The sequence below is a fragment of the Talpa europaea genome (genome assembly GCF_964194135.1).
Source record: "Talpa europaea genome assembly, chromosome: 6".
Lineage (NCBI taxonomy): Eukaryota > Metazoa > Chordata > Mammalia > Eulipotyphla > Talpidae > Talpa > Talpa europaea.
Window position 1 is genome coordinate 117,493,660 of NC_140072.1, and position 288,358 is coordinate 117,782,017.

Consider the following 288,358-nt stretch of genomic DNA (forward strand, 5'->3'; position numbering starts at 1 on the left):
ATGCCTGCCATGGTACGTGAACAATATTATGGTTTCTGTTTCTCTCCCAAAGAGAGAGAGGGAGCTTTCAAAGCTCATGTGAGTATCTTACAGGCAGGAAATAATGTAAAACCCTGCTGGCAGGGATTCTTAGTAAAGTAGTTGCCAGTCATTTAGCCCCTGTGAATCAGATAGAGATCTTGGAAGGTGATTAATGTTGGATTATTCATGAATAATCTGCACAACACAAACTTACAAAAATAGTATTCTGTATGGTCATATGTGCTCAAAATATTTCAATGTTTTAATGCTGGCAGAAATACACAGGCAATTTATTTTGGATATTCTCTAGTGCTTAGCAACCCTAGGGAGTCTCTCATTCCCTTATCCCCCAATTACTGTCTCCCTAATTCACAACCCTTCTCCCTGCCATCATGGTTTTTGATTAAATAATTTCTTACCATCATTAGACTTTATGGGCACATCAATTTCCTTTTCATGTATCTTATGCAGGTCCTGGGTTATGTAGTTAATCTTTGTGTGAGTACTTTTATTTTGAAAATTGATGTGGGAAATAGAGAAAAGAGAGGGTATAGTAGGGCAGGCAATGTTCAAATGATCTAACATGGCACAGTAGTGGGAAAGGCTATACACCAGTGTTCATTAAATAATTTTGACTCAAACACACTCAGTCTAGCTTTCTATCCCTGAGGTGACTCTAACCTGGTCCCAAAGGTTTAATAATACCCCACCAACATTTTGTATGACTTCTTTCTTCCAGCGTCCTTCTTGTTTTTCAATTTGACTTTCTGGCCTCCAGGAACTGGCCCATTATTTCATCTATTCCAACCCATAGACAAGTCAGTCTTCCTTATTAAAAAACAACAACAGAAAACCCTTCAGTGTTCCACCCACTGGATTTTGGCTTCCAGGCGGGTCATGCCTCGTTCACAAATGATTCACAGGGCCATGAAAATGGACTACCCTGGAGAATCAAGTGACTCAGTTGTTAGCTCAGGGTGACAGCTCAGCGTCTCACTTGGCACAAGACTCCTCCTCTCCATAGAGAAATAGTTTTATCCATTTGCAGGAGAACAGACTAAAACAGCATCTAATATCTTATTTTGTCCAAAAAAAGCAGAGCCACATATCAAAAATAGAGAGATAGTGACCTCAGGTTGGTTCTAGTACTAGGAATCCTTGAGATATACCAGTGGGGAATGGAACCAAATTTCTCTCAAGCTGTTGACATTTTCTACGACTGGAAAGAAAACAAGATTTTAGTTTAAAAACATTAGTATTTCGGCATGTACAGTGCCCTTTATGATGGAAAAAGGACCCTGTGTGGATTTGTTCTGGGTCTGGATCCTATCAATCCCCCGGGATATGAGGTACTAAAGTCATCCTTAACTGGGTTTCCAGAGTGCATGGTCAATACCAGGAGCTAGTGTGTGTGCGTGTGTGTCCCATGAAGGGAGGGAAGGGGGAATAAATGGTGTAGAATAATATATATGATCCTATATTACTTCCCATCCTTTACTTGGTTCTGTACAAGTAACATTTGCTATGTAATTGAGTATATAATTCTGTATATCAGTAGCAGTTGAAGACTTTTTAAAAATTTTTAAATTTTTAAAAAATTTTTACATCATTGTTCATTTTTAAACAATATTTGCTCCCCCCACCCCCTCAGGTGTAGTCCCCATAGAGTTTCCTTCCCCAATGCACCCCATACACCATCACCTCAGTCCCCTGTGCTCCCTCCCTCCCTCCCTCTGATCCCTCTCCCACCTCCTTCCCTGCAGGATGTCTCTGCTTTATAATTCTCTATTTTTGCTTTGTTGTGTTTTGTACTGTTATTTTTTTTACACTGATATCTTATTTGGTTCCCCTATATTCCTGCTCTAAGTGAAACCATCCGATATTTTTCTTTTTCCTTCAGGCTTATTTCACTGAACATAATTCCAGTTGAAGGCTTTTTAATGTAAATGTGCACTTCTGGATAAAGAATTTAGTGGTGATTTCTTCTGGAGAAGCTGGAGGATAAACTTCTCCCTCTGGCTGAGGAACTTGTTCTCTAAGCCACACCTCACTAGGAAGACACAGCTGCCAAATTCCTCTGCACAATCCCTAAAGAATGTCTTTGCCTTTGAGAGTGTTATTTGCTCAGATCTTGTCAGATTGGGCTGGAAAAGGGTGGGTCAGTGCTCTGGGCGGACTGCATACCTTCCCTGGGTACCCAGGACACTGCTCAGCCACTCAAAAGGCTGTGGGAACTTTAGGTACAACTTTACAATCTGTTTTTTGGTTAGGAATTTGCCCCAAGGTATCTGAAGCACTTCAATGAGATCAGATGCTCACATGGTAATTTTTTTGTAGTTATTTTTAAGTAAGTTTGTTTACCCCCAGTAAAAGACATTAGTGACATAATTTTTAACATTCTTTTTATTTGCCCCTGCTAGCTTGGCAAATCCACTTATGTGAAATATGTAGACTTTCTGTCCTAATCTTTGCAGAAAACTCAGGAACTCTCTGCCCCAACCTAACCCACTGCCCCCAACCAACACACCTTTCTAACTGCCTTTGATTCTGCTGAGTGAGCCGAAGGGAAAGGAAGGTGTTTGATAACATAACCCACTGCATCACTATCCCAGTCTTACTTTACTGGAGCCTACCATGGGCTACCTCACCCAATTTGAATCCATATTTTTTTTCTTACTAGTTGAGAAATAAATAAATGAAAGAGTAAAGGACAACAGACTTTACCAAGTAGCTTCGTTAGAAGCCCACTGGGAATTACTCTGGCTGCAAGACAGAAGTTTGTCCGCATTTATTTTGTTCATTTGAACTTATCTATTTTAACAGAGCCTAATAGAGCTTAGGTGAATAGGAAAGGCAGGGAGGTGATATACACATAGTTTTCAGTAATCTGATGAAAATGTCCTTTTCTAGAATCTGAGATGAAAATAAATGTTCACAGACCACATACTTTCTCCTTAAGTAAATGGACCAGTAACAGTGGGTTACGTTAACATTTAGGATAAATGAAGACTAATGTTTGATTTCTGTAACATGAATACATCAATTTAAAGAACATTTTCTTCCCCCCAGCTCATAGTTTTGTCATTTTGCCTGTGATGGCTTTTTCTTTTAATGATGGGTGATTTATAGGTTATATTGGACAAACCCAAAATGTATATTTTCATTCTGAAAGTGTACAGTGAATGGCTCTTTATTTCTTCCTACATTTTCTACACCTACTTTTTTGACAGGCTTATAGAAAAACAAAGTAGATAAAGAGGGTGGATGCTTATATAGCAAAATCTGACTAGCTTTTAAAATTTTATTTTTTATTCTCTTTTAAAATCAGATAAAATGGACATATAACATTGTATTCATTTCAGGTATACAAAAGAGTGATTTGATTTTGTGTATATTGCAAAATGATCACCACAATAAATCCAATTAACATATCTGTCAATGGCTTTCTAAAAGAATCAAACATGTTATTTGAAGGAGTTACAGTCCAGTCTTCCTGGGAACTTTCCTTGGATTTCTAGTGGCTAGGGACAATGGAATGAGCCTGAGAGCTGCTTCAGGCACCTAACAGAGTAGGAGGGAGCATGAAATAAATGGACTTCCCTTATGTGGGTTTTCTTGGGTTGGTGTTGTGTAAGCAAAGATCAAACACATTTCTCAGCCTTTCTACCTGGGGTTGGCCCTGGGTGTGTAAATTCAAGGTCCACTCCCTGTTTCTGTATTGCAGAATTATAGTTGGACTGGATAGACTAGTCAGGCTATATGAGTCCTTCTAAGGGGAAAGAATCCTAGCCATGACAGCTTAGGTCAGATGCGATGGGAGGACAGCTAGCATTGACTTCCAAGCACACACAAAAGAAAATACACACACTAAAGTGAAAAGGCTTCTACTCACGGGGATCATGGAATAATTTGCCATGAGAAGTGGAATGGTGTGTGTGATAATAGTAGGAGCTGCAGAATAGCAGCAGCACGCTGCAAGGGTTTAAAAGCCTTGGTTTTCCTTGTGTCATTTACCTGCAATGAAATCATAGTCCTGTTGCTTAACCTCCTGAATCTCAATTTCTTCATCTGGAAATGAAGGTGATAACAATACTTTAAAGAATTGTAGTCAGGATGAAATCAAATTAGGTGTAAGTACTTCAAAGTTTACCTAACACAGTAAATGGTCAAGAATGTTCTATAATTTTGAATATGCTTGGTCTCACTTCTATTCAAATGAAGTTGTTGGATCTTTGGCAAGTCAATTGATGATGAAAAACCTCAGTACTCTTGACTAGACAATGAAGCATTCATGATCTTTTTGTCATTTAGCATCCCCCCTCTATAGGTGGAGAGGAAAAGGAAGAGGCATATTTTTTCAATAGGGTTGGTTAACATGCTTGGAGATTGGCCCAATTGCCAGTTGCAGGCACTGTAGACTATTCTGTCCACACCCATTCTTTACAAATTGTCTATGATTGCCTTCTGCTACAGCCACACAATTGGGTTTTTGGACATGGCCCACAAAGCCTAAAGTAAAATATTTACTAGCTGATTCTTTAAGAAAAAGATTATTGACCGTTTGCTATACAAAAAGACCAAAAATTTAGGTTGATTTTGAGTTTCATCAGTTATGTTAATAGTGAAAGTTGTCACAACTTTTTTTTCTGTTCGATGCATTCACGTCAAACTTTATTGCTATCCGTGCTCAGAGCCAAGGCGTGTCATATTTTATTTGTAAATGTAGGATTTGTGAACAAGGATCTTGATGGTTTCTTGGAAGTCACCACTGATTATAAATCTATTAAGATGCACTATTTTGGTAACTGTCATATTTTAAAGAGATAATGGCTTTGGAATTATAGGTCAGTATTGTGTCCTTAAAGTATAAAATAATTTTGCTGCCCCCTCCCCCCCTCCTCCCACCAGACTCATCAATTTAATGAAGTTTTTAGATTATTCTTTAACCTGCTTTGGTAATTTCAATGGTTTGTTAGTTTAAAATTTCCTTACTTTCTTCCTTTTTCTTTAGATATTTGTGTTAGAATTGGTAAAAGATAAGATTTGTTTTTATGGAGGATATCTAAATATATAAGTATATGTAATTTTTTCTTGCTGAGAGAACTTAATGTTTAAAGATAATGGAAATAAAAAGCAAAATAACAGCAGAAAAAAATTAAAAATATATCAGAATTTGTAGAGTCTCAAGTGCTTGAAATAAAAATGTAAAATACCTATAGAATTCTCAATTATCTCTAGGTTTCTTGGGAAGTCAAGGTGGTTTGAGAGATTCTGTCAATTGGAATGTATAAGAAGTAAAGGAAAATAATAACAGATACATAAAAATCATTGAGGAGCACTGTTTTAACCACATTTCTCTAGTCTAGTCTTTCAAAGACTGTTATACTAAGAAGACCAAAAAGGAGAAATGTGTCTGGTGGTTTCATTTTTTTGTCAGTGGATTCTATTTCATTTCCCATGTGTCATGTGATAATGCAAGTGTGTTCAATTAAGAAATAATCACTGGCAACTGGCTAGGTCAGGCCCAGTGTAGAAGCTAAGGATTCAAGTGTAGATAAACTTGGATTCCTGCCCTCAAGATGTTTACATTCTGATAGGGAAGAAAAAAACAGGGAGTGCTATTGATGTGTGGTGTGTGTGTGTGTAAATGTATAAATCTAATATATATGAGAAATAATTGTATAAATATATATGATATATAAATATAGTGTATGTATTACACATGTGTAGGTATGAATATATGGAGTTATATACGTGTGTGTTATGTATATGGAATTATGTATATGTGTTTGCATGGTAATATATACAGCTTAGGTATATTTCCCCAAGATTCACCTGGCAACACAGAATCAACCCTGCTTTTTGTTCTTTTTCCATGGACAGAAGTCAATAATCAGTTTTCATGTGAACATTGTAACCAATACTCAAGCATCGAGTGATCATTTGAAATAAATGACTGTTAATATTGTTTATATCACACGTGAATGAAACATCAGGAATAACTGTCTATAAAACTTGTGTTCTAGCATTTGTTTGTAAGATTTCTAAATGTGAAATTTTACATGCAATCCTAAAGATGTTCAGTTTTTAAGAGTATATGTTCTTTTCTATTTATTTAGTAAATCAAATAATTACATGTATTTTGAACTTTCATTTATTAATGAAATGTTTAGTTTTTTAAATTGTAAAAATAAATGAAGTTATCAGAACATTGAGAAATTGTAAGCATATGTAGGTGTGGTAGACTGAGTGATCTTCTAAAATGTCCACATCCTGGTCCCTGGAACCTGTGACTATATTACCATGCTTGGCAAAAGGAATTTTGTAGATGTGATTAAGTTAAAGATCTTGAGATGGAGATATTATCCTGGATTATCTGGGTGGGCCCAATATAATCACAGTTTTCCTAAGAGAGGGAGACAGGAGTATCAGAGCCAGAAGTAGGACACGTGATAGAGTAAGAGGCTGGAATGATGCAATGAAGGAGTCATGAACCATAGGATGCAAGAGGCCTAGGGAATCTGAAAAAGAAACAAGTGGATTCTTCTCTCTGAATTTCCAAAAGAAACCAACCCAGCCAACACATTGACTTTGGCTCAATAGACTGACTTGGATTTCTGAACTCCAGAACCACAAAACAGTAAATTGTGTAGTCCTACAAAGGACATATATAGCAATCAATGCCTATGTAATGAACAAAGCTAGAGGTTTGTCTACTTTTTTTCAAAGAATCAACCTTTTATATACTGTCTTTTTGATTTCTATATTTTGTCTATTTCCGCTCTGATTTTTTTTTTCACTCTGATTTTTATTATTTCTTTCCTTCCTAATGTTGGCTTTTGATTTCGTTTGTTCTTCATTTCCTCATTCTTTAAAGTGTATGGTTAGATTATTTATTTGAGATCTTTCTTGTTTCTTGATGTATTACTATATATTTCCACCTTAGTACTACTTTTTCTGTGTCCCACTGGTTCTGATAGCTTGTGTCTTCATTTTCATTTGAGACAAATATTAAAGACCTAACTTGTACCACTATGGAAAGCTGTCTGGAGGTTCCTCAGACGACTTAAAAAAAGAGCTACCATATGACCCAGCAATTCCACTACTAGGAATCAACCTAAAGGACACAAAAGCATTGATTCAAAAGAACACCTCTACACCTATGTTTATTGCAGCACTATTTACAATAGGTAAAACCTGGAAACAACCCAAATGGCCAAAAATAGATGACTGGATTAAGAAAATGAGGTATACATACACAATGGAATACTATTCAGCAGTCAAAAAGATAAACTCATGCCATTTGCAGCAATGTGGATGGAGCTAGAAGGCAGTATGCTCAGTGAAATAAACCAGAAGGAAAAAGAAAAATATCAGATGGTTTCACTTATAAAAGAAATATAGGGGAACCAAATTAGACATCAGTGTAAAAAAAATAATAACAGTACAAAACACAACAAAGCAAAAACAGACAATTATAAATCAGAGACATACTGCAGGGGAGGAGGCAGGAGAGGGATCAGAGGGAGGGAGGGAGGAGCACAGGGGATTGTGGTGATGGTGCGTGGGTGCCATGGGGAAGGAAATTATATGGGAACTCAATCTGAGGGGGTGGAGGGAAGCAAATATTGTTTAAAAATAATAAAATACATAAGTGAAAAAATGTAATTAGAAAAACTTAATTTGTACAGTGTATTTATGCAACAATGAGTATTTTGTTGTAGTTATAGTTTAGGATGCTTAGGGGAAGTGGTTGGAGATGAGCCTGGAATAGTTGGAAGTACCTTAAAATAAACATCTAGACCAGCTTTCTTCATGTTACAGCTGCCCAATCCAATATTTCAGATATGCATCTGAGGTAACTTAAGAACTGACATTTAAAATACATTTGATTTTAATTTATTTAAATTTAAATAGCCACCCATGACTCCTGGCTGCTATATTGGACAACACAGTCCTATATAGAGATAAGGTGTTTGTATTTTATGGGACATGAGAGGATTATGATGGATTTGAAGTTACATATATTTTTGAAAAGTCACGTTAAGGGATGATGTGTCTTTAGTGAAGAGAAAGTTGTAGCTTGATGTGTGCTATGCCTGTAGCCCACTTCCAAGCAAGGCTAGAGGAATTATGCTTTGGACCATGCAGTGCCATTGTCTTCACAGGAGGTGGACTGTGAAGAACTCTATCCACAAGTCTAGCCACAGGTGACTTCCCAGTACAAGTAGATCTCTCTAAAGGGGTTTAAACTGAGAAATGCAGACTATGATAAAGTAGTAACATGATGGAAAGAAGCAACAAAAAGAGAATCAGATATTGGGGGAGTGATAGGGAGATTCTGAGTAGCTGGGCGCCTAGAGTTGCACTGGACAACTAGTGTTGCTTTTGCAAAGTAACCGTCAGGAAATATTTGTCAAATTTCTAAAAAAAAGTTACCGATACCATATTCCGTTTTCCTTATCGTCTCATGAATCTTTACACTAAACCAACTGTGAGATGTGGGTTAATTCTCACAGGTTGTGATTAGCCTGAGATGGTCTACAAAAATAAGAATGAATATGCACAGCACTGACCTGAAACATTAGCGTTACCTTATAACCATTTGACCTAAGAGTTTCAGGATGGTTTTGTTCAGAGTCTGATATCTTGTACCTGCCGAGACCTCAGACATCCTGGTCACATTACAGGAATACAACTAGGTCACCAGCAGGACATAAGATAGTCTAGCAGAGACTTCATTTGGGTGTTTCATTCACAAGTTAGTGATTATCAAAGTGGATCCTACACAGGTCCTTCTAGAGGGAGGATTAATGGAGCTTGCAGGTAGCTTCCCTGACCCTTTATTGTGAGATGGCACTTAGCTGTGATGTTTGTCTTTACTGTGGTTGCTATATTTAGTTTTTTATTTATAATAAACTATAGATTTCTTAGTATCATTTTGGGTACTCTCTTCATGTTCACTGCCACTTTAGTGCACTTCCATTGACTTAGATTTCCAGAGCTCGTCTCTGATCTTTATACCTGAAAGAGCCAGAGTGGCTCAGCTGGGGATACATTTGAACAGGAAAGAGGCCAGTTGGTAAGTGATTGAAGTAAAGGTGGTCCCCAACTTAAGATGAGTGAACTTAGCTATTCTCTGATTTTTTTATGGCACAAAGTGATATGCATTCAGTAAAAACTGTACTTGGTATTTTGAGTTTTTATCTTTTTTGGAGATAGTCATGCAATATGATCCTCTCTGGTGATGTCTACAGAGACAGAAAGACATAAAGAGACATATGAGATACTCAATACTTTATTATTCAATAAACTTTCAAGCTATTGATTTTGCCAAACTCTAGGCTAAAATGTTTGGAGCACATTTAAAGTAGGCTAGGCTAAGCGATGGTTTTTGGTATATTAGCTTTCTTAAACTCATTTTTGACTTAAGATAAATCAATTTATGATGGGTTTAATGAGGTACAGCCTTCTTATAAGTTGAGAAATATGTGTTGATTTTCTTCCAGATGATGATCTTTCAGATCAAAACCTGGACAGTGGGAGTCAAGGAGGGAGGGAATGTTAGACTGAGTTAGGAGGTAACTAATTTCATCTGGGTTCTTCCAGAGACATTTATACATATATAGACACATGCTAGCTATGGATATTTCTTCCATTTATAATGCAAATGTTTGTATATTACACTCTTCTGATTCATTGTGTTCATATTACACTTGCTTTTTTCCTTTAACATTATGTCCTAAAGATCTTTCTACGCTGTGTTTTTAATAGTTACTTGGTATTCCTTCATATGGATTTTCCATAGTCAATGCATTTCATTAATCCACTATTCATGGACATGTCCATCCTTTTTAACCTTGAAATATTTTTCAGCACTAAAACGAGATAAACTATCAAGATAGAAGAATCTTAAATTCATATTAAGTCAATATGAAAAGCTATATATGATATGACTCAAACTGTATACATGTTGAAAAGGCAAAACTAAGGAGACAATAAAAAGGTCAGTGGTTGTTAGGAGTTAGCAGAGACAGGAGGATGGCTAGGTGAGCACAGAGGATTTATAAGGTAGGAATATAATTCTGTATGATACTATAATAGCAGATATATGTCATTATACATTTGTCAAAATCCATAGACTATACAACATCAGAAGTGATGTCCTAATGTAAATTATGGCTTTGAGTGATAATATGTCAATGTAGTTTTATCAGTGTAACAAATTACCATTCTGGTGGGGGATGTTCATAATGGGGGAATCTATGCTTACATAGAAATCTCTGTATCTTATTCTCAAACTAGCTGTGCCCCTAAAATGCTCTAAAATCAGTTTATTTAAAAGGAAAAAAGAGAAGAAATTGGTGAGCTAGATCTGCTCTTTCATTAAAGGATTCTATAATATTAATCACCACCTGGCTATTTTCTGGTCTGGCATTGTGATTTAATATATGTGGCCTGTGGCACATTTTTTTTTTTTTATGGTCTAAGTGATACAGTACAAACGATATAGTACAAACATCCATGCATATATCATACATTTTCTGCTTAAAAGCCTTTGCACTTTTCTATCAACTACTAGTCAGGACTTGGGCCTATTACAGATTTAGTTCACTCTGTAGTCCAATCACAGCCTCTTAAAGTGACCATGCTCCTTTCTGGCATTTTGGAGAAATAGTGGGATTTCATACCCAATAAGATGGGCTCCGATTCCACATTGGAATTCTGGACACATCTAATTCCTAGCTCTGTGATCTTAGGCTTTTGCTTCCTCATCTCTATTACAGATAGGACAACTGTTCCCACATGTAGGGTCTTTTGGGTATCAGGTGAAATAATACACTTAAAACAATCAGCACGTGATGAGACTCAACAACAACAAAGAAAAGAATCCAGTCAAAAAATGGGCAGAAGAGCTAAAAAGAAACTTCTCTGAAGAGGAAATGCAAATGGCCAACAGGCATATGAAAAAATGTTCAACATCACTTGCCATCAGGGAAATGCAAATCAAAACTACCATGAGATACCATCTTACACCAGTGAGAATGGCACATATTAAAAAAACTAGCAACAACAAATGCTGGCGAGGGTGTGGAGAAAAAGGAACTCTTCTGCACTGTTGGTGGGAGTGCAAACTGGTCCAACCACTGTGGAAAGCTGTGTGGAGATTTCTGGACCTACTAAACATAGAGCTTCCATATGATCCAGCAATTCCACTCCTAGGTATTTACCCAAAGGACACAGAAACATCAATTCCAAAGAACACCTGCACCCCTATGTTTATAGCAGCACTGTTTACAATAGCTAAGCTTTGGAAACAGCCCAAATGCCCAAAAATAGATGACTGGATCAAGAAGATGTGGTACATATACACCATGGAATATTACTCAGCATTCAAAAAAGATAAACACATGCAATTTGCAGCAACATGGATGGCGCTGGAAGGAATCATGCTCAGCGAAATAAGCCAAAAAGAAAAAGAAAAATACCGGATGGTCTCACTCATAGCAGGAATCTAGAAAACTTAAATAAGGGACCAGGAAAATGAATAACTATAAGAAAGTGAAAATCAAAATCAACAAAAAACTATGAACCAGAGACACTTTTTGGGGGGCGGGGGCGGGAGGGGAGGGATTGGGGTCAGAATGGGGGGGCTGCAATTGTATGGGGAATATAACAATAAAATTTATTATAAAAAAAAAAATCAGCACAGCATGATTGTCACCCACTTAAAGTATTCTTTTGTTGTTGTTTTTGTTATTTTTATCACCATCATTGTAATCATCATTAACCACGCCTAATCTCAGTTTGTTTGGGTCGTTACCAGCTGGAAGTTTAAAGAGTCAGAAAACCTCAGGGACTCAGGGCTGAATCCTCTTGGTTTCTCCTAATGTTGTTTATTTAGTGCGCAATCGTTTAGAGTTCTGGGGGGGTGGGGGTGGTGGAAACAACCTCCTGGCCGTGTTGTGATCTGTCCTTCTGTTAGACATTGATCCTATCAGTCTCATTGCACCAAGAAAGACATGGGCACAAGGGTTAAGCAGTTGACCTGTATCACGATGGGTGGACCTATCCAGAGAGGGGCCCCAAGTTCTTGTGGGTGCTGTGCTATGCTCTCCAATGGTCTGCACTTCGGTCCTTCTGCCTGCTCTGCTCCCTGCTCTGGCTCTGGTGAATTCTCTCACCCTCCAGCGCTTCTGACTGTGCCCAGTGCATGTATAAACAAACAAACAAATAAATAAAACATGCCTCTATTAAAAAAGAAAAAAGAAAAAAAATTAAAAAAAAAAAGTGTATTAGGCAACGGATCAGCTCTTACAGCACTGGAGGCAATTCATTAATTGTCACCTGTCTACTCCCAGTAAAAGAGAAATTGGCTCTGTAATTATCATTCTAATGACATTTCTTTTGTTTCAACATGCACACAACATTTATTTTCTTCACCTAGAAGGACAATGGGGAGCCCTCTATTTTTCAAATTCCTAAAATCCTCAAGTAATGGAGTGCTTTGAGATGCTCATTTATCCCCTTTACATTTTTTTTTTTTGCATTTTTACCATCAGTTTTTTAATTTCTCTAGAGTGAGAAGGTATTCTAGTTCTTTTAGGCAGCTTTAATAAATTACACAAATTGAACAGCTTATAAACTACAACAATTGATTCTCTTGTTGCAGAGGTTAGAAGTCTGAGCTCAGGTGCCAGCATGATGGGGTAAAGCTCTTATTCTGGTTCATAGTCACACCTTCTCACTGTGTGGAGGGGCTAGCAGCCCATCCCATTCGTATGGTTCCACCTTCATGATAAAAGCATCTCCCACTGGCCCCGCCTCTTGATACTAACATCTGTGGAGGTTAGGATTTCAACATATGAATTTTGGGGGATGCAAACATTCTGGCCATAGCAGGAGGTGATAATCATTTAATAACAATTACTATATTTGTATGTGAAAAGTGCTTAGAGTAATACCTAATGCATTGAAAGGGCTATATTAGAATTTGCTAGTTTTATTTATTTCTTGTAGTAATAAGTGTTCATTTTGTCTGATTATTTCATTGGGTATAACACATAGAAAAAGGACTGTTTTATTTGAAGAGATTGGGTCAGCATGCTCCCCTAGGCAAGGCCTATGACAGACACTGCTGATCAGCCCTGGTGCTATCCCATTTAAGTGCAAAGTTACATGTTCCTCCAGGCAGCCAACATCAAGCAACTGACATTGGCATCTGAGATAAATCATTTGACACCCCAGCGTAGGAGCTTACTTTCTAATGAGACTTAGGAACTCCAAACTCACAGTGAAATAGGTGTGGTGAAGTCAAGTTATTCTAAGCATGCTCAAGGTTTCCCAGTTAAGGCCTGAGTGAAACTAATGCCAAACGTACTTGGCCACCTCCACACCCGTGCACATTCTTGAGCTGACCTCTTTAAACTTTGAGCCTTAATTTTTGAGTCTTTTTGTCCAATGTTTGTAAAACAGTGAGGAGGCCTAAATTTTGCCCGTGTTTAGAATTAGCCCTTTTTTTGAATTATAGATTTGATTCTGAATGAAAAGACATTGGTGTGCCTTAGTGTTTTGGGTTCTTGGTGTCAAATAGGAGAAACTGTCAATTACATGCAGGAATAATTGCTTGGAAGCTCAAAAGCATTGACTGTACTTTGGGTACATTCAAGGGAAAACCTTATTTTTATTACAAGGGAAAACCTTATTTTTCTGGTTCTAGATTTTGTAAAGGACAAAAACACATTTAAATATCTTGTAATTTAGTTACCATTTGTCTCTACAAGCTGATTCTTAAACTGTATTAGCCCTTTTTGACTAATGTAACTTTTAATTTTCCTACTGAATAGAATTTCTTTATGATGGTGAATACTATTTCTAATTTATTTTTTTAGTTAAGTCCAGTCATATCTTGGTTTTCCAACTTTCTCAATTATAGTATTAATACCTACCTTCAGTTCAATCAACATTTACTGTCATCCAGAAACTTAAAACATTTATAAAATATTTTGCATTTATAAACTTCCATAAAGGGGCCAAACAAATTTATATGTTATGTTTAAAGGACATTTTCCATTTTCAAATTCCATAGCTCAGAATTAGGGCACATTAAGGAATTGGAGTCCAGTTCATAGTGACTACATATTGTAGTTGTCTGTGCCTTCTAAATTTAAGCATTTCTACTTCTTCTAGTCACTTCTGTGGGCCTTACTCAGCTGGTCTGTAGTTCTCAGCATCTTCTTGAAACTGGGACAGTTAATTGTTGATGTGACAGATGAATAAAGATGACCAGGAAATTCTAATGACCCAGTGTTCCACATTTGCTAAGCATCCCTGACTAGGGCAGAAGGTGCATTCCAGAACCTGTGTAGGGCCTCCACATTTAGCATGGCTCTCATGCATTGCTTATTCTCACCAGAAGTGTCACTGAAGCTGACATCTACTGCTACCCTCAGAGATGAAAGAAGTTTCAATTATCAAGTTTCACCATTTCCACATTTTTATATATGGTGATATAATAGAAGGATCAGAATTCTTGTATTTCAGAGTGAAGTTTTTCCTTTTTTTTATTTCTTTTTTTATTAAATAATAAATTTTATTTTTATATTTCCCCATACAACTGCACATGCCCCATTCTGACCCCAATCCCTCCCCTCCCGGCCCCCACCCCCCAAAAAGTGTCTCTGGTTCATAGTTTTTTGTTGATTTTGATTTTCACTTTCTTATAGTTATTCTTTTTCCTGATCCCTTATTTAAGTTTTCTAGATTCCTGCTATGAGTGAGACCATCCGGTATTTTTCTTTTTCTTTTTGGCTTATTTCGCTGAGCATGATCCCTTCCAGCGCCATCCATGTTGCTGCAAATTGCATGTGTTTATCTTTTTTGAATGCTGAGTAATATTCCATGGTATATATGTACCACATCTTCTTGATCCAATCATCTATTTTTGGGCATTTGGGTTGTTTCCAAAGCTTAGCTATTGTAAACAGTGCTGCTATAAACATAGGGGTGCAGGTGTTCTTTGGAATTGATGTTTCTGTGTCCTTTGGGTAAATACCTAGGAGTGGAATTGCTGGATCATATGGAAGCTCTATGTTTAGTAGGTCCAGAAATCTCCACATAGCTCTCCATAGTGGTTGGACCAGTTTGCATTCCCACCAACAGTGCAGGAGAGTTCCTTTTTCTCCACAACCTCGCCAACATTTGTTGCTGCTAGTTTTTTTAATATGTGCCATTCTCACTGGTGTAAGATGGTATCTCATGGTAGTTTTGATTTGCATTTCCCTGATTACAAGTGATGTTGAACATTTTTTCATATGCCTGTTGGCCATTTGCATTTCCTCTTCAGAGAAGTTTCTTTTTAGCTCTTCTGCCCATTTTTTGACTGGGTTATTTTCTTTGTTGTTGTTGAGTCTCATCAGCTCTTTGCAGATTTTTGTGATCAGTCCTTTATCATCAGAGTGAAGTTTTTCAATGATAGTTTTACAAAATACTTCATGTGTCTCAGATTCCTTTCATATTTCCTGATCTCAGGGTTTTAAAGGACTATTCTCTCCTGGAGGATCTTGATTCCTTTGAATAAGTACTTTCGTATGTGTGTGCATGTGTGCGTGTGTGTGTGTTTCTCCGCCAGCCCTCTACATGACTATGGACAGATAGAGATTCCTCCTACCTTGGGTTTTTTTATTCTGTTGTTGTGTGTGTTTTTTTTTTTTTTTTAAGAGACTCCAAATTAGTTTGGTACTAAGCTAACTTGTCAATGATATAGCTGTCTGTGTTGTTGATTGCAATTAAAAAGGTGATAACAAGAACACATTTTACTTGGCATAACACAGCCATAAATTATGTGAAGAATCACCAAACAAAGACAGTAGGCCCATGAGTGAGCCTACTTTAATTGAATTGGTATTTATACAAGGTGACACCCTCTTTCACACCACCTACCTCCTCCCTGCGTGACTCAGCCACTGAGGAAGAAATCTCTGAACTGTTCATTATCAGTCAGGTAGGGTGGAAACTCCACTCAGTATACTCCAGCTACACATTAGTTTCAGTCAGATCTACCTGAGGAATCACTGTAGACTGGACAAAAAGTCCTGGTTTTCTGCTCAAGAGAGGTAAGTCAAGATATTTGCAATCATAAATACATCTGCTTTTCTGGCATTACATTCCCTGCTTTCTTTGCAAATGATTAAAATTAGAACTTCCTGTCTTAACTTTGTCTTTATTTCCATTTAAGTCTGGACAGCTTCCAACAGGCTGGTCTGCTTGCTAGTCAACAGCTCTCCTATTCCTTGTTGTGACTTTAGATTGTTTTGCTTCTTACTTCTGGGCAATTTTTACACATTTGTAGCAGCACAGAGATGCAAGCCTATTTGAGTTTCTGTGTGGCAGCTGTCAGCTGGTGAATCTTGTCACACAGAAGGATAATAAATCCCTTAAGTCAAGGGACCAGCACCCGCTGGACTCTTTTCTCAAGTGACTATAAAAACATTTTTTAAAAGAACCTCCCTGTTTTCTCAGATGATGCTTTCAGTGAAATGGTGAACAGCTATTGTTTTACAGATAATAAGTCTTATATGTTTATTCCTGACTGCCAAAACATTGTAAGTCACTGAGGTATGAGAGATTCCAAGCCTGTACCCTCTTTAGTCTATCTTCCCCTAATAGGAAAATTACAGGTCCTGCAAGAATGTACTAAGAAATAGAACAGAGTGGGGTTAAACAGCAGGTAGAGGAAGTGGTTTCCCACAAAGATTCTTCTCCATTTGGCTAACTTTATGTTTTTTCCTACTTTCTAACCTAAGAATTGATTAATATATGTGAGGGTACTTTTCAACCTTTATTCATATCCTGGTCCTGAAAAACCAGTTTTGGAGGCACTTTGATAAGGACAGAAAGGTTATTTTAACCAGATTTTCCTTTAAAATTACTACAGTCAGCTGATTTGTCTGATTACGGGTTTTCTCCTATCTTTTCCATTTATGATACAGAGTCGTGGAAATCAGTCGCAGGGATAGCAGTTTGCAGCTAGCGGCCCTTTCAGAGAGGCACTCACCACAGCAAACCAGGCTCTGCCTTAAGTTTCAGAGTTTTCATTGCTTCCATTGCCAATGATTTCAGGGGCTTAGAGCCCAATTCTGAAAGGTTTAGTGAAGAATTTTATGACTTGGCTTTCCAACATTCATAGGAACCAGAAAGCTAAAGTTTAGCATTTGTAAAATATAATTTTACTTTTCATGAAAAGTAATAAAGTTTGAAACTGGCTTTCACTTCCAGAGTTAATAATGTAAATTTAGTCATTCTAATTGAGGAATGATTAATTAAATGAGGAAACTGAGATATGGCATTGGTAAAAATTGTAGTTAAACATCTGGTTGATTCTAAATATCAGGATAGACAGAGAATGCAGATAAACTGGCCAGCATTTTTATTAAAATCTTAGCTTCATATAAATTTTAGATCCAATTGATGTAAATTTTAAATTTTCAAATGAGTATAAGCTCATCCAGTTTAACTCATGAATTTTTTAGTTGAGGACAACAGAGCATGTAAATTTTAAGCATCTCTCCAGGATTAAAGTAACAGCCAGAAGGAGAAGCCAGATTGCATGGCTTTTGTCTTATTCAACTTTCTCAATGACTTTTCAAATCTCTTTCATATAAAATATACATTAGCAATAAATGAGCTTCCCTCTGGCTTCATAAGGGAACACAAATGATATGGAAATGGGATTATAGTACATATGGATATGACTATGACATAATGGGATACTTTTTTAATTATGGTTTCTGGAAACACAATTTTGATATTCATCATATTCCTCAAGTTTTAATCTTAGAAGCAGTCGGCACCTTTCTAGGAAGGGGATGTATGGTGTGTGTGTGTATGTTGTGGTATACACAAGCAAGGACAGCCCTCACCTCAGTTACCACTTTGTAGGTGCTGCTTATCTGCCTGTAACCACTGGAGTTTTGACTAGATACATTTTTCTGGTGATGTTGTAGACAAAATAAAGAGGATATGTTTGGAATGACTGAACTCATACTGTGAAATGAACTGTATATAATTTACCAAGCAAAGGTGATTTAACTGATAGTATCCTTTATGATTCAAGCAGTAACTTGAAGCATTGTTTATGATGAAAGTGATAAAATCCTTAGCCAGTAGTCCAAGGGAAATCAATGTTGGTCTTACACAGCTTGTCTGCTGATATTACCCTGCTTCTAAGGCATTTATTGAGCTCTTTTCTCTTGCTGAGAATGTTGAAGTAAGGATTTTACGTATTATTGTTGTGTACCTCTCTGTAGTTGCTAAAGTTCACTTGAAAGTCAAATCTTTATAATACTTAAGTATAGCAAGTATACCATTGTGAAAATCCATGTAGTTTTATAATTTGGAAAAAGCCCTTTTTCAAATGGATGCCTTGTCAACTGACAGCTAACTTTATTAGATTTGAACTTTATGTTATTTGCTAAACTTTTAAGGCTATGAATCACCCTTTTATTGTGATCATTCATTGGAATAGTGCATTGAATGGATGAACCCATTAAATGACAACTGACTTACTTTAGACATAGAAACAATAGTCCTATATTCTCATTGTAATTGTATACTTGAGAACTCTAAGTAACTAAATAATTTATTCTGTGTTTCTAGACCCATGTTTCCCTGACCTAAAAATGGTGATTAAAAATGTCTCTTTCCTATGGAAACTCCTGGAGAAATTAGTGAATTGTAGACCATACTTTTCAAACTGTGATAAACACATTTCAGCAGAGTGTGGCACAATCCCAGAAAATGTGAAGAAACCATAGATAAGCATTGTACAGCTACATGGAGAGCTAATTTCAGTTAAAGAATTTGGAGAAAGCTTCCCCCCCACCCCACAGCCCTGCCCTCTCCCCACTACTTCCCAGCATTTTTTTCTTTTGTCATTAGATGAAAGTTTGAAAGATATTTCTATAGAAAAAGTACAGAAGGTTGGAATCCAGCTACCCTTGGACTTCATGATCCTACTTTGACCCAGAGTAACATATTTGATTGTATTTAACTCACAGTAACAGCATATAAGATGAAAATGTAGGTTTCTTGCTGAATAATACATACATATATTATAAATATGCATGTAATATATGCATGTCAGAAGACATATCTATATCTCTTTCTTTCACAATAGTACAAAAACATGTGAAACATCAAGAAAAATATCCACAAGAAAAACATGGGACTCAGATAAAGAAAATCACAAAGTTTACTGTAGGACACAAGATTTTCTTGAGTAAAAGTTTATTTGAATACTATTCCTTGGTGGACAGTTTGAATATCATAGATTTCAGCTCTTCTTAAACCATTATATAAAGTCATATAATTCCATTTCTAAATTCCAATAGAATATTTATTTTGAAAGCTGAGAAAAGAATTTAAAGTTTATCTTAAAGAAATGAATGAGGCTAGCTCAAAGAATTATTAAAAAAGAAATCAATGAGAGATGCTTGCGCTATTTACTAAAATGTGTTAAAAATAAAGTTGCAAGAAGCTGAAAACAGATTTCTGAAAAAGAATAAGACATCCATGAAACATCTAGAATACTTAAGAATGTAATATGTGACAAAGGAGGAATCATATATAATGGGAAAAAATATTCCACCATTTCCAAAGTAAATCCATATGGATTAGAGTTTACATGTGACAATATAACATTTTTTTTTTTAATTTGGAGAAAACATATGTAAATAATTAATCTCATTTGTTCAACAAATATTCCTGTATTCCTTAGATCTGATTATATATTCCCAATGCTGTAATAAGTTTTAGAAATACAACTGAGGTATTTTAAAATAATGTTATATATTATATTAATATTATATGGTGACTATTGTCCTTGAAATTTGCAATGTGAGTGTGTGTATGTATATGTGTATACATAAGTTGGTGGTAGAAAAAGACTATTAAACTACATAAACATGTAGTCGATGGGACTGCGTTTTATAAAGAAGTACTCTGATATTTGAACAATTAGTAGATGCTTAGCTCATCCTGGGGAGGTAAGAATGAGGACAGGTTGTGAATGCCTCTGGGTTGACATATAACATGTCTCAGGTAGAATGAATAGAAATCGTTCCTGAAAGCAAAAGTAAGAGATGCGAGAAACTCAAAAGAAGAATGTTTTAGACATAAAGAATGCAGTGAGCAATAAAGTATGAATGATTGAAAGGAGGGCGCACTTAAGAAACTAAAAGGACTCGTCTCAGCTGATGCTTGAGTTTGAGTGAAGAATGCTGCATAGGGAGAAATGAGCTGGTGGTTATGGACTTGTAAAATTTTTAACAATCTGGATTTTATCCTGACAAAAGTAGAACACCACTGAAAAGTTTGAAGCAAAGTTGTGATTACTTCACGCCAGTGAGGATGGGTTTAAAGCATAATTTGGGAATATAGCTAGGAAACTGGTTAAAAAGTTAGATTATGATCATTTGAACTGGTAGCTTACAAATAAAAATAAATCTGTCAAGAGATATGTATGAGTAGAATTGTAGGACTTGATAATTGCTTGGATTTCAAGGCCACAAAGATGTTACATGAATGTCTACAAAAAATTTTTAAAGAGTAGAAGAATTCCTAAGGGAAAAGACAGTTAATGAAAAATTGAAAGTTGCTGAATACCATGCCTGCCCCTCCCCCCAAAAAAAATCAGATGTGAAATGAAAAACTGGGAAAGTAACTATCAATGTTTCTGATGTATGAAGAAATAAAGAAGAAAAAAGAAATTCATACTAATAATCAATGGATATTTCACAAATCAGAAATAAAGTAACAAATAAAATTATAATAATATGCAATTGAAGCAAAATTCTTCCACTTTCATATATTTAATTGTTAGAGAGATTAATACAAGATCATTCTAAATAGTAGCAAATGTATGGTTACTCATATGCTAATGGTAGATTATATATTGGTATAAGGTTTATAGGAAAAAAATTGACAGTAAGGATTAAGAACATTTTAGAAGGTTTACCTCTTGGTAGGTAATTTCACTTCTAGGATTCATCTAAAGAAAATAATCAGAGATGTGATTGGAAATAACAGAGGTATCACATTATACTGATAGACCCAGAAGATGAAATTTATTTTTTTTTTTATTGTGGTGACATTGGTTTACAACACTGTGCATTATTTAGGGGAGTAGGCTCACACCTCCTCAGATGTATGTCACCAGACCAGACCCACCACCAAAGTATCCCCAGTCCTTTACCATAGGCCACTGACCTCTTGTCTCACTTTGTCCCCACCTCTACTTCCCCCACCAATAACCTCAATTCTGCACTCATATATCTAGGGTTTGTTTTTGTTTAGTATGTAAAATACTTTTTAATCACAGAATAATTAATTTTTCCCTTGTGCAATTTTTTCCCCTAGTAATTTTACTAGATATTCTACCTTCCAATCAAACCATTGAACAAATATACAGTATTCAGCATAGAAAAGATAGATTAAAACTGGCTTACCTTGCTTTATCATGCTTTGTGTTGTTAAATTTTAAGATTAATTATTTATTTTAAAATGGTTTTGCAAAATATAGAATAGTAAGACCAAATACGAAAGGAAAAGCCCTGGAAGGAAATAATAATGACTGATAAAAGGTACCTACTTTTTTTCTTCTTCGTGCTTTCTTGTATTTCCACACTTTCTATAAAGCACATACATTATAATATAATGAAAAAAACTATATTCTGCAAAATTGAGATAAAGAATATCCACATCCAGGGCCTCCCCTGGTGGCGCAGCAGTTGAGTGCTGGGCTGCAAAGCTGCCCACAGACTCTGCAGCACCAGTTCCATCCCCAGCTGCCGGCGAGGGTCCCACATGGCACGAAGAGCCCTCCTGCCGCGCCCGCTGCTCCCCTCTGCAGTGTATTTCCTCACTCTGTCTGTTCTGCTCCCCACTCTGACTCTGGCTCTGGTGAATTCTGTCACCCTCTCGTGCTTCTGACTGTACCCAGTGCTTGTATAAATAAATAAATAAATAAATCTTTAAAAAAAAAAAAAGAATATCCACATCACAAAGCTGCTGGGACTATGAAATACTATGATAAAATATTTAAGGTTAACTATCAGGGTTTAGAATCATAATTTATGGTTAAAATTTATTAGTTTTCATTCATTTAGCAAATATTTTAACTAGAACTGGAAATAGCCTATGAGGACTCAGGTGATAAAAACTTTTTATTAGATAGCATTTTTGATAATGAATGTTAGATCATCCATTGGTTGTCTTCTATAAATAGATAATCCTTCCAGAGAATAGACTTTTAAAGCTAAAGCTTGATATCATCATTCTATAGAAATGATAGGTAGTATTAATGAGGGCAGGTAAGGCTCTAATAATTAAAGAAGAATCAATAATAAGAAAATTTCATAGTTCTTATTGTACTGAAAATATTGGTACATGTAGACATGTGGCTACCACAGAGATTTCATTTGTATGACTCTGAATTGTGTCACCGTCGGTACACAAGTTTCCCAATGCTGAACTCAGGCTGTGACACTGCATGACTAAAGAAATAGCCAATTTATAACCATAGCAGCAGGCTAAATGAGTCTTTACCAGCCTGATAATTATTGAATTTCCTTCTATACCACACATTCAGGCTAAACACAGTCCATTAATTTAAATTAGACTTGTTAACATTTACACTTCCTGAAGCCCTGTTTATTTTCTCCTTAAACAATATTTCATGTTCTTTTAGGTGATAATTAGTTGTTTGATGGTTTGTTTTGTTTTCTCTTCTGAAAAATAATGCTTCTGTTTATTGAATTGTAATTATCAGGCCCCTCTTATTCTTCTATTGACAATGGTTTAATAGAATTTGTCCTTTTCCAGTTCCTAAGGGGTTTTCCCTGCTACCACTGGTTTCTGGAAAACAAATACCCTAGAGGGAACATGAAACTCTCGAGATTTTTCTCATTCACAGATGAATTCCACCAGGGTGCATACATATGCCATTTTCTAGATGTCTTTTGTGCTGTACTTCTTTTTAAATCAGCTTTAGCTTTTTAATTCTATCACTATGGAGATTTCCTCTATGTGCTTATTGATATTTGGTCTTTTCCATAAAGGTGGCAGTTTACATAAGTATATTTTAGAAGTTTTACAAAGCAATTGGAAGATTTTGGAGCAGTAAAATACTCATCATTCTATGCTGATCTCTTATTTTGTCAAAACTATCAAAGAAAGTCTGTTACAAATTTCACACTTAGATCCATCAGGGATGTCTACCATGAAAGGAATTCATTTCACCTTTTCTTTTATTTCAGTAACTTTCTATCTATTCACTTTTTTGTTCCCTGGGCTTCTGGGAATGGGAATTTTTTAAGATTTATTTTTATTTATTTATGCACACAAGCACTGGGGTCTAGGCCAGAGGTGCTTGGGGTGAGAGGATTCACCAGAGACAGAGTGGGGAACAGAACAGGTGGATTTACTGAAATAGACTTCTGAGGGAACAACGGGAGAGACAGGAGATGTCTGCTGTGCCATGTAGTTAGCTCCCTGACTGGGGGATCAAACTCATAGTACAGTAGCTGGTGAGAGCTTGACAGAGCTGAGACTTTAACCCCTGTGCCACCAGGGAGACCCATGGGGATTTCTGGAAACACCTGGAAATGGGTCAAGGGGATTGCATGACGGACGGACCTCAGTGCTCTCAGGGAAATGCTATCATTAAAAATAGAAAATACGGAAGGGAACTGAAAAAGCCTACAGGAAGCTGAAGTGAAGCTGAAAGGAAGACAAATTTTAGAAATAAGGGATGCTTGATAGTTTCAAACACATTCTAAGAGATCTAAAACTGTTGATTGATTTTGTGATTCAGAAATTCCAAAAGAGTGCTTTCATCTAAAACCTAAAGACACATGCTTTTGGGTGAAAGCTGTTTAAGTAGTGGGTGAAAACTAGACCTTTCCGGTGTTCAGCCATAAAGAGGAAATAAAAGATTAGTCAGTAGTAGAAAATGATTTTTCCCTCTATCTTTATGTCATGATTTCACAACAAAGTTTTGCACTGCATTCAGGGTTTTATTTATTTTTTTTTTAATTTTTTTATAGAGGCATGTTTATTTATTTATTTTCTTTATACAAGCACTGGGTACACTCAGAAGTGCGGGAGGGTGAGAGAATTCACCAGAGCAGGGAGCAGAACAGGCAGAAGGACCGAAGCACACTGCTGAGGGGAGCAGCGGGCGGCAGGAGAGGTCTGCGCGCCATGTGGGACCCTCCTCTGGTGGCCGGGGAGCAGCCAGGGATCGAACCTGCGCCGCAGAGGCTGCGGGCAGGTTCGCAACCCAGCGCTCAACCGCTGCGCCACCGGGGAGGCCCCATTCAGGGTTTTAAAGGGAAAGGGTTTTGTATCTTCTAGCATAATAGAGACAGACAGTTTTCACACATCTTTTCCCATAATAGTACGCATTTAAATATAGTTGCTGGTGTCTGCCATTGTTCGGCATATGTACTGGTAACATCTTTTGAGGAGCTAAAATTAGAGTTTTATTCTTCTCATGAGAAGTTAAAAATTTAATTGAAATGAAACTGAAGAACAGCATTTAGAAATAAGTACAGTTAGCTGAACTGCTTATTGGGTGTTGAGTAGCTTTAAAATTCAGCATAACCGTAGTCCTTGAAATAATTAGTCTTTAAAAAAAAGACATAAAAATAAGATTTTTACTGCATGTATTCTTTTTTTTTTTTTAGATAATAAATTTTATTGTTATATTCCCCATACAATTGCAGCGCCCCCATTCTGACCCCAATCCCTCCCCTCCCACCCCTGCCCCCCTAAAAGTGTCTCTGGTTCATAGTTTTTTGTTGATTTTGATTTTCACTTTCTTATAGTTATTCATTTTCCTGGTCCCTTATTTAAGTTTTCTAGATTCCTGCTATGAGTGAGACCATCCGGTATTTTTCTTTTTCTTTTTGGCTTATTTCGCTGAGCATGATCCCTTCCAGCGCCATCCATGTTGCTGCAAATTGCATGTGTTTATCTTTTTTGAAACTGCATGTATTCTTGACCCTACCAGTTTGAGAGGTTTATAATCTCTAATCCATACTACAAAATATGTTTTTAACAAGGGCGTTTCACAGAGGTGTATCTTGTAGATCTACTTTATTATAGTACAAGAAAAATCCATATATAAAAGGATTGCTTTGTATTCTGAGCAAGATGGAAAGAATTCCATCGTAGTAAAATTTCTGTGAAAGTGGGGGTTGATAAGATAAGGGCTTGCAACTTAGGGGGTTTAGATAGGAGTTTCTAGAACTGGGACCACCAATGGCACTGACATATGGTAATGGTTAAAGTGATATGCCCAGTGGTTACTAAAAGTAAAAAATTGAGCAGGAGGCACTGAGGTACATGGTAGATGAGATATAGGAGAAGCATCAAGAGAAGAGAAACAGCCTTTAGAGCAAACCTGATCCACCTGGGGCCCTCTGACTGGTGCTACCACTGCCTTAACTTGTAAATTAGACAGGAAAAATTTTATTTTCCCACAACATTAGTTATTTTCATAAAACTCCAACATTATTATTAAACTATTATCACATGAAAGTAGAATATATTTTCCTTTCTCATTTAGCTCATGTCAGTGAGAAAGCATGGGGCCAGGTAAGAGTGTAATACTGTCAAGGAACCAGGCTCCTTCTAACTTCCTGCTCTGCCATAATTAGTGGGCCCTTGACCCTGGTGGTTGGTTCATGATTCCAAGATGGCTACTCCTACATTCTGCAATGAATCTTGATTTTTGAGAAGGGAAGGGTGAATTGCAAAAGGCCTGGTTCTTCTCAGGGACTTTCATGGAAGAGGCAACAAGATAAAATTGCGGTGTTACAGAAAAAGCAAGTAGGTCATTGGAAACTATTCTTGGAAAGTATCCTGGAGAGTTTGGGGTTCCCAGTGAGGTGTTTATAGGATATCCAAGGCTAGTTATCAGCAGGGAGAAAGAAGTTTGGGGTCATGAGATAATTTGGATGTCTTATCTCACTTGACTCCATTTAACTAGACTTCTGGAAAATGCCTACCTACCAAAGGCATAAAAATATCAGACTCCTTAGCAGGATATTGGATCTGATTAGAACCATGTTAAACATAAGGTAAAGAGGAGATACCTTTTTTTTCTTATATGACTCTATATTGGAAGAGTTGATGATCTAGGGATTCCCCATTGTTAAAAAATTTGATGAGCTTCAAACTAGAAAACCTCAGGTTGAATTCCAGGTTTGCCGTTCATTAGCTACTTGATGCTAGTTGCAGCTAGTCCATGCAAAGCAGGAATTATATTTCTCTTTAAACATTGTAGTGGAGGGTATCACTAGTGGTGCAGGCAGTTGAGCGCAATGCTGGGAAGCTGTCCACAGCCTCTGCAGTGTGGGTTTGATCCCAACTGGCCAGGGAGACACCCACATGGCACAGCAGACCTCTTCTGTCTCGCCTGCTGCTCCCCTCAGCAGTGTATTTCAGTCAGTCTGCCTGTTCTGTTCCCTGCTCTGTTTCTGGTGAATCCTCTCACCCTTCTGCACAGCTGGCCTGTACCCCAGTTCTTGTATAAATAAATAAATCTTTTAAAAAAAAACATTGTAGTGGAAACCAAATGGGATAAATAAGTTACTGGTAAATCGTCTAAAGTATTGTTATCTGAATTTTCCTCTTAATACAGCAGGGCATAAAGGGGTAGCAGAAGCCTGGCTTGAGAGGAGGGTTATAATGGGATATGGTAGGATACTAAGGAAAATCTAAAAACCAGCATCCACATGAAGTCAGACATGCATTGTCTTTTATGTTTGGCTTCCTTCATTTAGCATGTTTCACGCTTCATCTATGTTGTAGCATCTATCTGTACTTCATTCTTTTTTTTTTTGGGGGGGGACCCTTGCTGGCGGCCGGGGAATGAACTGGCGCTGCAGAGACTGTGGGCAGCCTCGCAGCCCTGCGCTCAACTGCTGCGCCACCAGGGGAGGCCCTCATTCTTCCTTTTTTACTGCTGAGTAATATTCCATTGTATGGCTAGAGCACATATCATGTCTCTGTTCTTTTGTTAATGGACACTTGAGTTGTTTCCACTTACTGGCTATCAAGAATAATGCTGCTGTAGCTATTTATGTAAACTTTTTTGTGTGGCTATATGTTTATAACCAAAGGGATATCAGACTAAATAGGGAAGGCTGCTCTGCCAGTGTTTGTCTGCTAAGAAGCTCCCCTAGCTCCTATGCCTTGCACTGGAGACAGAGCTCATGGGACTTTCAGTGAGTTGTTAAGAGTCAAGTGGACCCCTGCTGTCTACCTGCCCTCTCTCATTCTAAAGCAAGGGCACTAGTCTTGTAATGACTCTTGATGAGCTTCATTAATGGTTGCTGAAGAAATCTGGCTTGGTTTAGAAGCCAGATTCTGCCTCCTAGAACCTTGGGCATATTCCATACTCTGTCTATGCTCTAGTTGTCTTAGCTGAGAGATGGAAGTAAACATAGTTACCTTGTTCAGTTTATTTTTTAATTTTTTAAGATTTATTTATTATACAAGCACTGAGTACAGTCAGAAGCACGGGAGGGTGAGAGAATTCTCCAGAGTCAGAGCAGAGAGCAGAGCAGGCAGACTGATGAAGTACACTGTCGAGGGGAGCAGCAGGCGGCAGGAGAGGTCTGCGCGCCATGTGGGACCCTCGCCTGGCAGCCAGGGATCAAACCAGTGCTGCGGAGGCTGCGGGCAGCTTCGCAACCCAGCACTCAACCGCTGCGCCGCCGGGGAGGCCCACCTTCTTCAGTTTATTCAAGGACAAGACACAATGCCTATGACGTATTCAGAGCAGGTACTGAACTAATATTTTCCTACAAAACTCAGTATTGGAAGTGATTTTAGCAATTGCCTTCTTGAGTAGAGCAGTAGAACAATTACAGACATGGCACAGGGCAGAGATGGCGTGGCACACAGCTCTTTGAAAAACCATTTTCATTAGTCTGGTAACAGTTTGCTAGAGCTGCCATAACACATTGCCACAGGCTGGTTAACTTAAACTACATTAATGTGTTGTCTCACAGTTCCTGAGGCTAAAAGTCCAAGACCAAGGTGTCATCAGATTTGATATCTCCTGAGGCCCCTCTCCTTGACTCACAGGTGACCTCTCTGTGAACTCACATGACCATTTCACTAGGCAAGCACACCCTGATGTCTCTGTGTGTCCAATTTCCTCCTCCTCCATGGTCACTAGTCAGATTGGACCCACTCCAACAGCCTCACTGTAGCTTAATCACTTTAAACGTCCAGTCTCCAAGTACAGTCAAATTCTGCAGTAACGGAGATTAGGATCTCACCATATGAATTTTGTTTTGAACTGGGGAAGACACAAGTCAATTAATCACAGGCACCTAGGCAACACCTACTGTATCTCAGAACTGGGACCCCAGAAGGAGATTTGGGCCTCACCCACAGGACATACCTTGCCTTTTGGGTGACACAGACAAAAAAGCAGATAATTGTCCATGAAACATGCCCCTTTGCTCATGATTAAATATGTAAATTCTAGAAATGCACCATCAGACACACATTCAACATTTTGACCACCTCAGAATCTCAATTCAGTGAGATGGGAATTCTTTAGGTCACAGGCTCAGAGAAGAATTTACCAGAGCTGGGAAATAGATTAACCAAGAATTCAGAGAAGCAGGGCCAGGTTGAGGCAAAATCAATAGTAGCTGAGAAATGATATTTCTTTGCCTCCCCTTTTTTTAATGTGTTAGCAAGCTCCAAAAACAACTACCCAGGCCCAATACCACACTCCCTGAGTGCACAGGAGTGCAAACTCAAGGCTGCTTGTTTCCTCCCCACATGCAACACCTCTCCTACCTCTGCTTTCTGCTTTCAAAGGCCAAAGAGGCATAGAATTATCACATCTAGAATTATCACATCTACTGCATGTAGGGTGATAATTAGCTACTTTGCATATGTCATCTAATCTGACTAAAAGTCCACTTCTATCCTTTGCCATGCAATTGACCCCTTTTACCTGATTTACTCTCCCATCTTCTCCTTTCCCAGTTGGTAACCAATTATTTGGCCTTACTGTTTAAATGTTTATTTTTGTTTTATTGAGTTTATTTACTTGCTTTTTCTATGTACCATGTATGAATGAAATACACAGTGTTTGTTTTTCTCCATCTAAGTTTTTTCACTAAGCTTAATAACCTCTACATCATCCATATTGTTGCAAATAGCAGGATTTTTTTATATATATATAATATATTGTATGCATCTAATCTATGCAGCTGAGTAGTATTCCATTGTGTATATACCACTTCCTTATCCAATCATCTCTCAATGTGCACGTAAGTTGTTTCTAGCGCTTGGCTATTATAAATAAAGTTGCTGTGAACATGTGTGGGCATATTTCTCTTTGAATTAGAGTTTTTGTATTTGTGAGGTAAATATCCAGAAGTGAGAGAACTGGATTGTATAGACTTTCTACTTTTAACTCCTTGAGGACTCTCCATGCAATGCAGATCCTTCTAAACTTCACTAAAACCTTCAGGCTCTCAGCTGTATTGGAATGAACAGCTGCTGGTCACTGTGACTATAATAATTGATTACCATGGTTGGTTTCACTGGTTGGTTGCCAGTCTTAGCCTGGCTTCCCTAGAAGAGGTGGGTGCTTATGACTTATGCAGGGTGTGCTTTGTGGAGAAGGGAAATAGAAAAGGGAGCAGGGAAAGTTACTGAGAAAGGATGTGTTCTCTTCTGGCCTACCTTTGATTTCATACTCCTATGAGCTGTGAGGCATAACTTACTTAGAATTGACTCTTCCTTGAGGCAAGGGACTCAGCTTTTTTATCCCAGATCTGTCTGTCTCTGGTGTTAAGTTGTAGATGGGGATGTGCAATCAGGCAGTCCCACCAGCTAAGGGCAATGCCTGGAGCAGGCATAAGCCTGAGCCCATAGTGCCAAGCACCAAGCTGGTAAAGGGGACCTTGTCTGGGTGTCAAGACTACTTTTTGCCTACTTCGGAAATGTTGTGTAATGGCAGGAATGGGTACAGTGCAGGTTTTCCATGATCTGAGCAGACAGGTGAAGGAGGAGTCCTGGAGCCCTCAGGGGCTTTTCAGGCTTTTATTGGGGTTTTACTGGGTACACAGCAGGCAGGGGTGCCTGTCAGCCTCCAGCCCTCAGCAAGTCTTCACTCTTTCTGGGCTCTCTGGCGTTCTCTGGCAGTCTCTGCTTCTCTTTCCCTCTCATTCTCTCTGCTTCTCTGCTCTCCTGGTATCCCCACGATGCCATTCTTATAAGCCCAGTCTTAGCCCAGGTGTACCCACTTACACATGCCCACACCCTACTCCAGGTGTCCACCATCAGGCATGCATGCAGGACCACAAGTATCCATCATCAATCCTAATGGTGGGAGGGCAGAAAAACCTGAAAATCACTTACTTTACAGCTGACATTCTAAAAGAAGACTCTGGAAAAACAATACCTTGATCCAAAGGAATGTTTCTTTAGCACTTAAGATCTTATGGCAAGTAATTAGGAGATTCCTTTGTATCAGAGAGCTGGAGATAGGGACTTTTAGATGGGGCCTCAAATTATACCTGTCATACCTATACCTATAAACAACTCTCAGATAATACTGCTTTAAGTGTGAACCACACTTGTAGTTTAACAAAGTGATTTATATATATATTATTCAGTTGATAATCACAACCTTATGAAGTACAGCGCAGGTTTTATTAGCCCTATTTTACAGGGAGGTTAAATGGTTCCATTAAAGAACTTGGATGTGAGAAACCTGGCCTGGAACTTGCTTCTGACTTGAGACCTAAGCCCCTGCAGCACTCCGTACACTGGTTGGATGAACTCTGCAAAAACAGGGTGACCTACCACTTCTGTTTGCCTGAACTTTTCCATTTTAAAGCTGAAAGTCCCACATTCAAGGAGACCCAAGTCTGATTTATCCTTTAAGCAGAAAAGTCAGCATTTATAGTGCAAGATACCGTTAGTGGCCCACAAATGCTCCGATTTCAATTCCTTTAGATATCAAAAGAAAAGGACGAATATAATAATAATAGTAATAATAATAATAAGTGAAGAGTATATAATAAAGGAACCAGCTATATTATATTCATCTATACTGAAGTAGTCATAAAATATAATTTTCAGTACATGTATTCATGAAGGAAGAGGTTCTTGAAAGCAAAAGTACTCAGGACTGATGTAGGGTAAGTGAAAATTATCAGGATTTTCTGCCCTCCCGCTATTAGCATTAATGATCGATCCCGTGGTCCTACATGCATGCCTGATGGCAGGCACCTGAGCAGGGTGTGGGCATGCATAGGTGGGCACACCTGGGCTGAGACAAATCTTATAAGGGTGGCGTCACGGGAACACCAGCAGAACAAGTAGCAGAAACAGAAGAACAAGCAGCAGCAGAAAAGTGTCGTGGAGTGGCGTGGTGTGGAGTGGTGTGAAGTATGGCGAAGTATGGCGAAGTACAGTGGGGAACGTCATGAGAACAGCTAAGACAACAAAGATGCTGCTTGAACCGATGATGAACCTGCCTGGTCTGGGATGATTGCATTACAACTGGCAAAGTCCTTATGCAGTTCTGGAAAACTAATCAGTTCCAGCCAAACTAGAAATACACATTGTCTTAACTCCCTAACTAGGTAACTGTGGTAATTGATCAAGGCTAGGAAACTTGGGGCTTTCCCATGCAGTAGTTGCCTAAAATCACCAGTATTTCCCCAGGCTTGTGATTTCCATGCCTCTGACTGCTTCTTTTCTAATCCCGCATAAGATGCCTGGGCTCACTTTGGCTTCTCCAGAGGAGGGACTGCTGAGCCGTTCTTAGGGGAGTTTTGTGAATATATCCTGTGGACTGTACTATATCTCTGTCTCCCTGTGGCTCTGACCAAATTGACAAAATTTGTCATCCTCAAGTTTTTATTATCAGCTCTGGCTCAGCATCAGATATGCCATAGGTACTCAGTGATTATTTATCGATTGAATAAATGAATAAATTGATGGCCTGGTTCAGCCAGTTGCTTGTTATGTAACACTGGGGACACCCACTGCTGTGGGCGTTTCTTCTGTAAAATAAATAGAGTGGAATGATGTCGTATATTCTTTGTACCATATCATGTGACTTGGTCAAAGTATTTTAAAATATGTCTCATTAGCCACAAAAGTCACCTATAGATTCTCAGAGTCAATGGTCTGTTCTCTCCACCACATTTTTCTTTTAGATCCTCACGGGAGGCAGCATGTCCAGTTTCACTTTGAGGAAAACACCTCCCACAGCTAATGGTAACGTTGATGATGTTTCCCTTTCTCCAAAAAAGTTAAAGATGTGGTAAAACAACTCACACTTCCTAGTTTTATAATTTAGATATGCTTAGAGGTCACAGTCTGATTTAATTAGCATTGCTTAACTCAGGCTTAAGAAAAAAGTGTTTCAGTTTTTACGCATGAAGATTTTTTTAAAAATTGATCAAAATGTCCTTTCTTTGTGTGAACTTCTGTTTCTGGCTCCCATGCAATCAAATAATTGAGTGTTTCATAATCAAAAGCACCAGGGCTTGTGGCTATTGTTTACCAGGCCCTTTGAAAACATTTCTGTGTGTATTTCTGAGCCATAATTCTCTGAGTGAAATGGCAACCCACAAAACCCTGGCTTGGTTTATCCTAGACCCGTGGAGCCAGACAGGGCCTCATGAGCTGCATTGGCAGTTTCAGTTGGCACCTGTGCAGTTTTATATGTTATCTTTGATGATGGGGTGTGGGATTTGTTCTTTCTTGCCGGGACATCCTACTTTAAAACAGTACTCACTTGCCAGTCTTGAAGATTGATGCTGGCCAATCAAATGTACCTCTCAAGAGTTCCAAGTCAACAAACACACACTCAAGTCTAGGTAATTACTTCTCCTGATTTTTCACTTTCCTGTGGATAGATATGAAGAGTACCACTCGGGGGACCACACTGAGGCAGCAGGGTTTTTACGAGTTGAACAAAAGAAGAGCTTTTTTACAGGATAACAGCTGGATAAAGAAGCTTCCTGAAGAAGAACGGTAAGTGGGTGTGGAGAGATTGAGTGGGTGGATGAGTAGAGAGAGTCATTCTCTATTTGGGAAACTAACAACCAAGTGGAAAGTGAATATTTTCTTTCCAAAACGCTTTGTTGCATGGTTTAATTTTTGGTAAGTTTTAGTAAGCATAAATTGGCTACATCTGATTTTTAAGAATATCGCTACTGTTTTTAATATTCACTTACTAAAGAAAATGTGAGTCATTAGAGAAAGTGGGTTTAATTCTTACGAGTAGAATAGACATTGGTGCTTACTTGATAAACTGACAACAAAGATAACTTTCCAGTTTCCAAAAAGTCATATTTACTCCTTGGTAGGGACTTTCCTAATGATACTGATCATCTCTGTTGAAACAAACACGTAACTTACAAATTTAATAGTAAGTTATCTAAACTTTCCACATGCACAAGTGAAATGGATAAATTCCCAACTCACTTGAACACCATTGGCCATATACCTTGAGCAATTACAAAGGTGGTAAATGTGGTGTTAGTTTGTAAGGGAAAAGATTTACTACCAAGAAACTGTTTTCTGCTTTGAGACTTGCTTCTGCCAGCAATATATTTAAAAAGGTGAAAATGACAAACATAGGCATGTAACCCCATTGATAATAGATATTTGTAACAGACATTAGTCCAGTCCAGATATATATTTATATACATATGGATAAATATTTAAAATTTCCTTTTATGAAAAGATAAACTCATGCAATTTGCAGCAACATGGATGGAGCTGGAAGGGATCATGCTCAGCGACATAAGCCAGAAAGAAAAAGAAAAATACCGGATGGTCTCACTCATAGCAGGAATTTTGAAAACCTAAATAAGGGAGCAGGAAAAAGACTAATAATAATAAAGTAAAAAATCAAAATCAACAAGCAGCTATAAACCAGAGACACACTACGGGGGGTGGGGGAGGGTAGGAGGGATTAGGGTCAAAATAAGGGGGGTGGGAATTGTATGGGGACTATAACCAAGATGAAAATGCAAGCATTGTGCAAAAATGAAAAATGATGTAAAAAATATATAAAAGAAAAGAAAAGAAAAAAGAAAAAAAATTCCTTTTGTGTATTAGGATTGATATTAGGCACTTTACATTTAAACATTACTAAATCCAAAAACCACACAAGGTTCGGGTTATATCTTTATTTCACAGATGAGGAATCAGAGGCTCAGAGAAGTTAAGTACCTTGTCCAGTTGCACTCAGTTATTAGTTGATGGAGATTTTAACATGTCTAATTGTCTTTTCCATTAACCAGTGGTTCTTAATCAGTGGTTCTTAATCTTGCTCTCAGGGGGCATTTGGCAATGTTGGGAGACATTTTCAGTTGTCAAAACTGAGGAATACTCCTGACATCTGGAAGGTAGAGAATAGGGATATTGCAGAACATACTACAATGCGGAGAACACTCTCCATAACAAAAAAAGCCTTTCAAATCTATAAAGTCAATAAGGCTGAAGCAGAGAAATCCTACATTACAAGTTTCTCCACTATGTCCATTCATGATTATTTAAGGAACATACTTGTACCTGTTAAATAAAAATTTCACTTAATTTCTGCACTAAATCTTCTTGTTTTAAGAGATTAAAGTGATATTTAAAGATTCACACTAACTTTACAAGTCAATATTCTTGGACAACAATCATTTCCTGCACTGAAGCTACATTTACCACTTCCCTCAGAGCCTAATATACCATTTCTGTATTTCCATTGTGATAAAATGAGGTCAAATGTAGATCATAAGGTATGGGTTACAAATATTTGCACAGATGGGTAAATATATAGATGTCTGAAACAAATTACCATTGATAAGACTGATGGTTTGATGCCAGGCATGCCTCTTTAAAATGATCCAGGAAAGCCAGTCTAGATGACATGGCAGCTGCTGAATGGAGGGAAAACTGACTCTGGAGTTTCCCCCAACCCTACTGATCCAGTTCTGTGCTATGTGTTATGATTCTTCTTCAAGTAAGACTGTGTCTTTTGTCCAATATTCTCCTACAAGTTTAGGGAAGGGATTCCAAGAGAGAAGGAAATTTCTCTTGGGATCCTTGAGGGTGTCTATTTGTTATAAGTATTGCTGTTTCACAGTTCATCTTTATTTTTAATTGTCTACTATAATTCTTTTACAGCTTTATTATAAATGGTTCCAGAGTGTTGGGTAATGTTTTGGAGCAGAACCCAGATAAATGTGGTATTTCAGGTTTGGTTGGGTTGACTTAAAAAAAAAAAAAATTCAGGCAATTACTGTCTGCCTTGACTCAAGGCCAAAGGCTCTACTACATGTTTTGACATTTCCCAAAGCTGCCTGTACTTTCAGATCCACAGTATAAAGTAAGAACAACATGACTTTGAGGTTTTCTGTATGAAGGTCTATTGCAGGGATGACCAATATGAAATGTGAACATCTGGAATAAAAAGATCTGGACCCTAGACCCTCTTCATCATTTTTTAAATCTTTGGTTTTTAGACAACCACAAAATTCATCATTAATTCCCTGATCTGTGAATTTAATATTATAGTTTCTTCCCTGTGTAATTCACAGAATTATTTTAAGGACCAAACAGAGTCAACTATGTGTTCATTGGGTCAAAAATCAGCTAAATCTCTTGTGAATAATCAGCCTCCTTAACTACAAATATTGGTGCTGATTTTCCTACATTTTTTTCAAGAAAAACTATCAAGTCCATGAAATGAAAGTGTCCAGACATTTTAAAACATTTTGGGGAAGCTTTTGATTTCCTGAAGAAAAAACTCTTCTAGTATATACAAGGTAAATGGACAATTGTTTCCATACTTTGATGAGAAAACAAAACAACAAACACTCATCCCATTGTTAAATAACATGGAAATCTCTTGGAATAAATTAGAATATTGATAATTTGTTCTGACAAACCTGTTTCTTTTCACCATGCTTTTTCAGGTGGTGACTGGTTAAAATAAATACATGGTTGTTTTTCTATGCCTGAAGAGCAATGAATTAATCTTATCAAAAATTAAGGGCTCTTTCCCTTATTTCCCTTAGTTAGTGCTTACTAATTACTTTAGTAACTCTTCATGTGATTTAATTTTGTTCTTTTTCTGCAGCGATGAAAATTATGGTAGGGTGGTGCTCAACCGACATAATTCCCATGATGCTTTGGACAGGTGGGTGTTTCAGACAAATTACATCATTAGCAGAAACACAAAGACAGTAGTTTTGAGAGAAGACTTGTTCAAGACAGGCTGAATATTTGTGGCTAGCCTCAGGCATTCCCTGATGTTCTGGGCACATGAAGGAAAATCTGTGATAACATCATGAATTTCCACAGGACAAAATTTGTGGTTCTCTAGATACATTGTTTCCAGAGCTACACAATAACCTATCCTCTGCTTTCCCACTGAGGTGTCCCTCCTGATGGGAAATGTGACCAGATAATATATCTCTGAACCTTGAAGAAAGGAACCCTACAATACAGAAATAACAGCTCCAGTAATACTTGCTTTATGGTGCATTTAAAAGCTCCTAAGCTTGTGGAAAACTACTAAATTATACTCAACAGCAAATAGAACGACAAAGGCCAATTAGTGTTAGTAGAAAATATAGACAAAACTGGTAATCACAATGATGTAAATAATCTGAGTAATCAAATAAATAGATAATATTCTCATTAGAATACATTTACACTCATACACATACAAACAACCACACCCATCAGAAGAACCTAATTATTTATTAGACCCAAGTTTTTATCTGGCCCTCTATCCTGTGTCTATTATAAGAGGTACTTAGTACAGAAGTGTGATAGCCTTTCATTGTGTGTTCTTTAAAGCAGACTTGTTGAGTCTGTCTGTTTTAGAAACCTTAATCTAGGGTATCCCTGGTGGTGCAAAGGGTTAAGTCTCAGCACTATGAAGCTATCAACAGCCACTGCAGCACAAGTTAGATCACGGTGCAGCAGACCTCTCCTGTCTAACCCGCTGCCCCCTTCAGCAGTATATTTCAGTCAATTTGCCTGTTCTGCTCCCCACTCTCTCTTTGGTGAATCCTCTCACCCCCCTGCACCTCTGGCCTACACCCCAGTTCTTATATGCATAAATACATAAATCTTTTTAAAAAATAAAAAAGAAACCTTAATCTATGAATTTGTCTAAATCCTTTTCAACTTGATGATTACTTTGATCTGTTCTATAAGTGTTAGAGCCCTCTGCATAAAGTATCCAATTGACTTTGCAATTTTCAGCCTGGCTGTGACTCTGCAGACTACCTGTGGCTTTTCCTTGGTTTTCACAATGGTCCGCTTGCATTCACACAGTAACCATGATGGATCAACCTGATTTCTCTGTTTTCTTAAGTTGGTGAATTACATTAGACATTTTTCTTCACATTTTCCTTGCTTTAACTGGCATTATTCCCTCTACCTCTGTTTGAAAATATTAACATTTACTTCTCTGCCAAATCCCAGCACAAACTTCATTCATAAAGTCTCTGATTCTGATCCAAAAATAAGCCTTCTCAACTTAGAAGTTGCACTTTACTTGAACTTCTTTCATACTAAGAACCACTTTATATGGTAGGATGTATGTGTGTAATTTGTCTCTCTAGCTCTGGGTGAAAAGTGTCCATATTTATTTCATTCACAATTTCCTCATAGTCACTAGCATAGTACTTTGCATGTGGTTTACCTCCCAAATATTTGCTTAATAAAAATATACTACATCAAGTTGAAATTAAATATTAAACATTCTGGTTTAGTATATTCTCTAGTTCAATATCTTTGATCTGTCAACTTTAAAACTGCTTTGAAATGCAATCACAGTAAATCATCATGTAATTCCCCAAAGGGATTGCTGTCCCTTTATCACTGAGTACATAGGCATTATGTGGACTTTTTGATCAGGATTGATCAGGATAGTTCCACCGCTTCTGTGATCATGATTTCTGTTCTTTCTAGTCTCTTACTGTCTTGTCCTCTTTTTCTGTTTATCTGTCTTCCACAACTCTTTGCTTTATGCCTCACCTCTCCCTATTTTATCAGCCTTCTCATTTTCTCCTCCCAGTAGCTAACCTCTTTCTTTGCTCCCACCTTCTTTTCATCTTTTCTTGTTTCCCTCTCTTTTTTTCCCTCCCCCCCTCCCTTCTGCTTCAAGTTCTTTTCTTTCAACCCTGTCCACGGTGCTGAACTTCAAATAAAGCAATTTGTAGTTAGCCAGTTATATTGCCTTATGGCCCTACTAAAACTGCCAATAACATAGCTGATTGTGAGTTCCTACTATGTAAAAATCAGCAACATTGACAAAAGTATACATTAGTTATTAGCCACTTTGCATGTTGTGTTATTTCTTAAATGTATTTATCCCCAATTTAATATGTTTCATTGTAGTTAGAAAGAATTGTAGCCAGAGAAGAAATTGCTTTATGAACATGGGGAATTAGGTGTGCCATAATTTATTCTATCCAAGTCAAAACTTTGAAAGATTTGGATATCCAAATCCATTTTTTCTTCACAACATGTGCATCTCCTACCTAAGGCCAGAAGTTTGCCAGATTCATTCATTATAGGTTTTATAAACTATTTTTTGTTTGATCTTCCTGTAATTGTTATTATTATTTTTGCTATAGGAAAACAAATGGGCTAGATGAGCCAAAAGCCACACTTAGTCGGTACAGATCTGATGACACTTTGGACAGGTAAGGTACATTTGAACCATGTAATCAGAATGGACAACATGTATTAAATTTTACTTATAAAACTGGAAATATTTAAGTGTTTACCAAACTTTGCCATGAACCATGACTTTATTACCAGGCACAGACGGGCTATAAGGATTGAAGCATCTTTTTTTCCAAACTTATAAAATTTTGATTTAATACACTATTTCCCTAAAATTCTGCTACAAATAGATTGATATGAAAAATTCTAAAGAAACAGGTTTGAGTATAGATAAGGTGGACATTGCATAGAACTTGTGCAATTTAAGTGGAGGATGTAGTTATTTTTGTCAAAGTGAGTAGTAAGTCTTTGTTCTATTCTATCTTTTCACTCTTCTGTTGCAAGTGTGGAGAAACAACAATTTCTGCACAACTACTTTATGAAGACACTGTATATTTTAATAACATAGTATTTTTGATCCATCCTAAGATAAAGACATTAGCTCTTTGCTTTAGAAAGTAAAACCTTTTGGGCCTCCTCGGTGGCGCAGCAGTTGAGCTGGGTTGCAAAGCTGCCCGCAGCCTTTGCAGTGCCGGTTCAATCCCCAGCCCCGGGGTGAGGGTCCCACATGGTGCGCAGACCTCTCCTGCCACCCGCTGCTCCCCTCAGCAGTGTACTTCATCAGTCTGCCTGCTCTGCTCTCCCCTCTGGCTCTGGTGAATTCTCTCACCCTCCCGCGCTTCTGACTGTACCCAGTGCTTGTATAAATAAATAAATAATTAAAAAAAAAAAGAAAGTAAAACCTTTTTGGCATTAGAGTAATTAATAGCCTTAACAAAAATGAGTTTGTTCAAGTGTCTGTACAAGCTCTCATCTCCATGGAAATGTGTGTAAAGTGGTGTGAAAATAACTTCTGTCCTTTTGCCTTTGCTTTGTGAGTTGTCATATTGCACCATTAACAGAAGAACGAAACTCTATATTTATAGGAATGAATTTAAAAGTGAAACAATTAAGCCTCAAGGAAGTTAGATATGTGGGAAACCTAGGCTTTGTGTGCAGTTTGTCTGGAAGTTTATAACAAGTAAATCAAGGTAGGGCTGGACCAACCTCACAGGCAAACTACTTGAGTCATTTGCAACCTTGAATGCAAATCATAATAACCACACAAGCTTTTAAAATTTACTGATGCCTTGGTTCCCACCACCTTTCACCTCCCAAATTATGATTTAATTAGTCTGAGGTGGGGCTCAGGCATTTTTTAAAGGTTATGGAATGATTCTAATCTTCAAAAATATTCAAAACCACCAAATCTAGCCCAAACCTGTCTTTTATACCGTCGATAATAAGGTCATGGAGCATGTCCTTCATTTACACGGGGGTTTATAGACGTGTTTGGAAGAAATATCCTGGACAGCTAATGCCCAAGGCTGTCCTGCCTCCTAACAGTAGCCTACAATTCTCTGTGTGGAAATAAAAGTGAGGAAAAGGACACAGGGGTCAGTAAGGAAAGGAAAGTCCTGTTAGCAGCGTCGGACTCTCTCATGCAGGCCACTCCAATGCCAGATGTGAAATAATTTTAGGAGGAAAATGATTAAATATACCAGTGTTCGTGCATGTGTGCTTTATGTGTTTTTCAATAATGCATTTACTTGAAATGAATATGAGACAAGAACTGAATTTACATTTGAAGAGTTCACTTTAAAAATATACATATGTCTATAAAAATATGAGACATTCAAAAGAAACATAATAATAGTGGACATAGCTTGCAGAGATGGCCCAAATCCTGTGATATATATAGACTAAATTGGAAAACCTAGGTTAGGAAGACCTCTAGTGTTCTGTTGTGGAAGTGTAATTTTTCCTTTGTGTGTGTTTTTAAAAATCATATTGCTTATTATATTGTTTATGTATTTCCTGTTTCCAAGACTCCTTTTAAAACAACCTATTTCATATTATAAGTTGACACAAGTTGACAGAATCTTCATTTTCAGGGGACATACAAAGTCCATCTTCCTAAGAAATGAGAAATTAATGTTTGTATTGAATGCTCGTTTAGAGCTCTCTTCATTACTATTCATAAACTTATCCCCTGTTGGCACAGAGGAGATAATGGAAGTTAAGAGTAATAGCTGAAGGAAGGCGTGTTGACCTATTATATGAGTGTTGGGTACAGTCAGACTACATGATCAGCTGTATGACATTGGACCCTGCTAGAATGACCTTGGTGACAGATTGCTTCCTAGTTGTATGGCAGAAAGTCACCCACATTTTCCAAGACTCCATTTCTTCATCATTACGTTTTCATCATCAAAACATAAACAATTGTGCCTACCTTGAAGGGAAATGTTCTGAAGGGTAAAGGAAATTGTATAAAATGACCCACATAAAGTAAGTAGCTGCTTTTATTATTACATGCAGTATTGTCCACATAGATTTACAATCTAGTATTTTTATTAACCTCATTTAATTTTAGCAGAACTCATATTTAACCCTTGAGAATATTTGATATTAAGGTTCTGTTTGCTTAACATGGGTTGTTGTTTTCAGTATACCAAAGTTGCAGTATCCCAAGATTAACTTTATCATATAGAAGGATCTCAGAGACAGCTGTAAAGTCTGAGCAGAGTTTCCAAGGAACATTTAAGCTTTAAGATTTAGGATTACCTGACATCTTACTTATAGTAATCACAGTGGTTTACTGTAGAGCCTTAAGATATAAACATTTTAGAAGCTAAGCAGTACATTCAGGGTATATATTCATTGTCTTTAGCCTGATTATCACTCTAGATATGAGTTTTTTATACATGGATTCTCAGATTTGGTACAAGTAACTGCCTGTACTATGAAACATCTGTGGAGAATATGAAGATTTGGAGGATTACAGTCTTCCTTTTTGCATTCTAGGGTTATTAGTTTGTGGCATTATGTTGCATAAACAGAAACTCTGTGAATTGACTCATAGACATTTCATGTATTAGAGCTATTTATTCAATAGTTTAGTTACCTGTCAAAATGACATCTAGAATTGAAATTATTTTTAACCTGTGCCAACTAAGTCATATCTTTTCCCACATGATTTTTTTTTTTTTTTTAGTGTGAGGTAAAATCAGTGCCCATCTTCACAGGAATGGTTTACATAAAGCACTGTGCTAACGTTGATGGTATGAGCAGAAGTTTATTGTTTTAGTAGATACATAGTGTGGGATGGATCAAGAGAAGAGGTTTGTTGAACTTTTGTTTTCCTGAGCCCAACTCAGGAAAACATCCTAGTTTTGTGCAAGATGGCAGAGTACTCCAGAAGACTGCATCATATCTCAGGAACATTCCCGTCCCATGTGAAGGAGAAAAGGGAAGGAACAGGGACTACACTCATGAGACCCCACTACTGGCATGGAGGCTACAGGATTCTTAATTTGTATTGTCTCACCCAAGGGACAAATACACCTTCCCCACACCTACTCTCCAAGAAGAGAACTGAAATTAGAGGGATTAAAACCTCTGATGGCCAATAGAGTCTACTAACTCAGGGTGATAGTCAAAAGTAAATTATCACACTTTTTATCAGGGTGGAATGACTTTGTTGATGAGTTACCATCTTACCCCCAAATCTCGGTGGCTTAGTGCAATAGATTACTGCTTGCTTTCATCAGAGTCCTTTGTGATTAACGGAAAGAGTGGGGACAACTCTGCTCCAGGAAGTGACTCAGTGACCTAAGTTCTTTCCATGTTTTAATGCTGCTGTCTTCAATGCATGGATAGCGAAACCCCAGTTGCAGGGGAAGAAAGAGCATGGAGAATCATGCAAGAGAATTTATAATGGGTCTGGACGTGGCAAACAACATTTATGCCCACATTTTTTAGTCTAGAACTCAATCAACTTATAATGAAGATTGGGAAATATGGCCTCTGTGTGCTCAGAAAGAAAACAAGTCTGGCAAATATAAAACATTGTCCGTGCTATAAATCATCACTGAAGTCTTCTACTGGATGCCTTTTAGTAACATAGGAAGTACTGTCATTGCTAAGCTATATTATTAAACAATAGCAAACACAAAATAGTCAACAGATTAACTGCTTGATGAGTTGTCAGGGATAGTAGAAAAGCATAATTATTGTATTCATAAATTCCACATGTTAACTAGGCTTATTTTGGCTATTATTTGCAGTGTATAAAATGTTGAATCATTACGTTCTACAACTGAAACTAATATAATGTTATATATCAATTGTGCCTCTATAAGAAATTATCAGAAAAAGAGAAAGCAAAATAAAAATTGCAAACTGTATTGAAATAGCCTCATAGACTGTGTCACAAGTAGCTTTTATTAATGCAATATTTTCTGAAATATAAAACCTGAAACAGTTCTCTGTATTAGAGAAATAGTCTGTTGTGAGGTTATTATATCACAAATGGGTCTGAAAGGAGTTTAATAATTTTAATGTTCATCTAGACTTTTGTCTTGTTTCTTCACAAAGGATCTCAGACAGAAATGATGCTGTTAAAACATATAAGGCCAATACCTTGGATAACCGACTAACTAATAGGTACCAGTATCTACTAACTTTGGGAAGGTCTCAAGTATGACATTTTTATGATCGTTACTTATTTACTTACAATTCTTAATCTTACTTAACACTGTTCTACAACTTCTTGTTCTCTATTTTTTAACTAAAAACTTCAGGGTGAAAACTTTTAGTCTTGCTCTTGATTAGAGAGAAATAAAATTTTGTTGTCTGGTTTAAAAATACTGCTCATCATTAAAGAAAAATAAAATCTTATTGCCTAGCTTAAAAATCAAGAAATCTCATTACTTCCAGTCTTCATTCTTGCCATATTCATATATCTGTTTAAGTTATCCTGGTGGTAAGATTATGAAATACACATAAATGCTAATTTTCTATTTTTTTTGCTAAAGAAAATTACCAAACCCCAAAAATAAAAGCATTGAGTTTAAGGTACTGGATTTTCTGAAGGAAAAAATTTCCCTAGGAATTTAGAGTGAGATATAAAAAGATCATAAATCACCTTATGAAATTTATCCAAATACTAATACTTTATCTCAAATAATGTCTAACTTCTAATATAATAATAATAAAGCATTATTATTTTAAATTCACGGGCAATTGCAAATAGATGTAAGCATTTATTCTTTTGTGCTGCTCAAACTTTTTTTTTTTTTTCTTACCAGAAGCTTGTCCACGTTCAAATCACCAGAAACAACAAAAAAGTATGTACTTTTCTAACTGGGGTTGTATGTCAAGAACCAAGTGTATTTCTTTGTATGTGTTCAAGAAAAACCTGGGTTTATTACTCTGAGGCCAAATTTTTATTGTAATACAGCTACGTCCCCATTAGTTAGACAGAATTAAGTTGTAGAAATATTGACATAATCCATAATGTTTCAATATTTAATATCTAGATTTCAGGGTTTGTTGAGCTCCACTCTAGCCAAATGCCAAAATATAAATGATTCTTTTTCTTCTTATAATCTAGACTATTTAATTTTTTCCCCCACAGATTTTTTTCTCCCTATTCCTATGGCGACTAATTCTTGTTCTACATTTCACTTACTACACAAAACACCCATCATATCTAAAACTCAGTTGAGTTGTAAAATCATGGATTTGCTAACAATCTACATAGATGAAATATATTTTTCTGGAATATACTGCTGCTACTGCTGCTATTTATAAGCTTTTTAAGCAAGGTAGATTTTTGAAAATTCAGTTTTTAAGTTTGTATTTACAAATAAGGTCATTTCCATAGAGGATCACCGTTTTCAGTACTTGAAACAGACATGGATCACTTCTTTTTTTTTTTTTTTTTTTTTTGAGGTCTGTGTATTAACAAATGCAAAAGACAAATTAAAAATGGTGTGATTTTTCAATGTTTTCTTAAATAAGCTAGTACTTTTTAACGCAACAAAACTGCAATATCATTCTGTTCGTCACAATGTTTAGGATTACACACACTCTATAGCCCATCAGAATTGGTCTGGATTACAAGCATACGTCCTTTTTTTTTTTTTTTAAGATTTATTTATTTATGTGTGCAAGAACTGGGGTACAGGCCAGATGCGTGGGAGTATGAAAGGATTCACCAGAGACAGAGCAGGGAACAGAACAGGCAGACTGACTGAAATACACTGCTGAGGGGAGCAGCGGGAGAGACAGGAGAGGTCTGCGGCGCTATGTGGGATTCTCCCTGGCCAGCTGGAGTTGAACCCGTGCTGCAGAGGCTGCGGACAGCCTCACAGCTCTGTGCTCAACCGCCTGCGCCACCCCAGGGAGGCCCAATTACAAGCATACTTCATCATTCATTTCCTTCAGTTTTAGAAAAGATGAGAATCTGATAGTTTATAAAATAAATAAACTAAGGAAGAACTATTTTGTTCTCCAAATGAAACATTTTGTGGTAGAGAGCAGGTAGGAATATGAATAGGCTATAAGACATTTCAAAGGTGGGCTAAAATAAAAAAAAGTTTCCGGAATGTGAACATTTGTTGTTTTTGTGATTCAATAGGCAACCCGGAGGTTTGCTCAGTACAAACACCACCAACACTTCTACCTCTGGTACAACTCCGGTAAAGAAAAAGAGGTATGATGGGTTTATTGGGTGGATGATATTCCTTTTGATGATATTCCATTAAGCAAGAATTATTGTATTCATTTCTTTTTTATTTTATTAATCTATATATATTAATTTTGAGCCAAATTATCCACCAACACCCCCAAAAGTGTTAAGAAGTAGCTGTAGGCAGAACTCCCTTCTGCCCACCTGTGACTTTGCAGGTGCTTCTTTCACCAGCTCTGTCCCTCTGCAGGGCAGCAGCTTCCTGCCTGCCCGTGACCTGCACCATGCGGGACTTCTCTTCACTGACCTCCCTCAGCAGAGGCAGCTCTCCTCAAGGCTGCTTGCCTGCCACCATGCAGGCCTCTCTCTCAGCAAAACTGTCCCTTTTGGGGCAGCTCTTCCTGCCTGCTTTTGTCTATGCAAGTATAATTTACTTTTCTGTCCCTCTCTTAATAAACCTGTTCTTTAAGTTAAAAAAAAAAAAAAGTAGCTGTGACTTTCCTCCATGTTCTATCCTTCCCTTCCCAAGGAAGGGATTCTGATCCTCACACTTAAGTCCTTTCCCCCAATCCTTTCCAAAAAAGCAGTCTTTGCTCTGATTCTCTTAGGGCTTGCATATCTAGCAATGTTTTTGATGACACCATAGTGAGTTGGGGTTTTGAGGAGCAGGCCAGGAGCCTGAGGACCCCAGATGGGCTCTTTGTCAGTTCTTGTCTTAGGAAAGAATTCAACATCGAGACCAAAGTTACAGAAAATCAAGAGACTTATTGGTGAATAGGAAGAACAGGAAAGCTCTCCAAACAGAAAGGGGTCGATGGCCACTGAGGTGGCGAGAAGGAGGTGCTTATATGGGTGGAGTGGCAAGGAGTGGGGGTTTGGTTGTTAGATGACCCTGCATCGTGTCTCTTGTTGATTGGCTGGGCCCATGGGGGTCTCCTAGGATACCCAGGCCCTTTGAGTTCGCCTATGTTCCCTAGCCTACCTTCCCACAACTAGCCTTGGCTCATTGCTTTAGTGTTGTGTTATTGTGTTGGTGTTCTGAACTTTCCAGACTGATAAATGGGCCCAGGGCTTTGGGGGATGGGGAAGGGGAGGCATGTTGCCCTCCTGGTTTCAACACAGTGTTTCTCAATCAGGTTGATGAGTGGACTTAAGGGCTTGGGGTACCCTGTTCCTAATTGACTTCCTATACCCATTTCCTAGCTTCCTCCTTCAGTAGCATCCTGATACCAAAGGGCAATTTACTTCAGGTAGCACCTTTTAATCAACTTCTACAGCAGGGAATGCTCTCACCTGAAATGATGACTGTGATGTGGTCTTATGTCACCTGCCATGCTCCTGAACACAGCCTGTATTGTGGCGGTCTCCTGTGTCTGTAGATCGGGTGGGCCCTATTTTCAAGTGGGTAGAGATATTGCAAGGCATGGATCCATGCACGTGTGAGATTACTGGCCCCTCCTCCTTCTTCCCCTGCATGTCTCCCCTCTTCTGCCTGTGCTGAGATCCATTTATCTGCCAGGCAGATTAGAGGAGCTAAGCCTGTGATAGAATATCCTTGAGGCAGAATGTGATAGGGAAGTGATGTTTGCATGCCCGAGAGAACACAGTGCTAGAGAATCATTATGCAAATGAAACAAAATATACATTTTAAACTTTAGAGCTTTTTAAATGCTCTTATTTCTTTACCATCACCTCAGACCATGTCTAGTACAGAGAAGTTACTCAATATTTGTTGCTGGACCAGTTGATGGTGATAATGTTGCTGTGATTCTCCTGGAGAGAAATAGCTGATTCTAATTTTCCTGTAGTCAGAATTATGGTTGTATCAGCAGAAAATGTGATCATCTTTCTCTTGGACCCAAATTCCATATCCCCCTGATCCTTTGTCTGTTTGAAGTAGTCATAAGTTTGGGAGAGAAATTTAAGGTCAGTTTGATCAGTCTCCTACCCAGTGCAAGATTGTGCCCTCTGACAGGTCAGGAATGAGGACTCCCCCGAAGCAGCAATAAGGCTCACATTTGTGATACACTTTAGACTAGTTCTCATGGTTGGCATCCACTGCTTACATTAAATTGAAATCTTCTTTGATTTACTCTCACTGCATCTTAATGCAGTCCTGTTGTGCCTCAAAGAATAGACCAGCTTCAGGAATTTAAAGCCAACTCCTAATCTCAGTGTTTCCTTCTCTGAGCTACATCTCTCTCCTTGGAGCAGCCTCGCTTTGGTCTCTATCTTAGTCTTTTTGACAGAGGCTTTAGTTATGTTTGTCAGTTAAAAGTATGTCTTGTAATGTGAAGACATATTTCTAATTGTGTGTATAAATATAATTGAGTTTCTCATTGCTGTGATTTTCATTTTCTTACTGTCATAGTTTGATCACAGTTTTTTCAAACCATATTTTGACAGTTTGTTGTTAGACTAGAGCACAGAGTTTGTTATTTTTATTATGAAATACTTCAGATATGCAGAAAAATGGAAAGAAAAAGAGAGATATTGAATAGAGTGTAAGGTTTGTTTTTATTATGAAATATTTCAGATATGCAAAAAGGTGTGTTGATGATAAGCATGGATGAACTTACTACCTCAATTTAGCAAGTGTTATTTTTCAGTTTTCCTTTTAAAGAAATGTCTATGTTTTTCAGACATGGTTACATTATTAAAGAAAATGGGAAAAGGGAACAGATAGCCGAAAATATGACAGTTATCTCCTATTGCATTTATGAAATGGTGAAGTCAGCTAATTGCATTTTTAACTGCGAAATTACTTTCAGCTTTTCCTGGTAGGCATGTAGGTGGGATCAGGCCTTTCAAGCACCATGTTTGTAACTGATGTCATTTTTTAACAGACAGTCCTGGTTTCCTCCACCCCCTCCAGGCTACAATGCCACCCCAAGCACAGGAGCAATCAGAAGGTAAGGGAAAGTGTCAGATCTAATTGCTATGTAACTTGATGGAAGATTGTGTTAGATATTGACAGCATATAATTGCAAATCATTAGAATAAATTGGAGGCAATTTTGTGAACTCTGAGTGCTGAACAAGACAGTGTCCAGCGGGAGTGAGGTCAAGGTACGTGTCCCTGGTAGGAAACATGAAAAGCTGTGAGGATAAGTATGTAGCTCTCTAGGTTTGCTATAGACTGCCATAATGAAGTACCACAACCTGCGTGCTTATCAGAAATTTATTGTTTTCAGAAGCTAAAAGTCCAAGACCAACATGTCCAAAGGGTTGGTTCCTTTAGGAGGCTATAGAGAATCTGCTCCACACTCTCTCCTAGCTGCTGGTGGTTTCCAGGAAGTTTTTGACATTCCTTAGTTTGTGTAAGTTTGTGTTCCCAATCTGTGCCTTCTTTATATGGCATTCTCCCCACTGGTGTGTCTGTGTCCAAATTTTCCCTTCTTCTGAAGACATCAGTCAGTCTTATGGTGGGCACGTACTGTGATCTCATCCTAATCTATTTAATTATATCTGCAATGACCCTTTTCAAATAAGGTCACAATCGTCACTGTGGGTTAAGACTTCAATGTATGAATTTCGGGGAACAAAATTCAGTCCATAAAGGAACAGAGTTGCCAAGAGCCAGTGAGGTTCCAATGTGGGTTCCCAGTGCACACTCCTTCAAGGCCATGATTGACCCAGATGACCAGATACGTGTGGATATGTTTAGCCATATCCTTGCAAACTTTACAGATAGATGGGTATCTTCTATTTCTATTTTTTGCTGAAAGCAATAATATTAACAAAATTATAGACTCTGTGGAGGACACCATGTTGGGAAGGTCAGCAACAATTTAATAAATATTTAATAAGTGATTATTGTGTGTCAGATATTGTTCTAGGATCTTGGGATGGATGGATGAAGGAACAAAACATGTATTCTACCCTCTAATCTTCAAAGAAGCAGATACAGTGTAGAAATTCTATAACCTCTGTCATCTCTAACACAGGAGGAAAAATAGGTCTTCCATTTGTTTTAGCTTTAGGGTATCCAAAATTATTTTCATGTAATCAGCCCCTAGAATATTTTCACCTATATTTCCATGTTTCAATGACACCAATTTTTCCAAGTCAACGATTGGAAAAGAGAGCCATTATTAAATGGCATGCTTGTTATTAGAGTGTTATACTTCCTAAAATTTTCATCTGCTATGTAGGCTTTAATATCTCCTTTTTTATTTCCAAATAATATTTGGAAATAAATGGCCTTTATTATAATTTAGGTTTTATCTATAGGGACATAAATGAATTTTGGTTAAGTAATAGACATAATTTACTTGATTGCTTTTTTTCACCATTAGTATTGCAGCTGTATATTCATATATACAGATATATACTATTATATATATAATTATTGAACATTGAACAATCACAACTTGGAATTATATCCACCTTCTGATAAAATGTTTTCTTTTTAAATCTACTCATCTACAGATGAGTAGTCTTCCAATCATATGAACTGCCAAGACTGGATTATACTTCTAGTTTAAAACCTTATTTCCCTTCAATCTGTTATCAGATATTCTCATGGGTGTTATCTTTCACGGAAATACCTAAGTGGGGAAAATAATAAATAGGAGTTTTTCTAGTTACTATTGTTTCCAGGGATTATAAGACTCATTCAATTTTATTTTGCAAGATAATACCTGATATACTTGGAAATATTTATTATTTATTTCAAAATAAATTCTTATTTTTATTCTCTCCTAATTATTCTAATATTAATGTAAAGTAACACTATAATAGGTGGTTATATATGTGTAAAAATATGGAAGGGTTATTCATGAGTTAACATCCCATGCTTTCAGCTTGTGAATCTCTGCTTGCACAGAACTGACAGTCCTTGGCTAAATGCCCTTAGAATTTATGCATTGCTGGATGTGATTTACATGGAAGATAAAATGAGTCACAATACTCCTATTTCTGATTCCTGGCTCATATCCATAGCACCAGAACTAGGGAAAAAAAGATGATTGGACTTGGTTGATCAAATTAGTTATCCATTCCTTTTTTTAGAGTCACAGATTATTAATATAATGGCTAAACTGGGAGACATCTCTTTGAGGATCAAAGCTAATGTCATGCCAAGTTTTCAGAGGAAGAGAATAATAACAAAATAGCAATGGCTTTGATTTATTAAGTGCTTTTCTTTGGAAGAGCTCAAAGTGTACCTTCTGTTTCTCACCTTTAATGCCAATGCATTCCAAGAGCTGAGAAATAGCCTTTTTAGTAAAAGCTGAAAAATAGAAGCAATTATTAAATGACAAAAGGAAACAAAGTCTTCCAAATGAAATCTTTGTCCCCTTAGGAGACCAAAAGAAAGTGAAGAGAGGTCAAAAACAGATAAAATGGGAACAATGATGTTTAACGCTAGCTAATACAATACTCACCTTATTTTCCTTCATCTTTCACATGTACTCTTTGTCTTCTCCATTTTCTCTCCCTTCCTATCTTTTACAAACATTTTTTTCCTTTAATGCTGATATCTCTGTTTTCTTTTCTGCTCTTCATTTTATGCCTCTTCATTTTTCTATCACCTAATCTTTCCCAGAGACTTCATTTTCTCCCCATATTCCTGTCTGTGCCACACTCTTGAAAAGGCCGCCACGTTCCAAATCATGACAGGAGAGAGTCCTTTTCCTGTTCTCCCATCCACCCCTTTGATTTTATTGTAGCTTTTGATACCAAGGATCACCCAATTCCTCAGTTGTTCCTATCTTGACTTATGTAGTGTGGAGGAAATCAAACTTAGCTGTGTTTGGATTGAACACTTGTGTTGGTATGTTTGTATTAAAATTGATTACAGGCACTAAATAAGCTGTACACCAAAAGGTCTCAGCTTTTTTTTATCAACAGAAGAACCCATGGTAACATACCTTTAGGTATATATATGTGTCTGTCTACACCAATGACTATGTAAATCTGTGTTTAAATTTATTTCTACATCTATAATTACATCTAATGTAATCTATCTATAGTTAATATAATTTTCTAAAATACCATAGTTTATAGTTAAAGGCAAAATATCAGCTTCCTAAGAGAAGTGTTTTATTTATGATATACATGAATCTTAAAATGAAAGACTTAAGACCTGGATGATCAGATAAAATTTTGGAGTTTAAAGCTGAATATCTTTGAAAGCTCTTGTCCCCTTTTTTGATAAATAGGAGATAAACTGTAACTCATGATAGTGAGGTGTAAAAGGTAAAGTTTGCACTTACATAATCCCTTTTCTAGATGATTTTAAGGTAGCCCTTCATCATCAGTATGCAAGAGTTCTCTGATCTCTTCCTTCCCTTGCTGCCTTGCTGGGAAGGGAAACAATCAGCCAGTGTTTTGAATGACCTATGTCAATGAGATGATTTCCTCTGAAATCTTCCAACCAAATACCACCAGAATCTATAGTTTCTTTTCATTTTAACCAACCTAAATCAAACTTTTAGCTTTCTAGTAGCTGTTCCTCAGTACATTCATCTGTCTTTTCTAATGCCTTTCTGATCAAACCCTTCTTCACTGGTTTGCCTCCTTTCTATATCCAGATCTTTGCATCTTAAAAAATAGCCTCCAAAAACTTAATAGCCTCATCTTACAGATCTGTCCCATTGGCACCCCATCTTTCCGCATACCCAAAGTTCTTGGAAGAACTTGATACTTTCCAACTCCATTTTCTGCTCCCACCACCATTCATTCACAGAAACCACTCTTCCCAGCTCACTAAGGACCTTGCTGGTAAATCTCTGTTGACACATCAGCCCCTGTGGCTACTTGAACTTTTATCATGTAGTTGTTTAATAGACAACATGAATATTTGTGGTGTCACTCACTAATTCAGGGTCAGCCAATGAAGCCACTGTGGACAACAAAAAAAAAAATGTGTTTTTTTGTGCGTGTGGTTTCATTTTCCAAGATAGAGAAGAAAATATGCGACTGATAAAAGTGAAAACACACCTAGGAAAATTACCATGTAATTAAATGCTTGCTCAGGATTTCATGATTTCTCACCTATATTCGTTTCAACCTCTTCTCCTTCAGTGGTTTCCACTGCCGGTTAGCTGATTGGTAGAGTTGAAGGCAGAAAAAATATCCTGATTGAGAAGTGCATTGCCATGGCAACCATGCACTACAGTTCTGTTTTTCTGTCTGTAACTATAAATGGGAAAATGTAACCTTTCTCACCATGCTGAAACATTTTTAACTCTACAGATACCAAACCATGTAGAAATTTTGCTGTCAAATGGAATTAAAACAACATATTTCATTTTATCTCAACAAATATCTTCTTTACATTAATTAGAATCTGCTTTGTAAAAAAGAAAGATTCAAAGACTCAGTAAACTATCAAAGTAAGTGACTTTAAAATCCTATCTAAATTCCTAGAATACCCATTCCAAAATTTAACATTGTAAAAACATTAATCTGAGTTAGAGTTGATTAATTTTAGAAAAGTGTTGTTCGAATACAACAAGGAGAAGGAAAAGCTGAGGATATGGAAATGAAAGTCTTAATCATTAGCAGTGAGTTATTTTTCCCTCAATCCCATGGGGTGAACAGACAGTCCCTGACCTTCTAACTAACACATTTTCAAACAACAAATCAGAAACACCCCCACTGCCCCCCTCCCCATTCAGATTCTCTTTGAGACCCTGTACCCAGACAGCCACTTAAAATATGATGAAGCAGGGAAACTTCAGGTTCAAAAGTGGGATGAGGAAGAAGCTATGAGGATCAGGATACTTAGGGGCAAGCACTCAGTCAAAGTCATCACTCTCGCAGCTGCAACTCCTGCTGTCCAATCATAAAAAACAAACTGTTTGACCTTTTAAAACTTTTATTTCACTGTTTTGTAGTTTTGCCCGAAGGTCTATCAACTAGAGATTATAAGTCTCAGCTCATTTAAAAACTAGAAAAGTCTAATAGGTTAAACAGGCTATCTCTGATCATTCCAGTCTTATGGTCCATTACAATAGCCAACATATGGAAACAATGCAAATGTCCCAAAATAGACAAATGGATCAAAAAGTTGTGATATATTTACACAATGGAGTATTACTCATTGATCAAAAATGACAAACTTATGCTATTTGCAGCAATGTGGATGGAGCTGATAGGGATTATGCTAGCTGAAATTAGTCAGAAGGAGAAAGATAAATACCAGATGGTCTCACTTGTGGAATATAGAGTGGTCTCACTTGTGGAATATATCTATGTGGAATATAGAGAAGCCAAACAAAAGATCAAGAAAATGTCAAAACTAGCAAGCTGACCATAAAACTGAGGCATACAACAAAGAAGGGGGTAGAAGGGGGGCAAAACAAGGGAGGGATGAACACAAAGGAATATGGTGATGATTCATCACCATGATAAGGTGGTGGAATTACTATGGGGACTACAGTGATGTAAGGAGAAAATTTAATTAATTAATAAAAAATATTAGGCAAAATGCACAAAAAAATTCCTACTAAAACTGGGCAGACTTATTGCACATTGAGACAATGATGGTTTGGATTTTGTGGAGAGGAGATGACTTTGGGGCAGGAAAACTCTGGGAGGCAGGGAAACCTCAGTGTGGTACAGAGTAGGCACTGGAGCATGCTGTGCCTTTGAGAGCCTGGGGGAAGGCGATGGTAATAATGGGGTGCAAGGACCAACATTTTGCTTAACTGTTTTCATACTCAGGAAACTGTGGGGACACTTCTTTATCCTCTCATGTCTTCTTCTTCCCGGGTATATGCAAAATGTAGCATAAGTGGAATCACACAGTGTCAATAGCCTTTTGAACCTGACTTCTTTCAATTAGCATAATGTGTATGAGATTCATCCCTGGGATTGTATGTCTCTGTAGTACATTCCTTTTCATTGTTGAGCAGACACTGCATGGAGGTACACAGTTCATTTATCTATTCATCAGTTCAAGGGCATTTGTGTTGTTTCCAAAGATGCTTTAATGTTCACATAAATGTTTTTCATGAAGGTAAGTGTTCATTTCTCTTGAATAAATGCCTGTCGGTAGGATTGCTAGGTCTTATGTAAATATGTTTAACTTTATAAGAAACTGCCAGTTTTTAAAGTGGCTATACCATTTTATTTCCCACCAGCAGTGTAAGGGAGTATACGTTGCTTTCGTTCTTAACATCATTTAGTATTGTCATTAAAATTTTTTTTCAATCATTCTAAGTGTGTAATGTATCTCATCATGGTTTCAATTTGCATTTCCTAATAGACTAATGATGTTGAAATCATTTGCTTATTTTTTCATTTCTTGGTTTGTGTATATATATATATATACACACAATATATATACATATATATAATATATATATACAATATATATGTATACTATATATATACACATATGTGTGTGTGTATATATATATATATATAATGATTTGGAAAAACTTCTTCCCAGTATGTGGCTTATATTTTCATCTTCTTAAGGCACTTTATAGGACAAACACCTTTTAATATAATGAAGTCCAATTTATCAAGTTTTTAAAATTTATTTATTTATATATATTTTACATCATTGTTCTTTTTTTTTTAAGATTTATTTATTTATTTATACAAGCACTGGGTACAGTCAGAAGCATGGGAGGGTGAGAGAATTCACCAGACTCAGAGCGGGGAACAGAACAGGCAGACTGACGAAATACACTGCTAAGGGGAGCAGTGGGCACGGCAGGAGAGGTCTGCATGCCATTTGGACCCTCGCCGGTGGCCAGGGATTGAACCGGTGCTGCAGAGGCTGCGGGCAGCTTCGCAGCCCAGTGCTCAACCGCTGCGCCACCAGAGGAGGCCCTCAAATTTTTTTTTTTATGATTTGTGTTGTTGGCAATATATTTAAGAACCCTTTGCCTAACCCAAAGTCACTGTTTTTCAAAATGTTTTATAGTTTTATGCTTTACATATAGGTCTATGATCCGTTTTGAGAAGACTCGTTCTTTTTTTTTTTTAAAGACTTTATTCATTTATGCATATAAGAACTGGGGTATAGGCCAGAGGTGCAAAGGCATTCACCAGAAACTAAGTGGGGAGCAGAACAGGTAGATCTCCTGAAATACACTGCCAAGGGGATCAATGGGCGAGAAAAGAAAGGACTGCTGTGCCATGAGGGTCAGCTCCCTGGCCAGCCGGGGATTGAACTCATGCCTCAGTGGCTGGTGATAGCTTGATAGCTCTGAGGTTTAACCCCTGCACCACCAGGGAGGCCCTGAGTAGACTCATTGTTAATGCTGAAAGCGTTTATGATTTTTCATCTGATAATAGTTCTACTATTTTTATGTCTACAAGAAAACATCATGAGACCAAAAGTTGCTATGAATTCAGCAGAACTGAAAAATTTATCTTTATATATTGACCAGTTAAAATTTATCTGTTCTTATAAATTATGCCATTTAAATTTTATTAACCATGACAGCATCTGGATATATACGGAAAATGCAGTACATGTGTATACAAGACGCTTAGTCTATATCAAATGCTCATTAATCTGTGAAATTGAGAATTCCTTGCAGGAATTCTGCCAACTCATAATCACATTGTGGTTTTATTGAAATGGCCACTGACTGCTAGTAAGTGAGACATTATCTCAGTAATAATTGTTTTGAACAAGTGTTTACATTATAGAAGTTCTTGGGGTGCAGGCACATTTTGAATGCCTAAATTTGTCCCAAGCACTATGATGTGTCCTGACATTATAAATGGGGTAGTTGTGGAATAAATGCTCAGCCAAGAACTCTTTCATTGGGTAAAGAAGTAATGCCAGGCAATGTATTGTGATTAGCTATTCATTGGCAATATCTGCAAGAGTATTGGTTTGATACAGTATGAAATAGGAAAAAAGGGCATAAAATTTGATGTCAGAAAGATTGCAGCAAATCCCAGACTAAGCCATTAGCAGCCTGACCTAGGGCAAATTACCTTTTTGTTTATAAACTAGGGAAAATTACCTTTTTGTTTATACTCAGTGAAAATAATAATAATCATATGCACTCCACAGGACAGATGTATGATTTGAATAAAATAATGTATGTGAGAGTCTGACAAAATTGGCATATTACTGAAACTCAGAGAATATAGTTTCCATTTCCTTTGTCATTGTTGGAATAAAAGTTTCATTTGTGGGATAGAGAAGCTAAGCACAGTGGAAAGTGAAAATGAAACTAACAATTAACTATCAGAGTCCATTGTTTTTGTTTCTGCTAGACCTGTGCTACAATAGTAGAAATGTTCTTCACAAAGTCATTCTAGAAATGACAGTCACAGGGCCAAGCATGTCTTCCTCAAAAGCCACAATGAAAAGAAGTGATCTTTTAGCAACAAATGAAATGGAAATAGCATAAATAGTTTTGCAGTGTTATTTCCATGAGCTTTGACATTTGGGCTAGTATCTACAAGTTTTCATGTGTTTCTTGTGAAAGTTGCCTTTTTATTCCTGAAAGTTATTCTTTATAATTATAATCACTAAAGAGATGGCATTGATCCTGCAAAGATCTTGAGGGGTTGAGGGAAGGCCAGAGGTAAGATCCAGGGTCAACTTCTCCAAGCTGAAGCATGGCATCTCAGGGTGATATTCAAACAGGATCATTCTACATGAATGTCTCTTGTTTCCTTCTCTAAAACACCCTGGGCTACAGCTTCCTGCCTCATTCTTGCATTTTAATCCCCCTGCTTGGCATCACATCGAGCTCCTGGCACAGTATGAATGACTTCCCTCATTGCCCCAGGGCTTGGATTCTGTCATCTGTGGCTGTCATTGCAGAGATGCAAATGAAGACTCCTTTGAGGTGAATTGAAGCCAATGTGGCATTGCCTGGCCCTCGCCCAGCAGGGGTGTAAATGCATCACCCTTGGAAATGAATGTGCCCCTCTGCTTTTCTTGGCCTTCACAACTGCACACCCTCGTTGTGTGAATTGTAATTCCCTCTTGCACACCTGGGTGCTCCACAAACCGTCTCTGCTTTGTGTAGCCAGATTCACTTCTTTTTGCCTCTGAGACACACCTAAACAGTATTTACCTGCCTGTTTGAGCGCTTAGCCGTCCCATCACTCCTAAAGCACGTGTCTAGCAATTTTCTATTCTCTCCTTGCACTATCACATTTGGTCTCTTACCTGTAACTTTCCCATCATCATATGCACATGTAGTAGTAAAACTCCCGACCCACCAACCTTCACCTAACTACCCATTTCTCTCTTTCCTCTTCACTGCAAAATATCTCTAAAGAGAATCTCCATCAGGGCCTCCCCGGTGGCACAGTGGGTTGAGTGCTGTGCTGTGAAGCTGTCCACAGCCTCTGCAGCACAGGTTTGATTCCCGGCCGACCCGGGAGATACCCATATGGCTCAGCAGACCTCTCCTGTTGTGCCTGCTGCTCCCCTCAGCAGTATATTTCTTCAGTCTGCCTGTTCTGCTCCCTGCTCTGTCTCTGGTGAATCCTCTCACCCTCCCACACCTCTGACTGTGCCCCAGTTCTTGTATAAATAAAAAATATAAAGAAGAGTATCTCCATAATGCCTCTACTTCCTGGCTTCCTACCATGTGGAAGTGACTTCCTCCATTCCTATCATGTTTTTTCCACCACTGTTTCCTCAAAACTGCTCTTATCGGGGTGACCCATGATCACTATATTGCCAAAACCATGGTAACTTTCCTATCCTTGTTCTATTTCATCTATCAGTAGCATCTGGAAAGTTAACATTCTCTAACTCTGTTTTATTTTTCTTTATAATATTTTTCTTTATCTGTCATTTATTCCTTGTGTATTAAAAGCCTTTTGAGAAAGAGAAACAGTCCATTTGCAGAATGTCTGGTGTGTAGAAAGCTACCATTAAATGCTTGTTAAATAAAAAGCATGATCTCATTCAGTTCTGGCAACACCCCACCATCCTATCAGAAGGGTTTTTTCAGATAAAGAAATGAAATCAGGTAACCCCTGTCACACAGCTGGCAATTCAGGCAACCTGATTCCAGAGCTCCTGTGCTTATCTGCCATGCTGCAGAAGGCAGGGGTGGGGATCTGTGGGGTGCAGATCACAAGGGCTCTTTTAGTAGCTATGGGGCTTATCTCGAGGATAAGAGGGAATAACTAGGGTGGGAGTGGTGATGAGGGGAAGGATGTCGTGGGTAAGGTGTTGCCGCTACCCAAAATGTGTGCATAATTGCTCATCTCCAGTTGCCAGGTCATTAAACTGTGCCAGCTCAGAGCCTGGCATTGGAGTTTCATTGGAAAATTCAGGCTGACAGCATGTGTATGCTTTGCTAGTATCAAACTAGCCAGTGCTGACAGTAGTTAAATCAGATTAAGTTAAGAGTTTTAAATCAACTTCACCTTGAGGCCTGTGGGATTCAAAGTCTTTTTTGCTATTTGTGTAGTAGTCTGATATTTGACATAATTCCTAAAGAAGCTTATATATTAATTTCCAAGAACCATTTCCTATGCTCATATGCTGCTGCTGACACAAAATACAACATTTTGAGCTAGATATTCTAGTAAAATATTAAACTGTTTTAAAAATATGTATTTTTAGCTTTGCTTTAGTTAAAAGATGAGGTTTCCAAAAATATGATTAAATGAAGTTTAAAATATCTGTAATTTAAATATTTGACATCTTTGATGTTTACTGCTCCACAGGCTCTGACTTTTCAGGGACCTCATGCAAGGAAGTTGTAATATATATGAGATATTTCCATACAAGCAATAAATGCATTTGGTTAAATGAAATGCTGCTTTCTGTTTTCAAGGGAGCCAACTGTTCACCCTCCAATACCTCCAAAGCCCAATTCTCCTGTTACATCTCCTCACCTGCTGAGGCAGGATAATAGGTAAGAACTAGTATTACAGAAATTCTTGAGAATTTCAGGAGAAATAAAAAGCAAATAAATCATGACCTCTTTTATGCAAAGCACGAGTATGAGTTTCATGCTCATTGGCTGAAAACCTTGTAAAACTGTTCTAATTTTATTTGCCAATACAAGTGTGTATCTGTGTACCTTAGAATATTTATGATCATTACTTGTCTTATGGAAATGCATCTTCAAGATAGAAACTGAAAAATTTTCATGACTAAGAGGTATTTGTGCTCAGGCTTCTTGTAGTTTATATATTAAGAAACAACATATATGGAACTTTCTTTCTGAATATAAATAAATATATACATATATAAGATACATGTATATGTATTTAACACATATGATTTAAATATATAGCCACAAAATGCATACATATATATATATCTTAGTAAAGTTTCCCATTAAGAGCTATATTTTCTGATAAAAGACATTATTGAAACTTTGTGTTAGTTTTAGACCCCCACTTGTCTTAGGAATAGCTCTAGTTCTTAAGTCTTGTTTTAGCGCTGGCATTTGTAATTAATTTCAAAACTATCACAAATTTTGAAAAATGTTCTCATTAACTTGTCTCCAAATCAAGGGAAAAAAAAGACAAACTTTCTTTCTGCTTTGAATCTTTGTCATTCGATAATTAATACTTAGAAATAAAGTTAGAGAACTGAAAATCTTCCCATATGTTCCTATCAAACTGTTTTATAATCTCAAACCATTTTTCAAACTTTACATTGCACATTTTCATTATTATTGTGAGATTTAAAAAATGGTATATCAATGAAGACTGAATACATTACATCGGCTTGATTGCTTTTCTTTGATTCTTTTGTATTTTTTGCATTTTGGTGGTGATTTTTGACAGCATGTAAGATAATTCTGGAACTAGTCTTAAAATAAGAGGGCAACTTCAACTAGAAAGTGCTAACTGAATACAGAACTATATAGCAATAGGGGTTCAGCCTCTTGAGTTACAAACCAAGTTCTGAATTTCCACTCAAAGAGACTTCACAGGGCTTTTGAAATTTTGCTCTTAGGATGAGAAGGTAAATTTTTTTAATGAGATAAGGGAATACTTCATTGAATTAGTTAAAAATATAGACCGGATTTATAGCTTTTTATTGCACAAGGTTATAATTGTACTCTTAAAAATAACTCCTCAAGCTTTTTTTAATCTTGTGTCATTTTCCTCTTTACTCTTATACTATTGAGCAATTGAATACTAATTTGAATAGGAGGTATTTTTAGGGGGCCAAAATAAATTTGCTTTAATACCACCTAAATTCTAATTTAAAATCAGTGACTCTAAAGCAGTGAACTTGTGCAGATTTAAAAGAAGCTGAATTTCATGGGAATTAGTCTAATCCATTTTTACTACTCAATTTCTTTCACCAATGATCTTAAAAATAAAATTAGGACAACTTGCGTCCTTTAAATCCTGATTAGTTTAATCACAGCAAGATGATTTTTAATGAAAGAATATGAAAGGACACTGTTTCCTTATGTAATTAACACTTGTCCTCAGGAGGACAGAAAAATAGTTGAATAGTGCTTCTCGGAACAAGCATGAATTTCTAAGTAGGTCAATAAAATACATAGAAAAAGAGCAAAGAGAAACCCTACATCATAAATTGTGACAGTCCCTAACAATGAAAAATTTAATCTGTCAACTCAATTTTGTCATTTTTAATGTGGTAGGGGTAATGGACCTATAATATTTCCATAATATCTGAACAAATACATTTCTTGATACTATGTTACTGTGTAAATAAGTCTTTATGAAAAACATCTTCCCTTCAATGGCTAATAACAAAGAAGATCCTTCATATTTTAAAATATTATATTATTATGTATAAAATGATAAATATAGATATGCTTTATTGATTACAGAAGATTCAAAAATAAGCATGAATATATTCAGAACAGTTATTTCTAGTTATACACAGTGGTTAAAGGCTAACCTGCGAAATTAGTACATTGGACTCTAGAATTTTATTTTTTTTTATAAAGATTTGTTTAATTTATATATACAAGCACTGGGTACAGTCAGAAGTGCGGGAGGGTGAGAGAATTCTCCAGAGCCAGAGTGGGGAGCAGAGCAGGCAGAAGGGCCGAAGTACACTGCTGAGGGGAGCAGCGGGCATGGCAGGAGAGGTCTGCGCGCCATGTGGGACCCTCACCCGGCGGCCGGGGATCGAACCAGCTCTGCAGAGGCTGCGGGCAGCTTCGAAGCCCAGCACTTAACCGCTGCACCACAGGGGAGGCCCCTGGACTCTAGAATTTTAAATAGAAGATGATTAAGTTCAAATCTACCAAAAGAAGAGAAACCAAATGAAAGTTCAAGAAAAAGTCAAAATTAGCAGCTGCCCATAGAACTGAGGCCTACAGCAAAGGAAAGGGTGGGAAGGGGGACAAAACAGGAGAAGGAAGAAGACAAGGGAAAATGGTGACGGTTTGAGGGTGATACTGTGGCAGGAGAACTATGGTGACTACAATGATGTAAGGGAAAAAATTAATTAAAAAAAAAAACCCAAAAAATCCTACCTAAAGAGTTAAAGTAAAGCTTTGTTCTTTCAAGTAGTGTTATGGCTCCAACAACTTTGATCTCTGAATATAAATGTTTTCCTATAAATTTAGATTTAACAGAAAAGTGTTTTCTGACCTAACACCTATTCTCTTTAAATTTAAAAATATATAGGCAGATATGTCCACCTAAACCAGGTGCTTATATAGAAACCAACAGATCTGCTGAAAGAAATCTAAGGTACGATGACCTATATCTCTGTAATTATAGAAACGATTAAACATGCTTTATAAGAACACTTAAAAATACAAAACAAGTAATAATGAAATAGATAAAATCAGTTCTCTGCTGACTTCCGTATAGTGGCTTCTTATATGTTCCTACAAAATTTTATTTCTTTTATGTCTATCTCACCTTTATATTAAGAAAAGAACTAAAATTCCATGAACATGATGCCAGAATAGGATCAAACCCCTTAAGAGAGGAGAATACCTCTTTATTCCCAGCACTCATACCAAAGTCTACAATATAGTTGAGCCTTACGTATAAAAAATTAACTGAAGAGATAGCCGTTTGCTTGAACTTGTCCTACAAAAGCTTTGTCAGAGTGGACTGTATAAAATCACATCCAGCACCACCTGCACTATCAGGAAGAGCTCACAGATAGTGTTGAAGCCTTTGGGTATTGTTTCCCCAGAAGCATCCTTATGCCTGTTGTCTTGTACTTCCCATCTAGTTGAGTACTTCATATACATATGTTTTTCTTTTTTAGAAATGACACTACTTTTGAAATTAGTTTTTGAGCAATGCTGTTTTTTAGGTCTACTAATTTGATGAACCATCTTTCATGATGGTAAAACACATATAACATTAAATTATCATTTTAACCATTATGATAAACCAATTTTTCTGTCAAAAATTTTATGATCTCGGGTCTCCCTGGTGGCGCAAGGGGTAAAGCACAGTACTGTAAAGCTATCCGCAGCCACTGCAGCACGAGTTCGATCCCCAGCCAGCCAGGGAGCAACCCACATGGCGAGGCAGACCTCTCCTGTCCCACCCACTGCTCCCCTCAGCAGTGTATTTCAGTCAGTCTGCGTGTTCTGTTCCCCACTGTGTCTCTGGTGAATCCTCTCACCCCCCGCACCTCTGGCCTGTACCCCAGTTCTTGTATGCATAAATAAATAAATCTTTAAAAAAAATTTGTGATCTCCTTTGGGATCAAATTGGGACTCGGAGGAGTCCCAGTGTGATACATCACATGGATATCTGACCTTTGGGGAGACACATGTTTGCCTTGTGCCTAGTAAACTTATAGTGCAACTTTACCATAGCAATGTCCAAACTGTGTCCCATGTGCCCCAAGATGTTCATGCATGTTCCATGAAAGAAAGGATTAATAGTCCAACACATTGAGAAAACACAAAATGGAGTTTTTTGCCACAGGAATTCTTAGGACCTTCAGTGTGCTCATATATTTCCTGAATCTCCAGAGTTGGGCACACTTCCCACATTTGCTTAACTACAGAATTTTTTCTTTGTGGAGCCCCATTCGTGCTCAATGAGACATTGCTTGTGAAGCAACTCCATTTAGAATGTCTTAGACCAGAGTCAACTTCATTTCCAAACACTCTATTTCCTGATACATCCTCCAGGTCTGTGGAAACCTAAGGACCTTTCCAGTGATCGTTTTTCATGATCTAGGGAGACCGCGTGGCTCAAGTGCTTCCAACTGTCCTACAGTTTAAAATGTACTTTATTTCACTTTGGAAACCTAGCGAGACAAATACATTCACCTTATGTGAGGGGCTACTCATCATTTGGATATGTGGCTAATGCTCCTTGGTTCTGACAGAAAAACTTTTGAAAGCATTTCTGTTTCTATGTGTACAATTAACTGTATTCATTTCCATATGCATTAAAAATTTCATTGCAGTAATATTGCACTGTAACATTATATAGGTTGCAAGTGTACATCTTTGTAAAATAACCTATATATATTATGTTCACTACCGAAAGTGCAATTCCATCTACAGATGAGCCTTTTCTTACCTGATTTACCTACTCCACCCTGCTTCCCTTCTAATAACCATTAATTTGGTTTTATTGTTTAAAGGCTTGTTTTTGTTTTGCTTATTTACATATCCTTTTTTATTAATTATTTCTAAAATTTTTTACATCATTGTTCATTTTTAAACAATATTTGCTTCCCCCCACCCCCTCAGGTGTAGTCCCCATAGAGTTTCCTTCCCCAAGGCACCTGTGCACCATAACCCCAGTCCACTGTGATCCTCCCTCCCTCCCTCTGATCCCTCCCCAGCCTCCTCCCCTGCAGGATGTCTCTAATTTATAATTGTCCATTTTTGCTTTGTTGTGTTTTGTACTGTTATTTTTTTACACTGATATCTTATTGGGTTCCCCTATATTCCTGCTATAAGTGAAACCATCCAACATTTTTCTTTTTCCTTCTGGCTTATTTCACTGAGCATAATTCCTTCTAGCTCCATCCACGTTGCTGCCAATGGCATGAGTTTCCATATCCTTTTTTAAATGCAGGACCTGGGAACAGACAATACACCTTTAGGAGAAACTAGTTAATTTACTGACCACTAGGTGGCAGAGCCAACACCCAGGTGGAATGATGGAGTGCATGGGTGTGTGTATACCAGGACAGAGATGTGCTAGAATTATTTTGCTATTCAGTTAAGCTCAATAATAATTTCAGAACAATATTTGAACTATTTTTTCATTGAAAACAGATAAGAAAATTTTAGCTATTTCAAGGATTACTGTCTTTAACTCTTATTTTTCACTGTTTGAAGGAGTCAGGATCTTGAGAACATTGTAAAAGTAGCCTCTTCACTTCAGAAGACTGACAAGGGGTGAGTTTTTAGAACTTTTGAGTTTACTTTTTTTTCTTTTTATGTTTCAAAAATATTTAAGTGGTATACCTTTAAGAGTCCCAAATATGAACAAAATTCCAATGCTGTTTATTATATAAACTTAAAAGAAGGAAAGAATCAGTGTCACTAGACAAATGTTCCAAGATTAGGTGGTACTGACATTTATGGACGCTCCGCTTACTCTTCTGGTGACCGCACACATTGTGCAGTGACCTCACTTTCCATAGGTTTGGCCTCACTCCAAGTGTCCAGTGGTGTATTGATGTTGTTTGTCTAGATCTCTACTTTTCTGTCTCCTCAGCAACCCGATTTAGAATGTCTTAGACCAGAGTCAACTTCCTTCCCAAATCCACTGTTTCCTGACATGTCCTCTGTTCTTTCATTCAGGCAGGCTCAGTATTCTGTGGTCATTCTTGATTTCCTCCATGTCATTCCCCTTCTATCTCATCTCAGTCATGTATGGATTAAAAGTCGAAAGAACCCTCATACTGACATGACCTTGTCCCAAGTTCAAACACTCATCGACTCCAGCCTAGGTTGTGAGAGCAGCTTTCCAGGTTTGCTTACCTGCTTCCAGGCTCTATCCCCATTAACCCGTTACTACCCATTATTGTCAGTTTTCCCCCTAAGATTCTGTTTGAACAATTACCCACTCACTCTTCGGTACCCATTCAATTACATATAACCTCATTTAAGGTCCTTGCTAGCCTGGCTCCAACCTAATGCTCCAGAGTTATTTCTCACTTCACCATTATTCTACTCCATTCAATGCCAAATTAAATCACTTCTTTTCTATAATTTTCAGATACTTTCTTTGTTCATGTCATTCTCCCCACTGACTGTCTGTTCCAGCCTCAAGGCAACCATATCATCCTTCCAAGTCCTAACCTTTTAGGAAGATACAGATCAAGTATCACCTACTTTGTGGGATTCCCTGAGTGATCTATTGAAATGTGACTTCTGCCTCTCTAAGCTATTAGAGTCCTCACTATTCATGTTTTATAATCACTAATCATATTTGTTATTGCTTCCTACTATTGATGCAATTATTTCATCCTCTCTATAATCTCTTTAATCTCTCAGAGCAGATTTTTTTCCTTATTTACAATATGCCATTTGCAGAATTTGACATGATGCTTTGTGCAAAATAGATGTTTATGCAATAGATTATGTTAAATAAGCAGTGAGAAAAACTTGAGTAAAAATATTCCATAATTTAAATCTCAAACCCACAAAAATTTTCCTTGCTTACGGAATTAAGCAGCGCTAAGAGTGATACTAGGGATCACAATCACAATCAAAAGAACTGAAGAGAAAAACCAGAAGTAACAGCTATTCTATGCAGACTCATAAACACAGTAGGAGCTCTGAATCCAGACAGGGGCTGGAGAAAGTATCTTGAATGTTTCATTTCTTTTCTCATCTTAAGTGCTTGGGTGTCTAATTTTATTTATGCATTTTTGTTTAAGGTAATATTTCATTATTTATTTATACTTGCATTTTTAAAAAAAGATTTATTTATTTATACAAGAACTGGGATACAGGCCAAATGTACAGAAGGGTGAGAGGATTCACCAGAGACAGAATGGGGAACAGAACAGGCAGACTGATGAAATACACTGCTGAGGGAAGCAGCGGGTGAGACAAGAGAGGTCTGCCATGCCATGTGGGTATCTCCCTGGCCAGCTCAGCTTGAACACGCCTGCAGAGCCTGCGGACAGCTTCACAGTGCTGCGCTCAACTACCTGCCCCACCAGGGAGGCCCTGTATACTTGCGTTATTTTTTAACAACATTACAGTTTACCAAACTGTACATGTTTTAGGGGTGTAGGCTCACATCTCTTCAGATGTCTGTCACCAGGTCACACCCCTCACCAAGGCACCTGTAGTCATCCACCACAGTCCATTTCATTCTTTTAGGGACTGGACAGTTTTGGTGGGTGATCAGGATGTTTGTGGGAGAGATAGGTGAGTGATGTTGAAGGGAAATTATGGTTTGAGATGAGTCAAGGAAAAATAATGAAAATTTGAGTTAAATTTTCCTGTCCCTTCTCTCTCACCACAACAGACAAGTTCCAGTGCCAAAGATATTCTTCACAGAGAGAAGCTACTACTTTTTTTTTTAAAGATTTATTTATTTATTTATTTGTTTGTTTGTTTGTTTATTTGTTTATTTATACAAGAACCAGGGTACAGGCCAGATACGCGGGAGGGTGAGAGGATTCACCAGAGACAGAGCGGAGAACAGAACAGGCAGACTGACAAAGTACGCTGCTGAGGGGAGCAGTGGGCGAGACAGGAGAGGTCTGCCGCACCATGTGGGACCCTCGCCGGCTGGCTGGGATCGAACCGGCGCTGTAGAGGCTGTGGACTGCTTCACAGCACTGCGCTCAACCGCCTGTGCCACCAGGGGAGGCCCGAGAAGCTACTACTTTGACAGGGATCAGGGGAAATGTCTGTTACATTGACATAGCTGAGTATCATTACTGTGGGCCATCCAATGAGACTAGAATTAGCTTGATTTATCCCAGCTTCTCTTTGTAATACTCCTTTGGGAAAGGGACCCTCATTCCTATCTGACTAAGAGCATTTAGTTTATCACAAATGCAATGGTGACATTTAATATCCAAAGCTTTCAGCAATTTAAAGTCATTTTAAAAGCTCACTCCTTTATTCAGAATACAATCTCCATTTTATTTTATTTCCCACAGAGTGTCTTCTCCTGATTTATGCTAATTTTCTTGTGATAAACAGCAGCAAACCCAAATCCGTAATCTCCTCACTGTGACTCACACCAGTCACAAAGGTCTGGGCTGCAATTTACAGGATTCTTAGGTTTGCTTTTTCCCTTGAGGATACTCAGCCTCAGAGTCAGAAGGTAGAATTTCAAGCAAGAGACAACAATGGAGCATTGTGTCTGAAGACCAGATAGTGGCCATCCCACACAAGGATAGAAAATTAATTTTTGTCAGGGTCAGCAGCTTTTGTACGTCAATTTTTTTTTTTTTTATAGAGGCATGCTTTATTTATTTGTTTGCTGGTTTGTTTGTTTGTTTTGTTTATACATGCACTGGGTACAGTCAGAAGCGCGGGAGGGTGAGAGAATTCACCAGAGCCAGAGCGGGGAGCAGAGCAGGCAGAAGGACCGAAGTACACTGCTGAGGGGAGCAGCGGGCGGCAGGAGAGGTCTGCGCGCCATGTGGGACCCTCCTCTGGTGGCCGGGGAGCAGCCGGGGATCGAACCGGCGCCGCAGAGGCCGCGCGCAGTTTCGCAACCCAGCGCTCAACCGCTGCGCCACCGGGGAGGCCCTTTTGTACGTCAATTTTTGTGTTTTGTATTTGCTATTATCTTTCAATCCTCCCCGTGCAATGTAAGATTACTCCAAAGGATTCATTTATATGATGACTGCTAATGTTTGCAGAGTCTCTGAGAGGAGACTGTCAGAGTCCCAGCAGCAATTCTGGTGCTACTTTATGCCAGATTGTCTTCAAAGCACACAGTGACTCAGGGACTACACCTCTTTAAGGCTGAGCCAAAATCTTGCTCTATCCAAATGCAATTTCATATGTTAACTATAGTAAGTGTTGATTAAATGAAAAAAATTAATACTGATGGAAAACTGTTTATTACAATGACTAAATTTAATTGAGAGTTTATGGCTTGCTAGATATTAGGATGAACACTTCATATTTATTAGCTTATTCTTTTCTGAGGTAGGTATAATTAGTATTCTTATTTTACAGATGGAAGAATTGAGGCAGCAAAGGTTAGGTAAACTCACCGAGGATCTTCCACCATAAGTGGTATATCCAGGATTGGTATCCAATTATCCCTGACTTGGGAACCTGAATGTGTAACTGCTGAGTTTCTGGGCCTCATAGTGCCCCGGTCAATTCCAGTCATGACTCAAGAAGAAGGAGGAACATTGAGAAAGTGTGGGTTGTGTGTGATTCTAGAGCAGGAAGAAAGGAGGAATAAAATTTGTAAACTAAAGAACAGGATGAAGAAGGTAAGAGAAATGAAGACAAAGGAGGAGGACAGAAAAGTTGAAGAAAAAACATGCTGTGAGGAGCAAACAGAAACAAGAACCATGTGGGAGCCTGCCTTCTTGGGGGAGAGAGCCGAGCTCATGTGGTTCTAAGGAATATTTTAGAAGTTTAGCTTTAGCTTCAACAGGTCATTCCTGAGGAAATAGTCAGAAAGTTACAGTCCTCAAATATGGAAACAAGATAACAAATTCAGCTGAACTGGAATGAGGTAGGCCTGGAACTCAAGAAAAAAATCAGATATTCTGATGAACAAATGTTCCCAAAACTACCTTGTGCAAATACATTATGCAAAGATAGCGATCCAGTTAAAAACCTGTATTAATCATTGACTGGATGAAACACACTAAATTAAAGACTAAGGAGGATTCAGTACAAAATAAAGTTCTAGATTGTGAGTACTTTTGGGAGAGAGGGGCATTAACATGAGACATGTGGTAATGCCTCAGAGGAGAGGAAAAAAAAAATGCTGCAAGGGTTCCAAAAATTCAGGGGACCCTACTCAGCTCAAGGATTGGAAAAGATTTCTTAGGGAACAAGGTGCGTGAGGAGAGTCTTGAAGTGTAAACGGGATTTTAAGATGACGATGATAAAGGTGGAGTATCTATTTCAGAGAATTGGGAAATAATATCTGTCTGACTCTGGCTAAAGTTTTACTGATGTGAGATTTTTTTTTTTTCCTTCCAAAAGTGAAGAATTGGATAATATCATAATGATGAATAAAAGCTTGAGTAGGTAAGATTTTTTTAATGTCTATTTGTTTGTTACTGAATTTTGTATTGTGATTTCTAAGTTTTATCAGTCCGTGAAGATGAGGACCCACATAGTGGTGAAGTCAAAAGTTTCCTCCAAATCTTGAGTTAAAAGCTTACAGAAATCATCATCATTTCATCATTATTATCAATGATTGTTAAGGTCTAAATATGCTAATATTAAAGTGTCTTTGATTTTCATTCTCCACTTATTTATTCAGGCAGTAACATAAGTGACCACATTTCTTTTGCTGAAATACTAGGGCACTAGTATATAAACTGAGTTTGATTTGGTCACTGAATACTTTTAGTTTAATTAATACAAAACCCACTTTTGTCTTAGTTAACATTATGACTTTATTTTGAATCACTCATAATTACATAATTTAAAAATTGTATTACCTGAAGTTTGTGTTGGAGGCGTGTGCCATTTTAGCTGCCTCCCGGCTTCTTTGCATGCTGAGATACTCAATGGACAAGCACCAAAGCGGAGGAGAATCAAGGAAATGGCAAATGAGTTAATTGATCTGAGGATCATGATATATGGTTTTCATGCCCTTTCCTATCAATAATGATCTGTTGATATATGATTGACTATCAACAACTCACTGATATTTCCTGTTCTTCAGTTTCCTCACTTATTAAGAGAGGAGGTATTAGATCCAGAGTCACAGACAACATGGCCTGCTGAGGCCAGCCAGATGTAATAAATGGAAGGGCTGACTGTATGAAACATAGCAGGGAGAATGCCCTTTCTAAAGTGACCAGCTGTTTCTCAAATCCAGCTGAATATTGCCACGTGAGAATCTGAGCTCCGTGTTTCAGGATATTTTGGGCAGAAATCCAGGTTTCTCAGTGTCATGGCAATCTTTGCAAACATTGGCCCACACGAAAAAAAAACCAAACACTCCTTGAATCTAAAACACCTCATTTGTGGACCCATATGGCTTGTGGATCCCAGTTTGTATGATTCACTAAGGTATTGCTATTTATTTGGTTTTATTGAGGTATAATTGACATATAACATTATATTAGCTGTACAACATAATGATTTGATATTTATATTATATGTGAAATGTTCAACACCAGGACATCCATTGCCATATGGAGTTACCAATTTTTTTCTTGTAATAAGAACATTTAAGATCTATTATCTTTGTAGCTATACATGCAATATGGTAAGTTCCACCACAATTTAAATTTTGAGTCTATGAAAATACTTGTTTGGAATAAATTCTATTTCCTGTTTTAGATGTCAAGTAGCCTATGTTTCCATAGAGTTAACTATCTGTTAACTGATGATATTTTCTATCAATGTAATGTATTTCAAGAAATCAAGGTCTTGATGGTCTCTTCAGAGCAAATCCTAAGACAGAGCAAACAGAGAAAAGGTAAGTGCATCTGTCTCTAACTTGAAAATATGATTTCCCAGATTGCTGGTTTTATTCTTTCAGACAGTAGCTGGAAGGAAGTTGTATCCTCTGGCATAAAAATATACTAGCAGATGGGGTAGCTCTCTCACTATTATCCATTTAATTCAGACATAATTGCCCAGAAGGATTTCTGCTCTTCCATTCAATATGAATAAATGAGCAATTCATGAAGAATGTTTATTGTATCTGACCTTTCAAGATACCATATAATTTTATTTCAATATGTAGTCTTCTACTTGAATTTCTTTGTGTTTTACAGAGCCAAAAGCCTTGAGAATCTCATCTTGTTGAATTATCGGATGGACAAAGATGGAAAAGGGTAAGATTTGGTTAAGACTCCCACAGGCCTCTTTGATCATATCCTAGACTATTTCTGTAATGTGTTCCATCCCATTTCCTGTGGGAGACCTCCTGCTCAGCACAAAGGTCAGGCATGCTGGGGGTTCAGGTCCCCAGTCAGGGTCAGGAGATGGGTAGATGTTTTAGTGCTGGCTGTTCCCATTGTATCATCTTGGTGACCCTGGGCAAGTCACCTGACCGCTGAAGACCTGTTTCTAGATCTCATAAAATGAAGGGCATGACCTAGATAATCTCCAAGGTTACTTTTTTTAATCTAAAAGTGAAAGAAATATGACTTTTCACTTTTATCTAAAAGTGAAAGAAATATAATATTACAAGTAATGGATGTAGGCTGGTTTAGGAATCAGTTGTGTCTATTATAAGACATTTGGTGCTGGGAACATAACTCTTCACCACCAAAATCTTTACAGTATACTCAGGCAGTTTTCAGTTGGACTCTTGGTGAAGTTGCTTTATAAGTATATATCAAATATATTTGTAAATATCTCAGACCTAGAGCCATGCTTTTATTTATTTTGGAAAGGATTAATGAATGATCAGTACCTGAACTGATAGAATTTAAGAGGTCAATTCATAGTGCTAGACTGACACTGATGTACTATAAAATTCACTTACATTACTGATATTATTTTTCATGTGGAAAGAAATCAAACTCTCAGCAGTTTCATTAGAGAAAATCCCAGAACAATCAAGAATGACAAAGGGTAAGCAATTATAAGGCCTGTAGTACTTTTTCTGCAAATTGACTCTTTAACTTGTCTTTGGTTAATCATTAAATTTGCCTTTGTGACATGAGAATTATTCTATTGTCTTGGTTATCTTTATAATCCATTTATTGGTGCCAATCTGTGCATAGAGTGATATTCTAGCCTTTTCAAAGTCAGCTTCAGCAGGTGCATCTTCATCCCTCTCTGCTGTAGAACACTTAACCATCTCTATGTAATGAAAAGTGTTGGCAGTAATGGTCCCACAGATACTGCATACTTGCTAAAAATATATATTGCTTGATGTAATGTAAATGTGCAAGTATTTTTGCAGGTGAATTTTTTTTTCAAATGAGGTACAGTTGAAGTGGAAAAGTGCTGTCAATACTCTGGTTTTATGAGTTCTAAAGAATTCAAATATTTCAATAATGAGATTCCAAATATTTAAGAAATGAAGTTTGGATGATTCTCAAAATATGATAGAAAATAGGAGAAGTAGGATGAATATCACAACCAAATCATTTTGTAGGCTAGAAAAGAGGAGAAAAGCAAAATGATTTGGAATCTGGACTGTAGAGGCATTGGTTTGCATATGTTTAAATTTATTGACATGTGAAAAACTTATTGGTTGCCATCAATTTATGTTATATACTAGAGTCCTCAGTGTAATTTCTCCTTTTCCAAGGTATCTTCATAACCTTGAGCTTTTTATTAAAAATGGCTTCTCTAAATCTTTGAAGTGTTTAGATTTAAAATGTTGATCATCTGATTTCCATCTCTGACTTGAAAGATTTTGTGCTTAAAGTAGATAATATCTCAACAAATGTGTTAAACTCATCTTTCTATCAATCCATCCTCAAAAGACAATGAAAGCAAAAACTTAAATCTAGAGAGAACTTTTACTTTTAAATTGATTCAGTAACAAGTGTGTGATGATTAGTACCTTACTCTTAGGCTGTATCACTAGCATATCTCTTCAGCATTTTTGCAATAGCATGAGTTGAATTAAATATTTCTAAGGAATTCTAATACTCTAGGTACTGCTTAACATCTAATTCCGATTGGAGGAATTTGCTATTGTCATAAAAAATATTGAATTATTTTCTCTCTCTCTCTCTCTCTCTCTCTTTCTCTCTCTCTCTCTCTTTCTCTGTCTCTCTGCCCCTCCCTATACCCCAATGTTACAAAGAAACCAAGACCTTGGAAATCTTATTAAAGTTAACCAAAGGACTGACAAGGATGAGAAAGGGTAAGGAAAGCATTTACAATAATAGGCATTTTTCAGGTTAGCTCTTTAAACCCCTTAGAAATTGGAATGGTATGCCTTTCTTTATCACAGATTAACTGTTGCAATTATAAATTTATCAGAGATCACAACAAAGGAATATAATAGACGTTGTTCCCAAGTTTAACTCGCCTTAAAGTGAACGTAGGAAAACCTGTTACATAATATCTTACGCTACAATTTTCTAATCATTTTTAAAGAATTCTAATTTATATTTATTTCAGAAATATAAAGGAAATGTCACAAAGTGAGAAGCAGCTTTTCCATACTGATTTTAACTAGTTTATTACTGTGGAAATGAATAGATAAGCTTAGGATAATGACATCAAAAGCTTTTATGTTCATTGGGCCCTGGAAATATCTGACACCCATTCAGGAACATTCTAGTATTGTTGGGTTTTATTTTGGGGGGGGAGTGGGTGGGCATTCTTGTTTATACACATTTGACAGACTATTGTATGTAACCTAATTTAAACAAGGTTTTGATGTTTTTTCCAATGAAGTCAAGATTTGAGGAAATGGTTATCAAAACTAACACCAGGACAGATAAAAATAGAAGAGGGTGAGAAATGTTTTGAAGTTTCTGAATCTTGGTTGTTTGCTCCCAGATTAATTGTGTGATCTTCTCAGTGACATTGATGGGTCATAGCTTTGTCTTTTCTTTTCTGTGTCTAAACCTTACTCCTCTGATCTTCATTTTGAATACTACAATGTAGTCTCTCTAAATTTACATTTGCATAAAGGTCAGTGAAATTGTGGAGATTAATTTAACTATATTATTATAGGCAATTTTTATAATAAAAATAAATCTAACACCAATATATTAATTTTCTTCAAAAACTTGAATTAATAAAATTAAAATTATAATTATATATTATATATAATAATATGGTATTACTTTGAAACTGATCAAAGTTTCTTTTAAAAGAGATGAAGACCTTAATAATGTTATCTAGTGAACCACAAAAGATGTGACAATACCACGGAGTAATACTCATTAGTGTCTTTATGTCTTTAAATCTGACTTCTGTGACAATCAATATAATAAATCATTTGGCATTTTAATTTCATAACCGTCTTTTATTAGCATGGCATTAGACTATGATGGTGGGCCACACAATCTTCCTTCCTTGTTCCAATAAAATCACTTTTTTGGGAAAAATTTTTCTAGTAGTTAACAATAAGCTGCCTCTTCTAGATTTCTGCCTTTATTTTTAGGGATGAGTGCTTAAACTGAATTTGTGTCTAAAGAAAACACACTCATACCAACCTTTTCAAAATGAATCTTCAAAATGAGAAAGAGAACCAAATGAGGCTTGACCAAAACTCTTGTAAATCAAGTTCTGAAAGGACAGTCATTTTAGAGGTCAGCCCAGGGGAGGTACAGGTACACATGTTGTGAGTTAGGACACCTCCAGTATTTCTTCTTATCAGCGCTGTGTTAACATGGCAGCAGCACCTAATCACAACGCTTCTGCCATTCTCGACTTCCCCCTTCGGGTTCTGGTTATGCTCCCTTTGGTATTGCTCAATGCATTTCAGTGGGTGGAGTATGTAGCCCTCTGAGAAGTAAATTATTAACGTTCTTGCCATGCAAGTTATTTTTTCTTAATGTTTATAATTCATAATAATCTAATATTTTAAAAGGCTTGAGTTGTGGAAATAATTAATACAGGGGTATATATTCTACTTATTATTTATAATATCTTTTAAGTTGTTATTATTAATACCACTATTGTTTAAAAACAGAGTAGGTAGTTATATCTGACTTGTTGAGCAAAAATTTGTATTTTGTGTAGATTCACATAGAACTTTATTACTTCTATGCCATCCATTTGGAATATTCTAACAAGATTCTAACACTATCAGAGGGCAAAACTGATTTTGTTAAATAACAAGTTTTATATAATCTCCTGCATTTTGAGAATAAAACAATAGATTGTGTTTCTTTTTAACAAACAAGGACACCATTTAAATGGTCTTTGAATCACGATGTAAGAGAATATATATTGCATGTAAAGCTTTAAAAGTTATGTTGATAGAGACCTTGTGTATTTACTGCTTCTTAACTTTTCCAATAATATTTTATTTTAACAATATTCATTAAAATGCATTTCCTTATTCAAAGAAAACAAGACCTCAATGGACATATTAAAGTGAATCCTGAAATAAACAAAAATATCAAGAGGTAAGACATTTAATGTTTGTTTTTTCCTTTGATATTTATAAGTTCATTGAAATTCTAAGTGCTTTTATTCAGGAGAGTAAATTAAAATTCAAACCAAAACTGAGTGCTCTTTTCCCTAAACACATTGTTTTAAGTAATTCCATACAAAAAAATATACAGAAGTGATCGTTTGCATTTTACTGTGGGTGAAGTTTAGTACCAGGCAGATTTTGAGAAATTAAATGAGAATTGGCTTATCTCTATTGAGCTTAATGATTTATTTCTTTGTATGTGTGTACGTACATATGTGTGGTGTAAATTAAAGTGCAAGTGATTGATGTTTCAGGTCAAGCTGTCAAGTGGTAAAATCCCCTCTTAATTCAACCTTTTTGTTCTGTTCAGGCCTTCTTCTGATTGGATGGGCCCACCCATGTTAGGGAGGACAATGTTTGATAAAATATCTGGGCACCTCATGCCCCAGACAAGTGACACACAAGGCTAACCATCACAATGCGTGTATGTGTGTTATGTTTCAGTAGGGTAAAAGTGGATGTGTAAATAGTACATGTAGGTATTATTAAGTGTGTGTGGCCATGTGTAGTGTATTTGTATTGCATGTATATGATATATATTGAATGGAGTGCTCAGCAAAGTATACTTTGTTGAAAGAGTAGTCCTACCCATGAACTGTCAATTAAATCTGGAGAGCTTATGTCTTCTTGCTTTTTATTTTTTAAAATGCAGATGGAATATATTTGAAACTGAGCTTGTTGGCATGTTGCTGAAGAGAGTGTACCAAATAATTCCATGTGGTTTTCTTTGAACTCCTTTCGATTCGGTTAACTTGGTACATGATATTATTAGCTGATTCTAAATATGTCACTGATGCCTGCGGGCCCAGTCAGCAGAGCAAGGGCTAGACTAGCTGAAAGCTGTGCTTACTGTCAGACTGTCCTGTTTTTAACTCCAAGTCATGGTCAGAGGTGCAGCGATCCATTGAATTACAGACTCAATTTTGCAACCAACAGACTGAGAAGGAAGGATTGATTTCCTTGGGTTGGGTGTGTCAGGGAGTAACCTGAAATAGTGAACGTGAGCAGGGAATCTGAAAGACCTTACTTCAAATTCTGACTCTGTCACTGGCTAGCTGTGTCCCTGTAAGAGAGGGGTCATAATATTATCTTGACTGGCCCATAGTAGATACAGTAATTATTAGTAATAATACTCAGCTAAATTATGTTTTCTTAATGATTTAGATACTGTTCAAATATTTAATTTATATTGACTTTTGGGGGGGAAATCAAGATTTTCTTTCTAATTTTTATTGAAGCTATTATTTCAAATCATCACCTATTATTTTTCATAGATTGGTATATGTGTGTACATATTACAAGCCAGGAAAAGCAATATTTACTTTTGTGTTAATTTTTGAGTCCTCAAATCTGGAAATATTATAGAAATCTAGGATTATTTTCCCCTCAGTCATGGGCATTCACATCTCAAATACTTGACTACTTTGTTTAGACAACAATCAACAAGGGATTACAAAAATCAGTGAGAAATATTCTGGGGTAGAATAGCTGTTTCTAATTGTTTCATTATTTTCATGAAAAAAGTTCCAAATTTTTGTTGTTGATTTTAGCTTGGATGTATATATACTCAGACATTTAAATATAAGTAAAAACTTGAGTCAACATCTGATTGCATCTAAAAATCTGTATCTTAGATGTGTGTAGACACAACTTCATAGACTTCATGATACTGTCTTAGTAGAGCCACAGTGCTGGGAGAAATGGAGTATAGTACCTCCTTCCTAGTATATTCTTTACCCATCTGGCATCCTCTGTAGATCAGAGAAGCACTGACTGGTGCTGTGTATGCAAAAATCACGTATAGATGCATAAGAAAAGCAAAATACCATTCAAATCATAAGAAGAATATGCTGAAGGGCAACAAAAAAAAAATCTGGCAGGTTTTCAGACTATGAAGAGTTTAGTATTACAGTAAGTGTATCTTATATTTCTGTACTCTGTAGATTTTAATCTATTTACTCTTTGCTGCTAACACAACTAGTTAAAATTTGTAGTTTTAATATACAGTTATAAATAGCAGAGGCAGATACCAGGTTGTAAATTAGGGACTTTTAAAAATTGGTCTATTTATCTTAATCCTGTGTTGTGAATAGAAAGCCTGCTAACAGTGCTCATTTGACAAAAGGGGAATTCTCCAAAGTTGATTTTAGGTCCCACAGAAGGTTAGAGTTTGATATGAAAAGGATGTGCCTTCTGGAATGTTCCATGAGAAGTGTATATAGACTTACAAAATATTTAGTGCATTGGCAAAGGCTAAGAGCACAGCATTAAATGAGTTGAAACAGCCATGGAGTCCTTGTGTAGTATTAACTGGTGGCCAACTGCTCCAAGATTGTTGTCTTTGAGTCTCAATAAATTTTAGAGATGTATAAATCACTACAAGCGTCTGCATAGTGACCTTTAACAATCCTCACTTCTTTGCATAATCTTGGTAATGTTTATACTGTTTTTGAGACTTAATGAATAGTTTTATCCACTTGGTGCTAATCTGTCATGAATCTCATCCTTTCTTCTATGTTTTAAAGGGGTAAGAGCCTTGAAAATCTCATCAAAGTGACTCCTGAAGTAAGCAGAAATAACTCAGGGTGAGGATTATGTCTTATCTGTCTTCCTTCCCCATTTGCATCATTTTGTATCTTTCATCTGAGAAACTGCATTGAAAAAGCCTTGGGACTGAAACCAGAAAATCTGTACTCACAACTTTCCATTCGGGTGCATTTGAACAAGTCCCTTCAACCCTGAGCTGAATGTTTTTTTAGTTATAAGGATCCAGTGTCTGGTATACCTTACCTTTGTCACTTGATTTTTAAAACCTTAATCTTGCCCTAATTTTATGGTTTTATTTTGAGGGTATGTGGAAAATTGAGTCAATTAATGATTTTTATGGAGGTAAAAAGTTTTACTGTCTTAAATTAAGGGCATGGGCTGGAATGCTTTCTCTCAAAAAAAAAATCATCTTGCTCACATATATCTTTTCACTTAAATAATTTGTTGATTTAGTTCCATATATTACTTATATGTTTTTATTGCTCTATTGTTTAAAGTTCCAAAGACCTTGATAACCTCATCAAAATGAATCCAAGACCAGGAAAGAGTATGCAAGGGTAAGATTAATACACTCTTCTTTGTTTCACACTAACCAATGTGCCAAAACCTAATTAAATCACTATTTGTGCAGACTGACAGTAACTCAATGATAATTTAAGAAAAGTCATACAACCGCCACTACTCAAATCTAAATGTTAAAGATTTTGGTCCACTGACTTCTAATGCAATGGAGGTGGCTTTGACTAGTTAGGGCCACAGTTGTGTTCCCAGGATGGACAGAAGACTTTTATTTCTTGACTGGAGTATTTTTCTTGAGCAGAGGGATGGTTCAGGGTGGGGGTATGAGAACAAGATGAGAGCAAAGAGATATGACTCTAGGACTGACTGTGACTTCACTAACTCCAGAATGGACTGGTCACTTCCCCTGTTTGGGCTTGGGTTTTTGCATGCTCAAAGCAAGGAGACTGAACCAGATACTCCTAGTCACTTCCATTAATTCAATTACAAAGTGCCAATAAGATAGTCAGTGTCATGGAAAGTACATACATTCTTGAGAGTTAGATTTTTAGCTTTAAATTCTAGTTCTACTGACTAGCTATGTGAGAAATTACTTATTCTTCCTCAGTTTAAACTTTTGTCTCTGTGGAAATGGGGTGAAAATACTTCCTGTATCAAAAGATTGATGTGAGAATTAAATCATATAAGTCACTGAGAAATGTGTCTGGCACATAATGAATTTTCTGAAATCATCAGTTATTATTTGTACACAGTTATAATGAGGTTCATATATGTGTATTTATAGTCAACACAGAGACATGCCAACCCTTTGAGGTTATCTCTGTTTTAACAAATATGATCCTTTCTTCCATGTTTTAAAGTGACCGAAGTCTTGACAACCTCATGAAAGTGGCTCCCAGAATTAACCACGGGTGAAGTTTATGGAGCTCTTCTATCTCTCCTCTTTCTTTCTTTTTCAACTTAGAAAATGCAATAAAATGTGCTGTCCCACTATACAGAAGGCCAGTAGTGGGATCCCAAATCAGCTGTGTTGGAACCTGCTTTTCAGGGCCTGGCTAGGGATCCCTAGCCATGTGCCTTAGTGGAGAGAGAGAATTCCTTAATATACAGGAATGACTCTTAATATCTTATCAGTATGGTACTTGTGTTGCATGTTTAGAATTTTCCTAAAATGAACCAGGTCTCCTATGAGATAAAGCATTACCCCAAAACAGTTTTCTAGAATTTAGCAGTCTAAAGAAAGTTTTTATATGAAGAAATGTTTCCCTTCCTTTTTCCCCCATCTTTTATTCCTTCTCTTGCTGTCTACCACCAAATCAGTTCCTAAAATTGGAAGGTAATTTTAAAGAAATTATACTCATTTCATTGAAATAATAAAGAATACAAAGAATAATATTGGTCTCTTATAGAGATAGAATTTTCTTATAGGCATATCATGTTAATTTACCAAAAAGACATTAGCCAAAGAACCATTAACACAACATTTAGTGTTGTGCTAGTTTTTTTTTTTTTTTTTATAGAGGCATGTTTTTATTTATTTATTTGTTTGTTTTGTTTACACATGCACTGGGTACAGTCAGAAGCGCGGGAGGGTGAGAGAATTCACCAGAGCTAGAGCGGGGAGCAGAGCAGGCAGAAGGACAGAAGGACACTGCTGAGGGGAGCAGCGGGCTACAGGAGAGGTCTGCGCGCCATGTGGGACCCTCCTCCTGTGGCTGGGGAGCAGCCGGGGATCAAACCGGCCCTGCAGAGGCCGCGGGCAGCTTCGCAACCCAGCGCTCAACCGCTGCGCCACCGGGGAGGCCCTAGTGTTGTGCTAGTTTGAACATCAGTTTGCTATAAAAGATAGCAAAATTTTTATCTTTTTTTTTTTTTAGATTTATTTATTTATTTATATAAGCACGGGTACAATCAGAAGTGCGGGAGGGTGAGAGAATTCACCAGAGCCAGAGCAGGGAGCAGGACAGGCAGACTGACGAAATACACTGCTGAGGGGAGCAGCGGGCGGCAGTAGAGGTCTGCTCACCATGTGGGACCCTGGCGGGTGGCCAGGGATGGAACTGGTGCTGCAGAGGCTGCGGGCAGCTTCGCAGCCCAGCACTCAACCACTGCGCCACCAGGGGAGGCCCCTTTATCTTCTTTTTAACAATTTTGCAACCATACTTTGCATTTAGAAATGCTGTCAATTTTTGTAGTACTTAGCCATTAAACAAAGTTTGTTAGACTAGATCAGTGACTTCAATTTTTTTCTAAAGGGTTAGTTAGGTAGCAAATATTTCAGCTTTTGGGGGCCAAAACAGTCTCTTTTGAGATATGCTTGCTTATGCGAATGTTTAGAATAAAATCATAGGTTTTATAATCTGAAGTCTTGCATGTTCTGATTTAGCATTGCATGACATGTGATTCTGAAGTGATTTGATAACTGTATTGGAGGGGTTTCAATATCACATATTTGTATTATGTATATACCTTAAAATAAGGAAATAACTTTTTTTTTAAAGTCCCAGAGTTTGTGTTTGTTTGTTTGGAAGCTTTGTTGTTTGTTTGTCTGTTTTGTAGGGGAGAGAAGAAAGAGGAGGGAAGCAAGGAACAGATGTAAAAATTATGAATAATTTAATATTTTTCTTTTGCACGTTTCAAAAGATTTTGAATGCTAATTCTATTACAAAAATATAATATGCAAAATAAAGAGATTAAGAAAAATTTAAATTTGAAATTGTCACAAAAGAAATAAGAGCAAAACTAAGTTCTCACATATACAGAGATAATTATGCAAAAAATGAACTGATAGTAGCAACTTACTTAGGCTTACAAATAGAATGGATTTAATAATGAAGTTTTACATTAAAAACACTTATTTGATTCAATATTAAAATTGAGAAAATGCACTCATTATTTTTTATTTTAGTTGATTATACTAGCTATTAAAATTTATAATATTTTTTAGGAAACAAGACCTGGAAAATCTCATCAAAGTAGTCCCCTCAGCCAAAAAACGGTGAGTTTATTGGGATTATAGAAGACTCTTGAGCTACTTTTTACTCAGGATTAACTATTTGGCTAAGAGTATTTTGAAAGGGGACATAAGAAAATGAGAACAAATTGATTTTTGATGTGTAACAATTCTGGATAGATTGACTGCTTCAATTTATTCATTATAATAGTTTAGAATTATAGTATTGAAGTTAATTTGGTAGAAGTACAACTTAAGAAATTCATTATGACATATACCATAACTAGATTATTACTGTAAATTTATAGTTAGTTAAATATACATTTATAAACTTTAATAAACCAAGAACTATTGGCTTTCTACTCTTTCACAAATCTAAGGATTATTTTTTTTATTTTTTAAAGATTTATTTCTTTATTTATACAAGCACTTGGTACAGTCAGAAGTGCGGGAGGGTGAGACAATTCACCAGAGCCAGAGTGGGAAGCAGAACAGGCAGACCAACAAAATACACTGCTGAGGGGAGCAGCGGGCAGGGCAGGAGAGGTCTGCGTGCCATGTGGGACCCTCCCTGGCAGCTGGGGATGGAAATGGCACTGCAGGGGCTGCAGGCAGCTTCGCAGTCCAGCGTTCAACCACTGTGTCACCACGGAGGCCCTCTAAGGATTAATTTTTATATCCTGAGAAAATTGGTAACATACTATCCTTATACTTGATTAGAATATTTTCAGATGAGGCCTCCCTGGTAGCGCAGGGCTTAAGCATGTCAATATGAAGGAATCTGCAGCCTCTGCAGCACAAGTTCCATCCCTGGCCAGCCAGGGAGAAACCACATGGCGAGGCAGACCTCTCCTGTCTCACCCACTGCTCCCCTCAGCAGTGTATTTCAGTCACTCTGCCTGTTCTGTTCCCTGCTCTGTCTGTGGTGAATCCTCTCACCTCCCCCCCACCCACATCTCTGGCCTGTACACCAGCTCTTGTATGCATAAATAAATAACTTTAAAAAATATATTTTCACATGACATTGAATTTCTGTCTTATTTTAGACCCAATACACACTAGAACAGAAGTTAAGAAAAACATTCGGAGTAACCCCAAGCTGCATCTCAGAATTATTAGGAAGAGAATGTTGGCAAAACAGATGTGCACAGGGCCTCCCATGGTGGCGCAGCAGCGGTTGAGGGCTGGGCTGAGAAGCTGCCCGCAGCCTCTGCAGTGCTGGTTGGATGATCCCCGGCCGCGGGGTGTGGGTCCCACATGGCTCGCAGACTCTCCTGCCACGCCCACTGCTACCCTCAGCAGTGTATTTTGTCGGTCTACCTGTTCTGTTCCCCAATCCGGCTCTGGTGAATTCTCTCACCCTCCCACGCTTCTGACTGTACCCAGTACTTGTATAAATAAATAAATGAATCTTTAAAAAATAAAAATTAAGAATGAAAAAAACAACAAACAGATGTGAACATAAACAGATGAAGGGGATTAGCAAGAAGCAGTACTGAGTTTAGGGTCCCATTGCAGACGCGCCAGTCCTGGTTCACCTTGAGTCATAATCTAGGTAACTGACTCCAAGGAGAATCTTAACTGTTTTGAAGCTCAATTTCTTTCTGTATATAAAGGCTAAGATGGTTTTATCTACCTCATTAGATTGTTTTGGGGATTTAAAAAACATTACTAATGTATATGAAGTAGATTGTGGGTAAATTTATCATTTTTTTTGTTTAAGGGGTTCATTGAATGATTCACAAATGTAAAAAGAAAAGATTTTAATCAAAATTTGCTGATTTCCAATAATATCTGACCTTTTATTTCATTTTGTTTTAGCAGCGAACAAGGTCTCAATGAACTTATCAGTGTAAGCCCCAAAGCTGTCAAAAAGATGACTGGGTAAGAGAAGGATGTTTTTGTTTTGTTTTGTTTTGTTTCTCCTTAACTAAGCACAATGTGAATATAAATGACTTACAATCACTTAGTGCAAGTTGAATGTTTTGAAAAATCATTACAATTTTTATATGTGTTCAAACAAATCTATTTGTTAATAGCAAGAAAGAGAAAACTGAAAAAAATAAATGGTAGTGGCTTCACTTGTTTCAACCTCGAGCAAAGCAGCTGAAAGGAGGCATAAGAAAATGAGAACAAATTGATTTTCTGATGTGTAAACAGGAAGGAGCACAGCTAGTCTGTATGCTGTTAATACTTCGCTTGATTTTTGTAGTACTGATCTTTCTACCTTTATGCTGGAATTGATTAATGATAGTTAGAAAACAAACGCCTAAAACTTCACTATCCTTGTCACCAATATATCATTGACCTTGTTTTTGGAAGTGTTTTTTGAAAGTTAGTGTGATTTTATGAAGTTCATAGTTTCTTAGATTGTTTGTTGCTCCCAACAAAGTTATGGACCTAAAATTTTGTAACTATTTAAGTAGCATCTGTGAGATGATGTCTTTCACTTCTTGTCTTGGCTTACATGAAGATTTTTATACCATTACAGACTGCTATTTTCTATATAATATATAGTATATATATAATTATATGTATATATATGATTGTTTTTTATATATACATATAAATGCTTAAGATAAATAGCTATCTTAAGTATATGTTCATGATTTTCCTTTATGGATTTATTTGTTACATACCAAATTGCAAAAATTTTGAGATGGAAAGAATCTAAATAACTCATTTGGAAAACCACTGTTTGAGTTGAATCTATTCAATTTACAAAAGATGAAATTGAGACTCAGAAAGATTAAAAAATTTGACCAGGGTCATAGGGAAAACTAGTGGAAGGCTGATAGTAGTTCTGTGATCTATTAGGCAGTGAATAATTACTGAGCACCTACTGGGTTGGAAACTTACAACTAGGTATCATTAGTTGCACATTAGATATAATTACAGGCTGTGGACGCCAAAAAGAGAATTCAGTAGACATACTCAATCTTATTAACAGCAGGCAATTATCATAGATTAAAGCTAATTATGTACTGGGGGCATACTCCAAGACAATAATAGGTTGTCAATTTTATATATTACATTTTGAACACTTGTGCTGCTTGCTGAATATAGAATGTATTTTCAGTGAGTTGAATTTAAAAAGAAAAAGAGACATTGAATAGCTAATTTAATAAGCATGACAGGCTGTAAAATTCATATTCATAGTTTCCTAAGAGTAGAGGATGTTAAAGCTGGGTAGAGTCTTAGAGAGAATCCAATCTAATCTCCTCATTTTACAGATGGGAATACTGAGGCAAGGGTCTTCTATGAGTTGTTCTAACTCCTAGCCTAACTCCTGGTCTTTAAACCACAGCAGGCAGATTTTGGTATTATAATAAATAAAAGTTAATTGAGCACTTCAGGAAATACCAGAGGTTATAAAGCTAAGTGATGCCCAGGAGCTGAACTTCACTGCTCTCAAAGGGTCACTTGACAGATTACTTCAGAGATGACAATAGCATAAGTGAACAAATTATGTTAAAGGATGCTAGAGCTTTTAAACCACATGGAAGTAATAATGTCTATATAGTCTACTGTATTACATCCATAAAGCAATATAAATGAAATCAGTAACTTGAGTGGGAAAAATGTTGCCTTTTTTTCGGGGTCAAGTTTATGTATGAGATCCTTGTGTTTGTTGGGAACCAGGGCCTAAAAAAAAAGTATATAATTAGTAGTTTTTAATTCATTAGGATAAATTGCATGATGATGTCAAGGCAATTCAGGGCTATTCCTGACATCCTTGTTGTATTAGCACACAGTATTGTCTTTTTTAGGAGTAGAATATAACATACATTTATGTTTTCTAAGCTAGTTCTTTTCAAACATGGGCCAAAACCCAGTAAAGTGTTGTATAAATAATTTAGTGAGTGCTGATCAGCATTTTCCCCAATTAAATAGAATGAATTAAGTAGAGTAAAAAACTATGAGCATTCTTATGCAGTAAAGGTATTATCTTATGAAATTTCTGTGTTTTATTGTGTGTGTCTTTCTGTCTGTCTGAAAAGAGTGAGAATTGGAATGTAATGTAAAATGTATTTCTTTTTTTTTTTAATAATAAATTTTATTTTTATATTCCCCATACAATTGCAACCCCCCCTTTCTGATCCCAATCCCTCCCCTCCCGCCGCCCACCCCCCAAAAGTGTCTCTGTTTCATAGTTTTTGGTTGATTCTGATTTTCACTTTCTTATAGTTATTCATTTTCCTGGTCCCTTATTTAAGTTTTCTAGATTCCTGCCATGAGTGAGACCATCCGGTATTTTTCTTTTTCTTTTTGGCTTATTTCGCTGAGCATGATCCCTTCCAGCGCCATCCATGTTGCTGCAAATTACATATGCTTATCTTTTTTGAATGCTGAGTAATATTCCATGGTGTATATGTACCACATTTTCTTGATCCAGTCATCTATTTTTGGGCATTTGGGCTGTTTCCAAAGCTTAGCTATTGTAAACAGTGCTGCTATAAATATAGGGGTGCAGGTGTTCTTTGGAATTGATGTTTCTGTGTCCTTTGGGTAAATACCTAGGAGTGGAATTGCTGGATCATATGGAAGCTCTATGTTTAGTAGGTCCAGAAATCTCCACACAGCTCTCCACAGTGGTTGGACCAGTTTGCACTCCCACCAACAGTGCAGAAGAGTTCCATTTTCTCCACAACCTCGCCAACATTTGTTGTTGCTAGTTTTTTTAATATGTGCCATTCTCACTGGTGTAAGATGATATCTCATGGTAGTTTTGATTTGCATTTCCCTGATGACAAGTGATGTTGAACATTTTTTCATATGCCTGTTGGCCATTTGCATTTCCTCTTCAGAGAAGTTTCTTTTTAGCTCTTCTGACCATTTTTTGACTGGATTATTTTCTTTGTTGTTGTTGAGTCTCATCAGCTCTTTGCAGATTTTTGTGATCAGTCCTTTATCATTAGTGTTGGGTGCAAAAATGTTCTCCCAGTTCGTGGGGTTTCTCTTTATTTTTGTTATTGTCTCTTTTGCTGTGCAGAAGCTCTTTAATTTGATGTAGTCCCAGCTGTTTATCTTTGCCTTCACTATCACTGCTTTGGGTGATGTGTCTGTAAAGATGTCTTTGATGTGCAAATCACGTAGTGTTTCGCCTATATTTCCTTCTATATATTTTATGGTTTCAGGTCTTATGTCTAGTTCTTTAATCCATTTTGAGTTGATTTTTGTGTATGGTGTGAGGTAGTGGTCAAGCTTCATTCTTTTGCATGTAGCGACCCAGTTTTCCCAGCACCATTTATTGAACAAACTTTCTTTGCTCCAACGCATAGTCTTTGCTCCTTTGTCAAAGATTAGTTGACCATAAATCTGTGGGTTTATTTCTGGATTTTCTATTCGATTCCATTGGTCTGTATGTCTGTTCTTGTTCCAATACCATGCAGTTTTGATGATTATGGCTTTGTAGTATAGTTTGAAGTCTGGGAGTGTGATGCCTCCATTCCCTTCTTTTTTTTTCAGGAGAGCTTTGGCTATTCGGGGTTTTTTGTGATTCCATATGAATTTCATCAATAATTGTTCTATTTCTTTGAAGAATGACATTGAAATTTTGATTGGAATAGCATTGAATCTGTATAGGATGGCCATTTTAATAATGTTTATTCTTCCAATCCATGAGCAGGGGATGTCTTTCCATTTCTTTGTGTCTTCTTCTATTTCTTTTAACAGTGTTTTATAGTTTTCTTTGTATAGGTCCTTTACCTCTTTTGTTAGATTTATTCCCAAATATTTGATTTTTTTTGTTTCAATAATAAAAGGGATGGTTTTTTTGATTTCTTCTTCTTCAGATTTATTGTTTGTGTATAGGAAGGCTACTGACTTTTGCATGTTGATTTTGTATCCTGCCACTTTACTGAACTGATTGATTAGTTGAATTAGTTTTTCTGTGGAGTTTTTGGGGTTCTCTATGTATATTATCATATCATCTGCAAATAGTGATAGTTTGACTTCTTCTTTTCCTATTTGGATTCCTTGGATGTCTTTCTCTTGTCTTATTGCTCTGGCTAGGACTTCCAGTATTATATTGAAAAGCAGTGGTGAGAGTGGACATCCTTGTCTTGTTCCAGATCTTAATGGAATTGCTTTCAGCTTTTCACCATTGAGAATGATACTGGCTGTTGGCTTCTCATAGATGGCCTTTATGATGTTGAGGTATGTTCCTTGTATCCCAAGAATTTCAAGGGCTTTTATCATGAATGGGTGTTGCACTTTGTCGAAAGCTTTCAGCATCTATTGATATTATCATATGCTTTTTATATTTCTTTTTGTTGATGTGTTGGATAACGTTGATTGATTTTCGGATGTTAAACCATCCTTGTGTCCCTGGAATGAATCCTACTTGGTCGTGGTGAATTATCTTATGGATACATTGTTGGATTCTGAGAGCTAAAATTTTATTGAGGATTTTTGCATCAGTGTTCATTAGGGAGATTGGCCTGTAGTTTTCCTTTTTTGTGTTGTCCTTGTTCGGTTTTGGTATTAGTGTAAGGTTGCCTTCATAGAACGTGTTTGGTATTGTCCCTTCCTTCTCAATTTTTTGGAAGAGTTTGTGAAGGATAGGCACTAATTCGTCTCTGAATATTTGGTAGAATTCATTTGTAAATCCATCAGGTCCTGGGCTTTTGTTTTTGGGGAGGTTTTTGATTACTATTTCAATTTCGCTGCTTGTAATTGGTCTGTTTAGGTGTTCTATTTCTTCTTTATCTAGCTTTGTGTGATTGTAGAGTTGTAGGAATTTGTCCATCTCCTCTAGATTGTTGAACTTGTTTCCATATAACTGTTCATAGTAGTTACTGATTATTCTTTTGATTTCTGCTGTGTCCGTTGTGATTTCTCCTCTTTCATTTGTGATCCTGTTTATTTGTGCTTTCTCCCTTTTTTCCTTTGTGAGCCTGGCTAGGGGTTTGTCTATTTTATTGATTTTTTCAAAGAACCAGCTCTTGGTTTCATTGATCTTTTGGATTGTATTTTTAGTTTCAATTTCATTTATTTCTGCTTTGGTTTCTATTATTTCTTTTCCTCTACTGGTTTTGGGGTTTTTTTGTTGTTCTTTTTCTAGATCTTTGAGCTTCGAGATTAGGTTGTTTCTTTGAGTTCTTTCTTGTTTCTTGATGTGAGCTTCTATTGCTATATATTTTCCTCTTATTACTGCTTTTGCTGCATCCCATACATTTAGGATGTTGGTGTCCTCCTTGTCATTCAATTCAAAGAATTTTTTAATTTCTTCTTTGATCTCCTCATTAGTCCAGTGGTCTTCCAGTAGTGTGGTTTTTAATCTCCATGAGGTAGGAAAGTTCCTTGCCTTCCTTTTATGGTTTATTTCTAGTTTGATGCCTTCATGGTCAGAAAAGATGGTTGGTATGATTTCAGTCTTTGTGTATCTGTTGATGTTTGTCTTGTGCCCCAGTATGTGATTGATCCTGGAGAATGATCCGTGTGCACTTGAGAAAAATGGGTACTCCGTTTTTTTGGGGTTTAGTGTTCTATAGATGTCTGTTAAGCCAAAATGCTCTAGGTCCTTATTTAAAGCTTTAGTTTCTTTACTTATTTTTTGTCTTGTTGATCTATCCATTGTTGATAGTGGTGTGTTGAAGTCTCCCACTACGCATGTGTTTTCTCTGATGTCTGTTTTCAGAGAGGACAACAGTTGTCTGATATATTTTGGTGCTCCTTCGTTTGGTGAGTATATATTAATGAGTGTTATTTCTTCTTGAAGTATTGTCCCCTTGATCATAATGTAATGACCATTGGGGTCTCTTTTTATTTTTTTGAGTTTGAAGTCTGTTTTATCTGATATAAGTGTAGCTGTTCCTGCTTTCTTTTTTGGTCCATTTGCTTGTAGGATTGTTTTCCATCCTTTAACTTTGAGCCTATTTTTATCTTTTGTAGCTAAATGTGTTTCCTGGAGACAGCAAAAGGTTGGGTTTTGTTTCTTAATCCAGGCTGCAACTCTGTGTCTTTTTATTGAAGAGTTTAGTCCATTTACATTTAGAGTTAATATTGATATGTTAGCATCTGTATTTGCCATTTTGTTTGTCTTTCCTTTGATTTTATTTATTTATTCTTTTAATAACTTTTTTTTTTTTGGCCTTCTTTCGTTGTTATTCGTCCCTCTGAGTTTCTGGCTTTAGGACTCCTTGTAGTATTTTTTGGAGTGGGGGTTTAGTTGCAATGAAATTCCAGAGTTTCTGTTTGTCTGGGAAGGTCCTTATTCTTTCTTTATAGCGGAAGGAATGCTTTGCGGGATAGAGTATTCTTGGTTGGCATCTGTTTTCTTGGAGTCTGTTGACTATGTCCCTCCACTCTCTCCTTGCCCGTAGTGTTTCTTCAGAGAAGTCCGATGTCAGCCTGATTGGTTTTCCTTTGCATGTTATCTGTTTCTTCCCTCTTGCCAGCTTCATTATTTTTTCCTTGTCCTGGATTCTTGGGAGCTTTACTATTATGTGTCTTGCTGTATTTTTCCTTTCGTCGTGGAAGTTTGGTATTCTTCTTGCTTCTTGTATATCAATTTTCAGCTCCTTCTTCACATTTGGGAAGTTCTCTTCAATTATCTCCTAGAATATTTTCTCTGTTCCTACATCTCTCTCCTCTCCTTCTGGAATTCCTATAACTCTTATATTTCCTTTCCTCATGGAGTCAGATAGTTCCCGAAGTCTTTCTTCGTTCTTTTTCCTTCGTACTTCTCTTTCCTTTTCTGTTTTGGTTCTTTTTATTTCTGTGTCTTCAAGAGTACTTATTCGTTCTTCCATTTCATCTATTCTGCTTTCATTGCTTTTCCCAGAGTTCTTTAGTTCCTCCATTAATTCTTTGATCTCCTGTGTTTCTTTTGCTTCCCTCTTTACAGACTCAATTTCATTCTTCTGATCGTTGATTATTTGTCTCATATCATTGTTTTCCTTTATGACTTCTGTCAGTTTTTTAATCACAGCAATTTTAAATTCTCTTTCTGGAAGTCTCAGAAGTTCTTCCAATTTACTGTCGTTGTAATCTGGAGGGTGGTTTTCTTTTTGTGGTGTGCTTTTTTCCTGAGGAGTTGTTAGGTTGTGTGTGGTTCTTCTACTCCCTACTGTCTGTTTTCTAATTTGTCGTATGCATTGGGACACTGTGTTGCTCGGACTGGCCGTCATCTTGGGTGAACTTCTCCGCTCCCCTCTGGCTCTTCCAGGAGCCATCTCTGGCTTCTGAGGGAGCTTTCTGCTGGTTTCAGGCAGTCTTTACTGAAGAAATGTCCCTGTTCTAAAATGGCGACACGGGACTCAGTCCCTGCGCTTCCGGTCTCAGGCACACTCTTCTGCATGCTCGGTCTGCCCCGGCCATGGGTGCCTGTTCCCTCTGTGGGCTCAGACTGCTGGTCGGAAGGGGCCTGGCGTGGGCTAACTTCCCAACTGGCCACTGTCTCCTCCGGGAGCCTTCTGCCCTTTTCAAGCAGTCTTAAGAAATTTCCCTGTTCTATGGTGTGTTAGTGACTTTTTTTTCCTGGTCGCTAGGTGGCACCAGAGATCTCTCCTATTGTCCTTGGGGGGGCTGTTTTTCGCCTCCCCCCACCCCGTGGGACAGGGAACAGAGCGGGAATGGTAGGGTAAACCTCAATGGCTTTGGGGTGCTGTGTCTGCCTTGTGCCCCACCATCGTGGAGAACCCACACCCCGAATTTCGTGCCCTGGGTCTCAGTTCCAAAGCCCTCAGGTCCAGGACGAGGGCTGTAGCCCAGTTCAGTGGCGCGGGAATGGCACCTTTTGCACCCCTCCTGTGCCTGGGCGCCTGGTTCCTGCTTACTCAGCGACGGACTTTCACCCCAGTGAGGGCCTCCATGCGCGTCTCCCCGCAAGCCTAGGTCGCAGGCACGGGGACCTGGGCAGCTGCGATCCGATCCGCGTTTGCTTTTCAAGTGCACCAAGGCTCCGCTTTTCTGCGCAAGCTTACCGGCCGGCCTGGGGCTGTGTGCGGGTCTCCTCCAGAGTCTCTTTGTTCTTCTCTAATGGCGCCTGGAGCTGTTCGCTCACCTCCGCACCGAATCCTGCAGGGTTCTCCACAGCTCCCGTTCACGGGGTGTGGTGGCTGCAGTAGTTCCTTTCCACTCACAGTCCCGCTTGCTGCGTAGTTTGTTCTTGTTGGTCCTTTTAGTTTGTTGTTTCCCTCCTCTCTGCCGGTCGGAGAGTGCCGACTCTGTGGGGGGGAGGGGAAGGGGAGCAGGGTTCTGCGCTTTCCTCCCTTCTGGTCCTCTTTTATGGCCACTTTCTTCTTCGGGTAGTTTGCTGGAGTCCTTTGTTTATCTTCCCTGTCCCAGTTCTCACTGGGACCTGCCGCTTTTCCTCCCTATTAACTTTTTTTTAATGGGAGATCTTACTCGCAGCATCTCCTCGCCGCCATGTTGCTCCGCCCCTTAAAATGTATTTCTTAATGAGCTTTATGAAATAGTAGTTTGACTCTCAGTAATCTAGGTTGTTGGAGGATCCAAATTTTTGTGCTCAGCAGAATGGTGACGATGATAGTTCTCATGTTTGTTTTTGCTTTTTTCCATGCAGCTTACTTTTAATTATACTGCTATCTAAATATTATATGTAGCTACATAAAAAAAAGTGGTTGATTTTACATATAAAAAAGTCTTTGAACATATCTCTTCTACAAAGTTTTTTGTTTGCACTTTTTCTTCTAGTGTATGAAAATGACCTCATTTTATTTCATTTTATTTTTTAAGATTTATTTATTTATTTATATAAGCACTGGGTACAGTCAGAAGCGCGAGAGGGTGAGAGAATTCACCAGAGCCAAAGCAGGGAGCAGAACAGGCAGAAGTACCAAAGTACACTGCTGAGGGGAGCAGCGGGCATGGCAGGAGAGGTCTGTGCACTGTGTGGGACCCCTGCTGGTGGCTAGTTCCAACCGGTGCTGCAGTGGCTGTGGACAGCTTCGCAGCCCAGCGCTCAACCGCTGAGCCACTGGGTAGGCCCAAAATGACCTCACTTTAGATTGCTTTAGCTTTAAAGCAAATTTTGCAATCAAAGTATACAAAGAAGTTATTGGATAATTGTTATGTTAATCATTCTTTTAACAGTATCTGTGGACATCAATTGGTTATCCTTAGTTGCAAATATTATTGTTGTTGTTATTATTATTATTATTGATAATTCAAACAGTGAAAATTCATTCAGGGATTTTTATCATGGAGATCTGAGAACAGTAATGAAACTAAATAAAGCCATGAGCTGGGCAGTACATTCTATGCAAAGGTTTAGGGCTGACAAGGAAGGGAAATGAAAATATTTTCTCAGACTCTTTTGATTAACTTCCAGGTGGCTTCCTTTAGTCCCTAATCCTTGTATCCATCTTTTTGACAAGTAAAATGCATTTTAATTTTTTTAAGATTTATTTATTTATGCATACAAGAACTGGGGTACACGCCAGAGGTGTGGGGGGTGAGAGGAGTCACCAGAGACAGAGTATGGAACAGAACAGGCAGATTGACTGAAATACACTTCTAAGGGGAGCAGCGGGCAAGACAGGATCAGTCTTCTGCACCATGTGGGTATCTCCCTGGCCAGCTGGGAATCAAATCCATGCTGTAGAGACCGCAGACAGCTTCACAGCGCTGTGCTCAACCCGCTGCGCCACAGGGGAAGCCCTCTTTGCCAAGTCTTATGTTGAGTATAATCCAAGTATTAGAAGTGATTATTATTATTAATCCAAAAGGAAAGTTTATATATAAAAAAGGGAGAGAAGAGTAAAAGTTGCTTGCTGAGACACAAGCAGACAGAAAAGCTGCTTCTAAAGGGACAGGTTTGTTAAAAGGTAGGCCTCCATAGTCACAGAGTATGCATGGAGGAAACTTCTGCATTAGGCACAGATGGGCAGAAGGGCTGCTGCTGGAAGTTATTGTTTTAATAAGAGCTTTCATTGATGATATGCTTTTTAATAACTAGAACATCAATATCAGCTTGTAACTTCATAATGTTAAAACATTCCAGAGCAAAAAGTTATTTTTCACCAGATATTTGCTGTGAACATATTAGCCAGCATTTTCTCATAGATAGGCTCTGACAATGAAGTGTGAAATCAGAGGGTTTTTTTTCTGATTTAGCATAATTCATCCTCTCCTGGGTTGGTGAGAAAACTTATTTCAAGGTTGTTCTATGTGAAACCAGTGTCTCATACTAAATGAGAAGATAGCCAATCTTTTCTATTTACTACCAACTTGAACCCATATTACCTCTAACCGAAGCTTCTTTAACTTTTTTTCACTTAAAGAAATCAAGAGCTTGACAAGCTCATCAAAGTGAATCCTGAAATTCTCACCAATAACCAAAGGTAAATAACTATGTTAATTTGTGTGGTTTGGTCCAGAAGGATATTTTGTTTTATTATTATTTTAAGCAGACTTGTAACTTAATGATTTTACCAAAATAACTTTATAATTAATCTGTCCTCTATTTTTCTATTTAAAGAAACCAGGATCTTGATTACTTCATCAAAGTGAATCCTGCAGTCATCAGAAGCAATCAGAGGTAATCAAATAAAAACAATCATTTCATATTTTCATCTGTTGCCCTCGGGTGGAATGGATTGATCACGTTATTTTATTAACCTAGCACAACCAGAAAAACCTAATAATAAGAATAAGAAAATTTTTTTTTCCTTTGACCAGCCAAGATTTAGACAATCTTACTGAAGTGAGATCTTCAGCTGTCAGAAATACTAAGCGGTAAGTTACTTTGCTTGACTGTTTTGACATATTCTCATGGTTCTGGGTTAGGAAATGTATCTCTGCCTCCCTCCTTTTTTTTTTTTTAAAGATTTATTTATTTATGCATACAAGAACCAGATGTTCTTGAGGGAGGATGAGAGGATTCACCAGCAACGGAGTGGGGAACACAATAGGCAGACTGACTGAAACACACTGCTGAGGGGAGCAGCTACGAGTCAGGAGAGGTCTGCTGTGCCATGTGGTTGCTCCCTGGCCTGCCAGGGATCAAAATTGTGCTGCAGAGGCTGCAGATTGCTTCATAGTGTGGTGTTTAACCCCTTGTGCCACTAGGGAGGCCCAACTGATAATACATTTAATGCTTACAGCAACCCCACGAGAGATATGTTCATATGCTCTACTTTAGGGAAGAGAAAACCTCAGATCAAAAAAGGTATGAAATAACCTCTATAAAGAAAAAACACCTTCAATAGAAACTCCTGTCTTACTGATATAACTACCTAGAAGAAACACAAAAGATCTGGGGCTAAAATAACTAAAAATCTCTTCTTATTTTCATCCTTTTTACTCTATACAGTCCCTTCCCCTCCAATTCCCTCTTTAACATTTTAACTGTAATTCCATAATAAGAAGAAAGAGAGAAAGTACCTATCTCATAGAGATTTTCCAATAGCTGAAATATTATTGGACTTTTGGCATTTCCTCTGCCATTAATAATTTTATGGAGGGCTTCCCCCATGGCGCAGCGTTGAGCACTGGGTTGCGAAGCTGCCCACAGCCTCTGCAGCGCCGGTTCGATCCCCAGCTGCTCCCCAGACACCGGAGGAGGGTCCCACATGGCGCGCAGACCTCTCCTGCCGCCCGCTGCTCCCCTCAGCAGTGTCCTTCGGTCCTTCTGCCTGCTCTGCTCCCCGCTCTGGCTCTGGTGAATTCTCTCACCCTCCCCCACTTCTGACTATACCCAGTGCTTGTATAAATAAATAAATCTTTAAAAAATAAAAAAGCACACAAAAATAATAATTTTATGGACACGTCTTTGTTATGTAGAACCATTTCTCCACAGTGGTAAGTTTTGGGGCAGTTTTTTTACAGTTATTAGTAATAATTTGGTTTGTTTCCAATTGTGTTGGAAGGGATTAAGTTTAAAAACCACAAATTGAATAACAGTAGCTATTGTAGCCAACTCATCCCTCAGTGACTTGTAGATGATTTTGTAAAATGTAATTCACTCTTATACTGATAGGTTTACTAGAAAAAAGGCAATTATAAAATATTGTTTTATATTTTATAAAACTGTTCCTTTCAGATGACATATAAGTGATGTCTGACTTTTTTTTAGTAGTTATACCAGATTTGATGCTAATCAATGAAGAGTTCAAAAATTATTGCAGAACAGACAAACAAGAAAAACTAAGTTACCTGTTTGAAAACAGTGGCTTCTTTCAATTGGTTCAGTCACCGGTATCTAGAATGTATCTATGCTGCCTGCTTGATTTTAATGGGCGAAGAGAGAGGGCATTTTAAAGTGCCTCCCTGCAGGAACGGCAGCCATAAGGCACTTTTACAGCCAATTCAATGCGACAGGGGCCCCTATTATTTAATAGTATAAGAGTAGAATAGTGAATCAAATTCTTTTTATGTGACTTTGCTGACATTTCCAGCAGCTGTGTATTCAGTTCACAGTTAGGAGTGGAATAAACTTCATTCATTGATCATAATGTAAGCAGGTGTTCCCGAGCTCCTTCTAGGAACACAGCCACCTGAACAAAGGCAGATGTGCACAGAATTTTTTTTCATTCAGGGAGAGATTGTATGACTTTTAGTAATGAGTTTCAGGTTTCATGAATCAGCATGAAAGAGATATTCACGTACCTGTTGCCTATAAATTCTGCTCACAAATGAAGATTGAAAAGCATCTAGTGACACTTAGATCTCTACATGTAGAAAGGTATCCTTCAAGTGAAGTAGAAAAAATATTCTCTCAAATCATTAGTATTCCAACAACAGAAGAGTTCCTTCCTTTCTTCCTTTGCATATTTCTCATATTTCTGCTCAGGATAGAAAACTGAGGGTGGGGATTATGGGTAATCCTCACTCTTTCCATTGATTCATTCCCTATAATTAATAGATCACTTTGCATACTTCTCTTAATTATCTCAGGAACAAAGATCCTCATCCCCACTGCTGTTATAGTCTGGAATTCTGTTCAGTCTCCTAACTGGTCACCCTGTCTTCTGCCCTTCAATCTATTTGCCACCCTGCAGACAAATCTTCCTAAAACACAAACGTGGTCAAGGCATTTTTCTGCTTAAATACTTCACTGCTTCCCATTGCTATTGGGTAATGACAGCTTTCCTTAATCTGTTGCCCAAAACCCACAATGCCCTTCCTCTGCAGGCCTTCCCATCCTTAACTACTATTGTTCCCCACCCATAAGAAAAGCCCTCCCACACCCCCTCTACCTCACTCCTTTATGGCTGTTGTATGGAAAACTTCTACTTATCCTTTAAGTGTCAGCCTAAATGTCCCCTACTTAGACTCTGGGAAGCCCAACCTGGCTGACCATGTGTGCATTAGCATTATCTTGTAAGTGTTCGCAATCTCTTTGTCCTTCCCATCCCATAATATTTATCACTGAGAAGGAACTTATTGAATCACCTCTCTCTGACTCTAGGATTTTTAAAGGTGTGGATTGGGTGTCATGTTCACTTCCTTATCTCCAGAGAATAACACAATACCCGGTATATATGAGGTCCTTAGCAAGAATTCTCTGAATTGAAGACTAAATCTCAAGCTACTCAAGGCCCTGTGATCAGACACCCAAATAAAGTCTATTGCTTTCCAGTTCTAACATTCTGAGTCCTCACATGTGACACCAGACTGAAGGAACATGTCTCTTCTGGTTGTTGTTCTTGTTTAAGCCAATGGCTATCTCTTGCTCATGACATTTTCTCAATGCAGCATGACAAATTAGAGCCACTGAATTGCTTGGCCACATCTTATATTTAAAATACCTAAAATGACCAATTCCTCTATGAATTTGTTAATTTCTTTAATTTAAAATCTTGAAGACTCCCTCATGGAAACAAATTATAAAAATATATAAGGGTGGACCCATTTTGCATGTCAATAGAGTTGAAGAATTATATCAGTTATATAGTCTATATTTTTTTCTAGAAACACAAAGATTCCTTTTGAACTAAAGCTTAATGCCCAAGATTTAGTTTTTGGCATAAAAGAAATACCATAGTAAATTTTTTATATATCGAGGTTCTTAATTTTGCAAATGTGTTTGACACTCTACAAAAGCAATTTAAGTAAGCTGTAGAGAGAGAAACATATTGTGGCTTTTAATAAACACCTCCCACATCCTCATAAAAGAGAAAGAGCATTTGGGAATGAGCTGATAATTTCACTCATGCATAGCTTATCCTAAAAAAAAGTGGTATAATGAAAGACATTATAATATCTTGGTATCTAGAACCTCTACTTCCTCCCTTAATCTGTTCTGTAAGGGAGTGTTATATTCCTTAGAGGGACAGTGGAAAACAAATTATGGTAACTTAGATAAATGCTTAAATTCAAAATGTCTATTGTGATTTCTCCTAACAGCTAACTCTTTTTTCTCCCAGATATTTTGAAATCCACAATAAAATAAAATGTTTTAGATGCAAAGTTTACCAAAATTAAACTTCTTTTTAACATCTTTCACTAGGATTCAACAGCAATTAGCAAAATTTTTCTTCAAGTTAATTCCAATTGCTTGTAGATGTACAAAATTTTAAGTTCTTCTATCTACTGCAACTGCCTTTGCTTGACCCTGCAGCATTTGACTGGGCTTCTATAAAAATCTGATTTTGACCCTTTGAATCATAGTTCCTTATCTTCTCCCACAATGAAAAAGACATGAGCCATAGATGTGGTCTCAAGTAAAGAATTAAACTTATTACTATTCTTCAAATTGGGAACTTGATAGGCAATTTTAACTTCTTTTACTGGATCTTCAAATCTTGCCAGTATGAATTATGGCAAATCACCAAAGCAAATATGCATTTTGTGCTTTTCATCTTCTGGAACTTTCTGTTTCATTTTAAATATTAGTATAAATTATTCAGAATAAAATCTTATACTTTACTCCTCCAAACTTGAGATGATGCTGTTTAATAAAAACAAGAAAAATCTATGTCACTAAAAATACTATGGCTCAGGGCCTCCCTGGTGGCACAAGGGATTAGGACGCAACCTATGAAGCTATCCACAGTTACTGCAGCTCATGTTCAATCCCCGGCCAGGGAGGTGATCCACATGGTGCAGCAGACCTCTCCTGTCTCCCTGCTGCTCCCCTCAGCAGTGTGTTTCAGTCAGCCTGCCTGTCCTGTTCTCTGCTCTGTCTCTGATTAATCCTCTCAACCCCCACACTTCTAGCCTATACCCCAGTTCTTGTATGCATAAATAAATAAGTCTTTAAAAAAAACAAAAAAAACACTATGGCTCATTCAATGATTGATATTCAGACCACATTGGGAGTGTGATTCTTTAAAGGCATGCATAGGTACCAATTTTGAGTTATCTGCCTGTAGTTGTTGAATTTGCAAAATTCTGCTTTCTTCATCAGGTCCAAACCTATTCCTGCTCTTTCTCACAATAGGTAGGGTCCAAATAGGCTTGTGTCCTAGAGGAGTCAGGGAAAAGGGTCCTGAAGGTGTCTGTAATAACTGCAGGAATAGAAAATGCTAGGGGAAGTGAGGATGTTTAGCACCAGGCTGAGAAACTCAACGTAACCATGTTGAAAGGGCAGCAGCACATCTGTCTTCCTTTGGTAGAGCTGCCATCCTAAAATGCCACAGGCAGGTGACTTAAAACAATTTTTTTTCTCATAGTTGTGGAGGCTACAAGTCAAGATCAGGGTGTCAGTAGAGTTGGTTCCTTCTGAAGACCAAGAGGAAAGGATTTATTACAGGTTTCTGTTCTTGACTTGTGGAGGTCTGTCTTCATCCTGTGTCTTCACCTGTCTTTCCTCTATATGTGTCAGAGTACAAATTTCTTTTTACAAGGATACTAATTATATTCGATAGGGCCCACCCTCATGACCTCATTTGAACTTAATTACATCTGTAAAGACCCTATCTTTTTTTTTTTTTTAAAAGTCACATTCTGACACACTGGAGTTAGACCTCGACATATAAATTTGTGGAGTGGAGCTGGGGGATGGGGACACAACTTCCAAAACAAGGAAATCCAGGGTTGGGAACTGTGTAATAAAGGAAAGAAATGTGTGCAGTACAGGGATGCAGTAATGGAAGTAAAATGCCCATCACTGGCTTTGATGTTTTTTCCACACGGTTATAACAGATAGATAGATAGATAGATAGATAGATAGATAGATAGATAGATAGATAGATAGAGAAAGAGAGAGAGAGATGTATAAAAATATAGATGATAGATAGATAGGTAGATAGATAGATAGATAGATAGATAGAAAGAGAGAGAGAGATGTATAAAAATATAGATTATAGATAGATAGATAGATAGATAGATAGATAGATAGATAGATAGATAGATAGATAGATAGATAGATAGATATGTAGATAGATATGAGTTAAACTTACTGCCTTAAGAGTTTGGGGTCTAATCTCTCCCCTTTATGGCCCTTACACTATCTCTTCCCAGAGCTAAGTATGAAAGTAATAAATCTTCCCAACAGAAGGAGAAAAAGAGAATTTAAATTAAAATAATTTCATAAGTATTTTGTCAACTATTATGTGCAAAGTTATGCCAGGCTATGGGAATGTGACTCTACTCTCATGTTGCAATAAACCACCAGCTTCCTTAAAAAATGCCGCCCAGTTCACCAAGGCTAGCAGTAGAGGAGGAAGCACTTTCTATGACAAAATGCTAATTCCCAAGATACAGATACATATTTCCTGGTGACCTTTCACTATTTACCATGCCAAAGATCCCAACCCTGGCATTCCTCGGAAACTAGATCTTGGAATAACATTATATTCTACTTAATTTTATTCCATTATCCCAAGTATTTAGTGAAGTATTATTCTGAAATGTTATGTGGAGGGTTACTAATGTTTAGGTTATTAAGATACTACAAAGGCCCCTAAGGCCAAGAAAATGGATGTAATAATTAGTGAAGGATGATCAGTGATTGCACAAACACAAAACTCTCTGTCCTGATTTCTAAATTGAAGGGTGCGATTTGAAAGATTTCCTTAGAGTTATAGCCATGATGGTGAGGAAGTCAGTTTTGAATTTTACATCATTCATGCTGGAGAATCAAATGCTTTTGATGCTATTACAGGGCAGGGAGAGGGGCACCCCAAATCCCCCAAACCTGCCTGCTCTAAATAAGTTCTGCCATCTGCTGCATCAACGCAAAACAAATAAGACTTTAGTGGGAAAGAACTTTAATACAATTAGTGAACAATACAGAAAAAACAAAGAATATAGTTTCTAAATCAAACACCCAAAGTTACCCGTCCCCTTATGGATAAAAGTCCATCCAAATGGGATTGGCCCAGAGTGAGTCCCCAAAGCCTGCCACAAGTCTAAAGCATCTTCCAGTGGGGACCCACTGAACAGGTTCAGAAACAACCAGACAAGTCTGGAGGGAAAAGAGCAAAATCAAAATCAAGACAAAAACCGCCATTGTCATCTCCCCATGGGTCCCTCACCCACATCTGTGTCAACCAGTTCACAACCAAAAGGCAAGCTCAGTTTCTTCGTGTGTCTCTCTGCTCCATGTGCCCCCTCCAGGTCCCCTTCTGGCTCCATCCTGCTTCCTTCCTTCTCAGTCTCCTCTGCAGCTTTTCTCTCTGCTCAGCTCCACCCTCCCTTGGGTGGGACAGGAAACCTAGAACCTCCCTCTTTCCTGGGGACCACCCTGTTACAATGCCTCTGATCTACTTCTGTACTTTTTGCGTATGTAGTCATATTTTCTACTGTAATTCCTATTAAAAATAATCTAACTAATTTCTACATTTGTAAAAATATTCAGCTAATATTTTATATATGAAGATTAAATATAGCTATGGAATTTGCAGTTTCATCAATTATTGATTTGGATATTATATAAAAGAAATATTAAATCTCATCCTATATAAATATAGGGGTTTTTAATAATATTTTTCATCCATACTAATATTAACTTTGTAAGCGTTCATATTGAGCCCATGTATTTAAATCTACTGTTCTGGTTCATGAGATGGGAGATTTATAAAAATTGAAGTGAATTCCAATGATGTGAAAAGTTAGGTCAGAATAAAAATGAAAAGGTAGGGCCCTTCCAAATTTTGGAATCAATAGTGCCTACTGTTGTGTCACACTTATATGGTCACTTAAAATTATTCACTCCATCCACTACTGTAGTCATTGTGCCCACAAGTTTTATTTACATGAACTCCTTGATTCTCACTTCAACCTTATCAGATTACATTTTACTATCCTAGTTTACAAAGGAAAGTGAGAGAGGTTGAGTACTTCGCCCAAGGGAGTAGGACAATAAAAGCCTCCTTGTTCTGATTCCTAAACAATGCTCCTAACCCTTAGGATGCATGACAAAGATTTTCCAAACTCATGAAAAACATCAAGAACTGGCAGCGCTATGCCAAATATTTTAATAGCTAATGTATAATATGTAAATATATTAATGCATGAGTAACCTAATAGCAGATACTATCTCATGAAAGGGTGTCCAAGATTTAATAATTGATCATTCCATTTGACCTCTATTTGTTTATTCAAATTTTGGGTTGACTTCTGGTGTTTCTGTAATCTAGAAAGGTAGAGTGAAGTCTCTAATTAAATCCCCAAAATTGATTTCAGTTGGGCAGGTGGCTGGCCGCAAATCTTGACTCTCTTACAAATTAGTTAATTGACCTTGGAAAATTCACTTAACCTTCCAGAGCCCCAGAGGCTGTCCTGCAGGACTTTGTGAGATCTGAATGAAATAATCTAGGAAAAAATATACAGTACTCTGTGATGCAAAATTAGTACTCCTTAAATATTGGTTGAATGGAAGTATAAGTCGTTTTATTTTTAAAGACCAGGCTATTCAACCTTTCTAAAACAATAGTTCTTTTTTTCTCTCTCAGTGTGACCCAAACTCTCATACTTGAGTTGTATAGGCCAAATAATTCCATGTCAGATTTTCAATGTCCCATATCTTTCTGATCGCAAATGACTATGTTTACTATTATGTACTGATTAAAATTTTTTATTCTCATATTTATGTCCTAAAATTAAATTGCAGCTAAGTTACATATCTCTGTGTATATATGTGTGTATGATATATTGATATATATAAATGATAGGTTATATATTTATATTTTTTTTCTACAGAAACCAGGACCTAGAAAATGTAATTGAAATAAATTCTAATGTGTCTAAACATAAGAATGGACGGTAAGGATTCATAAATTAATTTTTTCTTATGAATTCCATGTGTGCCTAATTTATATAACCTTATAATATTTCTGATATTTAAAAATAAGGTCTATGATCATGCAAAAATAATGGACGTGGAGCTTAATAGCTGATATAGGAAAAAATTAACAAAATCTGAATTCTTTCAGAATTTCTGTCTAAAGTTCTGCTGCTCTATTGCTTAATGTAAAAAGCATCATGGAAATTCAGAGCTCTGCTCTTGGGCTGTGAAGATTTATTTTTACTCACTGTTGCTTGGTAGGCATTCAGCAGTCCAGAAAGTACTCTGGGAATCTCTTCCTTGGATATCTAGTGCAAAAGAAAGCACAAATTCATCACAGCCACAAAACAAGACCTAATTCTGAAATTCTTCTTGCCAGAGTATAGTAGCTTTAAAAATGGTACCTTCTCTTACAAGGAAGATAAGCGTGGATTGTGGTTGTAAAGGGTTTGAATTGGCAGCAATTTTTTTTAAGTCGTCCACGTTTAGCAATTTTCCTCTGTGTGTGAGGACTTCAATAGCTTCCTATTTTACCTTTCTAAACTAACAAAAGGTTTTTTTTGGTTAAATTTTTTTAAGCAAATATATACATAGAGTAGAAGAACAGGAAAAGATCTAAGTCCTTTTTCTCCTCATAATATCTATAAAAGGCTATTGTATTAATAGGTAGATAATTTCTTTCTGTTCTCTTAATTCCTCTAATGACCTTCCTATTCTCTCTCTCTCTCTCTCTCTCTCTCTCTCTCTCTCTCTCTCTCTCTCTCTCTCTCTTCTCTCCCCCTCTTTGGTAATTCCAAACAAGTTTTTGATAGAATGTGGGAGGTTAAATTTTTAATAGGCTCCATTGGTCTTGGGAAAAAATCCACTTTTTGGAAATAGAGCTTCAATACAATTAATAAAGCTCATTCAAATATTACTTGGAATGATCAAAGTGAAAAAAATTACAAGAAAATGAATAAATATAATTAAGTAACTTCCCATTAATTATGATTTGAGAGATGCTCCAGTTTCACTTGGGCTTTCTCAGTTGAACAAGGACTTTTTAATGGAAGGACAGATTTTTTTTATTTATCTTTTTAATTTTATTTTTATATTCCCCATACAATTGCAACTCCCTTATTTTGACCCCAATCCCTCCTTTCCCTGCCTCCCAACCCCTATAGTGTGTCTCTGGTTCATAGTTGTTTGTTGATTTTGAGTTTTACTTTATTATAATCAGTCTTTTTCCTGGTCCCTTATTTAGGATTTCTAGATTTCTGCTATGAGTGAGACCACCCGGTATTTTTCTTTTTCTTTCTGGCTTATTTCGCTGAGCATGATCCCTTCCAGCGCCATCCATGTTGCTGCAAATTGCATGTGTTTATCTTTTTTGATTGCTGAGTAATATTCCATGGTGTATATGTACCACATCTTCTTGATCCAGTCATCTATTTTTGGGCAGTTGGGCTGTTTCCAAGGCTTAGCTATTGTAAACAGTGCTGCTGTAAACATAGGGGTGCAGGTGCTCTTTGGAATTGATGTTTCTGTGTCCTTTGGGTAAATACCTAGGAGTGGAATTGCTGGATCAAATGGGAGCTCTATCTTTAGTAGGTTGAGGAATCTCCACACAGCTCTCCATAGTGGTTGGACCAGTTTGCACTCCCACCAGCAGTGCAGGAGTGTTCCTTTTTCTCCACATCCTCGCCAACATTTGTTGTTGCTAGTTTTTTTAATATGTGCCATTCTCACTGGTGTGAGATGATATCTCATGGTAGTTTTGATTTGCATTTCCCTGATTGCAAGTGATGTTGAACATTTTTCATATTCCTGTTGGCCATTTGTATTTCCTCTTCAGAGAAGTTTCTTTTTAGCTCTTCTGCCCATTTTTTGACTGTATTATTTTCTTTGTTTTTGTTGAGTCTCATCAGCTCTTTGTAGATTTTTGTGATCAGTCCTTTATCATTAGTGTTGGGTGCAAAAATTTTCTCACAGTTGGTGGGGTTTCTCTTTTTTTTTTGGTTATTGTCTCTTTTGCTGTGCAGAAGCTCTTTAATTTGATGTAGTCCCAGCTGTTTATCTTTGCCTTCACTATCACTGCTTTGGGTGATGTGTTTATAAAGATGTCTTTGAGGTGCATGTCATGTAGTGTTTCGCCTATATTTCTTTCTATGTATTTTATGGTTTCAGGTCTTATATCTAGTTCTTTAATCCATTTTGAGTTGGTTTTTGTGCATGGTGTGAGGTAGTAGTCAAGTTTCATTCTTTTGCATGTAGCGACCCAGTTTGGAAGGACAGAGTTTTTAATGGAAGGAATTTAATGGAAATTCAAGAGCAGAAATGGTAATGTGGTGAGGCTTTATCCAAACCTAAAGGTTATCTCCTTATAGGTCCTATTTTTAAATTACATTGGGCACCAGGGCTTCAACATATGAATGGGGGGGAGCATAGTTCAATACATACCAGACTATTTGTAAATTCTTGTCCTCTTCTATTTGCAAATTTTGCAAATTGGCAATATTTGATTTTACATTGCTGAGGAGAATGCAAACACTTCAAATTCTCCAGCAATGCTTGTCTTTAAAATTATTTATTAGTGAAGTTGTGTTTCATATATGTATTATTTTTATTTTTTATTATAAGATTTGAATATTCCCAAACACTTCCTCACTAGGTTTATTTTTCCTGGAATGCAATATTTAGTAATCAAATAAAAATTTCAGTAATAATATTAATTGCCACTCTCTTATCCCTTAGTATTATTATAATTTGGTTGCATGTTTTGTATAAACATGGTTGCATGTTTTAGGGCACATAAACTATGTGCCCTAAAACTAGAAGGTGATTTTTGTTTTGCTAGAAATAATATGTGAACAAATGTTTTCCTCTTCTTTAAGGGCTGTCTGGGAAAAAAAAAATGTGTTGTGGTTTTTGGAGTCAGTGGGTTTGGAGAGTGGGGTCCTTGGGTTCACTCTGGGAAATTTTCACCAGAGCTCCCATTTCAGTGACACGCAGAGAGTTTCCCAGGCGAGTTTCTCCACCAGACAGAGACGATAGTTATAGTTAAAGAGCAGGTTTATTAGGAAGAGGGACAGAGGAATAAAGAAAACTTGCATGGACACAAGCAGGCAGGAAGAGCTGCCCCGAAAGAGACAGATTTGCTAAGAGAGGACTGCATGGTTGCAGGCAGCCAGCCAGGAGGGCTGCTGTCCTGCAAAGGAGAGTTGGTGAAAAGAGGCACCTGCATAGGCACAGGTGGGCTATGGAAGTGCTGCCCCAAACCTGTACAGAGAATGCACTGATATAGGCTTCTTCTGCTTGGGAGGAGCCACTCCTTGCAGCTCAGTTGGTTGCTAATTTTGGATAACTATGTAGAATTTGAAAGGGACCTGAGATTCCACAATGGGCTCAATCTCTGTATCTTTACCTTTGGATGTGCCCTCAGATACCTGCTTGGATGTTGTGCTTTGTAATCTAGGCATCAGCATCTAAGGATAGTAGTCTGCGCCTGAGGATACCAGTTTCTGCAACTGTGTCCTCTGCGCCTAAGGATCTTAGTTTCCATAGCTGTGTCAATGGCTATGCTAATCTCTTCTACCCCACCTCCTTGTGTGAGCCAGGTTTTGATATTGTGGTGCACCTTCTTTTCAGTTTTTTTTTTTTTTCTATTCTTGTCCTTCATCAAAAGGAACAGCCCATTTGAGAATGATAAAGCTGGATTAATCTGAACTCTCCTCCTGGTGTTCATATCTCTCCTGTATGAGAGTTTGCTAACATGGGGGAAGAAAAGAGCTAAAGCTTTCAATATTTCTGCATTAAAACTTTCCTCTTGGGGCCTCCCTGGTGGCACAGGGGTTAAGCACCGCACTATGAAGCAATCCGCAGCCTCTGCAGCACTAGTTCAATCCTTGGCTGGCCAGGCAGTACTAGTTCAATCCCTGGCCAGCCAGGGAGCAACCTACATGGCGAGGCAGACCCCTCCTGTCTTGCCCACTGCTCCCCTCAGCAATGTAGTTCAGTCAGTCTGCCTATTCTGTTCCCCACTTTGTCTCTGGTTAATCCTCTCACCCCCCACATCTCTGGCCTGTACCCCAGCTCTTATATGCATAAAAAAATAAATCTTTAAAAAAATTTTCCTCTTTTACAGGAAAAAAAGTAAATATGCCTACACTATGTTAAGTATAGTGACATTTTTAGTTTAGCACAAATCTGGTTGAGAATTCTGCTTCAAAGTATTGCTTTCCATTAATAAGAAAATGGAAACTAGAATTTCTGAAAGCAACTCCTAAAAAATTGATAAACCCCTAAATTGATAAATGCTCAGGTATATTGTACATAAGAAGCTTTTTTAAATGGCACTACTGGTGTGAAAATATTACTGAAACCAATTACAGGTGGTTCAGTCCTTGCGAAAAAGTATTCTATCCTTGTCTTTGATAATGATACATACACCAGTAGATCATTCTTAAAGTAAGTTAGTCCCCTTGGAGGGAGTAAAATAGTACATATATCCTATTAATGTTTCTGTGCAGAAATCTGGCAAATATAAAGAGGTTCACCCTATGTAAAGAAAAAAAAAGTTACTAGAATGGAATTTTATGATGCAAAAAGCTTCTACGAGGCTTTGCTTTTGAATAGCAAATATTTGTGTTTGCTTTCTCAGGCAAGAAGGCCATGTCAAAGGACCCAATGATGCTGTCAACAACCAGCCTACTAGAACAACTGCATATTCTTATGAGACCAAAAAGAATCTCAGGTAATATGGTCAATTATAAAGCAAATGACAGTGCTATTCTCCTTCTGTTGTTAGAAGACCTTCTCTATATATCTTATGCTTCCTTTGAAATGCCGAAGTTCCTGATTTTATCAATATAAAGAATTCTACACAAAAGTGCTGAGTTAGAAAGTTATGGTTTGGAAATATGAAATGGGACATCAGTGAAACAGACATGAAAACACACGGTACAAATAATCAAAATAATCTTCAAGCTCTGTGACAGATTTACTGAGTGACCAATTTTCATAATAGTATTCTGGAGGCAGGCCAAGGCAGTGGCTGTTAAAAACAAAGTGGGAGGCTTGAAGAAATTTTGGATTGACACCACTTTAATATTTGTATTTCAAAGGTTATGTTCATAAGAAATAGAAGAGCATTATTTTTTGCATTGGATTGGATAATAGCCTGGTTATTTTCATCATGCTTGTAAATAAACTTTAAATGTGAAGAAAAATGATTTATATTGCAGCTCCAATACTGAAACCAGGAATGCAGGACCAAAGGATACTGTAGTGTACACAAGGACTTATGTGGAGAATAGGTACTGGAAATTTATTTAAATTATTTTGCTATATTTTATAATTTGAAATGGTTTCTATTTAAGAAGAGATGCTGTTGTTGTGAAGTATGCATGCTTTTTTCAAATAGAAGACTACAAAAGAATATGATGAGTTCTAGGTATATGTGATTCTTTGCAATATTAAGTAGTTTTGAAATAGTGACAAAAGTCAGGGGTGGATTAAATATCTTAATATAACACAGGAAATTCAGTATGTGTTAGGCAGTGAGCAACCTTAAAAAAGAAAGATTTCTTAAACCCACACATAACTAACCTCATAAAATGCAGTTCTGTTTTTTTTTTTTTTCTGCTTAATATGATGTTCCTAAAATCTCCAATGACAATGCAGAGACTATAGAACAGATTTGAGACTGAATCTTCATCATTTTCTGTGCCTGGCAAAGCTACTGAACCTCTTCAGGTCTCAGTTTCTTCATCAATACAATGGAGTAATAATCTGTGCATCATGCAAAAATATGTGCACTCTTATTTAGTGCTGTGGGTTGTGTGTTTTATAAAGTAGATTCTATTTCTGATAGCAGTCTGCTTATGGGCAGTTTGGAGGTAGAGAGATTTTCATTAAAAAATATAAAGTGAGGGCTGTGGATTAGTTCTCGCTGCATGAAATAACAGGAGCATGTTGCTTCCAGTCCTAATGCACTCACAGGTAACATAAGCACATGGGAAGCAATCATGAGCAGCCAGCTGGCTAGTGCATCACAGATTTCATTTGTCTCCAGGACATAGTGATGATTACAAGCTGGGGCAATGTAAGAAAAGGAAAACGAGAGAACTTTAAAAAATTATATTTCTTGGAGTTTTCATTCTAAACTATTTTTGAATGTTTTTGTGAAAATAAAAACTTAGACAAAGACAAAGCTTTCTCTAATAGTTCAGGAGTCTCTGTTTCTCTGTGTATCTGTATGTGATTCTGCTGGTGCACTGTGTGTGTTTCCTTTGTTTATGCAAGACTACGTAGAAATTTCTTTTTTTAATGAAAAATCGCCTATCTCAGAGTTCTTTTTTTTTTTTTTAAAAAAAAAAGATTTATTTATTCATTTACACAAGCACTGGGTACAGTCAGAAGCGCGGGAGGGTGAGAGAATTCACCAGAGCCAGAGCAGGGAACAGACAGGCAGACTGATGAAATATGCTGCTGAAGGGTGCAGCGGGCATGGCAGGAGAGGTCTGTCGCACCATGTGGGACCCTCCCCGGTGGCTGGGGATGGAACTGGTGCTGCAGAGGCTGCAGGCAGCTTTGCAGCCCAGCGCTCAACCGCTACGCCACCCGGGGTGGCCCTATGTAGAAATTTCTTTTAGTAGATAAGTGAGGGAGGTGCAAGGGTAAATTTCATGAAAAATGATTGTTTTTCTCCTGCTCACATTGTTCCTGTGTTCCTTACTCCATTCTCTGTCTACATGCATAGATATGTCGATTTATGTCAACTTGGCTTATGTATCAATACTCCTCCAATTTTTGTTAAAAGAGGTGTTAATACATTGTCCTGGCTTATAACACCAAAGCAGTAATAATAACAAGGCTGCATAAATGGGGATTTGTGCTCCCTCAACTGCATTTGAATAGATACACCAATAGTAGGGACATAGCCAAATCTCACATATCCATATGTGTTTGCTTCTAGTAAATCACCAAAGGTTGGCTTTCAGGAGAATGTTTCTGGAAAATACATACAGACTGTTTATTCGACCTCAGATAGGTGAGTATGTTTATAGTTCAGTACATAAAAGCATATACACATATACATAAATAATATTTATGTCTGTGTATATATTCTCATGTATCTGTGTTTATACGCACATACACACACATATACGTGTATTTTCGAATAGCTCTCTCTGTGTTTCCCTCTTCATATCGCTGTATGTTCTTGTTGTCTGTTGTGCTTGGGGATGGCACTCTTGCAGGTAACTGTTACGTATGTGTATGAATGGAACAGAGTCTAACAATCTCTGCATCTGGGAACTTGTTTCTTCATGTCCTGGTTGTTGTTGCTCTTTGATTTTTGATGCACGTTATTCCAATAGACTTTTCTGTGCTTCACAGCTGCTCCCAGTCCAGCCACTCTGCTCTTGTAGACTCCCAGGAGTCCCCAGTACAACCACATAAGTAGTGTCGAGGCACCACTAGCCTGTGTGTCTGCGGTTTTCCTACGCCAGTTCACCTTACAAACAGCTGCAGGGACACACTGCTGTAACCCACCCTAGCTCCCAGGAGGGGCATTAGAATGAGAATCAATTTAGTGCTGGTAAACTGATCCCAGGCTTTTGCTGTTGTTGATCCTCTTTTACCACTTAATGTTCAGTGGGACACAGAGGTAACACACATGAAAGTATGACCTGAAGTTTTCCAGTGGAGAAAATGAAAACAAATAATTACCGTTTTAATCCACCTATTGAAACCAGCTATCATGCAAATATCTGCTACTGTGATGATGGTGTTTCTCAATAGCAGAAGTTGGAAATTGTACCTATTAAGAGTTTGGATGTATGACTTATTTTTATGTACAGTCTCAGCTTGTAATGCAGTGCTCAGCATCTAATGGGTACTCAGTAAGTGCTTTCTGAAAAAATGAACTTATGTCCATTTGCTAAGGGCAGCATGGAGGAACCGGCATCAAAATTACAGGCCTTGTCTGTCATTTTTATAAGCTCTTGTATTACTACTCCTCTTCTGAATATCTTGCGTTTAAGTCATGCCTTTTTGAGGAGTAAAGTCATCTACACAGCATTAAAGCTGCAAATACCATTTTTAGGTAACAAAAAGCTAGAACATACTTTGAAAAGATCTTTGACTAATAGTATGACATAATTAAGTACAACTATAGCATCAGAATTTTTCCCAGGTTTGTATTTTCATTGTTAATTTACAGAAGGAAAAGTTTCTTTATAAGCGCATTGAGCATTATTCTTAATATGAAGAAGACCTCTGTTCCTAAAGTTGTCCTTGAATTTATTCTTAGTCATCACAGTAAAAGCTAATTCTTCATAAGACCAGTCAGTCAAGCAACTGCTTCTGTTGATTATTATGTGCAATAAGCTATGTTCCAAACATTATTGCCTGAGCACATCAATCTCATTGACAGTGGCTTCCCACTTCACAGGGTAAACACCAAATTCCTCAGCACATTCTTTTGTGGCCCTCAGAACCCACTCCTGCTGAGTACTGAGGAGTGCTCGGTCACTCCAAACACCCTCATGGTACAGTGCCGGGGTCTGTTCCCTGTGCTTGAGATCCTTCCATCCTGCCCCTCCCCACCTCATGGCTCACCTCACTGAGCTCCTTGTTGCTGTTGAGTTACTCCCTACTCTGCCTTCTCTTAACCCTTTCTACATATCCATCATATTCTGGGATCATTGAATCACACATCTGGCTCCCCAAGTGGACAGTGGGCCCATCATCAGAGTCATCTGTTTCACTCCTGGTGCCCCCCATTCAGTGCCTCTGGAGGGAAAGACTCACAGATGGGAAAGAATGATAGAGAATGACTGTTTTCAACTCTTGAAGCCCTTACATTCTACATGGGGAATTTAAGTGGACATGTGCATACATATGTGTATGTAAATAATCCATAGAAAATATTTCTCAGGAATAGGTAAGCCAGTAACTATTATAGAGTTCATCAGAAGACTTGGAAAATATGTATTTATATACCCAGAGTAACTGAGAGGTCACTAAAATGATGGAAAGTGTACAAACTGGCAAGGTTTATCTCTTAGTCCACTCCTCTTCCACCTTCCTTTCCCCTCCATATTCCCTCCTCGCTGCTGCTTGTCCTGGGTCCGGGGATAGCATCATGGCTCCTAGTGCGATTCTTTCGTTTCAACATAGCAAACCCAGTAGACCTCAGGCTCTACTTCACATGCAGACCCAGAGGTAGCTCATGGACTCTGGAACCACACTGCCTTCATGCAGCCCCTCCTCTGCCACTCACCAGTTGCATAATCAGAGCAAATTACTTGCCCTTCTGTGTCATCTCCTATTTTGTAAAAGCAAAAACAAAAAAGGGTCTGTAAAACCTTTTTATCAGAGATGTTGTGTAGAATAAATTAGTTGATATAAGGTAAAGTGCATGGGGAAAATACACTGTATTTTAAGCAAATTCAAACTTTGAGTATTTGCTATTTTTATATCATCACTCCATTATGTATCCTACTTGAAATTGCAGGCCTGCCTGCTAGTACCCCGAGACTAGTAAACATGTGCGTTTTCCATGCTTTTTAAGATAGTCCTAAGACCTCCCAAAGGGAAGAATCATACATTTATTAGCTTTCTTTAGGATGCATGTGTGTGTACACACACACACACACACACATCTATCTATCTATCTATCTATCCATTCATCCATCCATCCAGCTATCAATCATCTTTGGTTTGTACCAATTTATTTTATGGTTTTCTGCTACTAAAGCATATTTCTGTTAATGGCTATGCAATAGTGTTTATTTTTTTAATTGAGGTAACATTGGTTTATAACACTGTATATGATTCAGAGGTATTTTACTGATCACATCTATAGTTTATAAATTATTGGACAGAATTTTTCTAAAATAAATAACCAAAATTTTTCTCCCATCAAATTTGTGGTAGGACTATGTCTTATTAGAAAAAATAAAGTTTGCCATGAAAGGCAGCCCTGTATTCTGTGTCTTTCTGTGACAATGACAGAAGTGTTACAAGGGACCATTTTCTGGTCTCTAAACCTAAAGTCTTCATTTGTAAATTTTCCAACACACTCTGGGATGAATTTCTATTTTTGTCTTATTCAATGTTTTGAGAGTTAAAATTTTATATTAATCTGCAGCATAATTTGTCCATGATTTATGTAAATTAATAATTCAAAACGCTCTTCTAGCTTCAAGGAATACTTGTGACCTAGTTGAATTAGGAAATTGTGAACATCTTCCCCCTGCCCAGATGCACTCCTACTAATGAATTAGTAATTTGAGACTTTCCTTCATGTTAATTCTCTGATATCATTTTGAAGTGACTAGGAGAATCCATTCTATCACTAGAATTAATAGACTCTGAACTTTCCTTGATTTTTATGCAATTTCCTGAAGTATCAACAGAATTAGCATATCATTCCCACATGACTTGATGAGGAATACATCTATCTTTTATGTGATGACAAATTTATTTTTAATTGCATACATTTGTATAGGTCTGTCATTGAAAGAGATATGTGCACTTACTGCCGAAAACCCTTGGGCACAGAAACAAAAATGATTTTAGATGAATTACAAATTTGCTGCCATTCCACTTGCTTCAAGGTAAGAATATGTTTATGGCCTTTAACTAAATATAAAATTGCATGATTACTAGAATAAAATAATTTTTAATGAAATACATGAAATGAAGTTAAATCTTTCAGAAATACTCTCATGCACATTAATAATGCACTACTTAGATATTTCTTAGAGTTCTGCAATCTAAGCCTTGAAGGTTTATAATTATTATCTTGGCTTTAGGCTTAAAGATGATTACTGACACATTTATGACTCTTACCCTAGAGAGTTCATCTGTAAAAAGATAAACACTTGTTCTTTTTATAAAAGCTTTTGTAATATTTTAATAAATCATGCATTATATAAAATATATAATGAAATCCAAAAAGGAAAAGAAATTGTTAAGAAGAAAACTGGCAGCTCCCTATATAATGAAACTGGAACTGATGGATCAAACAATAGCTGACAGTCTGCTTTTGAAAGCATGATTACTTGTAAGAAATTGTGGCTTATAAAATAATAACAAAGCTTATACAATAGAATGCTTTACAGTTTGTGTCTTCATATGTCATTTCTCTTACTTCTAACAATAGGTAACAAACACTATAGATTTTTGTGGAACTCTATGAACACTGCCCTGGGAATCTAAAGATCCGAGTTCAAATTCTAACTGTGCCACTGTGTGACTTTGAGAATTACCTAAATTAGCTTGACCTCAGTTTTCTCATCTGTATAGTGAGGTGATTGACTAGACCAATGTTCTTAACTGTGGCTGCACATTATAATCATCCAGGGAGATTAGGAGAAAAGTATAGTTCTTGGGACCAGCTCCAAATAAATCAAGCATTTCAGAGATAATTCCTAGCATTGATATTTTTAAAAGTTCCTTACATAGATCTTTATATAGATCTATGTAAGATCCATCAGTTTGAGAATCATTTATCTAAATCTATGGGACTTTTCTAGTGCTAACATTCTGTAGTTGATGCAAATTAACTAATTTAGTCAGGTAGTTAATACTTTGACAACTAATTGCTTCTCCTTCAATTAACTTCAGGTAGTAACATACAGAAATCAGAAGTATGATGTGCCTTTTGAGTCAGAAAACACAATTTTAGGACATAATATATAGAATCTATATAAAAGATATACTCTATATAAATGACATGAAGATTGCATAGTTTTGAGAAAATAAAATTTTCTTTTAGCTTTCAAAATATGCTCAATTAAACAGGTTTGCCTATATTTCTTTATTTAAAAATTTTATGCAGAAAACTTGAAAATCAGGAAAGTCTTCTGATTATTACTTTTTACAAATAAGAATAATTACCATTTGTTATATTTGGGTGACTTATTTCCATATTCAATTTAATTATAAAGCACTACTAACTGAGAATAAGAATGTTCCCACACTTCTAGGAAAAGGTAGATTGTCCATAACCATGATAATAGAGAATCACCAAGGTTGTTTTAAATATGTCCAACTGATCAATGATAATTTACATCAGTGAACTTCCCTCCTAAAAATCAACTAATCAGTGATAACCTCATGTTGAAAATCAGCCAACCAGCAGCGGACTTGTTCCAAAGATCATAGGTTTAAGGCAGATGTCAATCCTTTTTTGCCTCTATACTCACAACTCAAACCCTTAAACTCTTAAGTAACATCAGAAATTTATTTTGTTCACTGAAGCTAGAACTGAAGCATAGCTCTCCTTAGTCAGTGAACATTAAACATGCTTTGTGCTTTTGTTTAAGATGTTGATTGGCAATCTTGTCCTTGGCATAAACTATTTAAAAATCATCTGCCTACTCCATTGTGAATTTAGTAGAAGCTTCAATAATAGATATGCTTGAAATATATATGTTGGTGGTAGAAATATGCTTTGACAAATTGATTATAAGAATTAAGCACATTAATCTATTATCTATAACAAGTACTAATAAGTGCTCACTTACTTTCCCTGGGGTTCTGAGACTTCATCTGAATATTGCTATGGAAGATGGTACCAAATGAATTGAAAGGGTTTTGCCATCCTGTCACTCTAAGGATCTAGACTTCACATCTAGTGTAAACTTTATATATGTGTATGTGTATTTCTTCCCTTTAGTGTGAAATATGTAAGCAACCTTTGGAAAACCTACAAGCAGGTGACAGCATATGGATTTATAGACAGACAATACACTGTGAACCTTGCTACTCCAAAGTTCTAGGTAAGTGTTAAATTCCATAAGGAACTATCACTTTCATTTACATTAAGTATTTAATGTTGAAAATGAAGGTTTCCAATAAAGTAAAAATATTGTATTTAGTTAAGAATTCAGGTGCAGATAATTTTTGCTATGGTATTATTTTATGGTATAAAATCAGTCAACATTTATATTGTTTTATAGTAACAACCAGACATAGATAGATACAACTAAACAAAGAAGTCATTTATTTTAAAACCTTCCCTGCTCAAATAATTGTTTGAAGTTCATTTCTGTGAATGTACTGGAATATATTTTTTAAAACCTAATTTGGTTATTGAGCTAAATGTCTTTTGATGTTAGTTTTTTAAATGGAAAACTTAGAGTTAATTCTAGATAACTCTCTAGTAAGTCAGGTTTTTTTCAATTTAAGATTTTTTTATAAGCATAAATGATATGAGAAGAAAAGAGAAGCTGCATTTTTAATTTAAATTATCCATACACTTAGCACTGAATACTTTGAAAGTTAATTTAATAGATGTGCATAGTAAGTTGGCCAAATAAAATCCAGCGAACCATGATTGTTTTTAAAAGTCAGTATCAACATTTTACTTTTAAATTCAATAATAAGTAGATAGATGCTAATGGGAAGCTGGTCATCATAATTAACTGAAGTACAAGTTTTGTGATATCTTGGAGTGGTGAATAAAAAGAGGAACGTATGATTCTCACAGGTTCCAAAATATGAAATTTAATGACAAATGTGTGATATTAATAAGTAACAGGGAAGCTACATCTGGAAAATGCTCTGAAAATTATTCAGAAACCCACGTTCCATCAGGCTGCAGAATCCATTACAAGAACAAACCTAATTATATTCATACTTTGCCTTCTATTTTCTCCTTTTCCCAGACAGTTCTTATATTCTGTTTTCTTTCCTAATTTAGCAGCTTTTTCATGATTCAATATTATATCAAGGGCTTCAATGTACATGCCTCTAAAACTTTCAGTTTCCCTGAAGTCCATGGCATGGCTTAGAAGATGTGGTTCACAGAAGACTGAGAAGTCTTTGTGTCTTCCTGTCTGTGGGAATTCCATAGTCATTGCATGATCTATCGTAGATGTGAGCTGTCAAGGCTTGACTCTCAGACACCCCATAAATATGTGTAACAGGCACTAGAACCTTCTAGTCGTGGAATCACCAAAAGTCACAGTGATGAAAAAGTGGAATGGTTAATTCACCCCCTTTAGGAATGAGTATTTTTCAAATTGCAGTGATAGGCTTATTTTTGTACTGAATTTGTATTTATCTCTAACTCCTGTTTTCTTTAAATTTTTCAGCAAAGTGGATTCAATAATTCTGCCACATGGAAATCAAGATGAAAGCATTCACTGAGGAATTAAAAATTATTTTAAGAAAGTGTAATCTAGAAAAGCTTTTACACTGAAGATTGACTCATACAATTAAGAATTCTGCCATTACATAAATAATCTAATTGCCTTCAAAAGGTCATATACATAAAAGGAATTATCTAGTATTCAAGTAGATTTAGTGATCAAAAATCCAAATGTTTCTAGGTACCAAGTGTCAAAGGGTGATACTTCTGCTGGCAGTGAGCACTGTCAACTCTAACCAGGTCCAGCCCTGCTCCACCTTAGTTATGCATCACGGTTTCCATGACAGAAAAGTTTCTCATTTTCTCACCTGTATTTCCCTAAGAATTTGGATTTACAGACATTAATGACTCCTGAAAAACTGTCAAGGAGACAAGATATGTTTCCTTTATGTACAAAAGAAATGATACTAGAATTTTTCTTGTAAAGTTTGCCAGAAAGATCTTAATATACAAAGTTGAATGGGTCTCAGAAAATCACTTAAACTTTCCATATCTCTGTGTCATTACCTGCAACATGAAGGACATTGAACAAAATTATTTCTAAAGTCCCAGAATTTGGTTTCCAAATTCTCTGATTCTAAAACAAGTTTTTGTTTGCCCTTTTGAAAGATCCCTGAACGTGTATTTGTTGAGCCTATTGAAGTAAAGAGGACGTTGAAACACTTTAGAATCATCCTTCAGTTTATCACAGATAAATGTTTATAGAATTTGTTTTGAAAACATAAAAACATGGATTTATGGGTAGTGGGTAAAATCTGACATGCATAGTTTTTATATAATTTGTTAAATTACTCTTTGCATGCTTTTCAAAATGTGGGTATACAAATCATCTATGAGAAATAATGGTTATGGACTACAGTCATATTCTTTAGCATGTTACATCTATCCATATTACATAGCACTTTAGGTTTACAGAACTCTGATAAAAAATAAAGTGAAATATCATGCACACAAAATCTTTTTTTGGAATGTCTATGAATATCATTCACTAACATTGATTTAGTCAATTATACTGATCACAATTTATTATATTCTATATCATGCTGGTTAACTTAATTTTTTAACTGTTCAAGCTGTAGCTTTTATTTTTAAACCATTCTTAAAGAATTGAAAATTTCATAGTCATGTGTGAAGAGCTAGTATTATGAAAATCGAGAAATTAAACTTACAAACTTTAATATGCACACAGCTACTGAATCTTGAGGGGAGGCATGTGGAACATTGAGAGGGGATAGAATTCCAGGATTGTCTAAGGTATTTGTGAAAAGCTGACAAAAACTAGGGAGATTATAAGATAATCATGTGTTTTCTAAATGTTGATAAATTTAAAGAATTTTTCTCAGTATATCAATTTTAAGCATTTGTCCCTTTTAGAGACTGGCCCACAAAGTGTTAAACACAAAATACTTGTCAAAATACAGCAATGCATAATTGTTGTCCTAAGGAGAGGAAGCCAAAAAAAACAATTAATAATAATTTGTTATTCATTAATTCATGCTTGATGAGAAGCAGTGGTAATTGAGCCATATGTTTTATTGTTCTTTTATTACATGCTATCAGAGTGGATCAAAAGAAATAATTTTCTTAGAGTTGGAATTCAAGGAAGAAAAGGATGGATAGAAAAGTAACCCTTTTATATGAAGTATATTAACATCTCAATGCCTTTGTAGTAATTAAAAAATCGTTTGAATGTCATTTTCTAAGTATCCTACTTTTTAATGTTTCATTAAAAAAACTAAAAGGGACTTATTTCTCACTTTTTTGTAGCTATTTTATGGACACTTTCTTCTACAATAATGTATTAAATTAAACCAAAAGCTGTTGTAAAATTGAATAAATATGGAGTGGAAGGAGAAAGGCCTCTGATTTACCAAGTCTCTTCATTATGTCTGAGTTTATTCATACCAATAGAAATAACAGATTCCTAAAACAATTTGGAAGGCCTCATTTTTTTGCAACCAATTAATTTTGTTTTGATTGACATAGTTTTCCTGACTAAATCTCAAAATACTAGGTCCTGAATTCTATTGCTAATTATGAGGTATCTATAAAAGAGAATCAACTGCACAAAATTAGAATATCTTCTTAAAAGGAAAAATAATAGAAATATAATCTCTAAAATAGAATTTGTTAAAATAGTATTCTTTTTTATAATAAGGCCAAGGAATAAAAATTATTCAAGAAGTAATCTGTGCACCCTTAATTGTTTGATTGTGTCACTCCTATAATTAGATGTGAATGATGAGCTGGTCCAGAGCACGATGTCAGGGCACTCTCTGACTTGTTTACTACAATAGAAATTCATGAGTGAGTGGGATACTTTCCAACTCAGCTTGATTCAGAGTTCTGCCAAAACAAGTGACTGTTTGGTCTACATCATGACAAACTAACAATAATGTTGATTTTTTTTTTTGGTATATTACTGAATCCACTAATTATTGTGGCACAATGTAAATATATCATTTTTAGGGTTCTATTAATTCCATAGTTGTCATTTGTTCCCAAAGGCACCCATAAATATCTATATTTAGCTGGGAAGGTCATTTCCCTTATGGACCTGCTACTCAAACTCATTTAGAATGTTGGCTCTCTGCTGTCCTCACCAACTCAAATATTGCATGCATCTAAGAATCTTTTCTTGTTGTGTACCTCATTTTTAGACAATCTCTTTTGCCAGATGTCTAAGAATTGTTGACTATTTTGTGTGTACTTTAGAATTGCATGCTGACTTTATCACAAACACAAAAGTTGGGGACCATTTTGAACATTGTTTACTGGGTCTTTGGTGTCCGAGATATATTACTGAATATATCCAAGTGCGTGACTCAGGTAATGGTTTTGGGTTTTTTCCCTTCTTTTCACTAAAATGAAGGAAAGCGAACATCATCATCACTGCCTTAGAAAAGCCATCTGGAAAGGATTTTTTAATTCCATTGCCTCTGTATTGTCTATGATAGATTCGTATCTTTGATACATTGGAATATCCAATCATTCAAGGCTTATAACAGAAAACACAGGTTTTACAACCTGCCTTCATTCATTCATTCATTCTAATATTCAATAACAGGACTTTTCATTGTGAACCTGCTGTGCTCCAAACCTTGGTGATGACCACAATAGCCAGGACTCTTGCCCTCCTGATACTTATAAACTAAAGGGAAGGTGGAGGAGTAATTTCAAATACAAAAAGAAAACACAGCGGTTATTGAAAGCAGTAAGTTCCATGAAGGAAATTAAACATAGTAACTAGGTGAAGAGATTTTTTTTTTTAAATAATGTCAGATTTTTAAAATAAGAGCTGAATGGTGAAAAAATCACCTGGAGTAAGTACGCAGGGGATGGTTTAGAAGCAGTCTGAATTAGACCATTTTCTGTGATAAACCTGCTTTTGCTTCTTTTAAACATAATATAATGGATATTCAAAGATGCCAGGAGGCAGAGATCAGTCAAAGGATTTTTAATTTCTACTATTTATCATGCAAGAAAATAATCAAATATTACTCAGAGATTTCCAATTCTCTGCCAAGGGGTGGGCTGCACCAAATGGCTGCTTCATCCTATACCTGAAACTGAAGGAACCCACAGGAAAGTTTTGGAGACTTTGTCAAAAGTGGGTCTTTCAGGGCCTCCCCGGTGGCGCAGCGGTTGAGCGCTGGGTTGCGAAGCTGCGCGCGGCCTCTGCGGCGCCGGTTCGATCCCCGGCTGCTCCCCGGCCACCAGAGGAGGGTCCCACATGGCGTGCAGACCTCTCCTGCCGCCCGCTGCTCCCCTCGGCGGTGTACTTCGGTCCTTCTGCCTGCTCTGCTCCCCGCTCTGGCTCTGGTGAATTCTCTCACCCTCCCGCGCTTCTGACTGTACCCAGTGCATGTATAAACAAAACAAACAAACAAACCAGCAAACAAATAAATAAAGCATGCCTCTATAAAAAAAAAAAAATAAAATAAAAAAAAAAAAAAGTGGGTCTTTCCCCTCACCTGGGAAATGAAGGACTGGGTATGAAGTTTCTTACCTCATTTTAGACACTAAGTCCCTTGTCCCTTTCCACTTTCCAAATAAAAATGTTAGTTAAGGCAACATCATTTTTGATATAAAAGATATTTCTCACAGGAATTTTATAAACATTACATGTTCTTTTCCTTTGTTGCAATATGAATAATGTATCTGGTAGAAAAGAACATTCAGATCTTGGTCTAACTTTCTTGTCAGTCATAATTTGTTAATTTAATCTCTTTTCTCAGAAGCAAAGAAAAGATCATGAGCTTCAAGGGTTTTTCAGGCCCATGACAGCAAACTGGATTGAATGTATCCCACAAGAAAATGTTTAGACCCAAAGGCTAAATTACACTTTCTTATGATTTAGGAACAGAACGACTGTCAGGGGCCTGGAATTAGTGAACATGAAGAGAGGTAGAAGCAGGCAAGAGACAGGTTTTGACAGTTTCATAATAGTTCATGTGAAATATACATCATTTGATGAATGCTGATATTTAGTAGACTCCCCTCTGTCTTTAGATTTTGTTTAATATTAGATATTGTTGATTTCATGAACAGGGTTAAATTATATTGAAACAAATATAGCCAACTTATTTTTGACAAAGGCACTTAATGAGAGAGAATGGTATTCTAGCACAAATGGTGCTAAAATAGTTGGACACATATTTGCCCAAAATACAAAAACAAGATCCCAAACTTTCTTTCTGGGATCACAGACTTAATGGATCATAGATTTAAATGTAAAATGGATCATAGACTTAAATGTAAAATGCAAAACTATAACATGTCTAGAAGAAAAGATGAGCGAAAAATCAATACATCCTTTGGGTTTTGTACATGTAACACCAAAAGCATGCTCTATTAAAGAAATAAGTTCAACTTTATTAAAATTAAAAACTTGTGCTCTATAAAAGACTATTGAGAGAATGTAAAGATAGGCTATGAAACACATATGTGATAAACTTATACTCAATAAAAATATTTTAAACAATAAGAGAACAAAAATTTTTTCTTAATTTTTATTTTTATATTCCCCATACAATTGCAACCCCGATTTTGACCCCAATCCCTCCTTCCCCCTCCACCCCAAAGAGTGTCTCTGGTTCATAGTTGTTTGTTGATTTTAATTTTTTTCTTACTTATAGTTATTTTTTTTCCTGGTCCATATTTAGGTTTTCTAGATTCCTGCTATGAGTGAGACCATCCGGTATTTTTCTTTTTCTTTCTGCTTTATTTTGCTGAGCATGATCCCTTCTAGCTCCATCCATGTTGCTGCAAACTGCATGTGTTTATCTTTTTTGAATGCTGAGTAATATTCCATGGTGTATATATACCACATCTTAATCCAGTCATCTATTTTTGGGCATTTGGGTTGTTTCCAAAGCTTAGCTATTGTAAATAGTGCTACTAGAAACATAGGGGTGCAGGTGCCCTTTGGAATTGATGTTTCTGTGTCCTTTGGGTAAATACCTAGGAGTGGAATTGCTGGATCATATGGAAACTCTATGTTTAGTAGATCAAGAAATCTCCACACAGCTCTCCATAGTGGTTAGACCAGTTTGCACTCCCACCAGCAGTGCAGAAGAGAGAACAAAAATCTTAATTAAAAAATGGAAATAAGATATGAATAGACACCTAAACTAGGAAGATACATGTATGGCAAATAAGCATATGAAAGACGCTCAACATGATTTGTCATTAGGAAAATGAAAATTAAAACAAGGAACAAGGAGATACTACTTCATACCTGTTAGATGACTAAAAACTAACCCGACAATACTAACTGCTGACAAAGATGTGGAGCAAAGGGACCTCTCATTCATTGCTGATAGAGACACAAAATGGCACAGCCACTCTGGAAGACAGTGACAATTTCTTACAAAGTTAAACATGGTCTTACTGTATGATTTAGCAATTGTGCTCCTGCCTATTTACCCAATTAATTTGAAAGCCTATGTCCACACAAAAAGCTGCACATGAATGTTTATAACAGTTTGACTTATAAACATCAAAAATTGGAAGAAACCAATATATTTTTCATGAACAAACATCCCAACATCCCACTGTATGCTATATCCATACAGTGGCGGAATACTCAGCTATGGATACATCTTAAATGAATATTGCTAATTGAATGGAAACAGTTTGACAAGCTCTGTACTATGATTCCAGGGATACCACATTCTGGAAATGGCACAACCATAGAAACAATAAGGTCAGTGATTTCTGGGGTTTCAAGGGAGGGGTGGGCTTAGGGAGGGAGAGTTGAATAGCTGAAGTATAGGAATATTTTAGAGCAATTAAACTATTCTGTACAAAACTGTAATGGTGAATACATGTCACTGTATAATTGCTAAAACCTTTTGAACTTTACAGCACAAAGAGTGAACTATATGTAAATTTAAAATTTCGTTTAGATGGTTCGGCACAGGGGATCCCAGGTGGAACACAGAATATGACAAAAGACACAAATGTGACAAAACTGTATTACAAATGTACGAAAGTCTCGCTAGCGGTGGGTAGAGGTAAGGTGCTGATCTAGGTAACTTTGGAAATGAGTGGCGTTTGTAAGACTAAAGGCCAAAGCATTTGCATGAACACTGTACTCTAGCTGATGAAAATGGGTTTTAGATCTGTGTGGCTACTTGAGAATGACTGGCTGATGCCCTCATTGATAAGACCTGTAGATAAGGAGAACAGGGGACTAGTGTCCCTGAGTAGATCTACCATGCAGCCGATTTGTCAGGGGCAAAGCTCAGATTGGAACCCAGCATGCTAGGGTCTCTCGCTGAATGTGGGGTTTTAAACTGACTACAATCATCTGAAAATGGCCTCACCAGAATAGAATACAGGGACAGACTAAGTCTCATGTGCCATTCCCTTATTAGATAACTCCGTATTTTATTAAATTTCCAAATTACAGTGACACACTGCTAACTCCTACTTAACTTGTGGTTCTTATGAGTTGGCTCAATTTATGCCATATATTTGTGAAATAAGTTCTGTCCTAGCTTGCATGTGTATTATTTCTTCTTTTCTGAGTTATTTTTTGTACTCTGCCTGTGTCACTATTGAGTTAGTAGAATTTGTAGTCCTTTTGGATTCCATTTAATAGGAGATACTTTAAAGAGTCAAACCCTGAAGCCAAATAAAAATTGTGCTACAGTTAATATGTATTAAACTCATATGCCTCCCAACTTACTATATTTATTACTGTTATAAAAACATGTTTAATTAGTATGTATCCTTTAAAAGCCATATTATTTTCCACATTTTGTTATTTAGAATAGGTACTCTAATATTGCTTCTGGTTTTCAATTCTAGACTTGCTCCCTTCTAAATGTGGTTCTTTTTTTTCCCTTTTAGGAATTTCTTTTTTTTTTTAAGATTTTTTTATTTATGCATACAAGAGCTGGGGTACAGACCAGAGATGCGGGGAGTGAGAGGATTCACCAGAGACAGAGTGGGGAACAGAACAGTCAGATTGACTGAAATACACTGCTGAGGGAGCAGTAAGCGAGTCAGGAGAGGTCTGCTGCACCACATAGGTCACCTCCCTGGCCAGGGATTGAACTTGTGCTACAGCAGCTGCAGATATCTTCATAGTGCTGCATCTTAACCCTTGCACCACCACAGAGGTCCCCTTTTAGAATTTTCCACAAATACTTTTACCTTACATTTGTGTGTAGATATATATTTTACCACACACTTCTACAAAGTTTGCGGGTCTCTCCAAGACCACCCTTATTTCTAACACCAAGTGCAAGTCTGAAAGTTTTCCAAGACCACCATTAGGTTAGATAATTCAGTAAAAGGGGTTTCAGAACTCAGAAAAACTGTGGTTTATTACAATGAAAGACAGAGTAACATCAACCAAAGGAAGAAGCATGTGGGACAGTGTGCAGGAGACACAAGCACAGAGCTTCAGTTGTCTCCCAGAAGATTAGTATAGACAGCAACAGTTTCTCCCAGCAACCATAAGTGACAATATGCACTGAGTTGTGACAACTGGGGATGATCATACCAGCCTCGGTGTCTAGAGTTTTTATTGGGTTCATTTATGTAGACTTGGTTGACCCCTGCATGGTTGACCTTAGTCTCCAGCCTCTCTAGAGGTAAAAATAATCCTGGGTAGCCCAAAGCCACCATCATAAATCGTGTTGTTGACATGTGACCCAATGCCAAGGTCTCCAAGTAAACAAAGATATTTGCAGCAGACAGGACATTCCAAGGATCTTCCAGGAACAAAGGTTAAAGGTCAAATATCTCTTTGGGTAAGATTAACCCTTTGTTATACAATTTTCAAGTAAATAATAATGTAAGCCTTGTAACTCCTGAGACAGATTGTTTCGTAGCAGTGCCATATTCAAGAAGTGTAGTTGTCTTCTTGAAATGTATTTTACCACCTTTTAATAGTGACTTTCAACATTCAAGGGGATCCAAATACATACTCTACATCCATTTTCATAAAAATTCCATTCCCTCATCTCTAAACACACAAAATCCCCCCAAAAAACCCTCTTAAATTTCCACTCTCCTTAATATTATCATCCTCCTTTTCTCAATCCTCTTTATTATCACTATCGTTCAATAAATTGACAGGCTTAAAATCAACACAGAATTAGCCATATCCCTTAGAAGGTGAGAAAAAAATGGGAAATTGGGCTTGCCAATAAAGAGGGCAGTGAAATAGAGAAAATCCAAGCATAAGTCAAAGCTAATAATTTTTTTCTGACACAATAATAATAACTTCCAATCCCTGGACACCAAGTGTGTTTCAGGCATTTTACATACAGCATGTCTGGATCTAATATCTCACCTTTTTAGAGATGTAAGAACTTGGGAAAATTTTCAACGATTGTTAAGTGAAGGAAATAATAAAGGAATATACTGCTGAAGTGTTTAAGTCCATGATAATTTCATACGGCAAACAAAACATATCCCACAGGAAGAAAAATTAGAATGTAAACATCAATTATTCAGCCCCAAATATTTCTTTTACATTCTTTATTATTTTTTACTCTATGGTTGTCCTCTGGTTTTATGTTGGAAAAAAAGAAAAATCTTAGAAATCTATCAATTTTTTTAAAGATTTATTTATTTATGCATACTAGAACTGGGGTACAGGCCATAGGTGTGGGGGTGAGAGGATTCACCAGAAACAGAGTGGGGAACAGAGCAGGCAGACTGACTGACGTACACTGCTGAGGGGAACAACAGGCGAGTCAGGAGAGGTCTGCTGAGCCGTGTGGGTTGCTCCCTGGCTGGGGATCAAACTTCTGCTGCAGTGGCTGTGGATAGCTTCATAGGTTGTGTCTTAACCCCTTGCACCACCAGGGAGGCCAAGGAATCTATCAAATTTAACAAACATGAAATTTTAAAACATAGGCATAGATAGATATTTAACTTTTAGGAAGACATTGAGACTTTTATTCTATAAATTCCTATATGTGCAGAGATACTTCAATATATCATAGTTTCAATACAGTTTTTTAGTAGAGAAAGAATCTTGGAGAGAGATCTTAGTGAGCTAGAGAGAAACTTTTTCTACTACTGAAGTGTCTTAACAATATCAATTCATTTGTTAAACTGCCCATATACATTCTTCAGGGTGAATTAAAAACAAATATTGGACCTCCCTGGTGGTGCAAGAGGTTAAGACACAACCTATGAAGCTATCTGCAGACACTGCAACACCAGTTTGTTGATCCCTGGCCAGGGAGGTGACCCACGTAGCACAGCAGATCTCGCCTGACTTGCCTGCTGCTCCCCTCAGCAGTGTATTTAAGTCAGTCTGCCTGTTCTGTTCCTCACTGTCTCTGGTGAATCATCTCACCCCCCACAACTCTGGCCTCTACCCCAGTTCTTGTATGCATAAATATATAAATGTTTAGAAAAACCAAATATCAATATGATTTTTAGTTTTTTCTCTGTAAAAAGGAACCAACAAACCTTTCTATCCCGAGGCCATGACCCCTCTCTCTATTCTTCCATCTCCACCAGGTTCCCTGTCTAACTCTGGTCTCAGGGGACTGGTTCAGTGGTAGTTAATATAGTATGCTTTCTATATTACATTTATTATGCTTACATTAAAAAAGTTGTAAATAAGTATTTTTAAGCCTTAATGCCATGCTAAGCCTATTAAAATATATACATTTTTTGAAGATTTATTTATTCATGCATACAAGAACCGGGTACAGGCCAGATGGGCAGAAGAGTGAGAGGATTCACCAGAGACAGAGTGGGGAACAGAACAGGCAGACTGACTGACATACACTGCTGAGGGGAGCAGTAGGCGAGACAGGAGAGGTCTGCTGCACTATGTGGGATTCTCGCCAGCTGGCAGGGATTGAACCCATGCTGCAGAGGCTGCAGACAGCTTCACAGCACTGCACGCAACTGCCTGTGCCACCAGGGGAGGCCCTTAAAAATATTTTTTAAGTAAATTGGTTTGTAACATTGTATAAGCTTCCAGCATTATAATTGGACATCTGTATACACCACTTCGAAGCCACCATGAAAGTCTAGCTTCTATCCATTACCATACAGTTGACCCCCTTTCACCTGTATCACTGAACCCCCAAACACTATCTCCTCTCATAACCACAAATCCGTTCTCTGCGTTCAAGTGTTTGTTTTTGGTTTGTTTTTTCACTTGCTTTGTTTCTTTTTGTTTCACCTATGACTGAAATCCTTTGGTATTTGTCTCTCTTCATCTGAATTACTTAGCATGATACCATCAGGGTCCATCCATGTTGTTGCAAATGGCAAGGTTTCATCTTTTTCATGGCTAAGTAGTATTCCAGTGTGTATGTGTGTGTTTGTGTGTATGGATGGATGGATGGACACACCGACAGATAGACAGGCATACATACATAAATATTTCACCATCTTTATCCAATTATCTATCACAGTTTGTTTCCATATTGTGGCTATTATAAATAATCTTATTTTGTGTCTCCTCAAGTATCCAGGCAATGCTCAAATTTCTCAAAATATGTTATGAATGTTCTTCTTCTCCTTAAGTTTGTTTGAATCATCATTCAAAAAACTCCATGCATTGCATTTGGCTAATATGCTCTTGTCTCTTTCGATTTATATATTATGCCTCCATCTTTTTTTTCCTTTGCAATTTTATTGGTTGTTACTGTAGCTGGAGGAAAAGAAGAAAGTGGGGAAACGGAGAGACACAGAGGAGGAAATTGGGATACTCATCTCACTGAGTTTCCTACCATTCATATTTTTTATTTCGTTTTGTGGTATTTCTTAGCTCTTGTATTTCTGTGAGTTAAGATGTGATCAATTTTGGTTTCCTTATAGTGTTGTGGGTATGTGAATGTGAAAACTACTTAATAAGCAATATTTGGCACTTTCATCAGAGGCAAAAAATGCCTTTCATTTTGTGGTGCTAGCAATTCATTAGGGACTGTACAATGATGTCCTCATTCTGTTAAATCATTTTCATGTGTTAGTCAGAAACATCTATAAAAAGATACCTTTTCCTGAATTATATGGAAAATGGTGAATAATGGTTTAATACTATTTTAAAACCAGATTCTCAGAATAATAACTCAAAGCCCTAGTGTTCTCTAAAATTTATCTATGTATTTGTGTCATTTTGAACTCATGGATTGAAACAAACTAAATATGTTTCAATCCATTGCAGTCATTTTCCTCATGGACACTCAAGTCCTCTAACCTTTGGGCAATGGAAGTTTATTCAAGTTGGCTCCTGATTTCTTTTGACGCAATCCTGATAGCCTTTGAAGAAAAGTTTCAGGTTCATCTAGTACATTTCTTATCTTAGACTTTCAACCAACACCATTCTTTTTTTCAAAGCCCTGGAAAGTGGTGTTGAAAAACAAAATGAAGACAGTAGGGTAACTCATTGCTTTTGAGTTGGTCAATAACTCTAGAACATTTCAGTGGATATTGGTAAACATATTTATATTTTTACTAAACTGTGGTTGTCAGAAAGTCATGATGCAATTTTGCATAGAAAACATAGAAGAAAATATATCCTGATTTTTCTGACAACACAATATATGAGTTTATACTGGTGAATTAATTCAGGAATTTAAGGTAAAACTAATCAAACTTACCAGCTCTCTCTCTTCTTCCATGCCACTAATACCAGTTCCCAATGACACAAACATAATGCTCAGTTACTTTATACCATAGTGCACACATCAGTGTTTGCAAATAATCATATCAACATCACTGTCAACAGTATTTCTACTCTTCAACTCAAAAATGTCCCAAGGAAAGGGATAAACTGTGAAAACTGACAGTATGGAGCATTCTATCTTAAACAGAGACTAAGTGCATGGCTTCAATGTATTTACTTGGTGTTATCTGAGAGCTGTATAAAAATGTGGAAGTACTATATGCGTGGAAGTCCAGTTTGGGAAGATGATAGAATTTTCTTCTCAGAATTAGCACTTTGTAATTTAAAGATTTGCAGAATGTCTATAGCTAATTCTTATCTCTGCTCTGCATTAACCAGAGGGCTAACATATTTGCAGAGAAATGCTCTTGTAATGTGACAAGACTCACAATGAGTTGGTCTCCTTCCATGAGAAAGGCACACAGTAGGGGTCAAGCCATACCCGATTATACCATGGTGCTGTCTGGTATCCCTGAACCATTAGCATAGCCACTTTGAAGCACTAAAGTAGCAGATGGTAAATTTAAAAGAACAGCTTTTTAAAATTTAAAACAAATCCAAATGTAAACCTCCCTCATCCTCTCCATTCCACTCTTTGCCAAAGTAAGGGAGAAAAACATCACAAGTCCGATTCTGAGATGTTTATTTTAAAAGTATGATTTATCCTAGGTTTCAAAATCCATTGCAATTCATATTAAACAGTGGAGTTGTTTGTGTAAGTCAGTGTCTCATTTTTATCAGTTTTCCCTAGCTGATGACCAGTATGTGGAAACAAGAAATATGAGGCTAAATTTCCAAAAGGCAGCAGAGAAGGCAAGATACAACTGCTGATTTTTCCAGATTGACACATGACACCACATGTGAATGTGGTTAATAAATGAGAGTGAGCATTTTTAATCTTTCATTTTATGAGAAAATGGTTAATGTGATTTGCTTCTTGGTTTCTATATAGAGCAGGGAAAAGTTTAAAATCACTGTAGTTTCTTCCATTCTCTGATGAGGGGTGGGGCATGCTGACTGCAGTGTCAGCCACTAGAATAGTGTAGTGCGCTGTGTGGTACTTTAGAGGCTAAGCTGTGACTAGGCTGCACTCCGGCTTTAATGCAGAGTTAGGCAGCACATGGTCAGACATCTACTGTGGAGTGGGGTTATGATATACCCTTAGTTTGGGGTTTATTTAAAGCAGATAATAAAAGAGTGTAGATGCCCTATCAAAATAACATTCAAAACATACACTTTGAGCCACCCATGAACTATACATGTAAATGCGTAACAATGGGAGAAAATACAGACCAGGAACTGAAGAGAAATGTGGGCTTGAAGCCACAGGACTGCCATTTTTAGTCCTAGGAGTGGCACACACAGTGGGATACCAGTTCCTAGACCACAGAGAAATGGGTGGAATGGTCAGTCACTCACCTCCCTCCTTCCTTTCGCCCTACCCTGGCAAGAGGCAGAAGACACGTGTTGCCAGTTGTTGCCCAGAGCTCCAACTCCTAGGGGCCCCAGTGAAAAAGCATTCACCAGGACAGACTCAATCTTCACCACCCAGTCTAGCTGACAAACCATCTGACATTAAACTAGTCCCAGTATCATGATAGGGTTCTTACTCCTAAGGGTGCCTAAGCATGGAGAGAATGCCTGGTTCCGGACAATAGGTCCCAGGGGCTGAACCAAGGCAACCACAAACCTCAAATAGAGATGGGAAGAGAGAGAAAAAGAAAAAGAAAAGTAGCACCAACTACTAAAGTGAATCTAGGGCCTCCCCAGTGGCGCAGCGGTTGAGCTCTGGGCTGCGAGGCTGCCTGCAGCCTCTGCAGCGCTGGTTCGATCCCTGGCTTCTGGGCGAGGGTCCCACATGGCGCGTAGACCACTCCTGCCGCCCGCTGCTCCCCTCAGCAGTGTACTTCATCAGTCTGCCTGTTCTACTCTCCGCTCTGGCTCTGGTGAATTCTCTCTCACCTTCCCGCGTTTTGGACTGTACCTAATGCTTGTATAAAAAAAAAAAAGGTAGATAGATACATAGATAAATAAATAAATAAAGCAATGAACTAGGAAAGAAGAAAAGCTGAATGACTTCACTCATATTTGGAATATAAAAAAAAATAAAGTGAATCTAAAAGGGCAAATTCCAAACCTTACAAAAAAAATTGAATAAAACCAAATACTAAAAATGAAATCATTCTAGATAGCATGAAAATAAATGTACCCCCTTAAAATGGCTTTGAAATAAGTGTGTTAATAGTTATCAAGGAGATATAATAAGGGATCATGATCATGTCATTTCAAAGAGAAGAGAAATTTGTGCAAGAAAGATGAATTTAAAATCTCAGTTGATTGAATATATCCTAAACTGGAACAATCAAACGTATATGATCCATTTGGGAGATAATACAAGGTATTCTTCCAGAATGTAGCAGAGGCAAAGTGGAAAAAAATCTTTGAAAGATCAATTAAAAGACATGGAGAAAGATTAAAATGAAGACAGTTAAGAGTGAATGAATAGACGAGTATTCAAGCACAGAAAATCTCAGAAGAAACAGGCAAAGGCAGAAGCGATAAGTAGAGAGATAAAAACTGAGAATTTTCAGAGCTGATGAAACACATGTGTTGTCAAATTGAAAGTGTGGTTCAGATTTTAAAAAGTAAATGCAGGGGCCTCCCCTGGTGGTGCAACGGTTGAGCGTTGGGCTGCGAAGCTTCCCATAGTCTCTGCAGCAACGGTTCGATCCCCAGCCACCGGCGAGGGTCCCACATGGCACACAGACCTCTCCTGCCGCCCGCTGCTCCCCACAGCAGTGTACTTTGGTTCTTCTGCCTGTTCTGTTCCCTGCTCTTGTTCTGGTGAATTCTCTCACCCTCCCGTGCTTCTGACTGTACCCAGTGCTTGTATAAATAAATAAATAAATCTTTAAAAAAATAATAAAATAAAAAATAAAAAGTAAATGCACTATTAGACATTAAAATCAAACAAAACACAAAGATAGTCTTAAAATCTACCAAGGAGAAAAGACAGATTTCTACAATTAGACTTCTTAAGAGTAAATGTAAGAAGAAATAAAATTTTATCTTTAAAATTCTTAAAGAAAATATATCTCTCTCTCTATCCAAAATATTTTATCTTGCTAACACTCATTCGGGGATGAGAGTGAAAATGCATTTCTTCACAGACTCTTATTGAAAAAAAAAATAGCTAAGCCCCCAAATTTTAGAAGGAGAAAACAGACTCAAGAGAGAAAAAAATAAAATAATTGAGAACATAAGTTAATTTTGAAAAAATTATGACATATATGCATAAAATACAAAAACCCATAGATATCTGTATAAACATTGTCATAACAGCACAATCAAATATTTTTCAATATGTAACCAGTAGGTAAGTCAGTAAAACTACGAAAGATTAGGCCTCTGTTCTGTACCCCAGTTCTTGTATGCTTAAATAAATAAATCTTAAAAAAAATTAGGAAAACTTAAAATAACCAACTTGATTTCAAATAAGTATTCATAAATAAACTTTTTATAAAGATTAAAGTTTAGATACATACTATATATTTCTGTAACTCATATGTGTATAGGCAACCTGCACTGACCAAGCAGGATATATACAAACTCCTCAAGTCCACATAGAACATTGCAGCTTTTCACAGTGTACGAGGGCAAAAAGGAAGTCTCATCAAATTTCAATGAAGCAGGTATACACAGACCATGATGTCTTTTTAATCACAATGTAATTAAATTAGAAATTAATAGTAAAAGAGGATAAAACTTGGTAAGTAAACAAAAATTGTACTTTCAGATTACAAATATGCCAACAGGCAACCACTATGAATTTTTGGTCAAACAACCAGAAAAGCCAGAGATTCCAAAGTGGATGAAAGCAGTCCAAATGTCTAAAGTAAATTGCCACCTTAAGTTTATTTAGTATCTGGAAACATTTACGTAAAAGTGTATTGCTGTAAACTGGTCCAACCACTATGGAGAGCTGTGTGGAGATTTCTGGACCTACTAAACATAGAGCTTCCATATGATCCAGCAATTCCACTCCTAGGTATTTACCCAAAAGACACAGAAACATCAATTCCAAAGAGCACCTGCACCCCTATGTTTACAGCAGCACTATTTACAATAGCTAAGCTTTGGAAACAGCCCAAATGCCCACAAATAGATGACTGGATCAAGAAGATGTGGTACATATATACCATGGAATATTACTCAGCATTCAAAAAAGATAAACACATGCAATTTGCTGCAACATGGATGGCGCTGGAAGGGATCATGCTCAGCGAAATAAGCCAAAAAGAAAAAGAAAAATACCGGATGGTCTCACTCATAGCAGGAATCTAGAAAACTTAAATAAGGGACCAGGAAAATGAATAACTATAAGAAAGTGAAAATCAAAATCAACAAAAAACTATGAACCAGAGACACTTTTTGGGGGGTGGGGGCGGGAGGGGAGGGATTGGGGTCAAAATGGGGGGGTTGCAATTGTATGGGGAATATAAAAATAAAATTTATTATTAAAAAAAGAAACATAAGGAAAGGAAACTATAAATTAAAAAAAAGTGTATTGCTGTAGACAGCGCCAGCACTTTACATGAAATATTCCCATTTCTTTTCCTGGTCTCATGGCATCATTGCAGAGCCCTGGTGCCTGGAAGTTATGTGCAGCCAGATGACTTACTTTGGGTCAATGAAACATGAGAAGAAATTTTTGCCACTTTTAGGCAGGAGCCCTATGAGCTAGGATACAGTTGGTCGACTCTTGGTTTGTACCTTGACAATTATAGAAACCTCAGTCGCTGAGGAAGGAAGACAGTCTTCGAAACAGCCTGTGACTGTTTTCCTGTCTGACCACACGCGCGGGACAAATGCACCCAGGGACAGATTGCCACCAGCTCGTTTTCAAGTCGAGTCTCCCTGTTACTCTCTGGAGTTTTCTCTTCTGCAACCTGAATTATTTTTTAGTTTGTTCTGTGGAGCTGCATTTATGATCTGTTGTTCTAATCTAATCTGTTGTTCTAATCTAAGCCTGATTTCTTACTCTAATGATTTATTTGTTTTCTCTGTTTACAGTTTTTAGTAGCATCTGGGAGCTTTCAGACACTGTTTTTCACAGACTAATAAAAAGTATTTACAAATAGCATCAAACAAAGCCCAGAATCGGAAAACAGAGACTTTAAGCTGGTTAAAAGCTGCAAAACTGTTCTAGTAGTTAACTCTCCTCTCTCCTACCCATTTCACTACCCTTTAGTACCAGACTACATTCATCTTTGCATTTTTTTCTGTTTGTTGCATTTTGCTTTGGTGGAGTGACCATATCATTAATAAAGTATCTTTTGCCAGTGCACACATAGGTTCTTTTCTGAAAACAAACAAGTATTTCTTGCAGATAAGAAGTAAGAGCATACTGTGATCAAGATGACATAGACAAAATTATAATCATTGTCTCTGTGATAATCTAGGATGAGATTCAATAGTCGAAACTCTGATCACCCCTTTATTTTATAATAACTATTATTATTCTCTTTGGAATATTATTGTCACAGACCATTATTAGGCACCCAGGGGAGGCTTTGAATAACCTTGTAACAACTTCTTTGAGTCTGGTTTATAACTTTTAGAGTGTGATGATTTGTCCAAAAGAATGCTGCTGTGTTTTCTATACATGCCCCCCTACCACTGTAGTAGTTGTGTCCTTGAAAGTGAATGAAAAGGGGAGGGGGTCCTCCCTGGTGGCCTAGGGGTTAAGCTATCACCATGATGTCCTGAATTCCAATCCCAGCCAGGGAGCTGACCTACATGCTGCAGCAGACCTCTCCTGTCTCTCCCACTGCTCCCCTCGGCAGTGTACTTCAGTAGATCAGCCAGTTCTGCTACCTGCTCTGTCTGAATACACACACACACACACACACACACACCCCTACCTCTGGCCTGCACCGGAGTTCTACACCAAAAAAAAAAAAAAAAAAAAAGAAAGAAAGAAAGAAAGAAGGAAAGAGAGAGAGAAAGAACAAAGGAGGACTCTGCCTTGACACAAACTTGCAAAGGATTTCTTACTTTTTGGTTGTAACATTCCAATGTTGTTGCATTTTTTTTTTTTTGGTAAGGGTTTTTTTTTAAAGTTTTGGAAATTATCAAAGAAAAAAATTCTTTAGAAGAAAACTCTACCCTACTGGCTTTTTTAAATTTTTTTTTGAAGATTTATTTATTTATACAAGAACTGGGGTACAGGCCAGAGGCGCAGGAGGGAGGGTGAAAGAATTCACCAGCAACAGAGTGGGGAACAGAACAGGCAGACGACCAAAAACACTGCTGAGGGGAGCAGCAGGCAAGGCAGGAGAGGTCTGCTGTGCCATGTGGGTTGCTCCCTGGCCAGCCGGGAATCGAACACACGCTGCAGAGGCTGAGGACAGCTTCACAATGGTGCATTCAACCCTCTGCACCACAGGGCGGGGGTGAGGGGGGCTACACTACTGGCTTTTATGATGAAAGAAACATTCAAGGAAAACGATAAGTTTCTCTAAACCCAAGTAGACACCAAGGGTAATGGTAGTATATGTTTCCAATTTCTGCTGGCAAGAATTCAAGTCATGCTGGATTCATTTTTCTCTTAAAAGTTAACACATTTTGAAGAAAATTTAAAGATACCTTTATGTATGATGTTATTCAAGGTTTTAATACTCTTCAATGCTTGTTTTCAGGAAGACCAAAACCTGTTAAAGTGTCTGTTTGCTTGGGATTTAAAAGTTTCAGACATTGAAGACAGTTTTTGAAGTTTTAAACATAATTTTGATTTTTAAAATACCTCCAAATACCATTGCGGGATATCTGTTTGGGTTACATTGATGGTGATAATTTTTTCTTTTGAGTTTTCTTCAGAGTGGTATACCATTTGAAGAACCCAAATGGCTAGAAATGCAAGTCAAATCAGTGATAGTTTTTGCTATTTTGTCTTCTATGCAGAAAGAAATAAGCCTTTCATGAATAGTCATTGTGCTGTCAGAAATGTACCAGCACTGGCAATTTTGTTGATCTTGGAAACCTGTTTTCTAATCTGTGCTTGGTAACTTTTCATTCTAGTAATATTTACTTGCTAATGAATCCAACTTTGTTCAAGGCATTCCCAGCTATTGAATTTGCTTTAGTCAATAGTTTTTATTAATAAGTCACGAAGACTGTGACATAGTATTTGCTTGCTGCTGTCCGAGACCAGAGAAGAAACACTGCAGTTTCTAAGCGTGGTGTCCAAAGTCAGACTGCCTAGTTTCAAATCCTGACTCTGGCATTTTACTGACTGGGCAACTTTGGACTGAATGTTTCACCTCTCTGTGCCTCAGTTTCCTCATTTATGAAACAGGAATCATAGTTAAAACTATCACAAATGGTTGATGATTAAATGAATTAATACAAGCTTACAATAGCTGTTAGCTTTGGGTACATCAATGGCTACTATAAAGATAAATTGTGAAAAGCTGCATTCTAATAGGAGCTTTAAACATGTGACCCTTCATGAAAACAAATACAAACTGATCACAGAGGAAACACCATTGACTAGGAATGAGAGCTGGGTGCTGAGTACTAGTTTATTGGCGCTTTGATACATTGAATATCTTGTCTAATAATGAATGTTACAATGCTTGCCCCAACATTTGACAACTTGGAATAGAGAGCCAAATGAAATAAAGTATAGTTTCTACATGAAGTGGTTCCAAAATTTTGACCCCAAAATTTGACCCTTCTTGGGCACTCCCTATGTTGTTAATTTGTATTTTCACTAAGTCTTGCACTACAGACCATAATTAGTTGTCTATGTGTTTCTTTTTCCAACTAGATAAGGTCTTGGGTGGAGACACTGTCTTACTCACTTTTAAAAAATCATCTAGCATTGTGACTTGAATATAACAGACATGTAATAAGTGTTTATATAAAGGGCTTTGACAAATATACCTTGCCAAATAAACAATTATTACTATTATGTTTTCATAACTCCTACCATAGGTGACTTTATAGGGTATAATTACATGTGTTATGGACATGAGCTCCAGTAGTAGAGATATGTGGGGTCAGTACCGAGCAACCCTCACAGGGATTATTTGCAAAAAGCCTGGCTTTGTGTGTTATTGTCTTCTCTTTACATTAGCCCCTTTCCTGTAAAAACACACATTAGATGCACTATTTGTCTAGCTTTAATTGGGTCAGATGTGAAATAATCATTATTATAAGGTCTGCAAAAAGTCATCTAATCGTCCTGTGTTGTTACCATATGAAAAATGAGCCTTATGGAAATAACTAATTAGGTTCTTGTCTAAATTCCAGCTAGAACTTGAGATTTTATTTATTCATCTATTCTTTAAGAAAAAATGTCAGTGTTTCTGTGTTAAGCCTTAACTCCTGTGCTGAGCCCTGCTCAAGGGCAGTAGGAACCCACTGTATTCAAGTTTATTCTACATGGATAAACATGAGTCTCTGTTAAGAGGGAAAAAAAATCAAAGACCATGGTCCATCTGAATCAACTTGAAAACACAGTGGGGGATCTCTGATCTTAATTTAACACATTAGGTGACTTTCTCTTCCCACAGCAATTGCCCTGTCAACTTGAATGAATGTAGTGTTCATGTTAGGATAAGTCAAACACACTGATTGACCATCTACATTTTAAACATTTGGGGCTGACAGAGGAATTTTACTCTAAGGCAAAGGCATGAGAAGAGTGGTTGGATCACTAAAAGTGCTGAGAACTGTCATCATTTTCATACTGAACTTGGGCAAGTAGCCGAACCTTGGAAACTCTTCTAGAAAAGTGGAAAATAACAGGCTGTTGTTAGATTTTCTAGATTTATGAATTCAAGAAGAAACTATTGATATTGCCTTTGCAATTCTATAACTGGACCAAGTTGATATCTGTTAGAGAGATATTATTAGAGAGGTTTATGAAAAATACAAATCAAAACAAGTTTATTTTCTCTGAAAATTCACCAGCACAACTGAGTGACCAATGTAATCAGCACAGGGAATGGGACCAGACACTGGAGAAGTGTGCATTTCCTTGTCTGGTTTTTGATGAGTGTTCCTCATCCATTACAGTGTTTGAAATGCACACTTAAAGTGTGAATTTTTAAATGAGACCTATTATACATTTTCTTCTTCATCTCTTCCTTGTAAAGCTCTGCAACCACTTTATGTATTACACTTAAAATAAATTATTTTAAAATTAAATAATTATGCATGCAGTTTCTTTCAAAACACAAGGCCTACAAATTTGCATCAAAATAAAAAATCAAGACTGCTTAATTAAAACCTTGACACCATCAACCTCTTTAATTATGTGTTAAAGAGACTGGCATCCTGGGGATACCAACTTAAAATCAGTGTGCACTTGAGTGTCTCTGGTGTGTATACATGTGTAATTCACAGATAAGGGGAAAGGGTGACTTAATAAGAAGGAAAAGTTATTTAAAATTTCTCTTGACATGAATTATTTCATACTTTTAAAACAGTTAAAAAGAGGCAAAATTATCTTTTCAGAAGAATGCAGAAGAGAAATTTAGGACAGAACATTTCATCTATGTCTAAATTTCTATGTCTAAATCTCAATGAATGCTTTCTTTCTAAACGACAACGATTCTAATAATAATTGTTACTTCGAAAACACAGTGCTAAAGCTTGACTCCAGGTTACTGGGATGTATTCTTCAGAGCATATTGGGTAAATGGGGGAGGAGCAGGCTGTTTATTTCTCTCCTTCTAGACTAAGTAAATTTTGCAGTAAAATGACTGCTTCTCTTTACATTTTAATTCTTGTTGTCTTCACTATTACGTGCCTATTCCCAATTTCTTCGGCTAATGGGGAACCCAGCAGCTCTTTGTTCTCATTGTGTCAGCCGTCTTCCTTTCTTTGTGTTGCAGGGATACTGCTACCCGCATCTGCCACTGAGCATGCGGATAAATCCTTCAATAGATTCTTTACTTGGGACTTTCAGTAGTATTATTCCACTTCTCCAGGTTTTAGTAATAGCCAGAATATCCAGAAGCTAGACCAAAACTTGGAAAGGTGATAGGTGATACAGGTGGTTAGGTGGTCATCTAGCATGCTGGGATGCCAGGTAGGCATGTTCAGGGTTTGTTATCACAGAAGTTTATCTATATTATGGAATTTCTCACCAAGCAAGTTAAATACAGAACATCCTCCGGACACAAAGAAACTAGAGATACAGCTTGACCATCGAGATGACAGAAGTGTTTCTGAGCTGAAAGGCAGAGTCGATATAAAAGCAAGGGAAACCGTGTACTGGCAGTTCCAGAGAGCTATGGAACAATGTCACAAAGTCTGGCACTGGAAGTCCCAGAGCAGCGCCCTCCACAAGACAAGATAGTGCATCATCAGAGGATGAGAATCTGTTCTGTGCACTTTCCTCATAACAAAACCTCGGACTTTCCTGTTAAACACGCAGAACGCTAAGTCACTATTAATGGAAGGAAACTTGACAGTCAATTCTGCTTAAAAGTTCTCCCCCTTCCTCCAGCCCTCTGCCAAGATTTCCACAGGTTGTAAGAGATGGGTTTGCTGGTGAGATTAGGGGTAGTTCTGAGGGGTTTTGTCTCCCTTCTCACCACAAGAGTCTGGCCTTCATGGCTTGTAGATTATTTAACAGATGGGCCGCTCTACAATTTTACTCATGTGTTTATATTGTTTTTTGTCGGTTTTGTTCACTGCTTGCACACCCAACTTTTGGGTGCTCACAGATCTTTTATTTAGTGAGTATATGAGTACCTGCAGTATGAAAAAAATACTTTTGGCTTATTGTGGCAAACATTGGTGGTAATGTTAGGGGTAAAGGATGTCCTGAGCTAATTCCATTTTATATCGGGGCTGCCCTATAACAGTAACAGAACAGCTCAAACTGGACTACTTTAGAATTAAGCGAAATGAAGACCTGACGCTAGCAGCAGCCACTCTCTCTCTCTTAGGGACAGGGATGTCTGCTTTCTCCTTGGCCTCCTCTAGTCCACCATTTTGTTTCTGCACTCCCAGTTCCTGGGTGAATAGCATCATCTCAAAGCCTTTCTGATCCACAGATCTACTTTTCCATCCTCAGAGCCCTGTTCCCCAGCTTTCGGGTTTTCCATAGATTTCATCGGCTGGAGCTAGTCGTAGCAACGTCGCTGTCCGTAGCAGTTCACTTGGTGGGTAGCAAAAGAGCAGATGCCAGGAGCACCCCACTAGGGCAGCACCTGCAGCCGCCCCTGTGGCGCCCCGCCCTGGCTCGCCCGCCCTGCATCTCGGTCTCCCCGCAGCCGGGAGAGAAAGCGCCCGTGGCGGGAAAGCCGGGGCCAGGGCCAATCAGGCACCTGGGGCGAGGTGGCGAGGGCGCGCGCAGGGCGCCCCAGGCCCGGCCCGCGCGGCCCGGCCCGGATCACCCCTTGGGAGCGCTCAGCCCCCGCCTCCCCGCGCCCCGGCCCCGCCCCCGCGCCCCGCCCCGCCCCGGGGCCGCGGCTAAAACCCGGAGCCGCCGCGCGCCCCGGGGACCGGGGGCCTCTGAGCATGTGCAGAGCAGCTCGGCGGCCGCTGCCTCGGCCCGAGGCTGGGGCCCGCTGCTGATGCGCACAGCCGGCTCGGCCTCAGCGCTCCGCGGTCGGGCCCGCGCCTGGGGGTGCCAGCGCCCGAGCCGCAGCCGGAGCCTCCCCGCCGCCCGAGGCGCGGACCCCGCGGCTTGCAGCCGGCGGCGGCCGCGGTGCCGGCGGGGCCCACGATGATGGCGGAGCAGGTGAAATGCGCCTCGGCGGGGGGCGGCTCCGGAGCGGGCTCCGGGCCAGTGGTGAACGCCGAGCTGGAGGTGAAGAAGCTGCAGGAGCTGGTGCGCAAGCTGGAGAAGCAGAACGAGCAGCTGCGGAGCCGGGCGGCCAGCGCGGCCGCCGCCCCGCACCTGCTGCTGCTGTCCCCGCCGCCGCCCGCCGCGCCGCCGCCCGCCGGGGCCTGCAGCCCCCTGGGTCCGCGGAGCCCCCCGGCCACCGCCGCCGCCTCGGGGGGCCTGGGGCTCGGGCTGGCGCTGGGCGCCGGGGGCGGCGGCGCGGGCGGCGGCAGCGGGACCTCCAGCCCCGCGTTCCCGGGGACCTACTGCCTGCCCAGCCCGGCGCCCTCCCTGCTCTGCAGCCTGGCGCAGCCCCCCGAGGCGCCCTTCGTCTACTTCAAGCCCGCCGCGGGCTTCTTTGGCGCGGGCGGTGGTGGCGGCGGGCAGGAGCCGGGGGGCGCGGGGACACCCCCGGGGGCACCCTCCGCGCCGCCCTCGCCGCCCCCCACGCTGCTGGACGAGGTGGAGCCGCTGGACCTGGACAGCCTGGCCACCTGGAGGGACGAGGACGACTGTACCTGGTACTGCCCAGCCCCGCTCCCTGCCCAGGACCCCCGGGGAGGGCGTGGGCGGCGAGGCCAGGGGGGCGCGCCGCTGCCCCGGGACGCTGCGGCCTGGCCGGGGCCGACCCGGGCAGTCGCTTCATCAGGAAGGGGGGTGGGTGGGGGTCTGTTTTCCTAAAGCTTGGGGAGACCGAGTAGGGATGAATTAATGGGGCCCCTCCATCTGCTCTGCTCTCTGAGCTCATTGGGTCCTAAGCTCCTCGTTTGAATTGGCTGCAACATCCATGCCATCTTGTCTTTTTGTTGCTCAGTACTGCACTTTCCCCAAGTCTTTTCTGGGGGGGCTGGAGATGGGTAAGGCTTGGCCTCAAGTGTACGACTGTTCGTGTTCTTTCCGCTGCAACAAACGCTGAACGGGATTTGCGGGTTGTCCCCCTCCCGTGGCGTCTCAAGCTGCCCAGGGATGGATCTCTGCTTGGAGATTCTTTCTTGCAGTTTGAATTGTGCAGGCGAGTGTTTCTCATGCGCTGCGTTTTCATTGATGGCTTCTGATTTCAGAGACTGAGTAGCTTTTTTTTTTTTTTTTTTTTTTTTTTTAACATTGCTGACCTCACTGGCTTTCCGACTAGCAGTGGTGTCAGAAATGGGGACTTTTCCAGGGAATGGAGTGAAAGGCTGCTGTTACCTAGAATCAAGGCGCTTTCTTTAATTTTTAAAATTATACTGATGATGGAAGAAAAGTGAGATTAGAGAAGCCATTTTTTAGAATTGTTTAGTTGGTTATCAAAAACTTGAGGATGGGGCCTCCCCGGTTGGGCAGCGGTTGAGCGCTGGGCTGCGAAGCTGGCCGCAGCCTTCGCAGCGCCGGTTCGATCCCCGGTTCGATCCCCGGCCACCGCCACCGGCGAAGGTCCGCGGTCCCACATAGCGCGCAGACCTCTCCTGCCTCCCGCTGCTCCCCTCAGCAGTGTATTTCATCAGTCTGTCTGTTCTGTTCCCCGCTCTGGCTCTGGTGAATTCTCTCACCCTCCCGTGCTTCTGACTGTACCCAGTGCTTGTATAAATAAATAAATAAATCTTTAAAAAACCCCCACAAAACTTGAGGATGGCAGCATTTCAGTTGAAATCTTGTTGGCTCTGTTTCCCATGAGTAGCCTATTCTGGGTGTGGGTGTACCTTGTTCCTTTATTTCATGGCACTTGTTTGGTAGAGCTAGTGAGGTGACTGACTTGGGTCAGTTCTTATGGTCAGGTGAGACGCTGCAGATAAGGTGGAACTTGGGAAAAAGAACAGCATTCGCCTCTATGTAACAGGCGCATGAAAAATGGTGGTTCTCCTTTGATCTTTTTATCTTAGTACTTTTTGCTTAAGATATGTGCTGTTTTTCTGGGTTGGATTTTCTTCAAGTGCTTTGTGTTCTTGTTGCCTGATTCCACAGAAGGGTATGGGAACCTGAGAACCTTGCTGGTTTCACTGTGCTGTTCTTTTCCCCTGACCCTCCTCTGTGCCAGAGCTCTCAGCTGTAAGGTACATGAATTAATGGACTTGATACTGAGAATCAAAATATATGGAGCTACAATAGGCACATCCAGCTCCCTCTTTGGTACTTTACTTTTTGGATACTGTCTCCATGACTCAATCTAGGCAAATTACTTTCTAGGACTTTAAGCCATTCTTTAGAAGCTGTATCTTTACTTTTCAAAGCCCAGGCTGTTACGTGATCTCAGCTTCAGCTTCTTATAGTACTGAAAATGCTCTCCTGATGATTCTTAGATTATCACTAAAAACTCTAAGCTGATAATGCAACCTTCAGATTGACATAGTCCTCACTTTGTCTTTTCTGAAGATGAATGTATTTAAATAATTGAAGGAAATTTTTGTTTTTCTTTTTGATGGGGAGCGATCCAATGCTTTAAAAAATGTGCTGTGAAGTATTTAATGAGTGTGAGATTGATGAGGGTACATACATGGTTAATACAATTGTCATATTTTCTTTTGAATGGACTTCTAGCATATTTACTTAACCAACTATTGCTAGTATTTTGATAGCTAGGCTTTCCTTGTGTATTTTTTGTCAAAATCACATTGAAATAACAAACTTTAAAGTTACCTGTTTAGTGGAATTTGCCTACTAGCACTTCAATGATTTGAAGCAAAGGTATAGCAGGGGCTACTAATTTTACTCATCAATTACATAGGTGAATAAACATGTCAATGCCTTAATGCTTACAAATGTTTCATAAGACACACGGCACACTATGGAACATCTTGAAGACACACAGGATTAGAATCCCAGGTGGAAAAACATGGAGGGATCATTAATCTTGGTTGGATGGACTTACATTTTTTAAGTTACCTGATTTACAGAAAACTTTTTGTCATAAGATTTTATTCATTAGGTTATTATGCTTTTTTTTTGTGTATGTGTGTTGAAATGCATTTGACCTATTGGTGGACCAGTAATCAACAGGGTTTAATTTTCAAAATTGAACCCACTTGTTAGTGCTTACAAAGACTTTGGCAATTGTATGGGGAATAAAAAATAAAATTTATTATTTAAAAAAAATAAATAAGAAAACAAACAAACAAACAAAAAAAACAAAGACTTTGGCAGTTTCATCATCACTGCAAATGTTACATGACCCTGTCCTGTGTGTCAAAAACATGGTACTTTAAATTTGGATTCCCTGATAGGTTTGCAGGTTGACAGCTTTTATTTCCTGTATTTATTAAGAAACAACTGTAGAGGAAATGTAGGGTCTGATTATTTTTAAAATGTGTAAGAATTGAACTTATATATTTTCTTTCATTACAAAACAAAAACCAAAACCACAGAAGGGAGTATGAGGTCACAAGTCTTCCTTCTTGTCTCCAGTTCATTGCCCTGACTCAGAGTTAATCCTGTTAACATTTTGTAGACCCTTCAAGGTAGGAACATAATTATAACAAATCAATAAACAAACATGCATATTTCATACATACCTTCATCAGACATATCTTGGACATCTTCCCCTTTCTGTGGCAACTGCATCATTATATTAAAATGAGAACATTAAAGGTCAAGTTACTGTTAAGTGCATCACACTTATTTTTTATGCATTTTTCATGCATTTTTTAATTGTTTTCATTGTAAAATTGATATTTGATAATTTTTTAGAATAGTACTTTCAGCTAAGATGACATATTTTCAGGAAAGAAAGTTTAAAAATGTGGACTAATCATCGAACTTTCTAGAAGTTCTTTCATGTAAGTCTATTTTTTCTTTTTTTTTTTTTTATAATAAATTTTATTGTTATATTCCCCATACAATTGCAGCCCCCCCATTCTGACCCCAATCCCTCCCCTCCCGCCCCCGCCCCCCTAAAAGTGTCTCTGGTTCATAGTTTTTTGTTGATTTTGATTTTCACTTTCTTATAGTTATTCATTTTCCTGGTCCCTTATTTAAGTTTTCTAGATTCCTGCTATGAGTGAGACCATCCGGTATTTTTCTTTTTCTTTTTGGCTTATTTCGCTGAGCATGATCCCTTCCAGCGCCATCCATGTTGCTGCAAATTGCATGTGTTTATCTTTTTTGAATGCTGAGTAATATTCCATGGTATATATGTACCACATCTTCTTGATCCAGTCATTTATTTTTGGGCATTTGGGTTGTTTCCAAAGCTTAGCTATTGTAAACAGTGCTGCTATAAACATAGGGGTGCAGGTGTTCTTTGGAATTGATGTTTCTGTGTCCTTTGGGTAAATACCTAGGAGTGGAATTGCTGGATCATAAGTCTATTTTTTCTACCACAACCTACTATTTTCATCTTTTACATGTATTTATTTTTTAAAAGTCTTAAAAATACTTTATTCTTTCAACAAACTTAGATGTTTTCCCCCATGTATTCTTTCTTCCTTTTAAAAATTGTATTTTTTTTAAGTTGGGGTAACATTGGTTCCAACACTGTGTGAGGTATAGATTTGCACCTCTTTAGATGTATATTACTATATTACAACCACACCAGTAATCCTCCATCATTGTTCTCCCTCTTTACTCTTAAACCTTCCCCCTTTGATAGTTTCAATTCTACAGTCAGATTTCTAGGGTTGGTTTTGTTTTTGTTTTCTTTGTTTTCTTTATATTGCACATGTGAATGAAATCATCCTTATTTGTCTTTCTCATCTTGATTTATTTTGTTTAGAATAACCCCTTCCAGTTTCACCAATGTTGTAAATGGTAAAATTTAATTATTTTTTATAGCTGAATAGTATTCCATGGTATATATATTGTGTGTGTATATATACACACACACACCACATCTTCTTAATCCACTCATCTGTTCTTGGGCACTAGGTTGTTTCCATAATTTGGTTATTTGTTTCCTAACTAGTGCTACAATGACCACAGGAGTGCATGTATCCCTTTGAATTAGTGTTTTTTCTATTTTCAGATAGATAGCTAGGAATGGAGGTACTGGTTCCTATGGCAAATCTATTTTTAATATTTTGAGAAACCTCCATATTGTTTTCTATAAGGCCTAGATCATTCTACATTCCCACCAATGGAGAGTTCCTTTTTCTCAACTCACCAACACCTGTTGTTTCTGCTCTTTTTGATAGGCACCGTTCTCCCAGGTGTGAGATGGTAGCTATTTGTGGTTTTGATTTGCATTTCCCTGAAAACTGATGATGAGCAATTTTTCATGTGTCTCTTGGCCATCTGTGTTTTCTTTGGAGAAGTGTATCGAGAACTTCTGCCCAATTTTTGATTGGGTTCTTGGTTTTCATTTTGTTGAGTTGTATGAGTAACTTCATTTTTTATTAACAACTTGAATAAAACAAGAAACAAGAATTAGGTGTTGGAAGAAAATATGAATGGTAGAACCAGTATTTACTTGATAATTCATTAGTCAATGATCAATCAGGACTCATGTGTTTTTTTTTCTTCCCAAACAATTACTTAACCTGTAAGTATATTCTGTTTTTTTTTTAAACACACAAATCTGTAAAATCAGAAAAATGATGTGTTCTGCTTTTCATTTTGATGAAAAGCTTTCAAATGAAATAGTTACCTTATTTCTTGAAATATTTATCATGGTTGAACTTAAAGTATTATTTTTGCCTTAGTCCATCCTGGTTATCCTAACACAGTGCTGCTAGAGTTAAATGTCTCAGAAAATTAAAGGTGATTGTGCTTGCAGAACCTTATTTCTTAATTCCAGTTACTTCAACCTCATGGTAAACTCCACATCCTGCTATACCATTTTGCCAATGATATTACTACTAATTTGACAGCCAAGTTCTGTAGAAGACAATAAACTAGAAGGTGAAGGTGAGAAACTGAATTATCAGGAGCAAAAAAAAGCTCAAATGGACTGCAATTTCGATGCATCCATGGACATGGTGTGAATGGATGACTTGCCAATCTCTACAGAAATAATGTCTAAAGACCTGTCACCAGGCTAAGAAGCATAGTTGCACAGACCGGAAATCAGATAGGTATGAAGTAAGGTCAGGAGTCTTAACTGCATCCTAGAATTCTCTGTGACCTGTTTTAGCTCCCTTATTTCACTGCTGAGGGATTAAAGCTCTGGAATGAAAAGAGTCATGTAAACTCTTGTAGCTATTCACTGAAAGAATTAAGGCTGAATTTGAGATAATTTACTCTGATTCAGAAGTGTTTACACCATTGATATGTTCCCCTGAGTTTGGTTGTGAACCAACTAAATTGATAATTTAGTAGATTGACCAGCATTTTCTTTTTTTGTAAGTGAAGTGCAGTAGAAGGGGAAAACAGAGTGCATCATATCTTGCAGTACATACTGGTCTTGATTAAGTATGTGTCCTGGGTCAAAGTAGCAAATATTTTTGTGCATTACAACCAAAACTGAAAAAACTCCAATTTATACTGTAAATTGGATTTGGAGAAAATAGGTGGAAAAGCACAAGTCTCTGAAGATAGTGTAGCATTCCGAAAAGTTAGGTCTTGAGACCTCAACCAGGAAGATAAGTCCATGTTCAAAAAATTCCAAGATAAAAATACACCAGCTAATATAAAATGCAGCCATATCAGGAGGTATTTATTCTAGTGGAGTCACAATTAGCAGACTATTGAGTCTTATGTAAAAGGGATGTGGCAGGGATTTAAAACTTGCCCAACTTGAAAGGACAGGAGAGAAGTCCTTAATTATACAAGGGAAAATGGTGATGTGTACAAATTAAGGAAAATTTCATGAATGAGATATTCATCTTCCATGTGCAACACTGAGACCCCAGACAGCTGGCTAAAATAATTGCCAATTCTTCATCAAAGCTGTTGAACACCTTGTGCTATGCATATGGCACGGCTAAATTAGACCACCTAAACTGTTTTTGTGCATAATTGATTTTCAGCAGGAAGACCATAGGGTTCTTCACTTTCTGACAATGCTAATTGAAAATATGCAGTGTGTTTTTTTTTTTCCCTAGGAGCAAATGGAATTGGCTGAAGTATATGCTGATGTATCTTTTAAATGAGAAACTTAGAAATGTTACAGTGAGACACTGAAATAGAAGTTTAGGTGTGAGTTCAGAGGGATTGGGAAGGGTGCCTAAGGGACAGGTCAGTAACCAAAATGTGGACTTCATGTGTCCTTCTAATAGCTCATTGATGATGAGTTTGTTTTGCAACAACTGTTCAGTTTGACCCTAGCAGGTGCCAGTGAATCCAACACTGCTTAAACCGTCTAAAGGTTGAGTATGCTAAGCTATGCTGATGTTTTAGCTTTACTTAAAATAGCATTTGTTATTGAAGGCATTTAAAATTGCTTGTCTGAAAATAATCACAAATTACTTGTTAGTGACACATCTATTATGTAGATACAAGTAGGTATAGATACAGGTACTTATATTTTTTTGCTGTATAAGTCTTCTTGCTATATACTTGATTTAGAAGATAAAGACTAATATGTTTTCTATGTATCCCCAAACCATCCTGTTTCCCTTCTCACAATCATTTTCAAAATTTTGTATTGCTATATTGTTATGATTTAGCTGAGCCCTGTTAAATGATGAAATAAGTCAAAGAGAAAGACAAATACTGATGATTTCATTTACATGTGGAATGTAGAGAAACAAACCAAAGGACCAAACAAAACAACACCTAGAAGTCTGACTGTAGAACTGAAGCTACTAAGAGAATGGGGTGGGGTGTGGAGTGCAGGATGCCCAGTGGACTGTGGGTGCCTTGTGGTGAGTGTAGTGTGAGACATACATCTGAAGAGGCATGATTTTATACCTCTGAATCATGTGCGATGTTGTAAATAAATGCTACTTCAATTAAAAAAAAAAGTTTTGTGGTGTTTCCCTCTGAAACTCTTTATCCCATTGCTGCAGTTTTTACTGTTTGTTCCTTAGGCTGGATGTGCAGTGTTCCTGGGAACTCTTCTGGTTTCTAACCTATTTGGTTCTCTTATTTCTTAAATCCTTTGCCTTTTTGTTTTGTTTCCTCTCATAGGTGAAGCACAGCCACCAATAGAGGTTTCTGAGAAAGAGAACATTTTAAAACCGTGGATATTTGAAAATGTCGGTTCTATCCTCATATAAGTTTCATATTTGGCTGGGAATAAAAGTCAATTATTTTAACTCATGTTTGAAGGCATTGTTTAATTTTGTTCTTGTTTCTATTATGTTCCGGCAATGAAGTGCATTGTGATTTGGATATCTAATCCTTTGTGACTTTTGCTGTCTTTATAAAACACTAGGGAGTGTTCTAAAATGTGATATTGTACTGGGGATGGGCCCTTCTATTCATTTGTTGTGCTGGACATTTGTGGTGCTTTTTACTTTAGAGCCTGATGGCCTGATGGCTTTCAACTTTGGGAACTTCTTTACTTTACTAAAAAATAACTTTGTGTGTGTGTGTGTGTTTTAGAACTTGTAATAATTAGCTGTAGGCCCACCTGGTGTAGATATTTAATTTTTCTGAGTTTTATCCCATTATTAATGTATGTCTTAATTTTTTTGTCTGGGACACTTATCAACTTGATCTTCCAAGCTCATCTGCTATAATAGTTCATTTTCCAAGAATGAAGTAACTGTTTCTTTTTAATATCCTAAATGGATTATCTTCTCTCAGATGATATCACTTATTATCTTGCTTTTCCATCTATTCTCTGCATCATTTTGCACCTCAGGACTTTTTTACCCTTCACTTTTTGTCTCAATGTTTTATTTAAAAGGAGTATTCCAGATATTTAGTGTTACTGGTTGTTTATACCAGTGGAGGTATTGAAGTTGATCTAAAACTGTGTATGTGTATCTCTTTGACCTATGCACTTTACTCATGATTTATTAGACAGCAAATTTATGTGACAGTATCTCTGGGCCATCTCATGGGTTCCTCTGTTTCCTCAGACAAAAAACTTTCTATACTCATGGGAGATAAAAGTAGGACAGTCATTTGCAGGAATATAAAGGGGAAAATGGGGCTTCAGACAGCATGCAGACTTTCATTTAGTGTTTCAGTTAGGTCCTTTATCCCTCCTCCTTTGGCTAAGGTGTGTGTATCTAAAGTCAGAGCTTCTCTGACTCAAATAATTCACATAGCACACCTCAGGCCTTAGGTTCTGATGGAGAAGCGGGTATGGAACTGGCTGTATGGGGTACACCTCGGGCCTTACCTTCTGATGGAAGAAGAGGGTGTGGGACTGGCTATATGGGGTAGAGGATGCTTGTGGCTCCACTGTTCTTTGCCTAGTTTCAACTAACTTGCCTAGTTTTGATGTGGCTTTCAGTCACATCGTCACCCGCACGTTCTCTGAACTTCAGAATGGGGGTGAGACATAAGTACCAGAGAGCGAAGATGGACAGGGGAGTGTAAAATAGCGAAATCTCTTTAAGTGAATGTGGCAGAGTGGATCACTTCACATCAAATAAGCCTGTGGGAATTCAGCAGTACGTTTGAATATGCTTGGAGGCTGAGTGCTCACATGAAAGGCCTGTATTGCATAGGTCCTAAGAGATTAAGGAAATCTTCCTGTTGAGTTCCCCTGCAAGCAAAAATTTAAAAAATTTGCCCCCAAAATTGTCGGAGTATCTGAAATCCTTCAGTGTTTGCTGTTTGCTGCAAGTTTCCAAGTACCATAGTGAGCAGTCCTTGGGGATACCAGAGGGGGTAGGCAGAAGAGTACTTCAAAGAGGAACTTCAGTGGCAGCTGAGAGGGGTTTGAGAATAAACAAAGGCTCAGACAGTGACGTGAATTTGTATGTGTATTAAAACTCTGAGGAAAATGTATTATCTTTAGAAAACTCTAAAATGAAGGAAGTTCACAGTTGATTAAAAATGGGTGACTCATTTATTCAGGACAGTGACACCTTCTTTTTGTCTGATTCATCTGTAAGGTAGATTGGCAGCTTGAGTCTCAAGTCTTCAGAACACAGAGGGGCAGGAAACAGTTCCTGTCATGTGAGTTTTTAAAATGCTTTAGTAACTTATATGTGAAAAAATATGTTGCATATGCTTAAAGTGTGCTATCAGGTAGGTTCTTACCTATGTGTACCCCTTAAAGCCATCACCAGTATCAAGACAAGGAACACATTCCACTGTCCTGAGTGTTTTTTTGTGGCTCTCGGTATTCCCGCTGTCCTGACCTTGCCTGCCCCTACCCCAAACAACCACAGATCTGCTTTTTTGTCAGTCTAGATCAGTTTGCATTTCTTAAACTTTTCTTGAACTCATATGTGTTTTTTCATTTGTTTCAACTGACCTTTTAATCAAGATCATTTAAGTTCATTTGTGTCATTGCATGAGTCAATGTGAAAATTTCCTTTTTTGGTGAGCACTATTAGATTGTGGGTAATTTTTTTATCCATTCATTTGTTAATGAACATTTCGGTCATTTCAGTTTTTGGCTGTTGGAAATTAGTCTTTCTGTTGACATAGGCTTAATGACTTGAATAGCAACAGAGTGAGTGTAGACTGGTATATGAAGCTGCTAAGTCTTTCCCAGTGTGTTTTACATTTCTACTAGCAGTGTTTGAGAGTTCTAGTTGTACTGCATCATCACAAAATACGTGATATGACCAGTTTTTTTTTTTAATATATGTTTTGCCAACTATAGATTTTCTTTGGTGAAATGTCTGTTAAATTTTTTGTCCATTTTTTAAATTGGGTTGCTTACTAAGTTTGCAGTTTTTAAAAATATATTTGGCATACAAATTCTTTTATCACGTTATATAATTTGCAAATATTTTCTCTCTATCCATGGTTTGTTATTCATTTTCTTAAGTGCCTTTCAAAGAGCAAAGCTTTTAATTTTGATAAAGTCCAATCAATAATTTTCTTTTTATGGTTCGTGCTTTTAGTAAGAGTAACTGTGCTGAAGAAATATTTGCCAACCCACATACACTAAGGCTTTCATCTGTGGTTTTTAATGTAAATTTTATAGTTTCAAGTTTTACATATTTTGTCTGTGATCTGTTTGAGTTAACTTTGCACTGAGTAAAGTATGAGTCAAAGTTTGCTTTCTGTATTTTGAACGTCCATTGTTCCAGCATCATGTTGTTTAATATTCTATATATAAATGTGCAGCTCTATTTCTGGACCATCTTTTTGCCTTTGATCTATTTGTCTTTATGGCATACTAAACTCTTCATTACTGTAGATTTGTAATGACTCTCATTTAGCAATAACTCCAATCTCATTGTTTTTTAAATTTTTTTTTTTTACTTTTCTAAGACCTTTTGCATTTCTGTATGAATTTTAGAATCAGCTTTTAAATTCTACAAAAAAAAAAAACTTGCTCAGATTTTTATTGGGATTTCGTTAAATAGATTGATTTAGGGGATAAGTGACCTCTTAAAATTTTGTTTCTTCATCCATAGACATGATATATCTTTCCATTTATTTATCTCTTTAATTTTTCTCAGGGTTTTCGTAGTTTTCAGTGTACAGGTCTGTCTTTTGTATTAGTTATCGTTAGATGTGTCATGATTTTTTTTCTGCTATTGTAAATGGAAAAGTAAATATCAAAAATACTGTTGAAAATATATAGAAATATAGTAAACTTGTGTACATTGACCTGGAAATCTTCATTCCTACTACTACCTCTTTTTTGTAGATTCCTAAGTTTTTTTTTTTTTTTTTTTTGCATAGGTGGTCAACTCACTTGTAAATAAAAACAGGTTTGAGTTATACTTTTTTCTTTTCAACCCGAGTATCCTTCTTTTATTGCCTAATTGCACTGGCCAGAACCTCCAATCCTTGCCTTGTTCCTGATATGAGGGGAGGTGTCCAGTCCTCTACTATTAAAGATGGTGTTTTGTAGAGGCTTTTAATCAGATTGAGGCTGTTCCCTTCTGGTCCTAGTTTGCTGAGAGTTTTTAGCAGCAATGGATATCATATGCTTTTTTTAATTTGTTGAGGTTATCATATGGTTTTTCTATCTTAGTATATATCCAAGTTACATTTGATGTTTCACTATTAAACCAACCCTTCATTCCTGGGATAAGCCCCATTTGGTAATGATGACATATCCCTTTTATATATGGTTGGGGCTCAATTTGTTAAAATATTTAAACCTTTTGTTTGTGCCTTCATGAGACGTAATTGGTTTCTAGTTTCTTTCCTTATGTACAATGTCTGTGTCTGTTTTGGATATTAGGGCAATGGTAGTCTTATTGAATGTTGGGATGTGATATGTCCCTCTTCTATTTTTTGGAAGCATTTTTGAAAAATAGGTGTTCTTTATATATTTGGTAGAATTCAGCAGTGAAATCTCCTGGGGCTGGGCTTTTCTTTGTAGGCAGAATTTTTTGTTGTTGTGGTGGTGGTAATTTTCTATTCTCTTTTAACCTGTATGTTTATGCTTAAAGTGCATATGTTGTAGGCAACTTATAGTTGGGTCTTTTGAGACCATTTGAACATGAGAAGAAACTTGCCAACATGTATCCCCGAGTATTTTGCCAGAGTTTTTATTGGCTAGGAGCTTGCGCCTAAACCAGTCTCTGGGCAAATGGGAATAATAGAAGTAGCATGGTCGGCTTAGCTCAGTGCATGCCCCTCAGGTGCAGTGTCCAGACAGCAATATTAGCATTACTGGGGAACTTGTTATATATTCAGATCCTTTGACCCTACCCCAAACATACTGAACAAGGCAAGGATTGGAGTTTCTGGTCAATGCAATTAGGCAATTAAAAAAAAAAAAAAGGATACTCAGGTTGAAAAGAAAAAAGTAATTCAGATCTGTTTTTATTCAGAAATGAGTTGCCCATCTACGCAAAAAACCCCCAACTGTTTTATTTTAAGAATATGTGCTCATTAGAATTATGGTAACTTTGAAGGTGTTAATAATTTTAATGAAATTTGTAATTAAATACTTGCCTGAAGTCACCTGACTTAACAATTTGTTTTAATAAGGCCTCTAAGCAAGTTTGATGCACCAAATATCGAGAAGAACTGGCCTGGGCTACCATTACTTGTGGGCATGGAGAGAGGTACCCAGTACTGGATGGTTCCTCAGACTATTAACAAGGAAGGGCCAGAGGAATGGATTTACATAGGCAACTAATAACCTTGCTATTTAGATTAAACTAGGGTCTAGGAATAAGAATTTTAAATATTATATTCTTGATGTATTAAGATCTTTAGTATGAAGTGCATTAAAGAAGGTATTTCAGGATATTCATTTGTGATAGAAGTTCATGATCTGTGTCTTAAAGGCAAACTGGGTCTGGTTCTTATGGCTGGTCAGCTAGATTTTTACATTTTTATATGATTAAAAAAATCAAAAGGATAACATGCCTTTTTACTTACATATAATTCTTTCATGTTTTGGGAGTTGTGGTGGAAGAGTTGAGTGGTTGTGACAGAGACTGTGACCCACAGACCAAAGTATTTACTGGCTGACTCTCTGTGGAAGAAGTTTGGTGACCTCTAATCTGTAAGGATATTTACTTAGGAATAGCATTTCCCCCAACCATCTTGAATAACTGATTAATAGGTAGACTATAAGAGTAAAAGAGTGAAGAGTGGAGTATGTTATTTTAAGAATATGTGCTTATTAGAATTATGGTAACTTTGAAGGAGTTTTATCTTAATGAGATTTCTAATTAAATACAGCTATATATAGCACAATTACTAGAGTCAGTGATAATAATTTTCTTTCATTATTTTAGTCAACTGTTGGGTTCATCCTCAAGATAAACCTTTTCATATAATCCTACCACTGGAAATATCCTAAAAATTTTCTTACACAGAAGACCTTTTGACTTGCAGTGGCCTTGGGGATGGTTATTTTCAGTCCTTTCCTTCCTATATAATGCTGTGGATATTGAATGCTAACTATTTTGACAACATATCTTCAAAAGTTGCTTATTTAATTTTAATGAAAAAGAAGCACATAGTAAGTTTAATGTAGATTTGGCATAAAGAAATATTTGATTATGGGTCAGAGAATCAACCCGTAACTGACATTCACTTGTTTTTAGGTTTTTGTATGTAAGATTTGCCTTGCTTGCCAAAGCATGGTTACACACATTAGCCCGGCTTACCAAAGATTCTGTTGCCAAAGAGAGGTGAAAATGTTCACTTCTACAAATTGAAGTGATATACTCAGTCATTGTGGTACCCGTTAAAGTTTATTCAGTAAAAAAAAAAAAACATCCTGATCTCTGATTATCTTTGTAGCATTTTGAAGTCCTCCTTCTCACCAAGTTTACAGAATATCTAGGCATTTATTATATACTTGGGGATATTTACCTGTTACAAATGAATACAGGTATTTGAAGTAATCAAATATAAGTTCTGTTTTTTTAAAGATTTATTTATGCATGCAAGAACCAGGGTACGGGGGGTGTGGGTGTGAGAGGATTCACCAGAGACAGAGTGGGGAACAGAACAGGCAGACTGAAATACACTGCTGAGGGGAGTAGCAGGCGAGTCGGGAGAGGTCTGCTCTGCCATTTGGGTAGCTCCCTGACTGCCTGGGGATTGAACTCGGTGCTGCAGAGGCTGTGGACAGCTTCATAGTGCTGTGCTTAACCCCTTCGCCACCAGGGAAACCCCAAGTTCTGTTTTGGTACAGGCTGTTAAACGCCTTCCTTCAGCGGGGAGGTATTCTCGGTATATCAATATTGCTATAACATAGATGTCTTTTTTTAAGGTTGTATGTTGGCTCTTCAAAAACATTGACACCATCAGAGAAATCCCTGAGCCCTTTGCAGTGGTGTAGACACGTCCTAGATAATCCCACTCCGGAGATGGAAGCAGCAAGGCGTTCTCTGTGCTTTAGATTGGAGCAAGGTAAATGTGAACCTGTATTTTTATATGCTTAAACTTTTGCCACTCTCAACTCTATTTTTGGAATAGATGTTTAAATTGAAGAACTCGAGGTGCAACTATTTTATGCAGTTCACTTCATAAATATTATGCATCGTTTTCTCAGTTTAGAAGATATTTAGTTCTGTGCTTGTTTTTAGTTAGATTTTTAACTCGTCTTAGTTTGTATTGTAAAGTCTGGAACATCCCTGTTTACCTCTCTATTTTACTTTAGTTTGCAAGTACATCATTAAGGAAATGAACCACTCTTAGTTTCTCTTTGAATGGTAAAAAGGTTGTGTAACTGAATTGTGTTGCTGGGATTCTGTTGGGATCTGAGTACTAAACTTTTTGAGTTCCTTAAGTGTTTAGTTGGATGTCCAAATCCTTATGAACTGGGAAATATTTTCATATTATATGTAACATTAGTTAACTTATAGAACCCAACAGATGTTTATATAAAAAATATGTAGAAGGAAAAACAGTGAAAGGAATGCATAATACTCTGTAATATTCTGATCAAGTCAGCTATTAAGACTGTGACTATTTAGGCTTTTGCTTGTCTCTTAATTTCTTAGTATCAGTCTCATCTGCAAACATGTCTCTAGTCCATTGACTATCTGCAGATCACATTTGAGCTTGAAAATGCAGATCCTGCTCCTTCCAGATTAAAGTGTTAGAGTGGCTGGGATTAAGGCCAAGGGACTGTGCAGTGACAAGTTCACCATGTGACTCTTATGCTCACTAAAGTTTCAGAATGTTCATGTGAAGGAATGGCTATAAAATATTTGGACACGATAAGACAAAGTATATAGTAAATAATATATATTGTTGAGCTCTTGATTCTAGGACAGTCAATACATTAAGTTATTGGCATCCGTCATTTTATTCTGCCTAGTCACACTCATCTGGGGTAGGTGCTACACTGATTTTTGGAGATGAGAAAGTGAAGTTCAGAGAATTACCATGCCAGAACAATACTTGGGAGCAGAGCCAGAGCCAGCCTGGGTCTCCCTGGCACCAAAAACTGTTCTTACCTGTATTCTGGATGGCTTTGCTGGCATAGGCACAAATAGATATCAACAGAAATCTGTTTTAAATATTTATGGAAGGTCAAACTAAAAACCTAGTTTATTAACCTTTTAACTGAAATAAGTGATCTATCTAATGATAAAAGGGTGATGAATAGTAACAGAATAGTAAGAATTTAATAGTAATAGGAAGACTAGTAAAATAGGATGAATGAATTGCCCTAGAAAGTTGAAGAGTGTAGTAGTGGGGACAAAGTAGTATTAGGTTGAAAACTGGCAGCACATGCTTATCTAAGAGAGCAACCACTTCACAGTCAAGAGACTCTCATCTTGGTTCTGTTCCTGTTTGCTGAAGTGACCCTAAGCAAACTACTCAATCCCTCTGGACTTTTCTTTTTCGAGGGCTATATAGACCATTCCTAAGATTCTTTATTAAATTTGAAATGGAATTGGATTCAGTTCCATTTGAAATAAAATGTAAATGAGAATCAGAACTAGTGTTTTTGCTAAATTTGTATCTAAATCTAAATTCTCTTTTGGTTTGAAAGCTAAATTTGGAACACATTGTATTATAGATCCCCAAACTTAGCTTTTCCTAATTGGTCTTTTACTATCCAGATTTCATAATAGTCTTTTGTATTAAGTAATTGACATGGGCATATTACTTAAGGTTTCTCAGCCTTTTCTACATTTGTATTTGTTGGGTAGAGTTTAGATATTCATAAAGCACATATAGTAAAGGCTCAAGTATTAGCTCTCTTTCCTAATACATTTAAATAATGTAAAAGGGTTTTTTTGGATAATGTACAAAATGTAGTGTTACAAGTAAAATAATTGCTGAAAGTTAAACCTTTAAATGTACAGTCTCTTGGTATAAAATTAACTAAGGTAGCCTAGAGTAATATTCTTTTTCCCTCCTAAAACACTGTACCCTGATTTAAATATGCAATGATATTTTTTCGTCTGCGAATATTTTGTGGATTTTATGAAGGAAGAGATATGAAGCATCTAATCCAGAATGTGGGCAAAGAAAAGGTCCTTATACATGTTAAATTCCCTGTCCTCTTACCTGTTACCATGAATATCAAATATACAATTTTAGACAGAACTCAGAATCTCAGTTGGTTTTTTCTCTTTTGAAAATGGTTCTAGAATGTTATCTTACATATGGTAGCAACCGGTTTTGTGAGCATCTTATTTTTTAGTGTATATATGCTAAGTAGATTAACCATTTGATAGGAACTCTATTTCAACTCCCTTTGAATTACCAATGCTGAATACATTTTCAAACATATTTTAAGTTCTGAGTGTTTGGTTTTTGTAATTTATTGATCTGAGTACATTTAAAGTCCTTGCATGAGCAAGAAATGAATATTTGTTATTGTAACTGGCATCAAACTGGCTAAGCCCTCACCCCTTCCCCCTGCCCCCATCATATGATATTACTTAATTCAGTGTTTGTTCTGGGGGAGATTTGAATCTGTTTTGTTCATTACTGTAACCATCCCAGTGTCCAGAATAGTTCCTGTCACACTGTAGTATTTAATGCTAATTATTGAGTGAGTGAATGTAGTGAGAGAATTTTTGACCTTACAGACTTACTGCCCCCTGGTGCTTCAGAACTACTTGACTCTGAAACCATGTTACACATTTCCAGTGTCTTCTCTAGTAACTGGGGATACTTAACAGATTTCTCAGGTTATTAGAAAGGTTTCAAGAAATGATAATTGTGGAATTACTAAAACATGTGTAAGTGCCCTGAAATGTACAGACATATTCCTAACATGTTCTTTTTCATAATCCGAATCTAGAAATACAAGGAGTGCTTCTACCTGGCTACCTACTTCATAGAAAACTACAACATTTTCTGTTTTCTCTACTTATAAAGATACTTGTTAGAATTAAGGATCTTAAATTGAACTTTTATAGGTGTAGGTTATTCAAGAACACTAGGAAATTTAAGACTCCTTTTTAGTCTATTCCTTTTTCTTAGATCTCTATGTACATTCCACATGTGACAAGCTTCTCCTTCTTCTTTCCCACTTCTCCCACTCCTTAGAATTTCCCTGGGTAGCAAGAACTCACGTGATATTCCTGAATTGGAATAATGCTACTCTGGAGTCTTTGGTAAGGCCACGTCTTGAGGTTAGGATGTTAAATAACCAAATAATGACCAGAAACCTTATCTGAGTAACTTGAAACACCCAGTATGTGACTCAGTTAATTTGGGGCCAGTTCATAAAAGCTTATCTTGCCTTGAGATACTTGAATGTCCATAACTATTGAATCAGGGCAGGTCACATTTGAGGTGTGTGGGTGTAGCTTTCACAAATAGTGTAGCCTTGCACAATTACCGTCTTGGGTCATGTTTCTCTGTGACCATCTCTCATTTCCCCTGGGAGTATATGCTTAAGTAAATGTGCATAAATATTACCTCTTTACCTATTTTCTTTTATCTTCACGTGGCACCAACTTCCATTTGATCTCACTTGTTATGATGGAGTGTTCTCTCTCAATTTAGCCAATGAAGAAGAAAGTTGTCAACTAATTCAGTGTATTCAGAAGGTGGCCTTTTCATTTGTGAAAGCCACACAGATTGAACTGTGACATTAAGAAGCTTATCAAGTGTCTGTCTCCTGAAATCTGTTCACTCCCTCCTTGCATGGCGCACGATGCTATCTCTCATTAGCTCATCTTTCCAGTCTTGAGATGCTCTTTTTGGAATACAAAATTAAAACTTAGTCTGCGTGGTTCATTTTAGGTAAACTTTGTAAAGGATTCCCTTTCTCATTGTAAAAATTATCTGGACTCACACTGAAATTTTTTGTGTAGAGAAGGGCTCTCCAGATGTTTGCTGCTATTCTTATGCACTGGAGACTGAAGACACATTGTCATGGCTGTGGCCTTTCAACTCATCTTTGTTCTGCTCTTATGTTCAGAATAGCCCCAATGCATTTATTTCACTGTTGAGAATGATGCTTAGTAGAGTAATTTACAAATAACTTGGGATTCTGTTCCTATGAAATTTACAGTTTTCATCATTAAATCTACCAACATGGACATGTTTGCCAGATAGCCTAAAACAATCCTCTTTTCCTTTATTTTGTCTATGTAGTTTTTTGTTTTGTTTTGCATTTCCACCATGATTAGTTGTTTATTAAAATAAGCAATAATTTAGGACAATCCATATTTGCAATCATGAATATGTAATCGACATGCTATTATATTAACCACCACCATGGAGAAAAAAATAAAACAATAGAGATTCTCCCAAAGTAACTGTTTCCTGTTTTCACATTACTCTGATGGGTGATTAAATTTGCCCCAGCAGTGGAACTTTATTTTGGAGGGTCCCATGTTCTTGGGATCTCTGTAGGACAATTTATGCGAGAGTTTGTAGACTCTCCTTTTCTGAAATAACAGGTCACAATCAGAGGACATTAGCATGCTAAGTCATATGCATGCATTGAGCATTTGCTAGGTGCAGGCACAGTGCTAGGAACTATGCACAGTGGCAGATAAGGCCAACTCAGTACCTGGCCTTTGGAGCACACAGTGTAGTGCAGGAAATGTCACACAGGTAGCAGCTCTTGTTCCATCTTCTTCCTTTCTCTTAATGGAAGCATGGTGATGCTAAGGGACTGGGCCCCTTCTAAGGGATATGGGCGGGAAGTGCTTTCCCAAAGATGTGATTTGTTGAAGAGACAGCAAGAGTAAAGCACATGACTCTGTAGGGGAGAGGGGCAGCCCAGACCATGGGAACAGCATGTGGAAAGGCCTCAAAAGAGACTGAGACTCGTGACATGAGGGGAATTGGCAGCATAATGGAGGCAAATGAAGAGGGAGGGAACATGGATGGTGTGACTGTAAGTGAAGCCAGAGGGGTGTGCTGGGTTTTCCTGGCAGTGAAGGATTCTGGCCTTAGGGTGGTTAGGAAGCCTTTGAATAGTTTAAAGGAGTGACATGAATCTGGATGGGAAAGCAACATGGGTGTTTTCTGAATTGTCTTATAAGATTGAACCTTTGTTTTAAATCTGACATGGTTTTAAATGACATGGAGAGGGAAATCGTGCCTTTTAGAATTTTTTTGAAGTATCAATAAGATTATGCTGTAGCACTTTTAAGAGGGTTTCTTTAACTTAGATAAATTAGAAAATGCTCTCTTCTCTCATTAATATCCGGAATTTCATGTGTGACTTCATGTGAGAAGCATTAGTTTGGCCGAACTCTTCATGATACTTGGTTTACTTTGAAAACAGACTTTAATATTCTCAGTTTTTTATAATACATGGAGTTTTAAGCTTTTATATAGTGACATGTTTCATGTATGTGAGTTTTGGGGCTCTTCTCAGTTTGTATTTGTGAATTTAATGTTTTTGCCACTGTCATAGTTATAAGAATGTTTCAAGGAATGGGGTTTGTATGTGTCTGTGTGTACAAAAATAGTCTTTGAAATCCGGATGTGTAGACATTTTGTAAAAGGCAAAAGATTTATATGATCTGAAGAGAAACCAGAGTGTGTGTTGACATGTTTTGTGTATCTGCGGATGTGCATATGTACATGCTCAGTCTGATCTTCCATTTTTATAGTGTTTTTATATACATAAAGTTGGACTAGTCAAAAGATAAATACAGGGTGATATAACTCATAAGTGGAACATAGAGAAGTCAAACAAAGGGTCAGATCAAGCCAAACTTAAAAACTAACCCTTGAAAGCTGACCGAATGTCCCAACACTTGCAATCATTTTTAGCTGCTTACACGCTACTAATGCCTACAGCTAGAACTTTTTTTTTTTAACTTGAGATAAGGTTGGTTTATGTTGTCATTTGTTTTCTGTGAGTAGAGGATCCCCCCTGCATGTGTTATTACCATAGTGCAGCTTCTGCCAAAGCACCGAGTCCACTGTGCTCCCTCCCACCCTGATCTCAGCCCTGTCCTTCCTTCCTCTCCCCAGATGGATTTTTCAATTCTATAGTCAGCTCTCAGGGGTTGGCCAGTGACTAAGTGGAAACAAGTTGACAGTTCCTAGAATTTCCCCTTTTCTAGCCCTTGATTAGCTCCCTGGTATTATTTATATAGATATATAAAATAATTTTTTGATGTTTCTTAAAGGTAGTATGCAAGTCATGTTTTTGTAAATTACATGTTGAATGAAATTGGATATTTAAATAGTATGAACAGTGTTGGGGGGTGGGGTGTATATGTGTGTGTGTGATTGTAAAGGCAGGACATGGGCACAGTGCAGGTTTTCTGATCCCATGCAGACCGGGTAAAGGAGTCAGAGTCCTTAGTGGGTTTTTGCAGGTCTTTATTGGGGTTCAGCGGGTACATGGCAGGCAGGGGTGCTGGGGGGCTGGGAGGCTGGTAGTCCTCCCAGCCCCCAGCAAATCCTCACTCTATCTGGGCTCTCTGGCCTTCTCTGCTTCTGCTCATGCTTCTCCTTCAGGTGCTTCTGCTCATGCTTCTCCTTCAGGTGCTGCTGCTGCTGCTGCTGCTGCTGCTGCTGCTGCTGCTGCTGGCTGGGGCTGCTCGCGTCCCCCCGTGACGCCGCCCTTAAAAGCACAGTCTTAACTCAGCTGAATCCCATCTACCTATGCCCACACCCTATTCCAGGTGCCCGCCATCAGGCATGCATTCAGGTCCTCAAGGATCCATCATCTATCCTGATGGCGGAAGGGCAGAAAAGCCTGACATTTTCTTTACCCTACAGTGATGGTTACTGATTTTACATCATTAATGTTTGTTATCATAAGTGGGTGAACTGGAACTGAGAGATTTAAATTAACATAATAGGTTTTTCTAGCTATAATTTGAAGATTAAGAGCCTTGGAGTTATGACTAGCTTACCCTGATTAAATAGCCCCCACAGATACCAATGGGGCCCTCATTTACTAGTTCTTCGTTCTTTTCCTTATGTGACTACACTGGCACATGCATAGGAAGGAGTTGAATCCTCTACTTTGTGCAGGTCTGGGCGAAGAGCACTATGAACACCTGTTTCAGACGAGTAGGAGGACTTCCTAGATCCCATATGCTTATTTATCAGGTCACGGTGAGCTGTGAAGGGATTAATGCTCCTCAGGTTTACCCAGTGAAAATAGATCAGATCAGAGGCAAACCATATGTTACTATTCCAGAAAGCTCCCTCAGGTTAGAACAAATTCCACAGGCTTACTTAAATGTATGGCCTCTAGAAAACTTTACCTTAGTCTGGCAGTCAGAGTTTATGAAAGTCAACCAGTAAAATACTGCTTTTAGGGTTATTTTGATCATGATTGAGTCTCTTAGTGGAAAAAAAATCCATTACATTAATTGAAAAAGATAAAATTACCCTACGTTTGCCTTTTACTTTTTTCTCTGTAAAAGTGTTTCCTGTTATAATCTTCCAATTCTTCAGCGACATAGTAAAGAATAACTAGGATGTGAAGGTTTCCGTTCCTTTCTCCTGCTCTTCTCCCCCACGCCAACCTTGGGTACCAACATAGCATCCTTGTTTTGTTAGCTTGCCTCCACAACAATTCTCCTTGCTTTTCTTAAAAGTCCCAATGCCAAAGGACAATGTAGAGCATTCTTTCTTGCAATAGATGCTAATTGTGCTCTTAGTTGGGATCTTGCTGTCATGCCACAATCACTGTGCTATTGTGCGGGGAGGCTGGGTCACAGTAGTTATTGTGCACGGTAATGAATGCTGTTTACTTGGGATGCGTCGTTGCCTGCATCTGTGGCTGAGAACACGCGGTCACTGTAATTTGCCTGGCGAATGATCAAACTGGTGTAAAATAACATCTGTTAGGCAAGTTATCAGTGACAAAAGACTATTGAATTTTTTAATACAGAATTTTTAATGAGAAGCTCTGAGTAAGAGGTATCACATATCTGAGAGCAGCTATCTAGTGTGTGTGTGGCATATTTGTGTGTTGCATGTTAGCCCCTATTTCTAGTATATTTTGGGATCAAATTGACATATCTGGGGCGAAGGGAATGTTTAAGTGCCAGCTCTGTGTGTCTACGTGATCTGAAAGGAGCTGCTTAACCACAGCGATCTAAACTCTGCCTTTTAAATGAAAGATGTCAAGTAGGAACTAGGTTTCACGACTGTTTCTGTCCACGAAACTTGTGGATTCAAAAAGTGTCATCATTGTGAATGTAGGTTTGACTGGTTCTTTCACCTACATAAGAAGGGATATTTTTATGTAGTTGCTGGAATGGGATGATACTCATCTCAGTAGTTGTTGAAAATGAACATTTTGCTTTTTGAAATGTTGCTTTTTGACCTTGATAACATTTTGCAAGAATCTTAAGAACCCCAACATTGGAGCTGATTTCTTTCTGAACCCACACCCCATCCTTTCCTTTCTACTTTATAGCCAGCCCATTTTAAAACACTTCAGCTGTGCGCCTGCTCATTAGCATTGCTCATTAGGTGCAATCTGGAGAACGCATTTCAAAGCAGTCCTTTTTCTATTCGTGGTTTTCATGTTTTGTTAAATCTCCTGCAAATGTAAACCAAGTTATTGCTTAAAGTGAAGTTTAACCTAATACATAGTGTGTATAAATTCTTGCCCATGCTGCTTAAGTGCATGTCTAAATCGCTGCTTTGTAGAAAAGTGGATTTTTACCTAGTTCAGTGATTTGTACTTCTTGAAGGGAAAGTAAGTGGTGCTTAGTATGACTTACTCAAGTTTTGTAGTTTGGAGTCACTTTCCTGATCCCAAGAATTTAAAAATAGCAAGTAGTTGGTAATTTAGGAGGAGCGGAATACATTCATTGGGACAGGTGAGAAATGTATGAATTAGGTCTGCCCATTGCAGATACAGTTCCTTTTGTTCCTAATAGGGTTAAAGTAATCTGTATGATTCACCCTTTAAAAGTTACATAAACAATATAGGTTCAATGCAGAAAATTTATAAAATACATTTTATAAAAAGAAAAAAAATCCAGCCAATCACCAGTTATCTCTAGACCTATCATCTAGCTGCTAGCATTAAGGTTTGGTGTCTGTCCCTTCTGTGATCCTGTGTAGATCATACTCCCATAACTGTTGTTTTAAACTCAAGACCATTCAGAAACACAATAAAAATATTTTAAGTTTCTTCTTAATCAAGAACATATTTCCATAAAAATGTTTTTGATAAAAAAAATTCTGAGAGTAAATTGCTCAAAAATTAACCTAAAGAAAAATATAGGACTGCTTATATTTGATATGAATATTTGATATTAAGAACTATTTCTAAAGATTACAAGTTTCCTTGAGTTTTTCTTTTGATACTAACCTTTTATGTTATTATAAAACACTTAAATCTTTGTGCAGAAATGAAAAACCTTTCTAATGTGGTAATTCAAAATAAATTATCATTGTTATATAGGCATATTGGCTTTAATCAAAGTGAGGCAAATATATTTTTTCTAAATAGAGGTATAAAAAGGACTAATTAACGAATTGCCTATTTTTCTTTAGATAAGTGAATGTCAGTTAAGATATTTTTAATGAAAAGTTGCTTTGTCTTTTCACATTTTTTTTTAATCTCTTCCCTTTCTCCTTCTGACCAATCAAAATCTGCCTCTGTATAGCTAACAACTGCTGTTTATTTTCTGCTTCTGTGACAGCGAGCCGATGGCGGAGTCTCTTCTCTTCAAATGTCTCCCTGGCTTTTCCTTATAGTCCTGTTGCAAGACTCAGCCCTTATAGCAATGGCATTAATACTCCCAGCTTCTCTAAAACCTCAAATAAAGCAATACTAACACCCGAAAGAACAGGTAATACTTCAACTTCTTGACTAGCTGCTTGCTTTGTCTTTCAGTCACTAAACAAAGCTTAAATATCCATCTTTCATTGAAAAGCTTGGGGGTAATCTTATAACGGAGAATTTATACTGCGCACTTGCTTTTGCATATGAACAGGCCTAGCATTAATTTCTTCTTCAGCATCACCAACCTCCTATTCTCAGTTGTATATAGTGGGCAGTCTTCTGGGGTTAGCAGAAGTGTGAGTATAGGTATGTGTTTCCAAAAGCCTAATGGGCTTTTGAAATGAAATGTCAAACATAATCCAAATAGTTTTCACTATTTAAAATTATAAGCCATATATATATATATATATATATATATATATATTCTTTTTCTAGTAGCTTTTTATTAAGCCAGGGCAACTTAGAAAATATGGTCATAGTAGCTTTTTATGAAGTGAAGATCTCACCATTTTCTAACTTGTCTCAACACTGGTGTGATTCCATTCCTACAATTTTCTCTCTCTGGGTACTTCCTTCCTTGGTTCTCTTGTGTCAACCCATTGTTTTTTTACTTTCATGGGCTACTCTTAAATTTTGAAGGTTTCGTATATACTTCTGTTGACATGTGTGTGGTTTTTAGTGTGATGTTCTTACCCATTATAGCACTATTGTTTGTACCTATTTAAAAAATGACCCAGAGTAAAATTTAAGGTTAAAGTATATAATCAGTTACTCTGAGGGACAAATATACCTGATTATTAATTGAAGGTTTACATGGATATATACAGTTTACTTCTCTTATCTGAAAGTACAACTTTCTTATTTGGTATGATTTGGTTAATTTTTTGTCATGTTATGAAAGAAAACAGTTGCTTGCTGCTGATACATGAATTGTCAAGCATGTGTGCACATGTATCAGTTCCTTAGACTAGACAAATAAAGACATGTGTTTTGCTTTTCAGGTTACACCTCCAGGGGATCCCCTCTCAGTCCCCAGTCATCTATAGACAGTGAGTTGAGTACTTCGGAATTGGAGGATGACTCTATCTCCATGGGATATAAGTTACAGGACCTCACTGATGTTCAGATCATGGCTCGTCTGCAAGAAGAAAGTATGTTCTTTTTAAACTAAAAGTTGCTTTTTTCTTTTAAAAACAAGGAACTTCTACATGAAATATATGAGGAGGTCAGGAGAGGTTTCTAGCATTTCTCAACAGGTAATGGGCAAACCATTAGATTCTCTTTCTCATACTATCCTGCGTTGTAGGCAAAGCAGGTAAGTGCTACCTGCATTCTCATGGGTGTCATAAGATATTAGAACATACTCTGGTCAAAACACACTGATACAGGCATGTAGCTGGTATAGCCACTGCAGTTCTTAAAAAACCAAACATACAATTTCCATAAGGCACAGCTAATTACACTTTCGGACATTTATCCCGGAAAGGAAATCTGTATGCACACAAAAACTTGAACATGAATGCTTATAGGAGCATGAAAAACTGGAATGAGCTCAGAAGTCCTTCAGAATGTGAAAGTATCACTGTTAATATTCTGGTTTTCATATTCTGTCGTTTAAAAGAAAGTTACCATTTGGGAAAACTGGGCGAAGTGTGCAAGGAATTTGCTCTGTATAATTTCTGCATAAGAGTGTGTAGTCCTCTTTATAAAAATTCAATATTACAGGGCCTCCCCGGTGGCGCAGCGGTTGAGCGCTGGGTTGCGAAGCTGCCCGCGGCCTCTGTGGCGCTGGTTCGATCCCCAGCTGCTCCCCGGCCACCGGAGGAGGGTCCCACATGGCGCGCAGACCCCTCCTGCCGCCCGCTGCTCCCCTCAGCAGTGTACTTCGGTCCTTCTGCCTGCTCTGCTCCCCGCTCTGGCTCTGGTGAATTCTCTCACCCTCCCACGCTTCTGACTGTACCCAGTGCATGTATAAGCAAACAAACAAACAAATAAATAAATAAATAAAACATGCCTCTATTTAAAAAAAAAAAATTCAATATTACAAATGTATTGATAGTTTTAAACCAAAATACCTAAAAAAATCTAAAGCAAGAAAAAATGTATTGATACACTTCTTAGAGTAAGTCATTATGGAGGAGATCATTGGAATGGAACAACTTGTCACTGTTCTACAATAAAGTTACAACAATCAATCTGGGAGTGAACTATTTTAAGGCTATTATGGCATCAAAAGGCACAATAAGGTGGAGCTTACAAAACTGGGGTAAACTTGTTTTGAAGTTATCTTTTCAGGCCAACATAAGTAGAAACAGCCAAGTAACATTTAAGCATAACAATGTCCCACTTTCTGAATTAGTCAAGGCTACTAGGAGAAACATGGTAATGAGTATAAGAAGTTATGAGATACATATGGAGGAGAAAAGTGATTATTTTTATACAATTGTTTAGTAACAGAACACTAATGGTTACTTCCTAAAAATACATAGCTAGAACAAGGGGTGTCAGTCTCAGAAATTAAAGTCATGAGTAAAGTAATTTTAAAAGTTTTGATATTGGCACTGAGATGAATAGCTAAAAACTTCTAGCTTGACTATTTTTAGATAATTGTCATTTAGGATGACCCAAAACTATGGAAGTACTGAAATGTCAGTATATTTTGAAAAATTTAATATTAGTAACAAAGAGAATAAAACAGAGGTGACCTTTGTAGAAAATACTTATATCCCAGATATTGAAAGTTGGGTTGGGGAGCCATCTCTATATCTGAGGATAGATTTTCCTAAGTAATCTTCCCAAGTATCCTAGATTTCAGAAAGAGTTTTTTGGGAAAATTGATAATGATATTGAACTCTAGCCATGTATTTAATCTTCATGGGGATTGGGTCAATCTTTTTGCCAAACAGAAGAATCTAATAAACGTGTTTGGTAGGTAAATGTATTTGTTTCCTTGTGATTTAGTAAGCTCAGAGCAAGATAAAGGGCCTCCATTTGAATCATTTATTTGGCACACATTTTGTTCAAATATTTGATTGATTGGAACTTAGAAGATTAAGCTGGATTGAAATGTCTCATAAGATAATACTATTTGTTGTTGTTTTATAGGTCTTAGGCAAGACTATGCTTCTACTTCAGCATCTGTCTCAAGACATAGTTCCAGTGTGTCATTGAATTCAGGAAAAAAAGGGACATGTAGTGACCAAGAATACGATAGATTTAGTCTGGAGGATGAGGAAGAATTTGATCATTTGCCACCCCCTCAGCCTCGTCTTCCAAGATGTTCACCTTTCCAAAGAGGAATTCCCCACTCACAGACTTTTTCCAGCATTCGGGAGTGTAGGAGGAGTCCCAGTTCTCAGTATTTTCCTTCAAATAATTACCAGCAGCAACAGTATTACTCATCTCAACCCCAAACTCCAGATCAGCAACCAAATAGGACTAACGGAGGTAGGTTGTATATACTTTCTGTGTTTGATATGCTTTGATCTTTTATGTGTGGTCAAGACATGGTCTTAAGGTCAATATAAATCATTGTTAAATGTTTTCCAGATGTACTGAGTACATCCTCAGGACCTTATCAGTTTAGTCCAAACTTAAATCTGTAATAAGCCAGTTTCTGTGTCTCTGTCCCAGCTTTATGTATTTAGTCTCAAGAAAACCAAGGTGATGTTGCTAGCACAAAATGAGTAATAATTGTGAAGTGTCTCCATGTTATTGCTAATACAACTGTAGGGTGGGTAGGGCTGTGCAAGGGAGTTCATCGTGGAGTTCTGTGGAGTCAAAGGCAGATTTACATCTTTCTTCCCCTTTCCTGTAACCTTCAATGCCTTATTACCTGTTCCTAGCAGTGATGGATGGTAAGTGTGGGTGATGATGCTCTGGAGAGGATGCTGTGTGTCATTTCCAGATGGGGAGAAGTTTGGACGTATCCTTCCCCAATTTCCTGACATGTAGAATAAGATCTGTGTGGAGCAGGAAGGCTGAGGATTGGTGTGGTGATGGGAAGCTTGCTGCTGTAATGTCAGCATGGTGGGTTGAAATATGTGTCATTTCCTTTTGTGATTTTTTTCTATCTCCCTCTTTATCATTGTCTTCCTCCCCTACTCTTAGGAGTGATTGTCCTTGACTTCTAACTGTAGAGAGAGTAATTGTGTGATATGCAAAACCTGGTATGTTTAGTACGAGTGGGTAGCTAGACCTTAAACACACAAATCCATGTAATATGGAGATATAAGCCATATTTATAGTCGCAGCATTAGATATATAGCATCATTTTATATAGTACCAGTATTCAGTGCTGGGCCCAGAAGTTATCAGACAGGTTATTTAAAAATATTGCCTGGCCAAATACAAATTTTATTAGCGGTCATCTTACCATGTGTTTAGCTTTTATCTTTGCCACCTCTGTTTACATCATTCTTGTGAATCCAAAGCACATTTGACAGTATATCTAAAGTTTTACAGATAATATTTTAGCACTTTTAGATTTCAAATTTAAAAGACAGTGGTAGCTAAAAAAATGTCAATAATGACTAATTTATTAAAGTTCATAATATCGGTCTCCCTGGTGGCCTAGGGGTAAAGTCTCAGCCCTATCACCACTTTGGCCTGAGTTCGATCCCCGGCCAGGGAACTATGGTGTACTAGACCTCTCCTGTCTTACCCACTGCTCCCCTCAGCAGTGTATTTCAGTAAATCTGCCTTTTATGTTCCCCACTCTGTCTCTGGTGAATCCTCTCACCCCCTGCACCTCTGGACTACACCCCAGGTCTTCTACACATACATACATAAATAAATCTGTAAACAATAAAATAAAGCTCATAATATCACCAAAGCAGTGTGTTCTATGCGCTTAGTGAAAGCCATATCATCCTATTGAGAGGGCACCTGGACTTGTTTCTTTACAGATGATTTTTTATTGTCAAGTGTCTCTTTTTTTTTTTAAAGATTTATTTATTTTTATACAAGAACTGGGGTACAGGCCAGATGCGTGGGAGGGTGAGAAGATTCACCAGAGATAGAGCTGGGAACAGATCAGGCTGATGAAATACACTGCTGAGGGGAGCAGCGGGCAAGACAGGAGAGGTCTGCTTTGCCACCTGGGATTCTCGCCTGCTGGCCGGGATCGAACCCGCGCTGCAGAGGCTGTGGACTGCTTCACAGTGCGGTGCTCAGCCGCCTGCGCCACCAGGGGAGGCCCTGTCAAGTGTCTTAATACATCATATCCTAGTTGTCAGGTGGATGGTAGCTTAGTATATCAGTGGGATCGCTGTCCCAGCTTAGGAAAGCCATATTAACTTACGCTAGACACTGTCATAAAAGGCACTTGACCCTGTGCTATGGTGATTCCTGCTAGGAAAGTGGAAACAGCACAGCTCACTGTCTGAAGTAGTTTTATTTTTCCGAAAAGGTCTGGTGTCCACATACAAAGGAAAATGGGATACAACAGATGTTTTCTGTATTGGCCTTCTGACTAATTGATTTAATGGTTGAGAGCATAGGCCCTGGAATCCCGTAGGCCCTGAGTTCCAGTCCTGTCTTAACACTTAATACCTTTCCCAGGTTTCTCAGGTCTCCAAGCTAGATTTCCTCAGGTCTCCAAGCTAGATTTCCTTGGTTGTAAAATGTAGACAGAACAATATCTTTCTTAAAAACTTTGCTGTAATTTCGTATCTAACACATATTCTCCTAACCTAAAATGGTTAGGAGCAATGAATAAAATAGCGACTGTTAGAGTACCTGTGATAAGTGCTGAAAAGTGAAGAAAAGTTGCAGTTCCCTTCTTTTTAAAAGCTTTCACTTACATAGGACTCAGAAACTTAAGCCTTATTTGCTACCATGCAATAGTATTTACCAAAATAAGAATAGCAACTTTGAAACTAGCTTATGAAATAGTTTTCTGAATTACCAAAACAACATGGAGAGGAGAAAATAATTGCTAAATCATCGATCCATTTTTTTTAAGTTATTAAAAATAAATGAGATGTGTGCTTTTATTTAGTGTTTCCATAGCGCCTAACTGCCAAGGCTCTTAAAAGTCTTGGAATATTCCTGGGGAATCATGGAATTAAAAGGAGTGTATTCGGAATAATTTTCCAGATTTGAAACTACATCTTACAGAATCTTGACTAACTGTGAGTTTTAGGGTGTTGCAAAGGTTATCTGTAGCATGTAACCAACCGCCAGTGTTAGCTGGAGAGCGCCCCTGGGCTCCCTGACTGGAGGGCTAGATCCAGCTGTGTAGTGAGTAGTTTCAGCCTGAGCCTTCTCCTTTATTCCTAAACACTCCATCTTGGTTCCATACGGTGGTGAGTCTTGCTACTTTGTTAATACATGACAGTTTATGTCAATGTTGTCCTTGGTCTAGTCTCTCAGTCACCTGCTCCTTGGAGTCCTTGAAGATAAAAGTGCCAATTCCCGGTGAGGGACGCAGACTATTAACTTTTGATTCCTTGAACTTTGAAGCATCTGTGACTACGGATCTGTTCCAAGTCGTTTGACAGGAAAATGCATTTCATTTCTAGGTGGTCCCTGACACAATTTGGAGTTCACAGTTTAGCTCCCACGGGAATAATATCCTAAATATTTACACTGGGAAGCTTTTATTTTTTGATACTCTTTTTTTTATTGTTTAAAGTTACATTTATTTTGGTAATGGTGATTTACGTCACAGTATATGTCTTTGGGGTATAGGTTTATTTCACCACATCTGCCACCAAAGCCCCAGGTGATCCTCCACTAGGCCCCTCTCTCCCATGTACTCCCACCCCATCACAGCCCCCTTCTTGAAGCCTTAGTCATAGTCCAGCATGTTCTTCCTCCTCCTGTTTTCAACCCTCTTCCCTCAGATTAAAGCTTTGTGAAACTGTTTGTTTGATATTTAAAGACAAGTAAAGTTTGGTTTTGAGGATGGACGAATCCAGATTAACGGAGATCAGAGACATAACTAGTGTAGAGTGTGGACCTTGATTGGATCATTGTTTATGGGGAAAAGCTTCTAAAAGAAACTCTTAAGTTGTTTAAAAATGTTATGAATGACTAAAATATATTGTAAATTTTGCTTGCATGTGATCAACAACATTGTAGTTCTATAGACTTTTTTCTTGGGATGTACAAGTGCAGTCAGGGTTAAAGTGTCATGATGTTTGCAGCTTTTAAATTGCTTCACAACTTCAAACTAATGTATATACAGTAAGTGTAAACTTACTGTTGATAGGTTCTGAGAAACTAACTTTCAGCTGAAGGGCATAGCAGGATGTTTTGTATGACATCCATTGGAATTATTTTTTTCTCATCAGCATTATGAAGAAATGGTGTTGAATGAAACCACATTATTCAGTTAGTATATCCAGGTGAAATGAAAATAGGTAGTATATCCAGGTGAGATGTACAGATGTATGTGATACTACTTTTCAGTCCTTCTGTATATGTGAACACTTTTGTAGTAGGTAGGTGGGAAATTTAACAAGTATAGAAACATATTATTTTCTAAATAATTGTATATAATTGCCCTAACCTCCCCATTGCTTAAAATATGTGGTCAGATTATATAGTCTCAAATTGATAGAGGCTCCCTTTTTCATGCCACTTCCTGTGATGTTCAGAAGAGGTGCATGTCGGCTCTTTAGACTTTTCCTCTCCTTTCCTCTGTCCTCCTGCCACACACACTCAGCCAACACATACACACATAATATTTGCTGAATGTGCTAAATGCCTTCTCTTGGGCTAGCAACTTTAATAGAAATTGGGGATTGTGAGACAAGGTTATTAGAAATAGGCCTCAAGGAAATAAAGAGGGATGTGGTCAGGAAATCTTTAACAGTCAGCAACAGTATTTAACCATTTTTTATTCTAGAAATATAGACAGAGAGTAAGGAAATGTTATCAGAATAATAGATACCTCAGCCAGGAGGTATATAGAAAACTTCTTTATGGAAAAATAGTTGTACTAATTCTTAAAGAATTAGTAAAAGTTAGCTAGATATAGTAAGTTTTTTTCCCTGACCTATCCATCATAATTCTTGTCACAATTTCTTGTGACAATATATATTTATTATACTCATTTAATTTTGTCTTCCCCAAACCATCCGAAGGCAGCAAACATTACTGGACTATAATGGAGTATTAAGTAATATGGAAATAGCAGTATGAAAGAGGAGAAACAAGATTAGTTGGTTTTGCCCTTGTACACATTTTAGATTAGTTTTGAGTATATCATTTGTTTTCTGATTTAGATTGAAAGAAAATGACTATAAATTTCAGTGTCCTGGTTTGTGACTTTCTTGTTTGGGGAATATATATTGATATAGATAAAAATATTTTGTAGATTTGGAGAGAACATCTGAGGTATTATAATGGTTTGAGGTCCCACAAAGTTCAGCCTTATTTTTCAGAGCGCTGTTCTTTTAATACTTCATTTCTCTCATTTGGAAGAATCTCAGATCTTTTTATTGATGTAACAACATTTGTTTGTAATATTATATAGGTTTCAGGTATACAGCATTCTAATTCAACATCTATGTATGCTGTGTTATGATCTAGATTCTATTCACAATACATCTGACCCCCATGTTAAATTTGTCCAGTCCCATTTTCCTTCCTTTCTGGCGACTACCACTTTGTTTTCACAAAACTCAGCTTAATGTTAATTTATTCAAGTCTTCTTAGGATCTATAAGGGATGGAGGGAAAGAAAGAAAAGATTGAGAGATACTGGTAGAGATAGTAAATTCAGAGTTGGGGACTTGTAGCTAATAAAATGTAGTAGCTCCAACATTTTATGGATTCTAGGGTTTGGTATACACAATAAATACTTCTTCCGTTGTTCATTCATTCCAGAGTGGGGGAGGGTGTCCCAAGTAAGGGACTAGCATGCTCAACTGTGTTAAGAGTGTGGAGTGTTTGGGACTTCATTTGTTCATTGTTGGGGAGAGTTGACTAAGTGGGGGACCAGCAGGAGATAAGGCTGGAGAAGTGTGTCTTGCCAGTCCCTGGACAGGTCTCATCTAGGCCATGCTCTGGAGTTTGGGTTTTAAGGTGAAGGCGAAGGTGAGTAATTGGAGGTTTTTAAGCAAGAGGATCTCTAGAAGTACATTTGTGTCAAGTAGAACTTGGCTGGATGAAAGATATATTGGAAGAACAAGAGAGGGCACATAGAGACCAATTAAAAGGATGATAGAAAAATGTGGGTGATAATGAGGTTAAGACTGGGTGTCAGTGGAAGGTTCGTTAAATATTTATGAGCAGAAGGGACAAGATTTGGAGTGTGGAATGGAGTAGGGGAAGTGGATCACACAAAATTTCCCAAGTTTCTGGTGTAGGTCACTTGCTGGGCTACAACCCATAGATGTAAGTAATGCAGAAAGAGTCCGTGTGTGAAGGAGAGAAAGAAATGAACCTGCCTTTGGCTTGTTCAAGTAGATCCTTTGTTTTCTGGGCTTCAGTGACTGGGTAATTTTAGTTTTTGGAGTGTATTAATAAAAGAGAAAGCTGTCTTGTTGCAGTCTTAACATTTTTGTTATTTTTTAAATTGAGGTAAACACTGGTTTACATCATTATTTGTGATTTAGCGGTGTAGAGTCTCCCCCTTCGGGTGTTGTTACTACACCACACCCACCAAAGCAGTCTTGAGTCGATTTCCCATCTCAGCAGCACTGAGCAACATGCGTGACTCTCTGCTGCCCTTTGCTGGCAGGAAATGCACATAGCGAGGAGAGAGAAATGGACCTTTTCCAAACCAACACGTATTCTCAGGACTGTTAAAACTTCTCATGTTGATGTGATGTGTGGATAGCTCCGAATTTTAATAATTTCCTCCGCTTTGAAATTCTAGCAAAAATTCATTTTAGTTTTGGTTAGACTTTTTTTTCAATTGACATGTAACATTTTCTAATGATTTTTAAAAACTTTTATTTTTTAAAAAAACTATTATTTTCTAAGCTGCCTTTGATATAGGAGCAAGCTGCTAATTGACTGTTTAATTCCTTGAACAGTCTCTTTGGTGGAACCTTTGTTGAGACTGAATATGTTACTGATACTATAGTTCATAATCCATGTGATAATTCTTGTTGTTGAGCAAAATAATGATTTTATGTGTCACTTTTGTAAGCTAGTGTTTCAGCAGGCCATAAATTTGTGATGCTGAACTCAACAAAGTTCTTTTCTGTTCTAGACAAACTCCGAAGAAGTATGCCTAATCTAGCTCGGATGCCAAGTACAACTGCTGTTAGTAGCAGTGTTAGCTCTCCAGTCACCGTGCGAAATAGTCAGAGTTTTGACTCCAGCTTGCATGGGGCTGGAAACGGAGTTTCAAGAATACAATCTTGTAGTAAGTACCACAACTTTCAATTTTTTTAATAATTTTTAAATAGTTGTAAAGCCATTAGTGAAAACATATTCTTGCAAGAACATTACAGGAAAGTTTTTTCCTTGTTCTGCGACTTATTTTTGTATGTCACTACTGAGTATTTTCATCAGTGCTTATATTACCAGCTAATAGTAGTAAATTATATGTAATCTACTAGGATAACAGATGCACTAAACTGTTTGCCTGCTCACACAAAAATGTTTCTTTTGCAAATCTGTGTCTTTCTAGCTGTCTACTTTACTCTGAAGAAAGCGCACTTATTCTGACGAGCTGCTATTTTGGTCTTGTTTTAACAGTCCATAGCTCCTCCCCCACATCCCCATGAAATTATATTTTGCTATGTCTAAAATAGGTTTTGTCTGCATCATTTCAGTTTGCCATACAATCTGCCATTCATATTCTATATGTCTTACCCAGCAATGAGCAGTGTGGTATTAAATCTAATGTTGCTGTGCTTTCACCTTATATGGGGTGTGCGGGTTCCAGGCCCCCCAGCCTCCATTCCTAGTCGTGCTGACTGTATGGGTATTTGGAATTAAGTCTGAGACTGACTCCAAGGAGGCAGACACAAGGTCACAGTCCCAGTATTGACACACCCAACCCTCGGAGGCCCCAAGTGTGTTCATAGTGAACTGGTCAAGAGTCCTCATGCACATAGGTCTAAGTCTGCACCCAAAATGTTTGTAGCCTTGTTTTTCCACAGATCCAATTTTGGGGCTCAAGTGTGGTATTTCCTCAACACAACATGGTCTTGCATTTCTTTGTCTTAGTTCCTAGTGACAGTAAACTCTGAACAAGGACCTGTGCTAATTGCTTTATATCCATTAGCTTATTTACTTCTGTTTGAAGCCCTTTGTAGTAGTTTCTTGTATTATTCCCATTTACAGATGAACAAAAGTTTTGGATAGGTTACGTTTGCCCAAGGCTGTACAGGTGAGGAATAGAGAATAGAGATGGAAAGAATTCTGCTCCCCTACAACAGCCCACCCCCCCAACCCTGAGTTTATACTTTTATCTACTGGGATACTCTGACTCCCACATGGCTGTTCTTCTCTCCCCTTTTTCATTCAGTGTACTCCTATTTCCTTTCTAACGTAATCCAAATATACCCTTTGAAAAGGCTCCACCAGTGACCCTAGTAGTCACTCCCATATACCCCAAAATATATCTTCAGATGTTTAGCTTTTTGGTGCTTACCTGTGTTATGCCGTGTGTCATACCAGATTAATTTCATTTTAGGTTAATTCTAGATTATCAGTTCTCTCTGGGCTTGGACTATAGTTTATCTGATTTTCTCTTCTCAGTGCCTGGCACATAATGAGTTCTCAGTAACTGTTTGAATAAATGGATAAATGTATGCCATAGATTTTGTCTTAGGTCTTGATATTAAGAAATGTTTGAATTAGTGACTTGTATAGAGGCATAGAAGATAACCTATAAGTTTGCTAATGGTAAGAAATCCAGAGGACGATTAACTACTTCATTAGGAAAATGAGCCAAATATATCATGATGAAATTTAACTGAGATAAACATTTCTATACATAACCACAAAAGCTAGTCATATAATCATAGAGTGGGAAAATACTGTTTTGAGGATAGTATGGTAATGATTAGGAATTTTTGTTTACCCTTAACTCATAGTAGATTAGTAGCATGATTTGAGTGTCAGAAAACACAGGTAAGCCAAAACAGAATGGAATGAAGACTGCAAAGAATGATCAGTTTTAATGGGAGTGCTCAAAAAATGATGTGAACATGTCAGGATATATGAAACAAGTTCAAGTTCCCAATAACCAAATGCGGGACAATCTGAGCTCCAAAATAAGTGATTATAGTAGTGATTATAACAGCAAGCAAAATAACTATGGGTCCATACTTATTTGAATAAATTGAAAACAGAACTGTAGCATATTCTTACATTGAATTTTTGAGAACTGTATACATGCATCTACTTTCCTAGGTATGTATTTTTTACCTAATATAGTCTTGAGCAAAACAAATTTAGCAATGCATTTTTAAGAGACATTGAATAAAACCACAGACATATATTGTCTTTGTCCCCTTACTTTTATTTCAAAAAGGTTTTTATTGTATATTTTATGGATAAGTAACTTCCAAATCAATTAAATCATTTTTAGAAAACAGGATGTGTTCCTGTAATTGTACCAAAGTACTAGGCAGCAAAGCTAAAGTAGTTAGTAAATAACAGAGTTGTGTGCATAAGTTCCTGTTAAATTTGAGATTAAATTTTTTCCCTTTGAAAAAGGATTGTAAGATTAAAAAATTTCTGAACAGTCCATTGTTTTTAAATGTGAGATGGCACCCAAAGTTGGACTGGAGAGTTTCTTTATTTCACTCTTATCATCAAGGTAATAATAGCTCGTACTTGAGTGATGAGTGCCAGGCCATTGTAAGGCTTTCTGTGGGCTAACTCATTTAGTCTTCCCATAAAATCTGAGACAAGTATATGTCATATGAAAACTTTCAGAAATAACTGTAATAAAGATGTTTGTACCTACTAATGTCACCTATATCTTCCTTTCTATAATTATAGAAAGCTATAGAATTATAGCTGTTAAGCTGTCCCTTTGTTTTATTTTCATGAAAACATCCCCAAAGCAATGGTTAAGAAAGAAGTCCTCACATCTTACAAGTGAGGAAGAAACTGTTCTATGAGAGTCAGGTCATCAGACATGTTATAAAGGGAAAGAAGATGTTCTTAGGACTGGGTGCCACTTAGCCCTGGCTCCCAGCTATAGTTAGGCACTCAAAAATGTTGCTTATTTGAGTAAGAGATTCCCTTGTCAATATTTACAATTTCTCCGTACTAAATGCTGTTCTACACTTTCAGACCATACAGTCTCTTTAAATAGAGCAGTCATTCCCTAAATGGGATTGCAGTAGGAGTTCTATCTCATGCATATATCATCTCTTCTAGTTCCATCACCAGGACAGCTCCAACACAGAATCCACAGCGTGGGACATTTCCCAGTGTCTGTCCGGCAGCCTCTAAAAGCCACAGCCTACGTGAGTCCAACCGTGCAAGGCAGCAGTAACCTGCCTTTGTCCAACGGCTTACAGCTCTACTCCAACACAGGAATCCCCACACCAAACAAAGCTGCAGCTTCTGGGATAATGGGCCGCAGTGCACTTCCAAGACCTTCATTGGCAATAAATGGGAGTAACCTGCCTCGAAGCAAAATTGCACAACCTGTTAGAAGGTCAGCACCTCTGTCTTCACAACTTTATGGGAAGTTTGCAATTAGAAACTGTCCTGTGACCTACCGGCTTACTTCGTTCGTTTCAGTGTAACCTCATTCCTTATCTTCCTTGATCTCATTTTTCCTGCCTCCCTCATCACTCCCTCCTCATACATGTACTGTTTGCTTTTATTTTACCAGGTAAGCTCCATCTCCAGAGGTTTTGTATTTTCCTTCCCCCAAGTTACTTGCATAGTCTTTTCCTTCCCTCTTTCAGGTCTTTGCTTAAATGATACCTCTATCTAAACTCAGGGCCTACCTGATAGCACAGAGGTTAAGTTTCAGCATTACCACCGCGGAGGCCTGAGTTCATTTCCTGGCCAGGGAGCTCCCCACATGGCATGGCAGACTTCTCCTGCCTTGTCCACTGCTTCCCTCAGAAGTGTATTTCAGTAGATATGCCTGTGTGCTCCCCAGTCTGTCTCTGGTGAATCTTCTCACCCCCCACACTTTGGCCTATACCCCAGTTCTTATATGCATAAATAAATAAAATCTTTAAAAAAAAAAAATCACAACTCCTGGGAGAGTTTTAACTCCTCCTTTACCTTCTCCTTCTCTATTTTTTCCCCCGTAGCATTTATCACTATTGTAGGGACTGTATAGTCTACTTATTTATGAAGTAGTACTAGTCCTAGACTCTCCAACTAGAATGTAAGCTTGTTGGGAGTAGTGGTATGTGGAAATCTTGGGTTCATCTTATCCCCAATGTCAAGAACATGCATCTTGGTGATATAAGTTTGATATAATCCAGGTAGATTTTTTTTACCCCCAAATCCCAGATTACCTGCAGGGCATATTTAAAACAAACTTACAGTTGTGATATAGTCTCCTTGAACTACATGCCCTGGAGTGTTTTACGGTTAAAAAAATTCTATAAAAGTGGATTGAGGAGAGCTTGGTAGATGAGACTGTGGAGGCAGTAAATAGAGACAACTCTTAGAAGAAATTAGAATATGAAGGAGGAAGAGGGAGGGAACTGTAGTAAAAGTTTAAAAGGGATGTAGGAACAAAAGTAATTTTTCTTTATCAGAAATAGGTTTGGGACCTCCCTGGTGGCACAGGTGGTTGAGCGCAGCGCTGTGAAGCTGTCCGCAGCCTCTACAGTGCCGGTTCGATCCCTGCTAGCCTCGGAGCAACCCACATGGTGAGCAGACCTCTCCTGTTTCGCCTGCTGCTCCCCTCAGCAGTGTATTAAAAAAAAAAAAAAAGAAATAGGTTTGCTTTTAATTTTCTGATTAGGTGTTCAGATCAAGAACAAACTCAAACTTCAAAAATGCAAAAAAAGTAAAGGCTAGCCCATAATCCAATTATCCAGAGAGGTCATTTTGATGCATGTTTGTTCAGCAAATTCTGGCTTATTCTCCTCCAGTTAATGAGAGCTGCTACGTTGATGCCTGAAAATAGTCACTTATTTGATATATATGAATTATTGTGGATCATCCATTTATCCTTGAATATATCTCTGCACATTAACTTCTGGAAAGGTTGTCACTGGCAGATTATGTGTGAGGCTCTTTTCCCCCCAGCACAGGCAAACATTGAATTATTTCATCAGGCTGAAAATTGGTACATGTTAATTTGCTATTTGCAGTCAGTGAAGTAGCCATTTAGGTCATTAGGCCATTTTTCTATAGAAAAGGTTTTTTTTTATTCTAATTTTATTTTTTTTTAAGATTTATTTATTTATTTATACAAGCACTGGGTACAGTCAGAAGTGCGGGAGGGTGAGTGAATTCACCAGAACCAGAGCAGGGAACAGAACAGGCAGACTGACGAAGTACACTGAGGGGAGCAGTGGGCATGGCAGGAGAGGTCTGCGCACCATGTGGGACCCTTGCCGGTGGCCGGGAATCGAACCCATGCTGCAGAGGCCGTGGGCAGCTTTGCAGCCCAGCGCTCAACTGCTGCGCCACCAGGGGAGGCCCCTTTCTAATTTTAAACTAGTTTTTTTCTTTCTAATTTTAAGCTAGTCTTTACAACTTAGGCTACTGATGGTTTTTACTTAGGTTGCACATTTGTTTGTGAACACACGACACATACAGCTCTGTGCGATGAACTGGATTTCCAGTAGGTGAGCATGTTCAATGCCCAGACATGCAGAGTGCACACCTGCATTCACCTGGGGAAGGTACAAGGCAGGCTGTGGTTCCTGGGTTGGAGGAGCAGGTGGGAGAGCAGGTCTTAGTGCGCAAGTGATTATTAACAATCTGTTTCCTTTTTTCTTCCTTTTATAGTTTCCTTCAGCCTCCAAAGCCTCTGTCTTCACTTAGCACTCTGAGGGATGGAAACTGGAGAGATGGTTGCTACTGATGCAGTTTTATGTACTTTTGAAGAAGGGGAAAGAAGGGTCAATGAGGGTTGTGTTACCTAGCTGGCTGGGTAACAGTGGATGTGGGGGTATTCTTTCCTTTTTGCATTTTAACATATTGACTGCATTGTTTTTCAATGGACCAATCACCAGAGACTAATTATTGCACTTAAAATATTTGCCTGAGATACTGCAACATTCTCAAATTAACGGTTGCAGTATCGTGACACTTAGATCTAGGAAGTTTTGTAGAACTGCTATGTACCTGGAATACTTTTTTGAGAGAATTGAGATGTATCAATGCTTTCTTTGCCCTATGAGTTTTTTTTTTTTTTACAGTAACTTGTTTAATTTACTTACATGTTCTGAACATCGTCCCATTACATGTTCTGTATTTTAATATGTTGCATATTTGCGACTAGGTTCTATAACCTATGCTTTTAATTTACTTTTTTATAGTTTACAGGAATTTTATTTTTTGTGCCTATTTCTTTTTACACTTATGTGAACCACTATGGAACAACTTAAATTTTGTGCCATAAAAATATTTTTGTGGTAAGGTACTATTTTTTTAGCTCTAGGGATATATCAGCAAAATCCACCATACAATTTGAGAGACATAATTTTATGTTGAATGAGCACAATGTAATCTGAAGCATTGGAAGGAGATAGCCAGACAGCAGAGTTAAATGGTCTTGTCTTTTTCATTGTTAATTTATTATCATATATGGGTTTCATATTTATAATGGCACCACAGGCTCATTGCACTTAATACCTGCAATGTTTGCTACTGTACCACAATTGATTTTCAATACTTTATTACAGAGGTTGAAACTGTAATGTTTTATTAACAATGCTTCTGGAAATGAATGCATTTTAAAGCAAATAAATCTTTTTGATAGACCTTTTACAAAACCATTTGCACTAATGAATGCTTTCTTATGGTATATGACTTAATATTTGTTACTGTGTACAGTGCTGTTTTGGAATGTTCAGAAATAAAGACTATTTCAGCAATATCAGGTCACGCATGAATGTGCAGCACAAACACTCAATACCATGTGTATGTTTCGCTTACAGTTGTGAAGGTGGTTACTGTTATGTCCTTAGTACAGGACATTTATAACTAAAGCAGGTGGGAGGAATATTCACATTTGTAAAAATTTCTTTCTAAAATAATTCTGATAAGAAATGTGAGGTTTTCATTTTGCAGTGAGGTTTTTAGGTTCCATGTAAAAAGGTCACTAGACCTCAAGTCGAATCACATGGATAAACACTGTCCTGGAGACTAATATATGGGAGTTGAATTTGAAATACTTCAGCAAAATAGCATCATTTTTTTGTATTTGATATGTCGGGAAACACTTCACCTGAAAATACTGTGGGGAGGTCAAGCAAAGATTTTAATATTAATACTTAAAATTGAGTTTTACTTAAGGTCAGTAGAGATTTTTATTTTGAAAAGCCTTTATATATGATTCTGCTTAGAACTAAAAATCTAGTGTTTATGTAACTTGCGCTTTAAATGAAATATGAGCTAGAGAAGGTACAGTATCCAAGGAAGTGAGACTTACTGAGCTGTCCTTAGTGACATGAACTGCCTGATTAGATACCTAATTTTAACAATCACTTACTGTTCTGACCCTCTAAAGAGTACACTGAGCCCAAGAGATGTGGCATTAACCTTATTTAAACATTTATCTAGTAGTGATCTCAAAAGTCTGTTTTTCCCATTACTGAGCTCTTCAGCTGAACACACTATTCTTTTAAAGGGGGATTTATATTCTGCTGACAAAATTATTCAGATTATTTAAAAGTTTTTCAGTCACGGAATAAGAAAAATCCCTGCATCTTGGGTGTTATATTCTAGTTGTGGGGAGAGAAACGGTAAATGGTAACTAAATCACAGTATGTTAGGTCCTAAGTGCTATGGGTGAGCAAGAAAAAGGGAGATCAAAGTAAGGGGAATTGAGAAAATAGAGATAGGGAGCGATCACACGATTTGAATAGGATCATCTGGGTAGAGTAATAAATTGATGCTTGGCACAGAGATGTGGAGATGGAGGCAGGTCCAAAACCTATTTCACATTCTCTTTTACCTGGAGCTCTACAGAATACCAAGTGGTATTAGTGATTAATCTTCCTAGTATAGTATACAACAATTATCATTCTAGATGCATAGGAGACAATGTATCGCATGAAATGGGTATCCTTGGGTAATGGTCTCAGAGTGGTCCCCACACCAGCAACATCTCCTGGGAACTGATTAGATATGTATATTCTCATGTCTAATATGATATGAGACATTGAATCAGCCCTTTAGGTGTTGCAGAACACCCTTTGAGTAGGGCTGCTGGAAAGGACGGAACAGCCTATGCAAAGGTTTAGGGCAGATACTGCTGGTGTGTTTGAAGAAAAGAGCAAAGAGCATTGTGTGGTTGTGAGGAAAGGGGGAGGAAAGCAGTGGAGAGAAGGTCATTGTGGGGCATTGTGGGTCATGGTAAGGACTTGGATTTTACTCTGGAATGGGAGTTTTTCTTGGTTTTGGGCAGCAAAGTTCATGAGTTATTTTTAAAAGTATCATCTTGTAATTTGGCGAGAATATAGTATAAGATAGCAAATGTAGATGAAACTATTTCAGAAAACCAGACAAGAGATGAGGAATTGAACCAGATAACAATGGAGGTGGTAAAATTGGTACTTTCAGGATATACTTAAGAGTCATGAGGATTTCTTTATGGATTAACTATAATGTTGAAATTAACATAAAAGTTGTAAATATTTTTGATCAGCAACTAGGATTGAATTTCTCCACGAAATGGGAAAGGCAGTGGTATACAGGTTTGAAAGCTGTAACTGTGGCTGAGCTCACCAAAGTAGGTTAAGATGAAGGACTAAAGACTGTGAGCTGGGGCACTTACGCCTTCTGCCTGATGTGAGTGGCAAACTGGGACGTGGACTAGAAAGGGGATCATGAGAAATCAGCTCTTCAACATGGAAGGGAACCTGGCTCAGCCTAGCTGAGGCCTCTGGCTCCGAGTCTCCCCCAGGATGCAGTCGTCATGAGACTCACCTGGGGAAGTATCTGCCCCCAGGCCCCTCACAGGGTTTTGGCAGGATCCACTTCCATGTGTGTTATTGACCACACAGTTTCTTGCCATGTGGACAGCTTGGGGAGCTGACAGCACGGCAGCTTGCTTCATCAGAATGAATAAATGAGAAATGCCAGAAATAAGGACGTTATAATCTTGTATAACGTAAGCTAGGAAATGATTTCCCATTGTTTTTGTCATTCTACTTGGAAGCAAGGCACTAAGTCCAGCTCTCATTCAAGGGGAAGATATTACAAAAGATTGTAAACAGGAGTCAAGGATCATTGAGGGCCACAGTGTGTCTTGTGTTTTATTTTATTTTATTTTTCTTCAGTCTGCTGTTGTGTCAGGACAACACCACACTGACAAACGGGAGTCGTGGAGCAGGCTGCACAATGCAGGATGCTGCTGAAGAGCAAGATCCTGGCCCTTTTATTCATACACATAATTGGTTGTAAGGAGATTAAGGAAATTAAAGAAAGGGAAAGGGTGTAGAAGATTAGGGATTGTAAGTCTGCCCTCCAGGCACTTCTGATCTACTTGATGACACACCCTAATCCCCAGCCATGGTTCTAATTTTATCAACAAGGTGCTCCACTGATCAGCTTCTAGGGTCCCTTGTCATACATCAGTCCTCGGCCCCCCAGGGCATTCCCGGTCATACCTCCTGATGTATAAGTTGGGAGTATGTGTTATGCATCGTTCCTCAGCCCCCTGGGCATTCTGGACATACCCTGTGATGCATAACCTTCCCAGTGTGATCCAGCTTTGCGCTCTTGTTTGATTTGAAGGGCTTAAGGGTTGGGCTCCTGTTCCTAACTGGCCGGGCCACTTTGACCTTGTTTAGGTGACAAAATGGCGACCAAATAGGCTGCCTAGGAGTAGCAGACCCACAGTCTGCAACAATCTTTTGTATTTCTATATGCAAACAATAAGAACAAAAAGAAATTAAGAAAAACAATTTCATTCACAATTGCAAATGCTGAAGATCCCAAAACACTGAATTCTGAAGACTGAATGAATCTGAAGTCCCTTCTGCAGCCCCTTATATTTTTTCAATTTATTTTTTATATAAATTATTTTATATAATTCTTACATCATTTTTGTCTTGTGTGGTTTTTTTTTTTTTAAAGATTTATTTATTTATTTATTTATACAAGCACTGGGTACAGTCAGAAGCACGGGAGGGTGAGAGAATTCAACAGAGCCAGAGTGGGGAGCAGTGCAGGCAGAAGGACCGAAGTACACTGCTGAGGGGAGCAGCGGGCGGCAGGGGAGGTCTGCGTGCCACGCGGGACCCTCCTCTGGTGGCCGGGGAGCAGCCGGGGATCGAACCAGCGCTGCAGAGGCTGTGGGCAGCTTTGCAACCCAGTGCTCAACCGCTGCGCCACCGGGGAGGCCCTGTCTTGTGTTTTAATTCTCTTAATTAGGTGTTTTGATGATAGAGTTATTAATTTTAATATTACACAAATTATCTTTTAGAGGTTAATTTGTGTATTTTTTGTGTGTATGTAAAAGAAGTGGAGTGCAGGCTAGGGGTGGGGGAAAGGGAAGAGAGAGGGCGAGGAGAGGGAGACCATTCATTAGAGACAGAGTGGGGAGCAGAACAGGCAGACGGACCAAAGACACTGCTGAGGGCAGCAGCGGGTGAGACAGGAGGGGTCTGCTGCATGTGGGTCAGCTCCCTGGCCAGGGATCAAACTCAGGCCATAGGGGTGATCTCTCTGAGACTTAACCTCTATGCCACCAGGGAGTTTCTTTGTGTCTTATTTAAAGAGTATTTTGCTGCCCTAGAATCACAAATACATTTTCCTGTATTTTCAGTCTTGTCATTCTGCTTTTCACCTGTATATTGTCCATGTGACTATTTAGTAGCAAGTCTCCTAGGAATATTTACTGTAAACTTCATCCTTATTTCATTGTTCTTTATTACAAAGTAGATGCCTTTTGTACATGTATGTGTCTGTCCTGGAACTGTCTCTTCGTTCATGGGAACCATACCCTTTGAAACACGTAGCTTTATAATTAAGTTTTGCTAAAGAGCAAAGTCTCACTATCTTGTTTCTCTCAGGAGTGTCTTGGATATTCTTGTCTCTGCATTTCCACATTTTTTTTTTTTAAGATTGATTTATTTATGAATACAAGAGCTGGTGTATAGGCCAGAGACTCTGGGGGTGAGAGGATTCACCAGAGACAGAGTGGGGAACAGAACAGGCAGACTGACTGAAATACACTGCTGAAGGGAGCAGCGGGCTAGTCAGGAGAGGTCTGCTGCACCATGTGGGTTGCTCCCTGGCCGGCCAGGGATTGAACTTGTGCTGCAGAGACTGCGGATTGCTTCATAGTGTGGTGCTTAAACCCTTGCGCCACCAGGGAGGTCCTCCACATGTATTTTTGAATAAGCTAGTCAAGTTTCATAAAAACATCCTGGTGGAGGGCCTCCCTGGTGGCACAAGGGGTTAAGATGCAAGTTATGAAGATATCAGCAGCCTCTATAGCATGAGTTCGATCCCCGGCCTGGGAGCTACCCGCCCGCATGATGCAGCAGACCTTTCCTGTCTCTCCCGCTGCTCCCCTCGGCAGTGTATTTCAGTCAGTCTGACTGTTCTGTTCCCCACTCTGTCTCTGGTGAATCCTCTCACCCCCCACACCTCTGGCCTGTATCCCAGTTCTTGTATGCATAATCTTAAAAAAAAAATCCTGGTGGAATTTTGGCTGGGATGACCATGAATTTATAATTTGATTTTAAAAACTTATAATGTCTTACAATCCATGAAATGATTTACTTCTTCTTTTACTAATTGAGGTATTCTTTAATCCCTTAAAATTGCACAGGTACTCTGCTAGCTTCCATTAGTCAACGGGAAGGGATGCATCTAAGGGTGTTCAGTCCCCTGATCTCCTTGCCTTCTGGGTAGGGTGACAAAGCTGAAACTTCCCAGCTTTGGAAATTGTGACCAGAGGCTGACAGTCCCACCTACAGTTGCTTAGATGAGGGTCTGCAAATGACAACCAAGTGTCTGAGTTGGTTCACAGCCTGTCTTCACACAGTTTATAAGCAAAGATTGATTTTCACATTTTTATAGAGAGTTGTTTTAAAAAAAAAATGGAAGAAGCAGATATGACAGACTGCCTGTGGCCTGCAATGCCTAAAATATTCATGCTGTGACTTTTATGGAAAAACTTCCTTAGTCCCTGGTGTAGATTATTGTAAAGTCCCCAATCTCAGGTTAGAAACAACCTTTTCTCACGTGTACGTTAAGTCTAATGCAGGACACTCAGGCATCTGCTCCATGGAGTCACTACCTCATTCCATGGCCATCTCAGCACATGGTTCAGAGAGAATTTTCAAAAAAGAGACTAGCCCTTTAGTCTTTCAGGCAAAAAGAGACTATGCCATCTCCAGTGCCATCTCCCATTACCAGAACTGTTCATACGGCCTCTCATGGCTGCAGGAAGTGTAATAATATGCTGTGTTGAGAAGAGATGTTGAAATATTAGTGAGCACTGGCCATGCCAACCACAGCTTTTCACAGCTTTTCTCCATTTTCCCAATATAATCATAAGATGCAGAGAAAGCATCCGATAGGATTTGACATCCATTTATTGCAAAAACTCAAAAAAAAGGGGGCTAGAAGGAACATATTTTAACATAGCAAAGGCCACATATGACAGCCCACAGCTAACATGTCAAAGTAACACTGCATCATAACTTCATGGAGGATTCCAGTGTGCATCAGTAGAAAATCAACATGTGTAAATACTGCATTAACCACTCAAACACCAACTTTATCCTTCACCATGTCTAAGATATAGTTCTAATAGTTCCATTTCTTTTTTAACAAATAATATTCAAAGCACTTACTAATAAATTTACATTTTGTGTTTGAAGGGTGTCAGCCTTCAGTTTTAAGTTTATTCTAAAAATTTTATCTCCTGGTTTGCTATTATAGTAAGCAAGTTACAACTGTCAAGAACTTAGGAGTTGTTGTGATAAGGACCCTGAAATAATACTGAAAAGATTATGATCCAAACTCAGTGGAACATTCCAACATTTGTGCAGAGAATAGTTATGTTGTGTTTTGCTTCATAATTGTAAAATATAAAATGGAATTGTGGAACATTAAATATTAATTTTTCTAGTGCTGCAGAACAAATTGCCACAAATTTGGGAACTTTAACAACACAAATTTTGTTATTTCACAGCATATATAGGTCAGAAATCCGAGTGCAGAGGCCTGAGCTTTCTGCTCAGGGTTTCTCATGGCTGAAATCAAAGTGTCCCATGGGCTGCCTCCTTTTCTGAAGCTCAGAGTTTTTGTCCTGATTTTTCATGTTGCTGCCTGAATTCATTCTCTAGGACTGAGCCCCTTGTTCTGCTGGCTGCCAGCGGGGGCTCCGTGTCAGCAACTGAAGGTGCATACAGAGTTTCCTGCTTAAACCTCTGCCTTTCAGGAGAGTCCAGATCCTTTAAGGCCTGACTTGATTAGGTTTATCCCTTTTGAATGATCTCCCTTTTGATTATCAAAAGCAAAATGGTTAGTTATCTAATCCTTAGAGTGCTATTCCATTTCACATCTGTATTCCAAATGCACTCCAGGGAATTTATCCAGATTGTGTATACTAAGGGACAGGAATATGGGGGACCACCTAAAAATTCTTCCTATTACATTAATCCATTATGTTGATACAGTTAATTATGATGTGCCAAAAAATCAGGTGAAGATCAAATGACCGTCCCTAAGAGACATGCATTTATCACATTATCCCTTGAGTCTTACTTCACAGTGATTTCTAACTACACAAATCTTGCTAAGTATCTGTGCAATCCTTTCCAATATTTCCTATCATTCTCTTCTGTCCTATTTTAGAACATTTTTTAAAAAGCTAATTATGACACAAAATGGATTGAATGATCCATGATTTCAAAAACATGGTGTTAATGGATTTCATGATCCTTCATTTGGAAAACATTCCTTCGATTGACAAATTTTATTTTACCTGATAATCTGGAAACATTTTATTGACATTAATAAAAACTAAAATATATTTATGCAAAAATAATTGTTTGTGAGTCAACTGATAACAGCTACAGATGAGTAATATAAAAAATTTTAAGATACTGGGCAATACCAGTAATGTCCACAGGAGGGCAGCATCTGTACTAGGTATATTTTAGGCTTAAATGTATTCAGTTTTCAGGGAGTAGGAATTCTGGTAAATTAGTATTTATAGTGTACTAGTTTAAGCAAAAACGTGACTTATGTTTGGCAACTGAGAATCATTCCAGTCAAAACCAAAGGAGTTATGATTTATTGGTCTGGTCCAAGAAAATCAGTTGAATCCTCATTCCTCTGGCATTTCACTTACTCCATTTTCTTTTCCCCTACTTTTCCTTCCTCACTGTTCATCTCTGGCCTGTGTTCCCGACAGGAGGTTCCAATTACACAGGCCCCGAGGAAGCGGTAGTGATAAACATTTGATGATGACTCAGATTCACTGCTAGTCCCTCTCTCTGTTTCCACACTGAACTTGACCTCCAGCACCTCCCTTGCTACTTACGCTCACTAGTGGTTCTTGTGCTGTCATTTTTGTGAAGACTTGTGGACTTTCTTAATTAGTGTGAGAAGATTTCCTGCCTGGAGATGAATCAGTGTATCTCAAGAAATGTTCTTAGAATGTTAGGTCTTTCCAGTCTTACATCCAATGACTATCAAAGGAAATGTCTTATTTTGAATCTGTTTACTCAGTACCAAGATCTCACCTTAAAATCACTCTCTGGTTTGACATCAACCTGCAGTTCAAGCAATAGACAATAAGCAGTGGCCCAACCAGTGTATTTTGATAGGGACACGGGTCCTGCCCTGTGCTTTTCTTAGGAGCCTATTGCCACAGGTGATAACACTGAAGCTGAATGTGTATTAGTTTCAGATGATTCTATTTTGGGTGGGGGGGGTTAGGTTAACTCGATCATGTTTCTACATTTTTAAAGGGCCTGAAATTACACTGAGTACAGCTACCTATGGAAATTTCACATTTATTCTTTTTATGTGCTACTTAAAGAGTTTTTGGATTTGACTTGCTTCTCTTGTCTACATTTGTTGCTTGCTTTGCACAAAATTAATGTTGCCATCAATCCTCTCCATGGCCTACTACAGGATCACCTGAAACCGCTCCTGGCAAGATGCCCATGGCTGGGTGTCTCACAACCCCCCTATCACCTGGCATTCCAGGTACCTGTTGACCTCTGTCTCAACAGGCTGAACCCTCCTAGACCAGGCCTTATTCCTAGACCCGTCCGGGGCCTGGCACCTGCTAGGCACACAAGAAAACATTTGTCTAAGAGAAATTATAAATAACTCCTGATGTTGTTGATCCTAAGTTGGAAAACAAGGTACCGACTTGATAAACAAGTTAACAGGGCCTTCTAGACAAAAGAGGCTGGAACGGTGGGGGCAGCGGGCATGACAGGGGCGTGCACACCCACAGCTGTGAGATAAAGAGAAAACACTGGAGAAAGTCTGCACCTGCGCGGGGATGTCCACGCACTCGGGCCCACGGGCGCAAGAGGCGGCGGCGCATGCGCCTTGGGGGCCGCGCGGTGCCCGCTGGCTGGCCAGGTGTGCTCCGTCACACCTAACAAAGGTGAAGACGCGGAAGCAGAACCACCTCGCTCGCCTCTCCCGGGCCTGGTCCTGCATCCAGCGCTCGGCCGCCCCCAGGGATCTGCAGCTTCTGGAAGGACGCCGGGACGGGAAATTAAGTAAAACCCCCAAAACACTGCGAAATGTGAAAGTCTGAAGCGGTTTGGCGGGTGTGGGTTGCAATGTGCCGTGCGCTCTGGCTCTGGGGACGCCTGGGCAGGGTCAGTGATGGGGCGCACGGAGGGCGAGGGCGCCTGGGACGCGGGCGCTGGGGGAGCGAGAGGACCTGGCCGGAGGCTGCAATTCCGAGAGCAAGTAACAAAGTAGCTGGTGGGGAAACCCCAAACTGCAAGTTTCCTAGAACTGTGCGTTCCAGGTTGCCGCTTTACCCAACAATGCATGCTCCTTTTCATTTAAAAATCTCCTTCTAAGAACTCCAAACCCCTCATTTTAAAAACAAGGTATTCCGCGTGGCGCCCTCCCTTCACACATGCTCGGGGCCTGGGGTCTGAAACCGGAGTCCGGGTCAAGCCCGGCTGCTCGGGAACCTGCGCTGGGAGCGTCGACCAGGCCGAGCTCACTGCCCCGGGGTGACTTGGGCACGGGTTGCCTGGCCGGGAATGTCTGAGCAACCGCCATGACAAGACTGACTTCAGTGCTCGGCAGGGAAATGAGCCTGCATGTGCGGGACAGCATTTCGGGACCTGCCACAGAACGTAGAGCAGCACATGACCCATAGTTAGGGAGCCCAGAACTGGACACATGAACCCACAGTGTGAAGGTGTCTCGGGGGACACTCTCATTGCTGATAGCCAGAAATGTGCCATGTTTTGGAAACTAGAGAGCTTCTCTCCTGTGATTGCACATACTCTTCCTTTGCTCACAAATGAACAAACCCTTAAAAAGTAACTCTCAGAAAACTAAGTTTTCTTAATTCGCAACAAGTATCTGGGAAGCACAGAAGGTTGCTCCTACTGGATGCACAGGTGGACCTTAGGATGAAGGGTGAGTAGAACATTTCACCTTTAAATTTCTATTTTATTTTATTTTTTTCATGACTGTGCTTAAAAGGAAGAGGCAAAATATTTATCTAAAAAGTATGGAATTGTATGATGTATGAAATGGTTCAAATATATGAATACTCAGTCAAGTATTTTTTATATTAATGAAAATAATAAAATATTCTAGGAAAATTTTCACCTAGGAAACAATCTGGATGAGCATCAGTAGGAATGTGAACCATGGGAGACAAGCGTGGTTAAATTGAACGAGTTAAAACATCCAGGGTAGTATGGAAAAATCTTAAACTTTATTCTGAATAAAGAAAGCAAGTGGCAAAGGCTATGAGCAAAATGACAGCATGTACATAAGTGTAATATTGAAACAGGATAAATTACATAAATAATATATATTTACAACAATATTTGAAAATATTTACAAGGATGGATATGTCCCAAACTCAGGATAGTGATTTTTTTTTTTTTTTTTTGGTAAGCAATAGGAGGGGAAGCAGATAGGAGATTGGAATTGTCGCTAAAATTATGCCATATTTTTACAAATTTCTGAGTCAATGTGCCAAAATGTCTGTTAAATTTTTGTGATAGATGTCTGTTGTGTTACATTTTGTCGATTTTGGGGGTTTTGCAGTAGTTCTTAGAGAGTCCCCCATTTAGTTGAATTGTGGGTAACCAATACTACACCTCTGTGAAATCATGGGGGAAAGGAGAGGCTGCAAGAAGGAGCAGAAATGCAAACAAATACAAGTCTTTGACTGCCAGGAGGTTTTTATTTCCTCCCAAACAGGGCCTCTTTGAAGCAAGGCTAGTCTTTGATCTTCCTGTGCCAATCTAGCATATCTAGCCAAGTGCTAGGAACACAAAGGCAGCTAAAAATATCAATAACAGAACTTTTGGTTGTTCTTCTGACCAGCTCAAAGCAGGTTCACATGGATTCCTCTCATGTCACCTCACTGGGGTCCTGGGAATCTGATTCAGTGGCTGTTACCAGCCCCACTCTACCTAATCACAGCAGTCTTGTCCTGTTCAATATGGAACCAGAAGGGCTTTGTTCTAAGCAAGATGACCTGGGAAATCCTGCTGAGATAGGTTAATCTGGATTGCATTTGGCTCATCTCACTGCTGGATTGTAACTGTCCAGGACAATGATAGTGTTTTTCTCTGTTGGATTTTATTGAAAGGAACTTGCATTCAATACTTCTGACTGGGACAAAGCCTTTGTGTAATTTTCCCAAGTAACTGCCTTAAGATGTCTGAGGATTTCAGTGGTTTCTGTCTATAAACAAGGCTTTTGAAAGATGTCGGAAGTGTTGCATCAAGGTGATTCAAGAAAACTGACGTCTGTGCTTTTCGGGTATAAGTTAGTCACCCTCTCTGGGCAAGAGAAGACAAGGAAATGTGCTTTCCACTGTCCCGTCGGAATTGCTGTTGACATCACAGCTTGGCTAAGAGAACCAGCACACAGTACACTGTTTATTCTGCAGAGATGTTTTGGTTATTAACGCCCTGTTTTCTGATGGTTATCTTTTGATTCACAACAAATGATTTGATTATTTGCAAAGAATAAAGGAAAGTCCTGGATATTAACTGTAATGCAATTTTGTAGCTCTTCTTAGATTGCTGAGCGGTGATCGAGTGGATATGGGTTCTACTCTAGGTCCAGGTACCTCACCAAGTAAAGCAGTCCTAAAGAATAAAACAAAATTGTAGGCATCAGTCAATTTCTTTGTTGATAGTGGGTAGCAAATTGTGATGTAGGGAATGATCCCTGTCAGGACCACAGAGGTGACTGAGGAGGCAGAAAGGAAGTGGTCAGGCCTGGAGTCCTTCCTGGGAATACCTTGCATGGTTTCTGCACTAAGGCCGGGGGGGGGGGTGTTGAGGGGGGTTCGGGGGCGGGGGGAGTGTGGTGGAGTTGAGAAAGTTCTACCATTGCTCTATTGTTGCTCATGTCTACATGTAGGGCTTTTCACTTAGACTTGACTTTTGATTTTGGTGTTTATATAAAATAGCTGAGCCAAGTGGTTGTAGCAGAGCTGCTCTGGGCCACAAAGCCTCAAAGGTTTGTTATATGGTCTTTTGCAGAAAAAAATTTGACAATCTTTGATTTAGACTGTGAAATAGAAGTAGGCAATCTAAGTTTTGAAGAAAGAGTTGTAGCCTCAACAACAAATCAGTTTTTGATCAACGTTTTGCTTGGAAGCTAAGCAGAGCCTCATCTCAAAGATCATAAATCAATGTTTTGGTTAATGCTTGATGTCTTGTTCCATAAAATTCTTCATATTATCAACCTGTTCTATGTAAAATAGATCACGAGGAGCAGACAAAACTGTTAGCACAGAAGGCTAAAGGTAAATGTGCAGTAAGGAACAAACAAGGGCCCTCCATGAGTCAGCATTAATCCAACTACCTGAGCTGACTCCCAGGCTTGCCTCTTCTAATCTTCCTCAGCTGCGGGAACTGCAGTTTTTCAGCTGCAGACTCAGTCTGGCGTGGTGCCTTCATCAATCCTGATCAACCTCAACCCCACCTACATGTGGTGTGGTTTTGGGGGTAATACTATGATTTGAACCACCTAGGGTCTAGATTTTTCTCTCTCATCCCTTTGGGATCAAGCCCCTAACACAATTACTAAGCTGGACTGCTTTGTTACCCTCCCTGCCCCGGTACACACAAATATACTCTTTCAGTAGTATGTTTTTTCTCTCTTCCTCACTCTAGTTTCTGAGGACCCTGATTCTGCCACTTGGGGACCTGAAGCAGTAACCTACATAACACACCAGCTCAGTTCTCTGTGCAGTTAGAGCAGCCTGGCTTACAGCTGCGTGTCTGTTTGCCCTCAGACCTTGGGCTTTGGACTGCTGGCCTTTCCAGCAAGATGCAGCCCTTCGTTAGGTTAGTCTCTCTAGTGCATTCTCTGCAGATTACACTCACTTCTTTCTCTGATAACCCACTTTCAGGCCCCAGCATGCCTTGCAGGCAAGAAAATAAGGATTTTGCCTCATATCTTCCTAAGCAATAAAATGCAGACTTCAAGTACTTGAAATAAATATGATAATAGAACAAGATGCTTAGGAGATAAATCGGTTATAACTAAGTATATTTCTCAAATGATTAAATATTTTGTCTGTAAGCTCCGTCTCTCTTATGAGCTTCTAACTGCTTTCTTAATCCCTTTTAGGACAGAGTTGGTAGGCGGTCAGAAACCTCCCATTACATAATAATCAGAGATTAGTTATTCCCTCCAGCAATGACTCCTACACTCAATGGAGATTGTGGCGATGACATTCCAGGACTCACAGGCTTCTGTCAGGGTCCCAGCCCCCAAATGGGGGAATGCCCGTGTACACTGCCCCATCAGCTCAGTGAGACACAGCACAAGGTCCTGGTTGTTATCTGAGGTTAAATGGCAATGGGGCTGAGCCAGCAGGCACTCCCTGTCACTGAGGATGCTCACAGATTGCCACCTTTTTGCTTAGACAACCTTGATGGAAAACTGACCTCCAGATTTAGTCCCTTATAATCCTTGTAAAGATTTATCACATTGTACATAATGCCATCAAGAAGACGGCTGATTTGTATCTGTTCTTACTCCTTCCATTCTTCTCCCTTTACCCAGACAGATCCTTCAACACATAAATCAGATTAGATTTCTTTCCTGATCAAAATCTCTCATGGCTTCCCCTAGCAATAATTTGGGTGCCCACGGTCCTGTATAATCTAGCTGTACCTGCTTCTCCATACTCTTTGCCCTGCCCATGCTCTAGCCACATTGGACTTCCACTCTCATTTTCATCTCAAGACCTTTGCAGTTGCTGATCCCTCTGCCTATAATGCCATTCCTTAAGACTTTTGTGTGATTGGTTCAATCTTATCATATCTTAGTACAAATGCCATCTCCTCAGAGATGTCTTTCTTGACAAACCTAGCTAAAATAGACAGCCCCAAGACCCACTTGCTCTCTTCCCCCATTAATCTATTTTATTATCTTCATAGCACTTAGCACTCTCTGTATTTGTTATTTATGTCATTTTATTTGTTTGCTTGTTTATTTACCATTCAATAATTCATTCATGTTTATGTTTCAACAGTAGTAAGATCCATGCAGGTGGAACTTCATTTGTCTTGTTCGCTGCTTTATATTCAGTTGTCAATTAGTATTTTTGGACAAAGGATTAAATAATAATGAGGTAATGCTAGTTTTCAGCACTACTTATTTTCTAGGACTATTTAGTCTCCAAGAAATCCTTAGGTGTATCCTCTCAACCAGGCTCACATTTCACATATACCTTCTAGAAAACCCCAGGTGATTTTGAAATCAAAATCTGACACGTGTCTCTCAACAAATAGGACACACAATTTAATAGCTTAACTATTCTAAAATGCTAGCAAAACAGTTTCTCTAACTTCTGTGTCATTAAGCTTGCCCACATTTTAATTTTTATTACTTTTATTGAGGTAAAATGTGTTTACATTGTGTATTGCAAGTGTAGGATCTTTCCCCGCAGATGAGGGTGCCACACCACACATGTTAAGACACCCATAGTCCACCACTGGTAGCCTCAGTTCTAGTTTTATCTCACCTTTTGTTTTGTTTTTTTATTCCACATATAAGTGAAACCATCTGGAATTTCTTTCTCCCACTTACTTCATTGAGCATAATCCCCCCCACCCAGCTCCATCCATGTTGCTGCAGATGACCAGAGTTTGTTTTTGATAGCTGAGTAGTATTCCATTGTGTACAAATACCACATCTTCCTGATCAGTTCATCTTAATTTGGGCATTTAGTTTATTTCCATAGCTTGGCTATTGTAAATAGGGCTACAGTGATGTGGAAGTGCATGTTTCCTTTTGAATTAGTGTTTTGCATTCTTTGGGTAGCTGTCTAGAGTGGAATTGCCTGCAATTATGAGAAAGAAATTCCCCAAACTTCCTCTGCTAAATGCTTACATTTTCTTGCAAATTTATAAGGTCAAATAATGGAAGTGGGATTATGAAAAGCTCAAAATATTGTGCAAATTAAAAGCACATGTGCATTTCAGAGATTTTTCACTGATTTTGAGAAATGGGCTTTCTTAAAAGAAAGTATTTAAATACAAAATAGTGGCCAATATTTCTCAAATATATATAAATCATATATTTTTAATTGATTTCTGTGCAGTTAGTTATGCAGGTGTATCAGCAAGAGGTTGATCAGAAGCAGAGACACATTAATGGAATTTGACTACATGCAGTTATGGGAGCTGGTTAAGTTATGTAGGTATGTTGCACCAATGGCTGGTGTTGGGTCTAAGCAGGGAGATGTAAGAAAGTAGAGATGGGCATAAAGTGTGGGAGGTTCAAAAACAGGGAAAAGCCATGAGGATGGGCTGGAACTTGTATCTGTTTCTCACTGGAACTCATGGTGGTCTCTGACTGCTTCCTGATTTGATGATGTAGATGACTACAAAAGAGCTGGTGTACTTTGCCATGCAGTAGCTGAAGCAGGAGTTATAGAAAGAGTTGGGAGAATTGAGGCCTACATATTACCCTTTGCCAACAAGGTGACTCCCCAGATCTTTGACAATGTGCGTGATGTGAATTGTAGCTGACTCAGCCAATTTTCCCAGCATTACCAAGGTGGCTGCTTGTCTCCCACCTTCTAATCTTGAATAAATTTCCCTTTTGGCCATTCTTTACACAAATCATGCAGGGAAACTTAGTTCACCTACGCTAATTTCACATAGCTCCAAGTCACCATAGTTGGAAGCAGAATTCACTAACTTCTACAGCCCTACAGCCACAAATATAGATATTTCTTTGAAGCTCACTGATCCATATAGACCAGGGAACTGGTTTAGATTAGCCTCCAACCATGCACTTTACCTTTAGATAGTCACTTAAACATCTTGACATGAAGATATTGGATTGGCTAATTAGGGCATTTAGATAACTAAATGGCTTTCCAATTCCATGATGTCTTGACTTTAATATTTCACTTTTTTAATTAAAAAAAGATATAGAAGATCTTTGATAGATGTGTCTGCTTATATGCTAGTACTAAATCTGTGATGTTATAAAACACTTGTTATTCTTGGAGGTACTCATGGAAATCATTGTGGATGAAATGACGTGATGTATGGGAAAGAAAGAAGCGCCAGGGGGAGAAGAGAGTAAACATGACACACAATAGGCCATAATTAATAATTGCTGAGGTTCAGAGCCCTTGAATGTGGGCAATGAATTCATTAGACTAGTCCCTCAACTTTTGTACATGTTTGAAATTCTCCTTAATAAAGTATTTTATAAAAAAATTACATGCTAAAAAATTTTGGTTGTTACATTTTTCCCCATTTTTTTTCCTTGCTTAAAAAAATAAGGTATGATGGATCCATTGTAATATCCCAGGAAGACAGTCACCTACCCAAGTCAATTTCTATCCACTGGTTTCCATTCATTACTCTTCCCTACCCTGACCCCCCCACACTTGCAGACAGCAGAACATTAAAACATTTATGCAAAATGTAAAACAGGGATCATGCTCAGCGAAATAAGCCAAAAAGAAAAAGAAAAATACCGGATGGTCTCACTCATAGCAGGAATCTAGAAAACTTAAATAAGGGACCAGGAAAATGAATCACTATAAGAAAGTGAAAATCAAAATCAACAAAAAACTATGAACCAGAGACACTTTTTTGGGGGTAGGGGCCGGGAGGGGAGGGATTGGGGTCAGAATGGGGCGTTTGCAATTGTATGAGGGAATATAAAAATAAAATTTATTATTAAAAAAAAAGAAAAGCAAAACAATAAAAAAAAATAAAACCAAAAAACAAAATGTAAAACAACTCCCCTATTTTCAGTGAGGTGCTTCACCATTGCCACGGCAATCCTGTCCCTCACCCTCATCCAAATGCACCAGACAATAAACTGCCTGTCTTGTGTCTGTTGGGGGGAATAGTCAGCTTAACCATTTCTTATAAAGAGTCTGTTTTATCAGCCTCTTCCAATATCCCAGCCTGATTGACTTGGATGTGAGGCAGTCTGAGGAGACACTGTTGGGACTCTGTGTTCTGGACTCAATCGAGTTCTGAGAATTTTCATCTTGTAATATCTTATCTACATAAGGTCTGATTTTCTCATCTATAATTATTTTTTCCTTAAGTGGTGCCATTTTTATCCTGCATTATAAACTTTTAAGAGTTTAATGGATGCTCGAGATAAATGCATTTGTTTAATCCAATCTCTTTAGCTGGAAATTGCTGCAGATTGTTTTATTCCCCTTGTTTTCATAGAACTCATTTCAGGAGTTTTATATGCATCTACCATTCCATTCTGTCTTTCTTCCTCATATAAATTGGCCATGTATCTTGAGCCATGCCCGCCTGGACATGCCAGGCTCACCTGCTGAACCAGATTCCTGCTTTTAGAATCTTTTTGATCAGTCCTGTCTCTCCTGACATGGGTAATGCCTCATTGGATAGAATTATTATTCTAGCTTAACCAAATCACTCAGTGATTATTACCATCAAAAGCATTCAGATGCATTATGGGAGATTACTCTTATCTGTGGTAAAAGCAGAAGCCAGGGTAATGCTACCTTCTGGAAATGCCAAATCCTGTCTAAGTAATACAGGCACCTACTGTGACTTCACTTGTGTACATTTGCGGTCCAGTGAAAGGCAATTGTCTTTTTCTTGCAGGGATAAAAGGTCCCTTCTAATCATTTTTAAAGTAGTATGTAAAACATCTTTGCAGTGAATGACACTTGCAAAGCTTTGTGGAGCGGGAAGTCCAGGAAAAGGAGGAGCCACGGCATCAGAAGCTTTTCAGGGCCCAGAGGTTTGGGGTCCCCATCCACCTCCTACCTTCACCTGGATCCGCAAGCTCCAAACACAACCCCCATTCTGTTGAGATCCAAAAAGGATGGTGATGCTGTGCCAGCAAGGCTGCCCTTGCAATGTGCTCTTTAAAGTCTCTTCTTTGACTTAGGCAGTCACTTTCACTATAGAGTAGTTTTCACATAGCAATTGAGGCTAAATTCTTAAATGAAGAAAGTCCCCAAAGTTTGTGGACTCCCGTTTTTGCCTGTTTACATCTTGCAATATCAGAGATAAGACTTATGATTATAATACTTAGCTTTTTCTTCACATTTTTTGTTTCTGCCTCTTTCTATGCTTCTCTTCCATTATTATATAATATTCATTGCAATCCTAGTATTAGAGATTTTTTAGAAAAATGGTAAGATAAGTTTGTTTCCAAGGAGTTTACAGTCAACACAATAATATTGGACTTTGAGGCTACCATTCCACTTGGAAGAGGAGGAAATATTTCAAAATATGATTCTATATTTTCATTTCCCTTTTCATTTTAAGTTGTGCTCTCCATTTTCTGTCCTGTTTTGTTTCTGTACAAAAATATCATCATACACAAATCTTCCAAATTCATTTTTTGTAACTCCTGTGCCACCCACTTTTGCTCAGGTCCCGGCCCCTCTGTTTCCCTCCTCACAGACAGATGTATCATCTTTGGTTTGGGTTTGTTAATCCTTAATTAGGAAGTTTGCCTCAAACGTGCGTGCGTGTGTGTGTGTGTGTGTGTTTACTCTTCCTTTCACCAGAAATACTACGGACTGCAAATGAACGTCTCATCTGGTTCATATTTCTGTGTGCACGACTCATGGGATTGCAGTTGGTTTCTTCCATTATCTTAATTGAATCCATCTTCTACATCTAAACATTTTTAAAGGAAATATGAATTGTGCAAGAGTAGACAAAAACCTTGCGTATGAGACCTCTTTTTGTTAATTGGCTGGGTATACCATGCTACTCGGGCATGGTTTTGCCTCAGTTTCCCAATCCTGGGAATTCCCTTTAGTAATGGCTCTATTTATTTCATTGATGTTGAAGAGAAGAGCTACATGAATAGGCCTGATAGGTTGCCATTTCTGCTAAAACCACTTTTGAGTTCGTGGACTGTCATGAAGGCGGATCCCCGTTGCCATGAGCAAGAATAGGTGATGTTGTATATTTATTCTGTGTAGTTCAGTGTTTGCTTTGAATTTATTAATCAGCTAAATGCCTGCCTTATTCAGGCAGAAGTTTTAATTTGATGAGATAAAATAAACTTAAGAAAATCCAACTTATGGCGATAACTTCCTTCGGTTTCTAATTTCCTCTCATCTTTCCACACTGCATCTTTGCGTCGGTATGCATGTATTATTTTCCACCTACTTAAGGTGAAAGTAACTTGAAAAAAGTCTGACAATGAGGGTAAGCTTTTCTCCTCAAATAAAAATATCTGGATCCTAAAATTTATAGGGAAGGAAAATGAGAGGTAGCATTTCCTCTATATTAAGGTGAGTTTTTTCAGATAACTGAACCATGGGAAAAAACCTTGGATAAGGATGGACTACTGTTTCATAAAACTGAGGGGTACTATAATATTTTAAGAATATTAGTCAGTTTACCATGATCTGGTTTGCACACAGATTTTCAAAAAGGACATGAAATTATGCATATCATTCTTCACAAGGCAATCAGTCATCTTTTAAAACATTAATCAGACGGTGTCTTATTTCTCCTTAAGATCTTATATAAGGCCTTTTCTACTGTATTTAAAATGGAATCCAAGCTACTTCTTCTGACCTTCAAGATCCAGTGTCATTTGATACTAGCCTACCTTTGCCGTGTTTTCTCTCACAAGTTTCCTTTTGCTTTATATTCTCCTACATTGGCTCACAGATTCATTTATTCACTTAATAAATATACTTTGAGAACCTAGAATGTGATACTGTTCTGTACACTGTAAATACCACTAAGAACAAACGCAGCAAGTCTTCTCCCATATGGAATTGGTATCCTAGTGGAGGACAGATAATAAAGAAAACAATATGTAATACTTTAGGGAAGCCCCAATCAAACCAAATACAGCATGAACTGCAGGGCAAAGTTAGAGGAAGATACCTTTTGTTTGGGTGGCTAGAGGAGGCCTCTTAAAGGAAATTTCAGAAAAGGCTAATCATGAGCATGAAATGGAAGGATGAATCATGACTTGGTGGAAAAGCATTCTAGCCAGAGGGAATAGCAAATGCAAAGGCCCTGAGGTAGATATGAGTTTGTGAGTTTTATGGTCAACAGATGTGGACGAATTAGTGGAAAGGAATGAGGGAGGGAAAAATAGAGGGTGAGATCAGAGAGATTAACAGGCAAGACCATGTAGAAGTTTGTGGATCAGGAGTTGGATGTTATTCTATTAAGTCAGGAATAGACTTTAAAAGTGTAAGAGAGATATCTGGTGAGATATATGGGGAATGTTGGAAATAGATTCTGGGGAACTAGAGAGTATTGTTAACTGAGACAAAAGCAAAAATTGGTTGTATAATGTTCTTCAAACCAAGTGAATGCAGATTTTCAAGATGAAGGAAAGTAATCAACAGTGCCAGTGCTGTGAATCATGTCAAGTGAGGTGTGTTAAAACTGGATTTGGGGGCCTCCCCGGTGGCACAGCGGTTGAGCGCTGGGTTGCGAAGCTGCCCGCGGCCTCTGCGGCGCCGGTTCGATCCCCGGCTGCTCCCCGGCCACCAGAGGAGGGTCCCACATGGCGCGCAGACCTCTCCTGCTGCCCGCTGCTCCCCTCAGCAGTGTACTTGGGTCCTTCTGCCTGCTCTGCTCCCCGCTCTGGCTCTGGTGAATTCTCTCGCCCTCCCGCGCTTTTGACTGTACCCAGTGCTTGTATAAACAAAACAAACAAACAAATAAATAAATAAATTTTAAAAATGCCTCTATTAAAAAAAAAACTGGATTTGGCAAGATGGAGGTTCATCTTGACAAGAGTGACTAAAGTGTAGTGGTGGAGTTGAATAGAGTGAAATGATGTTATTTAGTAACTTAATAGCTAGGTAAAAAGTACATTGAATGCAAAAAATAAAAAAGATTAAAAGAGAAACCCAATATTCTTCTTATGTTTATCAGTGTACTAATGTTAAAATGAAAATAGATGTGGTTGCCAGAATTAAAGTTCTTTATTATAAAATAAAATACTATAAAAATATTAAATATTATAAATGAACGCAGTGGGGGGGGCTTGTGATGTTGGGAGGTGCTCATGCTCACAGGCAGTGCGGAGTAAATAAACTCTACAGTGGTTCTGATGCCACATGACCTGTGTTCAAATCCTCACTCTTCAGCTGTGTGACCTTCACTCAACCTCTTGAGTGTTGGTTTCTCTGCATGGCATAGAGGGACGAGGTCAACAACTTGCTGCTAGACTTTACTGAAATGATGTTTTCAGAAAGACTGTAGCACACTCAGAGTCATCAGGAAGTTGTGTGAACATTCCATCTATGTCACTGATTGCTGATGCTAGCACAAAAGGAAAAGGTGTCTGTTGACTTGAATTTCTTTTATCTTGGAGAAATAAGACTAGGTTAATTAAAAAATGTTAGCTTCAGCTTCATCCAAAGGTAGGTAAAGAAATAGTCACCGCTCAGAATGCTTTCCCTGGAAGCAACAATTCCATTGTGTTCTTTTTGAAGAGAATCAGAATCAATTAGTCTCCCCTTCCCCATCCTTCTTTTAATCCTCCTTTACATTTTGATTTTCTTCCATATTTCTATCTCCTTTTTTTTTTTTCTTTCTGATTTTACAGTGAAGACGGTACCTTGGAATTTCCTGTCAAGTGATATCTTAGCTCACCTGTGGCTGCTCCTGCGTCCCTGTAGCTGAGGGCTGTTCTCATATATAGAGAGAGTGACTAAATACAAGGATAGACCTTTGTGGAAAATGTTGACTTTATGTTCTCTTCTAAACTCCTCTCTTTTCTCCACCACTTTTTTTTTTCTTTTTGCAAAGTATCAATGTAGTTGGGAAATTTGACAGCTTTTTGTAGAACTGCTGACTTTCTGCCCTGCTGGCTCCATTCACAAAGGTGTCCCGATAATATTCTTCTCTCTCCTGCTCTGACATGCTTTCCAGCAGCTGGTCCAGCTGCACAGCACTGTTCCTCCATAGTCATTGCTCATGAGGTAGAAAGCATCCATGTCCAGCAACAAATGATGTTTCAAGAGCTGAGTGCTACAGTGTTTGTGGACATGATTGCTCTCCTGTGAGTTGTGGCTTGGGCTGCTGCTTTTGTTTATTGTTTCATGGAGGTAAATGAATCTGTAGAGAAAAGATGTGTCCAGGATGTCCCTGGAGCAAGGTTATGGTCTCTGTGCCTAAGTTGTGTTTGTGACATTCAGCTGCTGAAGAGGAAGGAGATGGGCTGTGCTGAGGACTGACTGAGAGGGGCAGGAGGAGCTGGGACTCGTACACTGATGGAAGCTGGGCCTTCTCTGCCTCTTGGAGTGAGGCATGTGCATGTATTCTGGGTAGCCTTCAAGTGCTTACACGAACTTGACAAGCACCTGTGATTTATATTTTGAATCTTGTCCAAGTTTGTGCAGCAAACTTTTAGTTTAGTCTGTGGGGGAGATTTTGTGTTTACTGTGAAAAGCTGCTTGAAAACCAAATGATGTAAGTTGATGTGTAATTGCTGAGTTGTTTTTACATGAAGGAATAATGAAGTTCTAGAAACATGTGCTCAAAGCTGGTGTTGAAGTTCTTGACTAGGAAATAGACTGGGATGGGATAAACCTGTGAACTCTGAAAAGTCCTGTCTACTTGCTTTTCATTTTTCATCCATGCTTCATAAAGCAGTATCTGCTGTATAAACCCATCCATGGTTCCAGATCCAGGAGCTTACAGCAGCTTGAGAGGCGGAGGGACATCAAGTGGCAAATACTGAGTTTCATGATTTCAGTCAAATCTTACAAGAAAGACTCACCTTTACAAAATGAATTGCGTGGAAGGAATAACTCATTTTAAAAATCGCTACAGCAAATTATAACTAAAGGAAATACTGTGAATTTTAAAAACAATGCAGCCTTTTTCAAACACAAATGTGCAGGTGTTAGCCTCACAATGTTTTGTAAAAGAACAAGCAAATATATTTGTTTTTTCAGCTGAGTCACTGGGTCAAATGAAGATTTTAATGTTAGTTTTATTTTCTTTTTGAGGCAGCATCGATAGCTTTAAATAACCAAACTAAATTTATCCAACATTCTATAGAACACTAGTCAACAAAGACTAAACTGTTTTCAAAACCCTATGATAAATCAACTTTATGTCCTTCATGTGAGAAGTTCTTTGTTTTTAGAGGATAAATCTCAAGGATTACTCTGTTTGCTATTTTCTACCTAAAATGAACGATGATAGCAACAGAGAAACAAGACCAAAGTTCCAACCCCAAATGTCCAACAACTCAAATACCAGATGGTTCTTATCTCATAAACTCATATAGAAATCAAGAAGTCACATCAGTACACAGGCCTGTTGGTTTTTGTTCTTTGTCCTGTCTCCACCACTTGTAATCTATAAATTTTCCCTAGAGGGGAAATAAAGAAGACTCCTCCTTCTACATTTGTATCTACTTTTGGAACGGATGGGAATTCTGCCTTTTCTCATGAAATTGTGAAATGTGGTGGCTGATGAAAAGCACCCAGTTGCAGGGAATCAGATTCTACAACAGATGCTTTTTTTGGCCCTTGAAACCTTGTTGAGGGAACCGTGTTGGGAGTACCCTCTGCTCTGAAGTTCCTGGGGCTTTTTGGGAGATAGAAACTTTTGGAGCCCGAAATAGAAGGTATGTGAGCACTGACACTAATTCTTGCTTCGTTTTTCTGGATTGAGAGCAGTTTTCTGATATAGGGTGTAATCACCCTTGGGAAAGCCCACTCTGGAGATGGTAGAAAGAAAGAATTCTAGCTAGTTCTAGATGCCTCTGATAAATTAGCTATACAGGTTTGAGGACTGGACTGCTCCCATTTAACAAAGAAAAGCCATTTGAGAGCTTGAGGCTATTTGGGATGCTCTCCATAGTTTAAATGGTTTTAAATGATCACAAAGCTTCATGTTCTCTTAAAACCCCCTTCCAACAGTACTAATTAAGATAATACATAGCTATTCCATTTCTTAAGGATTTCTTTAGATAAGATGTTCCTGACTTTTCCCCTGCATACTCTCAAAGTTAGAGGGTTAGTAAAATACGGCTTGTGCTGCCCATTTGCAGGGTGTAGCGATCATTCCTACTATGTTTTAGTAATATCTCTTTTTTTTTTTCTGGGGCATGTGTCTTGTTTCATTCAGTAGCTGTCAAGCACCTGCAAAGCAGAGGCTGTGTTATAACCCTTTTTTAACTGTCCCAGAAGGGGAGGTGGAGCTTAGAGGGCTCCTTCCTGAGGAAGGGGTTACCATTGAGGAAGCAGTGGGGCTGAGGACGAACCCACCTCAGCTCTCAGTCCTACCTTGGCAATTTCTTTGTCACCATCCAGGACTTCTTGTGGTCTCTGGAGTTGCATCGGTGACATGTTTATTCACCTTTACCACAGTTCCACTTTATACTCATGCGCAGGAATAAACACTGGCTGCCTCTCTGGGGAGCTAATATTGTCCCACTTTAGCCATTATCTTTCCTGCTTTTTTGCTTCATGTTTTGACTCATGGCAGAACTAAAAGAGATTTTTTTTCCCCCTAGATATGGCAAACAACAACAACAACAACAACAACAAAATAAAATAAAACCAAAATAATAAATAAATAACCAACCAAAAGCCCTTTAAACAATCTCTGCTTTCCGGTCTTTACTAAAAATGTTGCTAGCAATAATTGATATCTCCCAATAAGAAGACTGACTGTGTTGAGCACAGAGGAAAAAAAAAATATATATATATACATACACCCCTCCACACACACATACATATTATTATATATATGTAATCCTTTTCAGGCTTTCTGTTCTCATTCATGCTTGCAGCGGGAGAGACAGGAGAGGTCTGCTGCTCCATGTGAGTGCTCCCTGGTCAGCCAGGGATCCAACTCGTGCTGCAGAGGCTGAGAATTGCTTCATAGTGTAGTGCTTAACCCCTTGCGCCCCCAGGGAGGCCCCCTCTTTTTGTTCTTTAATGGGAACAAGCATATTTCCATCTCAGTTTCTGAATTTTCTGATGCCTTTGCCTGATCCACTTGGAAATTCTCCTCACTCAGTTTCATGTAACTGTTGTCAGCTTCTCAAGAAGACTTATATGACTACCTTCTCTGCCACAGCACTCATAGCATTTACTGCCATCTGGCATGACCTTGTTCATTTGCTTACTTGTTTATTTTGTGTCCCCTCATGAGAACATAAACTTCTGGTCAGCAAGAACCTTACCTAGTATGCTTTCTGTTCCGCCCCTAGCATGTGGAACAGTTTGTATTGTACATATATACAATTCTGTCTATCCATCTATCCATCCATTTATTCATATACATATATATATAGCTATACCATCTATGGTGTAGCTGTTCTGCTGTTTGAATAAATGAATGAATTACCAAATATTTATAACATATATATGAAATATTCTCAATCGAAGAAAATGAAGAAATGCAGATTAGGGAAGTAAGTTCCTTGTTGTTGCAGTTCCAGCATATGGAAATTTTTATGTCATTGATTTTATCAGATTTTCATAATCGTCAATATTCATTTTTATCTTTATCATTGTCATAGCTCAGAAGAATCACCTTGGAGAATAAATGACTCATGAACTTAACCTAAGGACATGTACTCATTCATTTATTTATGTCCTGACATGCTCTAGTAAAATTTCAGCTGGCTCAGAAATGCACACATTGAAGCTTTATCTATTCATGGTCAAATAAGTAAAAAAGGAAAAGTATCCCAAAAGTAGATGAGATTAAAAATATAGGTTGAAGCTAGGAATGAGATTGGTACATGAAATTCTTGTTGGAAACTCTCATGCATATTATGGGGGTGAACTGCAATATTGGCTTTAAATTTTCTGGACATGGAAGAATACTTAAATTTTTCAGTGTTCATATGACAAATATGAACCAGTTATTCAAAAGCAGACCAACTTTGAGATCCTAGAGACGTATCCATGGTTTTATCACAAAGAAAGCTCTGTGTGATGTGAGAGCAATAAACTCTACAGCATCTGTCTTTTTTGCATGTTATGTAACGAACACCAAAGCTCAACTGAATAAAAAACAATTCAATGAGGACCCCAAAGGCAATTCGGTGGGGCACCAAAATGATGCTGTTCAGTTTTCCAGCTTTGTTATTCTCTCACCAGGCTGATCCGTACCAACTAGCATTTGATACAAGGAGGGTGGTGTGCATGTGCACACACACACACACACATTCTCATACACATGAACCTTCTGCTAACTGCCTGGAGTATAAAGACCTGATGCTGGTTAGTTACATAATCATAAATTTTAACAAAACTCCAAATAGGCTAGTAGACCTGGCAAAGGTCATTGGATTCAGGATAGAAAATCTTCTTGGATTATAGTTAGATTTTAAGAGTTATGAATGTTTTCATGTGTGCAATGGGGAGTATTTTAGAACAAATTTCCTTGTCATATTCTTCTACCGCCTCATGGCAGACTGAGCCACTAGCTCCATTCACTTGATGCTGCTTAGAAATAGTTGTTTTTTCCTCATAGTTTATGGACAGTGGGGCATTTCATTATGGGCCTGGACTGACACGTCATCCAATCTTATGTGAGAAGTGATTTAATTTTTTCTAAATTTATTGAATCACCTGGATGATTCAAAATATTAAATGGTTCTAATAAAATTTCCCTACACAAGTAAGTCATTTTCAACAGTGGACGGAAAACCTTTGGCATGTCAAGTTATGTACAGTTACTGGGAAATAAGTCAACGAAACACTAATCAGTTCACTTAGGAATTAATAACATCAGCCCCAAGGCTACAAGAACCATTGAGACTGGGCTTCCTCTGTGAGGGGCACATGGTCTCTCTGAACTGGTACTAGAGTGTATTTCATCAGATAAGCTGTCAAATGCTCCATAGAACATGCCTTGGAGAATTAAGCTTCCCCTGTTCATACAATTTTATCAGACACTAGCAAAGTAGATTTTCCAGTAAAACAGGAAATTGCCCTAAGGCCATGCTTTTGAACATTTATTCAAGATGTACTTTAAATGCTGTTTCAGCTGTCATTTTTTGCTATCGGCAGAAATGTCTTTGCTTTTGTTGTAGATGAGCAGTTCACTTTAATCACCAAAAATCAACTAAAGTGCGGGAAACAAGAGCTGTAAATTAGAGTATGCGCAAGAAGCGGTGAAGGTAGATAGGTTTTGACGCAAAAACAATTCACACTGATTTGGAACCACAGTTAACATCCTGAATTAGCAACAAAGAAATTCATGCATTTCTTTATTAAGGTCAGTAAGGTATACTGTACCATAATGTGTACAGAAAGAGTGTAGCATATATTCTAGACTGCCAAATTTCAAATACCAGTACTAACCTTAAGATTTTGAACAGATTCCTTAACTACTCTGTACCTCAGTTTCCTCATCTGTAAAATAGGAAGAATTACTTAATACATGGGACTACTGAGCAGGTTAAGTACACCACTTATTAAGCATATAGTTATTTGCTATTGTTACTATAACTATGTGTAAGGAGTCATGGAAAGTAGTAAATTATGAATACAGTGACTATATAGCAGCTTGTCAAATTTAATAACTTCTAAAGGCAATATCAATATAAGATTTTAAGAACCAACATAAAATTTCCAACTTTCTTTAAGGAAGTACAAACTGCGTGTTTCAGAAATAAGGATTGAACACATGACAAAAGAAACAATTTTCAGTGACTAGAACAAGGACAATTATACCTTCATAACTTTTAGTAGAAAATTACCTCCTGGTAGAAGGTAAAATGCATACAAAGCATTTTATTACACAAATATCATAGTGAAAAAGTTATTTTCCATTTCATTATTTTGGATCTAAATCAGCATCCAGGAAATGACTGGTTGATCTCATGTGGTATTCATGTGGTCCTCTACTTTCTTCTGAGAATAGAAGAGCCATTAATGTCTTTTGCCTCAAGTCATTTTTGAGGAACAACAGTTCATTTCCTCAGTGTAGCAAGAGAAAATGAAGTTACCTCCTCAACACATCTTAAAAACCAAATTTAATATTAAACTATGGTCCAAACCTACATTTTTAATGCTAAAGAAGCAAACTGCTTCAAGTTGCTTCAATGACCAGTATGGATAATACAGTGAATACTGATTCCAAAATGACTAGCTGTTGGCAAGAAATAATTGTTGTTACAGAGTTTTGTTAAAAAGAAATACATTTACTTAGAAACATACTCTTTCTAAAGAGATATTTTTTATGATGTCAGTATGTTTTTGACATGTAATTTGAAGGTAATCATTACTGCAGTTAGTTGAAGCTAACTTTTTTTAAAGATTTATTTATTTATGGATATAAGAACTGGGGTACAGGCCAGAGTTGTGGGGTTGAGAGGATTCACCAGAGACAGAGAGGGGAACAGAACAGGCAGATTGACTGAAATACACTGTTGAGGGGAGCAGTGGGTGAGTCAGGAGAGGTCTGCTGCACTGTGTGGGTAGCTCCCTGTCTGGGCGGGGATCGAACTTGTGCTGCAGAGGCTTTGGATAGCTTCATAGTGCTGAGCTTAACCCCTTGTGCCACCAGGGAGGCCCTGAAGGTAACTAGTAATGCAACTCAAATATAGTTAAAATTGAAAAAAATACTAAGATAAAGGTTTTAGTACTCGTCACCCAACACTATACTATTACATCAGGAGTAAAGTAGGAATTAATGAATAACTGATTTTTATTATGCTCTGGCTTTTGTTTATTTTGTCTTGGGCCCATGGATTTCACTTAATGCTGCTTATAAAATGAGGAATTGGGAAGTGATTCTGATAATCCTATAAAGTCTAGGAGCAATTAAATGGACTGAAGATTGTGTGACAGAATGGTTACATGTTCCCCAGTCCTTTGCCTCTTCCTGGGCCCTCAGGAACTGTTTCTCAGCTGGTATTTCAGTTAAAATAGACCTGATAACTGTGTATGGTCACACACACACAAGCCACAAAAGCTTGCCACATCTTATGTGTTCTGAAAAATAACCCCCCCCCCAAAGTTACCTGTATCCTATTTCCTGGAACCTGTGAATGTTATATGGAAACAGGGTCTATGTAGTTGTGATTAAATTACAGGCTTTAAAATAGATTATTCTGGATCATTATTTAAAGTGAGACTTAAACATAGTCGCAGGTGTTCTTAGAGAGACACAGACAGAGACTATGACGTGGACTATCTCAGTAAAGAGATTGAAGTTGCTCTACTATGGGACTTAAAGGTCAGGAAAGGGTATTAGAAAGAGGAATATAGGCTTATATTGACCTTATATAATATAGGTACAGATAGAGATAACGTATAAGACCACTAGATGCCAAGAAAAGGCATGTGGAACTGATTTTGGTTTTATGGCCTCTAGGACTACAAGAGAAAAAAAAATGTTATTTTAAGACACCAAGTTAGTTGGTGGTAATTTGTTCCATCAGCCATAGGAAACTAACACAGAGTTTAATCTTGCAGAAGTAGTATACTTCTGGGGTAAGAGCTGAATGTGAAAATTGAGTTGGGTTTCATTGAAATTAAGGTAGTTAGGCCTCCAAGGGAGTGGTTTAGAGTAGATTGTCCACTTGCTTGCCCAAGTTTTCTAGAGCAGTAGAAAAGCTTGCATATAAAGGAATATTTAGACCCAGGCACCACAGTCTTGAATTAAATGTAGAATTAGTGTCAGGAGGACCAGTAGATGAGGCAGGAAAGAGGTTGGTATGAGCAAGCTTCATTTGTCCCAGAGGAGCACGGATATTTACGTATTGTAGAAGGAATACCACTTCTGTGAGGAAGGGAGATGCCTTAGTGACAGCCAAGCCCTGAGTGAGGTCCTGTGAGGAAAGTCAAATTGTAGAGGTTGAGCCAAGATTCGGTTCAAAGGAGCAGACAAAGTCTTGCCTGATATACATTTCAGATAATTTGTTTATTAGTTTTCCCAGAAATGGTTGTTTTCAGCATTTATATCTTTCCTCAAAGCATCCTTTTGATATCTCTATTTTAAAGCATGTTTTTAATGACTTTTTTTGTTAAGCTTGGTAATTTTATTTATTTTCTTTAAAATTTATTTATTTATTTATTTATACATGCACTGGGTACAGTCAGAAGCGCGGGAGGGTGAGAGAATTCACCAGAGCCAGAGCGGGGAGCAGAGCAGGCAGAAGGACCGAAGTACACTGCTGAGGGGAGCAGCGGGCGGCAGGAGAGGTCTGCGCGCCATGTGGGACCCTCCTGCGGTGGCCGGGGAGCAGCCGGGGATCGAACCGGCGTGGCAGAGGCTGCGGGCAGCTTTGCAACCCAGCGCTCAACCGCTGCGCCACCGGGGAGGCCCAAGCTTAGTAATTTTAAATATCCTTTAAAAGATGGCATTGAAAGCAGTAGAACCTCGGACTAAAGTAGCAGTTACATAATTGTATGACAGAACATATGATGCCACTGTTTTGTGTTATTAGGTCACAGGAGTGAGTTGGGGATTGTTTTGCATGAATAACTGCCTGTTGCTTAATGTGAGCAAGGTAATTTGTTTTTAAACAGTATACCACTAGACCTGTACCTCTGATACAGAAATAATGACTTTCAACCACTAATTTTACAGATTAAAATCCATCTATTGACAAAGCTTTCTTTGATAGGCAAAGAATATAACTTTGTTACGAAGTTTATAAAAGCTCATTCCCCAGAGTTTATCTAAGTAATTTTCCTTTTCAGTGGCCTGTGGAATCTTATCTGTTTGATAACGGGACATCATATCCCCATTCTAGAGACTGTAAAAGGATAATAAATTGCCTAAGTGATTTCCCTGTGTTACATCCTAAAAGGAGACTATAATCCGTATTTTGGCTTGTAACATCACATTATCCTTTTACTTTAGCTTTTGTTGGGAACATTTCTTCCTGGAATGTTTTCTGCCTATTGTTATATATCAATCAAAAATATTTCACATTTCATGTATACTGTGGTCAGTTCAGCTGCGGCACTTATTTTGAAAATGTGAATCTCCTCCAACATGATTGTTAAATTAGGGAATGATTTGAGCATTCCTAAAAATTTTAAATATGTACCTATTTCAAATTCTGTCTTTGGAAACACAGAAAACTACACCCAACTACCCTAGCAGCACAGGATACACAAAGCTCTGATGCTCCCACCCTCCCCCCCACAAAAAAAAATCAACTCTCTGGTCACTAGGTGTGTTATATGAGTCACTCCCATCCGCAGCTGTGTTTACAACTTTCCCTCTGATCAGAAGACTCTTCTTCTACCACTTCACATGTATGACTCATAAGTTGCAATCCTTCCAAATACTCACTCTGTCAGCAAACTTCAGGACTTTTCCAGAGAAAAATGCCATATCTGTTGTAGTATTTGTGTATTTCTTAATAACTTTAGATATGTAAAGCTGTGCTCTAGCTTTTACTTTCTATCTTGTCTTTATGTGCTGTTGATGAATGTTGTTTACTTAACCTTGTTTTCCTATATGTCCTGTGGTTTATATTGCAAGATATTGCATAGCACAGGAATTTTTAGGAAGGCTTTTATCATAGTTATGATTAAAGAACCGGATGTGGAACCATGTGTCACACACTGTTATGTGTTTTGTAGCACTTATGTGTCAGGAACAGTTCCAGACATGCTGGAGGATGCAAAGATGATCAATATGGTCCCTTCCTTCTAGGATTGTGGTCTATCAGAGATAGTATAAAGGGCAGGAATGGGCACAGTGCAGGTTTTCTGATCCCATGCAGACTGGGTAAAGGAGGAGTCAGAGTCCTCAGTGGTTTTTTGCAGGTCTTTTATTGGGGTTTACCAGGCATATGGCAGGCAGGGGTACTGGGGGGCCGGGAGGCTGGCAGGCCTCCCAGCCCCCAGCAAGTCTTCACTCTGTCTGGGCTCCCTGGCCTTCTCTGCTTCTCTCTCGGCTTCTGTTCGTTCTCAGCTTCTTGGCTTCTCTTTCAGCTGCTGCTGGCATCCCCGTGACACCGCCCTTAAAAGCTCAGTCTCAGCCCAGGTGAATCCCATCTACCCCTGCCGCACCCTATTCTAGATGCGCGCCATCAGGCATGCATTCAGGACCACAAGGATCCATCTTCTATCCTGATGTCGGGAGGGCAGAAAAGCCTGACATTTTTTTCCTTACCCTACAGATAGACACACATACAAATATCTCTAATGCTGGTCATACTGTGCTCACAAATGAGATTTACAGTGGAAGATGAAGGGAGAGAATAATTCTCTAGAGACCCAAGGATCTAGAGACCCAAGAGGATCAGGAAACATGACTCATGGCCCAGGGGTTAAGTCTCAGCCTGGGTTCTATCCCCAGCTGGGGAGCTAACCCACATGGCACAGCAGACCTCTCCTGTCTCACCGGCTGTTCCCCTCAGCAATGTTTTTCAGTAGATCCACCTGTTCTGCTCCCCACTCTGTCTCTGGTGAATCCTCTCACACCCCACACCTATGGCCTTGTAGGGTAAAGAAAATGTCAGGCTTTTCTGCCCTTCTGCCATCAGGATAGATGATGGATCCTTGTCCTGAATGCATGCCTGATGGTGGGCACCTGGAATAGGGTGTGGGCATAGGTAGATGGGATTCAGCTGAGCTAAGACTGTGCTTTTTAAGGGTGGCGTCACGGGGAGACGCCAGCAGCAGCAACAGCAGCAACAGCAGCAGTAGAAGCTGAAGCCGAAGCTGAAAGAGAAGCTGAGAAGCAGCAGAACCAACTCCAGAGAGCCCAGATAGAGTGAAGACTTGCTGTGGGCTGGGAGGCCTGTCAGCCTCCCAGCCCCCCAGCCAGCACCCCTGCCTGCCATATGCCTGGTGAACCCCAAATAAAAAACCTGCAAAACTACTGAGGACTCTGACTCCTCCTTTACCTGGTCTGCATGGGATCAGAAAACCTGCACTGTGGCCAGTCCTGACCCTACAGGCCTACACCCTAGTTCTATGGAAAAAAAAAAAAGAGAAGATATATTACCTGGAAGATAAGGAATTTGACTTGGGCTCTGATGGATAAAAGGTGGCTTTGTAAGCAGGTGGGGAAGATAGAGACTTGTTATTTAGTGTTGGCCTGGGTCTTCTCCAAATGGGTAGTTTTTATACTTCTGTACTCTTATAATAAAACAGGTAAGTCAAACTTTTTCAAACTTTTTAGAATGCTGAACTTTTTGAAGTGAAAAAAAAGGAGAGGATAGCTACCTGACGATTCAACAGATATTTTTAGAGCACCTTTGGTGGGTTAAATGACACCCCCAGTCCCAGTTTGCAGGCACAAGAAAGCAAGGAGAGAAGAATGGAATGGATTCTTCCTTAGAGCCTGCAGAAGGAACCAATACAGCTTACACTTTGATTTTGGACTTCCAACCTCCAATAGTGTGAGAGAATAAACACTTATTTTATTGAGCCATGAAGGTTGCTGATAATTTCTTGCAATAGCTCTAGGAACTAACATAGGACAGGCTATGTGCCAAACATTTCTTTTTCTTTTCTTTTCTTTCTTTTTTTTTTTTTAAGATTTATTTATTTATTTATACAAGAACCAGGGTACAGTCAGAAGTGCAGGAGGGTGAGAGGATGAGCCAGAGCCAGAGCGGGGAACTGTAGGGTAAAGAAAATATCAGGCTTTTCTGCCCTTCCGCCATCAGGATAGATGATGGATCTTTGTCCTGAATGCATGCCTGATGGCGGGCACCTGGAATAGGGTGTGGGCATAGGTAGATGGGATTCAGCTGAGTTGACTGTGCTTTTAAGGGCGGCGTCACGGGGGGACGCTAACAGCCCCAGCCAGCAGCAGCAGAACCTGAAGGAGAAGCCGAAGCAGAAGCAGAGAACGCCAGAGAGCCCAGATAAAGACTTGCTGGGGGCTGGGAGGCCTGCCAGCCTCCCAGCCCCCCAGCCAACACCCCTGCCTGCCATATGCCTGGTGAACCCCAAATAAAAAACCTGCAAAACTAGTGAGGACTCTGACTCCTCCTTTACCCAGTCTGCATGGGATCAGAAAACCTGCACTGTATCCAGTCCTGACCTTACAATTGGCATAGTCGGCAGGATCCATGCGGACGGGTATTGGAGCCCTCCGAAGACCTGGAGGGACTAAGGAGAACAGACTGTTTGCCTGTGATGACGCTGGAGGCACCATGGCGGCACAGAAGGTGGATACGGTCCGGAGTTGTGGGACGAGACCTCACATGGAGGAGACGCCCGAGAGGACCAGCCAACGACACCGGAAAGGACCAGCCAATGACACCGGAAAGGACCAGCCAATGACCCCTGAGGCAGCAGGCTGTTGCTGAAGCAGGGAGAGGCCAATGGACTTGGACTGATGGTCCCGCCAAAGGCGGAGGACATGCAGGTTGATATGTTTTGGGACCCTGGGGGTGGAACAGTTTTGTTTGTAAACCCCAGGAGATGGGAATCTAGGGGTGGCCAGTGGGCCTAGATGGCCAAAAGCAGCCTGTGTATGCCCAGCAGCCAGGTGGAGGAGAAAAGCCAACTAAGAAAGCAAAAGCTGGTACTGATGATAAGTTGAGAAGCCCTGAGCGGCTGTTAAGCAGCCTGGGTATGCTGAAGAACTGTGAGTCTCGTAAAATCACCTGTGGGTGATGCCCTGCTCATTCTCGAGCAAGGGTGAGGAGCTGAGGAACCTGTCCTTGGGGGACGGGTGGGGAATGTGGCTTGGGGTGGAGCCCAAGCCGAATGCAGAGTTTGGATCCCCGACCCATGTGATTGTGCAGTGGGTTGGCCTGAGTGCAGGGGTCTGCGAGTCGCATTGGTGGCCGTGAAGGCCGAGTGTTGGAGCGACTGCAGACAGAAACCCTGAGGGTTGGCGATTACCCCCAACAGAATAAAATTGCCAATCCCAGAGCTAGTGCATCCTGGGGGTGGATGCTGTGTGTGCCTTGTAGCCGAGACTACAGCCAGAGAAGGCCAGGAAGCCTGACGGCTCCTGGTGTGATATAGTAGATGCCGTGAGTGATTCCCCTCCCTCGTATGAGCAGTGCCTTCGGCAGCAGATTTGGTGGCTTATCTAATGGTACCAATAATTGTCTTTTGCACTTGGTTGGTGCCCTGCCTGGACTTATTTGTGTTCTGTTGTATTTTGTTATATTTGATGTATTTGCTTTTGTGGGCCATGGCTGCATTGTTTGTTTGCTTAGAAAATTGTATATATATATATATATATATATGTATAGACTGTATGGCAGAAAACTCTGAGGGGGTGGACTGTAGGGTAAAGAAAATATCAGGCTTTTCTGCCCTTCCGCCATCAGGATAGATGATGGATCTTTGTCCTGAATGCATGCCTGATGGTGGGCACCTGGAATAGGGTGTGGGCATAGGTAGATGGGATTCAGCTGAGTTAAGACTGTGCTTTTAAGGGCGGCGTCACGGGGGGACACTAACAGCCCCAGCCAGCAGCAGCAGAACCTGAAGGAGAAGCCGAAGCAGAAGCAGAGAACGCCAGAGAGCCCAGATAAAGACTTGCTGGGGGCTGGGAGGCCTGCCAGCCTCCCAGCCAGCACCCCTGCCTGCCATATGCCTGGTGAACCCCAAATAAAAAACCTGCAAAACTAGTGAGGACTCTGACTCCTCCTTTACCCAGTCTGCATGGGATCAGAAAACCTGCACTGTATCCAGTCCTGACCTTACAGGAACAGAACAGGCAGACCGATGAAATACACTGCTGAGGGGAGCAGCGGGCGGCAGGAGAGGTCTGCTGCACCATGTGGGACCTTCGCCAGTGGCTGGGGATCAAACCGGTGCTGCAGAGGCTGCGGGCAGCTTTGCAGCCCAGCGCTCAACCGCTGCGCCACCAGGGGAGGCCCATTAGGCATTGAGGCTATTACAATGCTCAGCAGATGCATACTATCCTGGATTTTGCTTCTCAGCAGAATGAAAGATTTTATTTTTCTCTCATTTTTTTTTTTTTTATTTTGAAATTTTATCTGTGTCTTCTCTTGGAGAACTTTGCTGTGGTGATATTTTAGTGTAACATTAGAGTCTTAAATCTCATAGAGTACACTTTTATGTTGGAATTGAGTCTGGTATTTATGGAAAAGCCACTCTGTCAATCTGTTTCAATCTAGAACAGTAGTCATTAAAAGGAAAACATAAGACTGACTTAGTCTATCAATAGCATTCTGGCAATGAGAAGCATGGCCAACTCTTGAGCCTACAACTGCTTTTAATGATGATCTTCCCATGCTAACCTTTAAATGTGCCTAAACACAGATTTCACAAATCCCTTGATATTTTAGATTTCATAGTCATGGGGAAAAAAGACATCTGCTTATGTTATTTATACTATTTAAGAGAAAATAGTGTATTCATTTCTCTCAGATTCAAGCAATCATGCTTTACAAAAGTAATTAATACAGTGTTACTGGCCTGAGGAGGAAAAGAAAAGGGCAAATGGGAACTAATCTTACCTGTTCCTCTTCATACAGGTAGGATACAGACCTACCTGTAGTTCTGCTTGATGAAAAGATGTAATGGGTAAAAGGTGATCTTTTGAGTTCATGTTTCTGTGTCAACTTGATATCCATATGCGAAAAAAGAAATCTTAACCTTGCTTGACAATATACACATAAATCAATGTTTACAGCAAGGTCAAAATATGATAGAAAACACAAAACATCTAGAAGAAAACAGTATTACATATGACCTTGAAACACAGGTAAAAGTCTTACACAGGGACAAAAGAAAGCTGTAAAATATAAAATGGGAAACTGATTAACTTTATTACAATCAAAACATACACAGTTGAGTCAAAATCAGTCCCTAAGAAGCAGGATCTTTCATTTATGGCTGCAGCATTATCCACAGAAACTGGAAGAAATTGTAAAGCAAATTTTTGAGTGGAAAAGACGAATTCTACAGGACAATGGAGTGAACAAAGTACAGTGCTTAGTGCGTATTCTTACTAGGTGCTCACGTAGAGGCAAGTTGGTTTTAGGAAGTGTTGGGCTCCAGATTAAGTGTATAGAGAGGGATCAAAGATGATGATATGATCATAAATCCCTTAGAACCAGTGTTAAAAAGTCCACTGTTAGAAGTGAGGAAGATAGAAAAAGGACCAGATTTTTTGGTTGCTGATGTGTGTGTGTGTGTAAGCTTGATACTGGATTTAAGCGGGGGATGATAAAAGAGAGTTCAGGTAGAGGGAGAAATTACATGTTTGTTCCGGTAGATATTGCATTTAACATGCTAATGGTTCATTCCATTGGGAGTGTTGGGAAGCAGAGTAAGATACAGAATTGTGTCCTGGGTTTCAGCAGATCGCTAAAGTACACAAACAGGTACCTAGGTTCTAGGTTGGTAAATATTCCCCAAAATTCTGAGCTTCATGTTCAGAGAGCAGTGGACTAGTTTTATCAACTGTTTTGGTTTGTGAGTCCTGCTCAACATCTTCAAGTATTCTCTACTCTTTCCCACATGTGTAGCTGTTTCCTACCAGCATGTACTGGCCAAAGCCTTTTGAAATGGCCTTGTGAACTTTCTAATGAAAACCCTAGAGATGTATGGGTTTCTCAGGAACTTATTCTGAAGTTACTAAGAATTTAGAGAAGACAGCCTGAGAGATTACACAGCCTTCTGCCTTCTCGTGGGTGCTGTGTTTCAGTGGTTTTGCTGGCGCTTCTCTTTGCCCTCTCTGCAGTTTCCTCTCTTTTCTTCCCTGCTTTCTACCCCAGAAGGCTGAGCCCCGAGGACTGACCCCTTTCTGAATTTGGTTTGGGTTCAACCAATGGGAATACTGGCAGGAGATGAAAGGACTGGGAGAGAGATAATGAGGTTATTTCATTTCCACTTCCTCCTTTCTTTAGTTGCCTATCTTTGGCAGTAGCTGAAATAAAGATCTTGCCTGGAGAGACCCTTCTCTGTGACTCCAGCCTTCATTGTGCTGTGATGGATAATTTCCTCTCTTTGCTTTTTTAACCAAAGTGATAGTAAGGACTTCCTTTTGTTGCTAGTATCTCCATGCCTCAACATCCCTTATTGGTTCTCTTAAACTTGCCCTCATTGCTTTAATTATTAAAGTCTCTTCATTTGATCTGGGGAGTGACTTCTGTTTCTTACTGGGAGCCTGACTAACACAGTTGTCCTGAGGAGAGGTGGATACTAGTCCCAGTACTTTCTTATCGCTCAGTGTTATTTCACAACCCAAGGGAGCCCAGAAATTTGAATACAGTACCACTTCCTGCCAGCAGAGATTCCAAAATTTGAGAGTAAAGGTCATTTAGCATAATACCCGGCTTTGCTATTACATTTCCTACTTGTAGGGTAAGAGTATCCCTGAAACTTACATTGTGTCCAAGATAAGTGTTAATTGCTTTGTTTATAGTTATAGGATAAGGTTTATTAGTTGATAAATCCCTCTATAAACATCAGATAGATGGCTAAAAATCTGAAAAATCTTTTCAGTGACATTTTTTATAGTGACTCAGACATGGAAAAATTATTAATATATTTACTTTTCATGTGTTAACACTTCATGTGAACTGAAGTCTTAGATTTCCAACCAGGCATAGGCTTACACAATATTTTTACATGTTGCTTAATGCAGATGACTTTTTATCTTATTTGCTCTAATAAAATGAGTTTGCCTAATAGAGTTATAAAGATAGGAGCCTAACTGAATGAATTTCAAGACTGCTACTTACTTGGGCTTTACCAAAACATGATGTAACTCAATGCATTAATCAGTCAAGAATTATAATTATGGAACAGAGAACTGAAACTATTTTTCTGCTATAAAAACATTGTTATACATACATGTCGAGTTTTGTAGAAGACTTAAAAATTTAAAAGAAATATATAAAAATGACTAAACCACTGGAAATTGAAGAACTTGAAATCCTTGAAAGAATTAATATAGTAAAAAATGAAAATAGAAGATTGAAGAACAATTAAACCTCTGTGGTGTGATTGGTACTATTTGTACATTTCCACTGGGGAAATAACACGAGGCATAAACTTCTGTTGTCTCAGCTCGTCTTAGATTCTTTGCTGGAATTTCTCATATCCAAGGTATTCAACTCTTCTGGGCCAGGCATGGCTGCAGGGTGGGACAGGTTTCAACTTGAGGGACAAACACGAGAGATGATCCAAGGAGACACCAATCAGTAGGAAGTGGGCAGAGAAGATGAATCCAGCCACTTGGCCACAGAATAAGCACTGGGGTACCTCATTAGAGCGCTGAGGGTAGCAAGTTCTTCTTACAGCTGACATCCTATGTGTTTAACAACCTACATTTGTTCTGCCTATATCATTCCACTGTAAGTTTATAGAGGTCAGGAATTATTTCTTCATTTCAGTTCCTCACATTATCTCATAAGGATCTCAATGCTTATATCATTCAAATTATAATCAAATCAAAGTTTAATCATAGTCACTAATACTGACAGAAATAAAGAAATCTTCAAATGTTTTTGAGCACAAATTGTCTTCTATCTTATGTGATTGAGGAAGATAGTACTTGTTTTGGCTACGGTTTAAATTAAATTATTCAGTAAGATTCCTCCTGGTTTTAGGATCCCAGAATTATATGGCAATTAGGGAATCCCAATCATGCTGATTGGCGAAGGAACTGATGATTTTGATTAACTGATGATTTGTATGTAGGATGCTGATTCTTGGTCAAGTGAGGCATGCCTTGCCTAGAAATCTTGTAGGGAGTTTACACATGTTGTGCTGGGTGAGACTGGGCTTTCGAATAGGCACAAGGGGCAAAAAATTATAAAATCCTCCTTCCTAGTATTCATGTAATTGTTACCGATCTTCAAGGCGCACAGCAATAAGCAGGCTGTAGAGTTGATGAGAGGGCTGGTTGAAAAGCCCCATTAGAGGGGAATAGAGTCCTTTCCCTCTTATTCATTTGCACCGCTGGTAGAGTTAATGTTTTGAGTCTGAAGGACACTATGACTGTTATCAGTTTTATTGGACAAGTGAATAGAAAGGTAATTAAAGAGACCATGCCTAATAACCCAACTCTTACAATTTAAAAGTAAGAAAGAGGCCTGATAGGGTACCAGGGATATACCTATCATCCTAATTAAGTGCTAACAAGACAGTTGTCCTCACTTTGGTAACTTCAGTATATTCCCTCTGTTAACTCTGTCTATCCAGTGGACTCATCTACAATTCTTAATTCTTTTCCAGGGTTACTGTTCTTCATTCTCCACATGAGCAATGTTTCTGTAGTTTCAGTGTTTAGCGGGTGGTGTCCCAAAACACTCACTCCAATTTATTCATTCATCCACCTTTTCACACCTTCCCCCTGCAGTTCAGATTTGGCCAAATTGCCACACAGTTTGAACTTGTCATCTCTCCGAGCATTTCTACTTTATTAAGCAAGCACTTCTCATAATGAAAACAAGAGATGTGTAGCAAGCCCATTCTCTTTTTATTTAAATTAAAAAATCACCGAGCCAATTGCATTGCTTCAGGGAAGCGAATAGGGATAGACAAATATTTAAATGGATTTGGTGAGGATGGACAAATGAACACGCATAATCAAGTGGCAGTTTTCCCACTCAGAGGAGCCTTTTGCTCTAATTATATTCAAACTCCTCAATATTTTGATTAAATGTATCTAAAGACAGGGAGTGCTGTTTGTAGAAATATAGGACAATGGTTTCTTATGCTTGTCATGTGCAAGTCAAAGAAAAACGCTTGTTATGTAATTACCTGAATTCTGGGAATGGATTTGCTTAGACATTTTCTGTGACATAGATGAATGAGGGGCAACCCAGAAATCATGATTAATCTACCAGTGTTTACTGAATGTTAACATTAGGGAAAAATGAACTAGCTATTTCTGTATAGCCACAGGTCCAGGTACAGCTTCATGGAGAGGATATTAGGCATGACTGGTGAAATCACGATATTAGTCCTGATATTAACTTACAAAGATTGATCTCCTTCAGGCATAATAAACTACTAATGTGTGCAATAATGCAAAAGGAGATTATGCCTTAAACAAGGAAATGATTATTCTCCATCCCTATCTCATTGCAGTTACAATGTCTTTTTTTAGTCTCCATACATATTTTTCCATGACAACTGTTTCTCAGTTTCTTAATTTCTCTTTTATATGACCTTCTTCCAAAGTATTTCCTTTCTGTAACTTTTTAATTTTCAGTATGTATATATAGAAATCTGTCTTAAAACCATTTCTAAATATTTTGCTTAGATTTTTAAAAATTCCTTTCTGATCAGAACCAATATGCTTGTAAAATACTTTTCTGTATCAGAATAGAGAGATAATATGATACCATCTGTGGTAATTGCTTGTGGATAGAAAATAATCAGGTAGGGGCCTCCTTGGTGATGCAAGGGGTTAAGACGCAACCTATGAAGTTTACTGCAGCCTCTGCAGCACAAGTTCGATCCCCAGCTATGGAGCTGCCCACATAGCGCAGCAGACCTCTCCTGACTTGTCCTCTGCTCCCCTCAGCAGTGTGTTTCGGTCAATCTACCTGTTCTGTTCCCTACTCTGCCTCTGGTGAATTCTCTCACCCCCTACATCTCTGGTCTGTACCCCAGTTCTTGTATGTATAAATAAATAAATATTTTTTTAAAAACAAAATAATCAGGTAATAATCAACTAGACACCTGATAAATGAGACGGGTTTGAAATCAGAAATGGGCATGGATGGCTGATCAACCAAGAAAGAAAAAAATGTTCAACAAACCCAAAGATTTAATTTGACATCCATGTATGCCTCTTGCCATTGCAGTCTTTTAGATTTGTTAAACACAGTTCTTCCTGTTTTTAAAATGTTTGGCTTTCACCACTTTCTTTTTGTATACCTGAAGTTCTCAGTAGAGTAACTCATTTGTTCCTTAGGAACTAACAAGCTAACTAGCCAGATGTCTGTGATGAGTACACAGAAATAGAGTTGATCCACAATCTAGAAACTAGTGCCCTTGCTCTCTTCCCATGAGATTTGTTCTGGGCTGACAGTATCTCAACAACATCCTCTTGAAACATACTTCACAACCTATGCTCTTACTACTAACAGTTCTCTGGGGAGTCACTGGGGAAACGTAACACAGAAAGTGCTAGGGTGTTAAGCTGCTCATCATACCATGCTTTCCAAGGGGATGAACAGTGAAAACAAAAGGCCTGGATCAGTGACATCTTAATACTCAAAATACTTGGTTAATAACCTGTCAGGAGAAGAAAATCAAGTAAATCTGACTTTTGAACTCAGAAGGCCCACAAGAACTTGAATTGTTTAAACTTAGAACACAAAGAAGCTATATGAGTGACAAAAATTCTTGTTGGTAAAGCAATATCTTAATCATAATGCTATTTTATAAGTCTTAGATCCCACAAGAATCTTTCTACTGTTTCCTGTAAAGCCATCTGTTACTATACCACTTATGGAGAGAAAGAATTTGAAGAAAATGCTAGTTTGATAAAAATTTTTTAGCTATTAAAACACTGGATTCATGCTAAAACATCATTTTCATTTTGGAATTAACCTCCCCTTTGTGTAAGTGGAATTAATTCCTTTTATTTTCTTCTTTTGAAAGTACAACTTTTCTTGTGGATTTAATTAGAACCCAGCAATTCCATGTCCCTAATAACTCATGAATGCACTGCTCAATCTCTTGCTTTGTAATTATTGGCAGTAGAGATCCAGCCTGACTTAAGTCCTCTCTCTTATTTCCCTCTGTACCAGCCTCCTGCAAGCCACACCGCAAACAAAATATGCTCTTTACAGCGTCAATCAAAATGTATGATGTTGTTACCTGCATGTGATGTTTGATAAAGTGTGTTAGCTTAGGGGAAAATATTTTGTATACTCTCACCTTTAATAATAACTCCATATACTTGAGTCACGTCAATCACATTCAGGAATTTTCAGGAGAGTTTGTTTTTCTATGACCACAGTCAGTAACAAGATGCAAGAAGACAGCTTGACTCCTAATCTACATTCTACAATTGGAAGACAAGGTAAGATTCCAATGAGAGAGGAAGAAAGTTTTCTTTGAGCTGAAATTCTGTTATAACTGCTTGCATCTTGGTTTTATTTTGCTGTTCCACGATCCTGGTGGATATGTCTATTGAGGATAGCTGCTAGGACTACTGCTGTGAGGCAGGGACCTTCTAGTTGATAGAATTCTTCATACAGCTCCAAGAACAGTAATAACTTGTTTGAACTATTGGCTGTGATATGCAGACTTTAAGATGTGGATCTGTCATTTGAGATACCTATGGCTACTTGAGCAGTAAATCTTGAGATAGTTTATTGATTGGGATACCAGAGCTTAAGACAAGCTCTTAGATTTCAGAGGGAATTTTTGAGTTTGTATTGTTTCAATGTCCATACTACCCAAGTCAGTCTACAGATATAATACGATCCCTATCAAAATTCCAATGACATTTTTCACATAAATAGAAAAATCTTAAAATTTGTATGGACCCACAGACAACCTAAATAGCCAAAGCAATCTTGAGAAGGAAGAACAAAGCTGGAGACACCACACTTCTGATTTCAAACTATATTACAAAGCTATTGTAACCAAAACCAGCATGGTATTGGCCTAGAATAGGCACACAGATTGATGGAACAGAATAAAGATTTCAGAATAAACCCATGCATATAGAGAAATTCATTTAAAACACAGAAATCAAGAATATACAATCAGGAAAGGATAGTCTCTTCAACAACTGTTGTTGGGAAAATGGGACAGCCACCTACAAAAGAATGAAACTGGTGCCCTACCTACATCACATACAAAAATCAACTCAAAATGGATTTAAGACTTGAACATAAGGCCAAAAACTGTAACACACATGGAAGAAAACATAGGAAGTAAACTGTGATTGTAAGTGAAGGCATTGCTTTTTTGAGGGATTGACAGTAAGAGGAAAAGCAACAAAAGCAAAAATCAACAAGTGGGACTATCAAAATAAGAAGCTAATGCATAGCAAAGGAAGCAGTCAACAAAAAGAAAAGGAAGCCCAGGGAATGGGAGAAAATATTTGAAAGCCATATGTCTGATAAGGGGTTAATATTCAAAATATGTAAAGAATACACATATCTCAATAGCAAAAAACCAAAAATACCAAACCAATTTTAAAATTTGGACAAAGAATCTGAGTAGATATTTTTCCAAAGAAGAGTTACAGATGGCCTCTAGGCATATGAAAGGGTGTTCAGCATCACTAGTTAACAGATGCAAGTCACATCACACCTGTTAGAAGAAATAGCAAGTCTGGTGAGAATGTAAAGATAAGAAAGCTCTTGTGAACTGCTGGTGGTAATGTAAATTTGTTCAGCCAATGAAGAAAACCCGTAATAAGGTTCCTCAAAAAATTAAAAATAGAACTACCACATGATCCAGAAATTCTACTTCTGGATATTTATCTAAAGACAAGCAAGGTCTTTCTACAGCAAAACTTTGTATGATTCAAACTGTAGGATGAACACAGACTTTCAGGGAGAAAAACACAGAATTCACATCCATCTCCTGGGGGCAGACTGACCTGTTCTTTTTTCCCCTCTCTCTATTGTTGAGATAATACTGATTGAAATTATTATGCCTGTTGACCTGTGAAAGTAAAGAAGTTTTATCAAAGAGCACTAAAGGCAAAGATTCATTTGTTTATTTCTTAGGCCTTATCCAAATTTGAATATGAGATTGCTTTGAATGTAAGTTTTCAGACTGTTCCACTAAACTGCCATTTTCTCTTTACAAATGTTCTAACACAGGAGTGTTTGCCCACTTTTCACATAATGAGGCTTTTTAGGCTTGATACAAATGGTACTATTCTTAACACTGGGACAGAATAACCTGCTCACATCTCTTCTTTGTGTCTGACCCAGCACTTGCCCTCTTCCTGAATGTGCCTGGAAGTAAATATGCAAAGTAAAAATAGGAATGCCATTCCTAAAGAGATTTCTTCATGCTTATTTTATAGCAGTGTCTTACTCTACTTGCAAGTTAAAGTTATAAAATGAATAGACTTGGCCTTTATGAAGCTTTGAAGATTTGCTGTGTTACTAGGTGAATATCATTTCATGTGTAGCCCTTAAATTATGGAAATCCTTTGTGTGACTTCAACAGCCTCTTGTCCAGATAGTTAAATGCACTGACAGAATCTTTTGACAGAGCCACAAAATTCTCTGCTGAATTCTTAATCAGTTCCTAAGTTGGCTTGCTTTCACTTCTCTTTTCATCTCTGTTGCTAGATTACTAGAGCTTTATGTTTGTGACTCTGAGATTTTAAGACAGACTAACTTTAAGCATACAGTTTGTATCATATTATTTTCATCATACACAGTCACTATTTCATATGTACACATACATTGGAGTTTATTGAAATTCATGCTTAGATTTTTAAGAAATTGTTTTTACTAATGCATTCTTTCCCATTTTATTGTCTAATTTTTAATTACTTTACATATGTGTTTGAACATTAACACAGAAATCTAAATCTGATTAGATACTTATAATCAAGTAGATTAAGACTATTGAACAATGAAGCATTTATTGGATATGGCTGTCAGATAAAGAATAATGGAAGAGAGCCAGTGACATTAAAAATGAACACTTTTCTAATGCATCACAGCAGGAAATATTTGTGGCGGACTTTGTGAACCACAGAAAGCAATAATTTGCTTGAGTCTTCTTCCGTTAGATGTCAGAATAAGCAGATTAGAACCTGACTGGTTGACTGGTTCCAACTTCTCCATCTACTAAGGTAATCAAATGAACCAGTTTTATCATTGTGATCTCTATATAATAGACTTCCTTTGAGGAGTGTGGGTCTTTTGAAGAAAGATCAAATCTTGCTAAAGTTCCTTATTCATACACTGAAATTCTGGTGGCAATTCTAATACTCCAAGCTATAGCTTTGGATCATATATATAATGATATATATATATATGGAGAGAGAGAGAGAGAGAAAACCACTTTTGCTTAAACTGGGATTAAAATTTGGAGAAACACTGCTTTGAGAAATACAACATGCATTACCACATTAGGATGTATTCAGTCAGATGTCTGCAAGACAATCATATGACTAAACAAGTCATATAAACGTTCTTTCAGGAGGAAAAAATAGAAAAGCAAACCAAATTTATCCAATATTTGCTTTTTTGCATCACATTATTACAAATCATATGAGTAACTTCTGTTTTTAATTTGTCAATTATGACATCACCCTTTATTTATATTCAACATAGGAATGGCTGTAATTTGGTCATGTATCACAATCTTGCTCTTCTTGTTTATTATGTATTTAAATATGTGGTTGCATGTGAATGCAGCTTTCAGGGCTCCCCAGGTATCTGTTAGGGCAATTGTTAAGAAATAGTGAGAAATTATTCCTTGTCACTCATAGCCAATATATATGTAATCACATTTTCTCTCTTGAGATCCTTGCCCATATAATTGAAAAGCATATGTTCTCGACAATTGTAAGCAATACTGGAATCACTGAATTAATTCATCTTATTTTATTCAGTGTTGGCAAATCTCACTGTCAGCATGTCAGTAAATATGTACTTAGTGACCACAATATAGATCGTAGTCTCCCAGCTGTGCAGGAAAGGTAGACCTCCTCTAGGGATGTCCTTACCTGAACATAGGGGTTCAGAGAAATTTTCAGGAAAGGGGAGGAAAATCCCAGGTGGAGAAAATGGTCATGGATTTACTGTCACTTCTCTCTATTTTTAACAATCCAGTCACTTCTCGGGTGACTGCTGCCCCATACAGCCTCTGGCATATGGTAGCTGCTGAGTGCATAATTGCTAAATGAAAGAATGAATTCAATCTCAAGGGCATCCATTTCATTTTCTCTGCAGCTACACCACCGGCATGATAACAGTCCAGTCAGCATATTAGTTTAATAATTTTTTCTTTTTTTCCCTCATGCCAGTTTTCATAAGGCAGTGGTCTATACAAATTTTAGTCTTACACTATTAATTAAAAAGTTTTGTGCATGTGCTCCCCAAATAGGTACTTTATATATGTAAAGCATTTTGTAATAGGACATTTAATAAGTGGAAGAAAGATTAAGTTAACAGAAGTTCTAATATTTTATTCTTGTATTCCAATAAATTGTCTTGCTTACCTCCCTTGCACACTCCATTCTGGAGAGTTGGCAAATGGGAAAAAGAAACAAATTGCAGTCTCTTTGGGGAGGTTATGTCTTAGTCCATAGACTAGATGAATGCAATGAAGGCTAATAATAGAGAAGGTATTTTTATGGTATACTAGAAAAGATCTACAGATATTTCCTGACAACACAGAATTAAAACATCTTCTTGTTGGCATATAGTGAGGCAGGGGGAGGATGAGGGATTAAAACAGGGAAGGGAAGAGCACAAGGGACAGTGGTGATAGTTCATGGGTGATATAGTGATGGGAAAACTATAGGGACTAAACCTGACGGGAGAAACCAAGTTCTTTAGAAAAACAAACAATGAGATTAGACAATAAATAAAAATAAAAGGTAAAAAATATAAATAATAATAACCAACAAACCCATATCTCATTGTCTATGATCATTGTTTTATAGTAGGCTATGCCTTATGTTGAAGGGAGTTCAAGTACACTCAAAACTTTTCAACAGAAATGTTCTATTCATTTTTTTTGAGTGATTCAGACTTAATATTGAGAACAACCTGTTTTCACTTTCATATTTCTTTTTTTCTTCTATTCTGCAAAATCTAACCACTTAAATTTGACCTAATCCCCTGGCCCAGTCAGTTTTACTTTTTGATGGGAATTTTTTTTTTAAACTTGAATTTTGACTCTGAGGAAGGGTAGCTTATGGGGTAGGTGCTCTAAAAACATGTTCTAAGGTTCATTTACTTCCAACACACAAGGTGATGTAGCATTATATTTATAAGTCATAAACATGGTGATTCCGTAAATAATCCAATCACCTCAGTTTCCTTGGATATCAATCTAGGCACTGACATCTTGGGAAATTTGATGTATGCATTCCTTTTCAGAGATCTTCATCCCTCATTGCCCAATTGCTCAATCCTCTTACTTCATTCCCACTTGTCTTCTGTGACCTTAGGTCATATGGCAATGTGGTCCCTAAAATGGAAGAAATATCAATCATGTAGAGTTAAAATAGTAAGTATCCACATAAAACAGATTCATTAGTCATATGTGGAATAATCTACAAGAAGAAATAGTTTCAAAATAAATTCTTTCCAAGTCTCTGTGAACTCATGTATTTGCAGGAAGATAATGATATAACATTTATCTACTCACTTGTGCTATACTTCGTCTATTTAAAATAATTATGTTAATATGATTGTGGTCTGCATAGAATCAAGGGGAAAAGAGAACTCCAAAGCTATGATTGATGATCATCTCTCTAGGAGTAGTTATCCTGGGTATTCAGGACAGTTCAAAAAGTACAAGTGTCTTAGTATATATTCATAATGGCATTCAGGTTCATAAATTCACCCCTATGAATGTGACTAATGCCAGGTAGGTCACCTGGCATTGAATTCACAATATATGAGGCCCAGAATCTCTATCACGAGGAAGCATCACACAATAAGCAGCTCAGCCTGGAGCCCAGACTGGCTTCTTTGACATTGCTTTCTAACGTTGGGTCTGTATATATGACTTCCTTAGTATTTGGATGATTTATAGTATATATCCCTCTATGAAAAGTAACTTATTTACAGTGTATTACTTACATCAGTGATAACTGCTGTAAGATACAAATTTAAAAGTTCTAGTCACCTATGAAGACAACTGATCACTTTTCAATGAAGATGTTCCTGGGTGAAGCGGTGGGCTTTGCCTCATTCAGTCACACAGCATCCAAGTTGATGTGGGATCTGCCATCTTCAACACGTGGCTTCCCAGATCACCTTGGCTGTTGACATCTACCAGAGGAAAGAGTGCATGAAAAAGGCACACCCACTTCTTATCCCCAGCTGGGACATGGCATATATCATGCTACTGCCATTCTTTTGGCACAAGTCAGTTGCATGCCCATATGTAGATAAAAGGAGGAGGCCATTAAGGAAATGTAGTCTCTGGTGTGGGAGCCATTTCCCAGCAACAATTCTTTATTAAGAAAAGAGAGCATGATACCTTCAACTAACCCTCTTGGCCAAAATCCATCATAGGGTGGAATGTTCTGACAGACATGAGAAAAGTTAACATAATCATGAAAAATCTTTTGCTCTACAAAGTAAACCTTTGGTGCACTGTTTATCCTTAAGAACAAGGCATGAATATTACACTAACAGTGAAAGTTTAAATTATGAACCACAGTGTTTAGATTTCTTTCAATATACAAAGTGATAGCAAGATCTGACAATTAACTGTCTAATTTCATCAGTGTAGACAGCTGATACAGCCCTAACATGAATTTTCACTGAATTATCTTAATTGTAATCTAAAACAGATGAACTGTTCCCTTTTTTAAATGGCATAAACATAATACAAATATGCTTTTTTCTTTTCCCCAAAATTGTTTCTAATGATTGGAAGAAAAAAATTGAATTTTTCTAGATGTTTAATTAAAAAAAAAAAACTTAAAACTTTATAGTTTGGGGAACCCTTCATAAAAATACTCAGTGGTGTGGAAAGAGAATCTATGAGATGTATCAGCTTACAAAAAATAATACCCGAAGATAGATAGGTAGGTAAGTAGGTGGGTAGGTAGACAGATGTAGATATATTCCTTTGCACATAATACCTTAGAAACAGGTACATTTAGTGGGCAAAAGATGGACTGAAGTAAATATTGAAGTTACTTTTCATAAAAGTACTTGAATTTTGTTTCAATATATAAAGTGTACTCTGTCTTGTTAATGTTATTTTTCTTTGAAGATGCTTTGGCTATTTTATATGTGAAACAAAAAGCAAACACAAAACTGACAAAATATTTAAAAACTAACTTTTGATTCCAGTTGACTTTTTCTAGTTTAAGTTTTTTTCTAACAATTTTTGTCATAATAAAATTTCTGTCCTATAAGTAGATTCAAGGTCTGAAGCTGTGAGCTGTAATGTGGCCAGTTTGGTCTGGAAAAAGAGTCTTTTCTGAGGGAAGACTAGTATCAGATCTAGTCAAACAAGCAAAAGGAGGTTGTATCAGGGTTTGAGGGGAATAAGGTCATAACATCCAAGAGTATGAGAAAATATTCTTAAGATCTAGCTGGATGTTTTATTAATTTGCAATTAGCAAACAGGGATAGGTCTTGGCCTAGGACAGTGAACCTGAGTATATTAAGGCAGTTAGGGAAGATTGTGAGGCTGCTTCCTTCCTTTCAAAGCTAAATGTATTGAACAATTAGACTTAGGATGATGATGCAATGACATTAACAGTTACCGGTTGTTAAGTACCTGCTCTGTGTTAGAGGATTAAAATACACTTTCACTAAATTTCAGAGCAACCCAACAAGGAGGTTTTTATTATTCCCATTCTATAGATGTGGATCGTGAAGTTCAAGGAGGTTGAGTGATTTGCCCAAGGCCACATAATTATTTGCAGGAGAGGCAGGATACAATCCACTTGTGTCTGACCCAAAGCCCTTTTCCTTAGGCTAATACTGCTCACAGTGAGGCATCTACAACAAACTTTTTGGACCCTTGGAGAAGTTTATCATTACACTTTCGCAGACTTGGGTTGGCCTTCTCCTTGCTCTGACATTAGTGACTGCCCCAGGCACTAGCATTTCACTGCACACCACAGCAATTATTTATGACTTGGAGATTTGCAGCCCGGGGCTGATTTACCGGAACTGTTTTGAACAAAAACAAAAGGAACTCTCTTCTTGGTTGCTCCAAGATTCTTCAATTCTTTGATCCAAAAGAACTCTGACTCTATAGGAGCTGTCCAGGAAGAGCACACACAGAAGAAAGACCTTTTCCAGGCCAGTGGCCTTGCTTGTTTTGTGAGTCTAACTTTCATATTGAATCTCATCAACTGCAGCAATTTTTTTTTATTATTTAAAATTCTCTATAAAAGTTGTGGTGGGGTAGGAATGGGTAGGGTAACTGAGGGGTGAATAATGGCCTTCAGGAATTGGCAGGTGGAATATGTACCATCTTCAAGGTGAATTTATATTAAATCCTTGCCCATGATATGTTGAGAGGAATTAACACACACATACCTCTATGTGTTACCTCTTCCATCTCCCTTAATGCCTTTTTTTTTTACCTCATATACACTAAGTCACCTTTTAATTGAACAACTAGTTGTATTGTACAGTTTTGTCAAATCTTTTTTAAATAATTATTATTTTTAAATTTTTTACATCATTGTTCATTTTTAAACAATATTTGCTCCCCCCACCCCCTCAGGTGTAGTCCCCATAGAGTTTCCTTCCCCAAGGCACCCGTGCAACCCATCACCTCAGTCCCCTGTGCTCCTCCCTCCCTCCCTCTGATCCCTCTCCCTCCTCCTCCCAGGCAGTATATCTCTGATTCTTCCATAAGACTCAGCTAATGCTTCAACTTCTCCAGAAATCTTTCCATGCCCAGGGCTATGCCCAAACTATGTTCCCATGGCAAACTATTAATTTCATATTAGATTAGTTTAACAAATATTTGTGCCTGATAATAATTTAAAACATAGGGCAGGGGACTATGTCTTATTCATCTTTGTACTGCCAGTATAGTTAAAAAAATCCTGAAAAGTCTCAGCAAATGTTTGAGAACATGAATCAAGTTTCATTTATTGAATCTGTAGTGCACACCTCCCATGGAAAAATAGAAGGGGGCGGAAGATCAGGCACTGTCTGCCTTATCCTTTTGCTCCTAAGACCCATCAGTCAATATAGGGATGGTAACTTAAATAAAATGACACCCACAGGCTAGTTTTTAACTGAGGAAAAAGATATCACTACAGTAATTAATTGTAATAATCATTATAATAATTATAAATCTCTAGGAACTATCACAGGAAGATACTCTTCTATTTCAATGTGTATGATGTACCATTAATAGATTAAAAGTTTGCATTGGAATTGGTCACTTGAAGCCAGTACATAAAAAGTTTTTTCTCCTTCACAAAAACACAGGGTTGTAGGTAACTGAGAATGAAGATAAATAATAATATATCATTCTTAAAAAGTAATTGAAGGACAGCAATCAACTAATCATTGTTACATCTTCATATTAGCTTAAATATGGAGCACCGTAGTTTGCAAATAAACTTACAAAGTTTAGACACCAAGATAGAAATGCTCTTATGAAATCCCCTCATCCCAGGGTCTTGAGAAAAAAAGTTTAGGTGAACTTTTTCTTACAATCAAACCTTTCAGGGTATATATGTGACTTCACTGTTAATATCACTGCCTGTATTAGTCTGCTTAAAATTAAATATCTGTGAGAATAAATTAAAACCTTTTTTTTTAATACAGGGAAACAAGGCCTCCTATCCCCCCCACATTTGGACCCCACAGACCCATCCTCCCCACTCACCCACTATGATCAGACCAAGCTGTCTACTGTCTCCCAGCTGGGCAGCAGTTTTTCTCCACACCTTGACATACATGATGCTTCTGTCCTTGGAGAACCCTACTCACCACTTTCTCCACTTAGGAGTGTCCCCTGCGCTGCCATGGCCCTTTCCTATCTGCCAGCATTACACTCAACTCACACAGCTTCACTTGTCTGCTTTTGAGATCTAAGAAGGCAGGTGCCATGTCCTCTTTATTTTTGAAATCTCATGGACCATTGACTGGAAGGTAGTCGACCCTCATTAACTCTTTGCTGAATGAATAAATGCATTTTGACTTGTGGCTGCTGTATTCCACTCTGTTGAGGGAGAGTATTAATTCTCTTCTGAGAACATTAATTGCTTTTTGACTGCTTTTCATTGAACTCTCAGACCCTCCCTTCAGTCACTTACTCCTAACTTCTATCTTCTTTGATCAGCTAATACATTCTGCTTCTTAAGATTCAGCTAAATAAAAAATGAAAAGAGAAGGTGACTTTCTCATGCCCACGTCCCATTTGTAGTCCACTTACACTTGAGGGAAAAGGTTCCCTGGCAGCAGTACTTCTGATTCACTCTCATAAGCTTGGAGCCAGGCAGAGCTAATTTAGAATATCTACACTCTGCCACTTTAATATTCATTCGGCCTCTCTCTGCCTCAATCTCCTTGTCTGTAAAATGGGAACTGAGCTGTGGTCCTCATATAGTCTGTTTGTAAATATCAGAGAAGCCAATGAATAGAAAACCCTTGGAATAGAGCCAGATTCCTGAGCACACGTGATAAAATTCCTTATCTTCAGATCTTTCAATTTCATCATAATTTTTGTTTTATTTATATTACAGTGGTTGGACTACATGTTCTGGAATTCCTTTTTTAAAGATTTATTTATTTATGCATACAAGAACTGGAGTACAGGCCAGAGGTGTGGGGATGAGAGGATTCACCAGAGACAGAGCAGGGAGCAGAACAGGCAGACTGACTGAAGTACACTGCTGAGGGGAGCAGCAGGTGAGACAGGAGGGGTCTGCTGAGCCATGTGGTCACCTCCCTAGCTGAGGATCAAACTCGTGCTACAGTAGCTGTGGATTGCTTCATAATGCTGCTGCCCAACCCCTTGCGCCTCCAGGGAAGACTCTGTTCTGGAATTCCTATTAGAAATTTAAAAACTTAGCAAATTAAAACTCAATTTGTTCATCTGTAAACTAGAAATAATACCGTTGTCTCACAGGGTCATTGTGATGACTAGATGAAGTAGAAGCTACTTTAAGGATTTATCATTTTGTAAGGATAAAACCTTTTTAAACCTCTGGGTCTTTAACACTGAGTTTAAGAGAGCATAGTAGTATGTTTCCCTTTTAGACATATGTTGTTTTTATTTTATTAATGACTATCAAAAAGGCTGCTTTTTGAAGTTGTCCTGTGTAAAGATGTTTTAATTTGCTATGAACATATCTTGTCTGTCCAGTGCCTCTAGGTGTTTTGTTTGTTTTGGTATTTTTTGTAGACAGCTATTTTGTTGAAAATGTATTTCACATTGTACTTGTCACTTGCAGAAACCTGTTTTATTGTCCATAGTGATTTATCCAAGGGGTGAAACAGATGACCCACATAGACCAATAGATTTTTCCTCCTTCACATTTAGAACTGAGCAAGTCTGTCTCTGCAGGCAAAACTGTGAGAGCTGTGACTCCAGAACACCAGATGACAATCCTGCATGTAGAAAAACTCTTTCTGAGCAAATTGAGGTGACCTAGGAACCACAGAGCTGGGGCAGTGTGGCCTGCCACCCTTTGTTTTTTTTGTTCCAGAAGCTGCTTTGACCCTTTATCTGGTTGCTTGCCATTGCTGTGAAATTCTCCTGGCCATAGGAGGATTTAACTGGGCTTCTATCATTTGTGGCAAGCTAGTATTGACTAACACAGGCGCAAACTGGTATGTTTAATGTTTGTTAAAGCAAAACTAGATAGTCTGCTCTGCTAGTCTTAATATTTATTATAACACTATAAATATTTTTCAATCAAAATTTTAAAAATTTCTCAAATTTTATTGATTTGCTAATTGTTTGCATAACTGTATACTTCCTGGAGTATAACTTCACACTTATACCAGTGCATATGCCTTAGTCTTCCTCCCCCGAAGCTGCAGTGCCCATAATTTACCACCATCTCTCCCTGTCTGTTCTTCCTCCATCCCCTCTTCCTTCAGTTTATCTTTTCTGGAGTCTGAATTATTATTGTTGTGTTTTGCCAGTTTGTTTTCTTTGCTTATTTGTAATAATTTGTATTCATTCTTTCATTTTCTGACTTATTCTAGTTTAGAGGTGGCTAGGAGCCCATCCCAACAGCTCAGGTGCAAGATTAGACTCAGCCTGGACAGGATGCCCTTTCATCAAAGTGTGTATATGTGTGTATGCATGCACGCGCACACACGCACATACACACACACACTCAAAGTAGGAAAACTTGCCAAGGAACCGATCTTGCACATATTTGGGATATAGGAGGAAACCAGACTACCTGGAGAAAACCCATGAAGAGAATGTGCAAACTTCACACAGAGGGAATTTCTTTTTCTCAATTAGGAATTAGCTTCTTTTTCTTATCAACATTGTAAAAAAATTATGTTGAACGAAACTGATATTTGTTGATGGGTTGGGGGTGTGTGTGTATACTATGCATATACATTATAAATACACATACACACATATATACATATCTGATTTTGTCTATGTATAGGATAGTAGTCATCCTTAAATAAAGACAGTTGGGCTATTTCTTTTCAATATTCATACCTTTAATTTTTTAAATTGACTTTAGAGGAATAATCCAGTAGAGCAGAAAATTTTGAATAGAAATGGTGGCTCATTTTTGTCTTTCAGTCTTAGGCAGAAAGCATTTATCTTCAAGCAGTGAGCTTAACGATGACTGTATGTTATTTTTTTTTAAAGATTTATTTATACAAGCACTGGGTACAGTCAGAAGCGTGGGAGGGTGAGAGAATTCACCAGAGCGGGGAACAGAACAGGCAGACTGATGAAGAAATACACTGCTGAGGGGAGCAGTGGGCGAGGCAGGAGAGGTCTGTTGTGCCAGGTGGGATCCTCGCCAGGGGCCGGTGATCAAACTGGCGCTGCAGAGGCAGCAGGAAGCTTTGCAGCCCAGCGCTCAACCGCTGTGCCACCAGGGGAGGCCCTAACTGTATGTTATTTTTACATTTAAAAAAATTTTTTAAAATGTACAAAAATTTTAAATGTACCTTTTTCTTACATTGTTAGTGATTTTTGGATAATATATGATTTCTCCCCTCAGGTGTAGTCACCATAGTTCTCCCATCACCAAAGCACCCGTAGTGTTTCACTATCGTTCCTTGTGCTCTTCCCATCCTGTTTTCACCCCTACTTACTCACTTCCCTCTTCTCCTGGATACCTCATATCTACAACCATAGATTTTTGACAGATGCTTTTTGTTAAGTTGAGGAAACTCCTTTTGGATTTTTCCAATTTGTTTAAAGTTTTTATCATGAATCAGTATTGGAATTTTCAAGTGTTGCTGGTGTCTAGTGAGAAGATATGTGGCTTTTTCCTTGTTTCTGTTAATATGGAATATTACAGTAATTGACCTTGACATTTTAACCACCTTTGCGTACCTGGGGTAAATTCTGCTTGGTCAGATTGTACAGTTCTTTTTATAAGCCACTGTTTATTTCCATTCCTTGGTATCACTTGTACAAAATCTTCTTAAAGTAAGTACAATGTTTAATGAGTGATTGCTATGGGTGATTGATTTCTTCTCCCTAAATCAATTCTAGTCTAAATCAGTTCTATTCTAAATCAATTTGTAAGACATTTGGACACCAGGAATGACTACTCACTGTTGTGACTCTCTGTCCCTCACTTAAGCCTAAATGTCTTTGTCCTATGTCTGTGTCTTTTCTTACCTGTTCCTCAGGGAGATTCCCTGTGTAGTGTGGGAGCAGAAGGGTGTAGTCAGTATTCTTCTCAGAAAACTCTATTAGCAGTCTTCACTGAAAATAGCCATTTTTTTGGACAGTATCCTGATATTTTGAGTAATGCATTAAAATGCCTCAAACACTTGCTGAAATTCCACTTTAATGACTTTGTGATTCAGCTGCCACTCTCTTATACCTGTGTGAACAGACCATTGCTCTTGACATGCCAAGCATCGCGGTGAGCAGGCCACTCTGGTACACACATGCACTTCTGTTCCCATCAGTTGAACTGTATGTTAGCAAGAGTCAGTTGTGCAAGTTCCTTAAACTGTTTATTCCAGATGTGCTTGTTATTGTAGTTAGATAATTAAATATATAAACTGATGAGATGTGAAGAGAAAGAGATTTTCTATGGGAAATCACTCTAGAATATTGGAAGGACACAACAGAGGAGAATGATTTTAAAAATCTTATCAATTTAAAGGTAAGTGAGATAGCTGCAAAATATTGGGAAAAATTTAAAATATATGTTTCTCATCAATTCCAAAGAACACCTGCACCCCTATGTTTATAGCAGCTCTATTTACAATAGCTAAGCTTTGGAAACAGCCCAAACGCCCAAAAATAGATGACTGGATCAAGAAGATGTGGTACATATACACCATGGAATATTACTCAGCATTCAAAAAAGATAAACACATGCAATTTGCAACAACATGGATGGCGCTGGAAGGGATCATGCTCAGCGAAATAAGCCAGAAAGAAAAAGAAAAATACTGGATGGTCTCACTCATAGCAGGAATCTAGAAAACTTAAATAAGGGACCAGGAAAATGAATAACTATAAGAAAGTGAAAATCAAAATCAACAAAAAACTATGAACCAGAGACACTTTTTGGGGGGTAAGGGGCGGGAGGGGAGGGATTGGGGTCAGAATGGGGGGGTTGCAATTGTATGGGGAATATAAAAATAAAATTTATTATTTAAAAAAATAAAATACATGTTTCTGTATTGTTTGCTCTTTGTAAGCACTAGTAAATTATAGTTTTACTTAAATAATTTAGAAATAACCTCGGAAAGTACAGCTAAGTCTTTATGGAAGTTGTGCAGGGAATACATCCATCAGCACACTCAGATTAAAAAATTCAAATGATCATGTTCTCCATCAGAACATGATAATTTCCAGGACACTGGAAATGAAGTATATAAAATATTAAGTTAAAATACATGTGTTTGTATAACATAAATTTCCTACATTAAATGACTTTTTCTAATTTATTTACTTCCTGTTATTGAAGTACCATCATTCCACATCCTTGCCAATGTGTTTACGTAATAGGATTTCCCCTTCAGATGCAGTCACCATAGCACTCCCACCACCCCAGCACCAATCTTCCTCCACCTATGTCCGTTGTGGTGTCTCTCCCTCCTCCTTTGTCACCCCAGCCTGTTCCCTTCCTCCTTAAATGACTTTTCCAATTAAAGACCATTTATAAAGCCCAATTGTGTTACTGTGCCAGATAAGCAGCAGTCCTGTACTCTTCAGACATCCCTGTGGTTCAGAGGTTGGGGATCTTATTTAATCCTTTCATGTTTGTTATGGTATTGGCTATATCATATGCCTTGGATTGGAAGGTGGGGCAATGATCCAGCAAGTGATTGAGAGAAAGTAAACTGCATTATTTTACTTTGCTTCTACCTTTGAATATAAAGGGAAATTTAGGACAATAACCAGTTCTCAACTTGGCTGCATTCGTGTCCCTCTCAGGACTGGAAGAGTTTTTTAGGGCCATGATGAACAATTAAGTTTTTTTGTGCATGTGGAATGAGTGGTTTCTGGCAGTGGTAGAGAAGGAAATAAGAAGATGGACAGTTCTGAGAACATGAATAATGATGAGAATTAGGGTTAATTTTTAATTAGAAACAAGATTCTGTGAATGCAAATCACAAACCAAGTGAAAGAGTCAAGCTACCCCATAGTAATACTCAATAAAAAAGAGAGTTGGTCTAAGAATCCATTCTTGTATCATTGCTTTATTAAGTAGAGAAATATTCATCTGGAGCCAAAGTCCTATATTTTGTGGCTTTGAGTACTCTTGTTTCTGGCAGTAATTTGGCCCGAGGCTTTTTGGTAGGTGTACACAATTAAGAAAAAGACCATTTTGTTAGATGACTTCTTACTTTTAATTAGGAATCAAGTCATTAGTCGCATTGCAATCTGATTAGACTACTTTCTTAATATAATAAAGATTAGAAATAATTGTTTTTTAAAAAAAGACAAATTGCTGGGGACAAGAAACGACAGCACCCTTCCCCTCAGTGAAGCTTGCGTTAATAATTTGTGAGGCACTATAACAAAGCACTCAGTGTTCCCTTTAGAAGTCCCTCAGAGCCCAGTCTGTCTGTGAGAAGCTTGCTTTTGCTAATGTGTGCTGAATCACTGACAAAGGCCAGTGTTAATGGTTGGCTTCAAGAATTGAGTCCCTGGAAGGGAAGCGTTTCCTTGGATAGTTTTGTAATGTGCTCGTCAAACTTCTTAAACTATTTGATATAAAGAAGCATTGTGATGACAAGACAAACATGGTGAGCTCTTTGGATGCAACTGCCAACCAACAGTAACTCGCTGATCCTTTCAGATTTCAGTGACTCAGGCTCAAGTGCATGCTCACGTGGAGTACATCTTGAAACACAGTTTTGATGTTTTGCCTGCTAAATAAATTAGTTTTGACTGAGTTTACTGCTGTCCTTTTTACATTTTTTCTTGCAGAAATATATTTTTGATGTTTTATCCTAAATAGCATCCTTTCTGGTTAATCTTAAAATTCCTTTAGAAAGCTAATTACAGTCACATTATTACAAACATGTCTTTTTACAACTTCAAAACAACATGTGGAGCATGAAAAAGAAAACCGGATGGAATCTCCCTTTCTCTTGCCAGTTGCTGATTTTCAGTTACTTCTTTCCAAGCCAAATACAGTAAATATCTAGTTTGTTCATTTCCATCTAGAATACTGAATCTAATTTATTCAGGGGATTAATGGACCTATTGCTTTGACTTAGCAATGCATTTCCTTTATGACTACCAAGCTTTACTCTATAAAACCACACTAAACACATTATCCGTGATGATTTCTCAAAAATCTGACTTAATCATATCAAATAACACTGACAAGAAGCAAAGAAGATAAATACTTTTGTCTATAAATAAATTGAAAGAGATGGTGAAAGAAACTTTATTTTGGCCAGGAATTCGATCCATTTATACACCTAGTACCATTTTTTCTCACACCCTCTGCTAGAACTTAGAGAGGGGATGTAGATTTATTACTTCTTAAGGTTGGTTTCAAAATGTATTATTAGCTGTGGAGGGAAGAGTTGAGGGAGGTGAGGAGTGAGTGGTCAACTTCAGAGTCACTGAGTTCTCAGAAATGTTCTGAATTCTGCATCCCTTTCTTTACACTCTGCCTTCCCTTATTCTTTTTTTTTTTAAGATTTATTTATTTATTTATACATTTATACAAGCACTGGGTACAATCAGAAGTGCGGGAGGGTGAGAGAATTCCCCAGAGCCAGAGTGGGGAGCAGAACAGGCAGACTGACGAAGTGCACTGCTGAGGGGAGCAGCGGGCGTGGCAGGAGATGTCTGAGCACCATGTGAGACCCTCCCATGTGGGACCCTTGCTGGGTGGCCGGAAATATAACCTGCGCTGCAGAGGCTGTGGGCAGCTTCGCAACCCAGCACTCAACCGCTGCGCCACGGGGGAGCTTCCCTTATTCTTTTTTTCTCTTTTCCTTGTTTCTTTTCTGCCCTTCTTTAACTTTCTCACTGTAGTTTCTTTGCAGTGAAACCCTCCTGCCCCTTCATTTCCTCTTGCATAGTGAGTATTGCTTAGTTCTTAGGAGCACTTAAGATTCAGCTGGCTCAGACTCTGGGACTGGCCACTTTTCACCCTCTTTCCTCTTGACCTAACAGTTCCCTCCTGACCTAACAGTTGCCATTCCTGGAATTAGAACAGTAGGAAAAAAGTATTTTGAGGTCTGGTATTACTAATTGGAACTTAATACAAAGGTTTTGGGAATTATTTACAATTGAAACATTATTAATGTACTATCATTTGCCAAAACTAGAACTTGAAAGCAATTCACAGTGGATCTTATCTGTGCTTGTAACTTTAGAGAGCAAATTGCTAATCCAGGGTTTTGTGAGTATCATATTTAAAAAATTATTTTGCAGGTCTCTAAGCCTTTCTCTCCAAATTTTCCAGGAAAGTCCTCAGAATCATAGGAGAGTGCCAAGTGGGTATTTCCAGTATCTAGACTTTCTTCATATAATTAGTACTTAATAAATATTAACTGATGACATCGTAAAATACAAGGAAATTTCCCTCTAGCCATCTGGGTACTTCTTGGGCTAGTTGAATAGTCAAATTAACATCAAATAGATTAGTAAGATAAAAACATTGAATTATGTACACATGGGCATTCTATGGTGCAGTGTAGATTCCAAAGACAGTGAGACAAAATGGGGATATATATCCTGAGCTAAGAAATGGGATGGGCCTTTGACTTCAAAAAGAGAGGAGAGGGTCTCACAGGACAAATAGAGGGTGACTTACATGACAGAGCAGATGTTTTTTCATTAGATGTTTGTCCTACCATATAGACCAATTTCTCCACTACAAAACTTACTTCTTGTAATAACCCTAATTCTGGATAAGACCCCAATTTTTATACTGGTAGGTACTAATGAAGTGGTAACTTTCTTTGGAGTCTTCAGGACCTCAATTAACTCCAACTTGAAATAATCTACATGGCAAAGTAGCATGTCTTGGGGTGCCTACTCTGAGCATTTTAGGGAGACCTATTGAATATCCTAGAGAAGCCTGTCCTTCAGGGTTCATGCATGTATTATGGGGTGAGAAACAAACATGGAGAATGACCATTCTACCTTCTAGGCTTTTTGAATATACTTGACTCACATTCATATTAATATCAATATTTCCAGATTAGGTTGAAATTAAAAAACTTTTTTTTTTTAAAAAATGGAATCAAAACTCAGTGTAGGTGTTATATAAGGATAATGCCTTTTGTTGCCATCACCCACCAGTGGGGTGTGTGTATGTTGCATGTGCCTGGTGTTATGCACAGGACCTGTGCTAACTAACCACTGTCAGGAATCCGTTCATGTTTCCATACATCCCTTTTCTAGACTTGCTGCAACTAAGGGGCAGGATAGGGCTCCACTTTCTTCAATTAGGGAAGCCGCGAGACTTTTTGAACAGATCTTAGGGCTTTATACTGTTTTACTTTGGAGTCACCTTTCCATATCTTTGCAGATGTATGTCAATGCACCTAAATCCTACATCAAAATGATTATTTTTAAAAAAGTTAGAAATTTCTTGATTAAAAGAACACATTTAATTTATACTTGGCTAATATTTCTTGTCAATCATTGAGAACTCTCAGGAAGTTTTATGAAGTATGAAGTAGAAAATATAACCTTTACATTTTTGCAAATAAAATGAAAATTTATACATATCAATTTACTTGAACAAATAATTAAATGTAATAAAAATAGAAATTGAATGGAAATAGGCATTTGCTTAAATCTATCACTTCTACTTGGGCTTTCTTTTGTATTTTATAGTTCATAATGTTTGTTCATTTCTTAGCATTTTTTTTTTTTAAGTTTTATGTTTTTTTTTTTTTCTTTAGAGGCATGTTTTTATTTATTTATTTGTTTGTTTGTTTGTTTTTTGTTTATACATGCACTGGGTACAGTCAGAAGCACGGGAGGGTGAGAGAATTCACCAGAGCCAGAGCGGGGAGCAGAGCAGGCAGAAGGACCGAAGTACACTGCTGAGGGGAGCAGCGGGCGGCAGGAGAGGTCTGCGCGCCATGTGGGACCCTCCTCTGGTGGCCGGGGAGCAGCCGGGGATCGAACCGGCGCCGCAGAGGCCGCGGGCAGCTTCGCAACCCAGCGCTCAACCGCTGCGCCACCAGGGAGGCCCATTTCTTAGCATTTTTGTAGGCCCATGACAAGCTCACTGGTCTTAGGCACTGAGCTCAGGGTGCCTAGTGGGTAAAATGAGTCTGCAGTATAGGATTCACCATATAGTTGACACCATGTAACTACATAGCTACTCGCCAAGGCAGAGAATGCATGTGTGGTCCTGCGTTTGAATACTGTATGTAGAATTGGGGTGTCTCTTTGCAGTTTCTTTGAAGCTGGACATTTTCCAAGAGCTAACAATTAGAAATGAGAATGGAGACAGACTTGGCTGTTAGAAAGGCATAGTTGCTGAGCTTGGATAAAATGAATAGGAAGGAGATGTATGTGGGGGTTTTTGATTCCCATCAGGAAGCAATTCATATACCCGTGGTTGGATGATTAAATGGAAATAGTCATGCTTATCCAGAGAAAGGCCTGTCACTACCACCATTGTTTATTTAGCACCATCTGCTAGGTTCAAGATTAGGAGAACTGGATAGGAAGTTTATGCTCATGTTTTGGTGTGCTTAATCTATTTTATATAAGCTCAGTGACAAATAACAATTGAGTAGTTATAAGACATGCATTTCCATAGTTTGGAAATACATCCCTGAAGTGATGCCATTTTTTTCATTTTTTAAATTTAGACTGTAGATCTTTATATGGTGACACACTAGTAATTCAATCTATACTTACTTTGTGCTAGGCATTATAAAATGTACTTTACATTTTCTTAGGTAATCATCACAGCAAACTTTAAAGGTAAGCACTATTTTTATTCCCATTTTTACATTTAGTAAACCGAGATTCAGATTAAGTGATTTAATAAAGTCACATAAAAAGGAAATATTGGTAGAAGCAGTAAGATAATGACTAGGCAGTTGCTATAGCTGTTCCTTTGGCTTGCCTACGGACCCAGACATCCTTTGTTGAAGTGATTCCTATTTGACTTTATTTGATTCCTTCAAAATAATTTTCCTTTTTATTTCATGTTTTATTTTTTTGTCCTGTATTTATGGAGTTTCTTTTTAAGACTCCGGTATTTGAAACTAAATTTTTGCAAAGAAAAAATATTTGGAATGTCTAAATATGTTTAAAGCCTATGTTACAAGTTTTATTGTAATGGCAACATAATTTCTCCTATATTTAAATGACATAAAACCTTTTTTATTTGGATCCTACATATTTTCATTGCATGGTAGTTTCATTCAGGTTGAACTGAAGTTTACCATTGCGTGATCTTTAAAAATATGTAGAGTCTTTGTTTTAGAATATAAACCTAGTATGTTTAATATAATTGTGTATTAAGTGATATATTAATAGTTTGTGGCAGAATACTTAAAATGTGTTGGCATTTATTTTAATTGCTGTATTTGAAGGACTATAATAGAAGTGTAGTCCTTTAAATCATAATTTATAACTCCAATTGATCTTAAGTTACTTTGAATTAGTCATGATACATAAATCAATTTTAAGACAGAATTTTCAGTGAGAGGTGTATTTTTCATTCACATTACTATTCAGAAATTATTCTAAATAAAACTAGTTACTGATTTGTTTCCTGAGATTTGTCACTCACTGTGTAACCTTAAATCATCTTTACTAATCCCCTCCCCAGTCTTGTCCCTCCCAAAAAAGTATAAGCTTCAAAAAGTGTGTTTTAATTAAGTATACAACAATCAAGGTTTTTGCTGTTTGTTTCTCCACTTTTTTTTTTTACCACTTTATTCCCCCACTGCTCCATTCTCCCAATAAGAATGGTGGGAGACAATCCACCTAGATCCCCTTTAACCAAGGGGTAGGATTTGACCCAACTTAGCTCTGTCTGACTTTACTTCTGATATCTGTATCCAAGGCACAGTGATGGAAGGACAGGAAATCATTGAAACTGATTTATTCCACCTGGAAGAATGTGGCCATTAGTTTCCACCCTTATTTCTGGCTTTTCCAAGTCATGAATTCAAAATGCCGCTTATTTGCTTCCAACAAATACTTTTTTTGTTTGTTTTATTAGCTGGAATGAGTTACATACAACTGATGACACCATCTGATCCACCAGTCATCTACTTCCTTTCTGTTTTGTTTTACTTCCTTTCCCACTTCTTTTAGTCTCCTGCTTTGCTTCCTTTTGTACTATTCTCATGTTTTTCTTTCTCTTCCTTCGGTTTCAAGGATGAATGAAAAATGAAAAAAGGCAAATACAAAAATAGACTAATAAAATATTTTGAAGGTGTATAATCATAACTGCTTCATTTTTCAGCTTAATGAAAATTTAGAGTTCTTTCACTATATATTGTGTATAGTTCAGAGTCTTATCTGAGTACATACAAGTACTGTTAGTTATAGCAAAACATTAAGCAAATCACCTAAATCCTCTCCAGAAACCATGCAGAGCCTCCAACAATTTTACAGTGTCGGCTCATTAAAATACATTTATAGCCTGCCTAAAATAATTAGATGATTTGATCCCTTCAGTATTTATTTCCAAGAAATCTTTTGCCAGATTTATGTCTTACTAAAGCAATTAATTAACAAAATTATTTTTATAAGTAAGCTTTTAATGTCTTCTATGCAACAGACTGAAGACCCTCAGCTCTGATGTCCATTCTGAGACTATATTAAAGGTAAATTTAAATACTTAACACAGTTGGTAGAGGCGCCACAGCTACAAAGTTTACTTGAAGAGTCATTTATCAGTTCTGCTTGCATGCGTGGTCAACAGAACTTTGTGTTTTGTCCTCAGTTCCCTTCCCAAGATATCCAACAGCTGTTGCTTCCCTCAAACTGTAAACTCCATCTTCCTGTTTTACCTTAACTGTTTTGCCCAAACTGCCTTACATAGAATGGTAATTCAAAATGGGAACAGTTTTTCTTAATCACAGCTGTTAGTGTTGTGAGTAATAACCACTAGGGGATATCAGGAATCAGAACTGGTCTGCGAACATCAACAAAGTTAATTCAAGTAGTTTCCCAAACATAAACTATTTAAGTAGAAGGAAAAAAACCTATATAGTACAGAAGTGATAATTTTCAGAGCATAATAAAATGATTTTTCTCTTCCAAGGGGAATGTAACAAAATTTATCCAGCAGATATCTGTCTGAATCTGTACAATTTCCCTTTTGTTGGCAGACCTAATTTGTCTACATTATATTCATCACAAGAATAACAATGTATAGATTTGTTTCATTTTAAAAAATACTAGCATGGTGTTTAATTTCTTTCTAATTGTTTCAATATCCAGCAAACTTATTGGTTTTCTAAATATTTTTGACTCAGATTTTAGATCATCATAAAATAAAAATGTTTTGCAGTTGGAAGTGGGAGATATCAGATTCAATCTTGCACTAGGATAAGATCTTATTCTCCTTTGTACGTTAATCTCTTCCTTTTCTGAAATAAGTATCCATTGTCTTGGGATGATTTTCAAGTATTGTAGCAGAAATGACAAGACAAAAATAATAGTTGGGACTCAACTTTCAGTGTTAAAATAGTGAATTGAATTAAGAGCAAAGACAACAATTTGACTCTCAAGGCTTTGGATTTGCAGTAACTGAGGAATAAAGTTAGGTTCAGGACTATCTTTGGAAGAACACAGAGAGCCAGATAATGTTCCTAGAATTGCTTATGAGGAGATAAGGAGGAAACCACATTCAACTCCCTTCCCTCTTCCCCCAGGGCAGATAAGACACACCAGATGATATGATATAAGTGGGGATAAATACTGACAAAGTGAATCCAATATTTTAATTGGTAATATTACTGCTTCTGTAAATTTAGAATTGGTATTTTGGCAAGTCCTTTTTTTTTTATTATTATTATACCTCAACTAGTACTACCCATCGATGAATTTGAAAGAATTATAATAATCAACTATTTCAGTATCAATGTAGATAACTTGATATAAAATTAGAAGTCATAACTATTAACTAGCTCAGAAAATTGAAACAGGATTTGTGACCATTTTGGAAAGAGGTACTTCTAGAATAATTTTAGTTACTTTTTAAGTATCACATTTCAAATTCTACACATTTGTCTGGCTTATTTTTGCTATCACTTCTTAATTTGAAAGATTGATTCCTTACCTCTCATTAAGTAGATGGTACAGATCTTCACTTTTTTAAGTTTGTAAAATCACTATTTTTAGAGGTGAACAAACTTAATAAGAAAAATGGAACATACTATATGTTATGTTGGTCGTTTAACATTTTAATGTTCATTTCTTTCTTTTATGGTTTCTAGTTATTTCTTAGCATCTGAAAGGTAATAATGACATAAAAATTTTTGGAATGGTGTATATTGCTTTTGGTATATATCATAGTTTTTTGGGGAGATTTTGGCTAGTCTCAGTGTTGAGAAAGTAGTGGAATAATTTTGAAACCAAAAGTCTATGTTACAGTCTCAAACAGCAAGTACAATAGTCATGAAACATAGACTCCATGTTGATAATCTCTTGTGTGTGCCAACACACACCCCCCTTATTCCCGCCTCCTAAAATGGGATAGTGTTTCCCTGAATCAGTCAGGTAGAATAAAAAGCAAGTGACCCTGAGGATGATATGCATATAGTACTCAGGTGCGGTCTATTTTGAAATAATCTTTGTTTTGGAGCTTTGAATTAATCCAAAGCTCAGGAACCTGAAATGTGCAACAAGAAGGGAGCTCGTAATAGAAAGAAATTAATTTGGCTGGAGAATCATTTAAAAATAGTTGAGTTTGTCAAGTGCACAATCCATCCACGAGGCCCATCGCATCACCAAAGCAAATGGACGAGTTTATCCTTTTCTTCCCAATCTTCTGTTATGAAACATTTTCTTCCTCTTCAAGAATAATTTTAAATTTTTTTGGTGGGAGGAGAACCATACTGTGTCAGAGTTTATCACAGGCACTCACTAATGTTAAGTGACAGTTTTCATAAAATAATCCATATGAGTCTATCCTCAGTAATTTCTTATTAGAAGGTTTTATTGAGTTGAGCATGCACATCTATTTATGGATAATTCACATGTGAGTATTTTAAGCCATACCAATCTCTAAGAAATGATGTTAGATAGCTGTGTTGTTCCACAACACTGTGGAAGATTACTATTTAATTTTCCTTTGTTTATTTTTTTTAAAGATTTATTTATTTATTTATACAAGCACTGGGTACAGTCAGAAGTGTGGGAGGGTGAGAGAATTCACCAGAGCAGGGAACAGAACAGGCAGACTGATGAAATACACTGCTGAGGGGAGCAGCGGGTGCAGCAGGAGAGGTCTGGTGCCATGTGGGACCCTCGCTGGCGGCCGGGGATTGAACCGGCACTGGAGAGGCTGCGGGCAGCTTCGCAGACCAGCGCTTAACCGCTGCGCCCCCAGGGGAGGCCCCCTTTTTTTTTTTTACTTTAAATTGAGATAAACAAAGGACAAGCACATCACTTGCACTTCTGTTTATTCAGTCATGCAAGGAATTTTTGGACTTTAATGTGCAAGATTTAACACATACAGTGGCACATTTATTCAGAATCAGGAATTGGATTTAATTAGACAATTGGTATTTTCTAATTCAGTTTCTATTTTGGTGGTCTTTTCCATTCTGAATTTTAGCAGCTCTCATGTATAATATGCAAATTTGGGGTTACAATGCTTTTTCACTCCATGAACTAAACACACTTAGAGGGAGTTTAAATTAAATGCCTGTTTTTTTAAAAAAATATTTATTTTTGCATAGAAGAAATGGGGTGTAGGCCAAAGTTGTGTGTGTGTGGGGGGGCGGTTAGAGGATTCACTAGAGACAGAGGGGAGCAGAACAGGCAGATCCACTGAAATAAGCTGCTGAGGGTAGCAGCAGGTGAGACAGGAGAAGTCTGCTGTTGCTGCACCATATGTGGGTAGCTCCCTAGCTGGGGATTGCACTCAGGCCATAGTGGTGATATCTTTAAAACTAACACTTAGGCCACCAGGGAGGCCCCTAAATACCTGCTTTTGCCAAGACAATGTTGCATTTTATTGCATTTTCTAATATCTTGTATTTGTTTTACATTGCATTTTTTTCATATATTTTATTTGTGACAAGATGTAAAAGTAGTATAATATGACAATAAAAATTGAGGATATGGGAATGGTTGAGCATAATACAGAGAAGGGAAAATAGAAAACACTTTGGTAAATATGAGATTAAATCCTTTAAAACTAATTTGACATGAATAAATGAAAATACTTCAAACAAGACTATACTTTTATTTTTATATTTTATTCCTTTAAAATTGATTGTGATATCATCAACAAAAAGAAATATAAAAACCATATGATAATATCAATAGATGCTGAGAAAGCTTTCGACAAAGTGCAACACCCATTCATGATAAAAGCCCTTGAAATTCTTGGGATACAAGGAACATACCTCAACATCATAAAGGCCATCTATGACAAGCCAACAGCCAATATCATCCTCAATGGTGAAAAGCTGAAAGCAATTCCATTATCTGGAACAAGACAAGGATGTCCACTCTCACCACTGCTTTTCAATATAATACTGGAAGTACTAGCCAGAGCAATAAGACAAGAGAAAGACATCCAAGGAATCCAAATAGGAAAAGAAGAAGTCAAACTATCACTCTTTGCAGATGATATGATAATATACATAGAGAACCCCAAAAACTCCACAGAAAAACTAATTCAACTGATCAATCAATTCAGTAAAGTGGCAGGATACAAAATCAACACGCAAAAGTCAGTAGCCTTTCTATACACAAACAATAAATCTGAAGAAGAAGAAATAAAAAAAAATCCCTTTTATTATCGAAACAGAAAAAATCAAATATTTGGGAATAAATCTAACAAAAGAGGTAAAGGACCTATACAAAGAAAATTATAAAACACTGTTAAAAGAAATAGAAGACGACACAAAGAAATGGAAAGACATCCCCTGCTCATGGATTGGAAGAATAAACATTATTAAAATGGCCATCCTACCAAAAGCAATATACCGATTCAATGCTATTCCAATCAAAATTTCAATGTCATTCTTCAAAGAAATAGAACAATTATTGATGAAATTCATATGGAATCACCAAAAACCCCGAATAGCCAAAGCTCACCTGAAAAAAAAGAAGGAAATGGAGGCATCACACTCCCAGACTTCAAACTATACTACAAAGCCATAATCATCAAAACTGCATGGTATTGGAACAAGAACAGACATACAGACCAATGGAATCGAATAGAAAATCCAGAAATAAACCCACAGATTTATGGTCAACTAATCTTTGACAAAGGAGCAAAGACTATGCATTGGAGCAAAGAAAGTTTGTTTAATAAATGGTGCTGGGAAAACTGGGTCGCTACATGCAAAAGAATGAAGCTTGACCACTACCTCACACCATACACAAAAATCAACTCAAAATGGATTAAAGAACTTGACATAAGACCTGAAACCATGAAATATATAGAAGGAAATATAGGCGAAACACTACGTGATTTGCACATCAAAGACATCTTTACAGACACATCACCCAAAGCAGTGATAGTGAAGGCAAAGATAAACAGCTGGGACTACATCAAATTAAAGAGCTTCTGCACAGCAAAAGAGACAATAACAAAAACAAAGAGAAACCCCACCAACTGGGAGAACATTTTTGCACCCAACACTAATGATAAAGGACTGATCACAAAAATCTGCAAAGAGCTGATGAGACTCAACAACAACAAAGAAAATTATCCAGTCAAAAAATGGGCAGAAGAGCTAAAAAGAAACTTCTCTGAAGAGGAAATGCAAATGGCCAACAGGCATATGAAAAAATGTTCAACATCACTTGTCATCAGGGAAATGCAAATCAAAACTACCATGAGATACCATCTTACACCCGTGAGAATGGCACATATTAAAAAAACTAGCAACAACAAATGTTGGCGAGGGTGTGGAGAAAAAGGAACTCTTCTGCACTGTTGGTGGGAGTGCAAACTGGTCCAACCACTGTGGAGAGCTGTGTGGAGATTTCTGGACCTACTAAACATAGAGCTTCCATATGATCCAGCAATTCCACTCCTAGGTATTTACCCAAAGGACACAGAAACATCAATTCCAAAGAACACCTGCACCCCTATGTTTATAGCAGCACTGTTTACAATAGCTAAGCTTTGGAAACAACCCAAATGCCCAAAAATAGATGACTGGATCAAGAAGATGTGGTACATGTATACCATGGAATATTACTCAGCATTCAAAAAAGATAAACACATGCAATTTGCAGCAACATGGATGGCGCTGGAAGGGATCATGCTCAGCGAAATAAGCCAGAAAGAAAAAGAAAAATACCAGATGGTCTCACTCATAGCAGGAATCTAGAAAACTTAAATAAGGGACCAGGAAAATGATTAACTATAAGAAAGTGAAAATCAAAATCAACAAAAAACTATGAACCAGAGACACTTTTAGGGGGGCGGGGGCGGGAGGGGAGGGATTGGGGTCAGAATGGGGGGGGCTGCAATTGTATGGGGAATATAAAAATAAAATTTATTATTTATAAAAAAATAAAATAAATAAAAAGAAAAATATATAAAATTGATTGTGATATGACATGTAACACTCTACAAGTTTAGTTAACATCTATTACCTCATATAGTTACAAAATAACTTTGAAATTAATTGTAGTCTGATTTTACTTGGAGGGGAGAAAAGGGGTGAAAGAAGATAGTATGGAAGTAAGGGGCATAGCAGGTCAGATTCCTGAGAATTTCATTCTAAAATATCCATCTGTCATTTAGATATCTAATCATGAATCATGCAATTAATATAAAATATCTTTCTGCTACAAGAACCAGAATGAAGATTCATTTTTGAATTAATAACTTCTAATTAGCGTCTGTTAAGGGTTCAAAATATCTGAGAGTTGAGACTAATAAATTTATTTTGGAAATCTTTGAGTTCTGACCCTAAGTAACCCTCTGGGTGACACTCTGGTTGCCTAGTTACTGTTGGGGCTTCTCTGTTAATTGATTCTAGGAGTCCTCCCTTAATTTCATAAATGTATTATGAAATACATTTCAAAAATCCCCTGATTATTTTAGGCTAAAATATGGGAAAAAGAAATTTGTGCTTTCAAAATTCCCTTAACTGTGCAACTTCATGTTAAACTGTAAAACCATGAAGGTCACATATCCCCTCTCCTTTGATATCAGTGCAGTTTCTCTGGAAATTTTGGGAAGTGTTGGAGTATAGCAGAACTCTAGCATCACATGCCTGTTCAAGAGCTCCTTTCTCTAGAAGAATGCCCACTACTGTATTTCCCACCGAAACAGATACTGTATGTGGGTTCCTATAAATTAGTGTTGGTGTGGTACTGGAGTCAACTCAGGAGACAGCTGAACCTGCTGGGCACATACACAGAACGCTGTGTTGGCAAGAGCAGCAGGGATACAGCTGCTGAAGGTCTGTCTTCCCAAGTACAGCTGGGAGAAAGGGAAGTCACCATCACATCTTGCTGCTAATTGTGAGGGCAGCAGCTGTTGACCTGCTGACCAGGGCTGCCATGAGAAGCCACAGATGAGGTTATTCTGAGAGATGGTACTTTGGGGATTCTCCACATTACTGTTACTGCAATGTGAGTCACTTGAAGGAAGACTGACTGGGGAAAGTTAAAATTAGACTGGGATTTTGGGAAGTGATGTTTTTTCTTAATAACATTGAAGAGAGGGACTCATGATACCTGGTATATCCTAGGGGGAGTGGAAGCCCAGAAATTGAAAGTGGAACCAAAGGAAAGAGTCAATGTGTGGGCTATGAGAGTGTCAGGTTCTGAGAAGAGCACTTAGGGAAAAACGTGGATGATCTAAGGGATGTCAGAACTAGTCATTTTGTAGATTCTCTTAACTCTTGAGATTTGGAACTACTTTCAGATGGTTGGTGGAACTGAATTCTCTTTCTGATTTTAGTGGAGCAGGTTTGCTGGGTAGACTTGAAAAGAACCTTATTGAGTGGGTATCAAATTGAATCTTTTGGTTGTGTCCCACAGGAGGATCTCTCATTTCTCATGTTTTTCTAGAAGTAGAGCCTTCAGTTAAAGTGAGAATTTTCATCAGTGGTGCACACTTCTCAAGCACTCGAACTGCTTCTTGATAAGTCTTTTAAAATATTGATGTAGCAGAATCCACAGAACTTGCATACCTTTTTTGAGCCCTGTGACTCTAACCAACCTTATATTTTAGTTACCTTAGGCCATCATGTGAACATTATAAAGTCATATATATATATGTACATGTTTACCTATGTACATATATGGAATATACATATCTAGTCAAGTTGCATTTCCCCTGCCTGTATTTGCAATAGTCTAATAATTAAGAGATTAAAAATATTATTTAAAATAAAATAGTTCTATAAGCTAGATTAAAGTTTTATAAGTTTACCAAACTAAAATGAAAGGAAATCAAAAGCCACAAAGTGCCATAGAGACAAATTATAATTTCAATGAACTTTTCTGTTTTGGATCAAAAGAATCTGAATAATGTACTGTTATAACAGGGTTGCAATGAATGACTGAAATGGAACAGGTAAATTATTTTGGCCCAAGTTATACCTAAGGTGACTGGACAAAATACAGACTTCTGTCACCTAAAGCATAAAGCATGGCTCTCTTAATATGAAATATATAACTTAATAATTCACTCAAAGTTGGAATACACTGAAACTTGAATGAAAAAAGATAATAATTTTACAGGGAAGGGGATGTTGCAAGGAAACTTATTTTTACTTCATTTTCAACAACATTGCTTAGTGATTCACTGCTGTGAATCATACAGCTTGCCAGTGTTTCCTCTGATATTCTTTTTATGGTATTTTTTTCATACAGATAAGCCTCATAGATTAGTTGCATTTCTTTGAGTGAAAGCTGCTATGACAGCTTAATCATGCTAAGTAATAGAATATGCATTCTTAAACCCAGTGCCACTGATATTTATCATTGCCTATGGCACATTGTCTATAAAGTCATGATGTAGTAAAAGTCAGCTCACATATAATTTGTAATTATTCACAATACATTAAAATGTTTTTCTTTTCAAAGTATAATTTAAAAATAGTTTATCTCATCATTTGGAAGGAGGATATTCATGAAAAGCTATCCTAATTTGTTTTTTTTCCATTTAGAATGTTGGTAGTTTTACAGGAAGTGTTGTTTTTTTTTTTCTCAGTGTTAACAGTGTCATTTTCCAGCATAATTTATAGATACAAGGTAATTCCTTTTTTTACATCCTTGTTTCTTTTTCATAAAATCTTTATCACTTTTTATCAAGGAAATTCAAGTCAAAACCACAATGAGATGCCATCTCACACTTGTGAAAATGGCTCAGGTATTTAAAAAAAAAGCTAGGAACAATAAGTCCTGGTGAGGGTGTAGGGAAAAAGGAACCCTCTTAAATTATTGGTGGGAATGTGGACTGGTCCAGCTCCTCTGGGAAGAAGTGTGATGATAACTCAAAAGACTAAAAATACATCTACCATATGACCCAGAAATAGCACTTCTAAGTGTCTATCCAGGAACACAAAACACTAACTCAAAAAGAAACCTGGACTCCTATGTTTATTGCAGATCTATTTACAGTAGTCAAGATGCGGAAACATCCTAAATGCCCCAGAACACATAAGTGGATCAGGAAGATATAGTATACGTATACAGTGGAATACTACTCAGCAATCCAAAAAGATAAATCCGTGCCATTTGTGGCAACATGGATGGAACTGGAAAGAATTATATCCTAACGGAAGTGAGCCAGAAAGTGACTGGATGTGTTCTTTTACAAATATTGAGTCACAACTTTAGGGATCTGTATATGACTTCATCATATGAGCCCTGTTTACACCTCTCTTAGAATGTCTCCTAAATATGGCTGCATGTGAAAATTTTCCTGTACTTTAGGACCTCTGAAGACTTGTCTTCTCTGATAAAATCTGATTTTTGTTTTTGGATAGTGAAGAATGATTTACCAAGATGTTACCCTTCATAACTAATTTATGCATAGAAAAGCTATAGATGTTTATCTTTTGTTTAGATTTTTAAGATTGTTGATATATTTATAAATTATAGACTTCTTTAGCTTATGTTCTTTCTTGTGGACTGCTTCAGATCTCATGGAAATAACATTGACAAAAGTTAAATATTCAGGACTACCTCAGTGTTGATGCCAGGGCGTAGCTGGGTTATTCCAAATTTTTTAGTTTGGTGTGTTAAGTCATTGCAACCTCTAGTATTTGTATGAAGAAATAAGTATATACAGGAATAGGGCCATTACTGTTTACTGCCCTTAAAGAAGATTTTAAGATAACCAGATGGGATGAACTACATTCTTTCAAGACCTGCTCTCTACAAAGGAAATGCAAAGAACCTATCTATGCTAGTTACACTCTCTGTCTCACAGGGTGCCTTGTAGCAAGGAAATTCTGGAGATTATTACTAAATGCAAATATTTTACCCCTGCATAAAAATCTTCAGCACTTTGTAGGTCAGTAAAGAGAATATTGTAGGGTCCAGAAGTTTTATTTTAGTCTTAAATGATCTCCGCTGAAAGTTTCTGTGTTTTTTCAAGTTGAATTGATTGATCACTAGTTTACTATACAATTTTAGGGGTCCAGCCTGAGGACTTAACCAAGTGGGTCTTCAGAGGTTCACAACAAAGCAAATGTGTCCTGTGTGTGTTGGTGCAAATGGATTTTGATTAGTGGAGAAATTAAATCCCCACTTATATTAATACAAGTCATATTTTCATTTGAATGAATTTTAGCGACTTCTTTAACTTCTGCTGGGTCCTCTTTGCTATTTGAGAAGTCCTGTGTCCAGTCTCAACTCATATCTCCTGGAGTCAGTGTGAATGCTCTTCAAGCTAGTCTGACAATAGTGAGGAACTTCGTCAACTAGTAGAGGGCAAGACACTTCTGACAGACATCTTACTGCCTATATACTGTGTCTGTTTAATCTCCTCCACCAGTGAGCACTCTGAAGAACCAGTCTTCTAAAAGAGGAGAGTGATGTTATCTCCCAGGCAGACTTGAAAAGAGAATAAACAACACATTCCTCTTCATTAAAACATCACATTGCTGACTTTTTGCATGTAAGAGTTTACCAGAGACAATCTGGAACCACTAAATACGACTTGCTCAACCAGTACCCTGTAACCATAACATTCAGCTCTTTGGAAGAAAGAAGGGAACATGATGAGGGATATTTAAAATTTTCCAAAGTCTCTCTGCATAACAGATGCACCAATCAGTCATGAAAGGAGTCAGTCACCTTTGTCAGTTTTTAATTTTTTAAGCATAAAAATGTTACTTTCCCAGTTGTATGAGATTGCAGGTAAAATGAACTGCCTCAGTGTCAGTGATTCCTCATTTTAACCAAAGATCTCTTAGGAAATGATCAAAATCTTGGGGAAAAAAGTGACTATTTTTAAAAAGCAGTACATTTTTAGAATCTTTGTTAAAATTAGTTCTGTGATTACTAGATTTTTTTATTTGTGAATAAACAAACAAGCAGAACATATTTTTTACACCATGCAAATGACATTTTCTATATGGCAGTGTTTATCTTCTTTCAGTGATAGAATCATGAATGCAACATATTTGCCTAAGTGTATGGTAAGTACACAGTAGAAATATTTACAAAGTGCAATATAGCAAAGGATGTTTTTATTTGCATCATTTTAAACCCTTTGGCTTGTAATATATTTGATATTATTTTGCACCAATATTGTGGTTATTTCCTTTATTGTTCAAATGACACTTCTTTGAGCAATGAGACTCCCTGTATCATTTGACGTGGCCCGATCTGTCTTTGTTTCATTACGCTCTTCTGTCATGAGAAGTTCCAGACCCATCTTGTGTATTTTCTGCTTCAGAACTGGAACAATCTATTTCTCCAAGAAACCCAATTTCTTTCTAATGGCAAATATTATTTAGAAACTGTAACTTGGACACTTGAGGCACATCTTATTACTACTGCATTCGTGATTTTCTAGGTCTTTTTAGTGGACAGAACCAGAAAAATACGTATTTTAAGAGGAAATACACTGTGGTTCATGCTGATACTTTCAATCAAATATGGGATTATAGAGTTTCTACTTCTAAATTTAATTTGTACTTTCACAGAAAAATCTTGGTTTCTAATTACATTGATATTAGATAACAAGTTATCCAAGTTGCAAATGAAGCTAAAAGTTTTTTTTTCCTACAGAGCTCTGTGGGGCTAGGTGATTTGATGCCCCAGGGTACACATTGGCATGCCAGCGAGACTGCCTGGGAAGTGTGGCCCATATGTGGTTTTAAGACACAAATCCAGGTTAGTGTGATTTGATGTAATTTGGATCTAAATATATTCTTATGCAATTATAATTCAAAAATTTCATAGATCATCTCCAAGGGAAGTGCCTCACTTAGAGTGAATGGCAAGAAAGGGAAATTTGCTTCTAATCTTAGGGACTTTAAAGGTTGTTCAAAAGGTTTTTCTTATTTTCAATGCTTTATTAGAAAGACATACTTGTTTAGCATGTTGCAATCTGCTGCATAAAGGGGGCTGCTGCTGAGAGGAAGGAAAGGGTTTAATTTTATCATCTAGTACTGGGTTTAAAAGGTGCTTTGTGGAGTTGGAGTTGGGGAGTCTGCGAGTCTGTAAGCGCACATATATGTGTGGTAAGGTAGAAACAATGTAGGAAAAGTGGTTACAAAAATTGTTCTCCTTGCTCAATTTAGAGTACCACCATTTAAAAGGCATGATTATGTACATATTATGGCTATACGTAGAGGTTAATAGCTACATGAGGTCAGCTGCATGTAGGATTTGAAGCGGCATATTTCTTTCCATCTGCTCTTTAATCACCTCCCTTTGCACACCAAGTATTTATTGCCAATCCTGGAATAGGAAGTAAAACATCTAGTGTTCTGATTTCATTTTCCTCTTTGACGTGACACTGCTTGTGGGCTAACTGCTTGCTCTTACTTTCCGTACAATTAATTTCATAGGAAACATGTTATTTGGAAAAAGATATACTAGTGATCCTTTTGACAGATTCATTACTCTTCTCCTAGATAGTACATTTGAAGGTTGCAGCTAGATAATTTTGTCAAGCCCTTTCTAAGAGATTCTGCCGTTTGAGATGAACATTCGGGATCAGACAAGCAGACTATATACCGCTTGTCCCCTTGTGACCGTTGTTATAGACATATCTTATCACGGCATGCAGTGGTGTTTTTTTGGATTGACATCAACCTGATTTATTTTTTGCCAATTGTGAGCTGAGCAGCTTGTTCTTTATTGTTTGTTTGGGATGTGCTGGGGTTTATCTGAGTTTATTATTTGTTGTGCCTTAACCTACTGACACTGGGTTATATCAGATTGAAAACTTAAGTTGTTCAAAAAATATTTTCTTAAGCTACAGTTACAATCTGCCAGATAAAGGGGTTTGCTACTGAGCGGAAGGAAACAAACTATCTGATATTTTTATTCTAAGATGATTTCTGGGCTAATACTTTTCTTGATAAAGGCAAACATAATGTTTTATTAGACAAAGAAAGTATTTGTTAGTAAGAAATCTGCCTGGGGCTTCCCGAAGGTGCAGGGGCTAAAGACACAGCACTGTTGACCTATGGCCAGCCACTGCAACATGAGTTTGATCCCAGGCCAGGGAGCTAACCCACATGTCCTGGGTTTGCTCTGTTTCTACATGGCATCCATGGTGATCCACGCACACTCCTGAAGGAAGAGTTTTTCAGTATCTCCCCATTTCTACCCAGGTCACATCTGAACCTCTTACCTAAGTACTATAAGTTCCTTTCTGCATTGGCTTTTGTTGACTAGTTTGTCACTCGCCTGTTGACACTGATGTTGTGCACACACACACACAGCCACATACACACAAATGCACACACAGAACCCTACACACATATGTACACATCTTCAGAGGTTATATGCGCTCTCATTTTTGTGCTGTGTGTCTGTGTATTCTCATTTTTGGGAGAAATTTCCCTGTTCTTGTCATCCTCCATCTGTTAACTCTTAACTCTCAATCTTCAGTTTAAATGTCACTTAACCTAGGAAGCCATCCTTAAGTGCCATTCATTCTAGGTGCCTCTATGCTTTTCCTATCACTTCTTACTGATCTCTACATTGTGTGATTGTTTTTTGATTTGCTGATCATATTACTTATCCCAGTAAGTAACACTGTTACTTATCTCAGATATTTAAGTTGGCTTTCTGCACAATCATTTTAATATGTATTATACAAGTGAGATTTCAAACGTGAACAAACTATCAATTTAAGCATTGGAAATAATTTACTTTCCTAGTCTGAAAGTGTATAGGATAATGCTTATTCTTGTATTGTTGATTATACTGTGTTTCAAACCACTTGAAAAAATAATTTTTCTAGTACCGCCTACAATGTATTGAAAGGAAACTAACTTTCTACTACCCACCATTGTTTTCCTTACTCTCCTATTTCCTTTGATTTCCCAGAATGTTTAAACTTTCAAGAATAAATTCAGTAAGGTATTTGAATTTGCCTGTTTATTATAGTAAACAGATTAATGTTTTAAAATCCCCTGTGGGATTTTATTGCTTAATCTTTAGTTACTATTATAGAATGCTTCTATATTGCCTATTTAGTAAAATAACCTTTCATACTTCTGCCAACCCAAAAGAATCTGGATGCTCAGCATGTAATAAACACCATTGTGATTATTAAGTAGAATACAAAATTCTAGCCAGAATGGCTAGAGCTTATGATCTAGGAAATGTGTCAATGTGCCTCATTCTCACACAATTCAGCTTCCTGTCTCTCCCCCAAATTCACCACCCCTACAACACTTTTACTTGCTTTCTTTTTATTTTCCTTGCTTTTTCAGGTTTTTCCCTTTCATCTGTAAAACAATGCATCATTAATTAAAAAATTTAATAGTAAAGTATGTTCTGATATTTATATAAGTAAAATATAGCATGAAAATTATGTACAGTATAACTATGTAATATATGATTATATGTATACACATGTTATAGTTACATATATAAATACAGCATGCAGTTTATGTATATTAGATATGCATGTACAACGTGCATATGAGATATAATGTGTAGTGTATGTACTATAATTATACTACTATAGCTATGTGTTAATGTGTATATTCACTAAAGAGAATAACTGTAAATTAATAACATTATATATAATAAACTCTTCTCCAAAGTCAGAAGATCCCCATGGATCTCTTCCAAATCACAACTGTCTCCTCTCTCTCAAGAATAACAACTGTCCTTTCTTGTATACTTTTCTTGTTTTCTTTTATCTTTTTTTAACCATCAGTGTGTATGCTTCACTGTAAAGTATTGTTGGTTGTGCCAGATTGTGGACTGACCTTCAGTGGAAGCAGACTGGCAGCAGACAGTGTGAGGTTGCCCCCAGGGTACATCTGGCAATGCTGGAGACACTGTTTTTACAACTGAGAGAGATGTCACTAGTATCTTGGGGTTAATGATGCTGCTAAAACCAAACAATGCACAGATTGGCCCTTCTATCACAAAGAAATTTTTGACCTAAAATGCCCGTGGTGCTGAGTGTAAAAATCCTGTGCTTGAGCGCCCCATTGCATGGCTGTACCACAGCTGGGCTATTGCGACTATCCTAGGCGGAGTTTGAGTTTTTCTGTTTTGGTGGAAACAAACAATACTTGCATGTACATTCTGGTTTCTGTGTCCTCATTATATAAACAGTCTCTATGAGTAAATGTTCTGGTCATAGGATACACATATCTTTGACTTTCTTGGATGGCCCCCAATTATTTTCCAAAGTGAGTATTAGGTTTTTGCCATAGAAAATCAAGACTTAGTTTTCTTGTACCCTAACCTTCATGCACACTTTCTCCTTTCTTCCTCTATATTTATAATACAATTTTTGTTAAAACAATCTTTAGTGCTTACCTTGACAAAGTAAGTTTGCTTATGTCCAAGTGATATAGTTATAATTACATATCATTTTTCACTTCAAGAAAAAAATTGGGGCAGAGATTAATGATTCCGTAAGTTTTTTGTTTGTTTGCTTTCTATGTGTGTACCTGTCATTTCTGCTCAGAAACTTTTATGGAGCTATAGACGCCTATTAATATGGTTAAGTAGAACGGAGAATCTGTTCTTTTTTTTTTTTTTTTTTTTTTTTGGAGATATCCTTCCTTTGCTCTTGTTCTCCTAATTAGACTGATTGCATCACAGGCAAGTTAAACAGTATTCACCCCTCTCCCCCTGTCATCTTGGGAATTCTTTTTGAGTATTTCCTGTGCTAGATTCACCTGTTTCCTTGATTTTTAAATTTCCTTCCTTAGTTTTGTTTAAGCACACTTAGGTGGAGAACTAGTTAAGGAAAGGCTTCACCTTGAAATTCATTTACAATATTTTATAGGATTTATCCTAACATGTATTCAGTTTCCAAGAGCCTTTCTTCATCTTTGGATTTTTGTTCCTTGTCTGTTATAGCTCTAGGAAAATTAAGTAATTTTGGTGAAGTTTTTACTTGCACTCCCTGTGCATTTCTACTTCCTCAATCTCTCAACTTTTTTCCTTTTTCAGGATCTGATTTTTACATCAAAAGTTTTCTGAAATGTCTTCTGGTCTTTGCCTGCTCATTCATATTTACAAATGTGTTACTAAGACAAATTGGAAAGTCTGTCATTGTGCAGAGTATGGAGGAAGCAGATAACCATTTCAGCGAGAAGCTTCTTCATCTCCAATATTGATTCTAGTGCGGGCTCTCATTTCCACCTTCAGCTAGTCTCACTGTGATGAAGTTTTTGGGTAATCTGTCACAACCTCTCTGGAATTTAAGTCCCCTGTCTTTTTGCTGAGTAGGGGGCAATAGTTGGTTATAAAAGCTAGAAATGATTTCTAGAGTCTGATCTCAGAGTTTTAATCAGTTTTTTATCTTGGTGTCACTTCCACAACTTGCTTCCCAAGGTATATGCTACTTCCAACCCCTGCACTGATTTTGAGCTGTGGCATACATCACCCTGCCTCTGTGGGAGGCATTGAGTAGAGAAAGTTGAAATCTGAATTTCAAGGGGAAACTTTAGAACTATATCTGGTTTGCTTGAACAATTTTGTCAATAATTCAAACAAGCTGCTGTCTGCTCTTTCATCTTGAGTTTATATCATTTGGATTTCTAGAATTTGCTTTTATTTTTCTTGTCATTTTAGGGGACTTTAGGAAACAGAATGAGGAAAAAAGTATATATGTTCAATGCACTATCTTTAATCAGAAGCTTAATCCTTCTCTATTTCTATGGTGATATTATTATATAATATATAAAATATACATTAATGAATGAGTAGGAGATAAGAAAATAGAGGTACATTGTCATCATGTCACACACACACACAATCACACACTGCTCTAGATGAGGTCTCTGATGTTTTTTGAATTGCCAGTTTCAACATCACTTTTTTATCCTCATTTTACTCTGATTGAAAATCTGCTCCTTTGTTTTTGTGTCACCTTCCCCTTGACTTCGTGACACCAGTCTTCCTTGTTGCTTGTATTTTCTTCTGATTTTCTTTTCTCTGTCCACTCCCCTTGGATAGGTGAACCCCAGTATTGGAATCTCCCTCCCTTTTTTTTTTCTTTTTTCTCTTATTTTTTCTGATTGCCTTAAACATTTCCACTATTCTCTTTTTATAGATAAACAGTTTTTATCCTTAACCTAGATGGCTCCTCGGGTGCCCCATGGTACCTTGGGTTCCTTAAATTCCAAACAAAATTCATTGCATTCCCAGACTCTCTTTTTCTCCAACCAATTCAGTTGCTGCTTCTTATCTCTTAATATTGTTTATATAAATCAGGTATAGGCAACTTTTTTCTATAAAGGCCAGATAGTAGATATTTCAGGCTTCGTGAGCCATGTATATATAGTTCGTCAGTTGTGCTGTGGTAGTGAAAAGTAACCCTCATCCATATGTAAACAAATCAGTGTGACTGTATTCCATTAATACTTTATAAAAATGGAGTAGTAGGCTGGATTTGTCCTGTCAGCCACAGCTTGCTGACCCCTGACGTAGGTTAATGGCTATTCTAGTTAAACCTCTAGTTGACCATGATGTGGTCAGCACATCGTGAAGACTTTGCCTGTCCAGATCTATCCACCACCACCCAACACACTCTCCTCTCTCAGACCCTAGTGTTTTTCCCCTGTCAGTTGCACTGGGTGTTTATCCATCCTCATTGCTCCACCTGCTTCCAAAATGTCTTGTGAAAACAACTTATCCTTTTACCCCTTGTTTAAAATACTCAGTTTTTGCAAATACCTACGCTGCAGGGCTTCCCCGATTTTAGGTGCATTCAAGCATGGTAAGTCTTTGTTAAATTAAATACTTCCAAGCCCTACATCAGAAGTTCTGATTATGTTCATTGGAGATGGAGGCTGGGAATCTGCATTTTTAAAAAAAAAACATCCCAGGTGCATCTGTAGCGTGCATTCCTCTGACATTTGAAAAATACTGGCCCATATCCCACTGCATGGAAAGCATGACCCTCCCTGCCTTTCCTGTCTTTCCAGCCCCACCTCTCAGCTCACAGCCTCTAGCCCAGCAGACTGGAGGTCAGCCCTTTTCCTGGAGTGGCCATGCTGAATTACCCCTTTCAATTTCAATAGTTACTTTGTCCACGATGCCCTATACTCCTTGTTTGCCTGAATTTCCTTCATTTGAAACTCAATGAAGTTTCAAGTACCAATTCAAGTACCAGCTGCTGTGTTGAATTTCTTACCCTATGTGTATCTGTATTCCACTACCTATAACATATTAATTGATTTTTATGCTTACTTGTCTATCTCACCTTTTAGATTGTGAGTTTTCTGGAGAGCAGGAACTATATGTTCTACATGTGAGCATATCTATATTTTAGAGCAGACACTGAAATTCTAGAATGAGTACACTAATTTTTTTTTATTTGATATAAGAAGTAGGCTTGGGATATTAATATATGCATTTTATAGATAATTAAACTGAGATTCTTAGATAAAAATGACTTATTCAAGGTCCACCATTTTGTAAAAATAATCAAGGATATTAAATATTTTTTACTTTTTGTGCTTTTTTCCATTACACATGTTGCCTTGCTAACATGACAAAGATTATTCCCTGTGCTCAAGTAAACCTTGAATCCTGGAAGTATCCCATGGGAATTTCCAATTTGGGTATCTTCATTCAGTCTGTTGATTATTTAATGTCATAAATCAGCCCAGAGTCACTGCTCACAGATTGACCCCTATGGATAAATCAATGGATAAGTCACAGAAACTCTTGAAATAGTAATCTGGGTTTAATGTAATTATGTGGGAAAGAATACATGCTAATTCTTCATTATTTTTGTCAGGTGAAGGAAAGGATTATGTGCTAAGAGGCAAATACATGAGCTTTCAGACCTATCAGCATATAGGCATTTAGTGCTCATTTCATTTTGCTTTTTTTTTTTAAAGAGTAGACAATTTTTTTGTTAAAGATTTATTTATTTATTTATACAAGCACTGGGTATAGTCAGAAGCGCGGGAAGGTGAGAGAATTCACCAGAGCGGGGAGCAGAACAGGCAGAAGGAAGGAAATGCACTGCTGAGGGGAGCAGCGGGCAGCAGGAGAGTTCTGCGCGCCATGCAGGACCCTACTCTGGTGGCCTGGGAGCAGCAGGACATCGAACCGGTGCTGCAGAGGCTGCGGGCAGCTTCACAACCCAGTGCTCAACCGCTGCGCCACCGGGGAGGCCCTCATTTTGCTTTTTCTTAAGTTTTATTTCTGTCCCTAACAAGTAGGAAATTTGTACTTTATTTTCATCGCATCTTGCACTTGCACTTACTCATGTGAATGAAACAGGTAAAGACAAAATTTCATTTCCACCTTTTACCTTTGATTGATGGTACAGTAATGATGAAGCAGAGAAATGCTCCAAAGGCAGATCAAATTAGAAGTATATAAGCAGTTATTGGAAACTATCAACTAGAAAATCAACCTCAGAAGACTGAATGGCTGTATGTGTTTCTGGTTCCTTACAACAATGAAACATACCAAAGCAACCTAGAGACCAGAAACTTGATTGACATTTTAATTTAATAACTTTCATATTTCCTTGATAAATGCATGCTTAACATAAATAGTACCTACTCGTATCATTTGTATTCCTTTTAAACACAACCAATTAGTATTAATGAATTATTGCTTGCACAGTAAAAAATAAGCTGGTTTCTTTTTTAAAACAATTTAACTTTTTTTTATTGATTTTGCTTACATAATAAGGAATCAGCAACTACAACAGTTGCCACTTTAAGTGGCCATAGAAAAACAAAATATATAGTTATTTTACATGGTTATATTACAATTTTATAAAGTTAACTACAGCATGCCCATGTTTTGTTATAAACTATTTCATTGGCCATATGTAACCTGTCAAATACTAAAAGGTGTTTGAATATACACTTATATTAGCAGTGTAGAAAGGAGAAAACAGGCTAACATTGCTTATAAATCTTTTAAGCTTTATTAACCATGTTAACATTATTTTTTTCAATGGCTATATTATACAGTTTTTGATACTACAAAATGTTTTAAAGTTAAACAGTAGCACCTTTCCCTGTCTTCATTTTAAGTATGCTAAGAAACCATGTTTGTTTCTCACCAACCCTTGAATTTTAAATCAAACCATTTTCAAAAAGCTACTGAATACAATTTCATTATAAATAGTGTATGTATAGACTCTGTGTACAGTTTCAAAATCTGGCAAGATGAAGACAGACCACTATTCTGACGTGGAGAAAGGAAGATATTAGGATGTAAATGAGGAATAAAAACAAAACTCAGTAGATGGTATTAAAAATGAGCAAAAACTTGAAAAAGTGGGTAAAACATGTATTACAAAGTGGGAAAATATTAGTTACCCAATTTTAATTTAAAATCCAAAGTTTGAGAGTCCTTTGTGATGACAGACATCTGAAATAGTGATTGGGAAGAAATTAATAAACAAGACCAAGTGATTTGTAAATAGAATCCATGTGGCATGTGAATTAATTCTTGTCCTTCCTTTTCGGCCACACTGTTGGGTTTGGTTTACTGTATCTTCCCATCCCATGCTGGCAGAAAACAACATTGCTAGGTTATTTCCAATATGTGGCCCTAGGTTACCAAAAGAAAAAAGAGTAGAAACTCTGTTATATTTTAAGACAGAGTTAAAGCTCTTGGGCCCAATTTGTTCCTGATGTCACTCTGAGAACATTGCACTGTGTTTTGCTGGAACAGAATCAGGACCTTTTGCATTGATGTGACGGGGCAATGACGAACGTCAGGCTAAGAATGGGAATCCGCCCCATGGGTTTCCTCTCACCCCACCTCATTTCCTCTTTCTTCCATTTTCTTGTACATATTTTCACACACATCTCATCCCAAGCTAACCCAAGGCCTTCTGCAGAGGGGATTAAAGAATTAGGCAAGAATGCACAAAGTTAGAGGTTCTTAGAGTTTAAAAAAAGCTGTGATACTTGGGACAGAAAAGCACCAGGTCAAAGACTTTTTTCCTATTAGTTATTTACAAAAATAGTATGACAATTAGTAGTAAGCTTTACAAATAACTGTTAAATTGACTCACTTGTGTGATCTTAAAAAATAGCATTTGAACTATCATGTTATATATATGCCAGAAACCACTTTAACTACAGCTTAGAGGAGAGGATGCCTCTGTCATGTGGCAACTGCGCCAGGCAACTCACATTATGTCCATTATGGGGTTACTGGCATCTCTCCATCCTAAAGGTATGAACAGTGGGGCCTGCCCTTCATTTAATCATTTGCATGTAATGTATTGTAGTTGAGTATTTACAGATGACAGTACTAAACAAATAATATTTAAATGACAACAGTGAAGGAAGAATTTATTAATAATCCTGAAAAAGTTGTAGGTAGTATTTTCTTTGCAGAGTGTGTGAAGGGAGATTTAAAAGCAGTGTTTTGGGCTAATATTCCAAATCTTTTCTCTCCCTTGGAGCTTATCTAAATGTAACAAGTTCAGTGACTTCCAAAAACCTTTGTCTCCTGTTCTGATACGCCCTCCTAATGATTTAAATGTTTCGAAGGTCGAAGAATAAAGAATAGACCAGCTAACTGTTTTCACATTTTATATCCAATTATATAGCCCAACTTATGGTCTGACATTATTCATAAAAAACTCCTTTGAAGGATTTCTAAAATTGAGGAATTTAAACTTCATTTTAAAATTCTTTCACAGTGACACATTTTTCCTTTGTATAAGATTCACATTAAACAAAATAGACCTCTTTCATAAGAATACTGAGTGAGCTCATTTTAAACATAAGCGGTGTATGAATATACTAGAAGTTAGTAAGAGCTACACGGAAGTGCTGACACTAGAAAATTAAGTGCTTTCACAATGAAGCTTTTTAAATTCTCACTGCTTTTCATGCTGTAAACAGCTCATAAAAAGTCATGCGTAACTACAAGTGTTAAGAAAATAATCACTCATATATTGTTTTGTGCAAACACACAGTTGTTTTGTTTTGGCAAATGCCTCACTTTTTTAATGACTTTTGTCCAAAATAAAGAAAATGGAATTAAATGAATATCCCTCCTTTCAAGATGAGCTGTATTTATTACTGGAACGGAAGTTGTCGTATCCGTGATCATTAGCTTTGAACTTTAAGCACGACTGCTTTTCCTCCAAGGACTGTTTTTCTTCAAATGACTGGCACCAGCAGCATAAGCATGACTGTATGAAACAAAAAACTCATGATATGTTTCAACCAGGCATACTGTCACTACTCTTTCTATGTTCTAAAGGTTTGACTTTCTTGCCATGATCTGGAATTCTTAGGCCACCTTCTTTCCTTACTCTTTTTTTTTTCCCTTAAAAAAATCACAGAAATAGTATATGACCACTTAAAGGTAGAAAATACAGAGAAGAAAATGTACATAATTAGAATTCCTCACCAGGATAAAGACTCTCTTAATTCTTATTATTTGACTCTTGAATACTTGATCGCTGATAAATTTATAATTCAAGACTTTTTCCTATGCAAATATACATATTATCATACATATACACCGTGTATGTGTATCTGTAGAAGTGTGGATATAATTTATCTTAATAAGCATGTCTGCAATCTACTTCACTTGACAGTGTCCTAAAGATCTTTGTGTGTCAGTGAATTAATATTATGTTGCCATATTTTTCAGCCACATTCTCATGTACCTTGTCAATACTGTTACACAATAAGTGCCTGTTTTATTTATCGAATTTTTTTTCATGGATTTTTTTAAAATTCAAAACTTTGTTCCTTTTCTTTGTTTCCTGAATATCTGTACTTATAAGAAATAAGGAGAGTCATTGCTTTCTATTCTGTAAAATGATGGAGTTGATCTTGATAAAAGTTATTTTCCAGTTATCCTTTCTCCCTGACACTATCACCTGCGTTTATGAGTGGGTAAAGAATTTTCATAGACAACCTTTGGTTTTACAAGGATGTTAAGTTCTTGATTTTTCAATAATGAACAACCTGGGATAAATGAATTATTACCATATAAAGTGAGGGAATATTTTATTTCATGTTGGATTGTTGGCAAGAATGAATGAATGGAGGGATGTTAAGATTAAAAGGAGACCATATTCCACGTCAAGTAGTGCTTCACTGCTACACAAAGAAAGCAGAAAAGAGGAGGTAGAACCTGAATAATTTCTTCATTTGACTGGCTATTTCCATTTAATCCACATTGCACTGCACATCCAAAACCTACCCAAAATAGGAACAGTGCACTTAATTCATGTTTAACTTTTCTTTTACTTAGTGATATTTGTTAAACATAAATACATATAATTTGATTAATTTTCTAAGCAATTCTATGCATATAGCATGCTCACTAAGGCCGTAGGGAGAAGTTGACTAGGATTTGTAGACTGAAATCAACTAAAGTGATTTATGAACAAAGCTCATATTTTAAAAATCATCCATAATGTAATGCAAAGGAAAACTTACTAGAACTCTCTAGATAGAAATAGTAATAGTTTAGAAAGGTTATATTTGATGGCAGATTAAAAGAACTGTTTATTGTTAAATACCCTCTTACCTTAAAACAGTTTTTGAATCTTTTGCTCACCAAATACAGAGCTATTGGATTAATGCAGGAATTCAGGGAGGCCATGTTGATGCCGATATAGTCCAAGACCAACAAAAAGCTGAAAAAAATTACCCAAAATGTGTCTGTGAAAAACATGCTGCCCTGAGCATGTATTGTTTGCACTCTTGTGCTTTTGTGACGGAAAAGATTACCCAGGTACAGTGTTTTTTTCCCTCTGTCACTGGTCTTGCTGATAATGACCTCTTTCTCTGCTTGTCTCTCTCGTTCTCTATCATCACACCTCCCTCCTCCCCCATGCCAGTTAATTCTCTTTTAAAATCAAACTCAACAAGCAACTATAAACCAGATACACACTATGGGGGGGGGGAGAGGTGGAGGAGGATTAGGGTCAAAATAAGGGGGGGGGTTGTAGGGAGACTATAACCAAGATGAAAATGCATACATTGTGCAAAAATGAAAAATGATGTAAAAATACATAACATAAAATTAAAAAAATAAAATGAAATCTCTTTTGGAGGTGCTGAAGCAGGCTGTAATAAAAGTACAGAGGAGAATCAAACTTGATATTTTGAATCCTGCCACTTATTCATCATTTGGACAACTTAGCTCCCCATTCCCAGTGTTCTCATAAGTCCCCTTTACCCCTCCCTCCCAAGCAGGAGTAAAAATAAATGGGAATCTTACTTACTCCCTAAGGCTGAGAAAATGGTTTTCCCTGTTTTCTGCCCTTGAAAGGGACCAAGAGGAAAACTTTTGCACGTCATTTATTTACAAAATATTTCTATTTTCCCTTTCTTACCTCAAAAGTTCACATCTGTTGGGGTCATTCTCATCATAAAGAGTGAGCTTCAGAATCCTGCTGAGGTGAAGGGGAAGCCAACACAAGGCAAAGACAAGGACTAGGCAAAATACTGTCTTGGCCACTTCCCGTCTCTGAAATAAAACAATAGTCAGATCCTGCAAAAATGGATGATACTCACAGTGTTCTCTCTTTCCAAACAGAATATCTAGTACTGTTTATATAAAAAGTCTTGGCATTTGTAAAAATTCAGGATACTGGACTTTAAGCTCAATAGTTAATGTGAATTAGAACTTAAATGACTAGAGATCTCCTTCTAGGTCCTTTAAGATTATATAGATATAATTTCTATCTCTAGATAAATAATATTAAATATATTCTTTGTTCAAAATAATCAGCATCAAGAAAAAAGAAGTATGCTCTGGTATATAATAATTTGAGTTTATTATTTTTTCATAGTCATAATCATAGTCATGAGTCAGCAAATATTTCCATTTTCTTACCTGCTTTAAGTGATCATTTAAGGCAATCTGCATGCCACTTTTCTTTCTCAACATTTCACATGTCATCAGGGTATAAAAAAATGCAGTTATGGCCAATGGCAAGCAGAAATAGAAACTAAACAGCCACCAGTCTTTAGCTGTCTTGTAAAACTTTGAAGGAGAGAAAATTTTGTGATTAATACTCCTCTTTAAGAAAATATTACATACCAAATATTAAAATAAAAAAATTCACAAGGAATAAATTGTCTTTTAAATTATATCTACTTCAAAAATAACTATAGAATCTTTCAGATCTTATCTACTGGACAATAATAAGATAGGAAATGAAACAAAATTTTCTTAATGCATTTTAATTCTTGGAAGGCAGTGTACTATAATTATGTGTAAAAATTTAAGCATTTTAGAAAAATTCAAAATACTTAGTAATTCAATGCTTTATCTTCCAGGTTTAACAAGTTATCCTCAAGGTATTCTTTGTATGAAATTCCAACTCTAAATATGTGAAGATACCCTAGTGTTTAACAAGTTTATTTCATGGGAAAAACGATATAAAAAGGTCTGTGTTAATCAGTTAGCTCATTAATGTAGAATTCTATACCAATTAAAAAATCAAAGTTGTTTATGGCTTGTACCTTTCCCTTACTCTTTTTCTGCTTTTTTTTCCTTTTTAGAAAGTTTTTGCTCCAGTTATATCTGTATCAGAAATGAATTATATAACCTATATAGTACTACTTCCCCTTTTAACTATTAAGTCACAAGAAAATCACAGTCTCATTCTTAATTTCACATTAATGTTCCTTTTTATACTTTTGATTTCATTGTATATACAACTCATGAATTTTTATAGTTTTCTTATATGTGAAGTAGAAGAAAATCATTGCTGACCCTTTGCCTTAAATTATTGTATTGGTAAGAGCTTTGCACACTGATGATCTCTTCTAAAGACCAGTATCCACATGCTTTTCCTATTTCCTGATTAAACATTCTTTAATAAAAGGCCAAGAAGATTCTTTGAAATGGCAGCTTTCCCTTTAGATTGAAGGCAGGCTTGCCATTCAGAATCCATCTGTAGCAGCATGACCTCTACCTGATCATTCCCTGAACCATTCACTCCCTCTGATGAATAATGTCTTATGCAGAATATGTAGTTGTTCTCAGTCCTTATGGGGATTGAGTGGAAAAGCTATAAATTCAGATCAATTCACTTCTTTTGCTGTGAACCTTTTGCTGTTTGAATGTATCCCTGAGAGCCAGAGGATTCTTAGAAAAGTAGTGACCCAGCTTCTTGCAGCTTGGGTAATTAGTCACTGTTCACCTCTCAATCCAGAGAGGATGCTCGATTTATGCCAAGGACAGTCATCAATCAATCCTTTCCCCAGACAGAGTGATCATGGGACAATAGCTAAATATTTATAAGGCAAGAGCAGACAGAAAAAAAAATCAATTAAATTTACCTGCATGAAGCCTGTTTTCTGGGTGGGATTAAGCAAGCAGATTCGCAGATAACTTCCTTTGTAGTCAATGGTAATCAAATCAAAGCCCATGGCTTCAGGGACAGCCAGAACCACTGAGACCACCCAAATTAAAACAATTTCTACTGCTGTCCACTTTGGAACTCCAATACCTTTAATTCGACTCCAAGAAGCAACAGCTCGATATCTGAAGAGTAAAAGAGAGCTGTTTGTCAAGCTGGCAGAACCTGGTTTTATTGAATTACATAGTTTATTTTCTAAGTAACATGGCAATTAGTAGTCTGGAGGTCAGGATATACCTGGCTTCAATATAAGCTCTTACCTGTCGATACTTAGAGCACATAGACTCAGCACAGTGATTCCCACAGAGGCCTTCTGTATGAAAGGCACGAGCTTACACATCTCAGCTCCAAAGGGCCAGTCCTCTGCAAGCAGCTGCATGGAGGAGACGAGAAGCTCTGTCAGGGAGATTTTCACAAGCTTCCTCTCAGCTGCATTACTTAGTGGAGAGTAATTAGCATGCAGTGTAAGGTAACAAATTTCAGTTCTTATTCTTTTCCTCATAGACTATAAGCACTGGTATTCAGTATATGGAATAAAAGCATGTATTGGGAATAATGAAAGTGCAGCCAGTTCAGGAGAATTTGTTATACATATGCAATAGCTTAGGGTCCGCATCTCCACAGCAAGGCCAACTGGGACCAGTCACGTAAGTTCCCCTTACAAATTTGAACGCAGAGCTAAAAATCCCTCGTATTGTCATGGAGTCACAAATGCTCGGGTCAAAGCCAATCAAAACATAGGTTAATTAAAAATGGATAATAAACCATGTTTCTTAGATAGGGAGATTAGACTACTATGGAGAACAGTGTGTGTGTTCCATATATTTATTCTTCACTGTACTGGACTTACTTGGCTGTCGGCTAATTCAGCAAGAATAGGCACGCTACTCTTTAACATACCATGCACACTTCTGCCTAGGCTTACACGTGGTCCTTCCTTATCTAGGAGGGTGTCTTCCCCACAGATACACTTTGCTAACTTCCTTATATCCCTCAGATCTTATTCAAACTTTAGTCTTTAAACATGACCTATCCTGACCTTAAGTTAGCATAGTGACTGGCTGACTCCCTTACCTGACTCTACCTCCTTTTTTAATCTATAGTACTTATGAACTCCTATTGCATAGATTATAATGCTTGTTTGTTTGGTTTTGCTGTCTGGCACTCCTAGAGTATAAAACAGTATGAGCTCAGCAACTGCCCAGTACTGACACATAATTGAAGCTTAATAAATATTTAAGCCCTTAGACTATGTAGGAACTAGTTACACAATGAGGAAAAAAGATATAGTTCTTGCTATAATGCATGTATTTCTTTTTATTTGACTTCAGGCTACGCAACTATTCATTTTTTGTTAAACTCAGTTATTTTCTTTCTTAGGACAATTGGATGTGCCCCACGTGGGTAAATGAATCACTTTAAATTAGCATCTGGATCAAATGTTCGTGAGGTTTAGAAAATAAAGAGAGGTATTGCATATCTATCTTTTTTAAAAATTAAAAAAAACAACCACCAAAAGCAAAAACTATTTTGAAACACAATGGAGTCCTTCCATCCTTTCCATGATGAGGGTATTATGTGAGGTTTGTCAAGCTGGGCTATTGTTCTAAAACTAGAATGGCACCAGGCCCAATGGGTATCTCAGTAAGAATGTGATTTGGAGGTCTAACATTGGAGCAAATTTATTTCTAAGTTAAATTCGAAAAATTACACTGGCATTAGGACAAATGCTGGTAAACTTACCACAGTTATCTTTTATCGAGAGTCCTGAAAGCCTATGGGGTGAAGCAGTTAACACAGTGGAACACCCAAGTCTAAGAAAGTCAGTGGTGTCAGGAAGGTAATAGACAGTGGTGGCAACTACAAAGAGTGGATGCTAATAAACAATGACGTGTTTTTTGCCAAAAGTGGTTATTTTTATATGAAAGACACAATTTATAAAATTTGTCGCCTAATTCATATTTAAAAACAAACACTGTCACATAACATTATAGTCTCATATTAAACGATTATGAAGATATTTGGGTGCTTTCTTGATTGGTTTCTCAGGAATGATTCTGAAGAATCAGCATTTGTGTAAGACCTGACTAAAAGAGAGAGTAAGCCATGAAAAGAACATTCTAGGCAGAGGAAAGAGCAAGTACAGAGGACCTGAGGTCAAAAGAAGTCTGGTATGCTAAAGGGATAGCCAGAGTGCTAGCAAAGTTGGAGCACAGTGATCTAGAACAAGTGTCTAGGATATGAAATTGTAGAAGGAGGAGTTCCAGTGATTTTTTTGAGGAAGTCAGGGATAACACAAACTTAAGTTTTTAAGAAAATGATTCTGGAGGCTCATTGAGAATAGAATATGGGGAAAAGCAAACAGCAGATTTGGTAAGGGTTCATGGTGGACTGGAACCTGTCATGCTCCAAAGCTGTGGAGAATGGATTATTGACTGTGTAGATTTTGAAGGCAGAGTGAGCAGAATTTGTTGTTGGGTTGGGAGCTCCAATAGGTTTATTACGTGGATGGTGAAGTCATTTACTGAATTGGGAAGATTCAGGGTACCATAGGTCTGAACTGGCTATGACCTCAAGCTACCTTAAAAAAATTGCCAGTTGTACTTGGAAACATAAGTATAAAAATGTTCCAGTCAGTTACAAGGTGCCAGACTCAGTGTGGTGTAAATTATCCAGGCAATGTTCTTGTCAGAATATTCTGATTGTCCACAGATGTCTTAGGGGGGCAAAAAGAAAGCAAACCTGAGGCTTACGTGGCACTGTTTCAAGCACTTTACGCCTAATATATCATTGAATTCCCAAAGCAATCCTATGAGGCAGTACTGTCAATGTCCCCATTTTATAGATAAGGATGCTGAGGACCTCAGAAGTTTACTAACTTGCTATGTTGGTTTCAAGTATGTCCACAAGTTCTTTGATACTCCTCCCTTCAAAAGGTGAAGTTCATTTCCCTTCCCTTGAATGTTGTTGGACTTGCTTTGAAGGAACAGAATGTGCTGAGAGTGACATGTGACCTCTGAGACTAGTTCATAAAAGGCACCATCGCTTTCTCTGTGCTTGCTTTTGGATCCCTCATCTTGAGGGAGGGCAGTAGCCATGTCCTGAGGATCCCTTCTCAAGCCTTGCTTTGTGGAGGCCCACTGGTGAGGAACTGAGTCCTCCTGAAAATGGTCAGCATTAATTTTCTAGGTGTGAGAGGATCCTCCAGCCTTAGGCAAACCTTCGGATAACACCAGCACCCATAATATCTTGATTGCACTCTCATAAGAGATCCTGAGCCAGAACCACCCAGCCAAGCAGCTTCTGAATTCCTAACCCAAAGACATAGTGTGAGATAATAAATGTACACTGTTCAAGCCACTACATTTTGGAATAATTTGCCATTCATTAAACAACTAATATGTCCTTGATCACTCCCTTAAGTAACAGACCCACATTTGAACTTAAACGTTTTGAATCTAGAGTCTGTAGTCTTTGGAAGAGACTGACCTTACAAAAAAGAATGTTTAGAATTCAATCAAATATTAGTGCTTTTAAAATCAGAGATTTTAATGTAATTTTACATTACAGGGTAAAATTTTCTTATCAGTTAGCTTTTTATTCACACAATGTCCAAATATGAGGACTTTTCAGGTGTTTCATTTTCTCAGACTATTTCCAAATATGCAAATAATAGTTTCACATAGGAATGACCATCATCTGCATCAAGAGTGTCTAGGCCGTCAAAGGGAATGAAATCTAGCCAGTGAAAATGAGCTCTGCCCTGAACCCAGGCTCTGTTTGGAGGTTACTGTTGTCTTTGGCTCAGCCTAGAAATTGGGTTATTGCTCTTCATACCACTGTGAGGCCTGCAGCCCGACCTCTGACCCCCGTTATCACAGTGGACAGAGAAACACAAACTGCATCTGTACCCGTTCTCCTCAAGTTCCACAAGAGATAGTCGGAAACCTAATTGTAACTGAGAGATTGCAATTTTTTTTTTTTAATTTACCCTTCCTAAAGGAAAGGGACTGAAAAATAAGGAACATTATAACCTTCATCAGCTTTTAGTATTTCAGGGTTCCACTTCAGACCTGGGTGCCTCTGGCCCAGAGAGACCACAGAAGATGGGGGACAGAGTGCCAGTGTCACTTGTATTTTTCTGTAGTGGGAACAATGACTCTGGCAGAAACCTCTGCCTCTCTGATCAGGAAGCTATGTGGACAAACTTTGCCCACTACAGATACCACCTCGCTCTCATCCTGACAGTCTCTAGCAGGAAGGTCTGTGAGCATCTCATTGCTTGGAGCTATTTTGAATATTTGCAAAGACTTCTTGTTTAATGGTAAATACAGCACAGGGTGGGAAAACACTCAGAAGTTAAAAAAAAAAAAAAAATTCACTCTCAGCCAAAAAATCTTAGCGCTATCACTAAGATTTGGTGGAAGAATATTCTTATAGGTTTGTATGATTCCTGAAAAGTAATTATTTTACAATTTGTTGACAAAAATGACATCTAACACCCATAGTTTGAAATTCAACCACACAGCTTTCTTCTTTGTAGAGAAAATTGACTGATTTTATTGCAACAGCAGCACCTTTAACTTCAACTTAGCAAGACTATTCCTTATTCACTATTTTTAGTTTTTTCTTCAGGATTTTACGCCATGAAATTAGATTACTGAAGAACAGGCCTGAATGTTGAAGACAAATCAGGCATGAAGTCTCTCTGATTGCGAAAGGGATGCTTGAGTTCGATATAATTTGTAGGTCCTTGTCACATGAATTAAATTTTTAGATCCTGTTTAAAATTAAGTTTGTCTGTACATTGCCTATCATTTATTACACATGAGCCAGTTAGAAAATAGTCCATACCTGACTCTGCTTTTCACCTTGTGATGGTTCATCCAAGAAGGAAATTTTGTTAGTTTCCTGGAAGCTCTATGGTATTCATTTGGAAAAGTATAGCCTGTGCATTCATGGAGCTTCCCCCTAGGTTAGAATGCCTCCTTAGCACATTTCTTTTGTATAAATAAACACAAGCAAATAAATAGTAGATGAAAAGTAGATGTGACTATACTAATTATAAGCTTTCTACTCAGGGATGGCCATGATTACATAACTTTGTGGGAATAGTTGTTTGAGAAAGAATAGAATCCAAGTAAATTATATTAATTATAAAATTTTCCTTTTTAATTAAAGGGTAAGTAGCATCACCAGAAAATAAATTGTCTTTTTTTTAAGGGTATTGTTAAGTGAGTCCTACAAAAATCTTTCCAACTGGGGTATTTACATTTTTATTTTTCTTTTTTATTAAAAATTACATTCTTGAGACTTTAAGTGGAGAAAATCATGCTAATATGTACCGCTGCTAATCCCCAAAGGAATCAAGCCCCATAAAGTCAGGAAATGCCAGAGTTAACCATCTTGCACTAACAAATGTTCAGTCACATCATTAACTATATATGCCATTTTCTTTATCCTAATTAAAAGTATACACTGAACTTTAACTGATTCAGAATATTTTACACTTTAATGCTTAGCACAGTGGCTAGCACCTCTAGTCACTCATCAAATACTTGCTGAATAACAAGAATGAATGAGCAAATGGATGAATAAATGCATTTGATGGCAAAGCTGAAATCATGTGATAAAATTTGTCATGTGTGTTTCGGTTCTTCTACTTGAAACAAAGTTTTTAGGGAATTGTGATGACTGCGCTTTCTCCCCCTGCCCCCCATAATCTAATCCTTGTTGTTCTTCTGGATGACCAGGTCTTGTTGACATTGGTCTTAGGACCTTGGGGATTGAGACTTGAGGTATGATTGTTTTCCCATTGGAGTTCTGCCTTCCGTGCAGGCGGGAATAAGAGAAAATCAAAAATTCCTCTCCCACCCTGTCTCCTACTCAGACTTGTGAAGGATATGACTGATAGAAAGCAGAACCTGCTGATTCTCACTATCTAATGGGATCGTATGAGGAGGCTAAGTTGTAAATTTGGTAGAGATGAATGCAGTAAGCATCAGGCAGGTGCTGTGAGAGATGGTGACTGAAGCAGGTAGGTGAGCAACTTACTAATGAGGACAAATAAGTTTATTTGGACAGATTGTGGTCCATTCCATCTCATGCTAGACTGTGGCCCTTTCTTTCAAATGACTATTATAGATTCTTTTTTACAGTCAGTCAAATAAGGGAAATAATGGAGTGGTTGTATTTCACAACTTGGGAAAGAGTGTATTCTTCTGTTTTTATATTGGCTTCCTGTAACAGATAAGAATTTTTCTGAGTTTGGAACTAAGGTTTTAATAAGATAGAGCACTCTCATGCAAGGATTTTCTTATCAGAATTCCCTTTCTTTTTTTATGCATACATTTTGAGAAAATTTTAGATAAGTTGCTGGTCAATTACATAGAAAATATTTTCCTGACATATATTGTACATCTGCCCTTGGAGACAAATATTGATTACAAGTTCCACCGTGCATCATTAAAAGGCACTTGAGGATTAGGCTATTGGGCTTAAAATATGTGGGTAATAATGGCAGTTTATCCCTCAGGTATACCATTTAAATACTGCCCCCAGAGATGCCCCCTCTATTCCTAGGGAGCTGTTGTGTATGCCCCCATAAAATAGAGAGCATCTCATTGCTCTGGAAAGATTCCTATGACTTGCTGAAATAGAATGATAACTCCATGAAGATGAATTAAGATTCATGAAACAAGTCTCTAAGAAAAGCAAAGAAAGAATAAAAATTAAAAAGTAAATATTTCTTAGGAAAAATTTAATTTCACTGCAAATACATTTCCCTACCAGTTTTACCATGAAGTTTATTTCTAACAGGCCAATGAAGAAATGGATTGCTATTCTCCTATTGTCTGAACTTAGAAATATATCCACAGTTTGTGCTTAAAATCTTGTTGCTTTTTGCTAACACATTTTGTATTCTGAAGAGATCCAACTAGAAGAATTAAGAAAAACTATTTACAAACCTAGCCAATTTATAAGGTTTACTTTTGGAACTGGATCACCTTGACCCCTGAAGAAAGTGGAGAATTATAACCTGATGACCTGATGGTTCAGAATGAAACTTTCAAGCTTAATGAATTCAACCAATCTTATTAAGTAATTTCATGTCCCACTTAAATCTAATTCTATCTATAGACTTTCTTATGGGACACTGGTAAACTACTAACAGAAAATATTTGACTAATGTGGAATTCAAAGGCTCTTTAAAATATTGCAAATACTGAGTGAGGTGGAAGAGGATGCATACAATATAAAAATACAGAAAATAGTTGTCCTCCTTCTGGAAACTATGATGGAGCAAAAGAGAGAAGTAGTGAGGGAACACAACTCAGGTGTCATGAGGGTGGCAGTGAATCTCAGGGACAGGGAATAACTTGAGAAATCCTTTAGTCAACATTGCCAATACACTACTAACTCAAAAATGATTCTTCTCTCTCTCTCTCTCTCTCTCTCTCTCTCTCTCTCTCTCTCTCTCTCTCTCTCTCTCTCTCTCTTCCTCCCTCCCTCCCTTCCTCTCTCCCTCCCCAACCCACTACTACCATATTTAGGTCACTTATTTCTTTACATTTTTTACCCAGTGGTCTATAGGGAAAGAAAAATAACAAATCTCTAAAAAAAAAAAAGAAAAATCACTGTGGGGGGGAAGTAAAATGATAGAAGTTGTTGACCAAGGTACACCCATCCACCACACTCAGTTATCTTCGAAACATAACCAACCTCTTCTTAACTTTGCTAAGGTCTGAGAGAGAATGTTTCACATCATAAATTACATCTTGAATCTTATTTAAGTTCAGGATTTATCTGTCAACACCCTTTAAAGCACTTAATCATTTATTAGCACTTGGCGTGTTTCTCTAAAAATAATCAACTATAGCATATTAGCCACACAGAGATAACCTTATATGGTTTTCTTTGTGAAATGAAGAACGTGGCTCCCTGGCCTTGAAACAGCTGGGTCTTGGCTATGTCATCCTCTTGTGAAGCTATGGAAATATCTTTAATCTTAAATGACTCATTTAAAGTGAGCAAAGAAAAAAATGTAAAGCCTTTGATAAGTCTTGCTATATTGAAAGGAGCATTGCCTGGACGTTGTAAGAGGCATGGGTTTTTATGGCGTGACCATGATGGATCAAAGGCAAATATAGTAATGCACAGAGCTAACCTGAGCATCCTCTTGCCAACAGTTTTGTCACAGGAATCCTTGACCCAACATGTGCAGCAGTAAATTGGGAATATGAGTCCTGAGGTTCTGGGTTATCTGAATTATGCTATTGGCCTGTTAATAGTCACCAGTTACCTCAGACAGAAATGGGCAAGCTTTCCCCCTTCTTTCTCAACTGGATGGTTATAAAAATATGAGGAGAAAAAGCCCACTGCTTTATGTCTTATGGATAATCCCTTTGTCAAGAAGCATTTGTCAGGTAATGACTATTGTAAGGACTATGTTAGGTGTTAATTTTGTTAATTGATTTGAGATAATTTCTAGCTAATAGTGGTATCCTTTATTAATGTTATTTTAAAGCTAATACTTTGAATTTGCTTAAGTGGCACTCATTTATTTATTTATTTTGATTAAATGGATCTCAAAGGTATCCAAATTCTGTTTTTGGTCACAGTGCTTCTTCTACTAAAATGTCTCTGAATATTGCTAAAATACTATTAAACTGGTAAGGGGAACAGTGTTAATATCTTGGGAGAAATTAGATCCTTCTATCCTTTACTTCTTGCGTGCACACACACACATACACACACGTATAAACTTCCATTTACTGAGTAGAAAATCGTAACTTCAGAAGCTAAATATTTTTTTTTTTTAAATAGAGGCATGTTATTTATTTGTTTGTTTGTTTTGTTTATACATGCACTGGGTACAGTCAGAAGCGCGGGAGGGTGAGAGAATCCACCAGAGCCAGAGCGGGGAGCAGAGCAGGCAGAAGGACCGAAGTACACTGCTGAGGGGAGCAGTGGGCGGCAGGAGAGGTCTGCGTGCCATGTGGGACCCTCCTCTGGTGGCCTGGGAGCAGCCGGGGATCGAACCGGCGCCACAGAGGCCGCGGGCAGCTTCACAACCCAGCGCTCAACCGCTGCGCCACCAGGGAGGCCCTGGAAGCTAAATATTTTTAATTGAATTAATGTTGCATTAGAACATAAATTTCAGGTTTTCATTATTGTGACTCATTGTTGTATACATATATCCATGTACACAAACACACACACATGCACACAGAGTTCATCACTAAAACTCCAAATCTGTCCTTTACTGAACTACATCTCCCTTTCCCCTGAATTTCCCACCCCTCTTCTCCTTTCCCATTTGAAACTAGTTAATTATACACAACCTTGACAACCTCATTAAGTACTAAGAGCAGCCTAGCACGTTAGAGAAGGGTGACTTTGTTCAGAAAGACAGTTTGGTTATATCACAAGCAAAAAATATCTGATTATCCGACAAGGTCACTTCATTCAAAGCATATTTGTAGGTGCAGTGAAGCAGTTCCCCACTTTGCCATGCCAGCATTTTAATGCTAGATGTACCCACCTTGACTATTAAATGTTACGGATCAGCAATTCACCTCTCCCAGCTATAAAGGCAGCCTTTTTGCCTCTAGCCTTTTGCTACAAAGTCTAAACAGCAAAACCATCTAAAGGTACTCCAACAGGTCACCACTTTAATCTTTAAAAATTGTTCCATCATCACTGGACATCTGATTACACTTAGATCTTTATCAAAATAATGTCCATATTGATATCTGTCTTACTGGTTTACAGACCATTTGTTTTCAAATGCAATTTGCAGGGGGTATAGCTCAGGGGTAGAGCATTTGACTGCAAATGCAATTTGCTTACACAAAAAGGAAGCTATATTACATATTTACCTGGAATAACTCAGTTTTCCATGTACATATGGCACAAAGAGTGGAACTGTTGAAGTCCGGGAATTATTTAAAAACTCATTATTTGCTCAAAAATCTTTTACTTCTGCCAACATTCAACCGAGGCCTGCTCACTATTACTTCTAAACCAAACCAAGCCAAATCAACTAAGCAAGCCACCACCAGCAACATAAGTATACCCAGCTTTTTTGCTTCTTATGCAGCTTTGACTTTGGAGCCACTACACTTAGTAGTCAGACAGGCTTGCATAGACAAAACATCTAGATTTCCTCACTCATTTTAGTCTTAGAGGTTTCTAACTGGGCTGGCCATGTAGAATTTCCTGGGATTTCCCTAAACAGACCTTTCACAAAGTTTTATGCAAGTCCAGCAGAAGTACATTTGAGAAGTTCTTTCACTGAGTTTTTCATTCCCCACAACACCTTGTACTTTAAAGTTTCTTAGGTCCTTTTTTGATGAATTGAAATTTGTCTGTTAAATTGGAATGGTAAGAGTTGATTTTTTGGCATTCCCCGGGTAACTGGGTCACTTCTGGCCCTACTGCAGCTGTGGCTGCACTTAAAGGACCCATTTCAGTCTGTGCTTCTCTCTAGAGGCCCTCAATGTTCATAGGACAGGTGGCCATGCAGGATTTTAGGACTTCTCCTATTTACTCCTCATTTCTGGGAGTGTGTCTTTCTAGGGCCAGGATCCTTATCCCAAATCCATCTAAAAACATCAGAAATCTCTAGAATTCCCTGAAAACATGACTATTTGGAGCAGGATTTCCAGAAATTCAGAAAGGACAATTTAAAAGCATGCCCTGTGGTGACTTCTCTGATCTCAAACAACAAAGCATCCCCTACAACATTTTCTCAATCCCACATCTTTTTTTTTTTTTTTTCCCCCTGTACTAAGCCCAGGACTACTTTAGGCAAACCTCCAAAACACATTTATTTCCATTCCCCAAAACTTTGGTTTTGTTTTTATAGGCGACATTTCATTGCTAATCTTGATGGGGAAGCAGTTTTACATATTTGCATAGTCATTTGCAATTTTCCACTTAAGATATTTGTTTTTAGCATCACAAAACCCCAGTAGGTAGGAATTAATAGACTTAGTATAGAGTTAAAGAAACAGGCCCAGAGATACTGGACCTTGAATCAAATAGTGTGGGGTTTAAATCCTTCCCTGGCTTTCCAGGCCTGTTTCTGCTGATGCTCGTGGTAATCACACAGTAATGCTAGCTTCTGACACCATGGCAGACTAAGTTGAATGCTCTTGGTATTATCCACAAAGTAATTGATGTATGGCAGCTTGCTCTTGGAACCTGACAGATTGAGCTGATTCCTGCCTCTACCTCTGACTCATTGTGAGGCCTTATGCATCCTCATACTTATTTGCGAAGTGGAAAAATACGTACTTAATGGGTTGCTGGAAGGAGTAAAGAAAAGTAGCACAGCTGTTGCATCTCACTGTAGGTCTTTGATAAAGAGTCAGTAGCAGTGTGTCATCCACAGCAGGTGAACTACAGCATTCGACTCACAGTGAGGGTTGCTTGCTTTCTTTTAGGATATTTGTTTCCCTAAAACCTGTCCCAGCCCTTCTACTTCCATGGCCCTCCAAGCCAATGCTTCCCAAAGGTAGTTTGTGTATGTGCCATATGGGCATCTTAAGATAAAAGATTTTAATTCAGTTAAGTTTGGGATGGTCTTGCATTTCTAACAAACTTTCAGGTTATATCAGCCAGCTCTGGACTACACTTTTGAGTACAGAGTAGCTCCATTTGGTTGGACTTCGGGACAAGATGCTTTAAGACTTTACACTTGAGCATAATGTCATGCAGGACTAGCTAAAATATAGATTACTCCACCTAGAGTTTGTGAATCAGCAGGCCTGAGCTGGGGTGATAAAATTTCATTTCTAAAATTTCTCAAGTGATGTGGATGCTGCTGGTGTGGGGATTATACCTTTTCTAGGCTTTGCAGGGAACTCCTGAGGACCCCAAGGGATTTGATTCTAATCATTACTGACTTTTTTTTTATTTTAACATTTATCATTTTTTTTAGATTATTTTTAGACCATATTTGCTTCCCCCCACCCCTTCAGATTGAGTCCCCATAGAATTTCCCTCCCCAAGGCACCCATGCACCATCACCACAGTAAAGGAGGGGGTGGATCTTCTTGAGTAAGCTCCTTCCAAAGTCTCTCCACTCCCATCCTTCTAACCCAGACCCTTCCCGTATTCTTGTCCTATTACTAGACACCCTTTACCTTGTAGACATTGATGGGGATGTCAATAATGATGTGCAGCAGGTCTCCCAGAGCCAAGCTGGCTATCAAGATATTAGGGCCATTTCGCATACACTTGTTTTTGTAAATAATTCTCAGCAGTGTGGAGTTTCCGATGATGCCCAGCACGAACACCAGGCAAGACACGACTGTGTTGATGTACTTGAAAGTCCTCTTGATCTCGATGGACCCTTCGCATGGGGGCGGGGAGAGGGCACGTGGAGCGACTCCCCCAGTCTTCCCTCTTTTAGGCATCTGGGGAGGTGCTGACGACCGAGGCAGGCTGCCGTTGGAGCCCCAGGATATTTTAGTGGGGGGCGTCATTATCTCCTCGGCCCCCAAGTGTGGCGGAGTGGCCCCAGCCTGTGCGAATTCCGGCTCTTCTCCCTGGACCCTCATCAAACAGCAGGCGAGGGTTAGCGCCACCAGCGCGCTTCGGCAAGGGCTTGACAGCGGCTGCATGCTGCTGCCTGCTCCAGTGAGCGTCAGGTGGCTTCTCGGTGGCTTTCAGAGTCTAGAGACCAGCGGGAAAGAAAAACCAGACACTTGGTTCAACTACCCCAGCCACGCCCCTGCAAACTGCTAGAGCGACGCACAGCCGCTGCAACCCCAGAGGAAAAGCAACCAGCTTGCGTGCCAGTGGAGGAACTCTGGCGCATGCGGGACCCCCTATGCTGGCCCAGCTTTCCCCTGGTTTTTTTCTCCCCTGTCTCCCTGAAGGGTAAATGACTTGCGGTGAGATGGGACATTCTGGAAGGGGTGTGCCAAGGAGGTAAGGATGGTGTCCTGGGCAAAGCTCTGCGCAACAGTGTGTGCCTGGAGGGGAGACACGTAGTTCTGGCTAAGGGCGCACGGAGACTAGGAAATCAAGGAACCTAGAGGCCAAGGGTAGTGGCAAATCTCTGCCTTTTGCTCCTCAGAGCACCAGGATAACCTGCGTCTGAATGCCGGGACGACTCCTGGCGGTGAAAGCTGTTACTCCCCGGCAGCCTGTGCTCAGGTTGCCCCGTGCGCCCAAGGAGTGCGCGGGCTCACTTGGAAAATCTCAGGCTTCTCAACTCTGACTTGGGAGACTATCAGCACTAACTCAGAAGCCTCTGACTCCTCTGGGTGGCTCCAACACTCACGCGCTCTCCAGCCTCATTTACTGCAACCTCATTTTAATTCACTCTAGATGTTTTATATTTAAAAACAAACACACACACACACACACACAAAGTGAAAACGAACTAGTAATCCAAGCTGAAGCTGCAAAACAAGGCTCAATAATTGATGATAATTCAATCCCAAGCCAGCATGTTTACCTCGCGATCAGACGGACCAGGCGCCAAGCTGCGAGCTGCAGCCTCCTGCCCCAGACGCGCTGGGCTGTGGGCTCGGGAACCGACTGCTGGGGCGCAGAGCCGGAGCGCGCCTCCCTGAGCTGCAGGCGGGTCTGGCTCTGACGAAATGCTGAGGGAATGCCAGACCGTGCGGCTTCCACCCCTTGCTTGGGGTCTTTGCTGTCCTTAGACAAGTACTTTTATTCATTCGTCCCTTCGCCATCAATCACCGCCAGACTCCTCCCTCGCCTTCCAACTGCGCTGCAGCCCTTCCCCTTGGACCATGCCTGGACAGTATCAGCAGGAGCTGCCCTCTGGAGAGGGCCGTCCTCAGCCAGAGAGGAGTCCCAAGAGCTGTTTATTTGTCCCAGTTCTAAGTTCTTCGAACAACCCCGCCTAAACCAAGAACAAGATTTCACACATTCGTTGACGCATGGTGCTCCAGACTAGACCTGGATTGCATCTCTGTATTCGATATATTACCTGTAATATAGGTGTAATCTATATTTATAATGGCAATTGTGACTTTTAATTGTTAAATATTCCGCAGTGCTATCAAAGACCTGGGTGGTTTGGCGGAGCTGCTCTTTGTTCAGTTTTTTTTTTTTTTTTTTTTTTTTGTTTTAACCTCAAGTTCATTTTGACCCCTCCATTGAAGAGCTGGATCCTTCTCCTCAGGTTTTGTCACTGATTTTTGGAGAAGACAATTCCACCTCTATTTTTTCTAGCAGCACTAAAACTCAATATTTTGTCGGGTCATCTTAAGGATTTTTATGTTAAGGAAACTGATACCTATAAGGAGACATAAACATAATCAAAAAGTTGCCAATCAGATTCAGGATGACATTTATTTCTTAGGCAGAGGCAAGAAATAAGTTCTTGTTCATTCTTGCACTCAGTTTTTATGGGATAGGGAGACATACTAGTGGCTGATAGTTTTGCCCAATGATTATATAAAATAGAATTCACAAATTCTGACTGTATAGTGCATGCTAGGTTACCCTGCTGTTCTCCAGTCAACTACAATCCCTTCTGGAACTGTTAAACTTCAGGCTCTGGAGTCTTCCACAAGCAAACTCTCTTAGAAACTTGGTATCTTGGCATCAAAGATAGTTGAGGGCATAGGTGTGACAAGAATCTTGGGTTTTTAGCTCCCATGCAATCCTTTCTGGAAAAGTAAAAGTGGAAAATCAATTTCTATTTAAAAGGTGAACTTTTAGTGTGAAATATGTTTTAAAGAATATTGTGAAGGAGGTGCCTCTCTGGTGGTACAAAGGGTTAAGACGCAACCTGCGAAGCAGTCTGCAGCCTCTGCAGCCCCAGTTCGATTCCCAGCTGGTCAGGGAGCAACCCACATGGCACAGCAGACCTCTTCTGTCTCGCCCGCTGCTCCCCTCAGCACTGTACTTCAGTCAATCTTCCCATTCTGTTCCCCACTCTGTCTCTAGCGAATCCTCTCACCTCCCACACCTCTGGCCTGTACCCCAGCTTTTGTATGTATAAATAAATCTTTAAAAAAAAAGATTATGGTGAAGGAGTAAGGCAAAATGAATGAGAAATATGCTCTGGGTTTG

General features: G+C 38.0%; 3 protein-coding genes across 5 annotated transcripts; 2 read left to right on the plus strand and 1 right to left on the minus strand.

Moving 5' to 3' along the window:
- Nucleotides 1-32,312: 32,312 nt before the first annotated feature.
- Nucleotides 32,313-135,674, plus strand: SCEL (sciellin; the record flags this gene model as incomplete). Its single annotated transcript, XM_084234903.1, has 31 exons — nt 32,313-32,355; nt 33,000-33,117; nt 36,224-36,283; nt 38,739-38,807; nt 43,249-43,323; nt 43,962-44,000; nt 45,296-45,370; nt 48,193-48,258; nt 59,082-59,162; nt 61,879-61,944; nt 64,527-64,586; nt 69,345-69,389; nt 70,738-70,797; nt 71,099-71,158; nt 73,084-73,152; nt 75,317-75,376; nt 77,973-78,032; nt 78,492-78,551; nt 81,461-81,511; nt 83,288-83,350; nt 93,718-93,777; nt 93,915-93,974; nt 94,115-94,171; nt 102,524-102,586; nt 107,248-107,340; nt 107,831-107,902; nt 109,564-109,638; nt 113,104-113,212; nt 115,279-115,381; nt 123,165-123,272; nt 135,616-135,674. The coding sequence occupies 31 exons, from the start codon at nt 32,313-32,315 to the stop codon at nt 135,672-135,674; spliced, it is 2,139 nt and encodes a 712-aa protein (XP_084091029.1).
- A 4,989-nt stretch (nt 135,675-140,663) lies between these two features.
- On the plus strand, nt 140,664-181,200 carry SLAIN1 (SLAIN motif family member 1; the record flags this gene model as incomplete). 3 transcript variants are annotated; one of them, XM_084234731.1, is made up of 8 exons in its annotated part: nt 140,664-141,283; nt 155,386-155,525; nt 165,182-165,331; nt 166,266-166,415; nt 168,370-168,711; nt 175,435-175,590; nt 178,569-178,851; nt 181,125-181,200. In XM_084234731.1, the coding sequence occupies 8 exons, from the start codon at nt 140,664-140,666 to the stop codon at nt 181,198-181,200; spliced, it is 1,917 nt and encodes a 638-aa protein (XP_084090857.1). The 3 variants fall into 3 exon arrangements, with proteins under 3 accessions (XP_084090857.1, XP_084090858.1, XP_084090859.1); XM_084234732.1 differs by lacking the exon at nt 165,182-165,331; XM_084234733.1 differs by lacking the exons at nt 140,664-141,283; nt 155,386-155,525; nt 165,182-165,331; nt 168,370-168,711 and having other exon boundaries at nt 166,355-166,415.
- An 87,754-nt stretch (nt 181,201-268,954) lies between these two features.
- On the minus strand, nt 268,955-285,933 carry EDNRB (endothelin receptor type B; the record flags this gene model as incomplete). Its single annotated transcript, XM_084235244.1, has 7 exons — nt 285,445-285,933; nt 273,553-273,665; nt 273,213-273,417; nt 271,759-271,908; nt 271,256-271,389; nt 270,445-270,553; nt 268,955-269,089 (listed from the first exon to the last, which is right to left on the minus strand). Exons 1-7 carry the CDS (start codon nt 285,922-285,924, stop codon nt 268,955-268,957), a joined length of 1,326 nt encoding a protein of 441 aa, XP_084091370.1. The 5' UTR covers nt 285,925-285,933.
- Between the last annotated feature and the right edge of the window lie 2,425 nt (nt 285,934-288,358).